This window comes from Ceratotherium simum, chromosome 22 (assembly GCF_057802395.1).
Source record: "Ceratotherium simum simum isolate JZ-2026a chromosome 22, ASM5780239v1, whole genome shotgun sequence".
Taxonomy (NCBI): Eukaryota; Metazoa; Chordata; class Mammalia; order Perissodactyla; family Rhinocerotidae; genus Ceratotherium; species Ceratotherium simum.
In genome coordinates this window covers 5,492,238-5,751,568 of record NC_141921.1, presented here as the reverse complement: position 1 = coordinate 5,751,568, position 259,331 = coordinate 5,492,238, and the positions used below count along the sequence as shown (strand labels likewise).

Genomic DNA, 259,331 nt, shown 5'->3' with positions numbered 1-259,331 from the left:
GTCATCTGAGGCTCGGAGTCCTCTTCCAAGCTCATTCAGTTTGTTGACAAAATTCGGTTCCTTGTGGTTGTAGGACTGAGGTCCCCATCTTCTTGCTGGCTGTTGGTGGGAAGTCACTGTCAGCTGCTAGAGGCCACCCTCTGGTCCTAGCCACGTGGCTTTCTCACAACACGGCAGCAGGAGAATCTCTCTTCAGTCTGCTGTGATGGAGTCTTATCTAACGTAATCATAGGAGTGACAATCCCGTCACGTTTAGACACAGGGGTGGGGATTCTACAGGACATGTACACCAGGGGTGGGACTCTTGGGGTCATTTTAGAATTATGCCTGCACACCTCTTGTCAGACAAGGTCCTAGCAGGAAACAGCCTGCTCAGATTAAGATAATTTAAGGGGGCTCACTAAGGGACTAATGAGAAGATTTGGCAGGGAAGCGGATGCCACAAGGGACAGTGCAGACCCCAGAGATCTCCATTCACATCCCTAGGACTGGAGGGGGGAGGGGACAGAGCAGTAGTGGGACCTGGAAGGAGAGAGTCGTGCAGAGAAGTCTGCTTGAGACGGCAGTGACCTCTCCCAGGGACGTCCTGCAAGAAGGGAGCCAGGAGAATAAATGCTCTGACCCACCCCACCCCCATCTTCCAGTCTCCTGCGGGCTCCTCAATCTGGGCCCAGGCAGGAGCCAGAGGGCAAGAGAGCCCCTTGATACCGTCCGCACAGGTCAGCCTCCTGGGGCTCAGAGCAGGGGAGAAGACAGGGGCAGGGGAGGGGAGGCAACAGGAGAGCATCCAGCTAGCAGCTCAGGTGACAGAGCCCTTCAGTGTCGCGTGGCCATGGGGTCCAGTCTCTCCAGAGCCGGCAGCCAGACTGTGCTGCCTTTCTAATGCTGAAGACCTACCAGGAAAGAGGAGCAAGCCGGGCCCTGAAACCTCCGTGGTCTGCACTATGATTCTGTGGGCCCACCCCACCCCGATCTGCCCCAGACACTCCAAGCCCACTGGATCTGCTGGGCCATAAGGCCCGGGTGGCAGGGCAGCTTGTACCAGAGTCTGGACCAAATGCAGAGCCCTCTCTTACTTTGGGCCCGTCTCAAACTGGCAGGCTTACTGGCTCCCCAGTAAACGAGTCAGAGCTACACCCCAGATGTGGTGTATGCAACCTCCAAAATCCAGAGGCCCCTTCAGCACCATGCCTCTAATTTAGTGGCAGTCAGTACAAGGCGTAGCCACAGAGCTTTCATTTTAGAGGAGATATTCCCAATTCTATCCCCTCCTGCCCTCTGATCTCTCACTGGAAGCCAGATGCAGCTGTCTGGAGGGATCATCCCCTGTGGACACAGAGCAGGGTAGAGAGGGGCTCTGCATGTGTGAGATGCAAAGGGAGGGGAACCAGCCCACATCTCAACCCGGACATGGCAAAACCGAGCTCTCAACTTGATCAACCGCTGCTGCCACCCTGTACCCCCACATTGCCTCCTGCCTGGTGACAGCAGTGGCCTTCTAACGGGACGCCTTGCCTCCTCCCCATTCTCCATAAACAGCTAGAGTGATCCTCATAAAACATGAGTCAAATCAGGTCACTCCCCACCCCCAAACCCTACAGTGGCTCCCGTGGCTCTTCCAGTAAGACCCCCAACCCCTTGGCCTGGTCTCTGAGGTTCTGGATCATATGGCCCCCACCCACGCTGGGACATGAGACAAATTCATCATTGGTCCACGCCTGGCCCACTTTCCTTTGCTTGTTTGCTTGTTTTTAATAGCATGATAAGCACCCATGAATCCATCACTCCAGACAAAAGCCAGGCCCTTGACAGTATCCTGCATCCAGCATCTGGTCCCCAGTCCTGCTCTCAGCTCCGCCACCCACGGTAACCAGCATCCTGAATCCCCGTGCCCCATTCGCTCGCATTCCTTTTTTTATTTCATCACATCCATATGCGTTCCTAAATTTTTTTTTTTTTTTTTTTAGTTATTTTAGGCTGTAGTCTTTGGGGCTAACTCTTCTCACAGAATATTACATCACTTACACTCATCCATGGTGTTGTCGGGTGCTATAGCCCGTGTGTTTTACCGGCTGTGTGATATTCCCACATGGCATCCCAGATTGCTTACACTCTCCCTCTTGCTGGCACTTGGCATGCAGGTTTGGTTGTGGGGAGCAGTGCTGCTGTTGACATCTCTGCTCAGGCCCCTGTTGGCCCACCTTCTACCACTCTTCCCCTCACCCACCACACACCAGCCATGCTGGCCTCTTTGTGCACACGCCGAGCTCATCCTGCCCCAGGGCCTTTGCATCTGCTGCTTCCTCTTTTTGGAATGCTTTTGCAGGTCCAGCTTTTCTTCATCGTTCTGGTTTAGGCACAGTATTGCCTTCTCAGACGCTGCCCCAGCCCACCTGGGTCTGCAGCCCTCCCCTCCCAGAAACTGTCTCCATAAGCCCAAAGTCTTCCTGAGGGGCTCAGGGAAGGGCTGTGGCAGGTGTGGCTGGAGCATGAGGGCACAGGGGTGGGGTGAGAGATGGGCCAGAGAAGCAGTTTGAGAGCAGATGTGGGAAGGCCTTGAGTACTATTCCAGTGAGGCCAAGCACATCCCTATCCTTCAAAGTGTGTTAGGATCAGAGCCCCAAAGAGGCCAAGGGCAGCAGGGTGCCCCTTCAGGCCTCTGAGGAGGGGCAGCTACTGTATATACTCAAATACAAGGCAAGTGGGTTTTCCCCCAGAAAAGAGGAGGTTGCCTCACATCTGAGTCTTTACACAGTTTCACATTTTACGGGGCACTTGTTCAATGACTTTATCTTGGAAAACAAAGTTCTGGTTGGGGAAGCATGTTAGACTGAAACAGCCTTAGCTGTTGTGGACGCTCCCGAGGGGACCAGTAAAATTGGGAGAAAGAGGCAGGGAGCCTTGTCGGTGAGAGATCTGCCATCAGAGGGTGCGACCTGACAATTGTGAGGGCTGCCGGGGGCCGCACAGCCAGGCCTGGGGTTTCCTTGGAAGGTGGGGTGCAGAGCTCAGTGAGCCCTGTGTTCCTCAGAAGGGAAAACCAAGGCCTGGAGGTGGGTGACTTCCCTTGGTGAGGGCCAGGCCCAGGATGCAGCCTCCCTGCTTCCCACACATCGGGCTCTTTCAAGACAGTGTGAATGGAGGAGAGTGTGCCAGGGACAAGGGACACAGACCTTTCTGCTCTCTTGGCCTTGAAGACAGGGATGATGTTGTGGGGGGAGCACCAGCCTTGGAGCCAGGAGACCTGAGTTCTAATTTCCAGCCTCCTCAGTATCCAGCTGTGTGAGCTTGGGCAAGTCAGCTCCCCTCTCTGAGCCTTGGTTTCCTCCTCTGCTGAGTGGACATAATAGTAGTGCCCTGTCCTAGGGTCCTGTGAGGCTCCAGCTTCTCAAGAGTGGGGAGGGGTCATTCCTTGGCGTGTGGGAGCCACGGATGTGAAGGAGATGCTGCGGTGAGGGCATGGGGGGCGGGGGGCTATGGAGAAGAAGCTGCGGCCCCTCTCTGCAGTGGTCCGAGGGGCAGCCGGGGTGTGAGCCTGCTCAAGGGTGCCGCAGAGTGTGGGAGAGCAGGGCGGGGCGGCCCGGCCGGCTGCATTCACAGCCCTCTGCCCAGCGGGTCCCGTGACTCTCGCCACGGGAACATGTGTTTGCCACCACAGCCTCGACTGTCTAGTAAAACTCACAATTTGTTCAAAAGAATAAACAGCATGAAAGGGGATGCGGAGCCTCCATCCAGGGCTGGTGGGGCGGGCGGAGCTGCTCCGAGGCTGGTTTCCATTTAAACCAGATTGGGAGGCGTCGGGCCTCAGCTCCGGGTCTGGGAAGCCCTGCCTGGGGCAGACTGTGTGCTTGCTCTGGCCTTGGAAGAAGGACACAGGGCCTCACCTTCTCCGTCTGTGAAACAGGGGTAACAAAAGGATTATTCTATACACTACAGGATTATCGTATGCCATGGGCTTCGAACAGTGCCCAAGAATGATTCTGAGAGGAAACAGATGTGTATGTGTTCCGTGACACCCAGAGGGATCAGCGCTGTGACAGAGGAACCCTGGGGCCTGGGGGACCCGGGAGCTTGAAGAAGCAGAGAAGGTTTCCTGGAGAAGGGGACACCAGTTTTCAGATGTAAATTGGGGACAGGGTGGACAGATGTGGGTCCTGGTGGAAAAGCAGCACGTGTCAAGGCTCTGAGTTGGGAAAGAGTTTTTCATATTTGAGATGCGAAAAGAAATTCATTCCCTGAGGCTGAGAGGGCCAGGGGCCGGGTCTCATGGATCATGTGCTGCCCTTAGACCATGTCCCAAAGCACCCTGGGGCATCAGAGGACGCTTCCCAAAGGAAGTGACACCCGGGCTTGGTGTTGGAGAATGAGAAGGTATTAGTTTTGTGAGGAAGGGAGGGAAGGGTGTTCCAGGCAGAGGGAACAGCATTTGCAAAGACCTGGAGATCTGAGAGGGCAGGGCATGGTGCAGGGTGGGCATGGGTCAGCCAGTGGAGCTGAATGGGCCGAGAGTGGGACTAAAAAGTATCAACTGGATTTAGGAACAAGAGGGTGTTGGAGTGACTGAGGAGGGAAAGGAGAGACAATGAGTGAGTGTAAACTGGCCTTTAAAAATTGGGCTTTGAAGGGGAGGACGGAAATAGGAAGTCGTTGGTGAGGGTAGGGGGTCTGCGGGCGTGTGTCTTAACATGAGCTGAGAACTTTAAGTGCTGACGAAAACGGGCAGAAGAAGGAAGGACGGAGGCCGCGGAGGATGGGGGTGGTTTGTGAGTTTTGTGGTCAGCTGTCACAGGAGGCCCGTCAGATGGTGGGTCTGGGGGAGGAGCAGGGGAGGCCTGCGGCTGGGGTCTGGGAGATGGGGGAGAAGGGAGAAGGTTTGCTGGGACCTCCAGCAGAGTCTGTCGCCAGCACCTGGCCCGTGGGGGTCCTCAGGGAGTGAGTGTTGACAGGTAGAAGGTGTGGAGCTGGGAGAGGGGCCCCAGGGGACCCCAAGGCTGGGGCAGTGCTGAGGCTGGACGTGAACTCCAACTCGCCCTCGACCTGCCCAGGGCCATCCGGCAGTGTTGGGGGGTCCGGGGCAGAAGGAGCAGCCAGGAGTCAGGCTGTGGGAGGGAGGGCGGTGGAGCCGGTGAGGGGCGAGGGGAGCCGCTGACCCGAGGACCTGGGGGCTGAGCTGAGGGCAGAAGTCAGGTGGGAGTGAGTCGGGGAGAGCAGGCTCCCCCGGCTCTGGAGGCCGCTGTCCAGGACCAGGCAGTGCACGAGGCACCCTCCCCGGGACTCCTGTGTCCATCCCTGCGCATGTATGGCATCTGCCCGGCTTCTCCCAGTCCACCTGGCCTCCCCTGTGTCATGAGTGGGGGGGAGAGTGGTAGTTTCCAAGGTCCCGTCTGCTCTAATCTCCCTGACGAGTCGGTTTGGCTGTGTGCCGGAGCTTGTCCAAGGTTGCACAGTGAATCCCGGGGGCTCCAGGCCTCTGGCCCCTTCCTCCACCCTGGAGAGACCCCTGCAGCCTGTCAGGACCCCTGGGTCTCCTCCCCACAGCGCCTCAAGCAGCCGGCCAGCAAGGAATGGCCACTAGGGGGCGCCAGGACCCAAGCCATCTGGCGGCTCCGAGCAGAGAGCGCTGCAGTCTTATATATTCCGAGGAGCTATTCGCTGCAACGAAAATTGCCCAGTTTGCAGTTTGTCATGGGCAGCGCTTCTCCTGTCCTGGAGAGGAGGCAGGAGGCCTGGCTCAGTTCCCAGCTCTGCCAGAGACTTGGGGCAAGTCCCTGCCAGGCTCTCTGGGCCTATCTCCTGGTCCACGGCGGTGCCCTTCACTTGGGTGGATGTAGGAAGGCGGGGGCCCGGCAGTGCCTGCGCCTCCCCGCCCCCACCCTGCAGCAATCCTGTGCCGGGCCCCACCCGCACCGGTGGAGGCCTCCATTAGTGCCCTCCCGGTCGTGAGGCTGTCTCCTGGGTCTGTAGGCCTTTGGAATTGCTGGGATGTTTCCTCACTGGCTGAACCCTCACAACCCTCTGCTGGTGTGGAAACTGAGGCACAGGGAAGTGAATGCTTTCAAACCCACCTGCCTGAAAATGCCCCCAGCAGGGGAGGCTATGCTCTGGGCCTTGGAGCCAGGGTGGGCTCTTTCTTCCCTACTTGGGTATGTACCCACAAGGCAGAAACCCCTGGGACCAGAGTTAGGGCTGCAAATACATTCCCCAGCCGGGTAGAAGGCTGCCCCGCTGGAGGAAGGGCGTTGAGCCCAGACACAGCCCTGGAGCACAGGCTGCGAACCTTGGAGGGCCTTAGAGGGGCCGGGAATCTGCATTTGTAGTGCTTGCCCTAGGTGGCTCTGAGCCAGGGCCTGCAGACAACTCTATGAGAAATTACTCTGTAGGGGAGGTAGCTCAGCCAGGGGCACCAGGCTGGGCACACCTCCAAGACCAGCAGTCCACGGTCATTCCTTCATTCAACAAGCATTAACCTACTCCCGCTCCAGGCAGCCCTCTGTGCCCAGGGTGCTCAGAGAACAACCACAGCCCGGCCCGCCTCTGAGAGACTCACAGCTTAGAGGGGAGATGCCCACCTACGGTAGGCACTGCAGGGCAACGTAACCAGTGCCATTGTTACCAATTTCGCCTCACTCTGGTAGGACTCCAACCCACACTTGGAGGAGCTCTGAGGAGGGGCTCACGGGTGGGCCTCATACCCACAATCTGTCCCTTCCTTGGAGGGTTCTTTCCTGTTTGGTGTCATGGATTTGAAATGAAACTGAAGCTGAGTGTTCAACAGCACAAGCTTTATTCAATGGCCAAAGAATGAAGAAGTGGGAACTAAGTTCACAAATCAACTTCTCAGCTCCTGGGGTGATTAAGCGGCTATTATAAGGGGTCCAGGTAATGAAGGGGAGGAATATTCACAGTCGTTCAGGAAAATAGGCAGGCTTTTCTGGGGAGCAAGGGTGGCACCTCTTTTCTTTCCTGATTTGGTTATATCCCGCTGGCAGTTGTAGACTGTGGTGGCATTGGTAGATGTGTTCTATAATATGGTAATGTATTACAATGAGCGTATAATGAGTTGTGGGGTCTATGTCAGGTCAAGTCAGACTGCCATGTGGCCTTCAACCGGTTTTGAGCAGGGTTGTGGTTAATGTCTTATGGGGCCAGGGCCAGGGTGACACTGTGACCTGGGAAACTCAAAGGAAGAGTGTTCCAGGCAGAGGGAACAGCATGGACAAAGGCCTGGAAGCAAGAGGCAGAACCAAAAAGAAGAGGGTCCAAGGTTCAGAGAGTGTGATGGGAGGAGGGCCAGGGCTCTGCCATGGAGGAGCCTGAGGCATCACGAAGGCCTTTGAACTTTAAACCGGTGGGAGGGGAGCTTGGACGCCTCTCAGGCGGGTTTGCAATTGTCCTTTTACTTGAAAGTCTCCCACCGGCCTGGGGGTTCCCGTTGCTGATTACCTGCGTGAGCCCGTGAGCCCACCCTTGACAGGGGCCCCGGCACCCACCGCACCGCAAACACACGCACTCTATTGCTGAGCTGCCCCCGGTGGAATGCAGGTTGGGAAGGGGGCAGTGGGGACAGCCGGGAGGGAGCTGAGGCTGCAAAAGCAGGCAGTGGGGGTGCTGGGGGTGGAGCAGCGGATGGTGGGGTGGAGGGGGGGCCGGTGGGGAGGGTAGGCGGGGACCAGCTGATCTGTTTCAGAGCCAGAGGCTCTGGGCTGCTTTCTAAACTGCAGCATCAAAGGCTGCTCAGAAACGTGTACGGAATACGGTGGAACATTATGGAAATCGCCTCCTCTGCTTTGTGGCCTGGGAATTCACGGTCACTGAGAAGAATTTCCCCGGGTCCCATATTTCCCCCTCTTTGAAAGTCAAGCTTTTGGGCCAAATACATACAAATTATGGTCATACGTTCCTTCTGAACTTCACTGGCGTCACCAGCCATAACATAAATGGATTGAACTTTTTTCAAACCGTCCTTCCAGCGTTGGAGGGTCAAGCAGACTCGCCTCTTGAGATTCAGTGTGGTGACGTTCCGGGTTCCGTCTTTCTTGTGACCATCACCTGCAGTCACCAGCATCCGAGAGCCGCCTGCCACTGGGGACCCAGCTCCTGTCCCCACTTGGCCCCTTAGACTTACTGAGCTTCAGTGTCTTCACCCACCAAGAGGGATTCATCATTCCTCCTGCTCATTCATTTTTATTTTTGTCATAGTAATACAAACACATTTTTACAAAAAAATCAATAGTATACTATGAGCTGAGAACAAAAATCAGCAGTCCTCAAATTATCCTGTTCTCAGTCAGCCCGATCTTGGTTCCACTTTGCAGAGGCAGCTACAGGCAATCTTGAAGCTGTTTCTTCTGCTCACTTTCCTGCTTCGGTATAATGCGTTAGCTGCTATTCTCAGCTCCTCATTTTGAGAGAGTTTCAGCTGGCTTCCTGGGGAGGGCAGTGATGCCCTGACTTTCTTCAAGGCTCCCGCCACTTCCCTCTTCCCCAAACTCTCAGCAGTTATAGCACGTAAATGTTCATTAAATAGATATTCTGGATTTATGTTAACGTGACTATGCAAATATTTACTAATTCAAGTGCTGTATTCTGATTAGTTTCTTTTTCTCATACATTTACTGTTTTCTGGAATTAATAATTGCCCCGTTTTCTCGTTTGTCTAGTTTTCTATGTTCGTACTGCTAATTCTTCCCAAACCCTCCTGATAGCCACGTCCACCATCTCTCCATGTCATCGTCCACACTGCTGAGGGCATCCGAGTCCCTGGCTCAGCCTCGGCTCCCTCTCGCCCTGCGGCACAGCCGTCCACTTGGCTTCTCCTTGACCTCTCTGGCACCAGATTCCTTGTTTGCAAGATCTAACATCTTCCTTGTTCTTGCTTTATTCCCTCCGTTTAGTGGAGCTCGTCCTCTGGTAACTTTTTGAAAAGTAGTGCACAGAAAATACTTTTTCCTGTAGTTCTGGAAGTCTGAAAATATCTTTATTCTACACTCACCCTTGATTACTAGTTTAGCTGGGCATAGAATTCTAGTTTGAAAATTGGTTTCACTCAGAATTTTTAAGACTTTTGCCCCACAGTTGTCTATCCTCCAATGTTACCCCAAGAAATTTGACGACATTCTGATCTCCTATCTTTGTAAGGAGCTTTCTATCTCCTCTCCTCCTCCTGCTCTTTTTAGGATCCCTCCTCTGTCCCTGGTCTTCTGAAATTTTCAGATGATGTGCCCCGGCGAGGGGCCTTTTTCCATCCATTCTACTAGGAACTCAGTGGGCCCTTTCAAGCTGGAGGCTCCCATCCTTCCGTTTTGGAAATTTTTCTTATAGTGCTTTTTTGATAACTTAAAGTCATCAAAGTATTAACATCTCCACCTATTATTGTTGAATTGTCTATTTCTCCGTTCAATTCTTCATTTTCTCTTTTCTCTCTTGCTGAAACTTTCATTAGCCATATATTGACTTCCTGGACTGATCCTCAAACCTTCTTGTTTATTTTTCTTATTCTCTATTCTGTGTCTTTTCACCTACTGTCTGAGTGATTTCCTTGATGTCCCCTTTCAAACTTGCTGTCAAAGGTTCATTTCAGTTATCTTGTTTGTTTCAGTTTTGCTCTGCTGCCTGCATTATCTCTGTTTCCTCCACGTCCCGTTCCCCCCCCCTACCCCTGTTTGTTCCTGGTGATCCTTGCAGGCACTAAAAATCTGATGGGAAGCTGTGTACCTACTGGATGGGGGGCGGGGTGGGCTCACCTTGTGACTGTGAGCTTCACTGGGGTGATCTGGTGGAAAGTCAGCTTTTTGGGGAGAGCTCAAAGTGCCCATTTTTAGAGACCAATTCCTCAAGAGAGGACTCTCCATCCTCCTGCCTGTGGGGGGGCCGGGCGTTTCTGGGTCAGGATCCTCTCTGGTTCTGTGTCCTTGGAGAATGAACCATTCCTGGTCTCCTGGGAGTGAGAGGTGAGTGGAGGGGAGGACTAGTCGCCCAACTGCATGGGTTGCGAAAGGTGGTACCAGGGAGTCTGTCAGCTCCCACGCTGACCTTCTGCCGGCCCCCTTCTTTTCAATCCACCTGTCGCTGTCACCGACTAGGATCCTCGAGAAACTCAATGGTGGGTTTGGAAGCAATTAACTATTTTTTCCAAGTTGTTTCTTTTCCTTGTATGTTAAGGAGATATAACCACCAACCATCCTGAAACTGACCATGCCTCACCACAAGAGCTATGCCCGTTACCTTTGCCTTATTTTAGTGCAAAGATCTCTCCAGGAGGAGCTTAGGCCTCATCATGTGGACGCACGTTCTCCAACTGAGCCTGTGGAAGTGAATACCCACCTCCCCCTTTTGAATATTCATTCCCCAACAGAAATAAAAGTTCCTGCTTCCCTTTGTTTGGGGACGCCATGACTTTGGAAATGATTCCTCATGGCCTCCTATTTGCTGCAAATACACTCTACTTCGTGAGACAACTTCCACTGGTGTAGAGTCTTATTTAAGTCACCAGGAAGTGAGCCCACTTGGTTTGGTAACATCGCCTCCACCTTCTTAAATATCTGGTTCCTCTGAGTCCTGAGTGTTTCTGGAGCTCCGAGGGAGACCCTGCTCACATCTAGCAGACACTGAGCTGCTCTACCCCGCTAGTTCAGGCTCCCCTCTTTCAGCAGCCCCGTCTTCCATTGGCTCCTCTCCTGTTCTCACGGCCCTGTTAGTTCCGTACCTTAATGGAGTTGTAGAAGGAGACGAGATCAATGCTTATGTACAGTCTCTCTCCACTATTTCATTGACACTTGCTGTGTCAGGCAATCTGGGGAAGCCAAGGAGACATCATGGTCATTATAACACTAACATTTATCCAGAGCTTGCTCCATTCCAAGAGCCCCGTTTAGCGCGTTACAATGTTTTATCTCGTGGGAGCTTCTTTGGAGCAAGTTTGAGTCAGATCTTTTGCCCATTTTTTAGTTGGGTTATTTGTCTTTTTATTATTGAGTTGCAAACGTTCTTTATATGTTCTGGATACAAGTCCCTTACCAGATATGTGATTTGCAAACATTTTCTCCCATTCTGTGGATTGTCTTTTCACTTTCTTAATGGCATCCTTTGAAGCATAAAGATTCTTAATTTTAGCAGAGTTCCATTTATCTTTGTTGTTGTTGCTGCTTCTGCTTTTAGTGTCATATTTAAGAAAATATTGCCTAATCCAAGGTCTTGAAGATTTACTCCTATATTTTTTTCTCAGAATTTTGTAGTTTTAACTCCTTCATTTAGGTCTTTGGTTCATTTGAAGTTAATTTTTGTATATTGTGAGACAGGGCTCCAACTTCATTCTTTTGTATGTGGATACCCAGTTGTCCCAGCACCATTTGTTGAAAAGACTGTTCTTTCCACATTTAATTGTCTTGGCATCCTTGTCAAAAATCAATGGACCATAAATGTGAAGGTCTGTTTCTGAACTCTCAATTCTATTCCATTGATCTACATGTCTATCATTATGCCAATACCACACTGTCTCAGTTACTATAGCTTTGCGGTGAATTTTGAAATCTGGAAGTGTGAGTCCTCCAACTTTTTTCTTCTTTTTCATAATTGTTTTGACTGTTCTGGGTTCCTTGAATTTCCATATGAGTGTTATGATCAGATTGGCAATTTCTACAAAGAATCCAAGTAGGATTTTTTTAAATAGGGCCTTTTTTCCCCCCCAAAGCCCTAGTGCATAGTTGTGTATCATAGTTGTAGGTCTTTCTAGCTCTTCTATGTGGGATGCTGCCTCAGCATGGCTTGATGAGCGGTGAGTAGGTCCGCGCCCAGGATCCGAACCGGCGAACCCTGGGCTGTCAAAGCAGAGTGCGTGAACTTAACCGCTACACCACCGGGCCCATCCCCCATGTAGGATTTTGATAGGGATTATGTTGAATCTGCAGATCAATTTAGGGAGTATTGCTGTCTTAACAATATTAAGTCTTCTGATCAGTGAACATGGGAAGTTGATCCATTTATTTAGGTCTTCTTTAATTTCTTTCTACAACATTTTGTGGTTTTCAGAGTGTAAATTTTGTACTTTTGTTTAATTTGTTACTCAGTATTTTATTCTTTTTAATGCTATTTTAAATGGAATTTTTTTCTTAATTTCATTTTTTAATTGTTTATTGCAAGTGCATAGAAATTCAATTAATTTTTGTCTTTTGACCTTGTATCCTGCAACCTTACTGTTGGACTCATTTATTAGCTCTAATAATTTTATTGTAGATTCCTTAGGGTGTTCTATATACAAGACCATGTCGTCTGCAAATAGAGATAGTTTTACTTCTTCTCTTCCAAACTGGGTGCCTTTGATTTAATTTCTTCGTCTAATTGCCTGGTAAAACTTCCAGTGTTCTACACATTCAGTTAGGTCTAGGGGTTTATAGTGTCGCTCAGCTCTTCTATTTCCTTGTTGATCTTCTGCTGGTTCCAGGGGAGGAGACAGGAGCCATGTCTCAGGCTTTGTCAGCTGGTCACTCTCCTGTCTTCCTTCTCCCCCGAGCAATAGCTCTAAGCCTCGGTTTCCCTAACTGTAAAATGGGAGGATTGGGATTTATAGTTGCTAAGATTTTCTTGAGCCCTTGTTGGGTTCTAGCATTCTGTAACTACTATTAATAATAAGCACCACTTGTTGACGTGTTAACTGCTCACTGTATATCCAGCACCTTCATCTGTCTCGTCCTGTTCATATAACTACCAGGAAGGGGGAGATTTTTGTCCCTATTTCACAGATTAGGAAACGAAGGCTGAAAAAGACTGGAGAAAATTTAGAAATTAGGAAGAAGCGTGAAGAAGCAATAAATATCACCATCAACCCCATCTTCCAAAGATGAACCACTCTTAACGTTTGCAGGTACAACCTTCTAGACTTTCTTCTAGACATGAATATATTTTTAGAAAATTATTTTCACACCACCTCTGCTGCCTTATTTCACTACATAATATATCCAGAAGATTGAGGGGAGGATTTTCTCATAGTCAGAGCTGGACAAAGATGAAAGAGTCTGCCTCAGTGGTAGTGAGCGCCTCGTCAGTGGGAGTGTGTGAGCACAGCACTTTGTTCACAAAACGTGACAAGGGCTCTGATGGGGACTGTTGATGAGCCTGTCTTCCCCCCTGGACTGCGAGGCCATCCAGGGCTGGGATGAGGCTGAGTAATCTCATTTCCCTGTGCCCAGCTCAGAGAAGACTTGGAGACAGTTTGATGAATTGATCGGCGTGAGCCAAGGGACTCAGGAGGGAAATGAGAAACAGCTGAGTCTAAAGTCTGTTTGGGCTGGATCTCTTCAGGAAAAGGAATTGTGACAGAAGTGTCCTGGCCTGGGTTCTACACTTAGTGGCAAGTCCCTGCCCTTCCCTATCTGTAAAATAGGGATTGAACCGATTTCCCTTCAAGCCCTTCCAAGAGGGCCTGGGTGAAATTCTGGGCCTTGTTGACAAAAAGACCTTGAGGCCTTGGGATTCAGGAGTTGGGCCGTCTCCCGGGGGGGCCCAACAGCCACGTGGGGGTCACCAGCCAACCTGCCGGCATCCATGCTGTGTGACATACTGAGAGCTCCGTCGTGTGGAAGGAAGACTGGGATGACCTGGACTTGAGGAACTCCCTGCCACTGGGAGATGAGACACCCCGAGAAAAGGGTGGTGGAAAGATTGACCAGCTTGGAGGGGCCTTGGCTGGGGGTCTGGAGACCTGAGTCCAGCCTCTGCCACTCTCCCACTCGCTGAGCGACCTGGGCAGGCCCACTCCTCTCTGCCTCTCCTGGCTCTGAGCCAGCGACCCCGTGAGCTCATCCACAGCCCTTGCACACCATCAACGTGGCCTCCTGAGCATTCACGGTGCTTGGGTGCTGGTAGCTGCAGAACTGAACAAAACAATGAAGGCCAACTTGGAGGAAGAAGAGCAGCCTTACGGTCCAGCAGACCTGGTTGGGCACTCTGAGCCTGGATTTCTCCTCTCTTTCTCTCTCAGTTGTTTGAAGAGTGAAGGAGTTAACATATGTCAAGTGGTTGGCACACAGAGGGGCTCAAACAGCTCCTATTGTCATGAGCAAGTCCTGGAAGTTGGGGAGACTGAGGCAGGCTCTTTCTTGGTCAATGGGAAGGAGCAGGTGGCATGGATTGTAGAAAATGTCTTGACTTTGGAGTGATGGCCTTGCCTTCGGGCAGCCTGGGCCCATAGCTGGCAGGGTCACATTCGATCCCTGTGTCTGGCAGCGGTAGGATTTTCCCTCCCTAAATATCAACCTACTCAGGGAGACGCTAAAAGCAGTGCCCATTCCTGGGCACATGTCCAGTGGCTGTCAAGAGGGCTCCATGGAGGAAAGTCTATTTCAAGAGCACATTAAATGCATAGAGAGAAACTGAGAAGACAGATTTCCAAGCTATGGGAAGGGAGGTCATGCTGGGAGCTGGGCCCTGAAACACGTTTACAGAAGCCTACCTTGTTGGACAGGTATAAGAATACTAGGAGCAGCTTCAGGCTCTTTAGAACAAACTAGGGTATAATGAATTACTCAGTTGCTGAACCGACAGCTGGAGGCTGCCTCCCCTCTCCCACCTCTGTGGCTCCTCACCGTCACCAAGTGCTGCCGCAGCTGGTGTCTGATGTCTTCCTCAGCACAACCTTATGTGTAATCATGGTTTTCCATTTTTCGGTTGACACTGAGGCCCAGAGAGAGAGTGTGACTTGTCTAAGGCTGCACGGCCAGAATTTGGATGGAAGTCTCAGGCCCCGGGTAGACAGGCTGGGGTGTTCTGACCAGTGAGGCCTCTGCCCAAGACAGCTTGAGATGATGAGAGCACTGCCCTGGGAGTCCTGAGACCAGATCCACCACCAAATTGCCATGTGTCCTCAGCCAACTCAGACCAATTCCCTAGGCCTCAGTTTCCCCACTTGTATCATCATGCGTAGTTTAGAGTTATGGGGAGAATGCTTGGGGCATTTGTCTCAATGGGCAGTCCTCAAATGGAAATAATAATAGTTACATTTCTTGAGTACCTACTATGTGACAGTATTGCCTCATTTAATCTGCCCACTGAGGGAGGGAGGGCCATCGTCCCATCTTACAGAGAAGAGCCTCAGACTCGGTGAGGTGACCTGCCCATGGGCCCAGTCTGAGCAGATCTGAGGACACTGGAATCCCTGCCGTCAACATTCCAGGCCTCATCGTCGTTGAAGAGCCACAAGCTTCCTGAGCCTCAGTTTCTCCATCAGTAAAAACATAGCAGTGTGTGCCTGTCGCATTCTGGGCCTCTCTGGGGCACAGAACCACCTTGTCAGACCAGGATCCATGGAGATGGCTGCACTACACACAGCCCTTGCTCGGGAGGGACTGTGTCCAGGCCCTGGGAGCCTGCACTCCTGGCAGTCCACCCTCCACCTCCCCGCTTTGCTTTCTAGCAGGAGACCCCCACCACTTCTCCTGGGGGGCTCAGGCCCCACCCTTCCCCTGGCCCCGCCTCAGGTTGCTTAGGTGGTGGAGGTGTGACTGACGCGGAGGGAGCCTCAGGTGAGCGTAAAGTGCCAGACTTCTGTGAAAATACCAGCTCATCTGGGCACGGCCCTCAGAGCCCTGGTCTGCAAAGCAGACCTCCTGTTCCATTAGTGCTCTTTATTCTGCAGGAGCCAGGAGGGCTGGGGTGTGTTTCCCGGTCTACAGATGAGAAAACTGAGGCCCTGGGTGAGAAACAACGTTCCACAAGGCAGTGGAGAGGCAGCTTGTAAACTGGGGTCGATGCCAACCCTGGGATCTCATCTCAGCTTGGCATGTGCCCCTCAGCTCAGGAGTTTGGGGACAGCAAAGTACGGGGCTTGGAGGTTGGCCAAGGGTGAGGGCTTTGCAGTCAGGAGGCTGTGTGTGATCCTGGGCATTTACCTCAGCTCTCTGGCCTTCGGTTTCCTCATCCGTAAAATGGGGATGATGACAGGGCCTTCCCTGCAGGGCTGTGTGAAGAATAAACAGGTAACACCTGTGACACACTCACAGGCCTGGCCACTAGTGTAGCCTCTGGGCCGGTGTCTCCAGCCCTCCCTGGGCACCGGAGCCTCCGGGGGAGCTTTTCACATGCAGAGGCCGGGCTGCCTTCAGAGAGCTGATTCCATTGCTCAGCGGTGGGATCTGTGTGCGAAGCTGTGGAAACTCGCAGAAGATTCTAATGTGTAGTCAACGGAGGAGGTGACCCTACTTCCAGCAGCTCATCGTGCAGCTGGGTAACTGGGTCTCTGAGTGACAGAGTGACCCATCGGTCCTCTGGGCTCCCGTTCCTGCTGCTCCAAGACTCGGCTGCCCCCCATGGCTTGTTCCTGAGGGGGCCACGAGGTAAGCAGGTGGGGTGGGAGTCTGGCCTCACTGCCGGGGACTTGCTGTGCCATTTTGGGCACAGCTTCTTCTTCTCTGGGACTTCATTTCTCCTCTTGTAAATAATAACTCTCTCTCACCTCCCACCTCAGGGAGTAGAGATCGTGGCCCTGTCGGGGCCAGTCTGACCTCTTGGAGCCTCAGTTTCCCCATCTGTGAAGTGAGGGCATTGGAGAGATGCTGCCCCCCCCCGTGGCCGGGCCGCCTCTGAGGCTCCAAAGGCTGACAGAGGCTCGTGTGCTCCAGGCCGCAGCCCCAGGTCAGCACTGCCCTTCCCTGCGGCCTCCAGACCAGCTACAGTTTCCCCCACGGGCTCCTCGCGGGGGAACATGAGGCGGCGGAGAGCAGAGGCCCCGTCCTGGCCCCCTGTCCTGCTGTCCTGGGCAGCCTGGGCATGAGGGCTGCCAGCCCAGAACCTCTGAGAAAATATTTAGGCAGTAACCCAAGCCTTGGCCACCTGCTTCCCCTACAAATGTGCAATTCGTCGCCTGGATGTGCTCTGCCATATGTCCAGCCTCAGGAAGGATGATGCTGGGGTGGCTGGGCCCGCTGCTGCCCCTGTGGGTGTGGGACAGCTGCTGTCACAGTCCCGGTTGTGCCTGAGAGGCCTTTGGACGTTGTGCCGTCCAGCCCTTGACCCAGTGACAGGACTGCGTCATAGCTTCCTGCTCACTCTTGCATGCACACTCCAAGAGGTGGGGAGCTCACTTCATCCCAAAGTAGTCCATTCTGCTTTAGAGGGCCTTGCCTTCTAGAAATCTGAGATTTGCCCCCAGGTCCACCCCCTGGGGTCCCAGTCTGCTTGGAGCTCTCCCAGCACAGTCAGCTTCCTCTCTCCAGGGCACCCTGCAGAGCTTTGGGACTGGGGCCAAGGGCCCCCGAGTCTTCTATGTTCCCAGGCCCACCCATAGCCACCCTCGTGTGTGAGGCGAATGGAACTCTCCCTGTCCTGGTCCTTGTTCTGCACACACTTATTTGTCACTGGCAAATTAACCCAAACAAAGGAGCATTTATTAACCCCCAACTGTGTGCCAGGCCCTGTGCTGGGCACTGGAGACACAGGGCCACCAACACGGTCCCTGCTGTGACAACACAGACAGACAGTGAAGGTGAACTCGGGCCCCAGACCTTCCCCAGCAAGGCCCCAGCCTGAGTTTGCCTCCTGCGCCCACCAAGGCTGGCAGGCAGGCCAGGAAGTCCCAGCCTGGCCACACCGGGACGAGGCCAGTTCTTTTCTGGAAAATTTCAAACATACACAAAAGTACAGAGACTAATATAAGGAACCCCAGAGAATATTAGAATGGGCCCATCCTCCAGCTTCAGCATTTTCAACTTGAGGCGAAGCCTGTTTCCATCCTCTCTGCACTCCCACCCCCTCCAAATTATGTTGAAGCCTGGCTGCTCTAGTCCTTTGCTCTGCCCTAAAAATCACCCAGCAGACCCAAGTCCAACCCCAGGCCCGCAGTCCCTGGCGCTGTGGGAGCTCAGGCAGCCCCCACCCTCCTGCACAGACAGGTCGCATTGCCTTTGGGCAAAGCCCGGCACGGCGCTGCCTCCCCACGGCACTTCTGGCCCTTCTGCGGTGTCTTATTGCACCGCAGGCCCAGGACCCTGGGAATACGCTGAAGAGCGCTGGCCCCGCAGGGCTGACGGGGGCTGGCAGTTCCCGGCTCATGTTCCCTTTGCATTTCCCCCCAGAGACACGATCACTTAGAAACCTATAAATCCCTGGCAGTGCTGAGGGCCCAGGCGAGTATATAAATCAGGACTCGTAAAAGCGTAACGGTCCCCTCCGGACAGCAGAGAGGTGTGCGCCAGACCCCTCAAGCCGCCCCCAGGACCCGAGGCTGGGCCGTGTCACACAGGTCAGCGAGGTGGCACGGATGCCGCAGACCCGCGCTGGATTCCAGCTCCGCCCTGACTCCTGGTGGCCTCTGCGGCCGTCACCTCTCTCACTTCTCGGGGCGTCAGCCCTTCCCGCGGCGAGGCGGGGAATCGCGCTGACCTCGCCCAGGGCGGTGACGCCGTCGCGAGAGTTCTGTAGGGGCCGTGAAGCACGGGATGCAGTAGTTTTCTTGGTGGACTGATGGGACGTGGGGGACTGCGCGCAGGCTGGCCCAGGAGGCCTGGCTCTCCGCGGCCTGTCACTGACCTGCTCGGTAACTTTGGACGGTCACATCCCCCTCTGGGGACGGGCAGCCAAACTGACACATCTTGCTGTGGCCCGACTATGTGTGCGGTTCTGTGCAGACAGCTCCTTGTTTCCTTGTTCCCGTCTCTCCTGCCCCATTGGGGTATCTAACAAGCAAGTATTGAGCGCCTGCTGTGTGCCGGGTGCTGTCCCAGGAGCTGGGCCATCCGCAGTGAGGAGGACGGATCGGGACCTGCCTCATGGGGCGAACACTGTAGCGGGAGCGTCCCCAATCCGTCCCTCCACAGCAGCGGGTGGGAGGGGGCTCCTGAGGCAGAAATCTGGAGTATCCCTCCCCATCACCCCCTTCCTCAGCGCCCCCTCCCCCACACCCCTATTAGGCTGGAGTGGGAGTGTGGGTGAGGCTGGAAGGGGTCGCAGAAATGGAGTCTCTCTGGACCTGGGGCTCCTGTCTGTGAAGTGAGAGGGAGTGAGCTGGTGGCCTCGGTGGGCCCCCTCAGACCTGACGGTATGGGTCTGGGGGACCGCAAGGGCCAGCAGGAACAGAGAATTGGGAGGCAGGGGGAGTCCCTGGAGGGCAGATGTGGGTATCTGCCCAGCATCCAGGGGACCCTGGGCCTGGTCATGAAGGGCAGAAGGGGAGGTTACAATACCCATTCACCCGAGAGACCCCTGGCAGGTGGAGTTCAGGTTGAGGAGGGGTCAATGTCATGGGCTCCGGTCCTGGTGGCAGAAATAGGGCAGCTGCAGTGGCGGCTCAGAGCCAGGGACCTGCCAACAGCCAGAGAGACCACCGAAGGACACGGGGCCAGGCCACTGTCGCCTCCACTCCCTCCCACCCGCCGAGTCCAGCACCCCGGCCTTCCTCTCGCCCTGCTGCCTCAGACTCAGCAAAATGAACCGAGAGGCTTTGGCTGTGTCACGGCTCAGGGCCTCCCTGCCAGCTGCACCAGGATGGACGGACCCAGGAGCTGGCACAGGCCTGAATGGGGTGTGGGGAGTCGCAGGCAGAGGAATCCAGAAGCTTTGCTGTCACAGAAGAGGAGGCCTCCCCATCACTTCCATCGCGGGGCGTCTGCGTGGACATCGTGGCCAGAGACGCCACGTGAGAGACGTTTGAAGTAACAGTTGGCTGGGGGCTGGTTTTTACCTCAGAGGAAAACAAATCTTGAAGCAAGGGGCTGGAAGATTCAACTTCTGACAGAAGGGTGATCTGACCCCAGACCCCTCCACTAGCCCCACTCCAAACATATATAAGTGTGGGTAAAATATTACTGGGGAAAAACACAAAGAGCCCCTGCCCCAAAGGCGCCCCCCAGCAGCACTCTTCTGGGACCCCCGTTCCAGCACGGCCCCCCCGCCCCCGCCCCTCCAAGCAGTGCCTGCTGCCCTGGGCAAGGCACTCGCTGCCCCGGCCGGCCACGGCCACGGAGGCTGAGGCGGGAGGGAGCAGGGAGGGAGCAGGGGGACCTGGCGTGTAAAGAGGGCAAGGGAAAGAGAATGGAGGAAAAAGAGACAAAAGGAATGCGGGGGGCGGGAACTGGGAGGGGAGAGGGAGACAAAAGGGCATCCTCAGAGAAAGGTGAGACAGAGAGAGGGAAACGGAGGGTGAAGAGCCAGAGAGAAGTGCGGGGGCACCGAGGGGGAGAAAGAGAGAGAGATGGAGGAGAGAGGGACAGGGAGAGATGGAGAAGAGGGGACAGGGAGACGGAAGGCAGACAGAAACAGAGTGGCAGGGCGATCTGCGCCCATCTCAGTCAGCCTGGACAGACAAAGGCTAGGGCTGCGGGGCGGTCTGGAGTGGCTAGGCTGGAAGGGCAGCCCGGTCACCTGGCAGGCCTGGGCACTGTCTTTGCGCCCTGGGTCCCCCTTGGGGGCCCCTGGACAGACTCAGTTCCACTGCCCTATGGACCCCACAGGGCTCAGCCTGGGCCCATCCCCCAAGCGCTCTCAGGTGAGAAATACCAACCCCCCCCCCCACAGCCCTCCTTGTGTGAGGGTGGGCAGTAATCACCATGCACCCCAAGATGGCATGGACTCCTGCTCAGGAGGGTCTGCGGTTCTCTAACTAAGGGGGGAAGAAAGCACTGGCTGGGAAGGGAGCTCGGGTCCAGTCTCTCAGCAGGTCCTACCCCAGGGGCCCTGCCCTCCTCTGTCCTCACCTTAGACTAGGAAGGAGACCCTGCTGGCGTCAGGGCATCAGAGAGGGAGGGTCCCCTGAGGGTGCCAAGAGGAGAAGCAGAGACTCAGAGAGGACCCCAGCAGGGCAGGACTGGTAAAGCTGTGACTTACTGAGCCCCGCCTTCGTCCCCAGCTCACTGGTCTGTCTTTTCTCCCTCTCTGTCTCTTTGTTTCTCTTTGCCTGTCTCCTTTTCTCCCTCTCTCGGTCCCTCTGAAACTAAATGGGATCCAACTGCTAGCGCCCTGTGTGTTCTCCCGCTCAGGGCTCAGCCATCTCCATTATTAATAGAAATACGTCCGCATTGTACAGCTTAATGCTGCTTCTCTGGAGTGGATTAAGTGCTCACAATGACACGCAGGATTGATGCCTGAGCATTCCTGTGACAGGAATTTCACCACGGCCGTTTAATTAGTTCCATAAAACCCGTGGGCGATGGGACTGGGGGGCGCGGGAAGCTGGGTGGGCATCAGGAGCCCTGGGTCCTCATCCCAGGCGCCGATGTGCTGAGTGACAGCAGCCCCTCCTGCTGGGGTCTTGGACTGGCCTGCCCTGGGAGGCCGGGGCTGGGGGAGGAGGGGAGCAGGTCACCCTGAGTCTTCCGTGATGGGGGTGCAGTGAGTGGGAGCACGTGCTCTACCACCAGCCGGCTGGGCCCCGTGGACATCTTGACGTCCCTCAGTCTCTGCATCTGTAACCTGGGGGACTGTCAGCGAGCTCTGGCAGGACACAGGTGGTCTTCTCCCGTGGGGGGAGGTGAGGAGGGTTTGGTGAAGGGACACGGGGGAGGGCAGAGTGTCAGGTAAACAAGGGACAGTGAGGCGCCCGGCCCTTCCTGAGAGTGGGGGCCACTCCGGCCCCCAGCCTGAAGGGGGAGGACAGGAGGCCGCTGCCACCACCTGGAGGGCGGGCCATGTGACCTTCAGTGGAGGCCACACTGCCCCGGGACCCTCCCTCTCCTCCTCTCTCCCATGCTGGTGTCCTTGTTGGCTGAGCCAGCGGGAAGGGAGCCCAGATACAGTCCCCACAGGTGGGCCCTGGACCTGGGCGCAGGGCAGGTGGAGCGCGCACCTAGGGCGAACAGGAGTAGTGGAGAGCTGAGTCGCGTGAAGGCCCCGCATGCCCAGTTCAGAGCAGCCCTCCCCAGGCAGCGTGGTCAAAGCCTCCCCAGGGTACGTGGAGGGACCAGGCACACAGCGCGGGTGCCAGTCCTGGTTCTCTCTCTACTTGGCCGGGTGGCCTCTCTGAGCATCAGTTTCCCTCTCTATAGAGAAGGGGGTTGACTAGGTCTTTCCACCTTGCTTTGCCTACCGAACCCAGCCATGCGGTGCAAAGAGGCGTCCCTCAGACCTGGATTTGACTCCTGGCTGCTCCTCCTCACCCCAAGGGGGATAGAAAGACCCTCCACAGGGCTGTTTCAGGAGTATGGGGAGGGCCCAGCACACAGTAGGTGCACAGTAAACGCGGCCTCACTTCTTCATTTCACTTCAGCAGCGACGAGGCAGGAATTTTCCTTGAGGGTTTTTTTTACCAGGTGACCTTCAGGGTGACATGGTGAGGCACAGGACACTGTCCAGGGCACCTGCACAGGCCTGGATGGTGGGCTGTTGCAGGTGCTGGATGCTGGGGAGACAGATGGGCAGGGGAGGCTGGCAGCCCCACGGGAGCTTTGGTGCCCTCGGCACTGGCCTCTCCCTCCTGGGCCACTCGGGGTGCGGTGGGACTCTGTACAAAGGATGCTTTCTGCTCCCCGCCTGCCTGAGGGCCTTGCCTCTGCCCCTCGCCTCCTAGAGGCTCTGTCCCTGGAGGCCTGCCCTGCTCCCCCAGAGCCAGCACAGAAGGGAAGCGGCTCCTCCACTGGCTGAGGAGTCAGAGCAGAGACCACAGGTCCGGGTCACACGGATCTGGGTTCTGGTCCCAGTCCCAGCCCCGGTCTGCCCGCCTGCCCCGTGGTGCGGTCCTGGGACCAGGGCTGGGGTCTGTCGGGCCCACAGCGCGTAGTGGGGGCCACGTGACACGCCCGCACCCCTGCTGGGGGAAGCCAGGGCCCCAGCTGAGCCTGGCCCCGGATCTTGGCTCTCTGTCGCACACGTCTCCACCTTCTCCCGGTCTCGGCCTCCAGGCTGAATCACAAAGCAGAAGCAGGCCCCCAAGTCTCATTTCCAGTTTTTAATGTTTTTCTTGTAAAACCAAAAATATAAAACTGGCAGGGGAATGGAAAACAAGTTCTGTACATTTTATATACACGAGGTCTGTGATTTCAAAACCATTGGGGAGAGAAAAGGAAGACAGTCAAGGGAAGGTCACAGGTCACGGATCCTGACGGGCACCTCTGAGCCCCGGCTCGGGCTCGGATGAGGGCTCCTGGCCAGTGTGGGGCGGCCGCCGCAGGCCCGGCACCCTGGGCTGGGGAGGACTGCGGCCCGGCTGCTCGGGGTGGGTGCGTGGAGGGTGGGAACAGACGGCGCGTGGGCGAGGTGGCGTCTGCGTGGACGGTGGGCAGGTGCAGGAAGGGCCTTCCTTCAGGTGTCCGTGTAGATGGAGGGGATGTGGCTCAGGCAGTGGTCAAAGGCCCCGTTGGGGAAGAAGCCACAGTCCTCAGGACCACTGGGCACCACGTCTTCAGATGGCTGTGGTGGCAGCGGCGTGGGGCACGGGGCCTCGGCCAGGGCCTCGTAGCCTGTGGCTGTGGGGGACAGGGTCCTGGTTGGAGGACTTGGGGGCTATACCTCGTCATTTTTTCCCAGCTCCCAGGCCCCCCTCCTGCCCAGGGTCCCTCCTCACAGCGTCCCCCCAGCAGGGCCTGCTCTGAGCCCTCTGCTCTCCCAGATGGAGAGCTGGTGGGGGAGGCGTTTGGGAGGAGGTGCCCCAGGCCTCGCACTTCCAAGGGGCCAGGGCGGCTGGGGAGACAGGCATGGGCTGGCTTGGGGTGGCCCGTCACCCAGTGCTGGATGGTGGGGCAGAATGTGGGGAGGGCAAGGAGGGTGGGGGGGTATCACAGCTCTTGCCCTTGGGGGGTGGTCCCCTCCTGGCAGAAGGAGCCTAGCCCACCCCCACCCCCACCCTTTCAGGTTCCTGGCCCCACCAGACACACAAGCCCAAGGAAGGGGACCAGCACTCACCAGGCTTGTTTAAATCTTATCTCACTTGTGTTCACAACCAGCCCGTGAGGTGGGACTCACTGTCCCATTTTACAGCTGAGAAGATGGGCTCAGACAGGGCAAGACAGCTGCCCAGGTCATACAGCTAGTAAGTGGGGGAGCTGGGACTTGAACCCCGGTCCATCTGGCTCTTCCACTGGACATGCTGTCTCCAGCGTGGGGACACAGCTCAGAGGCCCTCAAATGGGAGGGGCCTGGAGAGGTCATCCTATCCAGTCCCTGCCCTGGGCTGCTGTCATGAATTTGTGTGGCCTCAGTCTTCCCATCCGTGCAGTGGGATCAGGCTGAACTCTTCCTGAGGCCCCACAGCCCCACCGGAGGCTGGGCTGCCACCCACATAGAGGGGAGAAAGGAGACCAAAAGAACCCCCATCCCCATGTGGGGACATGGAAGCTGCCCCCTCAGAGTTATTTATTTCAGGTCTTGTTGCTAAACCAAGAAATCCCTCCTTGGGCTGGACCGGGGCCGGAGGATGACGGGGTGGGGGAGCCAGCGGTGCTGAGGACAGCGGTGGGTGCCTAACCACACACCAATCCATGTGTGTGCAAACACAGAACACACCCACCCGTCCCTGCACGCCCTGTGATTGGGTACACCTGCCTCTGGTGCATGTATGTGAAGTGTCCACCCACAGATGTACTTACACTGTGCTTGAACACACGGGCACACATGCACACTCATCTAAAACAGCCCAAAGGTGCTAATGCACATCCAGGCACACACGTGTGTGTGCACAAGGACAGGGGTCATAGGGTGGTAACGTAACGTGTGCACAGACGGGGTATGAACATCAGCACAAGCACGATGCAAGCACACGTGCGCGGACACGAGCGCATGCCCCGTGAGCTCCTTACACACTCACAGGGGCTCACACTGCTTGGAGCCCACCCACGCCGGCCCTACATGCACATACACACAGACGTGCCCCACCAACACGTGAGGAAAGAAGACATACGCAGAAACGGGAGCACGTATGTGAACACGTGGACCCACGGCTCTGCGTGTGCTCGTCTGTGGCCTCGTGCTTGTCCATATGTCCTTATCCCTCCACCCCCAGCTGCACACACCCAGAGCTGCCCAAGGGGCCTCTGGGACGGGGTCTCAGGCTCCCCTCTGTCTGGGGCCCAGCCTGCCCAGGCCTGGTAGCTTCCAGCTGGACCTGGGCCTGAGGCTGGCCTGGGGTGCGGCTTGCCTTGGGGAACCCAGGAGGGTCCAGCCCCACCCATCTGATGCTCTGCTCCCACCAGGACTGGCCCTGCTGGTCTGAGCCTGACTCTGCCGTGGGCTGTGCCCAGCCCACCCACCCCCCGGGCTTCTCCACCCCAGCCAGGGGCACTACTCGGGGAAAGGTCCAGGGCCCTGTGGGGACACAGATGCAGCGTGAGGAAAAAGCACAGCCTCCAGACTCTGTCCCTTCCTAGGAGTGTGGCCCCTCTGGGCCTCAGTCTCCTCATCTGTTCAATGGAGATCAGTGTTTGTCTCTTCCCCGCTGCATCCCCAGGTCTACAACTGCGCCCGGTACACAGTAGGCGCTCAGCAAATATTTAAAGGGAAACATCAGCCGGACTGCGAGCTCCCGGTCTCATCTCCTCTGTGTCTTCAGAAACCTGCCAGCATCTAGACACGTATACGCCGTGGAGGGAACACTGACTTCGGTGTCAGGCGTGTGCAGATCCCAGTTCTTTGGGGTCGTGAGACATCTCAGAGCCCTTATTTCCCCCTCTGTAAAGTGGGGATGACCCTCCCTCTGTCCCACGGCTGCGGGAAAAGGTGTGGAGAGCACGCGGCACAGGGCTGGGCTCTGGTGGGCACTCGGGGAAGGGAGGCATGCAGGGGGGGCTCACCTGTGGCAGGTAAAGGTGCACTGAGGCTGTGGTAGCCATTGGGCCGCAGGGGGTTGAAACCGTGGGCCTCCCCAGCCAGTCCGTCCCCACCCGCTGTTGGCTCGGCCGTCCGGTAGCAGTCGCCATAGGGGAAGCAATTCTGGATGGAGTGGAAACTGCCCTGGTACCCTGCAGAGGCGGGCAGCAGGGGCCACATTAACAAAGGAACAATGCCCAGAGCTGGGAGGTGATCTCCCTGCTGTGCTGCTCAGTGCCCCACACTGTCCTGTGCAGATGTGGTGGGTGTGAATGAGAGGAGAGAGCCACAGGGCAGAGCAGGTACCAGGGGTCTGGGCCCCTTCCCAGCTGCACGGGAGGGGGTTGGGCGATGTGGCCCCACATGGCTGCGCCGACTCGAGTCATCGTGGCTGATGAGACTGCGCCGAGGGAAGGGACTGTTGGCCCTCTACCCCCTCCCCTCTGAGATACCCAACCACTCACAGCTCCTCCAAGCAGGAGACCATTCCCACCGGGCCACTGCCAATGCTGTTCCCATGATGTTCCTGCTGCTGGGAGAGCCCTTCGACACCTTGTCACCTTGGTGAGGGAACAAACTTTTCCTCACCCCTCAGAACGAATTTCCTCCAGGAAGCGCCCCTGACTAGGCGGTGGGTGGGAGGCATGTGGGGTCACCCGACTCCCAGCTTCTCCCAGTGTGGCCCTCAGCGGCTGCCTCCCCCAGGTCACGTCTCGCTCCTCTCGGCACCCCGAGGGGAATCTGGGTGTGGAGGAGAGGCCCCCGCCAGAGCTCACCTTGCGGGCTGGGCAGAGGTGGGGGTGGAGGGCTCTGGAAGGGCGGGTAGGGCGGCTTGCTGGGGAGCGTGGGGAAGGGCTGGCCCCCTGGAGAATGGCTCTGAGAGGACGGCGGCAGCAGTGGTGGCCCGAGCCCCTTCGGGGGGCTGACCACGGGCGAGAGGAGGCTGCGTCCCAACCTGGAGAGAAGGGAGACGGCCATCAGCAGGACGGGCTCTGTGGCTCGTGGGGGCCAGAGGCCTGGCTCGCTGCTTGCTCCCCTCTAGCAACGGGGAGCTCACTAGCTGACCTGCTCTAACTTACGACAGTCAAGTTAGAAGAGGATGCTTTTATTTCTGATTATGTTCAAACTGGAATTAAATTATAAAATCCTCTAAGCTTTGGAGTCCAAAGGAATTAGTAAAGAGAAACGTCTATCTGGTATTTAGGACTGATGGACAGCAGGAACACTGGTTACAAGTACGACCTTTGGAGCGGATGGAACTGTGTTTCAAACCCCATCTGCTCTCACTGGCCATGTGGCTGTGAGCAAGTCGCTTCGTGTCTCTGAGCCTCGGTTTCCTCGCAGGGTTGCTGTGTTCTCCACCTGGCAACCAGGGCTAACTACCAGCTGCCCCGCTGGACCCTGATGCTCCAACTCTGTGCCCGCCACTCTGGCCACCTGCAGGACGAGCCCAGGAGCAGCCCACACTGAAAGCCTTGGCAGAGCCTTAGCAAGAGGATACCCCGCGGCACTACCAGTCACCGTTCACCGAGCCTCTGCCTCGCCCCAGGCCTGTGAGAGATGTTCTTGTGTGCTTTTTGCAGATCGAAAAACCAAGGTTCAGAGAGGTTGTCCAAGTTACTCCTGGCCACACAGCACTGACCTCATGGGTTATAGTGAGGGTAAAACTAGATAAAGCGATGCAGACAAAGCACCGAGGATGGTGTCAGATACACTCTTAGGCACTCTGTGAATCATCATTATTATCAAGACGGAGGGAAGGAAAATCAGCAAGTAGGTCTGATGTCCACATCGGCCCTTATTCCCCTGCAGGGGTACTTGTAGGGACCTTCCACCTCCATTCCTAGCCATTTCTCCTCCACTTCATACCTCCTCGATGGAGGACTCACCCGCTCCCTTCATACAGAGACTGAGGGGATGAGGCCTAGCCTGTGCGCTCTGGAAGCTCGTGTTCTGAAACAAGACTGCAGCCGCTGAGAGCCGTGTGGTCACCCCTAACCCGGCTGAGCCCCATGGGCCACCTGACTGGACCGCACATCACTCTAGACCCGGCTCCCTCCTCACGCTGCCTTCCGAAGCCCTGGGGTCTGCTCACAGGAATCAAAATGGCGCTGGGTCAGCTGGGCGTGGGGCCTTGGGACCCGCTGAAGGCTCTCGGCCTACAGGGCACGTGTGTGCACTGCAGGAAGAGGGAGAGTGAGAGGCAGAGTCTCCGTTTTCTCTGCATTTGCAGATTTGTGGGACCATCAACATTAAAATATACTGCAGGTGTAACGTCACAGCTCCAGGTGACCCCCTCGGGCTAGGCATGCCACCCTGGCCCACCCCCTGAGACACGAGGTGTTAACAGGACAGATCCCCATCTCTCTCTGAGGGCAGCGGGACTATCCTAAAACACGAAAAGGACACTTGCGGAGACTGTAGCTCTGCCGAGTCCCCTCTGCTGTCACCACCCCTCTACTGTGCTGTCATCATTCACATGTCTGGGACCCCCCCACACACACTGTTCCATGCTGAAGGCAGCAGAAGGGGTGCCTCTGCGCCGGGCCCCCAGCCTCTAGCCCAGCAACTAACATGCTGTAGGTACACATGTCCCCCGCTTTAACTTAACAAACTGAGCCCTCGTCGAGGCTCCATGAATTAATGATCATTATCATCATCACTAATATTTGTAGGCCTGTTTTGCAGGGCCGTCAAGTGGGACAGGGCCTACCACTGTGCTCTATAAACTGTGGAGGGCTGTGCACAAGCTGTGTCCTCATAACCAGTTCTCCTGGCTGAGGCTGGGCCGAGGCGTGGCCAGGACGGTGGATCCTCCTCCCTCGGGCCCAGGGCATGGTGCCCGTCTGCCTCATGCCCAACCTGCCCTGGCCGCCCCCCCCCCAGCCCTTCTCCGATTTCCTGTCAGCCCCTCGGGGGAGCTCCTGCGGGAGGGCCGGGTCTCGGCCCTGTCCATCATGCGCTCAGCCCTGGGCCTGGCACACAGCGAACAGCTGATAAGTGCTAACAAGTGGGTTTCTGAATGGCTCAGCTACAAACCCAGAGATTAACAGCGCTGCAGAATTAAGGAGAACCAGATCTGAAGAGGAAAAAACACGCGTTTTCAAAGTTTGTTTTTCCTGTCTCAAACCTGCCATAAATTCACATTTGCCACCTTCACAGCCAGTGAAATTAAACAGAACACGCGTCTCGGCAACAGACGCGCAGGCGGAGTCAGGCTGCTCTACCTGAACTCTTTAAAAGGAGAAGGGATCATCTGCAGCTCCTCTTCCGAGTCATGCAAACGAGTCCTAACTCAAATATTTTTGCTTCAATTGGAACCTATAAAAATTAATATAAAACCTCACTGGCCTGGCAGACTGCGGGCTTCATAACTTGCACGGGGCTGGGGGAAAACAACCACCCTATTCGGCGTCTTCTCTGAGCCAGGGTAAATACATTTGGTCATGAAGTCAGGCCCTCTTGGCATATTTTTGAGTGAATCAGATAATTCTGTCAAGCTATTTAAACGTCCTAGCAAACCCCCGAGGAGCCAGAGTGGCCTTCCCTGTTGACTTTGGCAGGAAGAGGAGGCTGAAGGCCTTCTTCCTTCTTCTGAGGGGCTGAAAAAAGAACCCCATTCACGCTGGGCCTGGGCCTGGGCCCGGGCCTGGGCCTAGTGTCAGGCGTGAGGCCCTTCTCTCCCATGGCCCGGAGCAGCCTGGGCGCCTCGGCAGTTGGGACGGCTCGAGCCAGGCTCCCGCAGGCGCGGGTGGGCTGGGGGTCCCGTCTCGGTCTTGTCATCACTCTGCCGCTCGCTGCAGGAATTCTCGACGGGCACTTAGGCAGGCGGCAGGCAGGTGATGAATGAGGCGGAGCAGAGTGCACAGGCCCGAGCAGGGAAAGGCCTCTGTGGTTTATTTTTCTTTGGTTGGAGATGTTTTTGGGCTGGCTGGTGGATGAGCAGGTGGCCTGAGCGGGGGGTGGGTGAGGGGCAGGGGGCTGGTGACCCCAGGACCTGTACCTGGTGACGTGTGCAATGTCAGCTAATCCTCACCACCTTCCTAGAGGAGGGTGTTTTAATGCCCATTTTACAGAGGGAGAAACTGAGGCTTGAGAAGGGCTCAGTTTTCTGGGTCCCCCTCTGTACCCCATGAGGCTGCCTCTTTGTGGCTCTCCACCCACTCACCCCCACAGCCGTCCCCTGCTCCGTGAACGGCACTTTTGCCCACCTGGCAGCTCCTCCCTGACGCCCCCCTCCCTGACCCAGCCAGAGTTCCCCGAGTCCTGCCATCTGACGTCACTAATGCCTTCTGGGTGTTCCTCACCCCACCCTCCGGCCCTGGCGCCGGCTGCCATCCTGCACCCACATTCGATGCTGCCCCTGGCAATCCAGCTCCACGCTGCAAGCTGGGCACATTCTCTTCCCCAAACTGGACCACATCACTGCTCAACACCCTTTGGATAGAGTCCTGTCACAGGCCTCGTGACCTGGCCCCGGCGACCTCTCTTCTGAGCTTGTCACCTCACAAGATGGTTCACATCTCCCAGAACACGCCAAGCTCTCACCACACCTACCTTCACTCCTGCTGCTCCTTCCTCCCAACCTCTCCACTCAGCCAACTCCTACTCAACCTTGGAGGCCCAGCTTAGCATCACCTCCTCCAGGAAGGCTTCCCTGACATCCTCCTCCACCACACTGGGTTCTTTAGGCTTCCACAGCTCCTTCTGCTTCCTTCTGTCAGAGCACTTGCCTGGTGCGGTCTATCCCTGCAGGTCTGTCTGTCCCCACCTCCTCACGGTGAGCTTCTCCAGGGCTGGGGTCATCAGTGGCCCTGGCAGTGTGCCCAGGGCCTGCCCACACCCGGGGCTCCATAACCGGACATTGAATGAATGAATGAGTGACTGGGAGGAGGCGCCTAGTTAGGAGCCTGGACAACAAATTTGGTGATGAAGCCAGGCTGGCCCCAGGTGCAGGCTGGCGCAGGCCAAGGTTGCAGCCTCGGGGAGGAAGGGCAGGGGAGGAGGAAGGCACTGGGGCCAGGCCTTGGGGGACAAGTGTGATGAAGTCGCTGCTGGCGATAAGCAGAAGTGGCAGGGAAGGCAGGCGGTGGGGCTGTGAGGCCGCCCTCTGCTCACTTGCAAGGAGAACAGATTTCAGCAGCATTAGGGGCCAGCACTTAGCACACTGACTGTCCAGCCAGCCAATGAAGTGGTCACGATGAGAACCACACCGAATGCAGGAAGAGGCCGCCCTCCCTGCCGTGACCCTGGAGGCAGGGCTCCTGGACAGCCCTGGCTCCAGGCGAGGGCCACAGCTGCGGTGGCCAGAAATGGAGGCGAGGCCCAGGCCAGCATCTCTGGAGTGGGCAGAGGGCGTTCTGCTCACCAGACACACGTGCGAGCCAAGGAGAAGCCAGAGGGAGGCTCCCGAAGGGGCCTGGGTGTGGCAGCCCAGAATGCAGGGGTCAGGTGGGGGCACCGCATCTCCCGCGGCCGCCCCCCAGGGAGGAGAGGGTGCACGAAGTGGGCGTCAAGAAACCTGGGTGCCAACACATCTACTTGGTAGGGTTACTCTGAGCCACCAACAAAATCGTCACAGAGAGTATTTAGTGCAGGGTGCAGTACACAGTAAGTGCTGCATAAGTGTTGACTATTTTCATTATCGGTAACAACTGTTTAGTGTGCGGGACGCCTGCCCTCACCTGTCTCCCATGCGGGTGCCCACGTGCCGCCCCCGGAGGAGGACCGCTGCTGTACGTACCGATCCCTGGTGTTCTCGGCCGTGGGCAGAGGGGACAGGTGGTGGTGGGAACTGGTGGTGGCGTCCAGTGGGTGGTGCCTGGAAGGAACATCATGCGTCGGGGGCAGGAGGCCTGATGCAAGCCCATTATGGGAGGTGACGGAGCCAGGATACATGCCTACAGGGAAGCAAACAAACACACTGGGCTTCGGCCACTCACTAGGGATGGCTGTGGGCAGCCCAGGGGCTGTGAGCCTGCTCATGGAGAGACAGAGACAACAAGCTCGTATTAATAGAAGGTTAGGGGCCCCAACAAGGGAGATGTTGGCCCCACTCTGTCTGGCCATGGCCTGCCCTGACTGTCAGAGGCATGGGGTGGTCGGTCGGGCTGTGTGTGTGTGTGTGTGTGTGTGTGTGCGTGTGCGTGCGTGCGTGTGTGTGTGTGTGTGTGTGTGTGTGACAGAGAGAGAGAGAGAGAGAGGGAGAGGGAGGGAGAGAGAGGGAGAGAGGGAGAGAGAGAGGGAGAGAGAGCAGAGCCTTGAGGTCCACTGTGAGGCGTTCCGAAGAGAGGATGACTGCACTAGCTGGATGGTAGGCTGGCCTGGGAGACCACTGAGAACAGATGCCACAGATGGTCGTACAGGCTGTACACTGCACAAGGCTCCCCACTGAGGAGAGGAGTCAACCATGCTCTAGTCTCGGATTCTAAATCTCTAGAAGACACTTGCAGGGTGATACCACCTTTTATAATCTTTTACTCTCAAGGGTCTTACGCTTGTTAAGAGGACAGGTGGGGTAACGAATCAAATGGGGGACACTACGTCAGAGTCAGATGTTGCCCCAGGGGCCCAATGAGGGTCTGAGAGCAGTTACTGAGGCCAGTGCTTCCCAAATGCCTTCACCAAGGAACCCCAATTAGAGGAGAGAATGAACCCCTACACTGGGACTGGAGCCTGAAAGGGACACAGCAAGGGTGGCAAGTTTTTGACATTCCCTATTCTACCTGAAAAAACAGGGCCAATTTTGTACCCCTCTTTAATCCGGCCATGTTTATGTGAATTTTAATAGAAATTGACATCATTTTCCCAGAAATCAGTTCATCAAGTTGATGCCGTGGGAGGACTCTGGCCCTGGGGGCCATGCCCAGAGCTGCACTGCTGCAGTGTCCACTCTGATTGGTCAGAGCTCACCCTGGGCCAGCTGTTACATTAGGAAAATCACTCTGGTCATCATGGATCCAGACCCAGTGCTGTGTATCACCTCATGAGAACCATCTGAGAACACAACATGCTCTTTTCAAGGATGGGATAAAGGAGGAACTTCTACTTTCTCAGGTAGTTGGGGTTCCAAGGCTAGCCTATCCCAGGCTGGCCCCTCTGGCCCAGGCCTGCACTTCAGGGAGCTATGATAAGGAACTGAGCAGGGCTGTGGCAGGGATAGCAAGCTCAATGACTTAGGTGGCACAGCAGGGAGCAAAATAAGTGAAACCACAGGGGTTAACAACAGGGAGCAGTGGGGACTGTGGCAAAGCGGAGAGAATGTGCCCCTTAAAGGCCTTACATTGAAACTCTTAAAAAACAGAAAAAACAAAATACTGTTCCTATGAGACCAAACAGTTTGCAACCCCTGGTCTGGAGTTAGAGCAGCAGACATCCTATGGATGGGTTACATTAAGTGAAATTCTACTCTTACAATAAATGCATATCATTAACAACAGTCACTGTTAATTAAGAATGTACTTGTGTCAAGCTCTTTCTCTACACTATCTAGTTAACTGTCTCAACAACTGTCAATAAGGGAGATAATACGATCCGATCCTATTTTAAGATAAAGAAACTAAGTCTTAAGAACTTCAATGATTCGTCAAAAGTCACGAAGTGGGCAGCTAATCAGGTCTTTCTCTGGAGTGATACCAAGAGGAAGTCCACTTAAAGCCAGGCCCAGGAAAGAGCCTGGGGCTGCAGCTCAGGCTGTGGCCTGGAGGACCGGCTAGGGGCCTCTGGGGGGGGCTTCCCTGTGGGTGGCTGTGAGACCCCAGTCCTCACCCCTCCCTGTCTCGGAGACCTCTGCTCCCAGGGCAGCCCCGCCTGTCCACCCGTCCACAGTCTCCCTTAGCCACACATCCCTCCCCGCCGGGTCAGGAAGGCACCTGGAGGGGTTCTGTGGATGGAGCCCGGCTCGGAGCTGCTCACGCCTGCTCCACTCACCACTCTCCCTAGCACCTCCCCACCTGCCATCTTGAACCACTTTGGGGGCCTGACAGCTAGGAAGGCCTAGAATCCTGATAAATCCTGCCCCCTCTTGCTCAGCCATGCTGACCTCATGCTTCTCCCGTCCTCACTGCCCGCCACGTTACCCTGGCTTGGCTACAGGGGCCGGCCTGTCAGATCAGCTCCCAAGGGCCTCCTATGACGAGAGACGAGCTCTTGGGAACTTCCTACAGTCAGACGATGAAAATTCAGCGTGATCCTCACCAGCTCCTCCCTCGCACCCACCCTCTCTTCTGGACTGTTCTATCCTGGCACTCCTTGAATCTCTCCCCTTTACCCTGCCTTCGCCCTGCCCTGGTCCAGGTCCCTTCCTGTAGAGCCCCCGAGGATGAATACACGGTGGGCGACGGGGGGCATGAACTAGGCATGTTGAACGTGTGAGCAGACACCGGATGGGATGAGGGAACGCCCGGACCGTGAGGGGCAGCGGGAGTGGGGACGCCGCGGGGCCTGCTGGCCTGTCCCCTGACGCACCGCTTCAGGCTGTAAATCAGCGTCATCAATCAGCCGTGAGCACTTACCCTCCGGCCCCAACATCTGTTCCACCTGCCGTGTGCCCCGCAGAAGAACCCGGGGGACCCAGGACCCCTGGATTTGCGTGGCGGGCCCTTCCCTCCCCGCTGTGCTGGGAGCAGCCAGAGGACAGGAGCCAGCACAGGCCCGGCACACAGTAGGTGCTCAGTATGGCGCAGGCGTCATGAGCAGCAGGGAGGTGGCTATTTGGTTAAGGGCATGGCCTGCAGCCAGGTGGCCTGGGTCGGATCCAGCCTCTGCCGTTTACTGGCTGTGAGACGTCGGATCCAGCCTCTGCCGTTTACTGGCTGTGAGACCTCGGGGAAATTTACTGCAGCTCTCCAGGCCTCAGTCTCCTCGCCTGGAAAGGAGGAGCTTAGCAGCTGGTACTTGATTTGGCTGTTGTGAGGGTTACGTCGCTAACGCAGCTACCTACAGTCCCTGGAGAGGCTCCCGGCACCTACTCAACACGTGCTGGCTGCTGCACCATCATGAGATGGGGGAGGAAACGCTCTTCTCACTCGCCATGAACGGCAATAACAACGATTAGATAAAATCATCGGTCACGCAGGGTTTATGTCAGCGATCACGTCCACCACCGCCCTGGTTCTCACAGCAGGAAGATACCGCTCACTCACGGTCACGGAGCAGGCCTGGCGGGCGTGGTATTCGTGCCCCGATCCGTGCTGCTGCCTCAGTGACGGGGTTTCTCGTCTGGAGCATGGGCTCAACAGCCCCGCCATGGGGTGGCTGAGGACCGAGTGAGATGATGTTTCTGAAGCGATCAGTCCAAGCAGGTGCTCCACAGGTGGTGCTGCCGCCCCGGACCCTCTCCCGGGGTAAGCCCTGGGCCGGGATCTGGGAGAACAGGCTTCCAACCGGGGTCCGCAGCTGACTTCTCTGGATGATCTGGGGTAAGTCCTTCTCCCGCCCAGGCCTGAGTCCTCCCAGGATAAAAACGACGGGGCTGCAGGACCTCTGCCCCAGGCGGCCATCGCTAATCAGCCACAGCCCCCTTTCCTGCTGCGTCAGGGAGCCTCAGAAGCCTTCTCAACACAGAGCTCCAAGGGGTCATTACCAGCCATGGGAGCCGGCACTTGAGATGCAAATCTTCACCGCTCTACTGGGTCATCCCTATGGTCTCTTCTCCCCCTGCTGTTTTAGCAATGCTGACCCTGTGAGAAGCAGCCCATGGCAGGGGCCCCCTGGCTGGAGGAGAAGGGTGTGGTCCCCCCTCCACGGCCCCTTCTTCCTGGGGGTCCTCACAGACTCCTGTGGAGGGGGACCCACGGGAAAGGGTGAAAACCTTCTCTTCCCCAGGCTGTTTGGTAAAGGCTTTGACAGAGTTTTAAATCTGCTGCTACTTCAAAGCTGAGGGGAAAGAATAAAAATTTAGAAAATAAAAAATGTAAAAAACGGTTGGAGTAATTTAAGAAATCCCAGAGGGTGGGAAGAGCTTTCGGCTCTGACACCGTGGCTTCTTCAGGGGAAGAGAGAGAGCACGAGCACCGTCCACTGGAGTCCACAGGTCACGCCGCCTTCTCCGGGCAGCCAGGAACGTCTGCCAGGCCGAGACCTGCCCAGTGGCCTGCAGCTGCGTGAGGGACAGACAGTCTGCCTTGGCTGGACCAGGGGCTCTGAGTGTCCAGCTGGATGGGCCGCAGGGTCCCAGGGGGTTGAGGGGACCCCTCTGTGGGTCCCACAGTTTAGTGATGAGCTGGAAGCGATTATGGCCAAGCTGCCCACCCCCTCAGAGCCTCAGCTTGCTCTTCTGAAGCAGGAGTCCTGGTGGGGCATCCTGGTGGCGAGTCCACGGGACTTCAAGTCGAGGCCCAGGCCTGAACCCTGAGGCGGGTCCCGGCGGAAGTGCAGGCGCTGCCTTGGTGAAGGCAAGCGGAGAGGAGGCCGGCAGGGAGGGACAGCGGCTCAGAAGCAAGACGGAGCAGAGGCTGTTCCGGGCACTGCCTCATTACCAAGCCCGGGGCAGGAGGCCACCAGGAGGGCCCAGGTCCTGCTGAGAGCAGCCTGGGCTTCATCCCACGGGCGATGGCGACCCACAAGAGAGTGAAGGGACATCTGCCTAGTTACATAAGCTGCAGAGGCGATGGAGCCCAGGGGAGCGGGTGCCCCCCTGCAAGTCGTGCCCACGTGGCCCTGGCGGCCCACATGCATCGCTGTCTTCCTGTAGGGCTGTGCGCCTGGCCCTGCCTCCCCGCGTGCATACCTGGGAGCAGCTCCTGGCCCAGGGCGTGGCCAGCCTTCCCGTCACTGGCAGCCAGCTGTGTGGACGCATGGAGCTGCTGCAGGGCCAGACACTCCGTCAGGACATCGGCCTCAGTATCAGGGACCGTGTGCAGCTGGGAAGCAAGCAGAGGGAGAGAGGGTGTTAGTGACAGACCATGTGCCCACTGGCAACCCTCCCTTTAGGAGACAGCACAGGAAGGACAGTGCCCCAGGGCAAGACCCTTCACCTCACTGCGCCTCAGTTTCCTCATCTGTAAAATGGGGCTAATTATGTACATTGTGAAGATTGTGTTAGTTCAGGTCTGAGCAAGAAGATGCTAAGAGGAGACTGAACCTGCACGGATCTTAATAGGGGCAGTGCCTGTGTGGGAGAAATTAGGGAAGGAGCCGTCAGACCGAGTTCAAAGTCTGATTCTGAGGGAAGGAGGGAGCGGGGAGGCTGGTGGAAGCTTCCTAGACTGGGAGTCCAGGGAGGCTGGGAGTCTTCAGGGAGCCAGAGTCTGCTGGATGTCAGTGGGGTCCTACGTCTCCTCGGAAGGGGTCTGCCTCAGTGTCCTCGTGGGGCCTCCTGTGCTCAGTCACTGGCTGGGTGCAGCCTGTGGGAGGCATGGCCTCAGCACAGAGGTTGAGATGGTGGTCAGAGGGCAGCAGCTGTGGCCTCCCGTGGGGCTGGAGGTGTGTGAGGCACATCCTCGTGGATGCCACAGAGAGGAACTGAGGCGCTGGGAGTAAGCGTCTTTCCCTTCTCCCCCCACCTCCCCATCTCTCTTCCTTCCCGGCACAAGGTGCAGTGGAGACAGGCCAGGCCTAAGAAGGAAGACTTGGGTTCAAATGTCACTCCACCTCTTCTTACTCCCTCTGTGTGTGACGACGTGTGACACTCAACAACTCACTCACCTCTCTGGCCTCCCCTCCCCCGCCTCACCCCAGGCTGCTGTGAGGAGTAGCGACGTGAGGGGTATGAACACGCTCGCGTGGTGTGACGTGTGGTACGAGGGGCTGTGGCTCCACAGGGGCACGCCTCAGTGGGCCCGCTGGATGGAGGGGCCTGAAGTCGTTGGCTGAGAGCAAGCCCGGGCTGGATAAGCACAGCCACTCAACATAGCTTTGGCCAGCAACCCTCGGCTGTCCCCAAGACAGACTTGAGCTCGACGCCTCAGAAGGCCTTCCCCTCTGCAGATGGGGCTAGGGAGGGGCTGGTTGGGGCCTTGGGGCGTCAGGCCGTGAGGGGGGATGCACCTGGCTGGGAAGAGCCCCTTCTCTTGGGGAAATCCCAAAGCTTGACTACCGAGCCCTGAAGGTTGACTTGTTCAAACCCTCATTTTAACTGGACCAAACAGACCCAGAGAAGGCAAGATACCTGTCCCATGTCACATAACAGCTGAGAGTCAGCCCCGAGGGTCTTTCCATACTGCCAGGCCAGAAGGGCCAGCACCCAGGCTCGGGGAAGGCATGCCCAGCCTCCCGATGGGCTCTCGGTTCCCTGACCCAGCAGCTGTTTTCCATGTAAATTAAGCTTCTGGCAAAAGAGGACCAGGGCATGTCCTTGCAGACCGCAATGTCGATCGGATTAGGAGCAGCAGGAGAGGAGAATTAGGGAAGAAAAGCATTTCTAATTCGCTCTGAAACGCAGCAGTGCTGCCAAGGAGCTGTCATAATACAAGGGTCGCTTTACCCAGAAAGATACATCATCCCCAATGGCTCTTAGTGGATGCTTATTGTTGGGAAGTTTGCGGATCTGAGGCCCTGGGTCCCTGGGGCTCAGCGCGAGCCAAGCACAGGGCCTGGGAAAACCAGGGCAGGATTCTGGTCCGTGGGCACCAGTCCGCTCGGGACAGAAGCCTCCCTGGCGTGCAGCCTGGGCCATTCCCTGCCTCTGCTCAGGCCCCTCAACCTGAGAGCAGTGGAGAGAGCTCAGGCCCTGGAGACAGACAGGTCTGTGACGGGACCTTGGCTCTGTCCCTCCTCCGCTGCACAAATCTGGGCAGATCTGCTAATGCTCTGAGTCTCAGTTTCCACATCTCTAAAATGGGAAAAAACAGTGCCGGTTTCCTATGGTGACAGGGAGACTAAATGAGATCCAGTCTGTGCAGCACCAGCTCAGCCTGGGTGAAGGCTCGCCTCTCCCCTCTCAGGGGCAACATGGTGGGGAGGGGTGCTTTCACCAGGAGCTCTTGAGCATGCTGTGACCATGTCCCTTCTCTGTCCTCCTGCTGCCTGCAGGGTGCAGACTCAAGTCTGAGCCTGACTGTCCCCTCCCCATTGTCCTTCCCCCTGAGGCCTGCTTGCTTCCAGCACCTTATCTCTGTGTACCCGCATCCCAGGGACTAAAGCATCTGATTGCTCTAGCCGCTAGGCCTTTCTCTGCTTTATGCACGGCTGTATCCACAGTTCTTAGAACAGTACTTGGAAAACAGTAGGTGCTCCCTAATCCTGCTGAAAAATTAATGGGGTCTTCTTCATCTGTCCTCCTCTGTCATGCTGATGTCCCCAGATTGGCCCCTGGTGTTTCTCTTCACTCCCACACCCTCCCTGGCACTAAAGTGCCCCCAGTGGTCCTCTGGAGACGTGGGTTAAACCCAACTGGGTGGGCTCTGCCCCAAGTCGCAGCCCCGTCCCTCCTGCTGCGCTGGGTCCCTCGTGGCTCACACACTCCTTGTCCAAAACAGAACTCACTGCTTTCTTCTGCAAATCTGTTTCTTTCTTAGATTCTCTGTTCGGGTGAAAGGGACCACCATCAATCCTGCCCCCAAAGTCTGACCCTGATGCTCCTTCCGGCCAAGGCCACAGGACTAGCAGCGGCGATGCTGGCAGGCCGGCTCCAGAGCACACACCACTGCGCCTACTGCCCCCAGCGTCATTTCTTCCATGGACCCTCCTGTTCCCACCCTGACAGACTAAGGCCCCTTCTCTGTGCCCCTGACTATTCTTTACATACCTCTATTGCAGTCTTTACTATATTATAACAAATTATCTCTTTATGTCTGTCTTACACTTGCCAGGTCCCCACTGAAGGCGGACCATGGTTTTCGTTTTTTGCCTCCTCGGTGCCTACAGAGAGCCTGACATCAGATGTTTACTAAATGAGCTGTGGCAAGAGGGCAGATGGATAAGAGAGGAGCTGGTGGACAGTGTGTGGGTGGATAAATGTCCGACTGGCTGGGGGCAGACGGTGGATGATGGACAGCGGCATCCTCGGGTATGTGGGGACCTGGCTTGAAGCCGGACGAGTGGTGGGAGGCCCGAAGGGCGTCTGCAGAAGTGCGCCTGGAACGGAGGCCAACTTACCTTCTTACGCACCTGCTGCTCTTTGGCTGAATGGGCCTTCACGTGCTTGCGGAGGGAGCTGGGGTCCGTGTAGCGCTTGGAGCAGCCAGGGATCTGACAGGCATACGGCTTCTGTAACATCAGGGGGCAGAGGTGGGGTGAGCGAGGGGCCACCTGCCAGGCCCAAGGTCCCACTGCGTGACCCACAGTGGGGAGGACTGGATGAGGGGCAGGCTGCCTCTCTGTCCCTGTCCCTCCGTGTCCCCCCAAGCCGGGAGGGGTCTGACTCAGCCAGCTCTGCCCGCCAGTGTGGGGAAGGTGCCTGGCCCGGTAGTGAAGGAGGGGTTGTGTCTCTATTCTACCCTCATGCTGGGACCTCAGGCAAGTCTCCCCTCTCTGGATCTCACTTTTCTCCTCTGCAAAATGGAGCCAACTGAGCTCCAAGGATTCTTCCAGCTCTGACACTAGCTCAGAGGAAAGCGCACCCCTTGTAGCCCGCAGCTGCAGAGAAGCAGCGAGTTGACAAGGAGGAAAGTGAGGTGGCTGCCTTGGAAAAGAGGAGGTGGAGGAAAGGGGAAGAGAGGGCGACAGCATGAGGTGGGGCCACAAATGTGGGGCCAAGCTGGCGTACAGCAGGGCCCCAGGCTGTGAGCGACTGACCACACCTTGCACTGGGTCCCAAGTCCCCAGACTGCTCTCTGGGTCACGAGAAACCCAGGTGCTCATCCCGACAATCGCAGGAGACCAGAAGGGAACTGGATCTCAGACACAGGCCTGGGGAGGCTAGGGGTCTGTACCCTTTGTGTCCCTTCCCCTTGGGGCTCTGATTGCCAATCTAGAACAAATCCAGGCCCACTGCCTCCCCTGGTTCCTGCCCGGGCCCCACCCTGCTCTCTGCGCTCCTATCTCCCCTCACACTCACAGCCAGAGGGCTTTCTCACAGATCTGGCCATGCTCTCACCTTCTAAAACCCCTCCATGTCTCCCTGGTACCCTCAGACACAGCCCATCTCCTGGCACTGAAGGCCCTTTGTGACTTGGGCCCTGCTTAAGTTCTCCCCCTCCTCCTGCCCCAGCCCCTGCATACCCACCTGCCTCTCCACGCGCTGCTAGAATCTTCTTCCCACCTCCACCCCCTGAGCTTCCCACTGGCAGCAATGTCTACCCTGCACGGCTGAGTTTGCTCAGTGTCCTCCACCAGGTGGTGAGTTTTCCGCAGGGGAAGGTCCCTTCTGATTTATCTCGGGTCCCAGGGACTGACCCAGGGCAGAGGACCCAGGGCTCTAGCTGAACTCTGAGCCCTCGGATAGGGGCTTCCACAAGACCCTGCTTGGGGCCTCAGGCTGCTGCCGGGCTTGAAACCCCTAAGGCTTCCCCCTCACAACACATTTTGGGTTCCAATTTCTCAGGGCCATCTAGCTTCCAGTGACTGCAGGGGACAGACAGGAGGACGTCTGGAAGAGGTGACGCCTCTCAGGTTAAGCACCAGGGACTGCTATGCCCCCGTCAGACAAGCCCACGTGGAACTGCCCCCCACCCCCCGCCTTGACCTCAAGGCTGCTCTGCCCCTGCGGGACCAAGGCCGGTGGACCGCAGACCCAGGGACCTTGTGGGGTGGGTGAAGCAGAAAGAGATGACCGTACCTTGGTGCTGCCGCAGAGTTGCCAGGTTAAAGAAACGGAGGAGAGCAAAAAGAGAGACAGCGGTGAGAGGCTTGCCCCGCTGAAAGGAAGGTAGGGGGTGGGAGGGTGGAAGGCACACCTCAGCCCTGCCCCCACCCAACCACACAGAGACACACAGAGACACACAGACACAGAGACACACAGACACATACAAAGAGACACGCACACAGACACCCATACACACAGAAACACAGACACAGCCCTGCTCTCATGGGCCTGACCCCTACCCCAACACATGGACAGACACAGACATACATGCATGCATGCACGCACACATGCACACACAACCCCTCATGGGCCTCACCCTAACCCCAACACACGCACGCCCACGGGCGCGCGCGCGCGCACACATGCACACACACACTCTTTCTCTCTCTCGTGGGCCCTGCCCTGCCCCAGGCCCTGTCCCTCAGGGATGCTGATACAAATCCACACGCTTTTGTCAAAAAGCAAACAAACAGAGCTCCGTGTGTGCAAGCGCACTCGCCTGGAAAGAGGGCACAAGGCCCATCTCCGTGTTTGTTTTTCCAGGGCCTGACGTGTGTAGAACATTCCTCCGGCCCAGCTCCCTCGTGAGCCCTCAGGAAACCGTGTGGCTGTCCCAAGCAGCAGCCCCGCCCCAGGCCTGGAGTCACCGCACAGGATCCGAAGCCTTGTTACTAACAAACAAGGACACTCCTGGCTGTGCTGGGAGGACAGAGACTGCTGCTCAGGAAGCCTCCAGATCCGTGCTCATGATCAGCTGCTCATCTCCTGAGCGCTCCCTCCATGCAGGCACTAAGCACTCGCCACCCAGCATCTCCTTCAGTCTCGGCCACCCCGAGAAGCATCCCTACTTTGCAGATGAGGAAGATCTCACAGCGAGTGAGAGTGTGCCCATGACACTCTGCTAGTCCTCTCGTCCGCAACCTTAATGGTCCAGTGAAGGGGCCAAGAGAGATTATCACCCTTCATCTTGCCAATGGGGAAACTGAGGCCAGAGCAGGACAGTGGCTTATTCGGGGAGTCGGTGGCAGTCAGGACTCCAACCCCACACTGGGTGCCTGGGACATGGCAGGACTTGGTCAGCATTCAGCCAGCAGTCATAGGAGGGGGAAAGGAGGGACTCATAACTGCTGTGCAGACCGCGTGTCAGGTCTATACATCCGTCACCTCAGTTGATCCCCCATCTCTCTCTCCTGAGGTAGGTGTTTGAGGAAACTGAGGCCCAGAGAGGCTCTGTGGTGTTCCTCGGACCACTGGGACCAGGTGGAGGGCCAGGGTTAGAGCTCAGGCTAGTTCTCTCCAGTCTGTTCTGCCACTTTCCCGCCCATGGAGAGAATCCCAGGTTCTCTGGTGCCAGAGGGGAGCTGGGGACAGGACTGGGTCCCCTCTGGAAAACAGGGCCCCAGCCTGCATGGGGCTGACCCGCGGGGCCTCCGAGCTGCGGATGCTGGGAAAGCACCCAGGCCACGTGGAGCCACCTGCGGTGTTTACGTGGGGCGGGCGCGAGTGGGGGCTGGGCGTCACGAGGACCTTCTGGGGAGATGACAGCCTGAGATAACCCTGGGGGCTCATTCTGGGCCTGAACTGACCTGCCCTGGAGCTCTGTTCACACACCAAGTGGGGGCCAGAGGCCTGTTGCTTTGGGGCTGGATCCAGGAAATGCAGTGAGGAGGGCGGGAGGAAGGGCTAAGTCAGGGTAGGTGACCCCAAGAGGCCTGGAGGGACGCTGCCAGGGCCTGGGGGGAGGGGTGCAGAGAGGCCTGGTGCCATTGGCGCAGCCGGGACATAACTGGGGTACTGGTGCACAGATGGCGCCTCTCGGGGCCTGGGCGGGTGCCAAGGGCTCCAAGGGCTGGCGTGTGGGGAGGTAATGGAGGAGGGGGCTTGTTAGCATGCCTCCTCCCTTCATGTCCCCAGTGCAGCCTGTGACAGTGAGGCCTGGGAGGGGAGGGTGGGGACAGCGGTCGGGGTCAGGTTGGGGACAGGGCTCTTCTTTCTTACCTCCTTCCTCCCTGTTCCCTCTGCTCAGATCCACCTCTTCAGGGTGGCTGACACACCTGCTTTTCCAGCAATGAGCACTGGACTTGGAGTCAGACAGACCCGGGTTTGCATCCCAGCTCTGCCACTAAGCAGCTGTGTGACAGCCGATGACTTAATCTCTCTGAGCCTCAGCTTCCTTGTTTCCAGGATGACACTGGGGGAGGGTGTGTGGTACTGGGGGTGGGGGGAAGACGTGTAGAACATTCTGCCTGGACCCAACACATGATCTCCCTGCTATTTTCTGCCACCTGCCCCCCATCTTTTTTGGGTCTTGGTTTTCCCAGCTATAAAATAAAGGGTTTCGGGGGCCGGCCTGGTGGCACAAGCGGCTAAGTGCACGCGCTCCGCTGCGGCGGCCCGGGGTTCGCCAGTTCGGATCCCGGGCGTGCACCGACACACCACTTGTCAAGCCATGCTGTGGCGGCGTCCCATATAAAGTAGAGGAAGATGGCCACGGATGTTAGCTCAGGGCCAATCTTCCTCAAGAAAAAAGGGGAGGACTGGCATCAGATGTTAGCTCAGGGCTAGTCCTCCTCACAAAAAATAAATAAATAAATGAAGGGTTTGGACCAGAGAGCCTCCAGCTCTGACCTCTGTTGTTTCGTGGCCTCTAACCTACCCTGGAGGGGTCAGTTGCCCTCTTAGGCCTCTGCTCCCTCACCTGTCTATCTGTGTAGACAGGCTAGGCTTGATGGCCACCCAGGTCTCCTCGTCAGCAGAGTTCCCTAAACATTTGCACGAAGAGCAAAGACACAGGCTGTGGGCCCAGAGGTGGACTCTGGCTGCAGACCCGTCAGCTCTGCAGACCCGCCAGCTCTGCACACAGGGGCTGGGGTCCTCCCAGGCCACATGCACACCCTCACACAGGCCCCGTGAGACTGGTGTGAGGCCCAGCTCTGAGTCGGCTCTGCCACCTTCCAGCTGGGCAGGCTCTGAACCTCCCGGAGCCCCGCATCCCTCATCTCTCAGATGGGTAAGTGAGCCCCTCACTGGCAGGGCCAGCATGAGATGGTGGGAGACGATGTTTTAGGAAGTGCTGGGTTACCCGCTGAGGTCTGTGTGCACGAGAGAGGATGCTTGGAGCGACACTGTGATAAGGCTGTCGTTATCACGCGGGCACAAGCAAGGGAAGGGAGGTGGACATGCAGGCATCAGGGCCCCAGGCACTATTCCAGGGGCCTGGGGTCTTAGGTCCTGCCCACAACAACTCCTCGCCCACTGTGCCCAGGGGACAAAGAACGGCCCTGGAGAGCCTCTGGCCTGTCTCCCTGGAGAAGGTGAGGTGGGAAGAGCAGGGGGCCCTGCTCTGGGGGTGGCTGACAGGCCTGGGGAGAGGACAGGGGATGGGAAGCCCATTCGTTCCATGGGGGCTATGCAAGGACACCCTGGGCCGGTACCTATGGGCTAAAACAGTGGTTCTCAGTTGGGGGAGAGTTTACTACCCCCTCCCCAGGACATCTGGCAATGCTGAGAGACACTTTTGGTTGTTACAACTGGGAGAAGAGAAATTGCTCCTATCTGTCTAGTGGAGAGAGGCCAGGGATACCTCTAAACATCCTATAATGACAGGATTCCCCCTTTCCCCAACAGTCTTCCTGCTGCAAATGTGAACAGGGCTCAAGACAAAGGCAGGGTTTTGGCGTGGATGCTGGCCCCCACCTGCATCAAACAAGTGGGGCAGTGTGTGCGTCCTCCACCCTGTCCCCTCTCGGCCTCCGCTGTGGGCCTACCGTGTCGAGGTGGGTGCGCTGGTGTTTGGCGCGGTCGCTGGAATTGCTGAAGGCCTTCTGACAGCCGGGGTGCTGGCACAGGTACGGCTTCTCGCCCGTGTGGCTCCGCAGGTGGATCTTGAGGTTCTCCAGCCGCGAGAAGGCCTTGCTGCAGCCTTCAAACTGTGGGAGACGCGGGTGAGGGGCGCTCGGCAGTCCCGGGAGGGCCCACCACTCAGCCTGGAAACGGCCCCCAGCATCCTCTGCCCCCCGGGCCTGCCCGAGGCCTCCAGGCGCCCTGGTTCAGCTCCCCATGAAGTGCCCAGGACCCAGACTCTAATCAGGGAAGCCCTGGGGGTCCAGAAAAAATACACCCCTGACTTAGAAATGGCCACCAGGGCTGGAGAAGAAAATGGTCTTTCCATTCCTGGGTCTGGAAGGATCCCCCAGCCCCCAAATGGCATCTGGAAACGACGTAGCCCTGGATGGACAGGATGGCAGCGCCCTTCACCTCCCTGTGCCTTATTCCCTTGCCTACAAGCTTGAGACTCTGAGGCCACCACTCAGGGCTGATACCAGGGCCCCAAGGGGTAGGACACTGACTGTCAAGGGGCTTTGTCCATCTGGAGCGCAGCATGAGTGCCGGTTGCTGTCAGAATAACAACCACATTTGTAAACCCTGTGTCTTTGATTTATCATTTGGCTGTTTGGCTGTCCAATGCCCAATGTCCTGCCCACATACCAGGCCCTGTGCTGGGCAGTGGGCATGCCGTGGGTGCAGCACAGACAGGTGATGCCCTGGTCAGGGGCGGGACTGGACAGAGAGCAACACACGCAGTGCCCTCCTCCTGCGGCGCCCGGCTGCCCCATCTCGGCAGCCTCGGCCCAGCTCCCCTCTTTCGCGGAATCCCCTCCCTCCTCCCTCTCTCCTCTCCTCACAGCGACCCTATGGGACCCTGCTGCTGTCTGCCTAAAGCCCCGCAAGCCTGGCATTCAAGCCCCTGTGCCCTCCACACCTTCCCGCCGGCCCCCTGACTCCCACCCCACGGTCGCAGCAGCAGGGGTCCACCAGGCAATTTCAAGCCTTTGCTCACACAAGTTGCTCAGCAAGGAATGTCCTCTCTCCTAACCATCCAATCCCCCCTCAGCCTTCAAAGCCCAGCTCGAATATGCCTGCCCTGGTCCCCTAGTGTGACTGGATGCTCCCTCCTGCTTCTCCCACTGTCTGCCCGTCCAGCCAGGCCGGCGTTCCTGCAGTGCACACCATGGGTGGGAAGAGGAACCAGCACAGACCGCACCTGTGCCGTCTGTCTGTCCAGGCACAGTGCTGGGTGTTTAACCAAACAACCCGCGAAGGGTGTGGCCTCAACGTCCCCACCTCAGAGACAGAGGCTTCGTGTGGTGATCACAGGACTGTGACACGGCAACGACAGGACACAGGCCACGTCTGCGCCAAAGCCCAGGTGGCTCTCTGTGCCTGCTGTCTTCCTGGGGCAGGTGGACAGGGGAAGGTGACCTTGGAGGAGGAAGAGACCAGAGGAGGCCAGCTCCCTCTCCCGAGCCATTGGTTTCATGCCCAGGCCAGGACAGATGTGAGGACAAGGATCCAGAGACAGCCACTAGTCTGGGGTGAGCTCCCTCCCCGCCTCCCATCGAAGGCCTGGCCACAACTGCGGGCCACGCACCGCTAGGGCTGGTCCAAGGTGAGCCACCCACAACTGGGTTTCAGAGGCTGTTCCGCTTCCTACTTCCAGATGTTGTGCCTTTTCCGTGCATCAAAACCAGGGGGAATCCTATTTGGGGAATAAATAGGCCACAAGCCACCCCCTTGCTCTCCTGCAATGGCCTTGTGCCAGGTTCACCCCGAAGTGAGCGGAGGAGCCGCGGCTGGAGAGCGGGCTGCCTCTAGCACCGGCTGGTCCCTTTGTTCCACTGGGAGGGAGGCCTCTGAGGCGGAGCGGCAGTAACTCCTCACATGCTGCGTGATTTTCCTGACGTTGGGAGAGTCCACGGACTCTGGAGGCCGGTATATCATCTCTCCCACAGGGTCTGCCTGGCCAGCCCTCCGTCTCTGCACAGTTGCCCCCACCCCTGTCTTTGTTCAGGCTGTGCTCCTCCTGGGACACCCTCCCTTCCAGCTTGCTGACAATTTAACTCATATATTTTTCAAAAGTCCAGGATCTGCAGCTTGGTGTTCACGGTCTCCTGAGGCAGCCCCTGCGCCTCTCCGTCTGCAGACCCCCAAAGTCACGCAGAGTAGCCCACGGGAGGGATTGGCTCTGAATGTGTCAGGAACTTGCATGCCCCCAGGCCTCTGCTTGAGCTGTTCCCTTTGCCTGGAATGCCTTTCCCTCCTTCGCTCATGTAGCGACATCTACTCACGGTGCTCAAGCACTGCCTCCTCTGAGAGGCCTTCCCCAGCCTCCCGGCCCTCCCTGGCTCACCCTGAGCTGTGGGTTAGGAGGTTTTCCTGCACACCCGCTGCCTTCTCTTCATGCCTCCAGGCTGAGGGTCTGGGACTTCCCTGAGGCAGGGCTGGTGCAAAGGGTGGGTTAGAAACCGTGATCCAATGGGGGTAAGAACAGGCGTTCCCCGGCCGGGGAGCGCATGCACCCCTGTGAGTGCATCCCCTCCCCTCCAGAGTCCATCAAGGCACCCCAATACCTGTGCGTGTGCCCTATGCCCATGCCACGCCCATGTCCAACGGCCCAGCCTTGTCCTGTCTCCGCCCCTCGGAACTTCCCAGAGCCGAGTCACAGGCTGGGGTACAACGAACGAGCAGCTGGTCAGGGCGCCCTGATGGAGGGGTCGACCCTCTAGTGGAACCAGAGGTAGCAGCAGGTGCAGAAGCGGTGCTGCCCCCCAGGACTGGTCTGCGATGAGGATGCTGCAGCTACCCCTGGCAGAGCAACGCCCCCATCAGGGCCACATGCCAGAAATGCTGGGCCTAGAGGTGCGTGGGCCCTGCTTGCAGCTGCCTGCCAAGGTCCCCGCGGGCCCCTATTCTGCAACCGCGCAGGTGGGCTAACAGAGGCAGAGAGAGGAGGACGGGAACGCTTGTGGGTTCAGCACCCATGTGCGTGCGCTCTGCTGGGCCTGCTGCTGTCACTAGTGTGATTGATGTGTCCCCTCCACAGCCCTTGGGGCCAATACTCCTCTCCCACGGCCAGGAGCCGAGGCTTAGGGGAACCAGCCTAGTGGTTACGACACAGACTCCGGTGTGGACAACCAGCCTTGCGTCTCGGCCACTCCACATACTGAGTGATCCAAGGTGAGTCCTTTCCCCTCTTTGAGCCTCAGTTTCCTCATCTGTAAAATGGGGTGAGTTCTACCAACCATGGAGGGTGGTTGTAGGGAGGATTAAATGAAATACTGCACAGTAAGCGCTTATCTTGGTACCACGCGCCCAGTATCATCACTGTAGCTGTCATTTAAGGTCACACAGTAGGTAAGTAGCGGAGTGGCCTTGCACCTAGGTGGCAACTCCCAGGCCTGCTGCCCCTCTGCAGAGTCGGAAGGGGGCATGTGTGTGTGTGTGAGTCTGTGATGTCCCGCTGGGCATGGTGGGCTCCCACGTCCCCCCATGTCCTGTTTCCACTTCTCACTCCTCAACCCCTTACCTCACTCCCCATCCTCCTCCTCCAGCCTGGTATCTGGACTGACCTTCTCATCACACCCTGGCTCTCAAGCCTTGGCTCAGATGTCAGCCTGGGCATGGGGCCTGGAGCAGGATGGGGACTGGGGAACACGCTGGAGGGGCAGGGGCTCCAGTGCCTCCTGCGATGCGGAGTTAGCCCAGGGCTGTCCCGGCTCCACCTCTAACGAGCAGGCACCCTGGGGACCTGGCAGGGCTCACATGGTGGCGGAAAGGCCTGGTCTGGGATCCTAAATCTGGGCATGCACATCTGAGTTTCCCACGAGCCCCCGTTACCTTACAGCTGGCAGCTTCACCAGACAGCCCCCAAGGCCCCTCCAGCTTTAAAGCTTTATGAGTCTAGTTCTAAACTGTGAATCTAACCAAGTCACCCTTGCTCAGGACCCTCCAGGGCTCAGCGTGCCTGCTGATGTCTGGTCAGGCCCCTTAGCCCGGCATTCGAGGGCCTCCACGGTCTGGTGTGTCAGTCTGGGGCAAGGGTCCAGACCTGGAAAGCAGACAGCCCTGTGATCTTGGCGAGTCAGAACGCTCTCTGTGCCTCAGTTTCTTTCTCTGTAAATGACGACGAGAGTAAGCAGCTCACAGGCTTGTTGTGAGGGTGGGGCAGTGTGCACATCTGTACGGTGCACAGGACGCACTCTGTAAATGTGACCACTCTTCTGGGGGCTGTTCCTGCCTTGCCCTCAGAGAGGACCCCAGTGGGGTCAGGCTTCACTGGTCCCAGAAGCAAAGAACAGGACACCCTCGTTGACAGTCTTGGCCACTGGTCTGGCCCAAACTCCTTTCCACGCCAAGCTGTGGGGCACCCTTTGGGTACTAGGAGCAGCCTCCAACGAGAGTGAGGCAGGCTTTTGGGGTGGGACTGGCCGTGTGGGGGTTGGGGGGCAGCAGGGAGAGGTGCCCCACCACTGTTGTGTTGTGGGGGTACAGATGCTGCCAGAATGGAAACATGGGTCTTGTTGGAGCAGAAATGGAGCTGATAGCACATCCCTGGTTTTGGGCCTCGGTTTCCCTAAGGGAGGAGGAGGATGGGCCCTAAGGCAATGCCACTGTGACCCAAGGGTGTAATGATGCTTTCCTGGGGTCTGCACCCAGGGGGTACACACTGGGGTGGGGCCTTCCTGACATTCCTCCCCCAACACCCCAGTCCCCTGAGGTTCTAGGCTAAATTTTGCCCTGGACAGGCCCTTTCCTCCCAGCTGTCATGTCCAGGTGTATAACCCTGAGGAGCAGACCTCCTGGGACACCCCACTGCCCCCATTGCAAGGGGGCAAGGAGGGGGAATTGCCCCTACTATGCCAGAGGGCACTGAGCCTGGGCTAAGTCAGTCAGAACTGCTGTCTCTTCTAGAAAGAAGTGACCCATCAATCTTCAACACAAGGCAGCAATGTCAGACAAACCCCACAGCTCTGAGAGTCAATCGTGCACCCTGATCCATCCACCCCAATCTTGTTACACACCCCCGTCACTGCTCACTCATCCCCATCACTCTTCAGGCATCCGCCCATCCTTCTAGCCACTCACTTCCTGGATTCGCTCGTGCACTCTCTTGTCTCTTGCACATTGATTCATGTCTTCTTGCCTTGCTCAGCTGCCCCGTGTGCCTGGCAGCGTGCTGCGAGCTAGGATTTTAGGGCAACAAAGACCACAAAAGACTCATAACACCAAACAAAAGAGAAGGTAGTCAGCTCTAAGAAGGGGCTGGTCTCACGGGCTTCCAGCGGGGGAGGCCAGGGGGTTGCTAGAGCCTTCTGGGGGGAGCTGGGCCTTGATGCCTAGGCAGGGTTTGGACAGACAGGGTGGAGGGCACAGAGAGACTGGGAGGGGTGGTGCATATTCTGGAGACAGCGAGGGACCTGCTGAGTCAGAATGAAGGGGAGCAGGGGAAGGAAATGTGGCAGTAGAAATGGGAGTTTTGGGGGCTCCTTCAATCAAACTCATGGGGTGGTGATTCATTCTAGAGCAGACGAGTTTGGGGATTTTTTTTGATCCCAAAAGACTCCGCAGAAACCACCCAGTGCAATCACTGATGTGGTCCAGCAAATGGGGTGCACGAGGCTCTTCACTTGGGGACTCTGGTGCCACTCCTGCTGGCTGGACTCTTCAGCCTCTGACCTCCTACCTTCTACTTGGATGCTTGAGCCAGGAACCTGTTCCCTCTCCCTGGCCCCTGCATCCAACCGGCCACCAAGCCAGGGAAATGCCACCTCTTAAACATTACATCTTCTCTTTTTTACTGCTCCACTGCCCTGGTCCACACCCCCAGCATTGCTCACCCAGGTGACTGCGCCTGCCGCCGTCAGGCCTCCCGCCCCTCCCATCCCAACTCATTCCCACACGATATCCAGTATCTAGAAGGAAAACTTCAGCTACAGGTCTGTCCGAGGCCCTCCCTGCTTAACCCCTGCATGGCTCCCCAGTGCTTCGGCAAGTCCAAATCCTCGCCAGGCATTCTGGCAGAGGTGACCTGGCCCCTGGTGATGGCTTGGTGGTGTCTGCCCCTCCCCTCCCACCCCCACACCATTGTGTTTCAGCATCAGAGCAGCCTGGGTGTGAATCCACACTTCCTGATGGATGACCTTGGGCAAGTTCATTTCACTTGTCGGAGCCCAGAGTCCTCATCTGTAAACGGGGCATCACTCTGGCACACCTGGGCACACAGTCAGGGGTGCACCTGTGAACCACAGGGTGCATGCAGCATCCTGGGGCCCAGGGCCCTGATGCCAACTGTGTCCACCCAGAGAATTACACAGGCACCTCTTGTTCAGGTAAATTTGAAACACACCAGCTCAAATAACCAAACACAACAGATTTATCTGGCCAGAAACAAAGGCTCACATGCCATGGGCAACAGAGAGGGTGGCTACCGTGGGTAGAGGGTACGCAAGAGGGGAGAAGGAACAGAAGGGACATCAAACAGTCTAGAAAAATGGAAAAATGGGTGTTAGCTTTTTCTTATTTACCTTAAAGTGCATAAACATTAAAATATGCCTTAAGACAGAACTAGGGTGAATTCAGAATGATGTAAGTGACAAGGTGACACCCTCTCAGACGCCTACCATGGGCTGGGTGCTGTGTGTGCTTCACGTGGTGTTTCATTTAATCATGACAACGTGCCCTGTTGGTGAGGCTCCTTCCTAGCCCCACTCTGCAGATGGGGAAACTGAGGCTCAGAAAGGTGACATCACTGGCTCCAGGTCACACAGCCAGTAAGTGGCAGAGCTGGGATATGATCTCAAGTCTGGCTGATGTGCAAGTCTGTCTATAGGGGCCCTAGCCCCTCTGCCACTGCCTTAGGGATCCCTACATAAAGCACCAAAAATGGGCTGGCACTCAGCAGCTATTACAGGGATTTCCCACTGGGCCCACATCCTGGGTTCCATGCCCAGGCAAAGGCCGGGCCCAGCCCTGGATGCAGAGCCGGTGCCGGGAAAGGACGCCCTTCTTCCTGGCCCCTCCGAGAGGGGAGATGCCACCACACAAAAAGGAAATCCGAGGCGGCACAGCAGAGAAGGGCGAGCCCCGGCTGATGCACAGAGCGCGGAGTCTTGAAAGGCCCCGTTCCCACATGTGGGGCGTGTTACAAAAGAAGATTAAAATAACGGGGGAAAATACCCCGGGAACCGTGAAGCCCTAGACCATCTGGAGTTTTATAGTAACAGGCCGGGGAAAATCAGCATCTAATTGAAAAAAGTCCACTGCAATCCCTTACCGCTGCATGCAGCTCAGAGGACCAGGGGCAGGAGATGAAAGACAGAGGGAGCCATCCTGGGAGCTGGGGAGGGGACACCTTCTGCCCCTCTGGGCCAAAACCCGGGAACCTGCAAGCTCTGGTGGGGGGAGGGGAGGGCACTGGGCAGACGTCAGAATCTGCAGGGCTGGGCTCACCCTACTCAGCAAGTTGCCCTCTCTGAGCCTCTCCCTCATCTGTAGAAGGGCTAAGTGAGATCATTCACGGAAGCCCCAGCATGGTGCCAGTTGGTGTGACCGTGACCGTGCTCTCCTTCTGGCCCCTGGGGAAGGGTCGAGGGTCCTGTGGACACTGTGCCACAAGCCAAAGGCCACGAAGTCACGCAGACAGAGGTTTATGCCAGGGCTCCATCAGTGACAGCCACAAACCCAGGCAAGTCGCATCCCATCTCTGTTCTCATTTTTCTTCTCTCTAAAATGGGGCCACCACAAGAGGCTGTCAGAAGTAAACAAAAGGACATGCCCAGCATAGGAACTGGGCACAGAGTGGGTGCCTAATGAACGTTAAGTTTCCTCCCTGCAGCTGACACGGCCCGCAGAGGAGGGGAGGCTGGTTCTCAGGCTCTGCCTAAGGATCTGGACACAATGGGTAGGGAGGGGGTTGGGGGAGCAGGGCACAGGCGGGGCCGGGGGAGGAAATGCCTCCAGTTTTGGCATCTGCCAGTGACTTGCTTCTAAACAAACACATTTCTTGTTTAAGGGTAAAATATATTGGGTTACAACAGTCTGGCAGGCCATTCGGGGATCAACTTCTCATTTTTGTACAAACTTTTAACTGACTTTACAACAATGATCTGGATGGGAGAACTGCACGGTGCCAGATCCTTCTCTAAGACGTCAAATAATTCTGTGTTTGGCCAGCTTGAAAGGCCAGCCAGGAGCCGAGGTCCACGGCTCACCCCGCACCCTGGGAGGGGGACTCTGGCCCTAAGGTGACTGTCCTATGAGCTCCCATGGAGTTTTCACGAGGTGCTTCGCCGCTCCTTGGAGGGAGGTTGAGGCAAGACGGGGAGGGACAGATGTGGAGAGAGTCCTGGGAGGTGAGGCCAGAGGGCGCTGGCCTAGACTCTGCTCTGTGAGGCCCGTGAGGGTCTGGCCTGGCTTTGGGCATGCAGTGCCGTCTGAGGAAATGAATGAACGGGCAGATGTATGACCGTGACAGCAGCGATCCCATTTACCACGTACCTGGGACTCAGCCGACCTCTCCCTAACACCATCTCCTTAGCCCCGTTAGGCTGGTACTGCGACCTCAGTTGTTACAGAGGCAGAAACTGAGGCCCAGGGAGTTTATGTGTCAGTGTTCCAGAGCTCGAGGGATGGAGCCTGGGTTGGCCCCAGCACCCCTCTGTGCCTGGGCGATGCTCCTGTCCTAGGCAGCTGTGACTGATGGGTGCCATGAGATCCGAGGCCAGCGTGGGGATCACTTCGCGTCTGCTCAGCTCTCCAGGCCGTCATAACCATCTAGAGAGGCTGGCAGGCCCAGGGAGGGGTGGGGCACATAAAGGACAAAGGGAGACTGGGCCAGGGGTCAGGTTGTGCCTGCCCTTGGGAGGAGGTTTCCAAGGCTGGTGATGTGGGGGCTGCAGACCCCTCGTCCCCTCCTCACCAGGACTGCACTGAAGGCTCTGGACTGGGCCCTTCTCCAGCAGCAAGTCCCTGTCTGGGCAAGAAATGGGTTCCTGTTCCCAGGCAGCGAGGGCCAAGAGGCCAGGCCACCCTACCAGAGGTGTGTAGAGGTCCCCAAAGTGGGAGGTGCAGGAGGTGCTGAGTCTGCTCACCAAGTAGACAGGTGGGACTCAGGGGAGCCCCTGTGCTGAGCTGTGGCCGGACGTCGTCCGAGGTGTGGAGAGAGGCTCGGCTAGTGGCCAAGGCCCAGCAGACTGCACAGAATGGTGACACATACACACACACCCAGCCACCAGCCACAGACCTGGAAAAGCAGACACACGCACACTCTGACACCTTCCCTCCCCACCAGCCAGTCAAAGACACAGAGCCCCAGGATACCAACACACAGCACTGATTCACACACACACACACACACACACACACACACACACGGCTCATGTCACAGACACACAGGCCAGCACACACACGCTCACACGTAGACCCCAGGACACCACAGGCACAAACATACAAATTCCTGGACCCCAGACACACTGACACACAGCCCACGCACAGCACAGCCCACGCAGAAACTGGCCCACAACTCAGCATAGGATGGCCTCACGGTGGTTTGTGTGCTCAGGGAGAAGACACTCACCCAGAGACAACATCCAGAAAAGGCTTCCAGAAGGTCAGCGGGTAAGACATGCCCTCACACCAACACCTTGACACCAAACACAGCTGGACCCGTGGACATTCAGGCTCCCACGTGCCCCTCTCCGTGCTCCAGGCTATTCCCGGGAGATGGCATCGAGGCTGCAGGGCCCCCTGTACCTCCCGACTTTGCCATGGCAGCTGGACTGGCGTGGCTTTGAGGAGGGCACTCATGGCCCGAGAGAACCCCGAGACTAGGCCAAGAACACCCTGTGGCCCCCTGACCTCTAGCCCAATGCCCACACCCCCCCATGCTCCAGCCACAGGCCGTACCTTCCTGCCTTTGCCCACGTTGTGTCCTCTGCTCACAAGGCCCCTCTATTTGCCTGTCGAGTCCTCCCTGTGCTTCCGGACTTGGCTCAAGCCTCAGGATCCCCCCACCCCACGCCTTCCCTAATCCTCCCCGTTCCTGCCGTTTTCTGAGCTCCGGGGACCTTGTTCTGCCTGGCCGCCACCCTGGTGCCGAGGCCAGGACTGCCCATCTCTCACTGCTCACCCTCCGTGCAGACACCACACAGTCCCTGGGGCCTTGTCTGGTGCCCGGCCAGGCCTCTTGCCCCCGGGAGGGGAGGCAGGCACAGGCGGAGGAGGCAGGCACAGGCGGAAGAACCACACGGCAGCCCACCCATCCCCACAGCCAACCTCGAAGCAGAGGCACCTGGTCCCATTTGCTGAGGAGACACCTTTCTAGACAGGGACACCGTCCGACCACAGAGCCGGGGTGAGGTGGGGAGCACTCCTTCAGGAGGAGGAGAGAGAGGGGTCATGACAAACAAAAGGGTCCTCTCCAGCCTCCAACATCAACCCTCCCCCAGACAAGCCCACCCCCTGGTCTCTCTCCCCGCCACCAGCACAGCCCTGGGCTCAGGGCCCATTCCTCTTTTTCCTGGCCCCTGTGAGCCTCAGTGTTCTCACCACAAAATGGGGTGACATTCCTGGCCTCCAACGCCTATTATGGACATCAGAGTGTGGCCTTGGTACTGGGCACAGGACAGGTGCTCAGTAAATGTGAGTCCTCTTTTTGGCTCCTCTCCTGAATTCCAAGAAGAAACGGCAGGGGATGGGTACACGATGTGAAACATCAGGGTCTGAAGACCTGATTCCAGCCCTGGCTCTGTCACAGGTTGCCGCGTGACCTTAAACCAGTCACCTGCCTTCCCTAGTTTAATTACCCCAGGGCCGCCTGCCCAGGATGGGTGGGGCATGGAGTGCACGTGCACCAGGGGGGCACAGGTGGCAGCTGCATTAATCCCCAGCCCTGCACGACCCACAGCATCCTGGGGAGGAAAGAGATCCGACATTCCACCCACCACCTGAAAGAAAACCTCACGTCGGGGCCCAGGAATCAATACAAATGTAATAAACACAAAGTTCCCATTGGAGGTCGTGGGTGGGTGGGAGCAACCCGCCCAGTGTGCTCCTGGGGCTCAGATGCCACCAGGATGTCCCGGGAGGCTCTGTCCCCCACCTCAGACCTGGGCCTGTGGTGGGCAGGGTGGGGTGGGGCCAGACCAACAGGATGTGCAGCTCCGGGGGCAGCAGGAACCCACGGAGGTCATGGTGGGGGGGGGGGTCACCGAGGGCTGTGCCCATTGTGGGGAGGAGCCCTCTGGGGAGGAGGTGAGCGACCCGCCCAGGTGCTCAGGAACAGAGCCGGGACGGCCAGTTCATCAGGACTGCTTGGAGAGTGCAAGCTGGTTCCTAAGCTACCTTCTGGGACATCCAACAGGCCCACACTGGGGGCCAGTAGATAAGCAGGCCAGGTGACCTGCCTCAGCACCTCACCACTCTCCCACCCAGCCACCTGCCATAGGTGGACAGAGGGGCCCAAGGTGGGCTGGCCCTGAGCTGGCAACTTAGGGCCACACCCTAAATGTCGCACCTCCTACCACTGACCCAACCCAGAGCCTGGACTCATGGTGCTGCTGAGTAATGGTGGACGGAAGGCATGGGACAGCCCAGCCCTCACACTCGAGCTAGTGGAGGAAGGTCACCTGCAATTAGGAACGAGTTACACAAATGAAAAACTGAATGAAATCCAACCCATGGGGGCATGAGAAGCCGGGAGGAGACAGGGGCAAAACTTTCTGGTGGCCAAGGGCCTCAGTCTGCAGAACATCGCTCTTCCCCGGTCCCATGAGCATCACAGCAACCCCTCGAGAGGCAGGACTGGGGCTCAGGGGCTCACGCTGGGGCTTCTCAGCAGTTGGGAGCTGCTGCCAACGCCCTCCCTGTCCCCAAGTGCCCCACTGAGCAAGTAACATCCGGCTATAAACCAGACACCTGGCTGGTTCAGCCACAGAGGAGCCCCCTGGGCCAGGTGTCCCAGGAAAGCCCCTTTCCCTACTGGGCCTCAGCTTCATCCGTCAAATGGGTATATGTAGAGCAGCACGGAGCCTCTACCCCAGTGCCCCAGGGAGATAACTCAGCGGAAAGCAGAGCAGACAGCAGTGAGCTCCTGGCTTGTGGGTTTCAAAATCCCAGGCCTCGGGGCTGAATGGAAAGAACTCTGGAGACAGATGAGTCACGCACAGTTACTACCGCAAACGATTTTTCTGCCACAAACCCATCTGAGAGCACACAACACAGGGCCTGGCACCGAGTGGGCTTTCGTGAATAACTGTTAAGGAACGAAAGAACCAAGCAGCAAACATAAAAGCCTTGAGGGACGTGTGGGGCAGGGCGGGGAGCTCCCAAATTAGTAAAGGCCAGGAGATGCCTTGTGGGGAGGAAGAGCAAAGCCTCTCGTGCTCCCGCCCCTGGAGCCGTGCTCCAGCTGGGACACGGACACTGGAGGGGGAGAAGGGCACGTGTGGATGGCAGGGTACCTAAAAGTGGGGAGGCTCTGAGCTCTGCCCTTTCATGCCTGGGGCCAAGCCCTGAGTGTGTGACAGCATACCCAGCATGGCTTGCGGACCTGAAGCAGGGCTTCCCATGGGCAGGGCCCAAGCCCCTATGGGCAGGGCTCCGGGGGTCTCAGGAGGCCCCGCCCCCAGCACAATGCAGGAGACGTTGAGTCTGAGCTGGCCTGGAGGTAGCCTTTCAGACGGACAGGAGATAGTTGGTCTCTGGCCAAAGAAGGGGCGGGATGCTGGACGGCTCAGCAGATGCCAGCAGGAGAAACAACTCTGAGGACCCCTTGGCTCAGGGTAAGCCCCCCACACCCCAGAACTTAGATGCAACCGAGAGACAAGACGGGCAGTGGTCTGGGACCTGCCTGCGGTCTGCTGCCCAGCACACGGGCACTCGGAACAGGCAGGGAATTCAAGGAAAATGTTAAAGCCACATTTGTTTCTCTCACTCAAGGCTGTGGACTTCAGGCTCAGACCTGCCATAAATAAAATAGAGACCGCTGTCTGTCTCCTCATGGGGACGTGGAAAGGGGAGAAGGGAGGGGAACCACCACTGACGGGCGCCCCCGTCTGTGCACTGCCTGGGGTAACCTTCGGGGCTCCCTGCACGGAAGGGGCCGGACTGTCCTCTTTCACAGACGAGGAACAGAGGCTCCCAGGGAGCCTGGGCTCAGGGCGCCAGAGGAGAAGCGCAGCATCAGGACCGAACCCTGTCCTTAACGTCACCTTCGGCAAAAGGCAGAGTGGGCTACAGATTGAGGGAACACGAGGCCACGGGAAAGAAATGACTCAAAACAAACAATTAAATGTTTCACGTCACCAGAAAACAACAATGCTAGCAAGAATAGCCACCACACTGTTTTTCAGATTCCCTGAGAGCATTTATCTCCCTTAAAATCCAAATTCTCCAGCTGTTCGGCCCAACACAAGTTGGAAAATTCTGGAAGAGTCGGAGGCAGGCGTCCCACCCCTCACCTGGGATACCCCAGGGGTCTGAGAGGGAAGCGTGCCTTCTGCTGGGCCAGGCAGGTGGTCAGGCTCTCACGGGAACCTTCCGTCCCTTGGGCAAGGGAGAAACACCCTGTGGTCACCACACGAAAGGAGCACCAAGTAAACCGAAAAAGACTGTAAACACACGATCCAGCGGGAAGGCGTCCTTAAGGAGAAACACACGGAGAGGCACTTTGCTGGGAACCAGGGGGCGGCAGGAGGGGCGTTCTGGGGAGCAGGGCCCTGCCCAGATGCTGGCCCCGCAGAGCTGCGCCGTGACTACAGGGCACCTGGAACTCGTTAGCATTATGTCAGGAATAATGTAAAATTAAAACATGTAGCTTTGGCTTCTAAAATTCAGGAGGACAAAAAGAGAAGGATGCCATTGTGCGGAACCGCTCAGCTATGACTTGGGCACCAGTAATTTACAGAAAATAAATTGCAGCCTTGCACTTGGGCCCGGCCAGGCCCTTGGGCTGCCAGTGGGGGCTGAGGCCTGAGAGATGAGTCCACGCTCCATCCTGGGGGAAGCAAGTTAGGAGCCCGGGTGGGACCTTCTGACTGCTCCCTCCCCAGGGCAGTGCCAGTTACATGCCCATCCTGCCACTCTCCTTTCTGGCCTCCCTGTCTCCACCCTCGCCACAGCCCTAAAATCTACCATCTACCTTGCAGCCAGAGAGATTTCTAAATTACAAGCCCACCCTCACCATTAGTAAAACTCATCGATGGTTCCCTACTGCCTTCAAGATTCACCCAAGGCCCTCAGCCTGGCGTTCCCAGCCTCCCACCATCTGAATCAGTGGGCCTTCCAGCTGTGGCTGGTTCCCCAATCTCTCTTCTCCCTCTCTAGTCTCTGGTACACTGACTACTTGGGCTCTCAGAACTTCATACCTCTGTGCTTTCGCATATGCTGTTCCCTCAGCCTGAAATTCCCTCAGGCACTGGGCTCAGCTCCCATGGTGGCTTCTCTGCAGAGGCTCTGGGCTCTGGGGCAGGTCCTCGGCCAGACTCCTCTCCGGGTCCCCCCCGGCCCAGGAGTATAAGCAGGGTGGCTGGGCCGGATTGCGTGGGGACCCGAGACTCACACAGTGTCAGCATGGGCCAGCCCTCGGAGACCCTCATGTTACAGGTGGGGACATCGCAGCAGCCTAAAGAGGGCTGGCTTCCCTGCCCCCCCTGGATTCACAGGAGGCTCTTCCTGCTCCCACATGCTCGTTCTGGGGTATAGAATGCTCTGGAGTCATCCAGCCCGAGTTCAAATCTGGACTCCCCTCCAACCCCGTGACTGGCGCAGACCACCTAACCTCTCGGGTTAGGCACCTTTGTTGGCATTACAAGGCTGGTAACGACAGCAGAGCGTTACCCTCCCTGGGCTACGGAGAGTCAGCATCAGACACTGCTCTAACAGCCCCCATTGCCACCCGCGAGCCCTGTGCAGATGGAGAAACCAAGGTCTGAGGCTACAGAGGACGGGGAGGCAGTGACAGGACAGAGACAAAGGCTCTCTGCTCCAGGAGGCAGTTCGGGCAGAGCTCAGACAGCCTGAGAGCTCACTCAGTCATTCACTACCATTCATCCACTTCCTCACGCATCACTCCCTCAGCTGAGTGCGCACAGCTAGATGTCCAGAACACTGTAGCGAAGAAAGCAAGTCATCAAACAGTGAATTAGTATGCAAATTAGCATGATTCCATGCTAGTCAAGAGTATAATTATAATATACGCAGAGAAAAGTCTGGAAAAACACTCTCAAATGCTAAACAGTGGTTACTGCTGAGTGCTGTAGTTAGGGGTTACTTTTCCTTTCTTTATACTTCACCCTCTACTTTCTACTTCTTGGCACATTATACCTTTTGCTTTCTCTCTTATACCTCTCTGTTCTGTCGAGGTTTAGGAAAGAGCACAGTGGGCAGTGCAGACTTCACAGACGAGGGAGGCTGCAGAACTGGACTTCCTTCTCAGTTCTGCATGTGGCTTTGGGGGCGTTGTCCCATGTAACAGACCTGGTGATGCTCCCACCCTCCATGTGGAGCCAGAAAGACCTGAGTCAGGTGTGGACCTGACACCTGTTCCCGTCCTATGTGACGTGGGCAAAGGACTTCCCTCGGAACTGTTTCCACATAAATATATGGGGACAACACGATGAGCTCCAGAGGTGATCTGAGGATCAAGGAAGACATGGATGGTGCCCAACCTTCAGAACTGCTGGGGATGAAGCCCCCGATGGTGACAGCTGTGTGCCTGCGCCAGGGAACCCAAGGCCCACCCCCTCGGATGCACCGAGGGATACGGATGCCTCCTCACAGGGGGATGTCACCGAGCCATTTCACACGCGGTGGCCAGCGATGACCCAGGAGTCTCAGGAGACAGAGTGGCCAGTTTAATTCAACAGTGGTGACTGACGGGCTCACTCTGAGGGCAGAGGACGCAGGCGAGTCTGAGCCACAAGCCTGGACAGGGGTGGGCGAGGCTGCGTTTCATTCCCCAGCAGCAGCCGTGAGCGCAGGGCTGTCCTTCAACACCCATCTCTACAGCCTCAGCCGAATGTTTGGAGACACGTCTCTGAGCCAGCTGGACAGCGTGTGGGCTTTGGATTACGCAGGCCTGGGGTGAAGTGCCAGCTCTGGGGCTTACTGGCTTGTGTCCTCAGGCATGTTACTTAGCCTCTCTGGTCCAGACTTGTCTTCTGGAAAACAGAGTCAACACTCCTTCCTGTAGGTTTATTGTAAGGGCCAAATGAGATAAGAGATAAGGCCCACCACCTCTGAGGTTGAGACAGGGCTCCACCCAGCAATAACACGCCAGTGACGGGTGTCCAGTCCACAAGGCCTACACCGGTGTGCCTCTGCTCCCGCCACTTTCTACCTGGAGTGCCCTTCTCCTGCCACTTCACCTGGCGAAATCCTGCTCATCCTCCAAGCTTCAGCTCATACGCCACCTCTTGCAGGGAGCCTTCCTTGATTCCCCTACTATCGGGGCTGGGTTCCTCTGGGGTCCCACGGCCCTGTCCTTCCCTCATCACAGCTCCTAGGACTCAGGATTGTAACTGTCGGCCTCTGTGTCTCTCTCTCCCGCCAGCTGGGGGTGTGAGTCAGACATGGGACGGTGCTGGTCTTCCACCTGGCCTCTCACTCCAGGGCCCAGCAATGGATTGGACACACCGTTGGGGCTCAGGGCACGTTTGCTGACTGGAACAATCTACTCAGCCAGAGTTGGCCACCCGTGTTCCATCCAACCCTAGGGTAAGGAGAAAGGCTCTTTTCTTCTAAAATCACAGAAGGTCTGAGTCGGAAGGGCGGTTAAAGGAAGTCTGCCCATTTTACAGATGGGGACACTGAGGCTGGGGACGAAGACAGCAGGGATGCCAAGACAGGGAGTCAGGTCTCCAGACTCCCAGCCCAGTGCCCCCTGACCTTTGGCCTCGGGGGCATTCTCCTCCTCACACCTAGAGAAGGGGCAGCAGGGCCATCTCCTCCCGCCTCCTCACAGGACTAGCTCTTGACTCCTGGGTCCTGAGCTCTACTCCGTTTTCACCACCTGTTCCTGCCTCTAATGGATGGAAATACACCTTATCTCTGTAAGGTGCATTTCTCAGATGCTGACTCCAGCAAAATCCACCCCCGAGAACTTCACCAACAGCCAGAGCTCTCCGGCGGGTCCTTCAGGCCCACTCAAGCCTGGAACCACAGGGCCCCGCTTTAAAACGCGTTTGCTAACTGCACACACCACAGTGGGTTTTCATCATCTTTGGAACAACTGCACGTTCTAGAATACAAACTTGGTGAACTGGGCTCAGACCGGCTCTGACAAATTCTATTTCTCTGCCTCTCCCGTCGTGCCAAGCCACGCTCAGGCTGCAGGGGTTACCAGGCAGAATGATGGTAATTTCTCACCAGAAATATGGTCCACAAAGTTCATTCCTGTCTTACTCAAGGAGCCAGGAGCCGCCCAGAGAGGTCCAACGTGAGGCTCTCTTTGGGAGGGGGCAGCAGAGAAGACTTTTGTTTTCTTATAAATCTATGCTTATTGTGCTTTCCATGTTTTCTGCAATAAGCATATCAAACTTTTACAAATATTTATTTTTAAAAACTCAAGGACAGAATCCTCCTGCTTCTCTAACTCCTCCCTGCTGGCCGGCCTCTCCTATCAGTTCTTTGCATGGGCACAGTTTCTGCTGAACGCGGGCTGAATCTCTCCCTTCCAGCTGCAAAGCTCTCACTGGGCCCTGGGTCTGATTGCTCTACCTTCTCAACAACTCCACATTTTAAAGATGACTCTTGCTCAAGGCCACCCCAGAAGTCCTGGCTGACTGGGACCTGAATGCAAGCCTGTCTGACTCCAATGTACTTCTTCTTTTCCACTATACCACCTCACCTCTCTGGGCCTCAGTTTCCCCATCTGTAAAATACAGAAGAGAAGCCTGAAGATGATCCTACAGGTCCCTTCTGGCTCTGGCATGCTGCACCTGGCGTGACTGGCTTCTTTCACTTAGCACAATGATTTCAAGGGTCGTCCCTGCTGTAGCATGTGTCATTACCTCATTCTTTTTTATGGTTAAATAATATTCCACTGTATCGATGTAAACATTTTATTTATCCATTCATCAGTTGATGGGCATCTGGATTGTTTCCACTTTTTCTCTATTATGGATAATGCTGCTATGAGCATTTGTGTACAAGATTTTGTACGGACATATGGTTTCACTTGTTTTGGGTATATACCTGGGAGCGGAACTGCTAGATCATATGGTAGTTCTATATTTGTTTGTGGAACTGCCAAACTATTTTCCAAAGCAGGGGCACCATTCTACATTTCCATTATCGTGTATGAGCGTTACAATTTTTCCACGTCCTCCCCAACACTTGTTATTATCCATTTTTTAATTCAAACCATCCTAGCGGGTATGAAGTGGTATCTCCTTATGGTTCTGATTTGCATTTCCCTGATGGCTAATGATGCTGAATATCTTCTCATATGCTTTGGCCATGTGTATATCTTCTTTGCAGAAACGTCTATTCAAGTCCCTTGCCCATTTTTAAATTGGGTTATTTATCTTTTTTATTATTGAATTGTAAGAGTTCTTAATATATTCAGGGTACAAGTCCCTTATCAGAAATGTGATTGCAAAAGTAAAGGCATTTTTGAGCTAAAACAACACCAGCTAGCATTTATTGAGAGTTGACTATGTGCTGGGCCCTGTTTCAAGTGCTTTACATGTAATCAGCATTTTAATCCCCATAACAAACTCCACAAGGTAGGTATTATTATTGTTGTTGTTATTACCATCCCCATATTACAGATGAGTAAACAGAGTCAGAGAGCAATACCCTGCTCAGGTCACCCATCTGGGAAGTGGCCGAGTGGGAGCTCTGGGGCATTAAGGGATGGTCACGGAGGCTCCTAGGGCTGATATGGGGCAGACTGGCCAGAGACCCCTCAAAGTGGACACAACACTTCTGACCGGAGCCGGGGCCACGAGGTTGAGCCCACCTCACGAGATTTTCTGTCTCCTTTGCCAGCCTCAGGGGATCTGGGTTTGATTTCATTCAGGAAGGTTTCAGATTCCTCACAGCCATGCATGCTCCAGTTGTGTGGAAAAGGACTTTTCTCCCTGAAGATTCCAGACTTTGGCTCAGGAACCCACCCACTGCAAATCACGGACGATGATGTTTTCAGCCATCGGCACCAGAGGGAACCGAGCCCATTAACACATTAGCAAGTGAGCATCCCTGGCCCTTCTCTGCAGTAGGCCCGGGAAGGAAGGAGGCAGGAGGCAGTGCTGGGGGAACAGCGGGCCCAGAGGAGAATGTCTTGCCCCCAGGGTTTGGAGGGTCAGATGTGACCATGAGTAGAATGAACTCGGACTCACACGGAGCCAGGTTCCAAGTGCCCTTTGACCTCTCGGTTCAGGGCACCCACCCAGGTTGGAGATCAGACAAGATTTTTGCAAGAAGATAGTTAATGAATATTCTTGCTATGAAACAGGAATATAGTGGAAGATCAGGAACAATCTAGATATCCAACCGTGCAAGCAAAGCTGAGTAAACTGCACCACGAGCCACGTGATGGACTATTATCCTGCCCTGAAAAACGATGGCTATGATGTGCCATGGAATCACGGGAGATTTCTCAGCCATAATGCTAAATTTATCAGTGCTAATTATTGTTAATAATCCTCTCCACAACCCCACTGGGAACGGGAGGCACAGAGAGGTGAACAGCTCACCCGAGATGAGGGCTGGCCTGGGACTGGGACCCCTCTCTCCACAACCGTGAACTTGAAGTCACCCTTGTGGAGCACTTACTGTGTGCCCGACACTGTGCTAGCACCACGTCACACCTGACGGGAAGAAGGAGACATTCCGCGGGGTGGTTTGGAGCTGTCGCTCTCTCTTTTTGGTTTTGCAAAATTTCTAGCATATGATTACGTCACGTTCATACAAAGAAATTCAAAACACCCGCCTCTCTCAGGGTTGCAGTGAAGCCTGGGGACGGGACGAGGCCGCGCTCCGGGAACTGCGGTACCTGCACTCAGCACCCGGGCCCGCACGGAGGCCTCTCACGGACGGCGGGAGACGCCAGGTCCAGGAGGGGACCCTCAGCCTCCAGCGAGGCCCAAGCCTCAGGCCGCTCCTCCCTCCCGTCCCAGGTTCTCATCTGTCAAATGGGGAAACACCCTCTACCTTACGGCTTCCCCGGCTGCTGGGTCCAACGGTCACTCTACCGCAGGCAGCTCAGAGCCCTGGGGGACCAACGCGAAGCCTCATGAAGGGGCTGCCTTTCTCGGGGACCCTATGAGTACTTAGAGAGCACTGTTGGTAATACTGCCCCTCCTAGGGCCACCTGTGAGCTCTGCAGTCTAGCCTCTTCCATCTCCGCCTCCCACCGCCCGCAGAATGAGGTCTCTGCTCCTTGGCCTGACATTCTGAGTCCCCATGTCATGGCCCAGGCCCCCTTCCTTCTGCCCTCCCTCACCTACGCTCCACTCCACGCCCACTGCCTTCCCTGGACGCACTGGGCCATCCCCTGCCTCCTGGTCCCTCTACCTGGAATGTCCTTCGACTCCAGTGCTCTCTTCACCACTCCAAGCCCTGCTCAACCTCATTCCCTCCAAGAAATTTTCCCAGATGCCCCCTCCAACACCTCACACGGTCCTCAACTTGAGGAGGAAGGAATTGGGGCTATAGGCTCCTGGGTTCAAATCACAGCCTGGGTGAGGCCAGAAGACTCATCTCTCCCAGCCAGGGTGAGCTCTACTCCAACACCCTACACCCAACACACACGCACACCTACATACACACACACAGATCCAACGCCAACATACATTCCCACACCCAATACACATGTACATACAGAAAACAGATTCTCCAACACACTCCTCCAAACACATGCATGCCTTGATCACACACACCCCAACATACAATCAACACCCAATGCAACACACACACATGGCATGAACAACAAACACTCAACCACACTCTCAAACCACTCTCCCCCAATACAAGCGCATGCCATGACCATACGACACTCCCCAAACTCAAACACAAACTCATACTCCAACATATACACACACACACACACTCACTCAACCCAACCACATGCACATATATGCAGATCTGTTGGAGATGTGTGTTTGAGAGTGTGCTATGGGAGTATGTGCTGAGCGTTGGACGTGTGTCTCGGTGAGGTATTGGGGGTGTCTGGGTATGCTCTGGGTGTTGATGTGTAGGGGAACAGGGGGTGTGCAATGGGTATACGTCTGTTTCCACCATACACTCCCCAACCACATCCTCAAAATATATGTACTTAACTGCATAGACACCCTCACCCCACACCAAACCCCACACACACCCCAGTCACAATCCCAAACATTTACTCTGCAGTCATACATGTTCCAGTTATGCTACAAACAACTCCCACATACCTACACAGATCTAATCACACAAATATACACAGTCATTCTCTCCTAATCCCAACGCTTAACACACACCCAGGTATAGTGAACCACACACGTACACACTCTCTCAGACTCCTGCCCACGCCCAAAGATGGAACCCCCCCAGACTCTTCCCCTACGGCCCCCCAGGCCTCACCACACACCCCAAGCTTCAACTTCTATGAGTGGAGATTGCACCCCATGGGAGTGGGACCAGGCAGGTCCCTGGGAGCCCACGTGCAGGCACCGTGCACGGGCTGGCTCTGCACAGCGGGGCCCAGGTGGCAGGCGGACGGCAGCCTCCACGGAGCCTTCCTTCTCAGGTCCCCTGGCCACATTCCCGCCTGCTCCGGGGGGTTATTCTTCCCTTGTTCATTGATGATTAAAATACTTTTAAGCCAACCACAAAGATTGTTGTCTTTGTCTTTCTTTTTTTATAAAAACCAACAGATGCGTTTGGGGACCCTCTGATTTTCCTCCAGGGTGATTTACATGACCACAACCAGTTCTTGGAGAAGAAAAGCAAACATTCCCGTGGCCTAATAGAAACATTCCCCCTCTGCCTCCATTCTCTCAGCCAGCTCGGCTCATTCCCAGGGATGGCTCCCCAGGCCCCCTCCATCCCGCTCGGAAGCCAAAGGCTGGAGGAGGTTCTGGCTGGACCACGGACCACAGCCTCGCGTGAGACCATTTCTATGAGACTTTCTACTTTTATTTTATCATCAACCCTGGAGGAGGGCCTTGGGCAGGCAGAGATGGACTACCTTGGTACAGAAAAGAAAGACTCCCATTTATTTAATCAGCCCTTTTAAACATTTAACAACCCTGGGGGTAGGTACTAGTGTTATCCCCTTTTTACACACACAGAGACTGAGCTTAGAAGTAATAAGTAACTTGTCCAAGCCCTCAACTAGAGGCAGGACCAAACCAAGTCAACACAGAGCTGGTATTAGAGCTGAGTCCACAGCCCGAGCAGGGGTACCACCAAGCTTCTCTGCCTTTCTTAAGACACCTCGCCCCACCCCACTGGCCCACACAGGCTGGTCTGGCCACCGCAGCTGACTCCGCCCCTGGAAGCCTTGGTGAACACAGGCTGTGCTTCTGATCTAGGGTCACCAGGAAAGCGCAGCCAGGGCTGGAGGGACTCGTGGGGTTACCTCATCCAACCCTCTCCCAGGATAGGAAGCCACTCCATGGCCCCCCTGCCAGGGACCACTCCCTTTGGCTTACACACCTGCTGAGATGGTGTCCCGCCCCTCCTGACATGAGGCAGCCTTTTCCTGTCCATCCACCACCTCTCCATCCAACTGTGATCCACCCATCCACACACTCACCCATCCATCACCCATCCAATGTTAACTGCCTACAAGATGTGGGGCCCCATGCCAGCTGCTGGTGACACCATGGTGACACATATGTCCTCTGCCCTTGTGCATCTCGTGCAAGTGGGGTGGCACAGATACCAAAGAAGTAAGCTAAGATAACATCAGACCATGGGAGTGCTATGGGAGAAAGCACGTGGTCCTGTGATGTGAGGGAGCAGTGCGGTGGTGAAGGGGTGGCCAGGGAAAGGCTCTCTCAAGAGGGGGCATTTGAGCTGAGACCTCAAGGATGAGAAGGAGCCAGGCACACTAAGCTCTGGGGACAGAGAATCCCAAGTAGGGGGAACAGCCAGTGCAAAGGCCCTGAGGCAGGAAAAGAGGTAGAGCAAGGAGGCCAGCGTGGCTGGAGCAGGGTGGATGAGGGGGAGGATGGCCAGAGAGACCCCCTGCAAGGGCCGCCTCTCAGTGCAGAGAATGCCATCCTGCACCCACGAGGCCGTAAGACTCCACCTTCCGTTCCTGCACACACATCTCATCTGATCGCAGCCCCTTCCATTACCTCCCCTTGCTTCACATTTGCAATCCCATCTGAGCATCTCCAAAACAAGGAAGGGAGGGTAGTCATGACAACTTTCTTTTGACACGAGGAAACTGAGGCACAAAGAGCCGGAACAATCATCTGAGGTCACACGGTGAGTGGGACTTGAACCCTAGCCCTTTCTTTGGGGTGTCCAGAGGAACCCCCAACCCCCCACAGCCCTGGGGGGGTAACACTTAGATAACTGAGGTAGTGGCAGGGAGTAGGGGCCAGGCTATTTACATATGTTTCTTGTAAAGGCAGAGAACCAAAGCTCAGAGAGCGGAAGTGACTGCCCAAGGGCACACAGCAAATCCGAGGAGGAGCCAGGACTTGACTCAAGTCTGGCACCACAGGACTAATCAAGCAGCTCATTAGTCCGGGCAAGTTGCCTCTTCTGATGCCAATTTGGACTCAGGTTTGAGCTTGTGGGCAACAGGGACACTGGGCAAATCGTGTGAGTAGAAATGGGTCACATCAGGGAGGCAGCGACATAGACCCCCCCAATTCTGACCTGTCATCAGGCCCCCCGGCCAGCTCTGAAAAGCTGAGGGACACTTTTCTGAGAGCCACTGCCTCAGAGGGCTCAGGAGGGCTCCCCACCCCTGACATCGCCTCTGACCCTGAAGCTGCCATGAAGGACTCTGTCACCCTCCCAGGCTCCATTAGGGCCAGTGAGGCTTCAAGGAGGCATTCTCTGGGGTGCAGAATGGAAAAGGCCTCACAAGAAGGGCAGGGGACCTGGATCTGAGAGGGACTGGCAGCTCCCAGGCCCCCGAAGCTGTCTCTCTGGACAGACTTGAGTGCTGCCCATGAGGTGGCTGCTCCAGGCTCAGCGACCCACAGGGCTGGCATGTTCCAGAAAGTTCCACAGGGGCTCTCAGATCCAAAGACTGGCCTCCCCTCCTCCCTCCTCAGATGACTAGATCACTCCCTTCCCTACGAAGCAGCAGGTTGGGATGAGACGGTCTACTGGGCCACTCTGACTCTGTAAATCCTCTACCTCAGACCTTGTTTGTGGCTCCGAAGGCTCCTGAAAGAGACGGGGCACCGCCAGCCCAGCCCTTCAGAGCACAGACTGAGGGGGACCAGGAGAGAGCGGCCGGCGAGCGGGTGTGTGTGTGCGTGTGGGATGTGGGGCTGGGGCTACGCTGTCGGGCTTCAGGAGAGGCCTGAGAAACCAGAGCCCGCAGCTCAGAGACCAGGCAGCGGGGGAAGCAGCACTCAGTCACAACGAGGAGAACGTACCTCCTGGCGCGGGAGCAGAGGGTAACTGCAGACCACGTTCATCCACCACGCACACCAGGTGACCACCCTGGAGACGGCAGCCTGGGGCTCAGCTCCGTGTGTGCCCAGACCCACAGACCCGCCCACCTCCCTAAACCCCAGGGTGAGCCCCCGGGCCAGGGCTGGGACCAGACACAATGTGTATCCGTTCGGCCACACTCGTGCCTTATCTGCTGGATACCCTGGACACTCTGCACATGACGTCATCAAGTCCCCAGAACAGCTCTGGTGGTGGGTGTTATCCTCATGAGCCCACTTTACAGATGAAGACACTGAAGCACAGAGCACACACTACTAACTTGCCCGTGTTCACTCAGACAGAAAGTTGTAGCAACTGGGGTTTGACTCAAGCAGTCTGGCTCCAGAGAGAGGTTTAGGAGGCTGGGTCACCAGGACTTGGTGACCGACGAGATGTAAGGAAGCCAGGAAGAGTCCGCAAAGTCTCTTGAGGTCCTGGAGGAAAGGGGTCGGGGCGGCAGCAGGTACCCAGACACAGAGCAACCCCATCCTGTGGCTGAGGCTGCCTGGGGATGATCCCGCCCTCTGACCCCTCAGGTGTGCCTTGAAATAGATACAGAGCAGATCACACGGGCGTGCAGTAACTCGAGCAGCTACCATGAAGTATCTTGTCATTCAAACTACATTTCAGAATACTTCTCCTAACTCACTCCCTGTAAAATCAGACGGACTAGGTAAATATATATCTTTTTTAAATGAAGCACGTTATAGTACCTAAATGGTTTTTATCAAGCTCTTTCCAGTCTCTCGCAAATTTCTGATTTCTAAATAATCCCTTATCTGTTCCATATGCCCCTCTGAAGTCACTGTTAACAGAACAGCAGAGAACACATAAATAATCTGCCCTTTTGCGTGAGCTTACGGCGGACTCCAATTACTGCCAATCAAACGTCCTTAGGAGAGCCCCAAATCAAAGCCGGCCACAGCTCTGGTGATGAGGGATAGGCCCTGCAGCGGGCATTGCTCGTCAGGCTGGAAGGGCATACGAGGTGTAGTCAATGTGACGGGAGCCTGCGCTCTGGAAGTGCGACAGCACACGGGTGGGGTGGAGAGGCAGAGGCACACATCTAAGGGTCCAAGGTAGGAAAGGTAACTTAATAACCCCTCAAGGCAGGCCCAGGGTCACGCTGAGTGCCATCCCCTGGGGTTCAGCCCGGCTCTGTCACTTACTATCAAAGTGATCTTTTGAAAGCAGCCACCGACGATAGCACCCCGCCGTGGATCTCCAAGATCATGTCCCGGTTCCTCTGCACGCATTCAAGGCTCTGCATGACGTAGCCCCAGCCGACCTTTCTAGTCTCCTAGCCGCTGCTCTCTGCCCGGGCCCTATACTCTGGCCCCAGCTGACTCCCAGTCACTCCCAGAACACAACACTCCCTCACTCACTCTGTTCTCACCTCTTCCTAACAAACTCCCACCCCTTGGGCCAACCCACATGTCCATTCCCCTCGCTCCCGTGCCCAGCCTCCCCACCAGACCCGGGGCCAGGTCGGGAAGGGTGTCTCATTGTGTTGTGGTGCCCAGCACCCACCCAGGGGATCCCTCAGTAAGGGCCGAGCGAGAGGGAACACACGCCCGCCTGCCCCCTGGGCGCACCATGTGCCTTGCTCAGTCCAGGACCTGCGTGTGCAGGACGTCCTAGTGTGGATGTCCTTTCTCTTCTGTCCTGGGCCCCCTAGAACCTGTCACTGCACCCCATGGCCTGAAGGTAGACAGAGAGCAGTCCTGGACTCGTCTGCCGTCCCAGAAACCGCACAGCAGGAGAGACGTGAAGCCCAGAGTGATGAGGGTTTCCATGGCAGAGAGAGGCAGACCCAGCACTGGAAGGGCCCGAAACACTTTCTAGGCCCTAGAACGCTGGGGCTTCCTAGATCAGTCACTCAGAACGCCTGGGCTATGCTGGCTGCTGCCATTTTGTATAAAACTCGTCTTTTCAGACTCTGGCTTCTCTGAGGGCAGGGACTGAGGCTTTCTTGGCTGTGCCCGCCCCCGTCAGAGCCCACTCCTGCACTGGGGGACAGTTCTGACCAGGAGAAGCCTGTCCGCACACTGATCTGATGTCAGATTCCCTCCAGCGCCGCCCGCCAGCGCCTCCCTCCTGCCCGTGAGGGCAGAGGCTGCAGTGAGGTGGGCGTGGGCATGGGGAGGACTGGAGATGGGGTCTGGGCACACAAGCGTCACGGGCCTTACCACGCCTTCAACGAACACTTCAGGGCCTGCTGCGATCCAGCACTGTGCCAGGCACCAGGGCAGTCCTGTACACTGTAGGCGCTTCGAGAAGGCCTTGACCACAGCCTGCTCAGTAGACAGCTCAGAAGTAGCCCGTGACAGTGGTGCTGAGTCTTCGGGCCCACTCCAGGGTGGAGCCCCCACCCAGCCCTCAGGGTTTCGGGCCCTGCTGCCTCACCACCCTCTGCTGCCCGCCCCGCCCCCGCCAGGCAGCCAGGCAGAGCGCCAGAGAAGACGCCAGGCCTCTCCTGGATTTTTGTTCCCTTCAGGAACTCTAACGTACACGCCACTACTGAGCACCTACTGCACGCCGGGCACTGTGCTGGCTTCTCTACAGCTGCTACCTGGTTTGTTTGAGTCCCACAAAGCAGACTGTCTACTACTCTTCCCAAGTTCCATGCTGCCACACTATTAAGCTATAGATGAAGAAATGTCGGCTCAGAGAGGCTAAACCACTTGCCCAAGGTCACACAGCAAGTAGTAGAGAGCCAGGATCGACACCAGGTCCCTCTTTCCAATAATCTCCGCGGGCCACTTTAACGAGTAGCTAGGCCGGGGGCCCAGGCCTTGCAGGTTAGCTGAGCAGCAGGGCAGTTAAGACTATACTGCGTTGATAAACGGTGCACAGCTTTACAAGCCTCCAGCTACAATGTCATCATAGCCCAGGCCCTGGAAAGTCTGCATAATCCTGGAAGGCCCTGGGTCTCCGCTTAAAGACGGCTGTGACTGCTAATTGGAGCCTCGGCCTACGCTGTAAATCAGACCGAAGTGTGGGCACCTAAATGCAACCTTTTTTCAACCAGGCCTGTGTGTCTTTACATTATTGTTGGCCAACCAGGGCCTTAAATAGTTTCTGTGTGACTGAGTTCATAAATCTGCCCTCGCCCCGCGGCTGGCAAACGCTGCCGGAGAGGAGACCATGCTCCCAAGGTAAACAGTGGGCTGGCAGCTGCCTCCCGGTCAGCCAAGAACCAGACCAGCGGGCCTGGGGGCCGGCCTGCACTCAGGAAGCCTCAGAACACGCTGGGCTTGGCACAGGCCCAAGGGGGCCGGTGGGCCCAGCAGTCCATGGAGCTGTCATCCTGAGGGGCGGAGCCAAGGGACCCAGGCCCGTGGGAGCCAGAGTGCTCTGGTCGGGTGGGACATGCCTGCAGACAGAGTGGGTCGAGAGGCCGGCCAGGGAAACTGGACCAACTCCCCCTCACCACGCACCGACAGCATGCAGATCCCTCTACTCCCAGAGGCTGGCTGCACTATCCCCATTTCAAAGGAAGGGAGACTGAGGCTCACAGAGGTTGTCTCATTTGTCCACAGAGCCAGCAAGTAGAGATGCCACAGTCTGGATCCAGGGCTGCCTGGTTCCGAAGCCTTTCTCCATGTCACACGTGAAGAGAGGACAGGGGGCAGACAGGTTACAGAGATCAGATTTGGCAAACCAAAAGTCTGTCCACCAAGAACGACAAGTACGAGTGTGGTTACGAGGGCAACACGACAGAGCGTGTGAATGTGGGACGATGGCAGAACAGCACAGCGGGGAAGGCGGGAGCTTCCAGAGACGAACGCACAGGGGCTCACAAAGATGCCGCCGGTGGGGCTGCTGCACGTTGCGGTAGAGACCATCCATTGCTTGTCCCTGTAATCATCATCTGCTCACACCTGCGGTGTGCCAGGCCCTTGCCAAGTGACAAAGGGCCGAGAAGAATCGGGGCCTGCTTCCAGGAGCACTGCCACTCCAGGAGCTAAGTGGCGAACAGAACACAGGGCACCAAGAATTCCACTGCACCAGAGACGAGACACAGCAGGGACCCGGGGACACCAGAGAAGTGGAACCCTACCAGAGGAACGGTGGGGCCGCACCTCCGAGGTGACTCGCAATGTACGGGAACACACTCCTGCACCCACAGCCCACCCCTCTGCTCCGAAGATGAGCAGGCGGGATTCCTGCAGCCGCCACCCCACACACGAGCTGAGCTGGCTCCAGATCACCAGCAAGAACCCGTCGGAGCCACAAGCCTGCCCTTTCTGCTGAGTCCCAGGCCAGCACTCCCCATTGCACCACACTGCCCCTCAACCAACAGGCAGGGACCTGCCCACTCCCTTGGACCCGGCAGACCCACTGGTGTCCTCATTTCCTTCTCCAACAACAACATAACAACAACGATAACAATAACATGATGCAGATGAAGCTTAACCACCTGAAACCTCAATTTCCTCACCAAACGGAGGTGATGACAGAACCAGATCTATCGGAGGAGCAGATGAAATAATGCATGTGAAGCACTCAGCACCGTAAAAGATCAACAACATATGGTAGTTATGCCTCAAATAACACATTTATGGTGCTTTGCCATATATGATTTCCTATGAGTCTTACAATAACCTGTAGGGTAGTTATTATTATTGTTATCATTGTTACTGGTGACCATTTAACACATGAGGAAACTGAGGTTTTGCTTCTGGGCCCTTCTGCTGCAAAATAACCAGATTATGCATAAAACAGAGTTTTTGTCGGGTTGCTGTATCCCAGAAGGTAAGGAAAATCTCAGAGGTAGGGGAAAAACAAGGATGGAGGCCACGAGCTGAAACCAGATAGGTGAGGGTGGGATGATCTGAAGCGAGTGTTGACATCACGGCTGCAGCAAGGCGCAGGGCTGGACCTTCCCCTCCTACACTGAGCTGGGGGACCTGGCCGGATTTGGGGTGACCTGGTTCGAGTGCTCCCTGACTTCCGGCAAAAGCAAACACTAATGCTCTAGGGAGGAGAGTGTGTTCCTCAGGCCTCCAGCGCCCAGAGACAAGGATGGACCGCACCGTCTCACAGGCAGGCACAGTCACCCGGCACACAGGAGAAAGCAGGGGGAGACCCTGAGGAAAAAAGGACCACTAAATCAGGCTTCCCTCCAAGGATTTCAAACTTTAAAACTAACCAACTTAGAACATAAACTAATATGGGTGAAACGTCTAAAGAAATAAAGGATGGAATCACAAAATATGACCATATAATGAGAGACTGTCAAATACAATCAATGAGATTTGAAAAGGATCAAATAGAATTTCTAGAACTTAAAAATATAATTGTTGAAATAAATTTTTAAAAACTAGGGAAGCTTGCACGCTCCGCTTCGGCAGCCCAGGGTTCGCAGGTTTGGATCCCGGGCGCAGACCTACGTACCCCTCATCAACCCACACTGTGGCAGGCGTCCCACATACAAAATAGAGGAAGATGGGCACAGATGTTAGCTCAGGGCCAATCTTCCTCAGCAAAAAGAGGAGGATTGACAACAGATGTTGGCTCAGGGCCAATCTTCCTCACTACCCCCCCCCCAAAAAAACACTGAAATGGGTGAAATAGCAGATTAGACCCAGCTGAGTGGCAAGAGCTGAGGAAATATCACAGAATTCAGATCAGAGAGCAAGCAGCTGGAAAATAAGAGATACAGAGGCCAGAACAAGAGGGCATAATATACCTTTAATCAAAGCCTCAACAGCAAAAAAGACAGAATGGAAGACAAGCAATATTTGAAGAGATAATAGCTGAGAATTTTCCAGAGCTGCAAGGAGGAAAAAAAATAAGAAATCCACACCTACTCCAGAGTAGTGAAAATTCAGAACACCAAAGTAGAAGATCTCAAAATCAACAGAGAAAAAACACAGATAACCAACAAAAGAACGGCAATTATATCAACAGCCTTCTGTACGACAAAATGGAAGCCAGAGGCAATGGGATAATATTTTCAAAGGGCTGACAGAAAATAACTGTCAACCTGAACTGAGTACTCCAAACCTATCTTTCAAAATGAGACCGAGAGAAAAGATATTCCAGATAAACAAACAGAGAGAGAGAGACTTACTCAAGGAACTTCTAAAGGATGAACTTCAGGAAGGAAAACGATCCCAGAAGGAAGGTCTAAAATGTACAAGAGTTAATGATGGGCAAATAAATTTGTAAATATGTAAATATGTAGGTAGAGCTAAACAAACGTGGTTTTATAAAATAACAGTGCTCTCTAATTTGTGGAGTTGGAACAAGGACAGAACTAGAAGGCTGTACAACAGGAAGATACAAGTTCGGGTAGAGCAATTAGAGACAGTGTCCTAAGGTTCTGTGTTGCTGGGGAAGGGGTTAAGGTATTAACTTTAGGCTTCTTTAGGATAAGAATGCATGATGAAAATTTAAAGGTAATCGCTAAAAGAAAAGAATTACAGTTAGAGAGCATAACTTTCAAACCAGCAGAGGGGGGAAAAGTAATAAGGAGAAAAAAAAAGTCTCTTAATGGATCCAAAAAACAAAATAAAACAAAACAAACAACAACAAAACTAAGCCAAAACAAACAAAAAAGAAATACAGAAAAAGTAGAAGTAGAAAGCAAAATGTAAGATATCAGAAACATGTCCAAATATGTTAGTAATCACAATAACTGAAAATGCACTAAACTCTAATTAAAAGACAGCACATTAGAATGAACTAAAGAAACAAAACAACCATACGTCTCACTATTTGCTAATTACAATAAACACACCTAAAGCATAAGGACATGGAAAAGTTGAACGTTAAAGGATAGAAAAAGATATACCATGCAAATGCTATCCAAACAAGGTTGGTATAGCCATATTAATATTAGATGAAACAGAATTTAAACCAAAAAAATTTATTAGGGATAGAGTTATCTAATGATAAAAGTTTTAAACTTCTAGGAACCTAACGATATTGCAAATATTGATAGAAATGCAAAGCCTACCATCTTGGTGGAAGATCTCAATACCTTTTTCTCAATTATTAATAGGTCAAACAAAAAAATTAGTAAAGTTACAGAAATTTTGAGTAATACAAGGCCTTTAATCTATTGACAAAAATAGAGTGCACACATTCTTCTTAAGCCCATATGGAACATTTATAAAAAACTGCCTAATACAGTCATAATGGCTGATGTCATATAAATAAATGTTCTCCAACTAAAGTGAAATTAAATTAGAAGTCAATGACAAACGGGGAAAAACATTTCCCTATGTTTGGAAAATTAAAGACTCATTGGGTCAATCAAAGCATCATAATGGATATTTAAAATACTTAGAACTGAACAATAATGCCAACGCTACATATAAAAAATTCAGTAAAAGTAGTATTAAAAAAGAAATTTATTTTGCAAATGATTATACTAGAAAAGACAAAGTCTGAAAACTAATGTGCTAGGTGACCCATTTCAGAAATCAGAAAAGGGACAGCAAAAGAAACTAAAAAATATAAAAGGAAGAAGATAATATACATAAAAGCAAACATTAATGAAGCAGAAAACAAAAGATACAATAGAGAGAACCAACAAAGCCAGGAGTTAGTTCTTGGAATGACTAGTAACAGACACAAACTTCTGGTGAAATGAAGTAAGAAAAAAGGAGAGAAGGCACAAAAAAAGAGTAATATTAGGAATAAAAAGGGAGACATAACTAAAGATCCAGCAAAGATTTAAAAAATAAGAGAGAACACTACGTTCAATTTTATGCCAATAAATTTGAAAACATACACAAAACAGACAAATTCCTGGCAGGGAGCAGAGAACTGACTTCAGAAGAAATAGAAAGCCTTAACAGCCCTACATCAATTAAGGCAATTGGAACAGGAGTTTAAAATCTTCCCACAAAGATTGACACCAGACTCAGACAGTTTTATAGACAAGTTTTACCAAATATTCAAAGAACACATCATTCCAATCTTTTTTTTTTTTTTTTTTTTTTGAGGAGATCAGCCCTGTGCTAACATCTGCCAATCCTCCTCTTTTTTTTTTGCTGAGGAAGACTGGCCCTGGGCTAACATCCATGCCCATTTTCCTCCACTTTATATGGGATGCTGCCACAGCATGGCTTGACAAGCAGTGTGTTGGTGCGCGCCCGGGATCCAGACCGGGGAACCCCGGGCCGCCGCAGCGGAGCACGCGCACTTAACCACTTGTGCCACCCGGCCGGCCCCACATCATTCCAACCTTATACAAACTCTTCAAGGAATAGAAAAAAGAGGAATACTCCCCAATTCATTCTATGAGGTCAACAAAACCTTGATGCCAAAATCAAATGAGAAAAGAATATGAAAGGAGAACTACGGGCAAATATTGCTCATGAATAAAGATATACAAATCCTGAATTTAGTGATATGAAGAGATAATGCACCATAACCCAGTTGGGTGGATCCTAAGAATGTAAGAATGATTTAACATCAGAAAAATCTATCAATTTAACTCACCATATTTACAAATTGAAGTAAATTACATATATATGATAACCTCAATAGATTCAGAAAGACCATTTGATAAAATTCAATGCTCATATATTCTAAACTTCTTAGCAAATTAGGAATAAAAAAAAATGCCTGAACAAGACAAGGTGTAACCAGGGACTTAGGCCACAGAAGGGTTACTCAGGATTTGGTTAACAACTAACAAAATGAGTTAAAATGGGGTAAGCACCTTAGGATGTCCCCTTTCACCACTCCTCCTCAATATCACACTGGAAGTCCTAGCCAAAGCAGTCAGAGAAGAAGAGGAAATAAAAGGAACACAGATTAGGCAGGAAGAAGTAAAACTGTCTTTTTTCACCAGTGACATGATTGTCCATATAAAAAATCTAAAAATATTGACGAAAAAACTGCTGGAACTGCTAAGTGATTACAACAAGGTTGCAGGATACAAGGTTAGCACGCAAAAGTCACTTTTCTATACACCAGCAATCAACAAATGAAATTGAAATTAAAAACACAATACCATTTACATGAGCATCCCCCCAAAATGAAATACTTAGGTATAAATCCAACAAAATGTGTACAAGATTTATATGAGCAAAACTACAAACCTGCGATGAAAGAATCAAAGAAGAACTAAATAAATGGAGATATTCCATGTTCATGAGCAGGAAGACTCAATATTGTCAAGAAGCCAGTTCTTCCAACTTAAATCTATAGATTCAATGCAATCCCAATCCAAATCCCAGCACGTTATATTGTGGATATCGACAAAGTGATTCCAAAGTATACGGAGAGGCAAAAGACCCAGAATCACCAACACAGAATTGAAGGACAAGAACAAAGCTGGAGGGCTGGCGCTACCTGACTTCAAGACTTTCTAAAAAGCTACAGTAATCAGGTCGGTGTGGTATGGTGGAAGAACAGACAAATAGATCAATGCAACAGAATAGAAAGCCCAAAAATAGACCCTCATAAATATAATCAACTGATCTTTGACAAAGAAGAAAAGGTAATACAACGGCAAAAAGATAGTTTCAAAAGTGGTGCCGGAACAACTAGGCATCCACATGCAGGAAAAAAAAAAATCTAGACACAGACCTTACACTCTTCAAAAAACTAACTCTAAATGGATCATAGACCTAAATATAAAATGCAAAACTAGAGAACTCCTAGAATATAACATAGGAGAAAATCTTGGTGACCTTGGTTTTGGCAATGATTTTTTTAGATTCAACACCAAAGTCATGATCCATAAAAGAAATAATTGATAAACTGGACTTCCTTAAAATTAAAAACTTCTGCTCTGCAAAAGATATTGTCAAGAGAATGTGAAGACAAGCCACAGACTGGGAGAAAATATTTGCAAAAGACATTATCTGATAAAGCACTATTTTCCAAAGTATACAAAGAACTTTTAAAACTCAACAATAAGAAAATGATCAAGTTGATTAAAAAATGGGCAAAAGATCTTAACAGACATTCACCAAAGAAAATATAGAGATGGCAAATAAGCATATGAAAAGATGCTCTGCATCATATGTCATTAGGGAACTGCAAATTAAAACAATAATGATATACCACTACATATGTATTACAATGGCTAAAACCCAAAACGCTGACACCACCAAATGCTGGAGAGGATGCGGAGCAACAGGAACTCTCATTTGTTGCTGATGAGAATGCAAAACGGTACAGCCACTTTGGAAGACCATTGGACAGTTTCCTGTAAAACTAAACATACTCTTACCATATGATCCAGAAACCACGCTCCTTGGTACTTACCCAAATGAGTTGAAAACTTATTTCCACACAAAAACCTGCACATGGATGTTTATAGAAACTTTATTCATAATTGCCAAAACTTGGAAACAACCAAGATGTACTTCAGTAGATGAATGGATAAATAAACTGTGGTACATCCAGGCAATGGAGTATTATTCAGTTCTAAAAAGAAATGAGCTATCAAGCCCTGAAAAGACACGGAGGGACCTTAAATGCATATTACTAAGTGAAAGAAGCCAATCTGAAAAGACTACATATTGTATGATTCCAACTAAATGAAATTCTGAATAAAGGAAAAATTACGGAGGTCAGTAGTTGCCTGCAGTTAGGGGGGAGGGAGGAATGAATAGGCAGAGCACAGAGAATTTTTAGGGCAGTGAAACTACTCTGTATGATACTATAATGTTGGATACATGTCATTATACATTTGTCAAACTCACAGATGCACAACACCAAGAGTGAATCCTAATGTAAACTACGGACTTTGAGTGATAATGATGTGTCAGTGTAGGTTAACAAATGTACCACTCTAGTCCAGGACGTTGATAGCGGAGAAGGCTGTGGGGGTGGGGGGAGATGTGTGCAGGGGGGAGATGTGTGCAGAGGATATATGGGAACTCTCTGTGCTTTCCACTCAATTTTTCTGTGAACCTAAAACTGCTCTAAAAAATAAAATCTATTTTTAAAAAAAGAAATGCCTTTCATCTGATAGCAGGTATCTACAGAAATCCTACAGGAAGCATTATACTTAATGGTAAAATGTTAGAAGCATTTAAAATCAGCAGCAAGACAAGGATGTCCACTATCATTATTTCTTTTCAAAGAGACAAAAGAAAAAGTATAAAGATTGAAAAGGAAAAAATAAAATTGTCATTACTCACATATATGAGAGTCTGTATAGAAATCCCCAAAAAATCTACATAAAAATTAATAGAAATAATAAGAGAATTTGTCAAGATGGCTGGGTATAAGATAAATACACATAAAGCAATTGAGGAACAAACAAAAAAGGTAATTTAAAAAGAGATATAATTCACATTGATAACAAAAACCAAAAGAAACCTATGAATAAATATTTTAAAAGAAATATATGCAATACATGTATGGAGAAGCAAATCATTAATGAAGACCATGTTTATAGACAGAATTAATATCATAAAGAGGTCCATTTCCCCAAATTGATCTATAGAGTGATAGGAATTTCAATCAAAATCTTGAGGAATTTTTAAATCCTTGGAAAAAGGATTTAATGAAAATGATTTTGATTTTAAATCAAAATCTCACGGAATTTTAAAGTTCATTCCAAAATATATATGGAAGAGTAAAGTCCCAAGAATAGCCAAGGAACATCTAACGAAGACTGGAGTGGGAGTAGAGGGATGGACTTTCCTATTAGATATTAGCAAAGACTTCTAACAAAACTATGGTAATTAAGATAGTGTGATACTGGTACAGGGATAGAAAAATGGACTAATGGAACAGAAGCACCTAGAAGCAGACTCATAAATATATAGAAACTGATATATGACAGAGTGGCATTGCAGACCACTGGAGAAAGGACAGGCAATTTGATGAATGGTTATTTAGATGGAAAAAAAATTAAATTGAGTCCCTATCTCACACCATACACTCAAACTAATTCCAATGGATTAAAACCTTAAATGAGAGTAAAACTTTAAAAACTCTAAAACAAATCCTCCCATTATGATACAAGAGGATTTATTGGTGACATCAAAGTAGAGAAGTATTTCTCATAATAGACACAAAAGATCTAAGCAATTAAAGGAAAGATTGATAAATTCAACTGATTAAAATTAAGACTTTCTATTCAAGAAAAACACCATGAAGAAAGAGAAAACAGGCGGGGCTGGCCCTGTGGCCTAGTGGTTAAGTGCGGTGCGCTCCATTTCAGCAGCCTGGGTTCAGTTCCTGGGCGTGGACCTATACCACTCGTTGGCGACCATGCTGTGGTGGCGACCCACATACAAAATAGAGGAAGACTGGCACAGATGTTAGCTCAGGGTGAATCTTTCTCAAACAAAAAAAGAAAAAGAAAATATAAGTCAAATACTGGCAGAAAATATCAACAACTCCTAAAAATCAATAAGAAAAAGAAAATCAATAGAAAAATGAGCACAAGACATTAAAGGCATTTCACAGAAGAGAAAACATGAATGACCTACCAACTATGAAAAGGCACTGAGCCTCATTAGTAATCAGCTAAATGGAAATGAAGACCACCACCAGATACCATTTCATGCCCATCAGACTGACAAAGCTAAGCAACGTTTGTGAGGCTGTGGAACAACAGAACTTCTACACACCGTAGGTGGGAGTGTGAACTGGTGCAAGCACTTTTGAAAGCAATCTGGCACTATCTTACATTCCCTGACCCAGCGATTCCACTTCTAGGCATACATTCCGATGAAATTCTTCCACTGGTCCAAAAGACAGATGAGGAATGTTCACAGCAACATTGTGAACTAGAATAAAACTGAACCCAAAAGTCCATCAGCAAGAGAATGATTCAAGTTTGGATTATTCACACAATGTGATGTTACACAGTAGTGAAAATGAATGAATCATGGCTACACACAATAACACAACAATATGGATAAAATCTTAAAAACATAATACTAGGTGAAAAAACTGCACAGCCCACATACAGTATGACACTATTTTTATAAAATTTTAAACCAAGCAAAACTAAACAATACATTGTTTATGGATATGTATGTGTGATGAAACCATGTTCAGAAAAGCAGAGAATGCTAAACAGAAAATGAACAGTGGTTCCAGAAATTCATGGATGTTCATTTTGCTACGCTTCATTATTTACACATATTTGCATGTATTCTTCTGAATGTATCAAATATGATATGAATTTTTTAAATGTAAACATGAATAAGGGCTCTGGGCTAAACAGTGCTAGTTCAAATCCTGGTGTCTCTGCTTCCTAGTATGTGATCTGGGCAAGTCTCTTCCCTTGCCTAAGACTCCGCTTCTTCCCCTGTAGTGACACCTCCCTCCTGGAGTGTTGGGAGCCCGTCCTAACTTAGCATAGCATCTGGCATGTATTAAGCACTAAATGTTTTCTATTTTTATTATTACTATTAATAATCATAAACATAGTCAATGGGCAGGGCAGGGACCCAGGCAACCCCGACCTCCCAACCCAGCGCTCCTTCTATGCTGCCCTTTTCGCCTGGTGTCCCCAGGCCCGTGGGCTGCAGCAGGGTGATTCTTTCTGGCCTTGTCAGAGGAGCAGCAGGCAGCACCACGGCCAACAGCCCCCTGCAGTCAGGGGACGTTTACATTCCTGGTGGATTAGAATTCTCGGCCGGCACTGTGACGGCCTCCGGGCCTTGGTGATTAATAACCTGGCGGAGTGCTAAGAGCTCTCAGAGGATGGCTGGCAGGGAACAGGCGGGATGGCACGGGCACCTCTTGGACGCACATGAGCTCTGGGGACAGAAAGGAGGCTCTTCCAGGCCCTGGCTGGCACCAACGCCTGGAGCTGGGGCAAGGGGGGGCTGGCAGCTCAAGTCTTCCCAACTCCAGGATGCGGGTTCCACTCCCCGCTGTGCCTCTGCTTGCGGCAGACACCCCAGGCAAGCCGCTTCATCACTCGGGCTTCAGGCTCTCCTCTGTAAAACAGCACCTGGCTCAAACACATTAGCGAGCTTACAACGCTGCCTCGTGCGGTAAGGGCTCCATCACTTGTAGCTATTGTTATTCTTTTGGGGACCCAGTCTCAAGGGCTATCATCATTCGTTTATGGGTCCTGAAACTCAACCTGAATGAAATCTGTGTCCCAGGGCCCAAAGCAAGGCCTGGGACAGAATAAGAAGCCTCAGGGAACATTTGCTGAATGAGATGGTCAAGTGGCAGGCCAGTCTCCGCTCCCACAGGACGAGAACCTCCACTGGGGAAGGCCCTGCCTGTTAGAAAGTCCCTCCTGGTACCCAGCTGAGCCGGCTTCCTGACAGCTTCCCCCCTCGGAGTTCTGAGAAGCGGGCAAGGACTGTGGGGAGCAGCCCCCAGCCCTCATTTGTGCTGACCCTCCAGGGCCCGAATCCAGCTTGCCCTTCTCCGTGGTGCTTCCACTGGCCCCCCTGGCCAGAAGGAATGATGCCCTCCCCAGGCTCGTAGCACCCACATTCACAGACACGTGCTGTATGGACACACACAGAGATGTGCAGACATACACCCCAGATACACACAGTCACACTGTCAAAAACCAACACACTCACAGGAACATACAACACCTTGGCCCCTGGAGACACATTCAACCCTACAAATGTGCCACAGATACTAACACACATGCCCCTCAAGCACATAGAGTTAGAGACACGGTGATCAGCACCCAGAGACAGGCAAACACACACAAACACAGGCCCTCAGAGGCACCTGGGAACTCCAGAAGCCACGGAATCAGGGTCAGAGCCCCTTAGGGGCCCTGCTTTCCTAGAAACAGACTTGATTTACCCTGCACACGCCCCTTGGGGGCAGCTCAGGCTAATGCCAGACCCCACCGGCCTCCCCATGGTCGCTCAGCAGGCCTGCTATCCGAGAGGCTTTTTTAGAAACAGCACAGACAGACATTCAGGGCATCATCTCTGCTCCATTCCCTGCCATGCCATACAAATTGTTGCACAAATTGCAACACCATGACAATTAGAGCAGCAATCACTGTAGGCCAGTTAGCTTGTGCAAACAGGGACCACACCACCCCCGCAGCCTGTCCCAGGCGCTCCAGACAGCAGGACGGCAGCAGCGGGGAAAGGCCTCACCCACCCAGAGACCATGGGCACTGCCAACCTCCTCTTCTGCGGCCCTGGCTCCGAGTGCCTCCAAGGTCACTCTCCGTGAGGCCCTGGTCGGGCACAGCTGAGCCTCAGCTCCCCCAGATGTCACTGCGCGTTTCGTCACCTTCCCCTGCGACTTCCCCCCTCGGCCTGCTTTTCTTCCAGATCCCATTCACCTCTCGGTCCCCAGCACTTCACACACTGCTGGGCATATTCCAAGGACTCAATAAATGACAGCTGAATGAATGAATGATCCCCCTCTGCAGCCTGGAAGACAGGTATCATTACTGCCACTTGTGGCAGACCCTCCTTCCCGGGCTCACCTGGGAGACTACTTGTACACAAATCCCCCCTCAGGGTCTGCTTCTGGGACACCCACCTGAACACCATTTTACAGATGAGCAAATGGAAGCTTCAGAAAGGTAAAGTAACTTTCTCAAGGTCACAAAGCACAGCCTGCCCTTGGGGGTTAGTTCTGGGGAGGCAGCTCCATGACCCCTCATCTGACGGGGAGGGCTGATGAGGTCCTGGTGTCCGCTGGTCCCTAACACGGGGAAGGGAAGCAGCCCCACTTTGCCCTCAGTCCCACCACACTCGTGGTTCCAGCTGCACCATTAACGAGGGGCACGGTGATCCTCGCCTAGCCGTGGGGTCTCGATGTGGATATGTTAAGAGCAAGAGGCCTGAGTTCAGCCAGGGTTTGACCACAGGCCCGCTGGAGCCCAAAGTGTGGGCTCCTTCAGAGGGACCCTCTCAGCACACGGTGCTGTCACTCCGGGGCAGAGCGCGGCCCCGCCTGGACCTGACATCTTGTCAGGGGCCCTCACCGGACACCCTGGCCCGGCACAGGGGATTCCTGGGCCAAGTTGGAAAATGGCTTGCAAGCGCAGTGTTCTCCAGCAGCCTATATAAATCTGGAGAAGAGGGGTTATTAAACCCTGGGAAACTACAACCAAGGACACTAACCACATCTTGGAAACGCCTTGAGAATCAAGTCATTACCTGTTAGTTCACAAGAGTGGGGCAGAGATCTCAGTCAATGTCCCCGCGTGACCGTGTGCATGTCGGCCCTCGGGAGGCACGGGAAGCACACACACCTGTGTTCACATGCACCTCACGCCCTCCTGCTTCCACCCTCCCTGGGGTCTCCGCAGCCCTGCAGACACAGCCCCAGCTCCTCGTCTGACACACGAGGTCCTCCATCACCAGCCCTGCTCGCCATTCTAGCACCCTCTCCAGCACTCCATGTTCTGAGCCCCTCGCAGCTCTCGCCTCCAGGTCTCTTCTTATGCTGTTCCCACTCCTTGGGACACCCTTCCCATCCTTTTGCACACGGATAACTCTGACCTACCTTCCCTCTGGGAGCCTCTGCACCCTGAATTAAATCCTCTCCTCTGGGTTCCCATTTATTTTCCTCCAGGGGATGCATCATGGGACTTTGTCACTCAGGTCCCGAGTCTGGCCCTCGTCTAGACCGTGAGCATCTCCAGGGCAGGACTCCTGGCAGTGGGCCAGCACAAGGCAGGCACAGAGCAGACGTAAGGCGGTGAGTGAATGAACACACGCGAACACAGCTGCACGCGCAGAGGCTGCTCTGGGCCAGCCCTTGCACCAGTACGCGAGGACATCGTAAGGGCCCTCCGCTATCCCAGCAGAACAAGGAGGCACCCAGCCCGCCGGCCTGCACCTCTTCTTGGAGACACCAAGTGCGGTCAGTAGGACGTGGCTGAGAGTCCGAGAGGGCCCAGCGGGGGTGAACAACCCGAGCCACCCTCTACTCTGCGATCCAGTGGGTCCACCGGGAAAGGACCATCAGAACCATCACCCCACACTGCACTCGCCTACCCCACCACTCCACCAAGTGCTTTTAGTGGAGAGCCCAGTTTCTTCTGCCTCTTCGCCTCAGATGTCCACTGTTCCTTTCCCACTCTGTGGAAGCCCACCCCCGTTCCTCACCAGCTCCTGGAGAAGTGTCCCCTGTGCACCTCACGCTCCATACCCAGCAAAGGCCCTGTTCCCCTGTCGGGTTCCCTCCCCAGCCCGGGGCCAGCCTCATCCTGGTGACTTCTTGCACCAGGCCTCCTGCCCCCAAACCCCTCTCCTCCACTCACCTCAACCACCGCCTCCCATTCTTTGGGTTCTGGCTACAAATTCGCACATCCGATTGGGAAGTCAGACTGCAGGCACAAGTCTTAGCTCCAGCACTAGCTGTATGACCATAGATAAGTTACCTAACCTCTCTGTGCCTCAGTTTCCTCATCCACAAAAGAGAGAGAATAATACCTGTCTCCCAGTTGGAGATGACTCCTGTAAAATGCTCAAGAACTTTGACCACAGCCCCTCTCCTTCCAGCCAGTGCACCCCCTGACCTCCTCTTCTGCCCTGGCTCCCCATCCACTGGGCACTCTCTGGCCTTCCCCCGGCTCCCTGCCCAGCTCATGCCTCTCACTGTCTTCCCAAGCTTCTCAGCTACTTGCCCAGCACAACCCCACTCTCTGGGCAAATCCACAGATCAGTGTCACCTGCGTGGATTCCAGCTGCTGAGAGAGCCAGTGACCACCACACACACATGCACGTGCACACACTCACGTTCACACAGTTGGGGCCAGCTCAAGTTCCGCCCTGCACCCCCCTCCTCCACCCAAGCCACCTGCCCACTGTGCAGGCAGTTTTTCCCCCCACTGTCTCTCGGCCTCTTCAAAACTTCCCTGCTCCCCTCCAGCCCTTCTCCCTTCTCACCCAAATTCCAACAAGTCCAGGGCTCTCGCTGTTAAAACCAACCCTCCCTGACCCCAAATGCTCCTCCCCATCACTAGACTCTTCAACTTACTCCACCCAGCCCACCACACTGCTCTGCTCGGCCCCCAACCTCCTTACTCACGCCCCCCACCCTTCTTTGCCTCCTCCTCCACCCCATCAAGTCTGGTGGGCTCTCTCCAGTCCCCCCATCTCACTGACCAGATCCCCCAGCCCCTTCTGCTCTCAGGTCCACCTCGAGGCTGAGGACAGCCCATGTCCTGTCTCATGAGCCCCAGACTTGCACATCCCGACCCCAGGGGCCCGGTGGCTGGCACCTCCCTACTCAGCATGCCCCAGACCAACTCACCCAGGCCAGAGACTGGAGCACCAACCTGGATGCCTCCTCTACCCCTCATTTAACAGGTTCCCCATCCCTTTCTGTTCACTGCCCTCCTGAATAGCTCTCAGGTCCGATCATTTCTGCAGCTGACAGATGTGCTGGTTTTATTGGCTGCCCAGTTTTCCCCATATTCAGGAATCCTTCGGTGTGGGAAGTGAAGGTGTGAATAGGGGGGACTTTTATGCCTCCCACAAAGGAGGGGGCAACCCCCCATCAGCCTGGGGGTGCCCTGAGACAGGCCTGGCCAGTGGGATGCCCTGCTACAGCTCAGGCCCTGGAGCAAGGGCAGAGAGGCCAAGGATCCCACTGTGGTGTCCCTTCAGTCTGTTGTCCCTGGAGAGGCAGGTGCAGGCTCCCTGCTTTCAGACCCCTGGGAGACCTGAGGTCCTGCCTGTCCTCAAAGTCTGCTCCTCTTTCCTTAGACAGATGGTCCATGGTCACAAGGGCCTGCCACTAATTCTAGGGGGTGGGGAGGAAGGGGGTGCAGGGCTCCTCATGGCCAGAGCTACTGCCTGTAAACAAGAACCCTGGCAGGCAGCTGCTCCTCTCCTCTCTGCCACCGCCCCAATCCAGGCTTCACTGTCTCACCTCCTGGCCCCAGCTAGTGCCTCCTCCTGGGGTGCCCTCTCTCTCTCTTCCAGGATGCTATTCTGACCCCCTGTCTAGGCCCAGGCTGGTAGGCCCCATCACCCACTGGGTACCCCTCAAAGCATGGATCACACAGTGTTGCCCTCTTCTTTCTAAGATCCGTAGAGTCCACTAGGAAGCTCCCCAAGGAAGGGACTGAATCTGCCCCAAGTAATAGACTGAACCGTGAAGTCTGCAGGGAGAGGCCACATGCCAGAGAAGTCAGGTCCCACTGGGTGACTGGAGTCAAGCTACCTAACTTCTCTGAGCATCAGTTTCCTCATCTGTAAAATGGGGATAATGATGGCTACCTCAGAGGGCTGCCGTAGGGACAGACTAAGAGGACGGCACATACTATAGGACACAGGTAAGGTACCATCACTGCCAATATTCACTCACCCCTGGCTTTTCTCAAAGAACATTAGCAAAACCTATTTGTGAAAACAAGGTCTATTGTTCTGTTCAATGACTCTACTATCATCAGTCATTTGTACAGCCTTCCTCCAGGCACCAGCTCATGTGATTCTCACTGTGGCCTCGTAAGAATTCGACATCCAGACAAAACTGGCCCCGACACACAAGCTGGCTGGTCGGCTCCCTTTCCCAGACGATAAGAATTCTGCAACTCAACAAGTTGCCATCTTTGCCTTGGCTTCCAGGAAGCTCCAGGAAAGTGCAGAGTTCAATCACAATAACAAAATGAGCCTAGGTTTTTCACGTATCTCTGTCCTTTTCTCTAATCTCTGTTAGTTTAACTACACATAGATCTTTTATTGTAAATATCCATGGATTCTTTTTTTTTTTTTTAAGATTTTATTTATTTATTTTTTCCCCCCAAAGCCCCAGTAGATAGTTGTGTGTCATAGCTGCACATCCTTCTAGTTGCTGTATGTGGGACGCGGCCTCAGCATGGCCGGAGAAGCAGCACGTCGGTGCGAGCCCGGGATCCGAACCCGGGTCGCCAGCAGTGGAGCGCGCTCACTTAACCACCAAGCCACGGGGCCAGCCCCTCCATGGATTCTTAATGGAAGACTAGAACTCAATGATAAGGAATAAAATGGACTAGAACAGAAGGGAATGACTAAAACATCACAGCAGGATTTTCTGGTGTTTCCTCCACCCATCCCTCATGAAGCCCAGAGAAGGGAAGGAGTGACTTATCCACTAAGCACAGCACCTAGAATCCACAATACTTTTACAGACCCATGAAAATGTTTTAATTTAATTTAAAAGCAGAAGAAAAAAAAGAAACTTTTAGGTCAAAGAAAATGTTTTACTACACAATATTAATATGTCGTCTTTATACCAATGCTGTCATAGCACAGAATCTTTAATATTTCTTATGGGGGAAGGGGCTGGAGCCAATGGTGCTAGGGTCGGCGAACGTCATGACAGGTCCCTGCTGGCTTGACCCACCTCACCATAAGTACGAGAAGCCCCTGCTTCCCTGCTGCCTGGCTTCCCGGGGCCCAGGCCCACCCCATGCTTCCGTCTCTGACAGGACCCAAAGGGAGCGTTCTCACGAACATTCCAGGAGAAGTGGGGCCTTGCCAGGTGAATCTAATTTATACCCTGCAGTAACCACCTCAGAGAACTCTTGAAAGGCTGACACCACTACCCTGCTGTGCGAGGGGATCCCCGGGCTGATTGCACCAACCAGTTGTCAGGACCCACCTTCCTGGGTTCACAATGTGGAGACAATTAAAGGGCTGGCGCTTTGAGGGCACGAGCCACGAGCTTCCTGACAGAGGTGTTGACTGCGGGCGGGCGGCAGAGCCTCTGTTCCTCAGCCTCAGGACCACACCTGGCCTCCCCAGCGCGGACTGGGCTCGCCGCGGGGGCAGCAGCGGGAGCTGGCCCGACACACACCACCACACCCGGGGCCGAGCGGCAACGCAGCCCCGAGGAGACGTGGACCAGCCTGCCCTGGGCACGGCCGCTGACCGGCCGTGGGACCCTCTGCCGGTCACCCTGCCTCTCCAGGCCCCGGGGTCCTCACTGGGAAGACAGGGCAACGGTCTCAAAGACACGAGGTTGTCATGAGGATGACAAGGGGAGAAGGGTGGTAAACAGCCTGTTTCCTTGAACAGACACAGAAACAGACCAAACAAGGAAATAGCTGTCTAGCCAAGGTCGTGGTGAATAAGGGATCAGGACACAGAACCTGGATTCCAGAAGCCTCGAAGGCAGGGTGCAGATCTTCTTGAGGATTGGTTATGCCTTCAGGCTGATCTGAATTCAAGTGCTGACTCCAACTCTTACTGTGGCATCTCCCCACATTCTCTCTCCTGCCACTTGTGTGCAGTCCTGAGCCACAGAGGCCCTCCACCTTTTTTTTTTTCTTTTTTTTTTGTGACTAAGATCAGCCCTGAGCTAACATTCGATGCCAATCCTCCTTTTTTTTTGCTGAGGAAGCAAAAAAAGCCCAGATCAGCCCTGGGCTAACATCCATGCCCACCTTCCTCCACTTTATATGGGACGCCGCCACACCGTGGCCTGACAAGCGGTGAGTTGGTAAGCGCCCGGGATCCAAACCCGCAAACCCCGGGCCGCCAGCAGCTGAGGGCGCACACTTAACCGCTTGCCCCACCAGGCCCGCCCCCAGACGGCCTCCATCTTGACTTGGTACCCTCACCCTTTCTCAGGGCGGGAGCCCCAGGCAGCTGCCCCCAAACCCCTCCCTTCCTCTGAGCCCCACATGCCTCCCCTAGCCTATGAGGCGGGCGGTCTTCCTGCTCACAGAAGCCAGGGAACGAGGACGCCTTGGGCTCAGGCTGTTGTATTCTTGATACGCAAAACCTCCCCAGTGCAGGTGACGTGGAGGGATCGGCTCCCAATCCATGAAAAGCCCAAGTTACATGTGATTGCTCTTGAGGAGTCGCAGTCGCTAATTAAGATGTCTCGTCAGGGGTCCTCTGGAGTGAGCTCCACAAAAACGGGAGTAACCAGCTCGTGCTTGATTACAGAAAATCACGCCCACACGGAGGGTCTCCTGGGACAGTGGGAGGCCAGGGGCTGGAATCCCAGCTCTTAACTCCTTTGCACCTCAGTCTCCTCATCCATAAAGTGGGATAGTAACGCCAACATCTAAGACTCGCTGAGAAAACGTGGACCGAGGGCTGAGCCTGGGCTCTGGAGGAGAGCATGTTCCTAACGGACGCCACTGTCCTTCCTTCCTCACGCTTTGAAGGAGCTGCTTTTGGGTCGTTTAATCATTTCCCCTGCTGCATTCTTGGCTGCACTGTGCCATCAATTAATGCAAGACTGTACTCTCGCTCTATCTCTGGGCCCACGGTCGTAAAAACGGGGTCTGTGGAGACTGAATTAATGATAAACAGCTGCAGCAGCAGCAGCCCCTAATTACTGAGCATCTACTGTGTTGGGAACCGGGTTGTAAATTTCTCTCCAAGCCCCAGAAACTACGTGGGAACCTGGACAGGAACTCCCCCTCTCTGGGCCTCAGTTTCCAAATTCATAAACGGGATTGAGCCGGATGGCTTCTAAGCTCTGGGTCTGACACTGCATGAGCTGGTGGAGTTGGGGCGCAGCCTCTCTCTCACCCTGATGACGCAGATTAAGGAGGGAGGGAAATCAGGGGGATGGATGGGGTGGGAGGAGGGAACTAACATGTACCAAGCACCCACCCCGCACCAGGCGCCATGCTGGGCTTGCTGGAGCGCTCTCCATCCTGCCCAACCAGAAACGCCTCTCCCACGAAACCCGTGCAGTCCTCACCACAACCCCGTGAGCTGGTTGCAAAAGCCCTCATTTTACAGGACAGCACTCCTGACTCAGCCTGGGCCCGTCCCAGCACACTCCATCACCTCTGCCCCACTGAGCCAGACTCCCCCCTTTTTCATTCAATCACATTCACTTAGCAAATAGTCGCTGATCACATACTGTGCACAAGGAACTGCTCCAGGCACTGGAGATGCAACAGGAAAAGAAACATAAGATGTGGACTTCATGGAGCCCACGTTTGAGTGGAGGGAACACGTCGCAGACAAACACATACCAATGTCAGGTAGCGTGAGGGGCAGAGAGTGGGTGAAAGGGCTACTTCAGACAGGTGGTCAGGGAAGGCCTCCTGGAGGAGGTGGCATGGAAGCAGAGGCCTGAGTGAACAGAGGTGGGGCTGGAGCCAGGGCCTTCTGGGCAGAGGGAACAGCCATGCAAAGAGCCTGAGGTGGGAAAAAACTCAGCAGATTTGAGAAACAGCCAGGAGCCAGTTGGCTGGAGCAGAGCGAGAGGAGTGCGGAAGGAGCTGAGGTCAGAGGGCTCAGCAGGGGCCCCACACCTGCCCCATCCTGTCCTCCATCTCCTTCCTCCCCCTGGGCCCTGCCAGGAATGTGGAAAGATAACTATGGACGTCTGAATGTCCGAGTTCAAAGGATCTTAGGACCCAGAGCCCAAGCCTTCCATGTTCTAGATGAGAAAACCGAGGCCCCAAAGGGGTCTGGTGACTTTCCCAGAGCCACAGGCAGCTGGGGTACAGAGCTGGGGAGGGAGCTGGGCCCTGAACCCCCGGCCCTCCCTGTCTCTGTCTAGACTGAATCAGGGTCCCGAGACCCAAGGGCTTGAACTAATCCAAGTCCTCATTGCACATGAAGAAACTGAGGCCCCGGGGCCAGGCGGCTGTGTGTGCATGAAGACGGTAAGGGCGGGGGCAGGCAGGGGCCGCAAAGAGCTCCCGTGCACGCCTGCATGGGCCTTTGCGCAAGCTGGGCTTCCTCCAGTCCTCACACCCACAGCAATCCATCACAGTCCTTTCTAACGCACGTGACGAGGTGTGCTGTTTGAAACCCGCCGCTGGTTAGTCTCCCTAGAGCCCGCCAGGCAGCGCTCTGTGACCCAGACCCTGCAGGGAAGGAAGGTGATTCTGACAACGTGTGGACTGCACAAGCCGTCAACCGTCTCCGGCGGGCCATCTCCCGACCCGGGCCCTGGGTCCCCATCTGTGGAAGGGTGCTGCAGGGGCTAGGAGTAGCATCAGATGAGATTCTCTGGGAGATTCTTCCCCAGCGCAAACACAACACAAGGCAGCGTCCTTCAGAATCTGGCAGGCAGTGAGGGTCCAGGCAGAGGCAACACACGCGAGCCCTCAACACGCGCGAGGCCCAGCACACAGCAGACACTCACAGACGGTGGCTCTGCAGAGGGGGAAGGCATGGGGCTGGGAGGCAAGGGAGCTGCGCTTTAGTTCTTTTGCTCTGTGATCTTCAAAGAGACAAACCCTCTCTATGGACCTCAGTTTCCACATCGGCAAACGGCAAAAATGCAAACGTAGGCATTTGGACTTGTGGCCTCGATGGCCACCTTCTCTTGTCCCGGACACCTAGGGAGGAGGATGGGAGCAGGCAGTGGGGGGCGGAAGGGGAGGGGGATCTTGAGGGAGTATTTGAAGCACAGCAGACTCATTTCTTTTCCTGGGGCCAAACTCTCTTGACTTCCAATCACTATCATGTTCACTGGCAACTAAACCTGGTCAGAATGACCCCATGGGCCAAACTGACTCCAAAAACTTGGGGTTCAGCAGATTCTGGGAAGCATAGACTCTTGGTTAAGTGGGGGGTACAGAAGGCAACGGTGGGCAGTGGGAAGATCATGGAACAGAGAGCCAGGGACAGGAGGTGGCGTCCCAGATGCCACACCTGGCCAGGTAGCTTCCACTCTGTGGATTTCAGTGACTGCAGCGTGAAACAGGGATCCTGCCACTGCCCGGTCCCTTCCCTGAAGGCGCTGTGCATCCCAGGGCCTGCCCAGGGCCTGGCCACGCCCTGTGAAGGTGCAAAGGTTACTTTCAGCTCAAAAATCCTATGCTTTTTGGCCCTGATAAAGCAAAGGGCTTGGTAGATGGTTCAGCTGAACAGACACTCACTGGGCACTCGCCTTGCTCAGCAGAGACCTCTTGGTCTTGCCCCTAGAAATGCACAGCCCTGCAGAGACCTCCAGTCCCATCGTCCCATCTGCGAGAAATGCACAGCCCAGGAAGACTGTGTCCGTGTACCTGTGAGGCTTGTGCCCCCGACACGGCAGACTTATCAAGGGAGGCTGGGGGCGCATGGAGGGGGCAAGAGCAAGCTGCCCTCCTTCAGGCGGCCACCTCCCACCTGTTTGGAAATCGCCACTTGCGAGGCCACAGAGTCTCACGCTGGACGCTCATGGTATCATTGCCCCCGTCAGAAGAACTCGGCGCCGTAATCACTTGCAGACCGTGGTGGCCCCTCCTGGCAGCGGAGGAAGATTTATTGTGGGGATGCACAGAAAACAAAGAACAGTTGTGCAAACTTTACGGAGCCACATTATGGGAAATGCCTCTCCCGCTTCCCACTGGTAAATGTGCTGGACACCGTTTCCAAAGGATGGAGCTCTGTTCCCCAACCATGCAGACACCGCGCCCCACATGGCTTGCGGGGCCCAGTTGACCCGGCCAGCGAAGCCCAGGCCTGGCTGACAGCCCAACCCTGCTGTCCGGGGGCACAGCCCACCCGGGCTGCTCCGGTGGACCTGGGATAGAAGGCTCCTTCCTGGGCCTCCGTGTCCTCATCTGCCTACTGTCGCAGCCCCTCCGATGCCCCTGCCACGTGACCCACATTCTAAATGTTAACCTCTGACCACGTCACTCTCCTGCTGGGAACCCTTCCACCACTCTCTCCACTGCCCCCAGGGTACAGTCCAAGTCCTCATACTGGACTCTGAGGCCCTCTAATTCCAACTGCCATTTCTGCTCCCAGCCCCCTGCACATAACACACAACAAGCTCAAGAGGACACCTATGCTCCCCCAAGGCTCAAGACCGTCACATCTCCAAACTTGTGCATGTGCTGTTTCCTCTCCCTGAAATGCCTTTCCTCGTGGGCTGCACCTGGAAAGCTCCTACCCATCCCTCAAAGCCCAGCTCTCATGACATCCCGGGGGCAGCCTTCTCCCCCCTCTGTGCCCATTCCCTCACCACAAGACCGGGCCTCGTTTGACACTGCACCCCCTGCTTCTAGCAGCGAACCTGGCACAGAGTGGGTGTCAATAAAGCTATGTTGAAAAGTTGGCGGGGGGGGTGGCGGTGACACAGACAAGCCCAAGGCTCTCCTGAGGGATGGGCACCGGTGAGGACTCCTGAGCGTCCTGGGTCTTGGAGTGTCCCAGGTGACGGAGGCCATAGGGGTCATGTGACCCATCACCCACCCACAGATGAAGACAGGATGCTGAGGTCTGTCACTCAGCAGCCCAAGTGAGGCACCTAAAGTCAGGCCCACTAACCCATCTGCTGTGCAGCGAGGACAGAGCCTATTCACGCTCACCCATGACGGCCACCATGTCCAGGACGTCCCTCTCGGAGAGCACGCTCTGGACACTTTCTCAGAGTCACTGTTGATTTGATCTGACTTTCTCATTCCAAGAAGAGAATCATTTCAATTCCATTTACATTAAGTTCAAAAGCTTTTTTTTATTATTATTTTAAATTCAATTCAGAGGGCTGTGTTTCTCGATCCTCAATTTTTTTCATATTCCATAAAGCAGTGCTGAGTTCACAGAACTTGGCCAGCGTTCCCGGACCCTCAAGTTCAGTGCTCCCGGGAATTCTCATCTCTGCGAGGGCTCGGGCTTGATGACTCAGGAAAAAAAGGACAGAACAAGGGCTCCTGTTTTCAAGCACCAGGTATCTACCAGGCATGAGGTAAGTGCCCCGTGTACATGATCTCATTTAATTCTCATGACACCTTCCCCTTTATACAGACAGGAAACTGAGGCTCAGAGAGGCCACGTGACTTGCCTGGGGTCTCACAGCTGGTTAAGGGTCCACCCTGGCTCACCAACTCCTGATGACGAATTGAAATAAGATGGAAGGGTGGGGATGGGGAAGTGAGTGGGCTGAGGTGGGTTGCAGTGGAGATGGAAGGGAGGGTTGGGAACGGGGTGCAGGGAGAGCTGCAGGCAGAGGCCTTTAGGGATTTGGAAAGCACGGGGAGCATTTGGGGAGCACGGGGCTGACAAGTGCCACACCTGACGGGAAACCTACCAGAAGGAACACGCCTGTGGGGGCGACTGTGGACTCTGAGGCCAGCCACAGGCAGGAGCACTGGACGGGGAGTCAGGACCTCAATCTGATCCCTCTGCAGAGCACTCTGCAGTTTGCAGAGCACGGCCCCTCCACCCCTCACAGAGACGCTTCTGGGGCGAGCATCACAACCCCCTCTGCTGGTGAGCAGCAGAGCGGAGAGGAGTCTCCAACTCCGCTAGTCTCCAGTTCCCTGCCCTTCCCGAGGCAAGTCATTTCCATCTGGGGCCTCAGCTTCCCCCTCTGTACAGTCACGAGAGGGGGCCCTCAGGGCTCTGACCTGACTGCAAGGCTGGAGCTTTCAGGAAGCCTTGCCTCATGAAGCCCTCTGAGTTTGATTTTTTTAGAAACTAGGGGAGAGAGGAAGGCATTCCAGTTTAAGCCAAGATCTGAGAAGCCGGAACCTCGGGTCTAAGGGGTGGAAAGGGCATTAGCATCTGTGGGGCCCCCACTGAACACAGACTGCTGGACGTTATCCCATTTCACAGTTCATGAAACTGAGGCTCAGCACAGCCAAGGGACCCACCCAGGGTCACAAAGCCCGTCCATGGCAGAGCTAGGACCATTCCTGGGATGTTGGTGACTACATGGCCCTGTCCACTTTCAACTCTCCCTTCTCTCCTTTCCTAATGCAAACTGCCTGGAGCAGTCAGAACCATTCGTTGTGCACTGACTGAGTGCCAGGACCACGTAAGCACCTCACATACAGGACCTCATCAAAGCTTCACATGGTCCCATCCCCTCCATCTCACAGGCAAGAAAACAGAGGCTTACAGAAGTCAAACTTCACACAATACCAGGCGGACAGGTGGCAAGGCCAGGTTTCAAGTTAAGGCTTTCCTGCAGAAAAACTTCAAGCACCAGATTAGGGGGAGGACATGACCATCTTTAAGGTCCCTCCAGTCTTGTGACTTCACAGGAAACTGCTCTGGAGGACAGTGTCCAGGCAACCTCACACAGCCTTGGAGCAGAGAGGTGGGATGGCCACCAGGGCAGAGTCCCTGTACTGGGGAGCCAGCTCAGTTCCTCTGCTACCAAGGCCAGGACAGGTGTCAAAGGACATATTGTCCCAAAGACTCTCGGCCACACCAGGAAACACCGTTATATATGGCGCAACACGTGCTGGGAGAGCAGGCAGCCTGGAAAAGGAGGGAACTGAGGAGGGAACACTGGACTAGGTTGTGAAGGATGGGTAGGAGTTTGCTGGGCTGGGAAAGGCATTCCAGACAGAGGGACCAGCAAATGCCAAGACCCAGAGGAGTGAAAGAAGCTGGCGTGTGCAAAGACTCTCTAGGAATTGGGGAGGGGAGGAAGCCTCAGGGCAGGGCTACTGTTAACTCACTGGGTGACCCTGGGCGACTGATGCCCCTCTCTCGGCTTTGGCTTCCCATCTAAGATTGAGCAGACGGGAGGACTGACGTGATCCCAGGAGAGACTCCAGTAAGGATGGTTAACAAGAGCACAGCTGGAAGAAGCCAACGTGAAGGCTGCTTCTGCCCAGTAGGCTTCCCTCACCCTGGAACAAGGCGAGGTGAGGCTCAGGCCCCAGTTTCCAGAGCGGGTGGACTCAGCAACCTCAGCTGTCTGGCCCAGCCTGGCCTCTCCCAGCTCATTTACAGTGGGATTCTCCAGGGCAGGGGTTTTAAACCATGTTCCATTTTGCAGCTTCTTAATCTCACCAGAAACCCCAGCATCCAGAAAGGCCATTTGTCTTCAGGTGACATTAATTTAAAGACGCACTGTCTTACTCCTCATCCCATGAGGTGCCCTCTCCTCCAACACAGAACAAGACCCAGCACGTCAGCAGGCAGGGGACCGGCAACTGCTCTCAAGGTGAGGGGTGCTGGCTTGGGGAAACTGAATGCCAATGCCCATCAGTTTCCCTGCTCCGCCAGGGCTCCTTGCGGCCAGGCTGGCTTTGATTCCCTCTGTGACCCCACGGGGGCCTGGCACACAGGAGGTGCTCGGGGACAGGTAGCTGAATGGATAGTCTCACGATATTTGTGAGCGGACTGATGATTCTCTGCCGGGGAGGTGGCTGGGGGTCAGGCTAGCACACCGTCTCCAGAGTCAGGCTGAGACCCGGGTTCAATTCTGACCTCATGATGCACTTGGGGCCTGAGCTTTGGCATGAATCGGACTGCGCTTTCTCCATCTATAGAATGGGGATAATAATTCCAGTCTCCAGGAATGTTCTGAGGGCTGAGATCATGCATGTGGGGAAGCCCTATATAAACTGAAAAACATCCAACAAGAGTTTCAATAATGTTCCCGTCCCCCTTGACCGACTTGGACAAGGTTATGCAGCCAGGCTTCAACTCCTCAGCTCCTGGCTCCCCTCCCTCCCTCCATTGTCCAGCAATAAAATTGCAAGATTCAAGGGTAGCGTCCTTCCCACGGTGCCAGAAGTCTCGCATCATGTCATCTCTGGACCCCCGGCTCCCAGCACGAGGCCTGGCACAGGGGACCTTGGGTGGAGCCAGCGTTTCAGGGGAAGATGGTTCCCTCTTCTGAGAGCCACCTTCCACGGTCTAACCTTCCCCAACTTTTGGTCACCAGCCCCTTCAGGAAACTCCCTGCCCACTGAAGCTGCCCCATTTGCTGTGCAACCCGGGCCTCTCCTCCCCTCAGGGTCTGTCTTCCACATTTCCTCCCCATACATGGTGAGGATGGACTAGAAGACCTGCCTGCTCAGACATTTCAGGCTCCTGGGTAATTCCCTGAGATGTTGAGATGAGCCAGGGGTGTCTGCTGGCCTAGAAAGGTGCCCAACCCAGGGGGCCGGTCTCAGGACATGGGGACAGGGGAGGAGCAGATGCCTGGGGACTCCACCCACTGTGATTTGAGAAGCACAGAGGACTCTGCCCTGCAGAAGGAAGAGGTGGGCCAAGGCGGGTGGGTCGAAGGCAGCGTGGCCTGTGGAATGGTCCAGGCAGCTGAGCCGGGTGACACAAAGCAGGCCATTTTGTCTGTGAATGTCAGTTTCTTCCTCTCTAAGATGGGCATGGTACATCATGGCCAGGCATAGCTTGTCTCAGAATATATTAGCTCTCTTCCCCCTCAGGACTTCCCAAGAGATATGATCCCAGACCCCCAGGGAAGCCTCTCTCTGATGATCTTCCCTGGTCCCAGGTCCAGTGGCACCCAGGACAGACTGGAGGGGCGTAAATGATGTGGACCAGTGGCCAGCATGAGAGGAACCCGGCCAGGATGGAAGTCCAGCCTCGAGGCCCCAGCTGCGCCTCAGGACTGGGAGGGCACAGAGCAGAGCCTCCTCTCTGCGCTCTGCCCCAGCCCCTCCAGCTCCAGCTCCCTGAACAGACACTGTCTGCCACAGAGCAGGCCCTCTGCGGTGCTGGCAGACACCTGACAACAAGGCCACCGGCAGTGTGACAGCCCTGCCCACCTCACCAACAGCGGAGGCTGCTGATTCAGCTGACCTCAAGTCCAGGCTCCCCTACCAACCGGCTCTTTCGACCCTCGGTTTCCTCATTTGTCAAACAGCCATAAATGATCCTATCCTAACTCCTCGGGCTACCGTATGAATCTCCTGAGATGATCAGTGTGAAAGACTGTGATGGGGGAGGAAGAGAATTAACTAAGCACTTCCCTAGGTCATCTCTTTCAACCCTAATAACAACAATCCTCAAAGTCAGGCACTATTCTCACCCCATTTATAATCGAGTATGCTATGGGTCAGAAAGGCTAAGCCATCTGCCTGAGGTCACACAGCGGGTAAGTGGCAGGGCCAGGCAGGGTCCCAGGTCTGTGTGCCTCCGGACGGGCTTTTCACCTGTCTACACACACCTTCCCTGCTGCACTCACAGCTCTGGCAAAGCTCTTCATGAAAGTCAGGGGTGGTGTCATTCACATGGTTATTTTACAAAACCCAAGGTTCAGAGAGGCTTTCCTTTTTCACTCTGCCTGTCCTTCTCTTGCTGTGGAGAAAAAGCAAGCTCTCAGTCTGCTAATTTCTGCCGTCTCAGACAATCAGAATTCCAGCCGTCTGGGAGAGCCAACCTAAGAAAGCAAGAAATTAATCTTTTCAAAGTTAACGTCTTCAAGGCGTCGCGTCGGTATTTGGGTTGGACATAACCCTGCTATCGCAACGCAGACAAAACCCCAAATGTAATAAGGCTAAGACAACTCGGACAACGTCGGAAACATAACAGGATATTGCAAAGAGATTAGGGTGCTTCCTCTGGACGGCGCGGATGGGCCACAGAGAGGGCAGGCTGGGGGACGGACGGTGCGGTCCAGCCCGGGGCCAGCGGGGCGCGTCCGCGGTCCTGGCCTGGCCCAGGACTGAGAGGCCTGGGCAGAGGGAGCCAGGCTCCTCGGGGCTCCTGGCCGCCGGGTCCCGGAGCAGAGGCTCCGCGGGCTAAATGCAAACCAGCTGCAAGGCCGGGTGTTACAGTTGGGGGGGCGGGAGGGCTTACCTCATGAAAGAACTGTGGAAACGCTGCTGGAAAGATAATAAAAGGATTAACTGCTATTTTAGTGGGCCATTTACTCTTCAATCAAAGTGTCTCATCTATTTCCTGTTCTCCAGAGGCTCGGGGTCCAAAATTCCTTTGTCTATTACAGCACATGGTAGCAGAGGCCTGTCATGAGAAATTAATAATTTTACAGGGAAGGGAGATTTTATTTATCTGGGTGCGGGCGGGGCCCGGCCTTCCTCTGGGAGACCTACTGCGCCGGCGTCACGGGAAGGGGGAGCACTCCCACGGCGGCAGGGAGGAGCTCAGGGAAGATCTCCACCACCACCTCCAGATGACAGCACCCGGCAGGGCTGCCCCAGGGATAATCGGTTCAACAGGAGGCGATCTTCACAAACAGGAGCGCCACAGTTCAGAAAGATGCGGGTTCCACCGGCACTCCAACGTTACCAGCTGTGCACCTCGGGCAAGTTATTGTCATGGTTGTTACTATTATTACTATTGTGATTATTAGCCTTGATTATTACTGCTGTTGTTATTGTTTGTCTCTAACCAGCTGTGTGAACTGGGGCAAATTGTGTAATCTCTCTGAGGCTCAGTTTCCTCATCTGTAAAATGGGGATTAATAGTATCCACCCCATAGGTTGCTGTGAGGATCATGGAGTTATCACCTAGAATAGCCCCTGCACACAGTCAGCACGCAGAAGCTGCTTGCTGGTATTATTACCATAATCCAGACCCCCAAAGAGGAAGATGAAGTGTTCTCATAACAGCAGGTGGAAGGCCAGTTGGACCCCATTGAATCTTTGTTTCTCCATCTATAAAAACCCTTGGTCTTACAGGACACAACAAAGATTAAACGCAACCGCAAATGAGTACAGACACTTGAACATCACCTCCTCCATGAAGCCCTTCAGGGTCTCCCCTCCCTGGGCCAATGCAAACTCCATACCAAAACCTGTCCCTGATCTCCAGGCCCATCTCCCACCCATCCCTGACCAGGGGTGCCCCCAGGCAAAGACCTTGGCAGGTCCATATCTGGTCCCCGAAGCCAGGCGTGAGCCAGGTGTAAGCCAGTGTTCTGTGGAGTCTGCTGAATCAAATGAGATCCTGGCAGGCTGGCCCAAGAGAAAAAGCCCTACAGAGATCCTGAGACTGCACTGAGTAATCTGAGTCTCTCTGACCCACTCACTGGGCCTCCATTTCCCAAACTGGAAAATGGGTGGGGAAGGCCTAGATCATCTCCAAGGTCCCTAATGTCCAACACCAATACTCCTGGATGCTGTGATTCCACATGGGAGGCCCTAGAGAGAGAAGGCCACCGACCATGCCACACCAGGGTTCAGGCCGTGTGTAGACTCTGTGTAGGGCCCCAGACACCAGTGGGATAATCCACAGGAGAGAAGACAAGATGTAAAGGAGAACCATAGCTCAGCAGCTGTCAACTCTAGGGTCTCAGAGAGACGGGCCCCTCTGTCTGCCGGTAGCCCCGGCCTGTGATGTCTGTTGCATCTCCTTCCAGGCGGGGCACACCTTTCAGCAAGTCATGTGTCACAGCACCCCAAATGAACCGGGGCACCCCCAGGGACTGACGGGCCCCCAGCTCTCCCTCCAGCACACTCTCAGCCCAAAGGCACACAACAAAGTCAAAATCTGAGCCTGCTCACTCCCCTCTCCCCACGCCAACCACAGGTTCCCTACTCCTTTCATTCTTTCGCAGAGGCTGTTCACTGCCCCTCAGTTATCTATAAAGCGAACTCTTCATCCTCAAGACCCAGCCTCCTTGCTGAATAAGCTGGTCCAGTAGATGCCCAGCTCACAGCTCCATAAGCAGATGGGGTCCCAAGGGCGAACACCTGGTCCGAGGAGGATGGAGTTTATGCTGTTGGTTGCCGATGCTCCCTGCCTCGGCCCCAACAAATGCTGCCCTGGGCTTTGAGCAGGGACAGAGGTGTACCCCACCCCATGCACCCTTTCCCAGAGTGAGTGCTCCAGGAGGCAGGACCCAGTGACAGCGACAGCACACAAGTCTGGAAGAACTCAACCGTGGCTATGACGCTGGCTCTGCAGACCAGACACACTGCTTCCTTCCTCCACCTTACCAATGCCCCCATGGCTGGAAGACTGAGCTAGGTCCTGGTGGCTCTACCAGCTCTTCCATTCCCAGGCAGGAGTCGCTCCCCGTGGGCTGACGGGCCTTGGGGGTAGGCACAGTGCCTTGGTGAGGCTATCAGGGACTAAGACTATGTTCCCAGCCTCTGATCCGGATTTCCACCACAGTGAGAACAGAACACAGAAATGACCAGTCAGAAAGGTCGGAGGCCTGGGTGCCTACAGTTAATGGGTGTGCGTGTGTGTGTGTGCATGTGTGTGTACATACATACCCCTGGAAACCTTAGTCTCAACCCCAGCCAGAACACTGCAAGTGCTATCCAGGGCCTTCTCTGCTAACCCTTGGCCTGACCCCAAAGCCTGCTCTGGGGAACCAAAGCTCTCACATTGCATGCCTGTGAGGACCCAGTGCTCCCGGGAGGAAGCCAAGCCTGCTCCAGGATCCTCCCTGGGAAGGACACTGGGTGAAGGCTGACACTGGAGGAGAGCACATGCCCCACAACTCACTTGGCCATTGGTAGGTGGAACACTGGGCATCTGCACATAAGAGAGAAGGCTGGCCGCGCCTGCTGTGACCTCAGAGTACATGTCACCACCTGAATGAGCGTGTGCAACTCGAGGACATGTAGGTGGGGGATGGGGCACCTAGCGAGTATGAGGGGCCCTCTGCCAAGGTTCCCAGTGACAGGGGCACTGACCGCCTTGACCAGTGGCCACCTCCATGGCATTGGTCCTTCCCTCTTCAACCACAGGGGATCTCCGCCAGCCCCTTGGTAAGGAGTCCCGGGCAGACCTCTCCCGGGGTAGTGAGGCGGCCAGCGGCTGGGGACTCACCATGCACTTGTTGGGCTTCTCACCCGAGTGCACCCTCATGTGGATGAGCAGCTTGTAGCGGGCGTTGAAGGGCTTGTAGCGGCGCACGCAGCCTGCCCAGAAGCAGGTGAAGTCCTCGCCCTTGCGCTGGTCGATGTGGCTCTTCTCGATGTGCCGCACCAGCTCCTCCTGCTGCTCGTAGGCTGCACAGCAGTCCACCCAGCGGCACGCCTGCCGCCCGGCCACCACCCTGCCCGCCAGGCCCAGCCCCAAGCCTGCAAGGCCCGGGCCCGGCGGCACCTGGGACAGCGGGTAGGGGGGCGGCAGGCCCTGCTGGCGAGGCCCGAAGAGCTCTGAGAACTCGTCCGAAGGCTCCTGCTTCAGGAAACCCACCTTCCGGCAGGCTTCAAGCTGCAAACTGCCCTCGTGGCTCTCACTGGGCGCAGGGCCGGGCCGGGCCCGCTTGGGAGGGCCCCCCAGGTCTCCCGGCAGAGGGGGGCTCCGGAGTCCATTTACGCAGGTGACCAGAGCCGTCTGGGAGGAGCGGATGATGGAGGTGATGTCGGAGGAGGCGCAGGGTGAGGAGGGGGCCGAGGAGGTTGGGGGCAGGCCCAAGAGGCAGCAGCGCTTCAGGCCACCCTCAGGGAGGTGGGCCTCAGGCGGGGGGCCCAGGCCGGAGCTGGGTTCGCTGCCCAGAAGGTAGCAGGAAGGTGCGGGGTTGGCGAGGCCTCGGCCGGCCAGGTCCAGGTCTGGGTGCGGGCCGGCGGCGGGCGGCGCCCTGCAGTGGGCAGACAGGTGTGCGCGAGCTTCCGTCATGGCCCGGTAGTCGGGCAGGGACTCCTGTTTGATGTGCTGTGTGGCCGGGAGGCTGCCATTCACATACGTGGCCTGGGGTCTGGGCGACCTGGAAGACAATGACCAGAGTGGTCATGAGAGGGTGGCATTGCACAGAGGGGAGGCCCAGCCGGGGGCTGGCGGGGAACCTGAGGACCGAGGGATGGAGAAGCCCAGAGCAGGAGAGGGAGGTTGAGCACTGGGAGCAGAGAGAGAGAGAAACCAAGACTGGCTATCTGGTCAGGAGGGAAGAGTGTAGAGGATAAAGGGGAGACAGAGGAAGAGGAGGGGGACTGGGGAGAGGTTCAAGAGAGGCAGGGGATCTGAAGAGAAGAATGCCAGGAAGGAGCACTGTCTCATGGCCGGGGAGGGACCCCACCCTCTCCAGCCCTGGAGGCCATCCTGTCCTCCTTCTGAGGCATGTGAAGCTTAAAACAAAAGCATAGCTGCAATTCTGGGCCCGGCAGAAGATTGTCCCCAAGCTAACATCTCTGCCCATCTTCCTCCACTTTGTATGTGGGACGCCACCACAGCATGACTTGATGAGCGGTGCGTAGGTCCACGCCCAGGATCGGAACCCCTGAACCCCAGGTTGCCGAAGCAGAGCATGCAAACTTAACCACTATGCCACCGGGCCGGCCCCTGGAGCAATCCCTTTAAAAACAGCACCAGGTTAAAGCGACCGACATCAAGACAGAGAACAGCATAGTGCTCTGGGACTGAGTAACCCAAATAACTGACAGCAAAACCTCGAATGACATCCGGTGGGGACGGGGCAGCTCAGGCCCTAGTGTCTCCTGCCTCCAAATGCCAGCTGAGGCAGCCACTGCTCACCCTCGCTGTCCCTGTGAGGCCTGGCCCTGCCGCTGAGCCCTGTGCACCCCAGGCAACTCCTCTCACATCTCTAGAAACCGTGAGCATCTGTCTCCAGACAGAGCCAACACCGGCTGAGCAGCCCCAGGTGCCAGGCACTCTCCTGAGGGCCGTCGCCTGCAATCTTAACACAGTAGAATGACGCATGTATCTGCTGAATGCATGACCAAGTTCTTCAAGGGAGAGACCACCATCTGTTTCACACTCATGAAAACTGAAGGAACTCACCCACGTCCACAGAGGCAGCCAGCGACAGAGCAGGAATCTGAACCCGGACCCGTTTGAATCAGAAGCCGGGACTCCCCACAGCTCTCCACTGCCAGAGGCCCCAGCTTCCTCATCTGTAAAATGACCTAATTTGAGGACCATTTCATGTCCTCTCAATGTTTTAAGTATCAAGGACTCAAATGTTCTTCTGTCTGTCTGTCCTCCTGGACCCTGGAAGGGAGCTGCTGAAATGGGGAAAATCAACATTTTTTCAGCAGGGACGCGAGGGGAGAGGAGAGTTGATCTCAGAGCTCAAGAGGTCCATGCCCCCGCTGGGGGGTCAGGGCTGCAGCCTGGCTGAGGGTCAGCGAGTTCACTCCACAGGCTTTTCCGGCTGTGCTGGGTGATGCTGGGGACACGAGACAGTTCGCAGACCAGGCCGTTGTGGGCTGACCGAGCTAATACACACCAAGAGCTTGGCCCGTGTGGGGCACACAAAAAGCACTCCAGGACTGTCACCAATTAGCAGTAGGATGGGGGCCTCCTGGGACTGGGAGGACGCAATGGGAGAATGTCACAGGCAGCAGTGGCTGAGAGAGTGGAGCTGTTTTTATTAGTACTAGAAAACGGGGCTGGGGGCAGGGAGGCTGGTTGGCTCTGCTGTCACGGGAACCCAGGTGGTAGATCAAGGGGCCTGAGATTGGGGGGCAGCAAGAAGGGCGAGGAGAGGCCCCCAAACAAGGCAGTGCAGCAGGAGGGAGAGGGCACAGGATCCGGCTGCGTGTGGGACAGGGGCTGGGCCTCTATTTCTTTAGGAAAATGAATGAGTCTAAAAGTGCCAGATGAAATCCAACCGCTTCAAGCGCAGGGTGGGGGCAGCTGCTGAGATGGATGCCAGTGTGGGGCTCTGGGTATGGGCTTTCCTGTTGTCAAAATGACATTGAAAATGACAAATATTTCTGATTGTCTCTATAAAAAAAAAAATCCCCTTGCAGGTTAGCCTAGCTTTTGTCCTGAGATGGAAAGAATTTCACTGGAGACACTGGATGCTGCGGGGTGAGAGCCCCAGTGAATAATCAAGCAGATAAATGCGCTTGACTGTCACCAAACAAGGCACAGCTCCAAGTCTGAAAGATGCTGGCTCCTTGTCACGGACTGAATTGTGACCCCTAAAATTCATCTGTTGAAGCCCTAACCCCCAGTGTGACTGCATTTGGAGAAAGGGCCTTTACGGAGGGAATTAAGGTTAAATGAGGCCATAAGGGTGGGACCCTAATCCAATAAGACTGGTGCCCTTGTAAGAAGAGGAAGAGACACCAGGGACACACACAGAGGAAAGGCCATGTGAGGATACAGTGAGAAGGTAGCCACCTGCGAGCCACGAAGAGAGGGCTCAGGAGAAACCAACCCTGCCGACACCTTGATCTCCGATTTCCAGCCTCCAGATCTGTGAGAAATAAATTTCTGCAGTTTAAGGCACCCGGTCTGTGGTACTTGTTATGGCAGCCTGAGCAGATCAGACCAATACAATCCTATAAATCAGAAGTTTCACTAATATCAAAGATGGCCACAGGGAATCTATATTCTCAAAGAAAAATGGTTCCACGTGGGAAGAACCAACAATCTTCTGTTCAGTAATTAATATCTCCCACTGTGGAGCTCCCACTGGAAAGGGAGCTTCACCGTGGAGATCTCTGCTTTCTTCGCCAAGGCACCCCCAGCACCGACCACGTGCCCTAGCACACATTAGGCGCCTGATAAATGCCTGGTGAAGGAGTGAATTTTGAATGGGCAACTGGGCCAGTTTTTAGAATCTCTGATAGGTGAACAGGCCTTAGGCCAGCAGGTGGGCACAGAGGCCTGTCCGCAGTTGGCCTCTGCCTGTCAGCAAACCAGAGGGCACAGAGGCACAGTGGGAACCCTGGGAGAAGCCATAGGAGGCAGATTTCAGCCCAGTGTGCAATCTGATGGAACATCTGTCCAGGGTGGATGTCACTGGAAATGCACAAGCATTGAACAATGGTTACCAGGCAGGGTTCTGTGGGGCCATGGCTTCCTGGGGCAGGAGATGGCTCCAGGTGGAAGAATCCCTTTCTGCTCCATGAGCAGTCCAGAGTTTGACACAGTGTGAACCCTGAGCTACGTTTTCTTTCCCCATCCCACCCCTGACTCTTCCTCTTCTGAAATTGCTGATTCTCTGTGAAAAGCCACCTCCGGCCCTGCATTGAGGAAATGCACCTCAATAAAACCATCTCTGGGGGGCCGGCCCGGTGGTGTAGCGGTTAAGTGCACACGCTCCACTTCGGTGGCCCGTGGTTCACAGGTTCGGATCCCGGGCGCAGACTGCCGCACCACTTGTCAGGCCATGCTGTGGCGGCGTCCCATATAAAGTGGAGGAAGATGGGCACAGAGGTTAGCCCAGGGCCAGTCTTCCTCAGCAAAACAGAGGAGGATTGGCATCGGATGTGAACTCAGGGCTAATCTTCCTCACAAAATAAATAAATAAATAAATAAATAAATAAATAAATAAATAAATAAATAAAAAATAAATAAAACCATCTCTGTCTCTCATGAGGCCCGGCACTGCAGGAGGTTCGGGGCCTGGACCAGGCAGCCATCACTGTGCTACTGGGCTCTGGCTGGTCCCTGGCCCTCCTGTCCTCAGTTTCCCTATGTGTCCCACAAGCCAGACAGACCAGGTGAGATACGGAGACCCTTGGTCCCTGGCCTCCAGGGAGTGTCCACAGAAGGCAGCTGACGGGAGGAGACAGAGCACATACCTGCTGGGGTGGGGGAAATGCAGCAGCCTCTCACAGGGTGGGGGATGGCCCCGGGGTGGTGGGGTTCCTGCAGGGAGAAACAGGCCCTGGTGGCAGGTGGGGCTGGGGCCCTCAGCAAGGTCCAGGTCCAGCAGGCTCTTCTCCGAGCCCGGGGTGCAGTGGCCGTAGCTCCCATTCACTAGGCAGAGAAAGACAGGGAGAGGAGACACAGTGAGTGGGGATGGCCTGCAGAGGGGTGCAGGGAGAGGGCAGTCATTGGGGTCCAGCATGGAACAGAGCATACTTAAGCCAACACTAACTAAAACCCTGCTGCGTTTGAGGCACTAGGATACTTCATTTCATTCCCATAATCACCAGCGGGATCAGTAATAAAATCCCCACTTCTCAGATGCAGACGCTGAGTTCCCGGGGTTAAGTGACTATCACACCGACAGCAAGCACTTATAATGTACCAGACACTCTTCTAGATTTGGGAAACACTGGTGAACCAGACACACAGCTCCTGTCTCCTGGAGCTCACAATCTATGATCCCCACATTGATCACGGCGCTCATTTGACAAGGTGCATGGCCACCAGTGGGGCCGGAGGTCTAGAGCTGTGCTGCCTTGCAGGCCGGGTGGGCGACCCTTGTATGTCAAGGAGCAGGTGCTCACTGAACAGCATCTGCTCTTGTTATCACCCAAAGCTCAATCTAGGTTGTTTTCCAAATTGCATTACACCATAGAAATCAAGTACACAGTTACTCCCCGCTCTGTGTCCTCCACGGTTCTTAGACACCCTGTCACATGCCCCGCCTTGCTCAGCTCCTGGGTTTCTCTGAAGGTTAAGTGAGGCAGTAGATGTGAAAGCCCTCGAAAAACTACATGAAGTGTAACAGAAGTGTCAGGCATGGTTGTTGTAAGCTCCTTCCCCTCTCTGGGCGTCAGTCTTCTCATCTAGAGCGTGAGGAGGGTTAATCTGGAAACTATCTTCTTAGGCTTCCTGCCCCGTCCCCTGGCAGGGTCATGCTAAGGAGGAAAGGACGTGGGCTTTGGGGTCTGATGGACCTCTGTGTGAGCCCCTACTGCCCCCAACCAAGTCTGTGACTCGGACAAGTCCCTCCCTGAGGCCAACCCTTCCCAGGGCCGACCCTCCCCCCGTGGTGGTCTCCAGGGATGCTGCGAGGTTTTGGGAGCTGAGGTGCAGAGCCGCTCGCGATGCTGGCCCCTAGTAGGTGCACCAGGAACGGAAACTGTTCTTATTGTCAGATAGCACTTTGAAAAGCAAAAAGTGCCCTAGAGAGGTAATAGAACATTACTGACAGGCCCAAGTATTGTCCAGGTACTGTCAACGCTGAGCAAGAGAAACCAATAAGACGAGAAAAGAGCTAGCACCAGAACACTGTCACCCCTAAGCGTCAGGGCATGAGCAGGAGGACCCCGTGTGCCCGGGTCAGGCTGGCGTTCACACCACCGTCTCTCTGGAGCCTCCCCACTCCCTCTGGTGGATGCAGGAGTGTTATTATCCCCATCGCACAGAGGAGGAAACAGAGGCTCAGGGAGGTTAGATTACTTGTCCAAGATCACAGAGCTAGTAGTCTGGGCTGGATCTCCGGCCTGGGTCTGTCAGATCCGAACCCCATCTTAACCGCTACATAATAAATAAAGTGGTCTCGTGGAAGCCAAAAATCTAACCCCACCCTCAAGCACCCACCTCCTCCAACCCTCGTTCTAGCCTGTCCCCAAGGCGGCCCCTTCAGCACGATTACCCCTGTGCCGAGGCCGGATACTCAGCGCTACCTCGCCACCTGCCCACGGCTCTAGACAGGCACCAGGCGTTCACCTGCCTAGCATTTTACAGTCTGCAGATAAGAATGCAACACTCTCAAGGCCCCAGGGCAGGTGAGGGGCTCAGATGAGCCTGCACTTTCCCAGGCGCGGGCGAGCCTGCCCCAGAGGGCTGGGAGGAGGATGCGCTCAGCGGTGCCCGCGTCCTCTTCCCAAGGCCGTCTGGGCTGGCGTCCTGCTCTAAGAACACTGGCTCCCACTGCCCTTGGCTGCCGCTCGGCCAGCCCCTCACAAGCTTATTTTTTAATAACTTGGTTGTTTTTTAATTAAAAAGAAATCCCTGGTAACAAATGTGAGTGGCCTGAGTTAATGAGAGCAGGCTGCTGCTCATTTGACTCCGACTCTGCTTGGCGGCTTTGCCTTTTCCAAATCGTTCCTGCGTGCGATTTTATCGTCCCATTGAGGCAAACCCTGGGACTGGGCCTCAGAAAACTGTGGATAATTTTATGACCATTAATAGCATTTGGAGCAGAGAGAGCTTAATCATCACACGGGGCTGTTCTGCCAGGGTCCTTCTCCCAGAGTCTCTGGGTTGGGGAGGCCGTTCTGAGCTTCCTTCCAGGACCCTGTCGGGGGCCTCTGGTCACTTACCCCTCGCTCACTTAGGAGGACATGTGGAGTGACAAAGGTGGGCAGCTGGAAGCCCGCATTTATCGAGGCCTCGTTCATCAGCCCTGCCTGGGTGCCAGGCACACACGACCCTTTTAAGTGTCCATCCGCATGAGGCGGGCTCCTGACAGCCACTCTCCAGATGAGAAGAGTTGAGGTTTGGAGAGATTCGGTGCCTGTGACCAGGCTCAGGGGTCTCTGAGAGGTGGGGCCACAGCTCATACCAGATCTCTCAGACTTCAAAGCCCACGTTCTGTCCTGCTGCGTCTCAGCCAGCAGAGGAACAACTGGGCACCCCAAACAAGCAGCCCACCTTTGACTCCACGAAGATCACGTGGGGAGCCTTTGGGGACGTCAAGGCACAACCGTTACAATGACTCCTACACTTCAGTCTTGGTGACAGCCCTGCCCTCTATCTACAGACGAGCACACGAAGGCTCAGAGAAGTTCAGTGGTTTACCCAAGGTCACACAGGGAGTAAGGGGCTGAGCTGAGATGCAAAGCCAGCCCCTCTGTGGGAAGAAACAGTCATTACTCCACAAACAATTGGGGCCTGTTGGCTTCTTCTCCACTAGATACAGTAAGAGGTTTTCCCACAGTAAATAAACAAGCTGGCTCTGGGAGGGAGGGAGGAAAGAAGGGGCCCCTCAGGTCACCGTTTGGCACTGCTCGGGGCTCCAAGCCCATTCAAGCCCCTGTCTTGTGTGACCCTCACAGCACCCTGGGTGAAAGCATCGGCCTCCCCACCTCGCAGCAGGACACGGGCACTAGAGCTGGCAAGTGGCCGCCCAAGGTCACACGGCAATTGCTGGCACAGTCAGGGCCTGAACCCAGACCTTACAAAGTCCAGGCCAGACCCTGCCCTGGGCCACCTGCTTTCTCAAAGGCCGGAAATTAAACCAAAAGCTGTAACGTGTGTCCCAGAGATGCTGCCACCACTGGAAAGATGTCGGTACTGCTGCCCGCCACAGGCCCAAGTCACCCAGGAGACCTCCCACTGCCCCTGTCTGCTGGCATCCTGCCTCTCTGTCCCCAAGGCCATCAGAGGACCCACTCCTGCTCACTCTCCATCTCTGGGAGCAAGGATGGAGTCTTCTCTGGGGAGGCAGGGGAATGAGAGGGGTACGTTGACCCCATGGCCCTGAGGCAGACTGGGGGTGTCCTGGGCTGCACCCAGCAGCCATGTCTCCCTCAGTGCCACAGGGGGCCAAGAGCAGACCCGGGACCTGGCTCTCCCCACGTAAATGAAGCTTCTTTGGGAGCCTGGAATGTGAAGGGGTCTTGTGTTCATTTTTACAAGTTGGTGAGAAATCCTAGAATGTCAGGGCTGGGACTGACCAATTATGGATTTCATTAATGGCTTAAGAAACAGGCTCAGAGAGGGAAAGAACCTGCCTTGGTCACACAGCACATCCATAGCAGGGCCTGGCTGGCACCCCCAGGGCTGGGTAAGAATTTGGTTACTTTCCTCTTCAAGTCTCAGTTTCTCATCTGTACAATGGTGCTAACAACTACCTCTCAAGTTTGTGGTCACAATTAAGTGAGATTATAAACACAATGCATTTGGCATGGTGCCTAGCTCACAGTAAGTACTCGAAAAGTAATGATGATGATGACAATTATTTCTTCCATTTATCCTCGAGCTTGGGACAGGGCAGGGAGGGAGGGCCCTGTATGAGAAACATTCTATCCCCGGGGAATGTCAGGTCTGGATGACCCTGAGGCCAGACTCAGAAGGACAAGCCCCCAAGACTCCAGGGTCAGCAAATCCAGGACCTGAATGAGGTCACAGCCGGCAAATCTGAAGCAACTGGCCCCGGTTACACACCAGAGAGCTTTGCAAATTACCGTGATGATTTGGCTATAAAGCAGTACCACATATAAGGTGACTCCCCACAAGAATTTTAATTTACGCTGAAACCTGCCAAGTCTGCATGAGAGGGACAATGATGCATTCAGCATCTCGGGCCCAGATGCCGCCTCCTTGCAGTCCCAGGAGCAGCCAGTGGCCGGGTCTAGGAAGGCTTACACAATGATTGCTCCTCATTCGCCAACAAGTAGACTTGTCGTGCCCACCAGGTGCCAAGCTGGTGACAGGGCACCACACTTTACATCTACAAAACATTTCACAGACATCACTTACGAGCTTCACTATAACCCTCAGGAGTTGGCTGGGCAGGCTCAGAGGGGGCAAGCAATTTGCCCAACCTCACACAGCAAGTGTAGGATTCAACTTACACTGGATCTCCTGACTCAGCCATCTTGCCAACAAAATTTTTCCGTAAAGAGCAAGAGAGTACATATTTTAGGCTTTGCGGGCCATACAGTCTCTGCCACAACTACTCAACTTGTACTATAAAGAGCACCCATACACAATATGTAAACAAATGAGTGGGCCTGTGTCCCAATAAAACTGTCAGCCTCCCTGGGCTGATCTGTCTTCAGGAATGGAGGCCTGCTTTCCCAGGCAAGGAGCACCTGCGAGCAGCCACAGAGGGCAGCCTCCAGCTAACGAGTGTGAGCCGGCTCTGTAGGCTGGTCAGTGCAGAGAGGGCCAGGGCCCTCTCCGAGCCTCAGTTCTCCCCTCTGAGCAATGGGAGTACCAGGCCCGGGCGGGAGAAGCTAGGGACCCCAGAGAGAGCGAGACATGGGGCTCCACTTCTCTGGCCCAGGGAGGGTGAGCGGCTCTCTAAGGACACACAGCAGAGGCAGAACCCGCGCTGCATCCACACTCCAGGGCTCCTCGCCGTGCCAGGTCATCCCCTCTTCCCTCCTCACCAAACCCACAGGCCTGGCGAACAGCAGGACGTGGGGGCTTCTGAAAGAGGAGAAGCAGCAGACAGACAGCTGGGCTTCTCCAGTCTCCACACACTGGGCGGGATGGGCTAGCTGAGGCCCACTCGCTCGTCCTGGAGCCAGCTCGGGGCGGTCACGGCCATCAGGGGGCCTGTAACCGTGGTAGGGCCTCCGGAGCTACAGAGCCTGACACTCGAGGCCTCACGTCGGGCTTATAGCTGCCCATCATCTCTTATCCCAGATCACAGAAGCGCCATAAATTCCCCTTTAAAGCTAAGCTAGATTGACAGGGATCCGAGGAAGACTGGCACAGATGTTAGCTCAGGGCAAGTCTTCCTTACCAAAAAAAAAAAATCTGTTAATCTAACAGCAGGGTCATTTATAATAGAAAAGAATAGGAGATAGCCTGTATATCCAATAATATAAAAATGATTAGGTAAACTATAGTAAAGTTACTCAGCAGAAATCTCACGTAGCCATTAAACATAACACCGTAAAATCCCACCATAATATAATGTGTGGTTCAAAAACTTCAATTACTTAAAAATGCAGAGTTATGTTATCATACAGTTAAGTTAACAATGATATTTTTGGTGGTTTTTCCAGTTAACACGTGAGAAAAAAGTTTTCGTTTATTAGATATGTCAGAAACAGCCCACTTATCACAAAGTACACACCACACAAGGAACTAAGGAACTCTCAAACGGTTGTGGGGCAGTCACCTCCTAAACCGACCATTCCGCCAGAGAAAAGAAGAACCCCCGCTGCCCCACCTGTGAACAGGCCAGACAGAGTACAGGAGCACCCACCAACGGCCAACCACGTTTCATATGAAGTTGCCTCATCACAAGGCACCCTATCATGGGCTTGACTGGATCTACTAAAGGTTTTAATTACAAGGGTAAATATTTATAAGAATTATATTAAATGACTAGAGCAGGATTCAAAATTCCACACACATGAAAACAACTTGAATAGGAAAATCAATGGAAAATCAATACATCAAATGTTCATCACGCATTCATTCATTTAACACGTGTATATTGAAGGCCTACTATGTGCCAGGACCAGACACCAGGTACCAGGAATGCAGTGTTCTAGGTCCTAGGCACCAGGGGCCAGCCTGGTGGCACAGCAGTTAAGTGTGCACACGCTGCTGTGGCAGCCCTGGATTCGCAGGTTTGGATCCTGGGTGCACACCGACGCACCGCTTATCAAGCCATGCTGTGGAGGCGTCCCATATAAAGTGGAGGAAGATGGCCACAGATGTTAGCCCAGGGCCAATCTTCCTCAGCAAAAAGAGGAGGATTGGCATCGGATGTTAGCTCAGGGCTTATCTTCCTCAACAACAAAAAAGTAGGTCCCAGGCACCAAAAACGTACAGACGAAGGACAAAGGAAAATCTCTATTCTCATGCTGTATTCTGATCAGAGAGAAGACAACTTCAAAAGTAAACACATCAATATATACTATAATATCAGGTAGGGATAAATGTTGTGAATTAAAGGTAAGAAGCTAGAAAGTGCAGACGGGACAGTCAGGGCAGTCTCTCTGAGGAGCTAACATCTGCAAAGAGGCCTGAGTGAAGGGAAGGAGGGAGCCGTGTAGACACCTGGAGGAAGAGCATTTACATAGGGAGCAGCAAGTACAAAGGCCCTGTGGTAGGAGTGTTCTCCAGGGTAGGAACACAAGAAGGGCAGGTATGGCCAGAGCCTAGTGAGCAAGGGTGGGAGAGGCGGGTGGTGAGGAAGCTGGGCCTGACCTGCAGGGTCTGTGGGTCCTGGTGAGGAGCTGGATTTTATACGGATGTAGCAGGAACCATCAGAGGGGGAGAGCAGGAGCGACCAGACCTGACTCACGGTGTGGAATGACGTCTGAGTCTTGTGGGGAAAAAAGACTTGAGAAGGAAAAGAGCAGATGCAGGGAGAGCGCTGGCTTTACTCTAGGTGTGTTTTCTAGGATCTCCACTCTCCTTTGCGGTGAGGGAACTGCCCGATTCCTGACTGAAATGGCCTTCACGTTCCTGACGTGAGGACTCTGCGCTTATCAAAACTCACAGACCTATTCACACGCACACACACACACAACATGAATTTTACTGTACATAAATTTTAAAGTAATTAAAAAAAAATCTCTGCATTACATATTTCAAAATATTTCATATTGTTTTAATAATAAAAAACCTGCAAAAGCCATCCTTGACATTAGACCAAAGATGGAGGTGGGCTGATGTGCGACCCCTAACCTGACATGGACCATCCTCCAGCATACGTGCTGGTCTGGGAACGCCCGTCCCTCCCAGCGGCCGCCAGCAACTCCAGGCCAGGGGAGAGTGGGTACTCCTGGATGGGACCCCTGGGGACCGCTCCCCTTAATGGCTTACAGAAGAGGACAGCCCTAAAGGTGACAGGCAGTCCACATAAGATCAGGAGGCTGACAAGGAATGCGCTGCCCAGCGTGTCCTCAGGGGCCAGGGCCTCCTCTCCTCAGGGTAGGTCTGTGGGAGCCTCTGCTCTCTCCCCCTCCTGTTGCCGTCTCCCAGCCTCCACAGCCTCTCCTCCTCCCCGTCCCAGCTCCTTCCCTGAGACAGGCTGCACCCACACCAGGCGCCAATGACTGCTAGTGCCCCTGGGGGAGGCCGGGACAGACACACAGAGATGCCAGGTTGAGCAGGGAGGGGCAGTGCAGAGCAGGGCCCGAGGGCTGGCAGATGAAAGCCCTGCGTGCATTTGGCGTATTTAGTGTATTTAAGTATCTCCCGTGGCGGGGCAGGGGTGTCTAGTAAGTAAACTTCACATCCCTTAAAATTCTCAGACTCTACGTTTCATCATACTGAGCTGTCAGGATTCCCAAAATTAAGATTAGAAATTTCCATGCATCTGGGATTCTAAGATTCCATGATTCTCTCACTCTGAGGTGATGCAATTTTATAAAGCTAATACGCATTTCAATGACTACGGTTTTAAGATTCTATGATGTCATGCGTCAGACCTGAGGAGATGCTCTGATTCCGAGGTTGTAAAATCCCACACTTTTCTGACCAGAAGGCCTGCCACTTCCCTGGTGCCCTGCGCCCCACATGAGCCCCTGCCTGGCCCAGGTCATCAGGGAGCAATAGTGATGGTCACCAAAAGCCCTCTGTTTTTATCCAAGCCCAAAACAGCCAGGAGAGTAATGGAATGACAAGAAATCCAGAGGAAATGGCTGTTGAAATCTATAAAAACTTGTCGAAGACAAACATATTCCATCTGTGTTTTTTCAGTAAATACGGGACCATAAATGTTTATGTCAGCTATATATTTATTATTCCACGTTCGGCCTTTTTTTTTTAACTCCCTCCCCTTAAATCAAGCTAATTAGTTAACTCCTATGCTCACGTTGGTTTTTCTCCCCCTAACTGATGAAACGTTCCCCAAACTGCTCAAAAATACAAAAAGAAGGAAGACATAACAGCAGTGGGGGGAATGCCCAGCTCCAGCAGCTGCGGGGGGGTGGGGCACGCGTGAGGCCAACACCTTAAAACCCCCTCCCTCCATCTCAGGTCTCCCCAGGGAGGATCGGTAGTTCCGACTGAGAAAACACCACCGCCCTGCGGGAAGACACCTCGACCTCCAGGAAAGGGTGCATCTGGAGACGCAGCACAGAATGGACAGTGGGAACGGTGCCTCGTCTCTCAGAGAGGCCCAGAGTTTTCAGACTCTGTGAAAAAGATTTGTTCCACAGTGTGGCCAGAAAGCCTGGCAACGTCTACTGGACAAGTCATAGAAGTTGCTTTGGCTTCTGAAAAATCCCCCTCCCCCAGGCCTCAGATCTGAAACCACTCAGCTCCCAGGGCCCCTCCTCCAGGAAGCCCTCCCTGACCAGCCCTGTCCCACAGGACTCTTCACTTTCCTCCTCTGTCCTCCCCAAGGACCTAAAGCCAGTGCTCCTGTCCGCACCCTGAGACACCACGGCAGCAGGGGTTCTCGGGGTGGGGGCTCCACCCCAGGCGGCACACTGAAAACCACTGGGGGTATTTCTTTTTTTTTTTTTTTTTTTTTTTTTTTTTTTTTTTAAAGATTTTATTTATTTATTTTTCCCCCAAAGCCCCAGTACATAGCTGCCTGTCATAGCTGCACATCCTTCTGGTTGCTGCATGTGGGATGTGGCCTCAGCATGGCCGGAGGAGTGGTGCCTCGGTGCGCACCCGGGATCTGAACCCGGGCCGCCGGCAGCGAAGCGCACGCACCCAACCACTAAGCCACGGGGCCGGCCCACTGGGGGTATTTCTGGTGGTCACAATGACGGGAGCCACTGTCATTTAGTGGGGAGAAGCCAGGGATGGCCGGCTCGCTCCCAAGGGTGGGTCAGCCTGACACTAACTTTTGAATGTCTTGCCAGATATTCAAAACATCTCTAAACAAGCAACCTGGTCATCCAAGCCTAGAACACAGGCCCATTTTACACACAAACACAAAGTACTTTTTTCACGGTTTTAACACACACTGGATTTTCCAGGAATGGAACTACCATGTAAATTGAGGAAAGACTGTACTGTGTTTTGTTTGGAACTTGGCCAGGAGTTGTTCACCATTTCAGAAAGCCACGTCACCCTCGGTCACTCTGCTTGTGGCGTTTGTGTGTCTGTGGCCGCAGGTCCGGGGAGGCTGCACCCGGGTGCAAGCAACCGGCGACTTCACGCCGTCTTCTGGCCCAGCGGGCGGGGGCGCTTACACGGGGAAATACACGTTACTTCCCTTTCATCCTTCTTTATAATACAATTGAAACACCACACGGGAGTTTTGGGAATTATGTACAAGTGGTACAAGGTACTTATCTATGGATGTCATTTCAGGAGAGTAAAGGAGACGGGACAAAAGGGCCCTGTGAGAAAAAGGAGGCGCTGCTGAGCCCCACTGACCCAGGCCCTCCTGATTTCCAGGTGGGGAAGGCGAGGTCTCCTCCAGGGCACACAGCGCTGTGAGCGTCTGACCCTACAGCGCCGAGACACGGCGAGGGCAGGCCCGTGTCTTGATGGCTTTGAATCCCAGGGCCTGTTTCTGGATTCGTGACACGTAGAGAGCCCTGAGCCTAGAAAGACTCACGAGAAGGCAGGAACCCAGTTCCCACGAGGGCTCCCGAGGGAAGGAGAGTCGGCACCAGGCCCCGTGCTGGGGGCACGAGGTGGGGGTGTGCCAGGCTGACTCTGGAAAGCCCTGGGTGGGCAGGCCCGAGAGGGGGCCTTGAGCAGGTACAGGCTCCCGGAGGCTGGGGATTTGAGGCCTTGAGACCGAGCTCACCTCCCCACTCCCTTCCTGACCTACCCCAAACTTTCCCCTTCTTCTGTCATGTTCCCTGACTCAGCTCCCTCTTCCCCCTCAGCCCTCCTCCTCCACACTTAACATCCCTCCTCCCCATCCTCACCCGCTTTGCCTCAGTCCAAACCCCCACCGTCTTCTACCTGGATGTGACCAATCTACTCCACCACAGCCAGAGCGATCTTTCCATCTCCTCTGCTCCTAACCTTCCGTGGCTCCCACTGCCCCCGAATGTCTACACCAGGCAGACAAGTCCCACCATCCAGCCCTCTCCTGCCGGTTCCCAACACAGGCCCCGGCCTGCAGCTGCGCCCAGCTGCCCATAGCTCCCCAGACCTGTCTTGTTCTCCCCCCAGCCCTTGTTGTCCCCCACCAGGCATACCCTCAGTATGCCTCTGCGCTACCCAGCCCTGCGTCCCCATCAGAGCCCCCCCGGCACGTGTGTGTGTGTAAGCGCATCAGAGGCCAGTTTGAAGAACAAATGCAGAAAAGAATACACCACGTTAGAGCTGAGCGAGGTCTTGAATGACACCTGAACCTCTGCTGCCGGGAAAGATGGACCTAGAAAGACAAGAGAGACAAGAAGCCTTTTCGCTATGACGCAGGCCTCGGGGTGGGCCGGCCAGGCACAGACCCCACTTCAGCCAGTACAGCTTTACTGGCTGAAACACACTGACTTCCCTGAGAGACGGAGGATGAAAACATAACGGACGTTTCTGCACATGTGTCTGAGGGACGTGAAGCAGCACCCAGCAGTGACCCCATCCCCAACAGGAGCAGGGCCAGGAGGCTGCGGCTCAGCCACCCCAGCCCGGGCTCTGCTCTGGCTGCACCGGCCCTGCCTGCTGAGGCTGCAAGGGAGGGTTTCCAGGAAAATACAGCCAATGGGGGCAGTCCGTTCAGGGACACGGTGGCTGCCTTGCCACAGAGCAGAGCCTGCCCCAGGTCACATTTCACCTCCATGGTGGGGGGAGCTGGGTTCTCATTCAAAATAAACAGACCAAGGCTGTGCGTTTTGGTCCAGTAGCCCCGCATTCAGTCCGACCCACCTTCTCACACTTCAGGCCCGGAGTCCAAGGAAGGCCTCTGGGCAGGCAAGCAGGGCCCAGCGTCCTGGGCTTTCCTGAAGACTCTCTACTTGTCTTGGGCAGCCCCCAGCCCCTGGGCCTCAGTTTCCTTTGCTATAAAGCAACGGAAGTGGACTGGAGGGGCCGCTAAATGTCCGTGTTCTCTTCTAGCCCCAGAGAACCATCGTGAATCCCGTCAAAAGGCCTCATGATGCAGAGGAGGGGCTGGTCTTAGACGAGACCTGGACTTCTCCCTCCCCCAGGCCCCAGTACTTGGGACTCCTTCCTATCTGGCAGGCCTGCCTGGTCTAGCCTGGTGGCCACTTGCCACAAGAAGGAGGCTTTCTCTGGAATGGGCCAAATCCACCTATCCACCCATCCCCCTAGCTCCTAGTGTGTGCCAGGCCTGGGCACTGGGACACAGAGACAAGCCAGATGCTGGTGCTTCCCTCGGAAGCCCACAGTCTGGTGAGCGACACAGACCCTTAAACAAAAAAGGACTCTGAATGGATCAGTGTCAGGACACAAATCCCCCTTCCCCCCACACAAGGTCTGCCTTCCCTTATCCTTCCTCCAGCGTGGTCACTGCCTCCATGAAGCCTTCCCTGACCTGCCACCCTCTCCCCACGTGGTTGGCTGCTCCCATGCATGCTGGGCATCCCTCCCCTGCAACCCTTCCCATGTGAGGTAAGTGTGTCCACACCTCGGGGGGCAAAGCGCTGTGCTACTGTTTCAACTAACCTCTCAACAGACTTGCTAGATAGATCAATTAGCTCCTTTTACAGATGAGGAAACCGAGGCCCAGAAGGTGAAATGACTTCTGAGTAACACGCCTAGAGAGAAGGAGACCTGGGATTCCAGACTACAGTCCTCGGCCGGGATACAGTGATCCCCCCACACGCTCCCCCACCAGGCCGCCCACAGGCCCAGGGAGCCATTGCCAGGGGCACCACACACACCGAGGAGCACCCCTCAGCCATTCTACTGTGAGATGTCCGGGCTAAAGCAGCCCTGAAAGACCACCTCATCTCAGCCCCCCGTTTACAGAAAAGGCAGACTGGGGCCCACGGAGAGCAAGCGCTTGTCCAAGGCCACACGGCCAGCGGCCCAGTCAGGCCCAGACCCAGCCCTCTGGAGTGCCCGTCAGGCGTTCCCTCCACGGTGCCTCGCTGCTTCTCTTGAAGGCAGCCGGGGCAGGGCACGCTCTCCTCGGCATCCTGGGAGAGACGGGACGTGTGTAAGGACAACCTGGTTTTTGTGTATCGCAAAGGTCTCCCATCAGCTCTGCGAGGCGGGGGTCATCGTTAACCCCGGGGGGGAGTGAGGAAACTGAGTCTGCGAGGTGATGGGGGCCCGGCCAGGATCCAAGCCAGGTCTGTGTGGCGAAAAGCGCGGCGAGGACGCCGGGCTGCCGGCCTCCACGACGTGGCACTCCACGTGTACAGAGGTGATCTCATCGGGCCTCACCGAGGCGTGCGGCTGGTGACACGTGACCTGCGCTTCCGATGCCCGTCAGCGCCGCAGCGTCTTTGCTTCAGACGGATGCTGGCGTCTCAGCGTGCCATCCTAACGGATGCTTCTGGTTAGAGAACACGGTGAACAGGGCCGGAGGGCCGCCTGGGCTCAGGGCGTGACTTCCCGAAGTCCGCCTGCTTTCTCCTCACCCTTCCCGCTGCCAGGTTTTGCCGGCTGAGCTGGGGCAGCTCACCGCCAAGCACGGGGACCCCGTCAGCGGGCCGGCCATGAATGAGTGCAGTGTTTGGGACCAGTCAACAAGATGGATGTTGTTTCGTTTCGGCTCCACGCACCGTAAACATTCTGGGGCAGACGCAGCTCCAGGTGGCTTGCTGGCCTGCACTCGGCAGCTGGGCCAGGCTGCAAAGGCCCATTAACGTGGACATAAACAAGGAGGGCTGGGGGTGGAAGGCGGGGAGGCCGCTGGGGTCTGTCCCACTTTCAGAGACAAGAACACAAAGGAAGAAATCCGGGAGCCAGGCTGGAGGTGGAGGCAGCCCAGCAGCAGGAACGAGGCCCCGCCTGGTTCCAATCCTAGCTCTGATGCTGATCCACCCCGTGGCCTTCGACAAATCTCACACCTTGCCCAGCCTCAGTTTCCTCATCTGGGAAAACAGGAAAAGGCTTGACAGTCAGGCTGCAGTGAGCCCTCAGAAATTCTTTACGAATGAGCTGACTGCACAGCCGCTGCTTCAGGACAAGGACACATCCAGTCCATTCCGGCCCAGCGGTGAATAGCACGGGCTTTAGAGACAACCTCCCTGGTCTGGAATCTGAACTTTACCATTCACCTGGCACGGTCTTGGCCAGGTAACCTAACCTCCTGGAGCCTCCATTCCCTATCTGTAAAATGCAGACGATCATACTCGTGAGGGTCAAATGAGATAAAGCCCATAGGCGCTGGGCTCACGGCCCGGCACAGTCAATAAAAGGTCACTCTCATTCTGTTATTATTTGTATCCAAGTCTCACACAGCCTCGCCCGGAGTGGGCTCTGAGGATGAAGCGATGGCCAAGGCTGGGGGATGGCCAGGTCTTCTGGGATTCTCCTCTCCTGGTCTAAGATGATCTTTGGATCCCGGAGCAAGCACTCAGCCTGCCAGGCGCCATGTGGGCCTCACAGCCTGGCCCCAGACATCATGCCCCAGGCCCGTGGGGGAGGCAGTCCAACTTGACGAACATCAATTCTCCAAGAGCCAGCTGGCCAAAAATCAATGTGTCAAATGACCAATTCATCAAAAGCCAATTAGTCACAAATTACTTCGCCAGATGGCAACGTTCCCAAATTACCCAAACAGTTACCCAAAACTTGTTTACTTTAACCATTTACAAAGATGACAAAAATTTGTGTTGAAGGAGATGGTTTTACTTTTAGTTAATAAGTTTTCATTTTGTGTTCAGAGCAGCATTTTAAAAAATATTAAACTGGTCAAAATCAAGGATCATGGGTTGGTTTAGTCATCTTATTTAGTATTTACCATTCAGTTTATTTCATTATCAGTAATCAGATGTCAGTGTTTCATACAGGAAATCTTGAAGTAACACCGTGCAGTAGGTTAAACAGTGGCCCCTGAAAAGATACGTCCACGTCAAATCTCTGGAACCTGAGAATGGGATCTTATACAATAGGGTCTTTGCAGATGTAATGAAGTGAAGGATCTTGAAATGAGGAGATTTTCCCCAGATAATCCCAGTGGGCTCTAAATCCAATGAGAAGTGTTCTTACGACAGGCACACAGAGGAGACACACACAGACAGAGAGGAGGAGACAACGTGGCCACAGAGGCGGAGCCTGGAGTGATGCGGCCACCAGCCACGGAACACCAACAGCCACCAGACGCTGGAACAGGTGAAGGCGGGTTCTCCCCTGGAGCCGCCACAGCGAGTACCTGCTTCCACAACTCGAGAGAAGAAACGTCCGTTGTTTTTAAGCCACCAAATTTGTGGTAATTTGTTACGGCAGCCTCAGGAAACTAATACACATTTTTTTAATCATTATTTTATGCATTTTCTGTTTTACCCATTGTTACCTTTTTTCCCTTAGGATTCTTTTGATAATTTCTCAAGAAACTTAGTAACTTTTGTTTGTTTATTTCTAGCAATTGACCCACAAGGTGTTACAGGCTGCTGATGCTACACTTCTTAGTTTATTTATTACTTTACCTATCTTTTAGGACTTTTTATGGTTTACAACCAAGGTTTTTTACTCTTTATTTATAATTTCATATTTACAGTTAACGTTTATCAAATTTGATATCTACTCTCTAAACAAAATTAATGAATCAAATCCAGCAATATAGAAAAAGGATAATTGATCTCGACCCCAAAGAACAAAGGAGAAGAGCTGTATGATCAGGTCAACAGATGCGGAAAAAGCAATTCCTATTCATGATAAAAACTCTCCGCAAACTAGGAATAGAAAAGAACTTCCTCAATATAATAAAGCACATCAATGATACACGATAGCTAACATCAAGCTTAGCGGTGAAAAACCGAATGCTTTCCCCTAAGATTGGTAACAAAGCAAGGATGTCCATACTCACCACTTCTAGTCAACATTTTATTAGAGGTCCTAGTTAGTGCGATTAGGCAAGGAAAGAAAACAGCATGAAAATAGGAAAAGAAGAAGCATAACTCTTTATTCTCAGATGACGTGATTGTTTACGCAGACAACCCTAAGGAAGCTCCAAAAACAAAAACATAGACTAAATTAATTTAGCAACACGGTAGGATACAAGGTCAACATATAAAAATCAACTGGAATTCTGTATACTAGAGGAAATAATGGGAAAATGGAATTTAAAGAGCAATATCACATACAATAACAACAAAAACATAAAATGCTTAGAAACAAAGTTAACAAAAGTTATGTAAGACCTTTACAATCAACACTACTAAACACTGCTGAGAAAAAGCAAAGAAGACCTAAATAAATGGGGAGAGATACTGTGTTCATGGATGAAAGATTCAATGTTGTTAAGATGTCAATTCTATTCAAATTGATCTATAAATGTAATGCCATCCCAATCAAAGTTCCAGCAGGCTTTTTAGAAAAACTTGACAAGTTGATTCTAAAATATATATGAAAACATTAAGGACCTAGAACAGCCAAAACAATACTGAAAATGAAGAACAAGATTGGAGGACTCACACTATCTGATTTCAAGACTTTCTATAAGCTACAGTAATTAAGACAGTGTGGTGTTACAGAAGGAAAGTACTTCAACATAATAAAGGCCATATATGACAAACCCACAGCTGACATCATACTCAACAGTGAAAAACTGAAAGCTTCTCCTCTAAGATCAGGAAGAAGACAAGGATGCCCACTCTCACCTCTCTTATCCAGCATAGTACTGGAAGTCCTAGCCAGAACAATTAGACAAGAAAAATAAACAAATAAAAGGCATCCAAATTGGAAAGGAAGAAGTAAAGCTGTCACTATTTGGGGACAACATGATTTTATATATAGAAAACCCTAAAGATTCCACCATAAAACTATTAGAAATGATAAACAAATACCGTAAAGTTGCAGGGTACAAAATCAATATACAAAAATCTGTTGTGTTTCTATACACTAACAACAAACTAGCAGAAAGAGAAATAAAGAATACAATCCCATTTACATTCAAAACAAAAAGAATAAAATACCTAGGAATAAATTTAACCAAGGAGATGAAAGACTTGTACACTGAAAACTATAAGACGTTTTTGAAAGAAACTGAAAGACATTCCATGCCTGTGGATGGGAAAAATTAACATTGTTAAAATGTCCATATTACCTAAAGCAATCTACAGATTCAATGCAATCCAAATCAAAATCCCAAGGGCATTTTTCACAGAAATAGAACAAAAAATCCTAAAATTTGTATGGAACCAAATAGCCAAAGCAATCCTAAGAAAAAAGAACAAAGACAGAGGTATCACGCTCCCTGATTTCAAACTATGCTACAAAGCTACAGTAACCAAAACAGCATGATACTGGCAGAAAAACAGACACACAGATCAATGGAACAGAACTGAGGGCCCAGAAATAAACCCACACACATATGGACGACTAATTTACGACAAAGGAGCCAAGAACATATAACAGAGAAAGGAAAGTCTCTTCAATAAATGGTTTGGGGAAAACAGGACAGCCACACACAAAAGAATGAAAGTAGACCACTATCTTACACCATACCCAAAAATCAACTCAAACTGGATTAAAGACTTGAATGTACGACTTGAAACCATAAAACTCCTAGAATAAAACATAGGCAGTATGCTCTTTGACATTGGTCTGAGCAATATCTTCTTGGATATGTCTCCTCAGGCAAGGGAAACAAAAGCAAAAATAAACAAATGGGACTACATCAAAATAAAAAGCTTCTGTATGGCAAAGAAAACCATCAACAAAACAAAAAGACAACCTACTAAATGGGAGAAGATATTTGTAAATCATATATCTAATATGCTTTAATATCCAAAATATATAAAGAACTCATACAACTCAACAACAAAAAAGGAACTCATACAACTCAACAACAAAAAAACAAACAATCCAATTAAAAAATGGGCAGAGGATCTGAACAGACATTTTTCCAAAGAAGACATATAGGTGGCCAACAGGCACATGAAAAGATGTTCAACATCAGTAATTATTAAGGAAATGCAAACCAAAACCACAATGAGCTACTGTCTCACACCCATTAGAATGGCTATTATCAAAAAGACAAGAAATAACAAGTGTTGGAGAGGATGTGGAGAAGAGGGAACCCTCATACACTGCTGGTAGTAATGTAAACTGGTACAGCCACTATGGAAAACAGTATGGAGATTCCTCAAAAAATTAAGAATAGAACTACCATATAATCCAGTGATTCCACTTCTGGGTATTTATCCAAAGAACACGAAAACACTAATTTGAAAACATGCATCCCCATGTTCATTGCAGCATTCTTTACAATAGCCAAGAAAGAGAAACAACCTAAGTCTCCAGTGACGGATGAATGGATAAAGAAGATATGGCTGTGTGTGTGTGTATATATATATACACACACACACACACAGTGGAATACTACTCAGCCATAAAAAAGATGAAACCTTGCCATTTGTGACAACATAGATGGACCTTGAGGGTATTATGTTAAGCAAAATAAGACAGACAGACAAAGACAATTACTGTATGATTTCACTAATGTGGAATCTAAAAAACAAAACGAACAAACAAAACAAAACAAACTCATAGAAGCAGACAACAGACTGCTGGTTACCAGAGGGGAAGGGAGGTTGGGGGAGGGCAAAATGGGTAAAGGGGGGCAATTATATGGTGACAGATGGAAACTACACTTTTGGTAGTGACATGCTGTAGTATATACAGATGTCGAATTATAATGTCGTATGCCTGAAACCTACATGTTATAAACCAAAGTTACCTCAACAAAAAAAAAAAGACAGCGTGGCATTGGCCTAAGAATAGACATATAAATCAATGGAACAAATAGAAAGTCTACATATAAACTCACACTAATATGGTCAATTGATTTTTCACAAAGGTGCCAAGACAAACCAGGGAAAGAAGGAAAGAAGTCTTTTCAACAACGTTGCTAAAACAACTGGACAACTCACAGGAAAAGATGAACCTTGACCCTCATCTCATACCATTCACAAAAACTAATTCACAACGCATCATCAACCTATACTTAAAGCTAAAACGATAAAACTTCTGGGAGAGAGCACACCTCGGCACAGGCAAAGGTTTCTTAGAATACAAAAAGCAGGAAACATAAAAGAGAAAGTTGATAAGTTGGACTGATTCAAAATTAAAAATCTGTTCTTTGAAAAACACCATTTAGAAAATGAAAAGGCAAGGCAGAGACCGAGAGAAAATCTTCCCCACACATATATCTATCAAGCCTTGTATACCGAATATATAAAGAATTCTTACAACTCAATAATAAAAGGATAAACAACCCAACTGAAAAATGGACAAAGGACTTGAATAGACACTTTTGGAAGGAAGAGACGCACACGCCAACGTGCACATGATAAGATGCAAAGATGTTCTACATGTTTAGCCATCAGAGAAATTAAAATAAAACCAGGAGTCCATAGCCACACCGCTTGTTGGAATGTTGGTAACTGGACGCCCACTGCAGGGCTGATGACTGCTGCTGTGACGAAGTGCTTGCTTCTTGCTGGCCAGTTCTGGAGAGAAAACAAAATCCAAGTCCAGTGGCAGCTCCGGGTCTGGATGACACACCTGGCTTCACGGTAGCGACCTCCTTTTCTTGCTTATGAGTAGGAAGGAGTCAGAAAAACCTAGAGGAGATGACTCTTGAGCTAAATCCTGGAAGATTATTTGCCAGGAAGATAGGGCAACAAAGGGCATCAAAACTGCAAAGACCAGTATCCAGCCAGTCACGCGACAGCTGGAGGGAGCTGGGAGCTTTGAGTATCTCAGAGCTGGGACCAGGAAGCCCAGGAAGTAAGATGAGCAAGGGCTGGGGCAGGTGGGGCCTGGTGGACCACGTCAGTAATCTTGGACCTTGTCCTCTACCCATGATGGAGTCATAGATTCTATCACTCAGCCCAGGTCTGGACCAAATCCCAATATGCAAACCATGTTCATTCATTCATTCTTCATTTACTCAAGTATTCATTCAACAAACATTTACTGTACACCTATTGTCAACATGCTTGTCTCTCAAGCCTAGAGGGCATCCCCATTCCCAGCCCCGGCTCTTTCTCCGGGATATGCAGCCACCATAGAGTGAGTACCTGTTGTGTGCCAGGAGCTGGGTCTGATGCTATATAAGCAAAATCTTATTTAATCCTCACGTCTTCTCCATTTTGCAGATGAAGAAATAAGAGGCTCAAAGAAGAAACTGATTCAAACCCAGGCTTATCTGACTCCCATCTGTCTGTGCAGAAACAGTGGCCCGGCACAGGCTGCAAGTCAGGTCCTGTGACCAGCGCAGGGGGAGAGGTGGCCACAGTTCCATCCTTGAGGAACTCACAGCCGCCTGCCCGTCACTGCCTTTCCCATCAGAGGTGGAGCCACCTTCCATCATAGAGGTCCAGGCAGGCCCCTAGATGCCCAGGCTGAGTGACCTTGGACTTGGTCTCACTGGCTCCCCTCTCCAGCTGCTCACGACAACAGATGCTCTGTCCCTTTTCCTCCTAGAGGAACCACCAGGCCTGGAGTGGGGGCTGCCCTCGGAAATGACAAAGGGGGCAGGGCATAGTGCTAAGGTCCAGCCTCCTCCACTGCAAGCCCACACCTCTCTTCGGCGTGATCAGACCCTGGGCAAATACTGAAATTCCAGTTAGAGGCAAGTCCAATAAACAAATAGCAAATGCAACCCCTAACGTCTCCAGGAGGCAGCCTCCCCAGCCCCTCTCTGGAGCTCCTGCCAAGTCTGTCCTCAATAGCCCAGCAACCACGGGCTCTGCACAGTGCCACCTCACCCCAGGAACCCCTACTTGTGCTCTAAACGCTCTTCAGTGGCCCCTGTTCCCTAGGCCTGATGGTCCCCCACCTGCGTCCAGGGGATCCCTGAGCTGGCCGGGCTAAGTTCTCTGCCTCCTTATAGCCCCTCATTGCTCTGCTCCTGCCACACCCACTGTTATAGACTGAATGTTTGTGTCCCCCCAAAATTCATATGTTGAAACACTACTCCCACTGCAACGGTAGAAGGTGGGGTCTATGGGAGGTATTTAGGATTAGACGAGGTCCCGAGGGTGGAGCCCTCACGAATGGGATTAGTGCCCTTAAGGGGTCATGAGAGAGCTTGCTTCTCTCTGCTCTCCCCCCTGTGAGGACACAGGGAGAAGATGGCCATCTATGAACAGGAAGCAGGTCCTCGCCAGACACTGAGTCTGCCGGTGCCTTGATCTTGAACTTCACAGCCTCCGGAACTGTGAGAAATAAATGCTTATTATGTTTTTGTAATAGCAGCTGAATAGACTAAGAATCCGGCTTGTCCTCAAGCATGCCTTGGGAGCTTCGCTTCTTCTAGTTTCCGGTCGCTCTTCCCCAGGTCTGCGCAGCTCCTGGTCACCAGTCAAGTCCCGGCAGGAACGCCACTTCACCGGCGAGGCTGTCCCTGCCGCTCTGGGAGGCTCACCAGCACACGTCCTGTTTGACCATCGACATAGCACTCAGCGTCAATTAAAAGCATCTCCTTTCTTTGTTCCCATCTTTACTTTCGGCCCTCTGAAGGCAGGGACTCGGTCTGTTTTGATCACCACCCAGATCCGAGACCACTCCCTGGCTCGTAATGGGAATTCAACAAATATCTGTCCCGGGCACAAATCCTGCAGGGCCCAGCTTAAACAACACGTCCTTGGCGAGACCTTCCCGGACACCCTTGCTCACATCCCTCAGAGGTGCAGACCTCACCAACCCCTCCCTCATCCCCCTCTCCCCTTAGTGCCGGAAGGCAAGGCCGTGGCCAATCCATCTCCACGTCCAGCCCCTAACATGGGGACTGACCCGCCACAGGGGCTGAACATATTTTCACTGAATAAATAAATGAACGCAATTCAGCTTCCCCACCTGTGATAAATGTAGAAGGGCTTTGTAAACTGTAGAGAGCGGTGCACACTCACACACACACATTCTCCAGGGCCTGCCAGTCACCGGGCCTTACCACACATCTGCTGAACCAAATTCTGGGTAGTTCCTGCCTGCGCCCTGATTCCAGGTCCCACAACCACGGCCACGCGTGAGTCTTGAACAACTCATTACCTGAGCAGCCCGGGAGGCAGAGGTTAAGAAAACCACAGAGCTGAGCGCTCCACTGTCCCGGGAGGGGGAGGAGGGAGAGCCATCGGCACATGTGAGCAGCAGATGGTCAGCCCGGCCGATCAGGAGGGCTCTATTTCAGTGACAATTCATTTTCAGTAATTATCCTTCTCTCCTTTAAAGTCACCTAAGGCAGCCCTTGTGGGCACAGCGGACCTCTTCCCTGGGCGAACTTTCAAGTTATTTGCACTTTTGGAGATGCGTAGAATTAAAAGCAGATGTGCCAAATTGAGCCTCCCGCTTGCCCCTCCATCTCTGATTTTTTCCCTGCCGGCCCACTGTAAATGTTTTTAAAATGGGACCCCGGTACTCGACATGTCAAACAGCCGAATTCAAGGTAGAGGAGGCTGCCAGCACGGAAGACGGATGAAATTTAAAATCCCTTTCGACAGATTAACTAGAGACACTTTGAAGCCATAAATCATGCAGACAGTCTAGAAGAAGCTAATAATGGATTTTGGGTTTGTTCATATTTATTATCTCAAAGAGATAGCAGAATGCAGGGCCAATGCGCCTGGCTGGGAAATCCACTGGGGAATTCCTAAGGCTGATTATCAACCAGACAAGAGGTGGGACGGGAAGGGAGGAGGGACATAAGAACCAGCATCAATGATGGACCTGCGTGTGCCAGGCACTGGGCTTGGCATAACTTGTTTTGTTTAAGCCACAATGCCAACCATATGAAGAAGACAATACTGTCCCCAAGTTATGGATGAGGACTCCAAGATGCTCCAAGATAACTTGTTCCAGGCCATAGAGCCCGGCCTTTCTGACTCTGAAGCTCTGCTCTTCCTACCCGACAGAATATAGGAAAAGAGACGGCCTAATGCGAGAGTACAGAGGACCTGAGAGAGAGACAGACAGCAGACAGACAGACAGACAGACAGCAGGGGCATGATCTCCCGCATCTGGGGGGCCAGTCCCCCATGTGACCTGTGCCCTTTTCCACTGCTGGTCCTTTAGACTTGCTGTGGCCCCCACTCGGGGGGCCTTCAGAGGTCATTTCCTGAACTCATGCTCATGTCAGGACTTGCCCTGGGTCTGTGACCTCAAGAACATGCCCTGAATTACAGCATTCTTGTGTTTGTCTTATTTGTCCCCAGAGGGCTTGCCTCAAGTAAATAGGACCTTATCCATCCCTATGTCCTCCCATGCCACACAGGAGATGCTCAACACTGTTTCAGCCAAATTCCCCGATGCCTCAGCACCCTGAGCACCAGCATCACATCTCCCAGGGCAGGGGGAGGGATGGCCAGGAGAGGAAGCTAATATTTATGGAGCACCTCACTGAGTCATTCGACACACATGCTCTGAGTGCCCTCTCTATACCAGCACCAGGGACAGAACCAGGAACCAGACACAGTGCCAACAAGGAGCTTGCACCTGAGGACCTGGCATTGTATACATTAACTTAACCCTACCAACCTGGGGGAGGGGTAATTACCCCCACCTACCAGACAAGGAACCTGAGGATCAGAAGGTGCAGCCACAATCTCGTGGGACGCGCACCCAGGTCCCCACCGCCCCGCTGCTCCTCCGCACAGGCCCTCCCTGCACCATCCAAGCCTATCCCACTCGCCAACTTAGCAGGTCCAAACACAGTCTACTGTGTGCTCAGCACCAGGCAGCCAGGGCTACAAAATGCAGGGTGGGGACAAGATGGATTTAATGACCAAAGGCTCAAATACATGGGCAGGACACAACACTCTGAGAGGTCAGAAGCAGCGGCCGTGGGGGAAGGCTCCCAGGGCAGAGGACAGAGTCCCGGCTCTCCTGTTTACAATTCTCAACGACTCCCTGTCCACAGCAGTGGGCCCTGGCACATCAGAACCACCTGGAGGACTTTTGAAAAATATATCTGGGCCCTGGCCTAGATATATCAAGTCAGAACCTCAGGGGATACGGGCAGGGAAGCTGGACTTTCATGAGATCCATCTGCTCCAGCGGGTCCTGCTGCAGCCAGCCTGGTGCCAGCCCGGCCTCAAGTCTGCACCACCAAACTGCAAGAGAAAGTCACACCTCTTTGGCCTGACACATTCAAGGCCCTTCACAGCCTGGTTCCAAACCACCTATCCGGTCTGATCTGCCAGGACGGCACACATGTACACACACACACACACACACACACACACACACACATGCACGCACCAGTCACATAGTCCAGGCCTAAGGGCTATTTAACATTCCCCTCATATGCCCTGAATGCATATCTCTACCCTCACCCCATGCTTTACGCTGACCCCTCTCCTGAAATGCCTGTCTACCCACTTCAACCTGGTGAACTCATTCCGACTTATCCTTCAAGGCCCAGCTCAAACGTCTCCTCCCTGAAGCCCTCCCGGATCTCCTCTGCACTTCACAGCCTCATGAATAAGCCTCCACAGGACCCCAGCTGTCCCCATCACTGGAAGGTTGGCTCCTCAGGACCTCCCTCTGGTTCTCCCTCTAGCCTGACTTCCTGGCCCAGTGCCTGGCTCAGACGCTGCCCTGGAGACGAATGAGGCAAAGAGAGGAAGGGGAGGCATCACTGGGCTCCTTGCTCCGCTTTCCCTGCCACGATGCGGCCACACTGGCCTCATCCCACACCGGGAGCTCGGTCCTCCTTCCGGGCCTTTGCACCAGCTGTTCCCTCTGCCTGACGTGCTCTGCCCCGGATGCTCATGGATGGCGGCTTCCCACCACTCAGATCTCACCTCCTGCGAGAGGCCTTCCCAACCTTCCCCAGACCCCATCACTCGCTCTTCCCTCATTGGCTTCCTTTCTCTCCTCAGCACACACTGTTACCTCCACAACACTCTATTTGCTCACTGTCTGTCTGCCCCACTTGCACACAGGCCCCATGAGGGCAGAGACTCTCTCTGGACTCAGTAAACATTTGCTAAATCAAATGGGCTCTGGAAAGCCTGGAGAGCCTTCTCGATCATTCCTGCACACACACAGGCTTTCAGAAAGCCTCCGAGACCAGTCAATATGGGAGCCTCGGGTTTTCCTTTCCAAGATACACATATATACAGCCGACTGTACATGTTCATTTGTGATGAATTTTGGGGGAAAAATCTTCGAAAATTAAAAAAATTCCATAATCCCATCTCTCAGACTGCTAAGAATTTTTTCCTTTTTTTTCTATTGTGTTAAAATACACACAACATAAAATTTACCATCATAACCATTTTTAAGGGTACACTTCAGTGGTATTAAATACATTCACATTGTTGTTCAGTCATCATCACCATCCATCTGCAGAACTCTTTCCATCTTGTAAAACTGAAACTCTGTCCCCATTAAACAATTCTCCATTCCCCTCTCCCCTCAGCCTCTGGCAACCACTGTTCTACTTTCTGTCTCTACGATTTTGACTACTCTAAGTACCTCATATAAGTGGAATCATACAGTATTTGTCTTTTTGTGACTGGCTTGTTTCACTTAGCATAATGTCCTCAAGGTTCATCCATGTTGTAGCATATTGCAGAATTTCCTTCCTTTTGAAGGGTGAATAAGATTCCATTGTTATGTATATACCACATTTTGGTAATTCATTCATTGCTCGATAGACACTTGGGTTGATCCCTCAGACTGTTTAGATTTGAATATTGTGGGAGTTAATAAAAAACCTTAACTAAATTGGAGTCAGGAAGGGGGAGCTCTGGTGCCCTATCACACATCATCAGCTACTCCAAACGGGAAGAGAGGTTGGTTTACCTCTCCAAGTGGAAGTACAACTACTCTACTACTGAAGGAAGATGTCTCTCCCCACCCGGCAACAGCCCAGCCAATGAGAAGTGCTGCAGCTCAGTCAACGAGAAGCTGTTGCCCCCCTGAACTGTTACTTCCCCCAGTGAGCTTTCCTTTAGAACAGCCCCTCCCTACTCTCCCTTTTTCTCTATAAAGGCAGCCCCCCGTCCTTGTTTGTTGGATTTGCCTATAGCCTGCCATAGCATGCACACCCCGAATTGCAATTCTTTTGGCTATTCATGAATAAACTCATTTTGAGGTTTTTCAAATCAACAATATGTTCATTTTTTTCACTACACCTATGTGTGTGATTGTGTCTGTGTATACATACACACAGACATCATATACAAATATTTAACATCTCACTACCGATTGACATTTGTTAGTATCTGTTACACTAAATATCAAATGCATTTTTCCCTTGTCACTAAGAATTCTTCAAAAGCTCCCCTTTTGAATGGCTGCATAGTATTCTCTCACGGGATTGCACCATAATTTACTTAGCAATTCTCTGTTGTTAGACATTTAGCTTGTTTCCAATTTTTTGCTATTATAAATAATGCTGTGATAAGCACCCTTGAACATAAATCACTGTCTGCATCTCCGAATGCTTCCTCAGGATAATTTCCAAGAAGAGGAATTCCTGGGTCAAAGAGACTGAATATTTTCCAGGCTCATGGAACTCACTGTCCGACTGCCCTCCAGAAAGACAGTCCTAATTTACACTCCCACCAGTGACTGGTGAGAGAGCCAACCTCAGTGCACAGCGCAACAAAGAACAATGGGATTTCCTTTATCTTTGCTAATTTGTGAGACTGAAATGATGCTTCATTTTTATTTGGATTTTATTACTAGCGGGGGCAAATATTTGAAAATACTTTTTGGCTATCTGTATTTCTGCTTCTGTCAACTGCCAGTTCTTGTCCTTTCTCCATTTTTCTTAACATTTTGGGGTGGCTTTTTTTATGTATTAAGGATATCAGGCTTGCTCCTTGTAGCAAATACTTTTCTCAATTTGTTTATTGCCTTTTATTGTGGTTTATAAATTTTTACATGTACAAATGTCCTAAATTTTCATGTAGTTGTACCTAACGGTCTTTAGTTGAGATCATTTCCATGGGCTTTATGTAAAGCTAGTCCCTTTCCAACCAGACATAAGATAAATATTTCCCCATAATACCTTCTAATTTTTTCTGTGGCTTCATTTTTCACACTTAACTCCTTAATCCATCTGGAATGTATTTTGCAGGATAATGTAGGTGAGGATTTAACTTTATTTTTTTCCCCAAATAGTTAACCAATTGTCCCCATCTGTGTTATTTTTTTCAAGACCCGTATGGCAGGGTTTCTACCATCTCCCTAAGTAGCACCATAGCATAATAAGAATCACAAATATCACATGTGTACTTACACTTTACAAAACATTATTCATTCATCATTCATTCATCACGTTTTTGGTGAGCGCCTGCTATGCACTAGGGACTATTCTAAGTGCTAGGAATTTATACAGCAGTGAACAAAACAGAGAATAATCTCCACTCTCGTGGAGCACACCTTCTAACGGGGGATGTAAAATAAACAAAATAAATAAGTAAATTATACAGAATGTTAGTGGTAAGGGGAAAATAAAACAGGAAGAGGGACAGAAAGTGTCTGAGGGGAGGATGCACTTCTACACAGGATGTCCAGGGAAGGCCTCCCTGAGAAGTCTCACTGGATCAGGACCTGCCGCAGGTGAGGGGTTGAGCCATGTGCCTGTCTGGGCTTGGGGGGAGGACGTTCCAGGCAGAGGAAACAGCTAGTGCCAAGGCCCTGAGGCAGCAGGAGACCTGACATGTCCCAGGATCAGCAAGAAGCCAGTGTGGCTGGAGTGGAGTAAGCCTGAGGGAACGAAGGAGGAGCTGAGACGAGAGGATGAGGGAGGGGTGTGTTGTGTGTATCACGTAGGGCCTCACTGGCCTTTGGACAGATCTTGCTTTACCTCCACATCTGGATAAGATAAGGAGTTTGGGTGAGTTTTAAGCAGAAGAGCAACATTACTAGCGTTTTTGCAAACGGTTTGTCAACGCCAGCACTACTGACAGTTGGGGCTGGGTATTTCTTGCTCTGCGGGCTGTCTTATGTATTGCAGGATGCTGAGCGGCACCCCCAGTAGCTCGTGTGTGTGCACACCCACACACGCAACTGTGACAATCCTTAGAATGTCTCCAGACAGTGCCAAATGTTCCCTGGGGGGCAAAACAGCCGCCAGGTGAGAACTACTGCTTTAACAGGATCACTCCGGCTGCTGTGCTGATGCAGCAAAGGCAGAGACAGAGAAACCAGCCAAGAGGCTCCTGCAGTCGGTCACTGAGAGACAACGGTGGCTTCAGCCAGGGAGGTGAGAAGTCATGGACTGTGGATGTACTGTGGGTGTAGAGGCATCGGGACTTACTGACAGATCAGCTGTAGGGAACGAGAGAAAGAAAACATCGAGATGACACCAAGGAAGATCTATAAGGATGGAGCTGCCATCCACTGAGATGGGGAACAAAGGAGAAGGACCAGAGTCTCAAGAGCTCAGCTCTGGTCGTGTAAGTTTGAGACACTTTTTAGACGTGCAAATGGAGATGGTGAAGAGCAACCAGATTTACAGGTCTGGAGTTTAGGGGCTGGATCAGGGACCGGGACATAACTTTGGATCAACAGCAAATCAGTGGTGTCTGAAATGCAGTGGTACAGGGTGAGACCACCCAGGGAGTGAGTGTAAACAGAAGAGAAAGTGGTCCAGGGACTAGGCGCTGGGTGCACCAATGTTCAGAGGTCAGGGAGCCAAGGACGAGTGGCCAGAGGAGGAGGAGGAAGTGTTCCAACGCTGCAAGAAGGCAGTGTTTCAAGGAGGAGAGAGCAATCAACTGCGTCCAGGGCTGCTGACAAGACAACTAAAATGAGGACTGAGAGTCGTCCACTGGACCTGGCCACGTGGAAGTCACTAGAAACCTTGACAAGAGCCGTCAAGGTTGCGTCGCAACCTTACACACCCAACCCTAAAGGGGGAGGGGGTGATGCTTCTGGAGCACCCTTGACCAGGGGGTATGGGCGCCGGAGAAGAAATGCTTCCCCTGTGACAGCGCCCTGGGAGGCACTGTAAAGCCCCTCAGAAGGGGCAGCAGCTCAGTAACGCAGCCTTGCGCTGGCTCTCCCCGGGCCCTGTTTCCTGCCCCCATCCCTCATCTTTTCCTGGGATCACTTCCCAAGGAAACGACCCGCGCCAGAGCATGACAGGCTCTGCCTTCAGGGGAAGCCGGGCTAAGACGAAGGGGAAGGAGAGAAAGGAGAAGGAGGCTGGAGTGGATATGGAGTCAAGAGAGGGCTTTGGTGTGGGTTTTTTTAAGCTGTTAAAAATAATAGCAGGCTTGTAAGCTGATGGGAATGATCCAGGAGGGAGGCAAAAATTGATGCAAGAGGAGAGGAGAGAATTGCTGGAGAAGGGGTAAGCAAGAGGAGGGTCCACAGTCATATGTACACAACTGATCATGTACTGGGCCACAAAGCAAGTCGCACTAAATTTCAAAGGACTGAAATGAACAGAACATGTTCTCTGACCACAATATAAAAGATAGTTAGAAATTTCATAGTTTGGAAATTAAGAAATATATGCCCCATAAGCATGGGTCAAAAATATAATGGAAATTAGAAAATATTTTGAACTGATTCATAATGACAACTCTACATATAAAAACTTGTGGGATGCTACTGAAGCAGTACTTAAGAAAAATTTATGGTTTGTAATGTTTTAAACGCATTTGTTAGAAAAGAAGTGTTGAGATTTAATGAGCTAAATATCCATTTCAAGATGTTAAAAAAAAAAGAGCAAAATAAAGCAGAAAGAGAAATTATAAAGATACAGGCAGAAATGAATAATATAGAAAATATACACACACATGCATACACACAAGAGGGGGGATCAATAAATTAGTCCAAAGTTCATTCTTTGAAACGATGACTAAGATTGACAAACAACCGACAGATCACAATAAAGAATGAGGAGGAACAAATAACTAATATCAGGAATGAAAAATGAGACAACCCTTGATGCTACAGGCAATATAAAGATGTTTAGAGAATATTACAAATATCTTTATGCCAATAATATTGAAACGTAGTCAAAATGGACAAATTCCTAGGTAAATATAAATTTTGGTAAATATAATTTACCAAAACTGATTAAAGAAGAAATAGAAAACCTGAATAGTCCTATAGGCCTTCAAGTAATTGAATAAATGGTCTAAAACCTTCCTACAAAGAAAACTCTAGGTCCAGATGGCTTTTCCAGTGATTTCTTCCCAACACTCAAAGAAGAAATAATTCTAATCTTACACTTACTCTTACAGAAACTAGAAGAAGAGGGACTACTCCACAATCCACCGTATAAGGCTAGGAAAACTCGGACACTAAGCCTGAAAACAGACAGCATGTGGAAGCAACGTCACAAGTTAATTTCATTCATGAACAGAGATGGGAAAATTCTAAATAAAATATTAACAAATTGAATCCAGCAGTACGTAAATGGAGAAAATACATGATGGCCAGGTGGGGTATATCCAAGGAATTCAAAGTTGGTTTAACATTAGAAAATCATTTAATGTGATTCACCACATTATTAAAAATAAAATGAGCATCTCAAACAATTGCAGAAAAAGCATTTGATAAAATTCAATACCCACTCATGATTTAAAAAGAAAACTGTTAGCCAATCTGGAAAAGAAAAGAACTTCCTTAATATGATGAAGAGTATTTACCAACAGTCAACGGTAAAGCTCACAGTTAGTGGTGAAATGCTGAAAGCTTTCCCTTTGATACTGGAAGCAGACAAGGATGCCCCCCAGCCTTGTTTTCCATCCTCCATCCTGCACTCCTACTACATTATATACGATAGTCTATGTAATAATTTTATATATTACATTCTGGAGGTTCCAGCCAAAACGGAAAGGCAAGAACAAAGAAATAAAAAGATTTTGGATGTAGGAATACAGCTGACAACCACACCCAGGTTCCTCTGATTCTAGCCCTCACAGAGTGCTCCCGCCTCTGATTCCAACCTGAGCTTTACCTGTCTCCAATCCTCCCCCTACTGCCTCTCTCCAACACTCAGCAAATGCTGGGCCTTCTGTGAACCCCTCATCACCTGACATTTCTGCCTCACGCTGCCCTGCACCTGTGCGTGTTTCTGACTCTCCTTCCCCACAGGTTGCATTCTGGAGGCAGGGACCATTCTCGCACGGCTCTGCGAGCTGCATGTCCCGACCTCAGCTCCAGGCCCTGGCGGACAGGACCAGGTCTGCCTCACGTGTACCCCTAGCCCCTCACATGCAGCAGGTCCCAGCCGGTGCTTGCCAAACAGTGAGTGAGTGAAGGGAATGTGACAGCAGCAGCAGGATTCTTTCTCCCAGGCAGGGCCTTCCTACTGCACAGACACATATCAGCTTCTTCCTTTCCTCCTTAAGAGGCCATTCCCATGGTTCTGCACTGAACAGCTACTCTGTACTGGCCCCATGCTGGGTGGGCCCTAGGGACCAAAGGGGCACACTGAGACCCAGACCCTCCCTAGTGGGCTGACAACGGCTACACGGGGTGATGGGAGCAAGAAGCTGCCTGACCCAGCCTGTAAGGTCAGGGAGGCTTCCTGGAGGAGGGGGCTTTTTCATTTTTAAAACTGTGCTAGAGACAATGAGTGGGTGTTAGTGTCTAACGGGGGGGGGGACGTTTGGGGCTGGGGGGTAGAGACTGTGAGAGTCAGCAGGGAGCAATAAGACCAGAGACATCGCTCCTATAGTGTGTGCAACTGTGCACCGTCCCCCCAGAAACGTGCACAAACACATTCACAGTTTGTGCACGCACCTTGAAGCCCACCCTGGGATGGCAAAATCAAACTGTTCCAGACTCAGGGGAAGAAGGCACAACCGAGTTTCATTCACTGTCCACTTTCACCCATGACCTTGGCCAGAATCCAAAATAATCACCCCAGGGCCAAAGCTGACCTCCCAGCTGGAACAGACACTCTACTGTCAATGTGTGAGGGTCCCGCCAAAGCCGTGGCCTTGCAGTGACTCCATCCCTCCGTGAGCAGCACCACAGCTCCCAGAATTGCTGAGCACCTACCAAGTGTCAGGCAGTGATGAGCAGACATGTGCCAAACAGGCCAGGGAGAGAAGAATGTTCCTGCAACAGGACACATGTGAGCAGAGGACACGGGCATGAGAGAACTTGGCATTCCAGGGGGCCTGGCTGGAGGATCCAATGCCAGGACACCGACTGGACATGCTCCGGAGAAGCTGGCCCCTGTGGGCCAGACCCCTGAGCCTGGATGCTATCCTGAGGGTGGAAGCAAGCCAGGATCAATTTGGGTTTAGAGCCATCACTCTGGTTGGGTGTGAAGAAGGATCCATAACCATGGTGGTACCCACGATGCTGTGCTCAAGACAGGCCTGACCCGGGAGAGGCAGTGTGTATGGGAGGGGGACCAAGAAAGGCATCTCTGGGGAAAGGGGGGGTCTCTTTGTTTCTTTTCATTTTAACAGATAATAACTACAGGCCTGCTTGGTGCTGGACACCAAAACTCCAAAGGCAAGAGGGCCCGCCGGCTCGTTAGCGTCACTGCCACTACAACGGGTGTCAGCTGCAGGAAGGAAAGACTGAGAAAACAGACATGAATCTAAAAGGACAGGCCTCCTCCAGGTCAGCTCAGGCCCAGCTGGTCAGGAGCGCAGGGTCCCACCTCAGCTGACAGACGAGGCCAAGACGCGCACGGGGGACCAGGGGCCGCTGCAGAGTCAGTCTGGAAGGTGCCACGCCAGTCCCGAGCCTGGTGTGTCCTCCCTCTTCCCCCAGCCCAGCTGCCGCCCAACCCCCAGGCCACTGAGGCCGCAATGGCAAGGACCCGGGAGTCCTGTATCCGTGTCCCAACGGCAGACCACTGCGTGGCCTTGGCCAGACAGCTGTCAATAAGCCCCTTTCCAACCCTAAAATTTCACACACCCAGAGGCCCAAGGGCGGATGGACAGAGGGAACCAATGGACATAAAACCTGGAGTGACCCCGGAGGGCAATGGTCAGGGAAGCCACTGGAAGAGGCAGGGCCTGACCAGGCGGCTAGAAAACTGAGGCAGCAAGACCAATAGGAAGGGGGGCTGCTGGGGTCCCCTCTGCTTCCACTCACCAGAAGACCCTGGGCAAGTCACGACCCCCTTGGTGCCCGGCCTTCCTCATCCACACACTGGGACAGGAGGTGGAGGGCAGAGGGAGCAAGTTGGACCAGATGCTTCCAAGGTCTTTTAGCCTCGCACTGAGGGCACAAACCCCAACATCGAAGGACTGAAACCAGGATCCACCACTGGGAACTGAGTGACTTTGAGCAAGTCCTGATTCTCTTTGAGCCCCAGTTTCCTCATCTGTAAAATGGGGATAATAAGACCACCCCCACAGGGCTGTTCTAGAGATTGAACTACACCAGGTTACACAGAGGAGCCGCCCGACGATGACCACACTCTCCAGCACCGCAAGGAGGGAGCCCCAGGAAGGCTGGGGCGGGTGTGGCCAGACGGCTCTCCCAGGCCTGGCTGCCTCTCCCAGCATCCCAGCAACACCAAGTCTGCTGCCCCTGCTCCAGGCTGCTGGGGAAACCTCGGGCCCACAGCCGGGCTTCCCCGCCTCACTCGGAGGCATCTTCCTGGCCCCCAAGGGCTGCTCTCCTTCCCCTCTCCCCTTGGCCCGCAGGGTGGCAACTCTGAGCAGGCCTGTCCATCTCCTCAGGGCTGGCAGGAGGGGCCCATAAATCAGTCAATAAATTCCAAGCAGATGCGCGCACGCTGTTTGGGCTGGAGCCCGGGCCCTTCCCTGCGGTTGCCGTGAAACCAGACTCTCTCAGGTGATTCACGATTTGCCGGCCGGCTGGGCCCGCATCCACCAGAGGGTGACGATAATGTTTTCTTTCCTGTCTTACCTCGGAGACAGGGTGAGGTTTTTCCAGCCCTCCATCCTGGGCCGACAGCAAACCCGGGTGTACTCAGTGCATATTTATAACCCCCGGCTTGGGGAAGCCGGTAACGGGCGCAGCGCTGCTGAGGGCCTTCCCGGCGCGAGCGCCCTCTCCCCCAGGGCTGCACCGTCCTCGCGGCCACCCACCCCAGGCTCTGCCTGAGGAAACCGGGCCAGTGGGGGGGTTAGAAGCTGTGGCTTTGCTGCTGACGGTCCAGGGTTCAAACCCCAGGTCTGACACTTCATTGAGCCTCAGGCGACACTTGTCTTGTAAACAGGGATAACACACCTCACAGGTCATAATGAGGTGAGATTTAAGTTAAAATAATGTACATGAGTAGCTCACGCAGGGCCCAGCACATCGTAGATATTCGGTAAATCGTCACTATTAGTATTACCAACATTCTGAGCGCTCAGAGAAGGGCCACGGCTCGCCCTACGACGAGGCCACAGTGCAGTGAGAGGGGCTCGGCCGGCCAGCTGGCACCCGCGCTGCGCTCCGCTTCCTCTGCAGCCTCCGCACTCTGACTAGCCCTCCCCCAGCACAGGCCGCCGAGAAGGAAAGGAGAGGACACTCCAGTGAGTGTGCGGTGTGCCAGGCCCTGCCCCACGAAGCAGGGGTGTGACACCAGGAAGTCGGAGGCGAGGTGCCCGTGACCAGAGCCACTCAGCTGGTCCCCCGCAGCCAGGCTCCAGGCAGGGCAAACACCAGTGCCCCCTTCCGAGGTCCCACAAGCCCCCTTTATGACGAAGACCCAGAAAGAAGGAAACATACACATCTGGGCCGGTTAATGAGTCAACTACCTTTTGTTGTAACCAGACAGGAGGAAGACACAGAGGCCATGGGTCCGGTTAAAAACAGGCCAGTTCCTCCACACCCTTTCTGGCTACGATGCTGCCCTGGCCCTCCCCGGGTCTCAGCTGTTATTCCCACGGCAGGATTTCTGAGGTCCCCAGTGCTCTGCCCTTCTGCGGGGCCTGGATCTGAACCTGCTGGATGGGTATGTGGACCGTAACAACCGCAGCCGGCACCGAGCACTTACTAAGCGCAGGCGCCATGCTGAGCACTCACCCGGACTCTCGCTCCTCCTCACCAGAGCCCCGCGGGGCAGGGAGCACCCGGCGCCCGCCACACAGGGAGGAACGTTATCACACGGGAAAGTTAAGGAACCAGCCCAAGGTCATCAAAGAGGTCAGGGCAGGACCGAAACCCAGGCAGTATGGCCACTCTGCTGCCCCACTCCTACCCTGTTCCCCTGCACACACGCACACACAGATACATACACACACACACACACACACACAGAGAGATACACGCACACACAGATACATACACACACACACACACACACACACACATGCCTATGCTGAGGCAGCTCCCAGGATCTGAGCTCAGCTGAGATTCATAGCAGGACTGTGACCTTGTTATTTTTGAGCCTCAGTTTCTTCATCTGTAAAATGGGGACAATAACACCTACATCCCAGAGTTGTCCTAGAGATGAAACCACATCAGATGACACCCAGTTTCCAAGGTGAACAGACACAGCCTCGCTGCCCTGAGGGGTTAGTGGCACAGCCAAGCACGGAGAACTACAATGAGATGCAGACAGCACAGGTCTTGGCCTGGCCCCCAAGGCCCTCCACAGCCTGGCCTCGGCCTACCTCTCACCTTGACCTGCTCTCAGGTATAGCCACACCCAACTCCCTACAGAGCAGTCTGGCTCTTTGCTGCCTCTGGGCCTCTGCTCTCTGAACCCCTCTGCCCGGAATGTCCTTCCTCACCCCTTTCCTTGGCAAACTTCCACTCACCCTTCAGGACTCAGTTCAGCAGCCACCTCCTCCAGGAAGCCTTTTCTGACTACTACAGGCTAGGTTGGTGCCTCTTCTGGCTCTGGCCACTCTTGGCTTCTCTCTATGCCAGCCCTGCTCACTCTGGGTTGACGTGACTGTTACACTTTCTCCTCTACTAGACTCTGGGCTCTTCCAGGGCTTTGTTCACTTGAAGTCCCCAGCACAGGGCCTGGCCCAGACCAGCTGTGCGGTGGACATCCGTGGCATGAATGAGTCCATAACTCAAGAGAAGGATGAGGCAGGCATGGGTGGCCGGAACAGCACCCTGAAGACCCGGCTCCACGCCTTCCCCGCTGTGCAGTCCTCTCTGCGCCCCCACAGCGTTCTGCCCATCCTCCTCCTCACAATCCTCCTTTAGGGCGCCCATACTGACACCTTCTCTGGGCTGGGCCCAGGGAACACAGAGACGAACCAGAGGGGCTCAGGAGGGACTGTAAATCACAGGTCAAAGTGTCCCACTGGGTTCCCTGACCAGCCACCCACGCTGGAAGAGTGAGGCCTGTGACATCCCTATGGTCACCTGTTCAGCCACCACGGTGTGGCCAGGCCAGGCAGGCTGGGCTGCCAGAGCAGACGCTGCAAAGAGATAAAAGCCCGGGAAAGAAGGGCACACAAGGGAGGGAAGGGAAAAGGGGAGAAGGGAAAAAATAATAAAAAAGGGTTCTCTTGGTGTTTGTTTTCAAAGCCACTGACGAAAACCAGATTTGAAGTTTGGGAGACAAAAGGGATTTGGGTCTTTCAAATTCCACTCGCCGCTAATTGACTGCAGTTTCCTTTGAAGGAGCCCCCAGCTCTTCTGAACAATCAGGGCCCAGCGGGGACCCCACAGCCAGCAGCATCCAGGCCTCCTGGCTCCAGAGGGTCACCCTGGACGGAGAGACAGACAGACGGACACTGGGGTACTAGGACCCTCAAAATGAACAGCTGGAGCCAGACCCTGTGGGAAGTGCTTTCCGTGGAAAGAGGCCACACTGGGCCTGTCTGACCCAGTGCCTGTCATTTTGTCATTTTGCCTCTGAAGGTGCTTGTGGCTTACCCGAGGCAGTAGGGAGCCACTGCAGGTTCAAGCACAAAACTCTTGGATGGTAGGTTTTCTGAGAGGAGAAGCAAACTGCCTGATCCAATATCCTCGGGGCTTTGAGAATGAAAATCCTTATGGGGTTAGATGACCACTCCATCACACATACCCCCGGGCTCCCTCCCTGCTCAGCCAGGGAAACTGCTCATATTCCCTGTTCTTCTTCTCCCGACAAAGTCAAAATGCCTCCCAGCTCAAGCCCTGTTAATCCTCCGCCTCTTCCCTCACCTGGCCTCTCTGCGGCAACTCAGAAACAAATATCCCTGCTCCCACTTCACACTCGGAGAGACCTAAACCCAAAGGCCCGAGGATCCCAGCAACCAGCCCTGCGGAAGTCCAGGGGCCTCCCCTGATGGCAGCTCAGACCCTTAGCCCCTCCCGTACGAGCTCTCCACCTCATATCTCACAGAGGTCCAGAGGGGCAGCGGGACCTGCCCAAAGACACGCAGGCGGTCCTGGAGTTAGTGGGGTCTGAACCCCACCCGACCGCGAACCGGCCCCCTTTTCCCTGGACCAGCCCATCCTTCTGGGCAAAGAGCTTCCTGAGCCGTTAGCCGAAAGGGGTGTGCGAGCAGCAGAACCAGACTGTCCTGGAAATGCGCGTTGTCCTCCACGAATGAAGAGGGCCGCCCTCCATCAGCAAAAGCTGGCCTCCCGGCTTCTGCACAGGCTGGCCCCTCTGTCTGGAAAGCCCTTCCCGGAGAACTCAGACTCTCCCCAGGAGGTTTGCTCCAGTGTTCACTTCCTCCAGGACGCGCCCTGACCCCTTCGGTGCCCCCGTGCTATCCTCTCTCACACCCTGCTTGGCACAGCGTGGAACAACTCTGCCCATCTCCCATGGACGAGCTCCTCCGGGGTGCACTGGCTTTCCTATCACAACCTCCCCCCCAGCCAAGACTCTGCGAAGGGCCCTCAGGGTGAGTCCTGACTCCATCCCTTGCCAACTGTGTGACTTCTCTCCCCCACTTCTCTCTGGGCCTTGGGCTCCTCCCCTGAAAAATACGGGTGACAAACTCTGCCCTGTGGGGTTGTCACACAGATCAGAGATCGAAGGTGTGGAGGCACTTTGTGAATTACGGAGCTTTAAACAGATAAGGACGACAGGGGGCGGGGGCAGTGACGATGATGGGAGACGGGGACGGGCAACCTCGCTGGTGGAGTGAGAGTGCTATTCTTTTTTTGTGTGTGAGGAAGATCAGCCCTGAGCTAACATCCGATGCCAATCCTCCTCTTTTTGCTGAGGAAGACTGGCCCTGGCCTAACATCCATGCCCATCTTCCTCCACTTTATATGGGACCACCACAGCATGGCTTGACTAGCGGTGCGCCCAGGATCCGAACCTGCAAACCCTGGGCCGCCGAAGTGGAGCACGTGCACTTAACCACTAGGCCACTGGGCTGGCCCCAAGGGTGCTATTCTTAACACGTCTTCCTGACACATGTCCACCTCTCCTCGAGCTTCTCGAGAAGGAACAGTGAGTCTGCCCATCTCTGCTAGAAAAAGGAGGGGAATTAATGAGCACTTGTTCTGGCTGAGAATGGCCGCGGCTAGCGCCCCAGTCAATGTCCCAGCCCCAAGGAGGGGTGGGTGTGAATTACCTCCCTTTCACAAGGGAATCACTGACGCCAGGGGGTGAGGTGCTCGGCCCCGTCTCATGCTCAGGGCAGGCCCACCTAGAGCACATGCTTTCGATGTCTCCCACCCTAGGCTGAGCCCAAAGCTCTCCTCGAAAGCTTCTACCCCGCCCCGGCACTGCCACGCATGGGGCCTCACAGGGCTCCTGGGCCCAGCTGGCCAGCACCAGGACACCTCAGCGGCCCAGCAGGCCCAGAGCCCCTCAGGCCAGGCCCCACCCACACTGAGGAATCCCTAGGCAGACGCTGCCCTGCTTCTGTTCCCCATTATGAGTGAGGACCAGTGCCCGTCAAATAAATCAGGCTTGTGAAGTCTGATGAACAAAGATTCTGATGGTGGGATGCTGTAATTATAAACATCAGCAGCTCAGTAATCTGGGATCACGGGAGTTGCCTCGCTTTGATGGCGGGCGAGCAGCAGAGCGGCTCGATTTAGATTGTTCTGGACATCGGAGTCGGGGAGTCAGGGTCCTCTGCACCGACTTCCCGGAACACTGCTAGGGAGTTTCAAGTTGCTGCATGGCACACGAGGCCTTCTGCCACGGGACCCCACCAACCTCTCCAGCCCCCACCTCTGTAATACCCTGCTGGAACTGTTCATCGCTATCCACACTCGCCATGCCATTTCACATTTCCAGGCCTTTGCAAAGGTGTTCTGTGTGCTGATGAAGTCGTATCCATCCGGTAACCCCAGCTCAAATGCCACCTCCTCCAGGAAGCCTTCTGAGCATTCCACCCAGTAAAGCACTCCCTCCTCCTGCTATGAGCTCCAGCTTCACGTGAGCTAAGCTCCATCTTTTCTCATGTCTTTGCATATGCCATTCCCTCTGCCTTCCCCCTGCAGCTGTAACTCCAATTCACCTTTCTTGTCTGAGATTAGACATCATCTCCTCCAGGAAGCCCTCCCTGATTGGTCACCAGGCTGCCTTGGTTGCTGCCTGGGCTCCCCAGCTCCCTGCACTTGCCCCTGTACTGTAAATGTCAGTTTGCACATCTGTGTCCTGTCCTAACCTAGAAGCTCTCTCCCCAGTGCCCAGCACAAGTCTGGCACCCATTAGGTACTTAGAGAACATGTGCTGAAGAAATGTGTCCAATCACTATCACTAGCTAAGGAGCAGGACAATCCATGGCCCACAGACCGTGGTCCAAGTCCTCTCAGACTGACAAGAAGACACGGCTCCTAGTCACTGAACAAATGAACCAGCACGGGCTGCCACGACCCAGACGCAGAGGCTTCATATGGAAGGAATCACGAGGACCGAAGATAAAGCATCAGTTGGAAGAGACACTTTATTATCCAGGCCATAAACCTGATTTACACTCAGGTTTCTTCTTTCCAGAAGTTCTGTAAAGTTTTACCTTTGCCCCAGCAAGCCTTGGGAACAAACTTTCAGAGCACAGGAAATCACCCATGTGACTGGGGAGGAGAAGGGATGGACGATCCCAGAAGCTCTGCCCTCCGGGTAACCCTGCAGGTTGAGTCACCTGAACGAGGTGCAACGGATGGGCCTGGGGAGGCCACAGGCACGGGGCCTGGAGACCTGGTTCTAGTGCAGACTGCTATGCACATGGGTGTGGCTCTACAAGCTACTGCCCCACCTGGGCCTCAGTCTCCCCATCTGTACAGTGCCATGGGGACGGAGGAGGTTGGGCATGACCCAGCACTGAGGTTCAAAGATGCAGCATAACACAGCAGCAGTGGGCTCTGGTCCTCCTAGCTCCGCAGCCTGGGCAGGTTACTGGAGCGCCCTCTGCCTCACTGCAGCTCTCTAAACGGGGGACCTGTGTCCGACGGCACCGACCTCCGAGGCTACCACGAGCACTAGGGGTTAACGCTGGAGAAGGGTGTCGACCAGCGCCTGGCCCACAGTGAGCCCCCTCCGGTCGGCTCCTGTGGGTCCTCCCACCACCCTCGGCCGTCAGATGCTGACAAGTGGAAACAGCGCCCTTCTAAATCCACTGTCCAAACTCATCCCTCAGACCGGCTAGGGGCACCTGATGTTATCCCCATGTTAGAGACGTGGAGAGGGGCCTTCACCTGCCTGTAATTCAGTGAGCTGGGAGCCTGGCCCTGGACTCCCAATGCCAGCCCAGTGTTCCTTCCCTGATAGAGAATGTTCCAGGCCAACTTGTTTTGAAAAGAAGGGGCAAAGTGGAGGAGAGGGCAAGGATCCATCTTGTCTAAAGGCATCCATGTGTCTAGAAGGCACCCTTTAGGGTCAGCTGACTTGCCTGCTGCTCTCTGTCCCACCCCACCCCCAATCACCAGCTCCCACTGCGATCAGGCTACCTGGACACCTGTCTCCACAGAGCGCTGGGTCCCCTCCCTCACTCCACCCAGGCCTCTGCTCAGACGCCAGCACCCCAGACAGTGGCCCCTGCCCAGCCAAAACAACACCCAGACCGTCAGTCTCCAGCCTCTCACCCTGCTTTTAAAAAATCACCACGTATCTTACCATCAGACATAATATCAAATTTTTCCTTCAGTAAACAAATATTTATTGAGCACCACCTCTTTCATACCAGAAGCTGTTGCAGATGTTTGGGAAACGACAGTAAACAAAACAGACAAAAACCTCCACCCTCCTGGAGCATATATACCAGAAGGAGAGACAAATCATAAATAGCAAGCATGATAAATATGTAAAATACATAGTATGTTAGAATGTGAAGAGTTCTTTGAAAAAAAATTGAGCAGGCGAATGGGTCGGGGTGTGCCAGGGTGGGGCAGGGGGTGGTACTTTTAAATAGGGTATTGAGGGGGGCACCATAGAGAAGGGAAGGAGTTGGTCCAGCAGCTATCTGGGGGAAGGGCATTCCAGGCAGAGGGAACAGACAGCGCAAGGGCTCAGAGAAGCTTAGTAACTTTCCCAAGATCACAGAATTTAGGAGGCGGCAGAGCTGGGATTTGAACTCGAATTTATCAGACTCCTTCCAGTTCTTATTCAATTCAAGATTTATTGATGCTTCCAGGCCATGCCTGACCCTGCACCGGGTCCTGAGGAATGTAGCAGCGAACAAGGGGGCCGGGGGCCGAGGCGGAGGGAATTTTCACGGAGGGAACAGCACGCGCAAAGGCCTGGAGGTGAGTGTTTCGGCTGGATAGAGACCTGTAAGAGGCTGAAACAGCAGGTCAGATCATGTAAGGCCCTCCTCGTGAGACGTGTTAGGAAGCTGGGACCACAGGGAAATGCAAGTCAAGACCACAGTGAGACGCGATTTTATACCCATTTAGTGATCAGTGAGTCTGATAGCAGCAGGCATAGGCGAGACTAAGCGCAGGAGAACCTTTTATGCGCTGCTTGTGGGGTGCACACTGGTCCGCCACTCTGGAAACCAGCTGGGCATTCTCTTGTAAAGGTGAATTCACATGCCCTTCAGCCCAGGGGTTCCACACCTCAGTGATACTTAAAAACAGTGGTTACCAAAGTGGGGTCTGCAGTGGGGTCTGTAGTGTTTGCAAATCAGCAAACACTACAATCAGGGCTTTCTTTTTCCCCAGAGAGCCAGTTGTTAAACATTCACTAGCACACTACTGGACATGACCCACATGAGGAAAAGGTCTATCGGGAATCCTCAGTAATTTTTAACAGTGTTAAGGTGTCCTCAGGCCAAAAAGTTTGAGAACCGCCACCTGGAGAAACCCTTGTGTACATGCACCAGGAAATGTGTACGAGAGTCTGCACAGCAGCACTATTTATACCAGCAAAAAGAAAAAAAAAAGGAAACAACCCAAATACCCCCCCACCTTGAGTGGGTCACAGTAACTGTGGTTTATTCATATAATGGAACGTCACACGGCAGTGACATGAACAGACTGAGCCACCTGCAAGGACCAGTAACACAACGGTGAACTGAAAAAGTGAGTCCCAGCATATAAAGTTTGAAATCAACTAAAACTAAGCAATATATTGCTTAGGTACACATATATATGTGATAAAAACTTTTTTGACAAAAACCATTTTAAAGAAATAGAATGACAAACATAAAATTATTTCTAGTGGGTAGGCAGGAATGAAAGAAATAGAAGAGATAAGAATTGAAAAGAAAGAAAGAAAATTGTTTGTATTATTCATACATGACGATCAGAAATCAAAAGGAATCTACAAACAATGATCACCATTAGTATGTGAATTTGACAAGGTCAGGATACATAGGGTGAATACTCAAAAATCAACTGCATGTCTATCTGCAATAAACAGAAAAGGAAATATTTTAGATATTTATAACATCGAAAAACATCAAATACCTCGGGATAAATCTAACATAAGATGTGTGAGACCTCCATGGAGAAAATTACAAAACATGACTGAGAGACATTCAAGAAGCCCTAAGTGAACTGAGGGATACACATATTCATGGGTCAAAGATTCCAAATGTGATTTCAGAAATTCCAAATTTATCTTCCCAAATTCATCTAGAGATTCAACGCAATCCCAATGAAAATCCCAGCAGGTTCTTTTCATGAGTGGAAATTACCAAGCTAATTCTAAAATTTATATTAAAATTCAAACAGCTAAGATCAGCCAGGGTAATCCTGAAGAAGAATGACGGAGGAACTTGCACTCTAGGTGTCAAGACTTATTGTAAAACTGCAGTAATTAAGACTATGAAATTGGCACAAAATAAACAAATAGACCAATGGAACAGAACAGAGAATTCAGAAACAGACCCACTTGCTTAACCGATTTATGGCAAGAGAGAGCAAAGAAAGGACAGCGTGTCAATAAAAACCACTGCCTCAATCGGATATCTAGATAGAAAAAGAAACTTGACCCCTACCACACACTGTACACAAAAACCAAACCCCGATGGATTACAGATCTAAATGTGAAGTGTAAAACACCAAGAACAAAATACAGGAGGCTATTCTCACAATTGAGCTAGGCAAAGATTTCTTAAATAGGATACAAGAAGTACTAACCATAAAAAAAATTAATAAAGTAGACTACTTTAAAATGAAGAACTTCTACTCATCAAAAGGCACCATGAAGAGAGGAAAAGGACGAGCCCGAGTGGGAAAGGTATTTGTAGCCCACCTAACCAACAGAGGGCTCAGATCTAGAATACAGATCTTCTATACATAAAAAGGCCAATACAGATCTTCCTCGACTTTCGATGGGGTTATGTCTCAATAAACCCATCATAAGGTGAAAATATCCTAAGTCGAAAATGCTTGTAATACACCTAACTTACCCAACATCCTAGCCTAGCCTACCTTAAATGTGCTCAGAACACTTACATTAGCCCACAGTTCGGCAAAATCATCTAACGCAAAGCCTATTTCATAAAAAAGTGTTGAAGAGCTCATGTAATTGATTGAATACTGTACTGAAAGGGAAAAACAGAATGACTGTCTGGGTACAGAATGGTTGGAAGTGTATCAGTTGTCCATCCTCGGGATCCCAGGGCTGACCGGGAGCTGTGGCCACTGCTGCCCAGCATCACAGAGAGGATAGGACCGAATATCGCTAAGCCCAGGGAAACGTCAAAACTCAAAATTCCAAGTACAGTTTCTACCAAATGCATATGGCTTTCACACCACCGTAAAGTTGAAAAATCGTAACTCAAACCGTTGTAAGTGGGGGACCTATCTGTCGTCCAAAAAAAAGTTTTTTTAAAGAACTTGAATAGGCACTTCACAAAAGAAAATATTCAATGGTCAAAAAACATATGAAATGTTGCTCAATATAACTGATCATCAGAAAAGTGCAAATCAAAACCACAGTAAGACACCACCACACACCCACCAGAATAGCTAAAACCTAAAGATAAGCAACACTGAGCGTTAGCAGGAACGATGAGTGATGGGAACTCTGGGGCTCTGTTGCTGGGAGGGTTGACACGGTGCGGTCACCTTGGAAAACTGTATGGCATTACACCCTAAAAATGAACATACCCATACCCTATAGCCCAGCAACTCCATTCCCACATACACACCCAAAAGAAGTGCATGTACAGATATATTCATAGTAATGTTACTCATAATGGTCAAAACTGGAAAATGCCCACCAGCAGTGAAAAGATAAACCATAATACTAAACATCAACAAAAACAAATAAACCAGAGCTACACAACAACATGAACAGATTTCAGAAACATGATGTTGGTTGAAAGAAGCCAGACACAAGATTGTATGGATGGTGTGATTCTAGCTATAGAATCTGCAAAAACAGTCTGCGGTGCTGGAAGGCAGGCCCATGGCTACCGTGGGGAGGGAGGCAGGGAGTAGAGCTTGGGAGGAGGTGCGAGCGGGGTTTCCTGGGGTGATGGTAATATTCTATTTCCTGTCCTAAGTATTGGCTTCACAGTTATGTTCACATTGTGATAGTTGTCGAACTGTACACTTAGGATTTATGCACTTTTCTACATATATATGATTTACTTTAATAAAAAGTACAATTAAAGTAGAATGATAGGAACACAACTGAGTGACTACCTCCCGCCTGGAGGCAGGGAGATCAGGTCAGGGAGAGCACATAGGAAAATGCATTCTCTTGTTAGGGTTCAAATGAGGGGGGAGGGGGCAAGGTGGGCACAGTAATGGACCAAAGAAGACAGTGACACACACTAATAAATGTGCATAATCCAATTCTATGCATTTAAGATTAAAAATTTAAATACATCACAAGGACTACACTCCAGGAAGAAATCACTGGAATCAGAATACCACCACCCATCTCATGAGAGAGGTAAGTGGTGTAGTGCTCTGTCAAAGCCAGAATAAAACAAATGTTATTTTCTTGATTTGTATTCAGCATCTAGAACAAGGCAGATCTCCAATAAATAATCGCTAAAGGAAGAGATGGATGTTCCAGTTATAAATAAGTTCTGGGGATATAATACAGCATGGTAACTATAGTTAACAATACCGTATTGTATATTTGCAAGCTGCTAAGAGAGTAAATCTTAAAAGTCATCATCACAAGAAAAAAAAATTGTAACTGTGAGGTGACAGATGTTAACTAAACTGACTGTGGTGATCATTTCACAACATACACATGTATCAAATCATTATGTTGTGCCCCTTAAACTAATACAATGATGTATGTCAATTACATCTCAGTAAAACTGGGGAGAAAACAAGAGACGGACGAACGAGGACGAACAAACGAACAGCTCACGTGAAGCAGGACACGCCCCTCCCTCAACACCCTCTCACCCCGTCCCTCCAACAGCACCCTCCCCCGGTCTATGTTCCTCTTGGGCTGGCACTGGCCTCATCAGCACAGCCTCTGCTATCACCGCCCCCACCCTCTCTCGGGCATCGCACGCCAGCCCAGGGGGCTCTGGACGTTGGGCCAAATGAGTTAACAATTTCCTTTCAGCCCTATGGCGTTTCGCAAATGTTAGCGCATTTTTTCACAGCCTGAAAGAGCCAGAGTCTTTTTTAACAGTCCAGTTCTGGGCTGGATCTGTCACCACGACAGTAACAAATTAAAATTAAAAAAAAAGTCTAAGTGCACAGTGTGCTTATAATAAATGGTTTGCACAAAATTCTTCATTCCACATATGGGCAGAGCGATGCCTTTACTGTGCACACTGTTTGTGGAGAGCCCGTAACCAAGGCTGTGACTGGGCAGAATGTGGAAGTCGTTTTCTACTATTAAATAAGGAAAACAAGGTTCTCATTTGAAAATTAATTCAATGAAAACTATTAAGCAGTTGGCCGTGAATGCCTCGGTATTTTTTCCAAACTGATACTAATAAGGGCTCCACTCCCAGCCCTGCCTAAACAAAAACACAAAATTAACCACATAATTTCCAAGAACGTTTTCCCAATGGTGGTGTTGTTTTGAAACACGTAACCAGGAGGAGCGTGCAGATCTATCAAAACCGAGACCCAGGTTCCTGTGACACTGCCTTCTGGTGGGTCTGGGGGAGGGTGGCTGCCTCTTGGGTGCCATGGGGCTGGTGAATGGAGCGCTCCCTTTGTTCAACGATCACTTGACGTGTGGAGCGCACCAGGGCCTGGGAGGGTTGGGAGGGACTCGGGGTGAAGGAGACAGATGCAGGTCCCCAAGGCCTCTCCAGAGACACGCGGTCAGCAAGTGCGGACGGTGCACCACTGTGGGGCGGCTGGTGAAGGGGAGACGCTGCAGGACTGGAAGTCAGGCAGATCTGGATTTAAAGCCCAGATACACCATTTCCTAGCAGGACAGTCTCAGTGTCTTCATCTGTAAAATGGGGCTGTTCTATGAATTCACTGTGTCCCGGTACGTAAAGAATCCAGCACATGCTTGGCACACAGCAGGTGGTCATCTGATGTTCCCTTCTGTGCCAGATCTGTGCTGAGGATGCAGAGACGAGAGTCAGCCACTGCTGCCTGCAGAAAACCAGCTAATTAGAGCAGGAGGCACAGCGTGCTGTGGGAGCTCAGGGGCAGAGGAGGCTGGGATCTAAGGCCCAGGGGTGAGTCCCACATGTGCCGTTCCTAACGGGGTGTCCTTAGCTTGCAGGCCACTCAGACCAGTGCTGACCAGGAAAGCGGGTGGCAGGGACAGCTGGGGAGATCAGGCCAGGATAACACGGCCAAGGACTCTCTGGGAGCCCCAGACCATCCTAGGACGGATGGTTTATATGCCCATGTCCCCCAGGTCCTGTAACTGTCAGTCCCCTGAGGGCAGGGATAGTGTGTGACTCATTTCTGAGTCCTCAGTGTGCAGCCAGGCTGGGAACAGACCATAACTCAGGGAAGGTTATCATAAACAAATGAGTCCTCGAGGACACCTTCCATGTGTTTCCTGTGGTTCAGGAGGGAGGTCGTCCTAGGTAGAAGCCTTGACCTCCGTGTAACACAAGCCTCCCAGGTCACCACTCTTAAAACTGAGGTCCGCGGTGTCACAGAGGGGCCTGGGCTCTAGGGCCAGTCCTAGGATGACACAACGACAGACTAAGGCCACCAAAAAGGAGAAGGGGCGTCACTGTGCTTCCGCTGCCTCATCTGTAAGTGGGATGATGAAGCAGCAATCCTGCCTCCCAGGGCTGCGGAGAGGATCAAACGACGTAACAGCAGGGAGAGAGAGGCACTGGACACGCGTGAGGCCTCCACTTCTCGCTCTCCACCGTCTCTGTCTCTATCTCTCAACAGATTCTGACCGCACGCCTACTGTGCGCAAGGCTCTGGGGCCCGCAGGGATGAGCCCCAGCTAGAGGTGGCACTGGAGGTGAGTGGGGGGTCCTGAGCATCACCAGCTGGAACAGGCGGAGGGGAAAGAAAAGGCAGCTGTGGACACAGTGCCTGCCTCAACTGAGAGCTTGTAAATGTTGGATTGATAGACAGACGGATGGATGGACATACGGATGGAGACAAAGGAATGAATGAAGGAGTGGGCAAGACTTAACCCTAGTTTTTGGTCCCTCCTTCTCCCATGGAGGCGGTTTGCTGTGCCCTGTCCCCAGAACACCCACACGCAGACCCACACTCCTCCCGTGACCCCCATGGAAATGCCTGTAAACAGCACAACAGCCCGAAGGCCCCGCCCACGTCTCCATCCTCCCATTCTGTCTCTGTGTCTCTGCCTGGACTGCTCTCTGTTCTGTTGGTCTCCTTCCCTGGGTCTCTGACTTGCTCTGTCTCGTTCTCTTTTTCCCAGTAGGACGGTATCTTTCTCCACCTCTTGGTGTCTCTGCCTCTCTTTTTGGCTTCTCTCTTCTCCTTTCTTTTCTTCCCTCCGTCCCCTGGTCCCACTGCCCGTCCATCTTCCCAATGCCCCTGTGAAAGCCTCCCCTCCTGCCTGCAGGTGTTTGATGCGGGGAGACCCCGCTGTGAGCATTCAGAGAACCCAGGAGACAGACATCCCTGCTGAAAGTGGCCATGACCCAGGTCACAGGCAGGGGGACACCAATGTCCCCACCATACCCCACCTACCACCCCTCCTCCCACCTCTGGCTCCCCTGTGACCCAGTCCTCCTAGCTGCCAGCTCCTCCTGGGTGAGGAGGAAGGAGAGCACCCAGGGAGAGGTCTCTACCTGGACCAGACCCCAATGGACAGCTGCCAGGGGACCACTGGGTTTAGTTTTCTCTAAGGGGCTCGCAGCCAAAGTACTGCCACCCCCACCAGAGGACAGAAGCAGGTGGATCTTTCTGTGAGGGACAGCACCCAATTCCGCCTGGCTTGGGGCTGGGACCAAGACATGCAAGACACTGCAGCACAACAGCAGTGCTAGTCACCTGCACACATGGGCCCGGCACATCACCATTTCCAAGGTCCTGACACACATCCATCCACTCAATGGAAACTTCCTGAGCACTCCTCTGTGCCAGGCAGAGTTCTAGGTCCTAAGCCTAGACAGAGCAGGAATGAGACGGGCAAAAGCCCGTGCCCACGTGGACCTGACACTCGAGCGGAGGAGACGGACATAATCAGAACGTGGAGGACGGTGAGGATGAGCTGCCATCATCGAGAGAGCAGCGGGTCTGGGCACCAGAGTCTCCCCAGCTTGGTTTTGACCACATTAAATCTGGGGCGCCCCCTGGACATCCACGTGGAGACGCAGAAAGGCAGCTAGCTATACAAGCCTGAGCTCCAGGGGAAGGTCTGGGCTGGGCATATACATTTGGGAGTCACCAACAAATGGATGCTCTTCAAAGCCACAACCTGGATGAGATCAGAGACAGTGAGAGAGGCCAGTGAGGTGAGGCGGACAGGGAAGAGGGCCGGAAGAAGTAGAGAGGTGGGGAGACCAGGAGAGTGTGCGGTCGGTGAGGAGGGGAGCGCTCATGAGCAAAGGCTGCTAATGGGCAGAGGGACTGAGAGATGACGGTGGCCTGGGCGATGCGGAGGCCACTGCGACCTCTACAGGGGCAGCATCAGTGCAGCTGTGGACGTGAGAGCCTAGTGTGGGCTCAGCAGAGAAACAGGACAAAAGCACAGCCGACTCCTCCAAGGGGCTTTGCTCTAAAGGAAAGGAAAGGAGGGAGGCGGCATCCGAGGAGGGACGCGGCATCTGAGGAGGGACGTGGGTCAAGAGGTGTGTTGGGTTGCGTAATATGGCTGAAATAGCAGCTTGCTTACGCGGGGAAGGGAATGACTCAGCAGAAAGGAGGAGCTGACGCTGCAGGAGCGGGGGCGGTGGGGCGTCTAGTGCACCGTGCCTTTGACGCCCACACACCCCAGAGCCTGGGGGCAGGGGGGACCGTCCTCATTCTTCAGATGAGGACACTGAGGCTGAGAACAGCTCCCCTGCTCCTTCAGAACAGTCACCCCCGGGGGGTTTCCTTCCTCACCTGCCCCGGCTTAAAAACCTCCTCCCCCCAGGCAGGGCAGGAGTCTGCACGTCAGCCTGTTCCTTAGATGCTTCTCCGGCATCACCGACAACCACTGCTCCAGACCAGGAGTCTCCAAACCTTTTTGATCTCACATCCCTATCAGGAGAAAATGTATTCATTCATAAATCATAGACATAAACTGCTATTCTTATATATATTATCAAAAACACTGTACCACATCCTAGGTATGCGGCCTCGGGTCAGACGCCCAAGTAACCTCTCTGTGCCTCAGTTTCCCCATCCATAAAATGGGAAGTAATAAGAGCACCCGTCTCATATGGTCGTGGTGAAGACTTCACGAGTTAAAAACACAGGCAGTGCCCAGAACAGTGCCTGCCACACAGGATCATCATCATCATCATCATCATCATCACCACACCAAAAATGAGATATGTCACACATACAAACCCTGCTCTAACATTTCTCCCCCACCCCACAGAGAGTCTTGGTGCCCCACCTTAGTGACCGCTGGTCCACATGGTGAGGTCCTCAGGGACCAGGACCATGCATGTCTTATTCATCCTTTTATGTCCAATGCCTAGCCGAGGGCCTGGCACACCGCGAGTGGGCAATACACTGCTGCTGGCATAAAGAACCGCCATTTGCTGAGGCCCAACCGCGAACCGCACATCACTTGATCCTTGCGACAACCACTGAGGGGCGATCAACATTCCATCTTACAATGGGAGAAACCGAGGCTCTGAGGGGTAAAGTGATTTGTCTGAGGCCATAGAACAAGTCACGGTAGAGCTGGGGCCCACACGGTGGTGGTGACAGCTGGATGCCGAGTCCCATGGCTAGTGTCCTCCCCATCACCAGGGGTACAGCCAGAATATACTGCTGGGATCTGGCTGCCTGGAGGATGGGGGCTGGCTCTCAGCCTGGCTGTCCCCCTCCCCGAGCAGAAGAGGAAGGATTAGCTGGGCAAATGCACACACCTCATAATTAGCAGACGCACAGAGGAAAACAGAGCCGGTGCAAGCAGGAAGGGCAGAAGGGGCAGAGACCCTAACCTGGCACCCCGCCCTGCCCCGCCCCATCACCCTGGAGCTGAGCCCAGCCTCAGCTGAAGCAGCATCGCTGCTGTTTGGGAATCTGCACCTTCCCTTCACCTCACACTCCCTCCCTGCAAGGCTGCAGATCAGCTCTCGAGGCTGCATTACGGGATTTCTGAAATGTCACCAAGAACAAAGCTCCCCTTTCTGCCAGCCTCTAATATTTACAAGCAAGCACAAATCTGTGAGAAAATTCAATTGAACGCAGATGGCAGGAAATTCCTCCAAAATGACAGTGGCCAAATTCAAACCACAAGACATGAAAATAACCCAACATACTAGACATGAAGAACATATCTTATAGACTTCTCCTCGTGCGATTTGCAATCTGTGATTGATTACCAGGAAGACAGACTGCAGATTTATTGGACTTCTGTAGAACACGGATTCCATTTGCAACAATTAAACCTTCCATGGTTGAGAAAGGGGTCGGAGGGGGCTAGAGGGAGATGGTGAAGTTAAGGAATGTGGTGTGAGGCTGATAAAGGCTGGTGTTAGCCCCCGTAGAGCTGGCGTCTGCCCGGCTCAGGTACCAGCCAGCAGGGAGGGCGCGCGTGTGCCACTGGGTTGGAGGTCCGGCTTGTGGCAGTGGGCTGGGGGCAGAGGCACGCTGACAGGCTTCTGAAGGGACAGGTATATGCGAATCTGCTGACCCTCTGGGCATACATGGCTAGACTAGAGCTGTGGAGGGATCCTCATGATGGCAGTGGTCCTGGAGGGGCTGAGAAGAGGATGACAGAACCACTGAGCCAAGGGACACTGACAATGCCTCACCCCATGCCTTGGACAAAGCAGACATCACTAATAGATCACACCATCTCTTTCCTGCTAAGCTCAGAATCCTTCTCAACACAGTTCTCCAGGCAGCACTAGCAAGCAGCCAAAGCTGGGCTAAGAGCGGAAACCTGTTTGCCAGCCCTGCGCTCATGCACTGGGGGCCTTGTGGTGTGTGCTGGGGGCTGGAGCACCAGTGGTGTGCTCCGGCACTGAAGGAAACAGGTATGTGTTAAACTCTTAATGATCTCGATGTATGCTAATAAGCTGGAGGCTCGGGTGTGTTTAACGGCTCAGTAGCTGAGGTGTGTGCCAAGAGGTCAGAGATTCAAATCTGTGCCACAAGCCAAGTTTCTTGACCAGGTGGCGGATACTCAGCATCTGTAGGATTCCACCTCCCAGTCCTCAGAGCGGCTCAGATCTCTCCAAGGGCTGGGGAGGGGACGTTTGCATGTGGATTAAGGATGGCTGCAAATTCTTTGACAGTCCTCTCATTAAGAGGTGGGTCTGTGTCCCCTCTCTGAATCTGGGCTGGCCTGTGACGGGCTTGACAAACGGAGCACGGTGGAAGTGATGCTGTGCCTGTGATGAGCCTGCCCTTCTAAGGACTGGCAGTTTCCCTCTGGGTCCCCTGGAGCCCCGAGCCGCCCCATAAGAAGTCTGACTATCCTGCTGGAGACACGCCATGGAGACTACCTGGAGAGGGAGAAGGGCCCAGCTGAGCCCCGCCTTCCAGCCACCCTCACCTGTGTGCCAGCAGATGATCAATCTGTCCTGGACTCTCCAACCAGACCAGCTGCCAACTGAATACCACCAAAGTGACCCCGTCGATGTCACGCAGAGCAGAAGGAGCACCCAGAACAGCCTTGCCCCAGATTCCCATACAATTGTGAGACATAGTGAAATGTCTGGTGATTTCAGCCACTAAATTTTGGGGTAGTGGTGATGGAGGTCACCCACCCTTGCCCCCTTTATCCCCATCCTCACTGTTCCCTCCCTTTCAGCCTCATCACCTCAGCCTGGAGGACCACCATGGCCTGGGTTCCCAGCCTCCTGTCTGGTCCCCCACTAGCCACACTTTCCCTGGCCTCCAGTGACCTTGCTAAGCTGAGGCTCTGATCACGCCCAGCCTCAAAGCCCTGTGGGGTCATGACCACCTCTCCAGCCACCTTGCCCACCACTCCCCTCCCCAGCCCTGTGCTCACCATTCCCCAGATGGAGCACACTCTTGAAAGGCCCCCACGCTGTTGTACATGCTCTTCCCTCTGCCCAATGCCCTGCGTCCTGTCGTCTGCTTGGCAAACTCCTATTCATCCTTCAGTGCCTAGCTCAAATCCAGAGCATCTGTTGACTCCTCCCTCTGGACTTTTTTAGCCTTCACCACCCTGTATTATCATTATACACGAGGCTGGGAAGCAACTTGAGCAGAGGACAGAAGCTCTTGGTTTTTTGCCCAGTGCTAACATGGTACCTGGCATAGAATCCAGCAGAGTTTTACTGAATAAGCTAATAAAATAACAAATGCATGATGCAGGAAGTTCAGTGCAGGTCCTGGCCCCAAGCTGTCTATAGGAAAGAAAAAGCTGAATTCCAACAAAGAATTCCGAAAAGCAGCACAGCAGTGATTATGGGCTCAAGGTCAGAGAAGAGAGAAGCCACTGGGGCCTGGGTAGTCAGGGAGGACTTCCTGGAGGAGGAGGACCATGCTGGTATCAGTCTCCTCCTCCAGGAGCTCTCCCAGAGAGTCCTCTGGGCCAAGGCTGCCCCTTGCACTCCCACTGGTGGCACTCGCCTGACTGCCTCACAGGTGCTGCTCACGTGTCCCACTCCCCACTCCCTGCTGCATCCACAGTGCCCAGCCAGGGAGGGTCAGAGACAAGCTGACCTGTACTCTGGCACCAGAACTGGGTTCTGTCTCTCCTCCCTCAGAGAGCCAGGGACCAGCACAGGACCCACCCAGAGCAGGCACAAAGAGGCCATGGTTTGTCATGGTTGTCGCCATGAATGAGGGGGAGGTCAGAGAGGCCCCGTGGGCAGGAGGAAGCTCAGGGAGGCCCAAAACACGCACCATGGAGCCGTGGGGCACTGACTGCACTGCTGTCCTGGCTGCGCGCCCCCAAAGCTTCCCCTGTGTGGACGGGGGTGGTGGCAAGGCGAGTGCATGGGTGCCCGGCACACAGCAGTGTGTGCTGATGCCCAGGAAACAGGACCCTGGGCACCAGGGCATCGCTGGGGGATGACCCCGGGCCCTGAAGGCCTCTTGGTGCTCTGACTCTGGAGAAGGCCTCTGGAAGGGCCCAGGAAAGGGAAGGGAACGTTTCCTAAGCAGCAGCCAAGGGCCAGGCCCTGGACTTGGCTGCCACACTCAGGAAGGAGCACTGGAGGAGGGGATCCACGAGAATGGGGTCAGGGGGACGGGAGTGGCAGCAGAGGAAATCCTGGAGCACTCAGAGAGTTGGCTCCTGTGGAGGAGAGCTGGGCAGAACCGGGATGGGCTGACCAGACAGGTAGTGAGCTGCCCATCACAAGGCGTTTAGCGACTGGATACCTCTCAGAATAGAGAATGTCAGGGCTGGAGGGTCTTTCAACTTCCCTCATTGTACACATGGGGAAACTGAGGCCCCGAGAAGCAAAAGGACTTGCTCAAGGTGAATGATGACACAGCAAGACTCGCACCCTGGTCTCCCTATTCCCGGTCAAGACACCACTCCACACAGGCCCTCCTCAGCCGACCCTGAGCCAGCTGTGTTTATAAGGGGGCCCCAGCGCTCCACCCCAGACACCCCCAGGCCTCCCCACTGACGCAGAATCCTAACCCCAAGGCTCTGCAGCAGCGAGAAGGCTGTGCCACCCTGGGAACATCCTTCAGCTACTTGAGCCTCAGTGTGCTCATCTGTAAAATGGAAATAATAATAGGTCCCACCTCAAGGGTTTACGTGAGGAATAACAAGATAAGAGATGAAAGTCACTCAGAACAGGCCCAGTACTATGTCCCAAGGGCTCAATATATGTCAGTGGCTGACTTTTTTTTAACCATTTGAGGCACTGAAACAGAAAGGACCCAACTCTGCTCCCTTGGGTCCGGGTGGCCCCAGAAAGGCCTCTTTCACTCTTTGAGTCCCTTTGCTTCGTCCAAAGTGAGAAATTTGGCTAAGTGATCGCTACAGTGCTGGCCAGCTCAAAAGGCCTTCACATCCATGGCAGGTTGTCCCAGACACTCTCCGAGCTGGGGAGCTATGTCATCAGCATCTGAGAAGCCTCGCCCCTTATCCAGACCCCTCAGTGGGGGAACAGCCGAACGGCATTCGGGCCTGCCTCAGGAGGCCAGGGGTCCGCTGCCTCGTTTCCATCTTCCAGACCTCTGGCAAGGTCGTTCTGGGCTCACTTCACCCGCCCCTACATGCCTCTCTCACCCCCGGGCATTCTCCCTTATCAGCCAGGAAGGGGCCGGGTTCTCAGGAGTGCAGTCAGAGAGCTAACATTTTATTCAGCACTGACTATGCGCCAGGTAGGGTACCAGGCCCTTCACCTACGTAATTTCACCCAATTGTCACAGCAACTCAGAGGTGGGGACAACATACCCCATTTGTGCCCGAGGAAGCCTGCTCAGAGGGGATGAGCCTAGCCCCTGGTCACACTGGTATGTGGCAGAAAAGGGACTGGAGGTCAAGCACATACTCCCCTCAGGGCCCCTAGGCTGAGTCAGGGTGGAGGGGGAGAGCTTGGACCACAGTCTCCTTGAGCCCAACCGCTGGCCTGGGGTGGGGAAAACAGGAGAGCTGGGCTGGCCCAGAGCGGGGCAGGGAGACGGGCCGAGCACAGCCCCAGGGGCTGCCTGCAGATGCAGGCCCAGCCTAGACGTTCCTCCCTCTCGTCTTCTCATCTGCTGGACGGGGTGGCAGGGCTCTCTGCAATGCTCAGGTTTACAGGAACGTGTACCCCCAGGGCTCCATGGGGAGGAGTGACTACAAAGAGAGCAGTGGGTCACTGCAAATCAAAGCCCAGTCCACCAGCAAGCGCGCTGTCCCAGCTGGGCAGGCTGGACCACAGCCAGCGGCAGCCACAGCGAGATTCACTGGGGAGGGGGCCGGGCGGGGTGGAATGCGCGCTGGCAGACCCATGTTTGAATTGTGGCTCTATGACCTGGCCACTGAGTGGCCTTGGGCCATGCCCACCCCGGGGTTGTATGATTGAGCAAGGAGATACATATGTGTGTACATACATGGACGTATATTCCAGCGCTGCCCAGCTCATAGGACACCATCGGGAGAGGTGCAAAGTGAGAAATGCTAACACTTCTTGGGAATCAGGGACAAGGCTGGGGTCCCTGCCTGGTGGGGAGACAGGAAAGCAAATGGCTGGTGACAGAGAGATGCCTGACGACTGCAGGAGCCCAGAAAAGGCCCCTCACCCAGTCAAGAAAGTCAGAGCAGGCTTCCTGGAGGAGACAGTATTTCAGTTGGGCAGGATGATGGCGGGTGGAGAGACTGCGGGCAGTGAATTCGGGGAAGATGAACAGAAGAAGGGTTGAAGAGGCAGGGCAAGCCCACCTTAGATGGCCTGTTTGCTGGGCTATGCATTTGGGCTTTGTCCCGGAACAAAATTCCCCAAACTGAACACCCCCAGCTGCCTGGTCTTCTAAGCTCCTCTAGACCACTCCACACAGGCACACACGGTTGGAAGGACCTCAAAGGGGAGGGGCTGGCGAGAACACCACTCCGGTTTCCCGGCTACTGAGGGAGCTTAAGGACCCTCTGATTCAAGGAGACCTAGGAAAGTGCTGATGTGTTAGGGCCAAGCAGAGCGCAGACCCCCAGACGCCCAGCCCCAGGCTCTGTCTCGCCATCGCTCCCCACATGCTCGCCATTCTGGCCCCTCTCTGGGGCGGCCCCAGGATGTGCCCTAATGAGGGGCAAGGCAGCAGGGACAGGAGGACAGACACCACACAAAGATCAGGACTAAGCTGGGGGGTGGGGGGCTGCCTGGATACCACCTGGTTATTTGAAAGGTCATTCACCCCAGGGCTGCACATAAGGGGAGACAAACCTCCTGTCCCGGTGTCTCAGCCAGGCCGTGCATCGCCAGACCACACAGCTAGGACAGTGGGAGGGATGGAGAGCCATGGACTGGGGGACAGTCCTCCATTCAACTCAGGTAGTGAGCTTTCTGTCCCTGGAGGTATGTAATCAAGTGGCTGGGCTGCTGCTACAGAAAGGAGGCCTGCCCTGTATGGAAGGCTAAACCGAAAATGAAGACCCCGTAAGTCCCCCATTCTACCCCTTAGGTCCCAGCCTCACAAGCTGGGACATCTCAAGCAAGTCAGTGGCATTCTCAGGGCCTCATATTTTCTTGTCAAATGGGACATTCATTCCTGGTTGGTGTGCCTTGTGAGGAGCCACAGCAAGGGCCAATGTGAGCGTGGACGTGAGGGCACAGTGCAGAGTACAAAGCACTATAAACATGCGCGGCGTTATTATCATTTGAAACAGACTTTCGGAGGAGTGGGCCCCATGGGACCCAAGAGAAATGCATCCTTGGCCGTCTATTGGAACCATGTGTTGCCAGTGAGGTAATGGACGGGAAAGTGTATGTAAAGTGTAAATCCCCTCACAAATGGTAGTTGTTATCATTGCCATTATCCTGATGGTGATGGTGCCGATGACTGCTGTTCTCCCGTCTCCTGCCGCGGGGACCCCAAGCGGCCCAAAATAATCAACCGTAGATCCTGAAGGCAGACCTGTCACCTGTGGGGCCATCAGCCTCCTGGTTTGTCGGCGGCTGGGAAGCAGTTTCTGACAGGCCTGGCCAACCCCAGAAGGGGCTGCCCCACAACTCTGCAGGACGCCTCACGAGTACCCAGGATTCAGCCAAGCTCCCTCCCACCTCGCCCCCCACATCTGCTCCTCCTTTCCCACCTCTGGATAACCAGGGCAGCATCCTAGATGCCTCCCTCTGCACAGTCCCCCATCGCATCTGTCACCAATAATGATGACGACAGCTAATATTTACTGAGCACTGTGTACATGCTGAGACTGTTCCGGGCCCTTGTCAAGGCTATCTGCCTTAGCCCATAAGAAAACACTGTTAACACCCCAGTGTTATAGATGTATATATATAGATAGATAGATAGATATAGATATATATAGAGATATATATAACACCCATTTTATAGATGAGGAAACTGAGGCACAGAAAGGTTAAATAACCTGCCCAAGGTCACACAGCTGGTAAATACAGGAGCCAGGGTTTGAACTCAGGCAATCTACAGCCAACAAACTGCCTCTCCCATCTCCCAAGTGTCTCTCACATCTCTCCACTCTGCTCCGTGACCATGGCCACCACCCTGATCCAGGCCAACAGCACCTTTCATCTCAGCCTGTGTGACCACCTGCCTGCCACATGGACCTCTCCAGTTCTTTTCTAGGCTTCTGAATTATGGCACAAGCCAGGCCCAGAGCAGGCAGAAACCAGTGGGCGCTGAAGACACTGAACCAAACCCACCCAGGAGGCAGGGGGCTGCTGAGGCTGATGAGGGGGCTGCATGCCGCACACGGACGGCTCCGGGTGCCAGGCTCGGGCTGAGTACTTTCCCTGCATTATCCCATTTCATCCATACAGGGACCCCTCCAGGTACAACTGTGCCAGTCGACAGATCAAGGCTCCTTCCACTCCACCAGCAGAGGATTTCTCCTCTAGATTGCAGAGTGAACCACGGGCATGACTTAAGACGGGAGATGAGGCTGACCTCTGTGCCCCTCCTCACTGCCCTTCATCGCTCTGTGCCTCAGTTTCCTGGGCCGCAAGCCATCCCTTCCTGGCAGGGTGGTTGAGGCAGCTGGAGGAGCGAACCCCAGTGAATCGCTGGCCCCCCTCGAGCTGGGGCTCGAGAAATGCTGGCTGCCCATGCTCCAGGGAGGTCTCCCTCAGGGGGAGGGTGCCAGAGCCAGGGGTCAGGAGGACAAAACACCCAGGCTGAGCTGTGGCTCCCTCTGGGCCAGCGGATGGGCGGCCCCAGGCACTGGCCTTTACAAGGAGCCATGATTTATGGGCTCACATTGTCTTTGGAAAAGCCTCCTCTGATGTGGCTCCAGACACCTCTTAAAGGAGCCGAGAGCGCAGCACAAGAGTAGCCCAGGTGGTCCCATCCCAGGCTAGCCCTCCCTTCTCACTCACTTCCCTTTTGCCTTCTCCTGTCCAGTTGATTAGGAAGATGGCAGGGAACATAGCTCAGAAAAAGAAGGGCAACCCAGAACACACTCTTCACTGAGTCAAGGCCCTGCCAGCCAGAGTCTGAAATCACCCTGACAGGGTCTGCACAGTATCCATTCCAGGAGAGAGCCCAGCTCCACCAGATTCTGGTGTGCAGCCACTGGAAGGTTCTGAGCAGAGAAGTGACGTCATTGGGCTTACGTGAGAACAGGAGGCTGGCTGCAGGGAGGCCAGGGCAGAAGGAAGCAGGGAGCCAGACAGGAGGCAACAACGCTAATCCAAGTGAGAGTGATGTGGTGTGGGCCAGGATGACAGCAGGAAAGGATGAGCGGGTCAGATTCTGCCGATGTGGTGAAGGCAGAACCAACAAGGTCGGGGCTGGAGTCCACACGGGATGCGGGAGAGAGAAGAGAGAAGAGGACTAGAAGGCCCCGGGCCTGAGCAACTAGCAGGAAAATGGGGGAGGCGGGGGGCATGTGGTGGGGTGTTAAGTCCAGCTCTGGATGTGCCAAGCCAGACATCTGGTTGAAAACTGGGGCAGTCTGGATTCAGAGGCAAGGTCCAAGCTGGAAGTATAAATTTGGGATTCACCAGATGATATTTAAAACCTTGAGCATGGAGGAGATCACCAGGAGATTGAATATAGACGGAGACGAGAAGCCTTACTCACAGGGACATTCAGACGTCAGGAGGAGGCGGAGGAACCAGGAACAGCGAGGGAGGAGGAGCTGCCAGGCAGGGAGGAGGAGAACCAAGAGGTGTCCTCCAGCAAATGAAGAAAGGATGTGGAGAAAAGGGAACCCTCACACACTGCTGGTGGGAATGCAAACTGGTGCAGCCACTATGGAAAGCAGTATGCAGATTTCTCAAAAAATTAAAAATAGAAATACCGTATGACCCAGCTATCCCACTACTGGATATTTATCCAAAGAACACGAAATCAACAATTCAAAGAGATTCATGCACCCCTACGTTCATTGCAGCATTATTCACAATAGCCAAGACATGGAAGCAACGCAAGTGCCCATCAACAGATCAATGGATAAAGATGTGGTATATATATACAGTGGAATACTACTCAGACATAAAAAAAGACAAAATTGTCCCATTTGCAACAACATGGATGGACCTGGAGGGTATTAATGATAAGCGAAATAAGCCAGACAGAGAAAGACAAACACTGTATGACTTCACTCATATGTGGAAGATAAACACACACAGGGATAAAGCGAACAGATTAGTGGTTACCAGAGGGGAAGAGGGTTGGCGGGTGGGTGAAAAGGGTAAAGGGGTACATATGTGTGGTGATGGATAAAAACTAGACTATTGATGGTGAGCACGAAGCAGTCTATACAGAAACTGATATATAATAATGTACACCTGAAATTACAAAATGTTATAAACCAATATGACCTCAATAAAATAATTAAAAAAAAAAAACTAAACTCACAGATACAAAGAACAGACTGGTGGTTGTCAGAGGTAGGAATGGTGGGGGTGGTGAAATGGGTGAAGGAGGTCAAAACATACAAACTTCCAGCTACAAGATGAATAAGTACTGAGGATGTAATGTACAGCAAGGTGACTATAGTTAACAATACTGTATTAAAAAAATAAAATAAAAGGTAGAATGATCTGACAAAAGAAAAAAAAGAGTGTTCTAAGGAGGCGAGAGTGAGCAGCTATGTTGGATCTGCTGACAGGTCAAATACATGAGGCCTAAGAAGCGACCCCCAGATCCGGCAAAGCGGAGGGCACTGGGGACTGATCTGAGTGACCCCATGATGGGGGTAAGAGTCTGAGTGGAGTAGATCCAAGAGAGAAAGTGGGTATTAACTCATTTAATACTCACAACAGTCCTATGAGGTCAGGCTGACTTTTCTCATAGTTACAAATTTAAAATAACAAAGCAAAAGAGACACGGAGAGGGCTAACCAGAGTGCCCAAGGTCGCACAGCCAGCAAGTGGTGAACCAGGCTTTGAACCTGGGCAGGCTAGCTCTAGGGCCTCGGTGTAAACCACTTGGCCCTGCTGTCCCTTACTCTGATGTACATACAGCCACCTGCTCATTGGGTACCTGCCACGTGCCAGGGCTAGCTCTTCACGAACAACTCCGGACAGCACTGCCTCTCCCCTCCACCAGCCGCAGGTGGGTTGTTACTTCCCTACCTTGCAAAAGAGGAAAGCTGGACCTGGAGTTAGCAAGAGGTGAGACCAGCCTTTGAACCCAGGTCAGGGAGACTCCGATGCCTGTGCCCTTAATTGCTAGATTCCACGATGGCATCTCAGGTCCCATGGATCAGACACTCTGCTCAGGCAGGGACCAGGCCAACCGCCCTGACTTAGGGCCCCCAAGCCCACTGGTTCACAAAGAGCCCAAGCACCATGGGCAGCTCTTGGGTCCTTGCAGGGTCTGGCCTGCCCCACCTCCTACCCCACTGCAGTCATTCCCGGGTATCCAAACCCCCGTGCGGCAGACTTAAAGCCCAGCACGGACAGGCACGGAGGCCAGGCACGCCACGGGGGGTAGAAATAATCATGTACACCCCCCATGCCCTCTACAGCACTTTACCAAACCCCTTCCCCTCTGGTCCCAGGCCAGGCTGGGGAGCCACAGGGCAGGCGTGATGATGAAGTCAGACTCTGCCTCACTCCCCACGCCTCCATCCTAGGGACCCTGCCTCTCCCCACAGGCTCCGCCCAGCCCAGAGCCAGGGACCAACCTCTCCCAAGATGTGGCTCGGTTTTGCCTTCGTCCTCAGAGCATACAGCTCCCTTCATGCACCTGGTGAACAGTTCCTGTGCCGCTCATGCCTATACGACTGCATCCATTCATTCTCTGCGGGAACCTCCTGCCCTGGTGTCTGAGCCTGAGGTTTGGTTTCTCGCTGGGAGAATGTGGATAATGGTAATGCACACTTCTTAGTGCTATAATGAGGATAAAAGAGATTAAGGAAGCTAGCAGCACTTTGGGAACCGCAAAGCACAGCGCACGTGTGTGTGCCACCTCGAGCCTCCCCTGGGAGCCCAGCGGCATCTGCCCACCACCACGATGCTCGGTCCCCTCCGTGTACGCCACTTATCAACCCACAACCTTCCCTAAACACGAGCTCCCCGGTGGCCAGGAGCCCATCCAGACCTCTCTGTCCCTCGCCTTCACGGCCACCACGGTGTACACCCTGCGTCCACAGCTCCTGAGGTAGGCCTCGGTACTCCCATGCCGCCCATCAAGACACGGAGGCCCAGAGCAGCGCAGTGCATCCCAGGCTCACCCAGCCGGTCGGGACGGAGCTCTGCTGTGGTTCAGGCCCCATCGTCTCTGGTCTGGCCCCTGGTCCTGCTGGTCTGGCCCTGTCATCCGTTCTCAACCCTGATATCCTAACAAGGCTTCAAAACACCCTCTCGCCTGTCTTTTCCAGACTCACGCACCTTCAGAGGTTCTCCACTGTCCTCAGGTAAAACTCCAACTCACCACCTGGCCTTTGTGACCCCACCAGGCTCTGCAGCCTCATCTTCCACTCCCACCTCTTCCCTCCCATAGCTGCCCCTCACGGCAGCGTCCTCCCCACGGTGCTGCACAGAGAAGCAGTAACCCATCCCAGCAATTAAACTCTTCAGTTACAGCCGGGTTTCTCAACCTCAGAACTACTGATACACTGGGCCAGAGAATTCCTGGTTGTGGGGTTTGTACTGTGCACTGGAGGACGTCAGCAGCACCAAGGCTCACCAGGTATATATACAGGATGAAAGGCGGGAGTGGGTCTGGGTCCCCTCTGTACCTCTCATTTATTTATTTATTTTTTTGTGTGAGGAAGATCAGCCCTGTGCCAACATCTGTCAATCCTCCTCTTTTTTGCTGAAGAAGACTGGCCCTGGGCTAACAGCCGTGCCCATCTTCCTCCACTTTATATGGGACGCCGCCACAGCATGGCCTGACAAGCAGTGCGTAGGTGCGTGGCCGGGATCTGAACCGGCGAACCCCAGGCCACCGCAGCGGGGCGCACACACTTAACCGCTTGTGCCACCGGGCCGGTCCCTCCGTACGTCTCATTTTTGAAAGGCACGCTGCATTTTACAAGGTGCTTCCGCACCGATTGTCTCCTTTGACCCTCCTCACACCCCCTTGAGACACCCCACATTGTAGATGAGGAAACTGAGGCACAGACCAGGAAAGTGAACCATCAAGGTCACGCAGCTGGTCAGGGGATGAACAAGGACCCGGCTGGATATTCTCCCCGAGTCTTCAGCTAAAACCAGCCCCTCCCTGCTCAGAGCCTTGGCAGCCACTCACCTGGGCCTCCTCTCCTGTGTTCACAACCGCCCTTGCACACGTCCTCTGTGCCTGGCCCCGTGCTCGGGTCCTTCCCTGCCCTGGAGGAGCTCTGGGCGAGAGGCACGGACACAGAGATGTGCACGCAAGTGTCATGGGGGCTCTGATGGAGGACCCACAGGAACGGGGTTGGGTGTGGACAGAGCTCCATGTTCTCCTCCCCGGGGGCCCGTGAGCCCCTCTCTGTATCCCAGTAACCAGCACAGGGGCTGGATCCCAGCAGGCGCTCAGTGAGGGATACATGGGAGCAAGGAAAGATGGAGGGAAAATATTTTTTTTATTGAGGTCATAATAGTTTATAACATTGTGAAACTTCAGTTGTACATTATTATTTGTCAGTCACCATATATATGTGCCCCTTCACCCCTTGTGCCCACCCCCAACCCCTTTCCCCTCTGGTAACCACTAATCTGTTCTCTTTGTCCACGTATTTGTTTATCGGGAAGATTTTTTTCTACCAGCCGAGACCGGGTGATGACTGATTCCCTTCCTCCCCGCACACTCAGGCCAGGTTAGGCACTCCCTAGCCATTCCTCTCACAGATATTCACCGCACATCTGCTCTGTGCCAGGCAGCGTGCTAGGTGCTGGAGGGACCACGGAGAACAAGGCAGACACGACCCAGGCCCCGTGGACCCTACGGGCTGGCAGGCTGTCCCGGCTCCACAGCCCCATGCTTCCCTCCATCCCAGCCCCTCCCACCACGTGGTCACTGCCTGGTGTGTATCCGTCCCACATGGCAGGGCCCCAAAAGCAGAGGCTGGGTCTAACTCATCCCTGTGTCCCCACAACCAGCACCCAGCACAAGCTTGGCCCTGAGTGGACCGTTTGCTGGTTGGACTGAACAAATGGTGCGTCCAAGGACTGGGGTGAAGGGTGCTCTGTGTACGTTAGAGAGGACTTCTGGCCCAGGGCAGCTCACAGCCCGGCGTTGTTTTGTCAGAGTAGCAGCAGACACTTGAAGTTGCACAGCCTCTGTGAAACACGTGGAGATGACTGGTCTGGCTTTTTATCTGCTTTCGTCTAAGTGACCCAGAGCACAAAACAACAGTGGCTCAGCAGCCACAGCCCAGGCAGGAGTCCTACTCCTGGACTGGATCTCTCTCTGGATTCAGCATTCAACCAGCTCTGGCCAACCGTGGCTCAGCTGACAGGAACCGAGTGCTCTCCCAGCTCCCACGTCTCCAGCAAGGGAAGACGGCTTCCCGAGTCACACAGTGCCCAGCCAAGCAGAGACAGAGTCACTCGGGTGGCGTGAGGTTTTTCAAATGAGGCAACAACCATTTAGACTATAAATCCCCCAAAAGTGAGACTCCTCCCCCCAAACCCAATCCAATCCTCCCTTTTCTAAGCCCCCTAACATCTTAATGTGTCATCTTAGATGCCAACGTTGTCTTACCAATAAGATTGTTAGAGATTCAAAGACACGGATGAGTCTCACTCATTTCTTCTCTGCTCCAGATCCTAGCACACAGAAGTGCCTAACAAAAATTTATGGTTTCCACCACGAACAAAACAAAAAGACAACCCACCAGCTAGGAGAAAATATTGGCAAATCATATATCTGACGAGGGGTTAACTTCCAAAATACATAAAGAAATCATACAACTCAACAACAAAAAAACAAACAACTCAATCAAAAAATGGGCAGAGGATATGAACAGACATTTATTCAAAGAATATATAGAGACAGCCAACCGGCACATGAAATGATGTTCAACATCACTAATTATTAGGGAAATGCAAATCAAAACTACAATGAGATATCACCTCACACCCGTGAGAATGGCTATAATGACCAAGACAAAAAACAATAAGTGTTGGAGAGGATGTGGAGAAAGGCGAACCCTCATAAACTGCTGGTGGGAATACAAACTGGTATAGCCACTATGGAAAACAGTAGGCAGATTTCTCAAAAAATTAAAAATAGAAATACCGTATGACCCAGCTATCCCACTATTGGGTATTTATCCAAAGAACTTGAAATCAACAATTCAAAGAGACTTATGCACCCCTATGTTCATTGCAGCATTATTCACTATAGCCAAGATGTGGAAGCAACCCAAGTGCTCATCAACTGATGAATGGATAAAGAAGATGTGGTGTATCTCTACAATGGAATACTACTCAGCCATAAAAAAAGACAAAATCATCTCATTTGCAACAACATGGATGGACCTTGAGGATATGATGTTAAGCGAAATAAGCCAGACAGAGCAAGACAAACACTGTATGATTTCACTCATATGTGGAAGATAAACGCACACACGGATACAGACAACAGATCCGTGGTTACCAGAGGGGAGGGGGCTGGGGGAGGGCGAAAGGGGTAAAAGGGGCACATATGTATGGTAATGGATAAAAACTAGACTATTGGTGGTGAGCACGATGCAGTCTATACAAAAACTGACATACAATAATGTACACCTGAAATTACACTGTTATAAACCAATATGACCTCAATAAAGTAATTAAATTAAAAAAAACTTATGGTTTCCACATCTTAACAATTCTCTAAAAGGAGGACACCTTCCATCTAACCCCTCTGGCACCAGCCAGATGAAATCCCAAAGGGATAAAGATCAAATCCATGATGAGGTTCAAATTACACGCTGGGCCTCTGAGTCCTCCAAGCAGAGCTCCAGCCTCTGTGTAAACCCCCAGCAGAGAACTAAGCAGACTCTGGTCTGATCATCTGTTCACTCGTCCAGCTCCTGACGGTGCTCCTCCAAGTGCCTGCTCACCTTTGCTCCCCAGCACCCAGCACACCTGACCTGGCCCATGGGAGGAGCTTACAGTTTCTTTGTTAAATGAAGATGTTCATCACGTTATTATTTACAACAGTGAGTGAAAAGCAGGAAACAACCTAAATGTCCAGCAATAGAGGAAACATTCCATGAATCAGGGTGTGTCCAGGTAACGAAACACCATGTGGCCATAACTTTGAGAGGATGTAGCTCATGAAGAAAAATAAGATACCACTTACATGTGGAATCTAAAAAGGTTAAACCTGGAAAAAACAGAGAGTAAAATGGTGGTTACCAGGGGATAGGACAGATGTTGTTTAAGGCTACAAACGTGTAACAAATAGTAAATAAGCCCTAGAGATCTGAAGCACAGTATAGTGAACACAGACAACAATATTGTGCTATAATTATGGAATGTGATAAATATCACTAAGAATCACATCACAATCTATAAATGTATTAAAGTAACAAGCTGTACACCTTAAACTTAGTTACACATCACATTTATTCAATGAAAAATAAAGTAACAGCAAAAAAAAGGTAGAATATAAAAGATCATCTATGCCATGATTCAAACTACTTTAAAACCACGCCTGTGGACAGAGGTCAGAAAGATCAGGGAGCAGAGGAAACTGGAGATTTTTTGCAAGGGTGGATTTATGAAAGAACACATCTCATTTTGAATTAGTTATTACTACAGTGTTATCAGTGAAGAATTTTTTTAAAATAATTTACAGAAGAACAGGAAGATGGAAACCCGTCTTCATAGCAGAGGATATTTGTAAAGGATAGAGGGTTCTAAAGGATGGAGATGTTTGTAATATTGAGTCAACAAGTTGATGAGGCCTCAGGCTGCGTCTGCTAGAAACGTTCAGGTGTAAAAACTTTCCTCCCAGGCCCAGCCAGGTCAGCTGGGGCACCAGGCTCAGCTCCTGGCACCAAATTCTACAAGGAGCTTGGCTACGCTACTGTCTGAGAAGGATGCCCATGGCTGACGGCCTGGGGATGTGGCTCCTGGATGAGAGAAGGCCCACTGGCCTCCAGGGCCTGCATCCTCAAAGAGTAGAACCAGGATCAACGGGGAAGCTACAAGGGGCCAGATTTTGCTCAGTAAAAGAACTGTCTTGAAGGTGGAGAGCTCCTTGTCACTAGGAGCATTTGGGGACAGCTGGAGACCTTGCATCGGGAATATTTTAGGGAGAGAGGAGATGAATTTCATGTATGCTGTGGGAAATGGAACTTATCTTTATTGAGCACCTATATAAACTGGAATGCACTTTAAATGTGTATTATTTTCTTGACTCTTCATAGATTTTTACAGATGAGGAAACTGAGGCTTAGGAAAGTGAAATGGCTTGCTCAAGTTTTCAAGGCCAGCTGGGGCAGAGCCAGAATTCAGCCCGAGATCTGCCCAACTCCCAGTCTCCTTCCCCTCACCCCCAATTTGTAACTTTTTAAGTATTTCATTCATTTAGCAAGAAGGGACTCTGAATCCTCAGGCAGACTTCCTCCTACCATAGGATGAGGAAACTCTCAACTTTTCCGCCTGTGAGCTGTGGCCCGGGGAACACAGCGGGCCCTGGCCAAGCTGGCAGTGGCCCTGCCGACCTGCAGGGTGGGAGGGCCAAGGCCCAGGAGTCCAGCCTGCCTGCAGGCAGCCCCGAAGCCACCCGCCCAGCCATTCCCACCAGTCCAGGTGCTAAAATGGAACATAAGCCAAGGCACATCCTAAGCCCCCAGAGGCCTCTTGCTGGTGCCTGAGAGGAGACTTAGGACGCAGTGTGCGGCAATGGGCAAAACAGCAGATGAGGAATCAGGAGGAGGTCTGGCCTCCATTACCTTGGGCAAGCCACTCCACCTTCCTGAGCCCTGCTTTCCTTCGTGCAAAATAGAACCATTCCACCCACCTGGCCTAACCCAGAGCTGCGTGGGGTTCTGCCTGCAATACCCTCTCACCATCCTGTCTATGAACTCCTACACATCCTTCGAGGCCCAGTCCCTGTGTCAGCCACTCTGTGAAGCCTTCCCTGATCACCTCCTATCTCTGGACCCAGAGTGGGTTACTCCGTGCTTCTCTAGCACTTAGAACATCCTCTATCCTTGGACTGTGTATTTGACTGTAAGCCTTGGAGCAGGTGTCATGTGTCTCCAGCTGCACAGACTGATAAGCTGGATTGACAACAAAGCCTCTCTGCCAACCCACAACCAACTCAGCCTTTAAGGTCTTGTATTTGCACATCTCTGTGAAGCCTCCCTGCAGCCTCTGAGAGCAGGTTTTCCACCTGCTGTCCTCCCCACACCTCCCCCACACAAGCCCGTTTTCTCTCTCCTTCCTATGCCACGCAGTGCCTCGCTCAGGGCCAGGCACATAATAGGACCACACCTCCCCAAATCTGGCTGTCCGGGCAGTGACAGCGCCCTGGAGCTCCTGCAGCCCCACCCGGCTCTCTGCTGGGACAGGCCGCCTGGCCCTGGGCCATTCCTTACCCCTCCCGCCAGGCTGAGGCAGCGCAGGGCCCTCCCCGAGCCCCAGCCTGGCCAGACTGCCCCCCCGGTCTCCACCCAGCCAGGTCACTCCAGTGCTGGGTGCATTATCCCCTGCGCTGGCAAGCACGCCACGTTCCCCACAATCTCGTGTCTATAAAGGCCAGAGTGGCGCCAGTGGTCATGGGAGCCTCGCTCCAGTCTGCGTCCCCACGAGGCCCCCCCATCTCCCCGAGCCCACACTCAGTTTGGGACCATAAGTGTTATGTCATTAACCTCCTGTCCACACTGTCCCCACAGGGTTTTTTTATTAGTGGAACATTGAGTGGTTTAGAGAGATAGTGGTGATAAAATGACTCTGAAAGTGCCTGGATTAACATTGGGGCCACTTGCCCAGGGAAAACCCAACCCCAGATACAGAGGAAAAAACAAAAATAAATCCATCCCTCCAGTTAGACGGTGTTGAGAAAATGAGCCAAAAGGGTTTTATAGATGGGCAGCACAGTGCGCGGGAGACCTGGCTTTAAGCCCTGACTCTATGCTTATCGGCCATGTGCTCTTGGGCAAGTCACCTCCTCCAGGGAGCCTTCCCTGACCCCCTCCATTGGCCCCTATCCATGGGCACCCACTACTCCTTGCTCTTCCCATGCATCTCCTACTACAGTGGGATTTCCTCCCAGTTAGGGACCCCTCGCTCAGGGCCTGGGACAAAGGAGCACCAGTGGGTATTTGTTGGATGGACTGATAGACAGATGGACAGAAAAACAAAAGAACAAAGTTCAACTCTCTGGGCTATTTTTTGTCTTTAGAACAAAAATTAAGCCTCCCTCCATTACACCCCTGGTGCCAAGCACAGTGCCTGGCGGTGGCAGATGCGAACGGCTGACCCAAGGCAGGAATGGACAGAAGCGCATGTGGCCTGGCCCCTCTGGGCTGTGGCGAGGATCAGCTGAGACGGGAGTGAAAACACTGCAAAGGCCTGTGTGAGGGTGATTTGGATCGGGGCTGCCCAAAGTGTGGGCCACAGTCCAGCACCATCAGCACCACCTGGGAACTTGCTAGAAACACAGATTCCCAGGCCCCACCCCAGACCTCTTGAAACAGATTCTCCGGGCCTGGGTCCCAGGAATCTGGATTTTAATGAGCCTGTCAGGGGATTTTTCTGCACAAGAAAGTTTCAGAAGCGCTGATTTCGATCATGGATCTAAGTTACTTAAGTTCTCTGTGCCCTGTTTCCACCTCTGCAAAATGGGGACAATACACGTAAATGTGCCCAGGAAAGTAACAGGCCTGCCGTCGTTACTACATGCCGACAATAGGAGCCTAGCCCACGTGAGGCACTGGGAGAGACTCAGACGCAGCAGACAGCCATGCTACTCCCAGAGTCCTGCTCTCAGAGCTTAGGCTGCAGACAGAGGCACGTTCCACCGAGGGGGTGCAACAGTGTAGATGGGTCATGTGAGTGAAACCCCATGGCTGACGCAGAGGCCCTTGGGGTGCAGCTGAAGCTGGCCTCGTAAGGGATGCTAGGAACCTGCAGGAACCTGCAAGTTCCATTTTACAGACGAGGAAACTGAGGCCAGAGAGGGGCAAGACTGGCTGGAGGTCACCCAGCCAGGGTGGGTAAGCCGAGCCTAAGATGCACGCTTCTGGGGAGATTTCGAGCAGATTTCAACCAGCAGTGCCCACTGCAGGGGCCTCACTCACCTCGGCCCAAGAGCAGTGGGCACAGGCTACCTGCACACAGTAGGGCCAACTCAGTCCTCCCAATTCACTCCTGTCCGGGAGCCTCACACAGCCGAAGTTCCAGGTGAGGAGCCACAGCGTCTCACCTGAAGACGGCTGGTTCTCTCAGGCCCCTTCAGCAACCTGGGGTTCCTCAAAACAGCCTCTTTCCCTAACGCTGACTCTCAAACTCACATTCATTTATTCATTCGACATTCACTCTCTGAGTACCTCCTGATGTGCCAGGCTCCAGGGGGTGGCTTTAATCCCAGTGAGGACAGGAAAATCGTTCATGTGGGATTATTAGTCCACTTTTAGAGATGAGGCTCAGAGAGGTTATGTGACCTGCCTGTGGTCACATAGCTCGAGAGAGGAAGAGTAGGGTGGTCTGACAGCGAGGCCTGTACTCTGCACTTGCTGCCTCCCTGAATTAGAAGCTTGGGTTTCTGCCTAGCTGAGCCCCAAATGAGGCACCAGATTAGGCAAGTCACAGCCCCACTCTGAGCGAGCCCAAACCCAGCAGGGGAAATACCATCTACCTCTCAGGTCTGTCTGGAGACATCTAACGAGAAGATGGAAACAAGGAGATGTGCAAACACGTAGTGTCACTGTCTGGTCACCTCTCACGGCTGGCCTCAAGGCACAGACACTTGCACGGGACATCTCCTTACGATCCTGCAGGCAAGGGACTGTTTTCCTCGTCCTAACAGGGGTTTAGAGACGTATAGTTCCCACACAGGGGCACACAGCAGCGAAGCCTGGACTCAAACCCTGTCTTCCAGCTCCTGGGCCAGGGCCCCAGCCATTGGGGCTCTCTCCCATCCTGCCACCTCTCACCAAACCTCCCACAACCACTCCCAAACAGCGGCCCTCCTCTTCCCACCCCACCCCACCCACCTCCTCTCTACCTGGCCCAGAGGTCCCAGCCTGGAGCCAGCAGCCACCAGGACCCCATCCAAGAATCCCCAGGCAAAAGCAGAAGGGGAAAAAGAGGCACAGTCAAGACTTAAAACTTCTTGAACAGAACCTTCTTTTATTTTGAGGAAGAAATCGTAGACTTGGAGAACAGTTTAGGAAAAAAAAATTAATCCTTGGGTTCGGTTTGGGATTCAGCAAATTAGCACCGTTTGCTCTGGTTTGGGGTTTGAGGTTTTGATCAAGTCTGTGGGAAGCAGCAGTTGGGGACACTTCATTCCACAGGTCCCAAAGGCATCGGCCTCAGTGGCTCCATTCGAGGGACAGGGAGTAAGGAAAGACGGTCAGACAGGAGTCCCAGTTCTCCTTACAGCTCTGCGAGCAGTGGCAGGCCTGGACTGAGAGGCATTCCCTCCTCATCCAGCTCCACCTCCTCCCCAAGCCTGGCTGCACCCTGGCCCAGCCCCCTGACTGTGGGGGGGACGGCCCAGCTTCGCCCCACCCCTCCTACCCACCTACCCCCCCACCCCCCACCACGGGCACAGACACCCGGTTTGGGACCTCCAAGCCTAGGAGTTCCAACCATGTCCCCCTCGGCCCACCCTGGTCTCCCTGATGATCCTTCCACCTCCCCCCTGCACTGGGGACCCCTGCAGGCAGGTCCCCATGCCCAGCACAGGCCTGGCCACAGCGGGTCCTCAGTCAGAAATCACCCACCCACCGTCACAGACACATTCCTCAAGGAAAATCAGGCTCAAACAAGCGAGGCGTTCATCCTTCTCCAGCCCTCGGGCTGAGCCTTCCAGTTTCCGATGTTTGTGTCCTGGGGCCAGAGTGCCATCCCTCCCAACCTCCCGCTGAGTGCCCTGCAGGACCCTCTCGGACGAGCCCTGGCTGTAGCCCCCTCCTCGGCCTCATTTAGGAGCAGGGAGCTATAATAACCGCTTGAAGGTATTAAAATTTCTCTCTGGCTCTTACCTCTGACCAGAAGGAACACCAGCTTTGGACAAACATGACTTTAAATCCCACTTAGCAGCCATGCAGCCTTCAGCAGGCCCGCTGGCCTCTCTGAGCCTCATCTGCAAAATGGGAACATCAGTAACACCTGTTCTGCAGGGTCTCGAGGACTAAGTGATGTGACAGCACTCATGATTGCACCTGGCAGAGCAGCTGGCACACAGGTAGGTACCCAAGAAACCCAAGTTCTCCTCCCTCCCCCGCCACTCCTAGGGTGCAGTCCCTTGTTCCTCCCCCGTGAGGACGGGAGCACGGTCATCCACAGCTCGTAGTCACAAATGCACTTTAGGGTAACGAGCATCACGCTGGGGCTGACAGCTCCATCAACAAGGCACGGTTTGTAGATGAGTTATAGTTGGAGTCAATGATGGCTGCAACGGCTTTTCACCAACGAACAAGCCTGGCGGCACCCAAGTCTCCTTCCGAGCAGGACATGTGGTCATCCCCAACTTCCAGGGGAGAAAATGGAGGCACAAAGCAACTGAGCAAGTTCCCAAAGTCGCACAGCCAGCAGTGACAGGGCTGGGGCTGGAACTCGGGCCCGCTGGCCACGGGGCCCGCCGTGGAGAAGCACCCGGCACATGACAGCCTTCCCCACCAACACCTCCGTCTGTGCCGGAGCTCTGCTCCCCGGCCTGGCCGTCGGCGCACCGGCCGGCCAGCTAGGGTAAAACAGCTCAGTGGGGAAGGCAATAAAAATGTTTTTTCTTGCTAAACAAATTAGTTTACATCTGGTGATGTACAAATAAATAGAGGGGCCTCGGCCAGGCCCAGACCAGACGTCTCCCAGGGCTGGGCCCGCGCGGACTGGATCCAGCCGTGGGTGCCCTGGGAAGCACCCTCACTTCTCACTTGCTCTCACACATCTCGCATCTCAGGATCTGCCGCCTGCTTGCCTCCTGCCCCTTCTCTACCTCAGGAACTGCCCATCTGTGGGGGTTCCTCTGGTCCCTCTCCCCCGCCCCAGGGGAGGGGCAAGGTCTCCCTAGTTGCCTCCCACTTCCCTGCTGTGAGGCCTCAGGGTGTTACCTGCCCCCTCTGAGCCTCAGTCGGGTCATGTGCAAAATGGGGATAATGATGTTTTGCTGCCAGGGCTGTTGTGAAAATAACGATACCTAAGTCCCTACCAGAGTGCCTGGCACTTAAGAAACAGCCCCCAAACGTGGGATTCCTCCACTGTTCCCCTGCATGTCAGGCTGCCTGGGAAACAGATCAGCATGGATGGCCCAATGCTCAGCTGAGGCTGGTCCTCCCACACTCCTGAGGCAGTGAGGCCCCCATCATTCTTGACTGTGCTCCCCACTAGACCGGTCCCCGGAGAGGGTCTGCCACCCACTCCTGGGCTCCACACATGTACCAGCACATCACACCCGCTGAGGGAGCCTGTCATCCAGAACCCTGCTGTGGAGGTGTCTTCACAACACAAAGACCCCCAATCAGCTCTCTGATAGCCTGGGAGGCGCTGTCTTGAGGTGGGCCAAGGCTGTTCACGCAGCACACGGATGAAGAAACTGAGGCCCAGAGCGGTTAGAGCACCTGCCTGGCATCACACAGCAAGTCAGGTCTCCAGACTCTCAGCCCCAATATTTTCTAGTTCACACCAGTGAAAAAGAGCTGGTACCTGTCACCCAAGCCATGATTTTTCCGGGAGGCCACCGCAAGGCTGCACTAAAGCACAGACACATCAGGCCACAGCCTGTCTGAGGACTAACGTCCACCATGAGTGCCCAATTCCCTTGGGACTTAAAGGCTTCTGACTTCTAGAGCCACTAATTTAAATGGACCATCACTAAGGGTGTGCATGGGGCGGTCACACCAGGACACAGACAGGGTTAGCCGGGAAAGAGTGAAGCCTTTGGGTCTGGGGAAGCGAGAAGGGGAAGAAGCCCCCTCTCTGGACCTCAGTCTCCTTAACTATAAAAGGAGAGCATCGGGCAAGATGACCCCCAGGGTCCCATCCTAGCCAGAAAATCTGACTTATTGGGACCCAACTTTCTGGCCCATTTCTGCTATAAAGCGGGGTGTGCCTGTGGTCTTGGTAACTGGAGTGTGAGCCTACGACTGGGCCCCAGCTGCTCCTTCCCTAGTGACCCCTCTTCTGCCTGGGAGGTCACCCCCCTCCTGTGTCTTCCTCCCACCAGGCCCAGATCTGAAGCCAGCCTCTTGGCCACTGCAGCCCTCGAGTTCTCAGACGCAGCGGGCGACACGGGAGAGCGCAGCCTCACACCTCACTTGCTCTCCCTCCACCACCTCCGGGCCACCCTGGGCCTCTGGTGGGAAGGGGACAGGGTCCACAAGGAGCAGGAGGGAGGCGGCAGCTGCCAGTGCCCCCAGCAGCAGCTGGATGACTGTGGGAGCTGGGCCCGCAATTAAAATAAACCCCCAAACAGCCTTAAAATAACTACAAGGCATTTCCAGAAGATTGTATTGTTGAATTTACTGTTTGTTTACCGAGACGATCCGAGCTGGGTTTCAGATGAAAGTAGGAGGGAGACCAGATGTGAGGCTGAACGTCTGACCTGCCGCATCTGCTGCTCCGGCAGGAGCCCCGGCGTGCTCGGGGAGACAGGGCCGCCCAGAGCGAAGCGACGAAGACCCAGAGACCCAGACCCCAGCCCCAAACACGGGCTGTCCGTTCTCTCTTGCCCAGGACCCAGAAAGCCAGCACTCTCCCTCCATTTGTCAACTGCCCCCATGGACGCAGAGGGCACTCAGAGGCCAGGCGTCCCAGAAAGAAGGCTGGGCTCAGGTCACAGAGACGAAAGGTCAAATGCCAGCTGTGCAACCCTGGACAAGTCACTGTGCTGCTCTGAGCCTATTTCCTCAGCTGCGGAGCCAGGACAGCACACGCCCACCTCCCACCCGCCTGTGAGGAGGGAGCTGGGGGAGGCAGGGAAAGCCCCCAACACAGTGCTGGCCGCAGGGGGCTCCTGACAGCGATGCCAGCCCCCTTCTCTACTTCTCCCTCCAGCTCCTCGGTCTTTCTCACAGATAGTGACACCTGGGCTACCCGCCTGGGGACGGCCACAGCCCCGTTCTGTGAACTCCTCACGGTCAGGCACCAGGTCGGGCTCGCTGGTCCCCAGTGCCCAGCCCAGAGCTGGACACAGAGCAGTGGTTCCCAGACACCTGTTGAAGGAAGGAAGGCGACGGCAGGCAGGGAGGGAGCCTCCACTCGCTCCAGGAAGGGTCCGACGGGCACAGAGCACATCAAGCCTCAGCTGGTAAGAGCTCTAAAACCTTTTCATATCAAATACAGCATGTGTCCTTCAGTCCTCCTAAGGAAAGGCAAGGAGAGAGATTCTCATCACGTCGACACATCGACGGGAACACCGAGCCCCAAAGAGATTAAGAAAACGTACTGCCCTGTCCACAAATCCCTGTTCCTTGGCAGGAAGTGGATGCTATCCCTGTCATGAGCATGGGGCCTGCCACCCACTGGCACCAGTACCAGACTGGGACCCTGAGGGGAGAGCGGATGACACAGACCTCTGCTACTGACAGAGCTGTGTCACCCTAGGTCAGATACTTAACCTCTCTGAGCCTCAGTTTCCTTCTCTTACAAAATAGAGCTAATAAAACCCCCTCCCCTCATGAACATTAAATGAAACAATGGAAGGGAAGGTGTTCTGGGAACTGCAAACCACATGGGAATGTGAGGCATTGTCACCCTGTTATGATCAGAGAATGTTTTAAAACTCACATGGTCAGAAAACAAATCAATCCTATCAGGGAGGGGTCAGATATAGGAGGCGTGTGGGTGATGCTCCTGATACTTACACGCTGAACGAATGAGTGAATGAACGAATGAACAACATTCCAAAAACAGAGCCGGTCAGGCCACTTCAAGGTAGGCTAAGACTAATTCACCCTAGTAACTAAGCAGTAAGAATAAAATATCAGATCCACTTCCACTGCCGTCTAGAGGGGCAAGGAGGAGACTTGGAATTGACTGTGGGAGGAGCTTCACCCCTTACCAACCCAAGGTGAACTTCTCCAAAAGACGGCACGCACATCCGCCACCATCTGACCCTTCCACCCCGCAGCAGCACTGGCCAGATCATGCCGACCCTGGACACAGCTGGGTAAACGCTTCCTGGGCCCTGGGCCCGACTACGCTGATACCATCTGCCGGAGTCCGAGGGAGGCGTGCAGGCCCCTCTCTCCCAGCTGGGTCCACACAGCCTCCACGTCTCCTAAATTAAGTCAGAGGGGAAAACGAAAGCACTCTTCCGGCTGCTCTGGGATCTGCACTTGCACAGCAAGAGCAGGGCTGCACGACGCTGTGTGCCGAGCTGGGAGGAACTGACCGAGTGAGGGCACATGGCACGTCTTCACCAGAACCAGGAACGCAGCCCGCGGTGGGCAAAGACCATCAGGGCAGAGCTTCAGGGCCTCACTGCCTCCCGTCTGGGCGGCGGCAACAGCCCCTCGCTGGCCTTGCTGCTCCAGAGACGATGCCAAGCGGGTTGGAACGTGCCGGTCAGAGCCAGGAAAGGGGCCTGGACCCGAAAAGAGACTTGGGAGAATTTATGTAAAACTGTGAGCAAAATGAGAGAAGTGGATGCTGCCCGACTGGGCCAACGGCTCCAGCCAAAGGCGGCCAAGGAGAACATCCACATTCTCTCTGCTGACAAAGCGAGGGACTGGACTTCCTGAAACCTCCCCAGCTCTGTTGAAGGACCACCAGGGAGGGGGACTGAAAGGGCCTGGGCCCACCAGTGACCACCCGTCCCACAAACACAGGTGGGTGCCTGGGACACAGAGAGGACCCAGACAGGGACCGTGCCCTCAGGGGGCTTACGATGGACCTCTCATCTTCTCCCACACAGCTCAGAGGCTGCGGGATGTGCTCCAGGTCACACGGCTGGGAGGTGGTGAGGCTGGGGCTCAACCCCCGTTTCCTGTTCTCCCATCATCTCCTTCTGTAGAGCCACAAACAGTCAGCTGTCTGTTCCTTCTGTCGGGGACCTTCCCTGACCATCGTCCCCTCATCCCCCACACACACACACTCCTGTGCTGAGTTTATACTACACTAACTTAAACCACTTTGTCGGCTACTTTGCAAGTGTTCTTAATCTTTCAACTAATTCATCAGCTCTTGGAGAATAAAGGAAATTTGAAATTGCTGTGCTGCATGCAATAAACTCTTGGCATCTGGCCGGCCGGGACCATTCCAGGCAAATTCGGCACCAACCCTGCACAGATGCTTCCTGTTGTAAAGGTGAGGAGCCACTCTCCTCCGCAGCCCCTTCAACACCACCCACCGGGACCCATGTCTGCACCCGTGCATTCTCTCCTGCAGCCATTCAGCAAACGGTCACCAACGGAGCTGATGCCTGGCGGCATGAGAGGCGCATCAGGCACAGGCCCTGAGTCCCCGGGCAAGGAGCCTAGAGTCTGGAGGGGGAATGGCCAAGGGCTAATCACCTCTCCCCCTATAGATGTGACTGAAAGAAACTGAATGTAATCAGAGCAGGGCCTTCCTCTGTGGGTTACCCTTTCAACACATGTCCCCATAAGGAACGCTAGGGACAAGCAGATGCCAAGGGCCCTGGCATGACCCTGAGTGCCGGTGCTGCAGGTAGGCAACTTCCCACCGGGTGCATTTGGCATCAGTCACTAGAATACATCCACACTCCCGTCTGACCCGACTCCTCAGGAGCAGAGCCAGGGAGGGCAGGCGGGAGGAAAAGGATCAGGAGAGGCCCTTTCACCATCGGCTACTCCATGAGGGTCTGTCCTATACAAGAAGAAGCTTAATGAGTAAGCATTAAATCACAAGACCAGAGAGTAGAAAGGGACGAAAAAGGTCATCTGAGACAACCCCGCCATTTTACAAATGGAGAAACTGAGGCCCAGAGAAGAGAACAGCTACCCGAGGCCTCCCAGAGAGGCAGGGACAGGCCCTGCACAGGAAGGCAGGTGTGGTGTCCCGCAGAAAGGCCTGTGCTGGCTTCATTAGTCCAGACCGCCCCTGCCTCCCCGAGAGAGGGCCTGGTGGCTGCAGGAGGATGCTAGCCAACCCAGGCAACTCCATCACGGGGAGCTTCCCAGCAGAGGTCATGACGAGTGGAGCTGTTGCAGGGAGGGTGCCTGGGAGTGCTGACCATTGGGAGCCCCGGGCCAGCTCCACCAGAGTCCTTTCCTCTCCTCCCAAAGACTTGGCCTTTCTTTCCTTTGAACTTATATTCCACAAGTATTTATTGTGGGCCTACTATGTGCTGTGGACATGATGATGAGCTCAACACCTGTCCCTCCCTTGAGCTTAGCACCTAGTGAGGATGCTAAAGTAACCAAAGAATCAGGTAAATAAACACATCACAAACTCTGCTGGTGGCATGAAGGCTGTGGACAGGGAGCCATGAGAACACAGGAGAGAAGTCCAGGAAGGCTTCTCTGAACAAGTGGCATTTGAACTGAGACACAAGTTATGAGTAAATATTAAGTGAGCAAAGGCTGCAGCAGAGGAAAGAAGAGCATTCCAGGTTAAAGGAAAAGCCTGTGCAAAGGCCCTGAGGCAGAGGGAACAGTGGTTGGGAAGGGAAGGAAAGAAGACTAGTGTGGCTAGAGTGCAGAGAATTAGGGGACAGTGATGGAGGAATGAAGCCACAAGGGCAGTCGGGGGGTCAGATCACACAGGACCCCGTGGCCCAAGGTGCAAAATGTGAGTGCTCTTCTGAAAATAGCAGTGAACTAGTCAAATCTTAGGCAGGGTGAGGGTATGTGACAGGATCAGATCTGTGTTATAAAAGGTCACCCTAATGACGGCGGGAAGCGGCCTAGAGGGGAAACATGGAGACCCGCTAAGAGGTCACTGTAGTTGGCCAGGCTTGGACTGGGGTGGTGACAGGGGAGACGGGGAAGTGGACACACAAGAGAGATGCAGGAGGTTACAGTGACAGGGCTTGCAGAGGGACTGGAGGGAGGGAGTCAGAGAGCTGAGTCAAGAACAATTCCAGGGTTTTGGTGGTGACACCCTTCACTGAGCCGGGGACACGGGCGAGGGTCAGACGAGCTGTCCTGGCCTGTGGAGTCTCGGGTCCCACTCCCTGCTCCCCACCTGCACTGCAGGTGTGCACCACCGCCCCTCCTGAGCCTTTACCAGTGCTCCTCCAAGCACCCACACCCGTTAACTCCCTTAGGACAGTGCTCATGCCCGGTGGATGCGACTGTCACCCAGGCAGGCTGGCTCCAGAGCCTGAGTGCTGCACCAAAGCCCCACCCAACGCGCCGTGAGCAGTGACGGAGAGCAGAGCCCACGGGTCAGAGTCCTGGGCTTACGCCCCAGCCCTGCTTCTCATTTCCTGCGTGACCCTGGGTGAGGGCCGCATCTGTGAAACAGGGATGTGATGGTGCCACTGACCGCGGAGAGGCCCCTAGTGGATCAACGAGAGCGTCGTACAAATCAGGCAGCACCGGGTCTGCACGCAGTGAGCACGCAGGATGGAAGCCAGCACCAGCTTTAGCAAATCTGTGTTTCTGGCACCGGTAGAAGGCCTGGCACAGGGCAGGTGTGTGGAACGACAGCACGACCCCGATGCCCAGTCAATGCTCATCCGGGAATGAGTGTCACAGCCCCACGGTGGGTACACGGTGGGGGCGGGAGGCAGCAGAGACACTCAAGCACAGACGGGTGGTCACTTGCTGGGGTTGCTGCAGAAGGGATTTGGGCACTGGGAGGGCCTGGATTAGAAGGACAAGGGCTTTGTACAGTCCTTTCCAGGCCTGAGATTCGGTGACTCTCCCAACCCACCAGCCTGCCAGAGCATGGACAATTTTATGGAGCTCAGTTTCTTAATCAGCCTTATTCTGCCAGGGCTTAGAACTGAATCCTTTCCCCAAATTGGACATTTATGGGGCTGGAGGAGGGACAGAAAAGCAGGACGGATGAAGTGTCCACATTCCAGCTGGGAGGTTAAGGGCTTTTGTGTTCCTTCCTTCTAAACCCCAAACGTTTCCAGCCAGGCCTGGGGGTGTCCATGTCTCCCTCAGATGGATGCCCCCTTCCCAGACCTCTGTAACCCAGCTCCTCCTACTGTCTCCAGAGTGATCCAGGCTGCCAGAACCTCAGAGCATCTCCTGGGCTCACAGAGTAGGCGGCACTCAGTAGGTGTATGTTTTTGGAGTGCATAAACCAAGGTCAGCTTGATTTCAGGCTAGCCCAAACCTGCTCCCTCTCACTCCTGGGCTGATGTGGCCTCTCTGTGGTCAGGACCAGCCCAGGGCCCAGTGCTGGTGCTTTATACTGCAAGGTGAAGCAGCCAGTGGAGCGCAGATCCTCCAGGGTGGCTAGGTGTTCAGAGGGATCCCATTCTCACAGAGGAAGCACAGCTCAGTTTCCATCACTGCCCCAAATCAAGAACTTTCAGTGGCCCCCCAGTGCCCAGAGGGTCAAGTCCACCCTATCCAGCACCTCTCCGCAGAAGGCCCGGGGCTCCTCCCAGGGGGCAAGCAGAGCCTGGCCCTGCTTCACTTTTCCCCAGCCGTGTGGTTTCAGGGGCTTGGCTCTGCCCAGGTCAGTGAACACAGCCTGACACCCACTCTGTGCCAGCCCCGAGCTGGACACACAGGACATGGAGAGGCGTGCTGCCACCGAGGGACTCACAGTCTGGAGGGGGGACACACATGGAAACAGATGATGACAACCCAGAGTGACAGGGACTGTGGGCACCCAGAGGAGACACCTGAGCTGGGCTGGGGGTCAGGGAAGGCTTCCAGGAGGAAGTGCAAGCAAGCCGCATCTTGGAAGGAAAAGAAGATAGAAGAGGGCGAGGGAGGCCTTCAGCACAGCAGCAAGGGCACGAGCAAGCCCTCAAAGGTGGCAAACAGCAAGGTGCACGCTCCGGCCGACCTCCGCCAACGGCCAGCGCATGGGAGCAGTCCCCATCCACTGAGGCTGCAGAAGAAGGAAACAGGCCACAAAGAAGGGGACCAGACTTCCACACGCGCCCCCTGCCACCTTCATTCCCGTTGGAGCTGCGGACATACCATTCCTTGTGGCTGCCCCGCCGCGGAGCACCGCGTCCCCAGAGCGCCGTGGTGTCTGCGCGGCCGGGCGCGATCTGTTATTATCCCCCGTCAGCGCTGCCGGCCTGTGTACATTCCTCGGTAATGAGTCTGACCCTCCTCGGCAATGTTTAATCAGAGCCTAATCGACCCTGGCTTTGATCTGCTTCATTTTCTGCAAAAAGCCCGGTACCTGATTTTTACAATCTGATTAGCAGGACTGGCTCTCCGAAGCCAAAATTACCCCGAGCTGCAGAGATCCTGCTGAGTTCTGTGTGTTGTTCTCCTCCCTTCCAACGAGTTACTTCCTGAGACGACTGTCACTTCCCCACTTGCCCGGGACTGTCTCCCTCACCCTCATCCTTCACATCCAGGCAGCCGCCAAGTCTCAAAGAGTGGTCCCTGATCCGTCCCCTCCTCTCCAGCCTGCCCACCCATTATCCAGGTCTGAACCTCCTGCCCGTCCAGTCCACACCACAGCCAGATCTGATCAGAGCCACCGCTGTCCCCAGCCATCTCTGCTGACCCCTCCAGCTTGACCCCCGGCCCCATCGTGGACAAGCCAACTCTCATCCACAGGCTCTGTCAGAACCATGCTCTCCCCTCCCTGGACCCTTCTAGTTCACATGTCTCCATAGTTCACACGAGGCTCAGGCTCACTCGCACACCGGGCTGCTAGGCTGGCTCCTCGCAGCTCCCACGGTCCTGGGGGCTTCCCTCCATCGTCCCCATCACCCCACCCGTGGTCACTGTTTCCTCCATCTCTCCCACAGACCGTGAGCCCCTTCAGGCAGGGTCTCTTATTCTCCACTGTTTCCCTGGGGACTAGAGCAATGCTTGATGTGAAGCTGGGTACTCACTGGATGCTCACTGAACGAATGAATGAATGAATGAATGAATAGAGTCCCCTGTAGCACATCATGGAGGCAGCACACTGGCGGGTCAACTCATGGCCCCTTCTCACCATTCAGTTCCATAAAGCACAGTGCTCCCCTCCCGGGCTCAGCCACATGCCACCATCCCCCAGCTCCTGGGCCTCTCCGGCAGAGGACACGGCTTCATTCTCACCCACAGTACGGTCTCCTCCCTCCAAAGGGGAAAAGAAGAGCAGGTGGGGAATGGAGCAAAACTCAGGAGCACAGGAAATGGTCCTGCTTGGTCTGGGCAAGACCCTGAGCTGGGTGTGAAGGCCCAGATGAATCTGGCCTTCCTCTCCCTGGGAAGCACAAGACCTGCAGGGGAACCACAGAGGGGAGCAGAAAAACTAGAACACAGGGCAAACAGTGCTTGTACCTCATCAGGGTAACTGACTCTACCTGAAAGAGATGGGAAGGATTCAAAGAGAGAACACCTGAGCTGAGTTTTGAGCAATAAATGGGAGTTCTTCAGCCAAGGAAAGGCACAGAAGCGTGAGAGCACACAGTGTATTCAGAGGCCGGAAGAAGTCCAGGGTGGCCTGAATGGAGCAGGGGTGGAGTGCTAAGTTTACTGGGGCCAGATCACGAAGGGCCTGTCCACTATGCTAGGGAGGTCAGACCATGTCCTGCAGGAGCACTGTGTCTGTCACTGAACCAAACTTCCCGACTGTGTTGAGCCCTTCCCTTGCGTTGTTGATATGCAAAAGATCCCAGAGCTGTGTGTAGGAGGCTCCTGAGAGCTATTCCAATGCCAGGATTTTTCCTATGAGGACACAGGCTCAGAGAGGCCAAGTGACTTAACCCAGGTCACAGCCTGACGGGCAGAGCCTGGGCTGGAACTCGGCATTTCCGGAGTTAAGGGAAGATTTTCACAGGACAGAGGCAGACAAGCAAGGGGAGGTGGGAGCCGGAACCAGAGCCAGGCAGGAGAGCTAGACCTAGGAGGGGGCCACTCGCCTCCTCTGCAGGCGTGGGAGGGAAGTGGGCCCAGCTCACACCTTTCACACCCTTCAAGGCGCTGCCCACCCGGGGCTCTCAGATACTCTCCTGGGCGAAAGGTAACAGGCAGGAGGAAAGGAAGTGAGGGTCTTCTGAGGGCCTCCCACGGGGTTCTTAACTATTTACTCCCGTCCATTCCAAGGAGACCTTGAGGCAACACCTACCACCTGGTCCAACCATCCAACCCTCCTTCACCACAGTTCGAAGCACAAGCCCGTGTCAGGCCTGGTAGGGTTTAATCCCCACAGTAAGGCCTTGTGGGGGACACAATCACGTCCCTGTTACCCTTACCCAATGACAGGCCAAGGAACTTCCCAGAGGGCACCCGGCTGGAGAGTGTTCATTCTCTCCCTGGGTCCACGAGATTCACTCAACAAATGATGGGTCCACCAGCTAAGAAGTCACGGCACTGGACTGAAGTCCCCACCCCTGCCACCAGCCCAGGGGTCTTTCCTACACCACCGGGCCACCTCCCTCCGCGGTGAGGATGGCAAGGCAGGAATTCTGGGAAATGGCAGTTCCAGTTACCTGGGGTGGCAGCCCCACGTCCCAGGTGGCAGCGATAACTGCCCCCTTTGCGGAGGCTCCAGGGGCCGGCTCTGGGCAGCAGCCCACCTCCCTGCATCTAACACTCACCCTGACCTGGGGAGGCCAGCGGTCTCCATCACGTCACAGGAGGAAAGTCAGAGAGGTAACCGGACGGCCCGCGGGACCCCGCCTCTCCACCCTCCCTCACGCTGTCAGGACCACTGCGGAGGCCGAGGAACTGCAGGCTACCCCGCTGGAGGCCAGACTGGCCCCGCTGCCAGATAAGCCGTGTTTCCTGCCCGGCCAGCAGCTCGGCCCCGTGTGTGGCAGGGGACGCCTGCTCCCCCCGGTTCCCGAGAGCACCCCGTCAGACCCTCATTAGGCTCTGTTTTCTCTGCAAACATCTCCACGGGCCCGCCGCCCCCCTCCTGTGCCCAGGAATGCGGCCACCAGCTCACGGGGGATAAACCGTCTGCGTCTCTATTTTGACTAGTCCCTACAACATGTGCTCTGAGCACTTAGCGAGGGAGAGGTGGGGAAGAGGGAAGAGGTGGGAGGGGAGAAGGATCTTCTTCCTTCCTGTGCAGACAGGCAAGCTCCTGCTGAAGCCAGGAGCTGGGCAGCAGGGACTGCTGTGCTGTCCCTAGTCCTCCCCACACCTTGTGCCTGCCTTTCCCACCACCCTCTCTGCTCTCCCTCCTAGCTCGACCGCTAAAACCCTTCCCCTTCTTTAAGGACCAGGGTAAATGCCCCTCCGCCAGGAAGTCTTCCCTGGTTTGCGTCCACAGGGGACAAAGCCTGCCTTCCCTGAGTCCCCACAGCGTGCGCTTCCTCCCTGGTCCAACACGTGTTTTCCCCTCTAGACCATAAGCTCAAGGGCAGGCCCAGAGCACCTGTAAAGTGTCATGAACCACAGTAGGTGATAAAGAAAAACTCCTACATGAGTAAGTCAACTAAATGTTCTCACTTTGATGATTTTCAAGTTTTTACCAAATGGAGAGCACCCTGAGAACTCCTGAGGGGCACCTGCTGGCAGAGTCTTCAAAGGCCCAGGATGGGTGGCCCCAGCCACATGGCCCCTACTCCCGGTCAGAGGCCGAGCCTATGCCAGCCAGATGGGGATGCAGGCCAGATGGGGATGCAGGCAGTCATGGTGATTGTAGAAACGGTGGCCCCGCCTTTGCTGTTAACAGCCCGGTGTGGATCAGTGAGCACGTCCTCAGGTCATTTGCTTGTCTCTGCAGACACCACCCTTGTGAGATGCGGGAGGGAAGGCGAAGAGACCAGCCCAAAGGTCATCCATGCGTTTCATCGCACACGCGACAGAGTGAGTTAGAAAGACGGACACAGAGACGAGGAGGGGGGTGGGAGCCCAGAGGGGCCACAGGCCAGTCAGAGGGAAGGCCTCCCAGAGGTGATGTCTGAGCTGAATTTTGAAACATACGTAGGAAGTAGGCAAAAACATAAAGAAGGGCAGCCCAGGCAGAGGAAGAGCAAAGGCAAAGGCACAGTGATGTGAGGAAAGCACACAGCTCCGTGGGACTGGAGTAAAGGCAGCAAGACACACGTGGCAGAGTGTGGCGGTGCCTCAGGCCAGGCAGGTCCTCGCCCAAGGGGAGGGGCAGAAGCACCTGCAGAGGAGGCCAGGCCAGGAGGGGCAGACATGGGTGGGTGGGTGGGTGGGGCTCTCCAGGCAGCCCGTCTCTGGGGGAATGAAGCTTCCTCGAGCCCTGCGTGGTGCTCAGGGCTCCCTCTGGGCTCCCCGACCCTGAGTCACTCTGTGTGGCCATTATCTCACACCCAGCTGCCTGACCCCTCTGCTGTGAGCTTCCGGAGACAGGCCTGGATCTGATTTATCTCTGGCTCCCCAGCATCCAGCGCTGGCCAGAAAGAGCAGTGAACAGGAATCAGACAGTGGCAGGTCCAGCGGAGGCCGGAACCCTGCGCTGTAACGACGGCATCAGGCAGGTGAGCCTCACCCGGCTCACTACCACGGGGGAGCATCTTCAGGACCACGGGCTCGGATGGGCGGTGTCTCTCATCTCACCACCCCAGGCTCCAGCTCCCCCATCAACACCATGACAGGGAAGAGGTGATCTCCAAGGCCCTCTGACAGTCTGTGACACAGGACATGGCCAATCTCATATGGGACACAGCAGGGTCTCCTCCCAGAACCAAACATAAGTGCCCTCTACCTGCAGTGACCTGCCAACCCCGGGACGGAGGAAGCACTCTGTCACAGTAGGCACCTCTCAGCCTCAACTTCTACATCGTGAAATGGACCTGCACAAACAAGTAAGAGACTGCAGACAGCTCACCGCACAGCGCGGTTCAGTGTGCCAAGGCCGTCTCTTCTCCCTTTGTCCCCCAGTGAGGCGGCAGGGCCGGGACGATTAACCCCTGTTTACAGCAAAGAAAATGAGAGGCAGAAGGCGGCACGCTGGGCCTGGGCCTTAACAGGCAGACGTGGGAGGGAAGGGCACATCGGCAGAGGGACCGGCGTCAGCAGGAACAGATGCTGGTGACAGTGCACGGACTGTGCAGGGGTGTGGCTGGAGCGAGAATAATAAAATCCAGGTGCACTCTGGCCACCCCGCACGTATTTAGACATTTAATCCTCATGACAACCCGTTGAGCTGGATACACTTATTTCTCCCTTTTTACAAATGAAACACAAAGATTAAGCACCCTTCCCAGGGTCGCCCAGCTAGCAGGGGAAGGAGCAGGAATGGCGCAAACCCAGGCTCCAGGTACCACTCAAAAAGGAAGGAAGCAGGTAACAGCACTCTATTCAGCGTCTGGCCCTTAATTAATATTTGATGAGCGAACAAGTGGCGGAATGAATGGAGAGTTGGCATCTCTCCCCCCTGTAATATTAGCTCCCTGGTCTGCAGCCCTCACCACTGGCTGGGACCACTCACCCCCACAGCACAGTGCACTCATCTCTGCCCTGGCTCTGGGACCCAGCCAGTGGCCAGCTGGAAGATCCGCGAGGGTTTTTTTTTTTTTTTTTTTTTTTTTTTAATTTTATTTATTTATTTTTTCCCCCAAAGCCCCAGTGGATAGTTGTATGTCATAGCTGCACATCCTTCTAGTTGCTGTATGTGGGACGCGGCCTCAGCATGGCCAGAGAAGCGGTACGTCAGTGCGCGCCCGGGATCCGAACCCGGGCCGCCAGCAGCGGAGCGCGCGCACCCAACCGCTAAGCCACGGGGCCGGCCCTCCGCGAGGGTTTTAAGAAACCAGAGTGAGACGCTCAGGGTGGCTACTGGTCTTGCTCTGACCTCGGTCTCATCTCTCTGGGCACACCATCGTGAGGCTGCTCTGGCCCCGCCTTTGTCTCCCCAGCTGTGGACCCCAACTTCTGACCCCTCAGTCTGACTCCCTGGCCTGACCCCCTCCCCAGGCCCCACCAGCTCCTGGTTCCCCACACACTCTCAATTTCACCATCTCTCACGACTGGTTTCTAACCAAAGCCCTCTGAAAACTCACTCCCACCCCCTAGGCCAGGGTCCTTCCACCTCTGCCCAGGCCAGGCCCACCCCTCCCACTTGCTCCACTGGGAGACCCTCGTGCCCTCTCACCCCTGCTGCCTGTTGCATCATCCCCTCTACCCACCGTGGGAGGGGAGGTGGACCTAAATCAGTGTTGCGCAGTCTGGTCTTCGCTTCTGTCCAGAGAATCTTGCTTAAAATGCAGATTTCTGCATCCACCCTGGACTTCTTGAGTCAGAGTCACTGGGGATGAAGCCTGGGAAGACCTGGGCCCAGGGTCCCACACGCACACACACTCGGAGGAGCTGAGCGCCCTGCTCGCCCACGCTCTCATCTCCTGCGCTTCCCTCCTTCCCCAGCTCCTTCTCGCCCCACCTCTCCCCCTCCCCACACCTCCCTGCCTCACCTCCCCCCATCCCCCACTGCCCCCCCTCACCTCCCGGCCTCCCCTCCAGCTTTTCCACTGGTCACTCCCTGCAGCCCCTCAGCCAGTATCAAACCACACACTGGCCAAGCTCCGGATTTGCTAAAACAGGGTCCTTCACTTCTGCATAGCTCTACCTTGTTGAACTTCCAGCTTCTCTAAATGGCCTCTACGCTCCTTTCGTGGTCAGTCCCAACCTCCCTCTCCCCTACTCCAACCCAGAGTCCCATCCACCAGGTTCTGCCTTCACACCAGCCCCACCCGGAGGTCTGCATCCCTGAAGGCAAAGAGGCGATTTACATGATGATTACCCTGAAGTCCCACGTGTACGGGGTGATGGGGGGGGGATTTCCACACCCACAGCCTGACCCGGGGACAGTCTGCAGCCCACCCTACAGCTCTTCCTACCTCTGTTACATACCTCACCCCCTCCAACTGCCTCCATTTTTCTTAACACAAGTTTTCTTTTCCTTCTCATTCAACCTCTCTTTTCCACCCAATGAAAGAGGAAAAGACTTGAAAAGTCATTTAAAAAAAAAAACCTAACAATAAATCCCTTTTTGAGCTAACCACACCTCATAATGAGGCTTAAACCCACTGCCAGATTAAGCCTCCTGGAGTCCAGCTCTATGTCAGACCCTTGCTCAAAAGCCCTCCATGGCTCCCCATGGTCTGAAGGATAAAAGTACTCAGCACAACCATAGAACAGCGAGTGGTATGCAATGTACTCGGGATGGGTGAGAGAAAAATGTAGTAATAACGCAAAGAATGAGACAATAACAATAAAAATATCATCGAGCAATTATTATATAATATCATTGAGCACTTCCTATGTGCTGTACACACACACCCCGAACGTGACTTACATCACCTCCCGGGGTTGTGTTAACCATCACCTCCCGGGGTTGTGTTAACCCACACAACAACCCTGCTGGGTGGGTGCCATTTCTGTCCTTGCTTTAGAGTCAGGGGCTGTGGTGAGGAATAGGGCCAAGAGGGGAAGTTAGAGAAATCCAGGCCACCCCAGTTTCGGCCTTCTTCCTCCCCTCTGGGCAGGAACCGCACACTGGCTCGGGGCCCCCGGCAGGCCTGGTTCTCTGGACGGGCACTGACACCCCGAGAAGACCTCGCAGCTCTTCCTGGACCTGCCGGCTGCTCGCCTGCTCCGTAGCTGGAGATGGCCAGTCTTTGCTGGCTGGACTGGCCTATCCTCCCCCAAAAACAGCTCGAGAGCCAGGCTCTGTCTTCCGCATCCACCGCCCCTCTTTCTGAGAGAAGACGGGTGCACAGCACATTACAGTGTGCAGAAGGCTTCACGTGGACCTCACATCAACCCGGGGAGAGAAGCAGGGCAGGGTACAACTCCATTTCACGGAGAAGGAAGTGACTGTGGTACTCCTATGCTCCAGGCACTGTTCACTATTTAATCCTCTCCACAACCCCCTCTGGGACCACTCTTATCCCCCTTCACAGATGAGGAAACTGAGGCACAGGGAAGGGAAGTGACTTCCATGGCCCCACGTCTAGTCAGTGGCTTACTGACCAGGCAGGACTTGAACCAGGTCTCCCGGGGGCGGTCAGTCCCTGGAGGCTACCACCATGGCCAACTTCACCTCAAAGGCCAGAGTAGTCTGACCCATCTCCCTGCGGCTGTTGACCATTCAGACCTTCTAGACACCCAGGCGCACGCGGCAGGCGCCTGGCCAACTGCTTAGGTTGGTTTTCAGCAGCCCCCAGGGCCAGAGGCCAGAACCACCCCCACCCCATCTGGGTCCCACAGCACCTCAGCCAGAGCCGCCCCCCTAACCCAGCCTCTCACCCTCGCCCACTGATCCAAATTTCCATTCCCTCAGCAGCATGAGCTCAGTGGGGAGGAAGGCAGTCTGATTACAAGCAGTCTTGGCCTCGGGGTCGCCAAGGGCGTGGGCGCCATAAGCAGGCGCCATCCTCGCATCGCACAGGCTGTGGGGGGACAGCACAGTGAGGCTTGGACCTGAGGCCAGGCTCTGCCACCATCACGGCGGGTGGCTTCCTGAGCCTCGGTTCCCAAACCTTATCACCGTGGCCTTACCTGACTCTCCAACGGTCGTGCAGCTCGAAGTGACAACGGATGTGAACATGCTCTGGAAAGTAGACAATACGGTCCAAACAGGAGGGGGTGATCATTACTAATCAAACTGGACGAGCTTTCCCTGAGCACGCCAGGCCTGATGGGGGCACGGGGCACAGAGAGAGGAGTAAACACAGTCCCGGCGCCCACGATCTACTGCCTGGTGGGGAGACGGACAGTGAACAGGCGGTCACCATGCAGGTGGTCAATGCCGTGCAGAAGGATGCTCTGGGGACTGTGGGGGCCCCAAGAAGGGGCTCTAACCCAGCTCGGGAGTCAGGGCAGGTCTCCTAGGGTGGCCTTGAAATGAGTCTTAAAAGGCCAGCGGGAGTTAGCCAAACAAAGAAGGGCGAGAGGGCACCCTAGGCAGAGAAAAGAGGGTGGGGAGAAGCACGGAGACCGAGGGGGTGTGGTGCTCTCAGGGTAAGTGGAGTTGGGGCGCTGGGGGGGGGTGAGGAGGAGAGACGACAGAGCAAAGCACCGGGCACACAGTAGGTATGCAGACACCTGTCCCCACACACCCCCATGGACTCAGGTCCAAGCTTAGGACTCCACACCCTTTCTGCAAGCCCGCTGACCCTGGCCTGGACCCGTCCTGCCTTCTCTTCTTGGTGGGCTGGGACCCCGTGTTCCAGGGGAGCCCCGCTGACCTGATCTTCTGGGCTCCAAACTGGGATCAGCCACTAACTAGGATCACGCTGAGGGGAGAATGGTGAGGCAGGAGTGCCACCCAGGGAGAAAGCCCAGGCTGGACAGACACTTCGGGGCCCCGGCTCTGTCTCTTCCCGGCTGTGTGACCTTGGGCAAGTCGCTCCAGGGCTCAGAGCCTGGACTTGCGGTAAAAGGAGACACTGTAGTCTCCAAGTTCGCACAAGGCTCCCACAGAGTCCTGCACATACTACTAAGCGTTCAACAGTTGGGGCTAAGTTCTCATCATCAGAGTAAACTGAGGCGGTCTTGAGAAACCCAGGCCATAGGGTCGGTCACTCGATAAGCGTGAAACGCTGTGCAGGCAACAGCTCCCATGCAGAGGGCAGCCACTCACGGGGCAGGGAGGGGGAGAGGGCCGCCTCCGGCAAGGCATTCTGAAAACAATGCCGGCTCACTCCCTCCCCTGACACAGGGCCCAGGGCCAGGCGGCAAGTGGTCCCTAATACCTAATACGTCGGGGAAGGTAAGTCAATGAAAACGTGACAATCCACCGGAGGCCCACATCTGATTAAAAAGCCTCTGTGCCGTCTGCAGCGGCAGGGTCTGCTGCTCTCAGTGGAACACAGCCGGATCCCCAGTTAGGTGACCTCCCACCTGTAAAATGGAGTGATAAGCCTCCAAGGTCGCAGTGCAAGCGCACTGAGAAGATGTGTGGGAAACACGAGCTGTGGCTGAAGAGTGAGGGAGTGGGTGAGGGAGGCAGCAGAGGTCAAGGAGGGCCACTGTAGGGCTGGGTGAGCTGAGACCTTCCAGCCAGGAGAAGGTGGCTGACAGGGCGCTGTGACAGCGAACGAAGGAGGCTTCCCCCAGCGAGCTCCTTCCTCTTGGTCCCAGAGAGCTCCCCCAGCACCCTGCACAGGGGCCTTCCGCAGTCCCCCAGGCAGGACGAGGTCATGCCCTGGCAGCTCCACACCCTCGTGGTCCACTTGTCTGTCTTCATCCATCCAGTGGGGAGCTCCCCGACGGCAGGGGCCCATCTGAGACACAGCTCTCTCCGGTGCCAACATGTGGCAGGCACGGAGCCGGCATCAAGGAGTGAACTGCCCAGCACAGTGTGAGGGTCAGGCTGAGCTGGGGCCTGTCCCCTCTGCCCAGTGCACAGGGAGTGGGGTGGGGCTGGCCCTCTGAGCAGGGCTCCAGGAGACAAGAGCTTAGAGCCCAGAGCCAGAAAAAAGGAGGGCAAACGGCCTGGAGAAGTGTATGGTACTGGGACCCATTAACAGGCATTTATCGAGCACCTTCTGAATACCAGGGTATTCAGTTTATATACAGTGTCTCATTTAGCCCTAGAAATGAAAACTCCCCATCTGTAAGACAGGAGATTACGCAGTGCAGCCAAGTTCACCTATCGTAGAAGAGACTCAGGCCTGACCCAGACACTGGGGTCCTTTGCTGGGCCCTCCATGGCCTCTGTCCCTGATCCCAGGGGACAGAATGGGGGCTGAGAGCGCCATCAGTAGGCTGCACTCCAACCACAGAGATGCCGGAAATGCCAGGCTCCCCAGGGCCGCCCAGATGCCAGCAGTGACCCCGCTTTACAAGGTGGGCCCATTCCCGAGCTGGGGGGCTCCAAGGGGCTAACACTGTGCTCTGCAGAGGGTTGAGTTTAATAAAACCAGAAGCAGCTAATGGCTAACAATAAAAAATAATATTTTTCCTTCGAGCAATTAAATTGTAATATAGAGCTCACTAATTCCTTCCTGTTCTCTCCCGTGGGATCTCACATCAAGCACAAGGAGAAATAAATTACGTGTCACTATTCCCCACTTGAAACCCAAGTTTTAAAGAATCTATGGGAGAAAAAAAATGCCTCTTTCATTAAGGCAGAAATCTGAGGATTTTTATAATGGTTTCCTAAGTTACCTTGCTGCAAACGCAGGATCCTCTACATAAATCCGCTTCTTGCCCCTCCTCCAAAGAACCACAGGGTGTAAAAATCAAGGGCACCAAAACACAGCTGAAGGCTCTCCAGGGCTCCCTGTGTCTGCAGGAAACAAGTAAACCCCCTCCTCCCTCTGTCCACCCCTGGCCTGGCACTCAGGCCCTCCCACCTGGATTCTCTCTGCTCCCTGCACACACCCTTCCCTCTCACCCTCCCGCCCAGAGCAGAACTCACTGCTGCTCCTCGCACTCGCCCTCTGCTCTCCCACCTCTGTGCCTGGCCCACGCTGACGGCGCTGCCTGGAATTCCCGTCCCACCAGTGCCCCAGGCCCCCCTCCTCCTCCAGCCCTGCCCGACTACCCCCGCTGGGCCAGGTCATCCACTCGTCGAACTCCCACAGCACTGCCTGTCTCCGGATGACCTTCCCCTTTCCAGCCGGGGAGAGCCACCCTAGAGGAGGACAAAACACCTTCGGCAGGGTATCACCACGGGACTCTTCTTCATCCACCCCTCCACTGTGCCCAGGATGGTCCCCAGATTTGACAGGAGGTGTATCCAGATTTGCTGGGAAAACTAATAAATGAAGTCAATAACTACAGAGGCCAACCTGCCTCAAGACCAGGGAAGGGAGCTGGGAGGAGGCAGGACAAGGACCCTCTGGAAACTAACCAGGTAGTGGGGAGGACAGTACACAGGGGCATACAACCCCGAGAATGATGCTCTGACAGGATCTCTACGGAAAGTGGGGGGAGAGACAACGCCTGAAATCCTTCAATGGATCCCCTGCCTACTGGGCAGAGTTTGGACTTCCTTAGCTTGGCGTTCAAGGCCCTTTGTGAGCAGGTTACCAGCCTCATCAACCCAGTCTCCACTTTCACCTCCTACTCTAGTCACCTTACACGTGCAATTGCTCCCCACTACTCTGCCTAAGGAACTCCTATTCATCCTTCAAAACACAGTCCAGGGTTGCCTCCCTGATCCCTCCCTCCTCTGGGGGCCCCTGTCTGTTCTTGAGCCTCCCCTTGCCCAGGCTATGAGCATTCCTGGGATAGGCTGAGAGGATTGGATCCACTCCCCACAGAGGGCTTGGCCCCGCTGGGGGCTCAGTGAGCGTCAGTGGAGCTGAACGGAACAGGAACTCGCGGGAGGAAGGGGAAACAGCTCTGCTGGAAGGACCTGCCCACCCACCATGCCTCTTGCACAGTCCAGCTAAGGTTCATTTAGCACTCACTCCACGCCAGACACTGTTCTAAATGCTTTTGCATGTATCACCTCATTTCGTCCTAACAACAACCTGAGGAGGGACTACTATTATTATTTTGCAGATGAGGGAATGGAGGCACAGAGAGGTTAAGAAACTTGCTGAGGTCACAGAGCCCGTCTGAGGTGGAACCCGGCTCAAAGCCGGCAGTTCTAACCACTACAGCCAACGCCTTCCCGAAACACAAGGACCGATGGGGTAGGGCCAGACTAGAGTTATTCTAGCAACCAAACCCCTTACCCTTTACGTTTGAAAACGCCCCATCTCCACATCCGTTTTCTGACGTCTGCCCTCCTCTGCCCCAGAGAGGCCTTCTGTGCTGCCCGGGCTGACATTCCGAGGACTCGCCACCCCACCCACCCCACTGCCCCAGACCAGACAGCAAACAAACAGGACGCGATTAAAGAACCAACCAGAAAATCCCATAAACTCTCCCGGGAACATGCCCCTCCCTCTGCTCCGGTAAGGGATGTCTGGGCTGGGGGACGACCTCAGCCCGCAGCTCTGAAGACAAATGCAGTGGGCCACGGCCCCGTGACATGCTCCAGAGGATGACGCGGAAGGAGTTCCAGACGGTGATTTTCCATCGGAAGACCTCCGAGTCCCTGATGTCACGGAGCGGGAACAGGAGCCAACTCGGCTCGTGCTCCAAGGTCTCCTCATCTCCCCAGAGGCAGCCTCTGGCCGCAGCCTGTGAGGTTTCTCCGCAACCCAAGCTTCTCCCTCACTTAGGGTGTGACAACGCAAAAGGCAAGCCAGAACCCTCAGCAGCAGGTCATGAGTGTCTGCGGGTCGCCCCCTGCTCCCGCGTCCCCGTACAGCTGCCTGCGGGCACACCCTGCTTGCCCTCCGCCAGGCTCCCCACTCAGGAGTGAGACACTTGTGAGCCCAGAACCCCAGCCCAGGGGGTCAAGCCTGGGCCCTCTGTCCAGCCGCTGTGCAGGTAGACAGAAGGCTGCTGCCCGAAGCGGAGGACTTCCTGAGAGGACCACATGGAGAGCTTCCAGCAGGACCGCGCTCTAGATCTGCCGTCACCACCGCCCTGCTCGCGCTCATCCACGTTTCTCTGAGGAGCTCTCCATCACTTCCATCCCATAAACACCCAGCCCTTCCACAGCACGCCGTTTCCCAGTTTACGAGCCCCTCAACCTAGATGATCTCATCTGACCCTGGCCGCAGCCCTGCGTGGGCAGCATCGTGACCTCATTCTACAGAGGAGGAAACGGCTCAGGGAGCGGAGTGACTCGCCCAAGGTCCCACAACTACTCACGACCATCACAGTCACAGACGGAGCCTCCGAACAGTCACAGCAGGTGTGCACTGCGCTCCGTGCTCTACATCCATCACTGGTTTCACCACCTGGTCTGCCCAGGCTGCCAGAACAGAACACCACAGACTGCGGGGCTTAAACAACAGACACTTATTTCTCACAGTTCTGGAGGCTGGAAGTCCGAGATCAGGGTGACGCCTGGTCGGCTTCTGGTGAGAGCTCTCTTCCTGGCTTGTCCTCACATGGCAGAGAAGGAGAGAAAGAGAGCAAGAGAGAGCAACGTGTGTCTCTTCTTATACGGGCACTAATCCCACTGAGAGGGCACCATCCTCATGACCTCATCTAAACCTAATTTAGATGAGGCCCATCTCCAAAACCATGACATAGGGGTTCGGGCTTCAACATATGAATTGCAGGGAGACACAATTCAGTCCACAGCACGCCTACCACAAGCATGTCTACTAAAGAAGACATGGCAGCACAGAGAGGTTGAGTGATCTGCAAAAGGTCATTCAGCTAAGAGAAGACCTGGGATTCAAATCCAGGCCTCCCTGACCACAGCCAGGACTCTGACTGGGCTGCCCCTATCAGGTGACGGCAGAGCCCAGCTCACACTCAGCCAGGGCCTCGGCCCCACCACTGTCCTACACCACCACAAACATTCTGGAACACCTACTGCACTCAGACTGGAGGAACTAATGCACGATGGAGTACTCAGATGCTCCTGCTCTGGATACCCACCCTGGGCCGCTGCCTGCCCTCTTTTCCCCTCACAACAGTCCTTCGCCACATTTTCAGGTAAGGAAACTGAGACCCAGAGGCAGGGGCAGGAATGGGAGAACGCAAGCCTCAGTGGCTCCAAAGCCCCGGGTTCCTTCCCGAGATAATCATCCACAAAGTGTTGACTTCTTGGCCTCAAAGGCTGCTGAGGAGGAAGGGGATGGAGAACCACAAGAGCGAAGGCTTGGCCACACCAGGTGTGGCCGCACCAGCTGTTACTGCCTGGAGCACAGCGTGAGAGGCACGTCCCCAGCGGAGGTGGACCAGTCAGATCGGGCAGGGCTTTTGTTTTTCTTATTTGTTTTTTTAAAACTGAGGTATAATTCACATACCATAAGACTCACTCCTTTAAAGTGGACTATTGAGTGTTTTTTAGTATATTCACAGAGTTGTACACCCATCATCACTACCTAATTCCAGACAGACATTTTCATCAGCCCAAAAAGAAACCCCGCACCTATAAGCAGTCACTCCCACCTCCCCCTCCCCCAGCCCCCAGCAGCCACTGATCTGCTTTCTGTCTCGATAGATGTGCCTATTGTGGGCATTTCATGCAAACGGAATCATGTCATATGTAGCCCATTGTGTCTGGCCTCTTTCACTTAGCATAACATTTTCAAGGTTCATCCATGTTGTAGCATGAATCAGTATTTCATTCCTTGTTACGGCTGAATAATATTCCACTGTATGGATAGACTATATTTTGTTCATCAGTTCATCAGTTGATGGACATTTGGGTTGTTTCCACTTTTTGGCTATGATGAATAATACTGCTATTAACGTGTGTGTACAAGTTTCGTGTAGACGTATGTTTTCAATTCTCTTGGCTATAAACCTAGGAGTGGATTTGCTGGGTCATATGGTAAGTCTATGTTTAGCCTTTTGAGGAACTGCCAGCCTGTTTTTCACAGCAGCTGCACCATTTCACATTCTCACCAAAAGCATATGAGGGTTCCAGCTTCTCCACATCCTCGCCGAGACTTGTTATTGTCTATCTTTTTTATTACAGCCATCCGAGCAGGTGTGCCGTGGCCTCTCATTGTGGTTTAGGTAGGGTTTGACTCCCAACTCAGGGACAGTCATCTTCTCCCTTAAAGAAGAACTCGAGAGTCAGAGCCTGCTCCTCATCTCCCTCCTCCCACACCCTCCTCTCCTGTCCAAACGAACACTTACTGAGAGCTCTCAGGATGCGCCAGGTACTGTTCTAAGCCCTATTATTATCCCATTTTATGGACACAGAAAGAAGTGATTGCCCAGCTGGTGAGTGGTGGAATCGCAGTTCAAACCCAGGAGTCCGGCTCCAGAGCCGCGGCTCTGAACCACCAGGATCTTCCGCCTCCTGAGCCAAAAATGAGAATGCTGGGCACACACTTTGTTTGAAACTAAAGGACTGCCCCCCGCTCATTATGACTGCCACCAGAAAGCCCAGGTCCCCCACAGTCCTCCCCGGGCCCCAGCCCCTGGCACAATGCCTGGCAAACTGTAGGCATTTAATAAATGTTTATAGGAGGCAGGCTTCACGTATTTCTCCCTCCCTGCATTTATTCACGTAGGTGACTTCTACCTCAAATCCCTTTCTACTCCCGTCCATCAAGGGCAGCAGGGCGTCACAGGGTCAAGACGGGGTTGGGGCTGGGACTCAGGCCCTGGCTCCAAGGTCAGTGCCACTCCCCCTTGCCAGGAGGATGCCAAGGCTCCTTCCTTATCTGTAGAATGGGGATAATAACAGTACCTACATCGTAGGGTTATGGGGAAGATGAAGCGAGTTAATGCAAAGAAAGAGCTTAGACCAGTGCCAAGCGCAGGATAACGTAGAGTAATCGTCCGCTCCCACGAGGGAGCCTGCCCTTGTACCTGGCCCCCGCCACAGTGTGGGGAGCCCAGATCTGTGGCCTGTGGGGTGGGGAGGGGTGGCAGGGCTGCTGGCTGGGGTAGGAACAGTGGAGAGACACTCACTGTGGGCCAGAGCCTTCCTCTCCCCGCCCTGAGTCACACTCACAGCCCAGGCCAGGGCACCGCTGCTGGCAACCTCAGGTAGCTGGGGTCAAGGGCGGGGCTTCTCTCTAAAGCAGGGGTCACTGCCACTTGGCAGTCTGCCCCGAAACTTGACGCAGCCCAATTAATGAGGAACAATTGTGTCAGCAAGGGACCATGTGCCTTGGGACTTCAGCCACAGAAGACTCTAGCCATGTTCTCCGCATGGCCATAAAACTCTGAGCTAAGAGCCAGCCCTGACCAGTCTGCTAAAACTCTCCCACAGGCCCCGGGGTCCTGTCCTCAGAAGCCCGGCCTGCCCATGGGCTTACGGGTAAAGAAACACTGGAGACCACGACAGCTTGTCCTCTCGTGGGGTGCCCCTGCTGCCTGGAGGGCACCTCAGCTGAGCGTCGTGGCATCAAGGCTCCCGTCTGTTCACCATACCTTCTCTGGCTTCAAAGTCGGCTGGACCCAGACTTGAACCCCTGCTCTGCTGCTCACCAGCCCGGACAAGTGTCTTCACCTCTCTGCGCCTCAGCCACATTCACTGTAGAAAGTCATTCCACCCCTCCCTCATGGGAGCTGCCGTTACTGTGCATTTACCCTGCGCCTGGCACGTTCTGGGCACTTTCTCTGCATTAACTCTCTACCTTCACCACCACCCTATGAAGTAGACAGTGTTTCTGGCCCCACTCTACAGATGAGGAAACAAGACAGACAGGTGTCCAGGAGACACACACACAGGGTGCCTGGTACAGGCCCTGGCATCCAGAGCTGCTCAAAAGCATGAGTGCTCCATGCCCTGAGTAGATGGGGGTAGGGCTTGGGGACCCTGAGATAATAGGACAGCCTTGTCCCAGAGTCCACGGAGCGAACTGGTCCCCACACAGCCCTCCACACAACCTCCCAACCTGAGGCTGTCAGAGCCGGGAGGTGCTCGGGGTTCTGCCTGCCCAGGGCGGGAAGGCCTCCCAGCTCCCTAGGGGTAAAATAGGGTGCTGGACCGGTGACGACAGACCCTCTGTGGCCTTACAATGCTCTAACAGCGGCCAGGAGATGCAGGGCAGGGCAGGGCAGAGCGCTCCGGATCCCTCCACAACCCAAACCGCATGCATGTAAGCCTCTTAGATTTTCCGATTTCAATCAAGCCCAGCCCCGGGCAACATTCTTCAGTGAGGGGGGATTTGTTTAGCTGGTTCTGAGAATCAGTGTTACCTACTAAAGAAACAAAACCTTCCCCTCAGTCCCACTTTTGCATCTAAGACTGTACGTGACCTTTAAAAACCCTGCTCTCCCCACTTGGAAGAAACATTTGCTCACAGCCCAGGCTGCAGAACACGCCAGGACCACCATGCCCATGACAGCACCTTGCCAGAGAGCACTTTTAAGTGGCTCCCACTTGCCTACTGTCAGCACTACCGTAAGCCCTTGTAACAAGCATGTGGCAAGAGTAAAGCAGGTATTGTCAATACCGTCTTATTGATGGAGAAATCGAGGCACAGAGAGGGAAAGCAACTTGCCCAAGGACACACAGAGTTAGTGGCAGGGTCATTCACTTGTTCATTCACAGAGCTTTTAATTCAGTGAACGCCCCTGTCTTGCACCACTCAGCCACACCATCCTAAGCCTGGGTGAGTATATGAACCTGGTGAAGAAGGGGGAGTGGAAGGAGGGGAGAAGGTCAGGGGGATGGGGAGGTCATTTAGGACAGAGGGAGCGAGAGGAGCCTCCTGCTTACTGAGCCATTCCGACTCCAGGAGTCCAGGGTCTCTGAGGGTGGGGCATCAGGCAAGGACGGAGCTGGCATGATGCAGCAGGACAGACCTCAGCTCAGCTCCTGGCTCTGTGGGACCTAGTAGCCCCCAAATCTTGAGTCAGTTGCCTCCCTTCCCAGCACTGCCTGACAGTGAGAAAGACGACAGCCCCCCAGGGGAGTGCTGGGAGGTGACAGGAGGCGATGGTCTCCATAAACCTCCACAGGACGCATGGTCACTGGTATCATCACTGCCACTTGTATGGTCTGCAGTTTTCCATGTGCCTTCACATGCCCTCCCTCAGGGGAGGCAGAAAAGGGATTCTCTTCCCCATTTTGCAGATGAGTAAAGGCAGGCCAGGGGAGGGCAGTGAGCAGGAGAGCTAGAACTCATGCCGCTCCCAGCAGTTGCCTCACGGATGCTGGGCAATGAGTGAAGGAGGCCTTCTGCTTCCTAGGGCCCTTCCTCGGCCCCTGCTGCCTCCTGGGGAGACCTGGCAGTTGCTAACTTGGTGTCAGCCCCAGCCCAGAACCTTCCCATCTACGACAGCATCTGACTCCCACAGCAGCTATTTCTCATACTAGGACACCGAGGCCCAGAGCAAGAAAGCCACCTGTCCGAGGTGCCCAGCTGGCGAGTGGCAACGCCAGAAGGTGAATCAAGCTGGCCGATTCCAAAGCCAGCCTCCCCACAGCCCACAGTTCCTCCCTCACCCTGCAGGCTGATGAAAATCAGATGTCCGGGCTCCAGGGCCATGGCAGACTACGGTCAATACAGGCTCTTATACAGAGAGGAAGTCAGCATTGCCAAAAGCAAGCTTTTCCACTACGGGAGGTGGACGGGGCATCTTTCCTCCTCTCTCTGTCTCTGCCCCTATAAAGCAGCTAAGCTAGTCAGAGGTCCTAAAGAGAAATTTTAACATGAAAAAAATCCAATCTTGTTCTCATTAGTTCTGGACGCCTGCCGCCAGGTGTCCAGAAAAGGAAAAAAAGGTGTCTTCTGGCTGTGCTCAGTCCCATGGGTCAGCAACACCCCCAGACCCCTTCTGAGACAACAGGGGGCAGAAGGAGGGAGAGAGGGAGAGAGAAGGAGTGGGGGTGGGGGAAGCCTTCCGTCCCAAGCTGTTTCCACTTTTTATATTTACCCAAATCCTTTAATTGATCTCCATGGACAGACTCCCGATTAGGCTAATCCTGCCTACCGAGCTTTCCCGTTAATACTCCCGGGAAGTCTGAGGAAGGCCGAGGGATACCCCACGTCCTGGTGCAGGAGTGAGCAGGCCGCCCGGCTGGCCATCAGCTGCCCGGCACAGCCCCACCGGGGCAGCCTGAGCAGCACCAGGAAAGGCTTTAGAACCTGAAGGCCCGGGTTCCAGCTGCAACCCCTCCTGGCAGTGACCTTGGCAAGTTACTCAGCCTCTGTGTGCCTCCACTTGATCATGATAATAACAACAGCTAATAGATATTACTGTCCCCGTTTTACAGGTGGAGGAACCAAGGCTTAGCAAAATCAACTTGCCCAGAGTCACAGACAGTGAAGGCCATGGGGCCTGAGAGCCATCCTGTGGACTGAGCCCACATGCTTAACCCCACGCCATTCTACTCCCCTTCAAGATGGTAACACCTCAGAGCTGCTGCAAGGCTCAGCTAGACTCTGCAGGAAAGCACTTACGCGACAGAGCCTAGCACACAGTAGGCGCTCTAAGAAGAAGCGTTCCTTTCCTTCCCTCTGCCCCAGGGGGTTCTGAGTCAGAGTGGCTCCCGGTGTCCATTTTTTCAGGCCTCTATGCAGCCTAGGTCCCTAGCGGGCAAGTGGTGACAAGGGGTCCCACCCAAGCAAAGGGACAGCCTGCCACCTTCCGCAGGGCCTGCAGCCAGCTGCGGGGCGACTCCGCAGGGCCCCAGCAGGGCCTGCCTCCTCCTCTCTGAACCTGGCCTTTCAAAGGGGCTTTCATTTATCGAGCTTTAATGTCTCACATGATTTAATCGGAAACACGTGCCTTGTAAATATCGTCTGTCATGTTCCATTAGGTTCACAGGGAAAAGTACAAGTCAATAAACAAAGGTTGTAGCATAAATCTACCTTGAACACATAATACCTCAAATAAGAAAATCAAAACACGTGTGGCCTCTGACCTGCGGAGTTTCACGAGCAGGAACGCTGGGTATAGTCAGGAATATTTCTAAATGTTCATAATTAATAGGGAGGCTGCAGCGGGTCCCCTCTGCCTCATGCAAGTGCCTGCAGAGCCCTTCAACAAAAGAATCCACCCCTGCAGCACCTGTTAGATCACAAGGCTTTCCTAGCTGGACCAGAAACAGGCTCTCTCCACTGCCGAAAGACTCCGAGAGCCCAAGAAGCTTCTTTTTTAAGGAGGGAGCATTTCCCCCATTTTCTTCCTACGGAGGAAACAGGAGACGATGGCAGGATAAAAGCTTCCCTCTTCTCTTTCCGTCCCCGTCTTCCCCAGCACCCTCCCAGGCTGTTTAGAGAGCCCTGAAACGGAGACGGGAAAGAGGGTGAGGGTGAGGTCTGGGGAGTCCCACTGCCTCGGGTTCGAGTCTCAGCTCTGCCATTTAGGACCAAGTGGCTGCTGCCAGCATCTTGCCTGACCCTCACCTAATGGGAAAGCAGTTCATTACAATATGTTCTGTTCCAGTGTTCCTGCTGTTAAAGACATCCAAACCATTTATTGATTTTTTTTCCCTCAAAAAGAAACGAAAATGAGCATCTGCCTCTTAGATGAGGTATGGGACAAAGATGGGGCTCATGTACCCCTAGTATGTACCTGCTCAAGGCTGGTGCTTTCGGCCACACACGTCCATCCGCCCCCAGAGAAGCTTTCCCCAGAGCTCTGACAGGAAAGCCAAGGCTGAAGGCACCCTTATAGAGTAGGGAGACTCAGTGTTCTCATCTGCAAAATGGGGGCAGCACCTTCTCCCTCACAAGATTGCTACAGGGTTATCACTCAAAATGGTATATTTAAGAAGGCACCATAAAACAGGATATAAATATGTCACCCTTTTAATTCACTTCATAGGTCTCAGAGTCATCGTCCAGGAGACTTACAGCTCATCTAACCCAACCCCTTCATTTTGTGGTCCTGGGACAGGGGCTCAGAGTGCACAAGGGTCTGGCTTCATCCAGCAAGTTGGTCGCAAGGCCAGCCCCGGATCTGGGCACTGGGATGGCACTCAGGGTCAGATGGCACTCTGCATCTTTCAGCAGGTTCCCCAGTACCGTGACCTCCTAGGCTGAATTGGCTTCCCTTCCCCGAGAAGTCCTCCTTGGCTACCCTCTGACCACCTGCAGCCCTTGCTGGTTAGGTGCACTCCAGTTTGAAGCACAGCACACACACGCCGAGCCTGGGAGGGTTATCCCTCCCAGACCTGCCCCACCTCTAGCGTGATTAGAAGCTCCTGAGGGAGCCTCACCCACACCTGGCACACACAGGCACATACACAACCTTTCTTTGTTTACTTGTTTACCCTTTGTCTCCCCCATTAGAATGTAAATTCCATGAGGTCAAGGATTGTCTGTCTTGTTCACCACAGCACCCCAAGTGTCTAGAAAAGTGTCAGGTACACAGCAGGCACTCAATAATGGTTGAGGATGTGGATTTGTTGAATAATGAGAGTAGGATCCCTGTCTTATGCTTCTGTGTGTTACAGAATGTCAGAGCTTTAAAATTCAGTCCCAGTAACTCAACTGACCCAGGCCATCTATCAGGCTGGTTTTCCAGAATCTAATACAGGGCCTCATACACATGGGATCTTAAAAATGTATTTGTGTGGTGTGAAGGTAAATGAACTGGCAGGTAGTTGGGTGGTTCCTGGCAGTCAGAGGGCTTCATGGTTGGTTATATAGATGGGTGGGTGGGTAGGTGGGTAGGTAGGTGAGTGGATAGACGCTTAGATGGGTGGACATATGAATGGATAAATGGGTGAATGGGTTTCAGATTTACTCTCTAATCTGATTCATCTTTAAAGGAGAGTCAAGGAGTTTACTGCCCTCCTTGATGTCAAAGAAAGCAAGCCACACCCACCTCCAATGAACCCTCACACAGAGGCAGTTTCGATTCACCTCAGTGTCATCTGGTTCAGAGCAAGAGCAGGGGACAGGATGGGGCATGGTGAATGTTGGCTGATGGGTGACTGGACGAGAAGACCAACGGGCGTTCATACAAAGGGCGTGAAGATGGATGTGGACTAGACAGTAAAAGAACAGTGGGTGTCTGGATGGTGAGAGCCTTACTGTCGGGGGTGGGGGTGTGGACAGATATGGAGACACGTGGAGCACCCAGAGATGTACAGAAGGATGGGGGGGGTACCTGGACAGAAGAACAGGGTGGTAGGTGGGGAAGTACAAGGCACAGAGACCTTTATCTACGTCATTACTTTCCTGAGCGTGGCACGCTGCCCACACCCCTTCATCTGAGTCTAGAGGAGGGGCTCCCTCTTCCTGAAGCTCCGAGAGTCCTGGGTGCTGCCCGATGCTCAGCCAGGCCCCCCAAATGCCATCCCTCTCCATCTCCGGGGGGCACTCCAAATCATACTCAGCCGGAAGCCGTCTCCCTCGCTAGACTGTCAATGAAGTAAACAGCCCAGGGCCTTTTACACTTCACTGGTAGGAGTTGCCTGCGGCCGCAGAAGCTGAGCATCTCACTGCAAGGGGAGCTGTGCAATACGGCGGCTCTGGTCACACGACGTTTCAAGTCCTCTCGAACGATGCTTGATTTCATTTTATCTTCACAGCGAGCCTGCAAGACAGGCGGTCTTAGATGAAGAAACCGAGGCTCAGAGAGGTGAAGGGACTTGCCCAAGGTCAGACAGCGAGAGGACCGGTCTGGCTGATTCTGTTGCTGCTACATTCTCTCGAGACCCTGTATCCTTCCTTGTGGGGACACCACCTGCTTCACAGGGAGGGTGAGAGACTCTAACCAGCCCTCCTCTACAAGCAAGTGCCTAGAACAGTCGTCCGCCTGCCCGGCCCCTGGGAAGAACTCCCAGAGCTTGTCCTGCAGGATGCCCCGTCTGTTCGTCCCCAGGCGGCTGCGAAGGCCCGACACGGAGCTTTTCACGCTCGTGCAAACGTGGTGCCTCCCGCAGACCCCCAGCACATGTGGGAGCCAGTGCCAGGCCCCCTCCCACGCATGCGAATGTTCCTAAACAGAATAATTAGAGTGGTGTTTAGGTAACTTTTACACAGGCCCCCTAATCAGAATCACATGTGGGACGGAGTCAGCGATGGTGGCCGAGCTGGAGGGGGCTGGTCAGTCTCCTCCCCCGACACAACTGCCACCCCTTCTGCCGCCCCTAAGCCATGTTTCTCTGACTACACACAGCCCCTACGTCCCACCCCCGGACTGAAACTACCTGCACCCTACTACAGGGCAACAGGAAAACACTGCAGGACCAGGGCCAAGCCACTCACCAGCAGCTCTGCAATCACAGCACAACACACACAAAGCCAGACTCAGGACGGACCTTCGAGACCCTCTACTAGAACTGCCGTGTAAACCCAACAGGTGAGGAAACTAAGAGGAAGGACCGCGCTCACCCAAGGCCACCCAAAGACTTAGCAATCGCCCCGCTACTGGGACCTTCCCAACAACCCGGTCTGAGCAGGTCTTACGCCCGCTCCAAGGCCTCCGCGGCTTCCCCTCGCCTCTAGGATAAAGCTCGCATTCCTCGTCTATCCCCCAGGTGGGGAGAGCACGACGGCCCGGAGCTCAGGCCCCGGAGTCAGCCAAATACGAGTTCAGAGCCCAGCTCTGCTCTTCCGTCACTTGTCCTTAGGCAAGTGGCTACCTCTCAAAGCCCTCGCTTCCTGTGTGTTAAATGCAGATCACAACAGGGAAATGACCTATTTCATTAGCCCAATGGGAAACACTTGGTTCCATGCCGGGCCTGTAGTGTGACCTTAATAAGTAGCAGTCATTCTAATCACGAACAAACACATTCCCAGAAGAACACCAGCTGTGAAGTCAGAGAGCCAGGTTTTTCAGTCTCATCCCTCCTCCTATTCGCTGTGTGACCTTAAGCAAGTCACTTGGGGTCTCTGGGCTTCAGTTTCCCCATTCATTTCATGGAAGACAGGAGGTGATGATCCAGAAAGGTCTTTGCTGTCACGGCAGCCTATGGGTCTGTGGGTCCAGCTGGTTCGGAGAAGCAGCAGGCACAGCCCCAGCTCCCTTCTCATTCTTAGTGGGTCATTCAAGGCCCAGCACAATTTGAGTCCAATCTTCCCTTGTTGCCTCATTCCGGCCACTTTCAGCCACATCTCTGCTCCTGCAACACCAAATTCCTCCCCACTGCCCAACACACCAGCTCTCTCCCCCACCGGGCCTCTGCACAGACAGTCTCTGCCTAGAGCAATGCTTCTCCAGCTCTGGTGGGCACATGAATCACCTGGGAATCTCGTTAAAAGCAGATTCCGAGGGGCCAGCCCCATGGCATAATGGTTAAGTTCGGCACGCTCTGCTTCGGCAGCCCAGGTTCATGGGTTGGGATCCTGGGTGCGGACGGACACCACTCGTCAGCCACGTTGGGGCAGCAACCCACATACAAAGTGGAGGAAGACTGGCACAGATGTTAGCTCAGGGCTAATCTTCCTCAGCAAAAAAAAAAAAGGCAGATTCCAACACAGTAGTTTCGGGGTGGGGCTAAGGTTCTGCATTTCTAAGAAGCTCCCAGGTGATGCCCGTGCTGCTGGTTTATAAACCACACTCTGAAGAGCGAGAGCCTGGAGTGCCCTCTCCCTGTCCACCACCTAGTAAGGGCCTCCTCACCCTTCAAAGCCGGGCTCAAGCAAGCCCTCCGCGGAGAAGCCTGCACCCACAGTAGATACACAAGGCCCCGCAGGTCTCCTGTGTGCAGAACGGAGAACCACCCGCCCAGCGCCACTCACGACATGCAGCGTCCGAGTCCATGTCCCCACCAAGAGCCCCGTGAGGGTGGGCAGTGTCTCGGTGCTCAGCGCAGGACCTGCACAGACCAATGGTCGATGAGCGTCCCCTAAATGAATAAGGCCACAGGCGGTGGGGTCCTTCTCAGACCTGCCCCCAGGGGCAGGCAGCCAGAGTGGCCCAGGGCAGCCTGCCGTCCTCCCACCTTGCCCCCAGGACGGGCCCCGCAAGGCTTCGTCCAGTTCCACCCGGGCTCTGATTCCAGGCAGTTCAGGCGCAGGGAAGAGCCGCCACGCTATCACACAGACGCTTCTTTAACACCCGCCAAAGTGGCTCTGCCAGAAATCAGAGCTGGCAGGAGCCCAAATGTGAATATGGACCCAGAAAGGCAGAAACAGAAGGAAGGAAAGAACACAGGGAGACAGAGAGGCAGAGAGAAGCCTAGATAGAAAGGCATGGAAAGCTCCAGAGGGAAAAAAAGAGAAAGTCAGAAACAGAGACCACACAAAGAGAGACACCAAAAAGGAGGGACAGAGATGGCAGCAGAAAGAAGTGGTGACCAAATATAAGAGGTGACAGACAGAGCACCTGCTGAGAGCGAGACAGGAGGAAAGACGAGAAAGGAAGAGGAGGAAGAAGATGAGACAAGAGATTTTTTTAGAAGGGGGAGGGGAGAGCCCCTACGATTGTAGATAACTCATCCTGAAGGGCAGCAGTCCACAGCGCCGACGACAGCCTCCCACAAAAGGACACCCTGGTCCCCTGAGGGCCCTGGCCTCTTCATGCCATGCCTGCCACCTGCACCCCGGCTCTGGGGTGCGTGGCCAGACAGAAGACAGAGCAAGTCCTAAGACCTTTTCCCCACTTCCCCCACCCCGATAAAGTTACTAAATAAATAAAGATAAGAGAGAAACTGAAAACGGCAATTTGAACTTTTGGGGGGTCTAAAGACAAACAAAGTCCAGAACGAGCAAGAGACTGAGCTGAGCCTAAGAAAGCAGAGGCACCACAGGAATCACCAGGAAGCTACTCACCTTCTCAAGTCCCAATCTCCTCAGGTGCAAAATCACCGGGAGCCTCACCAGAGTGATAAAAAGATGACATGAGTTCTGTCAACATGGGACAGCACCTTATTCTAACACACAGTAGGTGCTTCATAAACAGTCACTGCACTTGAACTGCAGAGTGGGTTACACAGATACCCTCTTTTTTTTTTAAGGCCTTTCCTACCCTGTTTCTCTCCTGAGCCTCACGGGAGCCCGGGCATGGATTATCACCCCATTTCACAGAAGAGAAAACTGAGAGACTTCATGTGGCAGCCCCGGCACTCGAGACAGTGTGGGAATTCAGGTCCCCCCGGCCCTCGCCTTTTCCACTGCACCAGCTGCAGGCAGCATTGAAACGAAGGCCCACACGAGAATAACAAGAAACGCATGTTCTTCCTACAAAAAAGGACCAAGCCTCTACTGACACGTGCCAGGCCCCGTGCAGAGATGGGCACAGAGACGCAAGAAGCATGGCCCTGCCTCCCTGGGGACACGGACGATGCAGTGTGACCGCTGCTGAGACAGACAGGAGCAGTGGGAGGGCGCTCCGCCCAGCTGAGGTCAGGAGCCTCTCTCAGCCAGCAGTGTTCTAGGCCCCGGGAGGTCCCTGCTTCTCACGGAGTCTTCCCTCTTGAGAGCGAAGGGTGACCATGAACAAGAAAACACCTAGTAATGACAACTGCTCAGATGAAAATGCAACAGAGTAACACAAGGAACTGGTGGTCAGGGAAGGCCTCTGGGAGGTGACGCTCAGGCAGACGCCTGGGTCCACCACGTGAAGGTCAGCTGGAAAAGCATACCAGGCAGAGGGAAGAGGCCGTGCAAAGGCCCTAAGGAGAGGACAAGCTCACGGTGCTCCCGGGACAGAAAGGCCAGCGCGGCCCTAGTGCCGTGCGGGAGATGGAGAGCGATGTCGCAGATGAGGATGGACATCAGCCTCGTGGGCCAGGGCAGGAGAACAGAAACCGATGGAGGGCTTTAACAGAGAAGGTCGCGGTATGACTTACATTTTAAATCATATGCCAGCTGCTGGGGACAGAAAGGACTACAGGAGGCAAGGACGGCAGCAGGGAGACCAACAAGGCGACTCCGGCAACTACCAGGAGAGGTGCCAGGCGTGGCACGGACCAGGCAGTCAGAGGAGACGTAGGACTGAGCCCCAAGGCCAGCAGGCTAGAACTTGGGCCCAGCAGGTGAACAAACCGGCCAAGGGCAGCGAGAAGGGGTAGCCAGCACAGGGAGGCAGCCAGGGAGAAGCAGGATGGTCACTGGGCCAAATGCTGCTCCAGGACACCTAGAGAGAGACGGACGTGATGGCTGGATCTGGCCACGTGGGGGCCACGGGGGAACTTGACAAGAGCTGGCTGCGCGCAGGGCCGGACAGAGACTGGGAAGTGAGGGCAGAAAGACTGCACACTGAGGCAACTCCTTGAGGAAGTTTCCCGCTCAGCAGAAGCAGAGAGATGGGGCAGGAGCAGGAGGGAGTGTGAACTCAAGGAAGGAATGTGGCTGCGGGTTCTGGAGCAGGTCTGGATGCCGATGGGAAGGACCCGCAGAGAGGATGAAATTCACACTGCAGGAGAGGAACTGCAGAAGCGAAGTCGGAGGAAACGAGAGAGGACGGGATGAGAACACATAGGGATGGTGGCCTCTGATAAAAGTGGGGCGCGGAGAGCACACAGCGAGGAAAGGTGGGAGGTCGGCCTTGCAGAGGCCCGAGCAAGTTCAGAGCTCACGACTGCAGACCAGCCCTGTTTCCTCCAGCACCCTTCATGGCAGGCACAGGCGGTTCGGGCTTAACCAGGGTGGGGGCCCAGCAGTGAGAAGAGCAGCTGTCTGGAGACAGTGATTATAATGGACTCTACGCTCGGTGAGGAGGGCAGTGAGGACGTGAGGGGCAATGGGCAGCGACAGGGACAGGGTCACTAGATGTGACGTCTTCCAACGGTCGGATCCTTGTCACAGCAGGTGAGGAAAGCCCTCAGCCTGAAGGAATGAGACCACACAATCAACAAACGGAAAACAGGAGCCCAGGGAATAAGGGAAAAGATGGTTTAAAATCCTAAAATCTCCTTAGAGAGCTATGATAAGATTTTGCATCCATAAAGAGATAGAATGCGTGAAAAGGAACCATGAGAGACCAAGGACGTGTTTTTGCAAACTAAAAATAGCTAAAATAACAAATAAAATGGTATGTAAAGTCAAGGAAATGCTCAGAAAACAGATCAGAAAAAGACAATAAGAAAATCAAAGGATCAATACAGAAAGCAAATCATGCAACTAGTGGGATTTCCAGAAAAAGACAACAGAGAAATGGTATGGAAAACATTTCCAAGAACTAATACACAAAAACGTTTAGAACCAAAGGTCATGAATCTCCAGAAACAAAGGGCCACCAAGCAGCCAGTCCAATTAATGGAAAAAATCCACATCAAGGCACAATGCTGGGAATTTTCAGAACACCAGGAATGGACAGAATATCCAAAAAGCTTCCAGAAAATAGAGGGGGTAGGGTGGGGAAGGGAGGGGGGCAGAGCTAGGGGAAGTATCAGGAGTCAGCATGGCACTGGACTTCTCAACAGCAGTGAGGGACTGGAGGACAACAAGACACGATGGCCAAGATTCTCAACAGGATCAGCTCTGAAGCCAGACAGCCTGAGTTCAAGTCCTGGCCCTGGCCCCTACCCACTGTGTGACAACGGCCAACTTCCTAAATCTCACTGGACCTCAGTTTCCTCGCCTGTGAAATGCGCAAAATAACAGTCTCTACCACCTACATCAATGGATTGTTGTTAGGATGAATGAATCCACGCAAAGCACTTAGAACTGTGCCTGGCACACAGTCATAAACACTTAAAGGTTAGTTCTTCTTATGAAAATTCCCCAAGCAAACGCTTAATCAGGGATGAGACACTTTCAGACAAACATCCTTACTTTTCTTACAAAATCACTGGAGGAAGTTCTGCAAATTATAGGGTTAAGCCAACGAAAGAGAAAATGCAATGCACAGGATATTTGCCTTTCTTTTTGGAAACCCAGCCTTTGAACACCTTTCTTCCCCTGGGAAAAGTACTCACCTGATAAGGCAACTCCCTGCCCCCTCCCCAACACATACACACACACACACACAATGACAATGCAAACAGAAGCTGCAAATGCCAGGTCCCTACCGTCCTTCGCTCAATGTCACCTCTCACTAGCGAATGGTAAAACAGCAGACCTCAACCCCTTCCCTGACTTTCCTCTGTACTGTGGACCACCATTTGGTAACTTTATATTTAACTTGTTTATGTGATCATTGTCTTCCCCCTCTAGACTGTAAGCTTCCTGAGTGCAGAAGTTGTTGCCTGTTTGCTTGTCTTCCCAGCATTTGGAAGACCATCTAGAGCTCACAGCAGGTGCTCAATAAAAATGTGTTGTTGGGGCCGGCCCTGAGGCATAGTGGTTAAGTTCGGTGTGCTCTGCCTCACAGGCCCAGGTTGGCGGAACCTTGGGCATGGAACCACACCAGTCGTCAGCCATGCTGTGGTGGTGACCCACATAAAAAATAGAGGAAGATGGGAAACAGATGTTAGCTCAGGGCAAATATTCCTCAGAAAAAAAAAAAAAATGTGTTGCATGAAGAAAATATGTGCTTTTCCAGCCTCCTCTATAGCCCAGGCATGGGCACACGGCCTGGGCTCTGCCAGTTAGAAGCATCTACATAAGGGATGGCTCAAATCTACCTGCACAGGTAAAAACAGCCAGCGGCCAGGGACGGTGGCTCTGCTGCCCACGTCTGGAACCCACTGTTCTCACTGCACAGCCCTCTGGTGGGATTTGGCATAAGGTTCTTGGCTACATAGCTTCCAAGTCTGGTTCTCTAGCCTCAGTAGGAAATTCTGAGAGCCACCCAGCATCCTTTTAATAAAATCTCTTTTCTGCTTAAATCAGCCGGAATACGTGATACAGATGTGAGCCAGGAAACAGGGAATCCTACACAGGAGAGCCTCAAAGAGAAGTCCCAGGAGGTCAGCTGTGCAGGAGAAGCACCTCCTACTTCTTTGGGGCGCAGGAGACGTGAAACTAAGATAACCTGATGCATTTGAGCACTGAGGAAAGTATGATTGACAGGTGTTTGACAAAACTGATGGAATATTTAGGGAAAAATGGTAATAGATACATACATATGAAACTAAGCAAATGAAAAAAGAGGTCATAGTTAACCCCAGGAAAACAAACTGTTGTACCCCAAAGTACAGTGATTCAACAATCCTGTTGATTCAACATCCTATTGCGAATGTAACCACTATGCTGAAAAAGTGGACACCAGAGGAGATATAGAAACAATTTATCATTACTCTCCCCACCCCCATCCCCACCCCCACTCTCCCTTTTAAAACCCAATCTGCAGACTTGTTCCCCTTCCCCAACCCCCACCTCCCACCCCTGTGAGGTCTCTGGAAGCTCCCTTAACTCCTTGGATCATTCTTAGATCATAAAACATCTTCCAGACACTTTTAGTCTCAGGAACAGTCTCAGTTTAGTAATTAAGATGTCCCATCCAGATTAATAATCTCAACTCTGAGCTTCCTTTACAGTCAAGCTCCTCCCCTCCCCCAGCTCAAGCCTGCGTCAGGCTGGGGACCCTGGGCAGCGTCGGGGGGCAGTGTCTCTAGTCCCCTGACGCTGTCAACTGGAGCGGCAGGAAGGTACCGTGGGAGCTCTCTGGACTCAGATGTTCAGTGCCCACTTCGGTGGGTTCCCGGGAAAGCCCTGCTGGTTGGCAGACACCCCCCATCCCACGGCATCCCATGGGACTCCTCCAGTCTCTCGCCTCTGCCTGGCAAGAAGCCCTGGGGGGCAGGATGGGTCGGTCTGAAAAGACCTCCAGGCAGATCCCTTGGAACGCAACCCTCTGCCCGGTCACAGTGCAACAGGGCAGCTGCCTCTCTTCACTCTGCCACAGCCTGTTATCTTCAATACCTTCAGGCGGATACACAGACTTTCCTGCAGCCTCAGGGGCTGTGCCCAGCTCTGAGTGGGCCTCGTGGAGCCCCTCACTTCAGCTGGCACGGGGAAAGAAAACATCACAGCTTTCTCAACACTCTCCAAAGAAATCCTCTCTTTGGCCTCTTCCACATCAACCCTTTTACACCCTCCAGGTGTATATGCTGGGTAAGGATCTCAAAGCTAGAGTTTAGTTGAGGCACCAGAGGCTTGCTTTAGAATGTGGTCAAGTCCCTCTTTAGAAGGAAGCTGCCAGTGCCGACTGTCAATACCTGTTGTCCTGGGCTGGCCCGTGGCTTAGCGGTTAAGTGCGCGCGCTCCGCTACTGGCAGCCCGGGTTCGGATCCCGGGCGCGCACCGACGCACAGCTTCTCCAGCCATGCTGAGACCGCGTCCCACATGCAGCAACTAGAAGGATGTGCAGCTATGACGTACAACTATCCACTGGGGCTTTGGGGGAAAAAAGGAGGAGGATTGGCAATAGATGTTAGCTCAGAGCCGGTCTTCCTCAGCAAAAAGAGGAGGATTAGCACGGATGTTAGCTCAGGGCTGATCTTCCTCACAAATAAATAAATAAATAAATAAATAAATAAATAAATAAAATACCTGTTGTCCTGGGGCTCCACCAGAACCAAGAAAGCAAAATGCCCGCGGTGGCATCCTGTTACACACGGCCCACCTGTGTGCTGGCTCAACCAAAGAATTGTGTTGCAACCAGAGCAGGAAGGGGGAGGGGAGGGCAGGGCACCACGGGTGAGAGCCAGGGTGGAGGTGGGGTTTAAGAGAACTGAATCCTTATCTACCACAAGAAGTCAGTAGACACTGAGTTCAGCTGATCCACAAAGAGCAGCATGAATCACACACAGAGGCCACACAGCACGGCAGCGAGGGCTTCACCACTCACTAGCTGTGTAACCTTGGACAAGTCACCTTCCTCCTCGGGGTCTGTTTCTTCATCTGCAAATCGGGGATAATAACAGCACCTCCTTCAAAGGGTTGTTGGGAGAATCACATGAATTATGTTTGCAATTCGTGTAGAGCATGACCGAACCATGGTAATAAGCACCATATTTAGCTATTATCGCTTTTATTGTTGTAACTGAGACCCAGGGAAGAAAATACGAGACAAAGACAACTGAATGAGTTGAAGGCAGGGCCAGCGTGTTGCCCAAGTCCAGGGGGCACCATCCACATAGATGGGGGTACATGGTGCCCCCTGGAGGTGGCATCCCAGCTGCCCTGGCTGAAGGCAGCCACCTCCCAGGAGTGTGACAGTGACGGAAAGGGGACTGACTCTCTTTAAAGTCTCACAGTATTTGGTGATTTAAAAAGCGAGGTTTAGCATTATTTTGCTAAAAATAAAAATTTGTACAATGTTAATAAAACAAGCTCCCCAAAACAGTAGTAATAGTGAACAACAGGACCTGGTGGATGACAAAAAGAAAAGCAACAAAGGAAATGACAAAGAAAAATCTTGGAAATATAAAAATTTTTTAATTTTTGTTTCAAACTCATCATAAAAAACTCGTTTAAATAGAAGACTCATAAAAATATTAGCAACAAATATCACAAACAAAGCATTAACATTCTTAACTGAGCACTTTAGAATATGTAAAATTTTAAATTTTATACGGAAAATATTCAGACCCCAATATAAACATCAACTTGCAAAAGAGGAGCTATGAACTGTGCATCAACACACAATACACGTTCAACTATACTCGCAATCAAATAAATGTAAAATGAAATGATAACCAGACATCATTTCCACCTTAGGAATTATTTCCTGTCATTTCCACAATTAGGAAATTATTTTGGAAACCCTGGTGAAGATGCAGGGAAGGAAGTTCTCTAAGACACTGCCTGCAGTTGTAAAAATTAGTGCCACCTTGTAACGCGCTATTTGGTGATGTGTGTCAAATGTTACTACCCTTTAGCCCAGTAATTTCCATTTCTGGGAAATCCTAAGAAAATCCTAAGAAAATAATCACAATTGCAAATAAAAATTACTGCATAAATCCCTATCAAAGTTCCAACAACATTTTTCACAGAAATAGAACAAAGAATCCTAAAATTCATATGGAACAACAAAAGACCCCGAATAGCTAAAGCAATCCTGAGAAAAAAGAACAAAGCTGGAGGTATCACACTCCCTGATTTCCAAATATACTACAAAGCTGTAGTAACCAAAACAGCATGGCACTGGCACAAAAACAGACACACAGATCAATGGAATAGAATCAAAAGCCCAGAAATAAACCCACACATCTATGGACAGCTAATCTTTGACAAAGGAGTCAAGAACATACAATGGAGAAAAGAAAGTCTCTTCAACAAATGGTGTCGGGAAAACTGGACAGCCACATGCAAAAAAATGAAAGTAGACCCTTACCTTACACCATACACAAAAATTAACTCCAAATGGATTAAAGACTTGAATGTAAGACCTGAAACTATGAAACTTCTAGAAGAAAACATAGGCAGCACGCTCTTCGACATCGCTCTTAGCAACATATTTTCAAGTACCATGTCTGACTGGGCAAGAGAAACAATAGAAAAAATAAACAATGGGACTACATCAAACTAAAAAGCTTCTGCACAGCAAAGGAAACCATCAACAAAACGAAAAGACAACCTAACAATTGGGAGAAGATATTTGCAAACCATACATCTGATAAGGGCTTATCTCCGAAATATATAAAGAACTCATGCATCTCAACAACAAAAACACTCCCAACCCAATTAAAAAATGGGCAAAAGACCTGAACAGACATTTCTCCAAAGAAGATATACAGATGGCCAACAGACACAAGAAAAGATGTTCAAAATCATTAACTATCAGGGAAATGCAAATCAAAACTACAATAAGATATCACCTCACGTCCGTCAGAATGGCTATAATTAACAAGACAGGAAACAACATGTGTTGGAGAGGATGTGGAGAGAAGGGAACTCTCATACACTGCTGGTGGGAGTGCAAACTCGTGCAGCCACTATGGAAAACAGTATGGAGATTCCTCAAAAAATCAAGGATAGAACTACCATATGATCCAGCTATTCCACTGCTGGGTATTTATCCAAAGAAATTGAAAACACCAATGCGTAAAGATACGTGCACCCCTGTGTTCATTGCAGCGTTATTCACAATAGCCAAGACTTGGAAGCAACCTAAGTGCCCATCAAGGGACGAATGGATTAAGAAGATGTGGTATATATACACAACGGAATACTACTCAGCCGTAAGAAACGATGAAATCCAGCCATTTGTGACAACATGGATGGACATTGAGGGTATTATGCAAAGTGAAATAAGTCAGAGGGAGAAGGTCAAATACCGTATGATTTCCTTCATTAAGTAGTAGATAATAACAACAATAAACAAACACATAGAGACAGAGATTGGATTGGTGATTACCAGAGGGGAAGCAGGGAGGGAGGAGGGCAAAAGGGATAATTTGGCACATGTGTGTGGTGATGGGTTGTAATTAGTATTTGGGTGGTAAACATGATGTAATCTATGCAGAAATAGAAGTATAATGATGTACACCTGAAATTATACAATGTTATAAACCAATGTTACTGCAATAAACAAAAAATTAAAAAAATATAAAAATAAAAAAATAAAAAATTACTGCATAAAGAAAGCCACTGCAGCATTATCTATACTAGGGGAAAAGGTGAAAAATTCTGAGCATTGTCCACAAATAAGTAATACGTACACATATTTGTTTGTGTGGGCATAACCTATTTCCGAGAGGCCAGACAGAAACACAGGCATTCCTAGTTGCCTCCAGCAATGGGACCTGGGGCCGGGGGGAAAAGAGAAGAGGAAGGCTTTTCCTAAGAACCCTTTTGGGTCTTCTGAATTTTGAACCATTTTAATGTACTGCCTATTCAAAATAATTTAACAAATTTAATAAAATGCAATATATTTTTGAATGTTTCCAAAGAATTTTAATATCATGGAAAAGGTTTATATTAGAATGTTAAGTTTAAAAATAAGTACACAAGACTTTACATTCAGAATGATCTCAATGATATAAAAAAATATTAATATACAGATAACCACAGAAAAAAGACTGAAATGAAATATACCAAATGTAAGTGGTGGTCATTGCTGGCGGTGAGATTATAAGCAAATGTGATTTCAATCTTTATATGTTTCTATAGTTTCCAAATTTTCTGCAATAAATATGTACTATTAAGTGGGAAAAATAAAGATTATTAAATTAAATTATCTTTAAAGGGTGAACCACCTCCCAAAGAAGGATTAGGAGTAATTCTTTGGAAGTAATTAGCTGGCAGTTAGGAATCTATCCCTGTCTAAGCTACTGTGCAAGGCGCGTCGTGAAGCTGGAGCGTGATTCCAGTGCAGAGAGTCCACTTGCATGAACCATCTGCCCTTTCTGGGCTGCTTCCCTGGGGAACCAGCAGAACCCACCCGCCAGGGCCCAGCCACTTAAACACCACCTCTCCCAGAACCCTGCTGTGATCCCTCTCTTGTCCGTGCTGGCCTGGGGAGCTCTCGGAGAGCAGGACAGACCCCAGGAATCAAGTCTGTGTCCCCAACAGGAGCTGGGCCTCATAACCAGCATGCTGGCCCCACGTCCAAGCTGGTATGTCCATCTGCCTGCCCCTTCAATTGGATGCTCCAAGGCAGAGGCCAAGCCTGGGTTACTTACTTCTCCAGGGCCGGACATAGAGCCTGGCATATGACAGGGTTCCAGGAAACGTTTGCTGAAAAAAATGAATACATTAAAGAATGATATTCTAAGGCCAACCCGGCGGCATAGTGGTTAAGTTCGGCATGCTGCATTTCGGCAGCCCAGGGTTCACGGGTGTGGATCCCGAGCACGGACCTATACCACTCGTCAAGCCACGCTGTGGCAGTGAACCACATACACAATAGAGGAAGACTGGCACAGATGTTAGCTCAGGGCCAATCTTCCCCACCAAAAAAATAATAATAATAAAGAATTATATTCTAGACCAGCGGTCTCCAACTGAACCTTCTGTGGTGATGGCAATGTCCTATTTTCTCTGTCCAATACAGTAGCCACTAGCCACATGTGTCTACTGAGCACTTGAAATGTGGCCACTATGACTGAGACTGAATTTTTTATTTTATTTTATTGTAATTAATTTAAATTTCAAGAGCCATAAGTTCTTCCACAAGAATACTTACATAACAGGGTAAAGTTACAAGATTACACAAGATGATCCATAAAAAAAAAACATGAGCCAGCGTCATGCAGTACTCACTGTCATGCAGTACTCACTGACGATCACTGCAGGGTACTGAAAATGGGGGGAGGGGCCTAACAGCCCCAGAGTCCCCCTCCTTGGCCAATATCACACAGCGGGAATTGACTTGTCTCTGTGCCTCCCTAGCAAACAGCTCTGCTGCATTCCGAGTGCATGAGCAGCCAGAGCCACTGTGAGAATGAAAAACTGGGAGACGGAGAAAGGAAGGGTATGAGGCTGGGATGGGAGCAACTCCGAAGATTTTGCAAAAGGAAAGCTCTGGCCTATATCTCCAGAGACAAGGGAGAGGGTATTCCCTCCAAGGGGAAAGCTTCAGCAAGCAGCAACTGGCAACCAGGGCAAGGAAAGGGCTGGCAAGGGCAGTGCCGTCCCCAGGACTGAAGAACCTGTGCGGCTCCACCAGAGTCCTGCAGAGGGCTGCTCGACACAGCCGAGTTCCCGCCCGCCCTGAGAGGTCAGCAGTCAGCCTTTCCCACCGATTCTCACACGAGCCGTGCAAGTGGAGCTAGCCAATATTCCCATTTTATAGGCCGGCAAACCAAGGCAAGTGAGATGGTCCCAGGCCACGAGGCTTAGGCTGCCTGGAGCCCAGGAGTCTGCTCAGGACAGTGAGCCAGGCGATAAGATGGTAAAGATGCACAGAGGAGGACCGGGGACCCGGCCAGGCCGGGAGGGAACCTGCAAACCTTCACCCACTGTCCACCTGCCCTCCCGACTGCGAGCTCTGTGCAGGGGAGGGCTCTTTCCGTCTGCCCACCATGGCGTCCCAGGGCCCAACCCAGTACCTGGGCCACAGCAGCAGTTCAATACATATTGATGAGCAACCCAAGCAACAAGCACCCCCAGGTGCAGCCCTTCCTGTTTCCAGGATACTTTCCCACACTTCCCCCAACATGCTCCTGACAATTGGCTGGGCAGGGATCACTCTCCCCATTTTACAAATGGGAAACTGAGGCTCAGAAACAGAGAGCCACTCTGGGTTACTGTCCTGAAAATCTCCTTGGGGAAGTCCCCAGGAAGCCGCACCTTGACTGGAGAGGGACAGATTAATTCTGCTGGGGTGCTGCGTTCATTCTCCTCTCTGGCCCACACTCCCTCTGCAGGTCAGAGATGTGCTTGTTACAGACATGCCCCAAGGAGCCCACATCCCGTCAGGGAGGAAAACGCGGAGCCAGGTGTCTGTAATACATGACGGTTCAGTGAGAGAAAAGTGACAGAGGGCAGTCAGAAGATGAAGAAGGGAAATGTAACTCTGGCTGGAGGTGGCAATCTCTCGGCAGTGATGAATGGGTAAGATTGGACCCAAAGCAGCGGAGGTCCAGAGGACCTGAGGGAAGGCCCAGAGAGGTGGCAAGGGGTGAGAGAGGGCAGGGACCTGGAGTCAGGCAGGCCTGCGGCTACCACCTACCAGTCTGGACTTCGGGCAGGTCACTTAGCCTCGCCGGGCCTCAGTTTTTCTCATCTGTCAAATGAGGGTGACGATACCTCACAAGGAGTAAAGGTAAGAAGAATTAAGTGGCTTCAAGGGATAACCACTCCCAGCCGGGCTCAACAAATGGAAGCCACTACAGTACTGCAGAGTCCCACAAGCCCAGGGAGTGGGGAGCAGAACAGTAACAGCATCACAAGTGTGGGAGGCAGAATCAAGGTAAGTCAGCTGGATATTAAGAGTCGGAAGGCAACTCCAACCCAGTAAACCAGGGAGTGGAGAGGTCTGCGGCTCCTGGCCGGTGCCACAAACAGTGCCCCCTCCTGCTGGACACCAGAGCCACCACAGGCTCTGTCTTGAACTGACCCCAGGGCCAGGACCTGGCAGAGTTGTGCGGAGGCAGCCCACACCCACCTCAGCCAGGGATGACAGCTCCTAACCTTCCCCTAGGCCTGAGTGAAGCCAAGATGCCAGCCACCCAGATCTGTGACCTCCAGCGCTGGGACCAGAACCTTAGTCTCTCTGACTCCAAAGTCCTTATACTTTTAATTTCACCAAAAAAGAAAAAAACCCAGAGTCAGAGGCTAGGGTACAGAGGTGTAGAGCAGCAACAACATCAGACGAAGTCAGGCCTAGACACCTAATCCCAGCTCTGGCACTCAGTAGGGCCAATAACAGCAGCTCCCCTTTGTTACATACCTACTGTGTGCTAGCCCCTGAGCTAGGCACTCTACAGACGTCTCATCTTAATCTCCACATCAGCCCTGTGAGATAGGAATGAGCTCCACTTTACAGATGAGGAAGACTGGGGCTCAGAGTCCAATGACTCTCCCCAAGGTCCAGCAAGTGGGGTAGTCGAGATCTGAACCCAGGTGTGACTCCAAAAGCCATACGGCCACCTTTGCACAAGTAACATGGCCTCTCTGATCCTTAGTCTTCCCATGTGTTCAAAGAGGGACTGAATGAACAGTAATGATTTGGGCAGAGCTTTACCCTTCACAAAGCTCTAACCACAGTGGTGCCCAGAGTAGGGCCAGGAGGCCAAAAGAAGCCCCCTGGGCTCTGTCTACGCCTGTCCTGGAGTGGGGATCCAGGGTGTGTACCTCAATCTCCACCCAGCAGGGCTGCCAAGAGCTGCCATCGTCTGGCTCCTGGCTCTCAGTTCCAACACTCGGTCTCCAAGGTTCTCCTTCATCTTAGAGAAATCTGGGTCAGATGTGGTCAATATCTGCTCTTTAAACCACAAGACGAGATGCGTTTTACAGCACCTGGGACTCTGCCTAGAAGGGAGGGCAGGTGTGTGGCAGAGTGCCTAGGATCCTGGGTCACTCACTTGGGGACAGCCCTCGGGCCCCTTGCTCCTCCATCCGGCCCATGGCCTGGCAGCTCCAAAGGCTTGCAACCAAGAAGGGTCTGTGATCGCTGAAGCCAACTCCTCCCAGAGAGGAGAGGAAAGGGAGGCCCAGAGAGGTGAGCAGACTCGCCCAACGTCACCTAGCAAGAGAGGGGCAGACATGGTGATGAAGAGCCCCAGGATGGTGTGGGGAAGAGAACAGGCCCACGTCTACACGTGAGAACTCACTGCTCACTGACTGGAGTCTTGCCAGTGCCGAGAGCCTACCGTGTGTTCAACCTTGTAGGAAAAACAAGAACATAAAACTTGGCTCCTCCTTTAAAGAGACAAGCTCCTTGAGGGCAGAGACTGGGTTGGACTTCATTCTCAACCTTCCTGGACACCCCTCTGAGCCAGGCCCTGTGCTGGGCACAGACGGTGCAGGGATAATGAGACTCTGCCCCTGTCCTCAAAGACACACAAGTAAGTGGAAAATCACCAGAGTGTGACCAGTGCTACAGCAGAAGGAAGGGTCAGGGCTGTGGGTGCCAGAGCTCTAGCACAACCTGGCCCAGGAGAAACGGAAGGCTTCTGGGAGGAGGTGGCAAGTGAGCTGGGTCTTAAAGGGTAAGTAGGAGTCAGTCTGGTGGAAAGGAAGGGAAGGAAGGCTCTTCCAAGAGGTTCTGTTTACCAAACATTTACGTGGCAGCAAAAATAATAATAATTCCAACATTGAGCATTTTACCATGTGCCAACCTCTGAACTTAAGCACTTACACACGTATTAACTCACTTCATCCTCATAACAGTCTTTTGAGATCATTACTATTATTATCCCCACTTTACAGATAAAGATATTGAGGCCCAGAGAGCTTAACACCTTGCCCAAGATCCCCAAGTTAGTCCCCAGAGCCAGAACTGGAACCTAGTGGCCTGGTTCCACGCCCACAGACTCAATCGGCACCCCATATGCTTCTCAGACACGTACTTTGTGCCAGTCCTGGTCCTGGACGCCAGGGTACAAAGATGAATATTAACTATTATTTTCCAACTTGTTCTAAAAAATAATTTAAGGAGGCACAAAGATGAAGAAAAAGAAGCTCACAGCGTATAAGGACAGAAGGACAAGTAAACAGAAAATTCCAGGTCTGAAGCCACATAAGGAGAAGTCTGATGCTGCTAGAGAACAAGGAGAGCAGGCACTAGCAAGAGACCGAGTAGGGGCAGGCCCTGAACGCCAGATCACGGGGCTCAGATTTCTCCCAGTGGCCAAGTGGTCCAATCTACAAGCCAAGTTGTGATTTCAGGGGAGAGCTTTAGAGCACGTACCAAAGACAAATGGATGTCTCCACAGATGTGTGAGCGACTGATAAAACACAAATCTATTTCAAAGAGCTCTTAAAACTAGTAACCTCACTATCACTAGGGATCTTCTCCATCAACAGATCCTAAAACTAAAACTGCTATCATGTAGACAGGGGAAAGATTTTTGTACTTGTATTTAAAAAACTTGGATACCCCTGCTGTTCAGGGATGGGAAGTAACAAAAAAGTTTTAAGCAAGGCGTTCTTAGGATTCAAGGTCCGGGATTTTTGCTCCCCACTGACCCCTCCACCCCCACCTCTCCAAGCCCCTCAATCTGCTAGAAATCAACCATCTAAAGGCCCGAAGACGAGCCTACCCCGGTGAGAAGCCCCAATGCAGAGAGATTCTCACAAAGAGCGCTACGTAAGTACAAATGACTGTTTGATCAATCATTTGGCCTCCGCGTGGGATTTGGTTAGAATTAAAGCCATCTGGCTGGGGGGGGAGGGCGAGGGTGATGGGGGAGGAGACAGGCAGGCGGGAAAATGACCCACCCCCTCCCCCAAAAAGCATTGTTAAAATATAATGGGGAAAAACAGTACAGTCTCTGCTGTGATTTCAGCCTAAGCCACTTAATCCTTCAGCACATAAAGCAACTTATTTTATGACCTTTTCCCTTTAAAAAGTAAATCAGAAGACGCTGCCTTGAATTCAGATATCTCTGAAACACACTACTCATCCCTCCCAGTGAAATATCCTGTTTCATAAACCTTCTTCGAGACACTTGAAACTGCAGATCACTAAATGCCTAGCTTTAGGCATCTGACATTCCAGAGAATTAATATTTAAACTTATTATACGAAAAAAGAATTGAGTTTGGTTGAAGCATGAAATATTTAATAGCGTCTCCAAATTAGAAACCCTATTCTGTTTCGCGCTGGAAATGCCAACGTTATTACCTGGGCTTTGCACTCAAATGAGATAAAATGCACAGGCGGTCTTGAGATTAAACACACAATTACGGCCGTTTTCTCCAGAGAGCAGGGGAGGGAGACAGGTTTGGGGAGTGGAAACGATTGAGTTTCATTTTTACGATACACTTAAAATTATATTATCATTCTCTGCCTCAAGGCTTGGACTTAGAGCGCTGAAGCTACTTAACCGCAGAAAACTGTCAAGAGTGGTGAATCCACGGAGGCTTGTTCACCAGCTCGCAAAGCCGGCTGCCTCTTGGAATGGGCCCGCTGCTGGGCAAAACCCTGTAACTCTCTCTGCTCGCTAGCACAAAAGTATTAAGTGGTTTGGGATAAAAATTAAGCTTCAATTGACACAGCGGATCCTGGCAGCCTCTGCCGGCACGTGTAATTTATTTACAAGGTTGGAAAGTTGGCAAAATACATCATCAACTCTTATACAAACTTCTACTAGGTATTAAATACCCAAGCCTCAGAGAAGTAATTCATATAGTCCAGCAACGTTCCAAAACAAACCCAATCTCCAGCCCTCCGGAGAGCTTAAAACAGCAAATGGGATCTGTATTTTTCAAGTCGGGTTTATAAGACTCCCTGGTTTCTTGCCTTATTTTTCCATCAAACCTGTTATTTAAAAACAAAAGCAATAACATCTAAAAGAGTAATCTGGTTGCTAAAAAGACACAAAGAGGAAGAGGTCCAGGGCCATCCCATACCTGGTCCTCCTCTCCCTTTCAGACCCAGAGTCAGCATCCAAAGGCAGGGGTCTGGGGCACTAAAGACCCCCGCCATTTCAGCTTCAGAAGAAGTACGATGCCTTGAGAACGTCCACACTCAACGTACGTTCCCGTGAACACACACACACCCTCGTGCAAGGCCACAGACACAACCCAGCAGCCGGACCTTGCCCTTCCACAGCGGTCATTTGGGTCCATCATCATTTGACACGAAAGACCCATTTCCCACACACAAACCTCAAGTTTCCTCTGATCCCTGGCCTGATGTCCCTCCCAAGCCCTTCTTCATCCCACCAAGCATTTACTAAGAAATAATTATTTAATAGATCTCGAGCCACGGTGCCCAGTGAAGCATGCATTCTACACACCAGGCTGGTGGGAATCATGAGGAATTCTCTTCAGACAGGTGTCTTCAGAACAGTGGAAGGGAGACCGCCCCCAGGGCCTGGGCCAAGAATCTCCCCAAAGTGCGTGCTAGGCTCAGACAGGCACTAGAACCTGCAGTAACTGGTGGGGGGTGTGTGTGTGCCTCTGAGAAGGGGTCGCTTCTAGGGGGTCCCCTCCATAGCCTCAGAGAGTCCCTGTCTGGGGACACCACATCACAACTGGGAACCACTGTCCTTCCCCCGTTTCTGCAGCAGGGTGGTGGGCAGAATCTCCCCCCTTAAAGTCACAGCTCGGCCAGTTAGCTGAGACTCAGGAACGGGTGCTCCGGGAGGGGCTGTCTAGACCAGCCTGTGGCCTTCTGCCTTCCCCCCGGCTGGGGGCACACTCTACAGCCACAGCGACTCTTTGCTGCTGCTTGGATTTTAAAGGCTATCCTTGAGAGCACTGTGCGTTGGAGGGAAAGTACCGGCTTTGCTGTCAGAGAGCTGGGTCCAGTCCCAGGCTCTCCTACTTCCTACCTGCACGACCTTGGACAAATCACTTAACCTCTCCACTTCCATCACTCACAGGTGGATGGCATTATCAAATGCAGACATAGCTACAAAGCGCCTAGCTGGGCAGAGAGTAGGTGCTCAGTAAAGGTTAGCTGACCTCCCTCTTCCAGTTCCTTCTTTGCTCAGCTTCAGGAGTCAAGAGTTCCAAGGGGAGGTCAAGTCTATAACCTGGCCTGAGAAAAATGTAGCCTCTTTCCACACCGTAGATCCTTCCCAACCTTCCCAGCCCAGCTCATGTGGAATCCTGGAGCATCAGAGTAGGAAGGGACTATGCATCATCCATCGAACTGCTTCCCATTTTACAGACGGGGAAACTGAGACTCAGAGCCAAGGGTATGGCCCACATGCACTGAGGCTGTACAACAGCACATGTGTTTGCTCCAGACAGGCCCAACTATAACCACCAAATAAATTCAGGCCATACAGGAAATGCATTATTCAGTTCGAGGACTGAAGGTCTCCTCTCAGTGCATCTGACTCAAACGCTGACTTTAAAAACACAGCTCGTAATGCTAACACAATCCTCCACGATCCCCCGGAAACCTTCTGAAGGAATAACCCTTTGGAGTTTAGGAGAGGACAGGGCAAGAGAAGAAAACAGATGCTTTAAGTGACTTTAAACTCTGAGACCACTGGGTTAGGACTGTATTCTCTCCACCCCCGCCCCTCCCAGGCCTCTGTCGTCTTTCAGTTTCTTATAAATAAGGCCTGGGGAGACCAAAGCAGCCACAAAACTCTCCCCCTCTTTTTTTTTTTTTTTGCTTTTCTTACTCAGTAACTCAGCAATCAGCACCGGACTTTGCTTCTAATGCTGAAAGCATTTTTTTTCATTGTAAACTATTAATTTAGGCAGTGACTGTTGATAAACAAGAAGTCCGTTTTTAAACTGCTAGAATCATTAGGACAGTGAAGGCGAGCAGCACAAATATTTCAGGAGTTTGCTCTTTCTTCCTGGCCCTGGTATTACAGCTGCCCTTTTTGCATAATGCAGTTGAACTTTTCAAAGCCCATTGCAGAGTTTGTTTCATTTCTTCTCCCCCTCGAACTGAATGTCTTTGTTTCTTTAAACATAAAAATAAACTACCCTCTACCAAAAGAAACAATACAACTCTCTAGGTCCAAACTGATTATAACTCAAATCTGCATTACGAAAAAAAATTAGCAAGCCACGCATTATAATTTAACTTTGAATATAATCATATATATAAGGTAAGGTTGTTGAAATACCACCATATCGGATTCAAAACAGGGAATTCTTTTCCAAGAAAATCGAGAGAAGGAAGGGAAATTATCCTCTCTCTGCAAACGCCACAGTTATTGAGAGTCGCTGGTCAACTTACAAATAAAGTTGGTATTTATTTGTTTGTTGTTTTTTTTTCCTAATCCTACCCAAAAAAGGCTTGAAAACTCTATTCCAAACTTGAGTTTCTCTCCTTTTCCAGGATGCTGGCCAAACTCCACAAAATAAAACCGAAGAAAATGACGATAATTATGCAACATTCAGAACAAAGAACATAAGAATATATTTTTTTAAATGATTCATTGTGCACTTATGCCTGTAATGGGATTTTAACGCACTGTAAAAATAAGTGTGCTGGCTCACTTAGCTTCTCACGCAAATGTAACGCAGGGAGATGAATAACTCAAAGATGGGGTGGGTTTTGGCTTTTTCAGAAGGAGCAGAAGGGTGAAGGAAAACCACGGCATATAAAGAAACATGTTTTTTAATCACAGACAGAGCAACACAGTCAACCAATATGATTCCACAGCTCAGAGGCTGCTGAGACCTCAGCCCAGCTAAGCCCGCTGCAGGTAAACTACTCAGAAACAAGGCCCAAATTAAGTTATGATCTCATGTGACAGTCACCTTTTGCACGCCAAGTCTTAGCAGCTTCTAGAGAATTTGGGAGGCAGGAAGGGAAGAGAAATTCTAGCCGCCCAAGATTCTTAGGGAATCTTCAGGAATTATATTTCCGCTACATGTCTATAAAAGATTTGTTGGATACGTAACTCTTATGACTGTAGACGCAACATGCTCCCATCTTATCTGTACACACACATACGTGTTTCTCTTTGTCTCACTGAGCCTGACATTTGGCCAGCAGGTTTTTCTCCCCCTTATTTGAAACCTCAAGCACTGAAAAAATTTGGATCTGATTATTTCCGGATCACAGGACCAGCACTTTAAAACGGATGAAATGCAAGCAAATTGCCCACCAGAGCCGGAGGGGGTAAATGCTTTCAAAATAACTCATACCTTTCTATTAGGGCTGCACCAGCCCCTCCAAGGCCTCCCCCTAACATCACGGTGGCTTCTGATTCAGACAAGAAACTCTACCAGGTAACGTCACCAAAACCATCACATGTGCTCTCTGCCACCACCAGCCCCTGATGCCCACACACATAATCTACAATCACTTTCCTTTTTTGTTTTCACTTTTAAAGAAAAATATATATCTACTAGCTATTTATTTTTAAGTTACAAGATTGACTACTTTTTGGCATTTACAGCCATGTTATGACGGTCATTTACTGATGGCCGGGTCCACACTTGTCATGATCATCTGCCTCCTTTTTATTGCTAGGTCATGTCCAGTCTCGGCGCATGGAGAAAAGGGCCCAGTGAGTCGCTGTGAATTATCTGGTTTGATCTGGGAAGAGCAACTCTGGACAAATGAAATCATCTGGTAAACTAAGAAGTTTCCTAACCATGGCATGGATACTAGTCACCAATTTCCAAAGACTCGAGACAGAAGAAATACCAAAAGCAAAAATACTTGAAACTCTCTGGGAACGTTCGGGAGGCCGCCGTGAACGCCAGCTCTCAGCTGCCAACGCAACACTGTAGAAGGTACAAACTGTGGAGCCAGAATCAAGTATTTGGAACAGGAAGCCTCGCAAACTGCCACTTACTGTGTGTAGCTTTGAGCACACCCTTAACCCTAATGTCTTCATCAATGAAATGGGAGTCAGAAGAGCCAGTATCTGCCCAGCACCTCACAGACTGCAAAGCTATACATCTGCTCCCTCAGAACAACCCCCAACGTAGGCAGAGCTTAGCTGGCGTGAGGGCAGATGAGAGGATGTGTGGGAACACACCCTGACAACTGGGAAGTGCTGTGCACGGGCAACGCGCGTCACCGGGCCATCGTCACAAAGCTGACCGCCTCCATAAAGCCCAGATGTTTACCTTCTTTCCTTGTCAGGACTTCCAAAAGCAGAGTGTCGGGTGTTTAACAATAAGAAAGAAAAACGCAGCATCTGGTAATTTGGCCTTTCCAGCTGTTTGGACTCTGGATAAACGGGACTCTGCCGTAAACAGATCGTGACTCTTATTGTAAATGATGACAGGGTTAGTCCATGACGTCGCACTGTGCCCAGGACCTCCTGACTGCAGATCTGGAAACACAGAGGACCCCCACGTTTACGGACAAGCTGCTGAACTCAAGAGCTCGCTCCCTTCCTCAGCTTAGGGTCTGTCCGAGGCAGAAGGCAGATCAGCTGAAACCTGACGCCAGCCCAAGCAACACTGTCTTCTCTCCGATCACCGTCACCGGGCAGCAGTGGCCAAAAAAGACCTGGAGCGTGGCTCCTCTCAGCTTCCCCTGCTAGTGCACCAGAGTTAGCGCTCTTCACAGACATTTTAAAAACCCAACCTTTCTCCCTCCTCGCCCTACCGACTTTATCTCAAGCATCACAGACCCTAGCATGGTGCCCTGCATGAATTAACAAAAGTGACCCCTTCCGCCTTTTTAGTTTATTAAGAATTTTTACAACCATTGTTTCATTTACCCTGGGAAGTAGGCATTATTACCTCTTGTGCAAATGAAAAACTAGAAGTTGAGAACATTAAACACATTACAATAGTAACCCCCAACATAACCGGGCACTGAGGCGGCCCTTTCACATCCCATCACCAACGTTCTCCTCAGTCTTGCAAAGTAAGTCTCACGGCACATTTACAAATGAGGAAACCGAGGCTCAGAGTGAAATAACTTCCCCCAATGGCCCACGGATCAGAGATGGCAGGGTCTTACAATTTCCAGCAGAGTCAGTAAATATTTCTCAGTTGGTATTTCTATCTGTTTCTAATAAGCCTGAGACTTGGAGCAGGACACCAGACATAAAAGGGTTACGCGGTCTGGGGAATATTCCAGTGGGAGTAGGGGCAGTAAGAAGGTGCTGTTTCCTTACGGTATTTTTAAGAGGGCTGCCGGAGCTCTTTTTGGGAAGCTGGTTTTGTCTCAGGCCACTGGGTAGCTTGACAATGAGGAAGAATCTGCCTAGCAAGACAGAGGCCAGCTCTGAAACCTCTCCATGCCCAGGTCCGTGAGCCATGGGCTGGTCAGAGACCCCCACCCAGACCTGCTGGGTGGTCTTTTACACAGAAGACACTTCCTCCACCTTCAGGCCTCAGTTTCCTCATCTTTCAAATGGGTCTGGTAAATCCTACCCCACCAGCCTCGCCCAGAGGCTGTGAAGAAAGGTTTAGAAGCCCCTTACAAAAAGCTAAACCAGGATGACCATCTTAGAATACAAAGAAAGAGGTTCGTCCTCCTGTCCCTTTATCCTCCTCCTCTCCCTCTTCCAAATACAATCCCAACTTAAAGATCTCATATTTTAGACATGCGGGGATGGGTAAAAATAATTGGGGTTTAGGCGAATGGAAGTAGGAAGATCATACACCAAGCAGCCAGATGAAAGGTCTCTAGCCATGGCTTGCAGCAAAGGCTATGTTTGGGAGAGCCATTCACTAGGTCTGCAGAGAACTCCATCTTCATACGACAGCCACAATTTTTTAAATGCAAAATGTCGCAGGAAGGTATCTGTTTAAGGGAGGACTGTGTACGAGCGGGGCAAGCCAAGGAGCTCAGGGCAGCAAATATTACTCATGTCCTGTTGTGCAGCACTCCTCTCTCCCTAGTAGAGGAGAACCTCATATGTGCATTCCAGCAATAATGCTCTAAAGGTGGTTTTTTTCCTATATATATATCCTTTAAAAAAATGATCGCTATCTCTTGGAAAAGAGACTGACATTTAAAACAACCAGACAAGAAATAGCTCTCTCCTACAAAGTCAGGGGTTTTCATTAAAAAAACTATTTATGTTTATTTCATTTTAGCAGCCCCTGAGTTGGAAAGTTGGGTATTTTTTATCCAGAAGGAGCTCTCATCTCTAAAAGCAGCTACCTTTTCTAAGTTGCTGGGGCTCATGCCTATAGAGCCATAAAACACAAACTGTTCTGTCTTCCTTGAGAATCCCCTGGAAATAGAGCCAAGAAGTCCCAAACCCTGATATAATCAAACCCCAAAGCCTTGGTTTCTCCCAGGAAAAAAAAGGGGAGGGGATAGCAACTTAACAATTTCCCCAATTTCTGGTTAATTATCTGTCAGCATGAAACTTATAAATAATGGCTCAATAATAATTAACTGTGACGACAAGAACATGTTCATGAGAATGCAGGCACCATCCCTGACTTTGACCCATTAACCATACTGGGGCCTGCACCTTATCCCCACCAGCCTCCCCTAGAGAAGGGGATTGCAAAGTTAACTTTTGCTCAAAGATTATGCTTCTGAAGCATCAAGTACAAAAAAAGCCATTTTTTAAGTCAGGACTTGACTCAAGCTAGATTACAGATTCATAAAATTTTCCACCAGGAACCCAAAAATCATCTGATATAATTAATTCCTTACTTGACAGATGGGGAAACTGAGGTTCCAAGAGGGGAGGGGTCTTGCTGAAGGCCTCTGGTTTTCGTTATTTAGGGACATTGGAATCTTCCAAAATAGTAAGCCTTTAGCCAGCTCAAAGATAGTGATACTTAAGTGCGCTCATCCTAATTTATAAGAAGATTTTGACAAGTTTCACACAACTTGCATCAGAAATACAGAAGCAAAATTATGCAATCTGAGCTTTCTATACGCACATTTCCCCAAAAGAGGCTTACTTAGTTTAAAATACATGCTTCCTAAACAGGCATCATTTCAGAATGTCAAGCGAGTCCCAAACAACTAGAGAGAAACTGATGAACTCCGGAAAAAGTTCCACCAAGTTCTCCGCAGGACTCCCACAAAAGGCGTGCAGGGACGACGCCAGGGAGCCCGAATCTCTCCGCACTCGCGCCCAGGCACGCTGGCGGGGCCCGACTTACCCTTCCCGGCGGCGGCGGCCTTGGACGGACCGTAGTCTCGCGGGCTCCGGGGCCGGAGAAGGTCGTGCGCGCGCGGCGGCGGCGCGGGCGGCCGGGGCAGCAGGTCACGCGGGCCCCCGTCCCCGCAGCCGCCGCCGCTCACGGTGACCCTGAAGGCCATGTGCGTGCCGAGGCCCGCGGGCCCGCGGCCGGGACCCGGAGCGCCGGGGGCCTCCTTCGGCCTCTTGTCTGTGTGCGCCTCGGCCACCTCGCAGTGCATGGCGCCGGGCGGGGCGCACTGCTGGGGGTCGCGCCGGGCTCCTGGGGAGGGGAGACAGCACAGGCGAGTTAGAATGAGGGGAGCGGCCCCCTTCTTGTCCAAGAGCCGAGGTTTGGGCAGGTCACCACCCCTCGGTTTATTTCTCCTCTGTAAAATGGGTTAGCACCACCACACTTACCCTAACCCTACAAACCCACCCGATCACGCGTAAACGCCCCTTCCTGGGCGCACGAGAGGCTCGTACTTCCTTCCCCGGCGTGTCGAGGGCCCTGGCCACCCCCCGCCACAGCGCATTCCGCGAAGCCCCTGCGCCCTCCCGCCCAAATCTGCCTCCACCGAGACCAGCCCTCTTTGGACGAAAGGGGAAACTGAGGCCCGGAGAGGGGAAAGCGCGTGTGGGGCGTCATCCAGTGAGACGGGGAGCGGGTGGCAACTAGGATTCCCAAGGCACGGCTCTGGCAGAGCCGGGAAGACTGTTCCGGGTGGGTCAGGGGCTGCACGCAGGGACCGCGGACGGCGCATCCACGAGTCCTGGGCGCAGACCCTCCGAGATTCACCCATGACCACCCAAACCGCAAAAATGGGAGTCCAAGGATGGGCGCTCACTCCCGCGATGCGAACCCATCACACGCACACGGAGACACGCACTCTCTCCCGCGCAGCAAATGAACCCATCGCGCGCGCAAACACGCACAAAGTCAGTAACGCCCATGCACGCCCGCTCTCACGCACACTATACACCCCGCAAATGCACACTCGGGGACACGACGTCCACACATACTACACTCTCATTCACCCGCTGAGACACTCGGCAACACCAGCAACCGCACTGTCTCACACTCCGCACACACGGGCGCCAGGTTCCCATCGCCAGAGCCTCGGCCCTTCCATCATCCCTCCTGGAACCAGGGCCCGAGGCCCCCAAACTCTCCTTTCCCCTTGGCGCTCCGCGCGCCGTCCCAAAGCTCCCCGGATTCGAGCGCCGCTGGGACGCCAGTCTCTGATCTCGGCCCCGGCGCCCGGGCGGGCCGCGCCCCCCTCACCTCGCCGCGGCCGCCGCAGCTCCCGGGGCGCACGGCTCGGCGCGCCTCCACTGGCGCCGCAGCCCCCGCAGCCGCCGCGTCCTGCGGGGCGGCACCCCGAGGGGCGGGGGCGGGGCCGCGGCCTGCCCGACAGCCGCCCGGACCACTGGCTGGCGGCGGGCGCCCGCCGAGGCCAATTGCGGCGCGAGGGCGGGGCCTCCTCGCCTGGGGGCCTGGGCGGGGCCGGCGCGGGGCTGGGCGGAGGGTTTGACAGGCGGCGGCCGCCAGAGCCATGCGCGCGCTGCCCGCCGCCCTCCGGCCGCTGAGCCGGGCCGGGCGGCGTCGTGGGCGGGAGCGGCGGGGCACAGTCGTCGGGGCCGGCCGGCCGGCCGGGGCGGCGGAGCGCGCTGACCGTCGGGACAGCCGGGCTCAACCCCGCTCTGTCCCCGCCTCTCCCAGTGGCTGGGGCAGGACCCTGCCCCTGTCCTGGTCAGTGTTCTCGTCGAAGGGGAACGGGAAACCTGCTAACGCGGAGGGAACGGATGTGAAAGCGCTTTCAGAGTTTTCTTGCAGGATCCCACCCGCTCACTCAAGAGCTCGCACAGATTTCACGGAGAGAAAGCGGCAAAGTTGGGACCCGAACCCGTGCTCTCAGACCACTTCTACGTCTTTGGTTTTGTGGTGTTTTTCATCGGAAAGAGTCCGGGCTACAGGGTCTCAAACTCCGAAGTTAAAAGACAAACAAACAAAAACAGATGCCTGGATCCCAACTAGAGAATATTGCAGTTGAATCTGTGAATCTGTCCGGGTGTAGGGCCCCGGAACTTAGATTTCAGTGAGCTCCCGGGAGATCCTTACAGCCCTGGGGGCTGAGACCCACTCGTCTAACCCGGTTCCCCTGCGTTCTGGGGTCCCCTCACAGACCAGTGTCTCGGGGAGCCCTGCCCAAGGGGTGGAAAGAACCCTGGACAAAGAACAAGACTTCACAGCGACTGGAAGCCACGGCTCAGTTCCCTTCTCTGAGCCTCAGTTTCCTCCTGTGTGAAACCAAGTTGTTCACCCGGCCCAGCCCATCTGCAGGGCTACTGTAGGGGACAGCGAGGCCCTGAGACAGTCTCTGCATGTCATCCCAGCCTGCCCCTCGGCACTGTCTGCTGGTGGCCTGGGTGGCTCCAAGGGTCCTGCCTAGCTTCACACTCTTTGAAGGGAGGTTCTGGTCTCTTTGGCCTTGGCCTCAAATTGAAAAATGTGTATGGAGCCCCTCCAGACTACACAACAGGGCAGGTCTCCCGAAATAGGAGTCTGCACAGAGTAAGAGACCTCCAGCAGCATCCCCAGAATCTCGGAAAACCAGGACTTTAGAATCACAGAATCCTGAAATTTGATTTCCTATAATTGATTACACATAGCATCTTACACTTAGAGAGCAATAATGGTAAGAAGGCCCTTGGAGATTTAGTTACACCACCCCACATTCAGAGGAGTGAGGATGTGACCTGCCTACGGCAATACGGTGGACGTGGCAGAGCCAGCCCTGGAATCCAGGCTTCCTGACTCCCAGTCCAGTGCTCTTCCTCCTATACCAGCCATGCTGCCTCCAATAGGAACAGGATGTCCGCCAACCCCGCCCGTTACACAAGGGCCAAGGGCTGCATAGGGCATCTCCAAGGTCTTGCCTCTGTCTGGGGATTCAGAGTTGGGGACTGTTGCTACTTTTATGGCAGGAGGAGAGGGGTAGAAAAGAGCAAAAGTAGCTCACCAACCCTCCAGAATGCCACCAGGTGCTCCTACCCACCCACCCACCCCCAACCTTCTGAAGTTCCAGGGCAGGCTCTGGCACCAACAGGCCATGTGGCTTTAGGCAAATCAAAACCTCACTCTGGACCTCAGTTTCCTCCTCAAAAAGGGAGAAGGCTGGACAAAGATCGCTGGCCTTTCCAGTTCTGCCCTTTGATAAGGCCAGGAGCTGAGACCCCTGCCTTCCTCCCCCACCACCCACACATACACACAGCACTGCACGCTTAGTCAGAACTCGGGGAACATCGCTGAAGAAGTCACTTAACCCACTGGAGCTGCAGGCAAAGGCCCTCCGCATTTCCAAGATGCAGCAACAGCTCTTTCCTTTATCCTTTCCTGAGCACCTACCCTGACCCAGCTCCCACGTGGAGATCTGCCTTTCCCCTGGTGGGCTCACAGCTCACCCCACCAGGACAGATGGGTTTGCGAAGCCTAGCAAAGCAATGAGAAGGTTAATCTGCTCAATAAAACACGGTATATGGCAGGACCCCTTTGGGGATATACAGAATCCAGTGGCTATATGCATTTTTTTTTCCTAGAAGGAAATACAAGAAAGTGTTAACAGTGGTGGACTGGGGGAGGCCTGAACTTTTCATTTTATGCTTCTCTGACCTGCTTGTATTTTCAAACAACATATATTCTCCTCTCTCCCTTTCAACATGGATGATTTGAGCAGTGGGATTACGCGCTGTATTTTTTTCTCTATGCTTTTGGTATTAAAATAAAATGTACTAATATTTTAATTGTCAAGAACAAAACAAAGCAAAACAAATAAAGCCCACTTCCCCCTTTAGCAAGTTAGACAATCGTGTGTCTAACTTTTACACTAACCCATGTTCCCTCCATTTGGATCCATTTGCAAAAACAAACATCAATTTTTCTTCTCCGACTTTGTTCCTCACTCCTATGTCCCTACCTGGGTGAATGGCCACATGGCCAAATCCCCAAGTCAGAAATCTGAGGGTCATCCTAAGCCCTCCTCTCCTACACTCCCATATCTGATTTGCCATGAATCCACCTAACAATCCCCCTCCTCTCCATCCTCACTGCTACATTTCTTTCCTACTCTTCTTCCTGCTGCCAGCCTCGTCCTCTTCCCAGTCATCCATTTTCCATACTGGTCTCCCTGTCGATCTCTAAAATGCAGATCTGGCCATGTCACTTCCCTGTTTAAACCTCACTAACAGCTCCCAATGACCATCTAAATAAAGTCAAACCATTTTCTCACCCCACTCCTTAACTCTATCCTATGTTCCAAGCACCCTAGAATATTTTTCATCTCCTAGAACCCAGAACACATACTCATGCCTTCATAGCTTTATATATGATGTTTCCTATGCTAACACTTTTCCCTCCAGTCCACCTTCATACTCCCTCCTACGAAGTGTTTATACCCAGCTCAAGCGTCACTATTTCCCGGAAGCCTTCCCTGAATCCTCTAGTTAGAATTATTCACTCTCACAGCAGTATCTGCTTCATTCTATCTCAGAACTTATTGCCCTGTTTTATAACTACCTACTTGACAGTCTTTCTCTCCCTCTAGACTGAGAGCTCTCTGAGAGCAGGGGCAGACTTTGCCTTTGTAACTCCAGAACCTAGACCAGATTCTGGCACAAAGCCAGCACTAGGTAAATGTTGATTGAATGCTGACTGAATTATTAAAGACTGACCACTATTTCATTTGCTTGCCTGCATTCCTAGCTAAGCACTTCTTTCCCCTATTGTGACGTTCCTCCTCACCATCTCTGTCCAGGGGTGTAAGTGTATACTCAGCAAACAGCTGAGGCAAAAATAGACATTTCTATGTCTAGGGTCTCCTGTGTCCTGGAGACATGAGGAAGGAGAAGGAATAGAGGGGAGGGCTGTTACACTGCTTACCCTGCCTCTATTTCTTGCAGTGAGGGAAGAATTGACATTCATTGGGGAACTTACTTTGTGCCAGATACTATGACTGACACTCTCCATATGTGATCTCATTTAATCCTGACAACTCTGAGAGAAAGAGGTTATCCTCCCCATTGTATAGGTGAGAAAATAAAAGTTCAAAATTAAGTGATTTGCCAAAGTTCTCACAGTCAAGAGTGTCTGCCTCCCACACATCCATGGCCAACTAATTTTTGGTAAGAGTGCCAAGACCACTCATTGAGGAAAGAACAGTCTCTTCAACAAATGGTGCTAGGACAACTGGATATCCACACGCAAAAGAATGAAGCAGGATCCCTATCTCATACCAAGTGCAAAAAGTAACTCAAAGTGAATCAAATTCCTAAATATAAGAGCTAATACCATAAAACACTGAGAAGAAAACACAGGGGTAATCTTTGTGACCTTGGATTTGGCAATGGATTCTTAGATATGACACCAAAAAACAAGCAACAAAAGAAAAAATAGGTAATTTGGACTTCATCAAAATTAAAAACTTTTGTGCATCAAAGGATATTATGAAGACAGTGAAAAGACAACCTAAAGAATGGGAGAAAATAGGGCCGGCCCCATGGCTTAGCGGTTAAGTGCGCGCGCTCTGCTACTGGAGGCCTGGGTTCAGATCCCGGGCGCGCACCAACGCACCGCTTCTCCGGCCATGCTGAGGCCGCGTCCCACATACAGCAACTAGAAGGATGTGTAGCTATGACATACAGCTATCTACTGGGGCTTTGGGGGAAAAATAAATAAATAAAATTATTAAAAAAAAAAAGAATGGGAGAAAATATTTGCAAATCATATACCTGATAAGAGTCTAGTACCCAGAATATATAAAGAACTCCTACAACTTGACAACAAAAACAACTCAATCAAAAAATGGGCAAAAGACTTGAATAGAATTTCTCCAAAGAAGATATACAAATGGCCAACAAGTACATGAAAAGATGCTCAACATTATAGTCATTAGGGAAATGCAAATCAAAACCACAATGAGGTATCACTTCACACCCATTAAGATGGCTATAAGTTAAAAAAAAAAAAAAACGAAAATAACAAGTGTTGGCAAGGATGTGGAGAAATTGGAACCCTCAAACAGTGCTGGTAGGAATGTAAAATGGTTCAGCCTTCGTGGAAAACAGTTTGACAGTTCCTCAAACAGTTAAACACAGAATTACCATATGATGCAGCAATTCCACTCCTAGGTATATACCCAAAAGAACATTGCTGTGGAAACAATCCCAGTGTTCATCAATGGATGAATGGATAAACAAATTGTGGTGTATATCTATATATATATACCACACACACACATACATATATATATACATGTATATATGTACGTATATATACAATGCAATATTATTCAGCCATAAAAAGGGAGGAAGTACTGATACATGCTACAACATAGATGAACCTCAAAAATATTATGCTAAGCAAAAGAAGCTAGACACTATGGTCACATATCGTATGATTCCACTTACATGAAATATCCAGAACAGGTAAATCTATAGAGACAGAAAGCACATTGGTGGTTGACAGAGACAGGGAGAAGGACCAATGGGGAGTATCTGCTTAATGGTTAGTTTCCTTTTGAGGTAATGAAAATTTTTTGGAACTAGATAGAGGTGGTAGTTGCATAACATTGTAAATGTACTAAATGCCACTGAATTGTTCACTTTTAAATGGTTAATTTTATGCTATGTGAATTTCACTGCAATAAAATTTTTTAAATTTAGTTAAAATTAAAAGGATTGTCTGCCTAAGTCCAAAGCCTGGGCTTTCTTCACTGCATTTCAGGGCTCTCTTTGGGTCCATAGAGTGGCTTCCATAACGGTTGCGGCTCTGGTGCTATCAGGCTGAGGGACACAAGCAAGTCACCATCCCTGGTTCCTCGATCCTGCACCTGCCACACAAAGATGATAGTACCTGACCCTCCAGGGCTTCCGTGGAGACTCAGTGAGAAGGTAGAAAAATATCAGATCAACCGGAAAATGAGAGGTGGTGATGATGATTAATGAAATACCCGACTTACTTCTCCTGCCATTTCTAGAGTTCATCTTATAACTTGAAGATGTTCTTTTAAAAACAAAACAAAACAAACCTGAAGAATCCAAGTATGAAACACAGTCACAACGGGCCGAAGAGGATGTTTTAGATAAAAACTCACATATAACTAGAGAATAAGAACCAACTTAAACTAGGAATAGAAAGAAACTTTCCTAACTACATAAGGGCATCTACAAAAACAAAAACAAAACAAAACCTACAGCTAACATCACACATTGACACCGCACTTAGCGGTAGAGACTGAATGCTTTCCTCCTAAGATCGAGAACAAGGTAAGGATGTCTGCTTTCACTATTCATATTCAACGTCACACTGGAAGTCCTAGCAAGTGCAGTAGGAAAAAAAAGGCATACAGATTGGAAAGAAAGAAATAAAACTCTCTATTGGCAGGCAACATGATCATCTATGTAGAAAATCCCATGGAATCTTCCAAAAAGTAAAAAAAGCTCCTAGAACTAAGAAATGAGTTTATCTAGGTTGCAGGATATAAGGTTAATATACAAAAATCCATTGTATTTATATACACTAGCAGTAAACAATTAGAAATAAAATTTTTAAAATATCATTTATAATAGCACTGAAAAATGATTACTTAGATATTAACCTAACGAAATATGTGCAGAATCTGTATACTGAAAACCACAAAACTCTGATGAAAGAAAGCAAAGAAGATGTAACTAAATGAAGAGGTATATTGTGTTCATGGCTTGGAAGACTGAATATTTTTAAGACGTCAATTCTCCCCAGATTAATCTAAAGGTAGATTCAGCATAACTTCAATCAAAATCCTAGCAAGATTTTTTCTAGAAATCAACAAGCTGATTCTAAAATTTATTTGGAAAGGCAAGGAACTAGAATAGCCAAAATAATTTTGAAAAAGAAGAACAAAGTTGGAGGACTCACCACTTGATTCTAAAACCCACTGTAAGACTACAGTAATCAAGACAGTGTAGTATTGACAAAGGATATACACACAACACAGATCAATGGAACAGAATATTCTGTATTCTAGGTGACCCACATATGGCCATATGCTTTTGTCAAAGGTGCAAAAGCAATTCGGTGGAGAAAGGACAGTCTTTTAACAAACAGTCCTGGAACAGATGCACACATGTATGCAAAAGAATGAACCTTGACCTATACTTCACACTCTATGCAAAAATTAACTCAAAATGGATCAAAATGCAAAGCTACAATTTCTAGAAGAAAATATAGAAAAAAATCTTTGTGATCTTGGGTTAGGTAAAAAGTAAAGAGATATGATGCCAAAAGCACAATCCATAAAACAAAAAAATATTAAATAAGACTTCAACAAAAATTAAAACTTTTTGCTCTGCAAAAGATACTAACTGTTAAGAGAATGAAAATACAAGCCACAGATTGGGAGAATAAATATTTGCAAATCATATATCCAACAATATATTTATATCCTATAAAGATTATAATGTATATATAATATAGGATATATATGAATATATGCATATGATATATATCATAATATATATGATATAATATCATATATCCAACAACATAATATCCAAAATAAAATATTTGCAAATCATATCTCCAACAAATGACTTGTATTCAGGATATATAAAGAGCTCTTACAACTTAATAAAAAGAAAACAACCAAATTTTTAAATGGGCAAAAGATTTGAACAGATACTTCACCAAAGAAAATATGCAGATGGGGAATAAGCACATGAAACAATGCTCAGCATCAGAGAATACAAATTATAAGCATAATGAGATACCACTACACACCTGGTTAAAATTAAAATTAATGGTTAAAATTAAAAATAAAATAAAAAATTAACAATACCAAATACTGACAACGATGTGGAGCAACCGGAACTCACAGACATTATGGTGGAAATGCAAAAAGGCACAACCACTTTGGAAAATGGTTTGATATTTTCTTAGCAAGTTAAACGTAATACTTACCATACAACCCATATGAGCCAGCAACCCCACTCCCAGTATTTACCTAAGGGAAATGAAAACCTACATTTACACAAAAGCATGTACATGAAGATTTTTAGCAGCTTCATTTGTAATCCTCAAAAATGGGAAACCAATGTCCCTCCACTGCAGAAAGGATAAACTGGTAAATCCACAGAATGGAATATTACTCAGTAATAACATGGAATAAACTACTGATATACATAACAACATGGATGAATCTCAAATGCATTATGCTAAGTAAGAGAAGCCAGTCTCAAAAGTCTACGTACTGCATGATTCCATTATGTGACGTTCTGGAAAAGGCGAAACTGTAAAGATCAGTGGTTGCCAGGAGTTAAGGATTGGGAAAGATCTGGCTAAGGAGGAAGGAGGGAATCTGGGGGAGGAAGGGGCAGTGGTGGAACTGTTCTGTCTTGACTGTGGTCGTGTTTACGTGACTGTGCATTTGTCAAAACTTATAGATCTGTACACTGTGAATTTTACTGTACGTAAATTTAAAACCAACAGAAGGGCCGGCCCCGTGGCTTAGCGGTTAAGTGCGCACGCTCTGCTACTGGCAGCCCGGGTTCGGATCCCGGGCGCGCACGGACGCACCGCTTCTCCGGCCATGCTGAGGCCGCGTCCCACATACAGCAACTAGAAGGATGTGCAGGTATGACAGACAACTATCTACTGGGGCTTTGGGGAGAAAAAATAAATAAAATCTTAAAAAAATAAATAAATAAAACCAACAGAAGAGTCAATTTGATTATTCCTAAAATTCGAGTCTCTTCTGATTGAAGCTCCAGGTTAATCAGACTCTCTCTAGAAATACAAACTGTTAAATGGCTTGGGAAGCCAAATTCTACTAAACTCATTTCCTCCCCCTCTCCTCCTCTCTCCCCTCATCCTGTGTTTTCTCTTACATGAATGATGACACCACCAAGCTGGGATCCTGGGAGTTATCCTAGGCTCCTTTCTCTCCCTCCACCCATATTCAGAAACCAAGGGCTGTGATTCCTGCCTGCTAAGTACCTTCTGTAACTGCTCCTTCTCTCCATCTCCACAGCTGCGGCCCTGGTCAGGCCTCATCAGCTCCAGCATGCATCACTGAACCAGCTTCCTGTGTGGGTCTCCCTGCCTCCAGTCTGGGCCCTCCTATCCATCCTCCTCCCTGCATCCAGAATGGTCTTCCTAAATCACTGACCCAACCATGTTGCTCTCCTGGCTTAAAGCCTTCTCAGTGCCCCTGGCTCTTTGGGGGCAGGAATTGTTTTATTTGCCACTGTAGCCCTAGCACCGAGCACAGTGCCTGGTGCCTATTCACACTCAGTGAATGATGGTGGAATAAATGCATAAGTTGATAAACTAGATGAAGGAGCTACAGAAGGATGTGCGAGCCCTCCGGAAACTCATTCAGAGAGGTCAGAAGACAATGGCTAAGAGTGCAAGGAGGAAGCACCAAGATTTGTATCCCAGAGCACTCTCCATCCTCGTCCAACAATATCAGTTGAGCACCTACTGTGCCCCAGGCGCTGTCCTAGGTGCCAGAGACTCATGGAGCTTCCCACCGATGGCAAACATAGGGTATTCAGCTAACCACAAATGCGTGCATACTCACCAACAGTAACAGGGCTCTGAAGGAGAAACGCTCCATGCTATGAGAAGACACGGAGTGGGGAGGGTGGTTGGAGGCTTAAGGGAGTCTAAAGGGCCAAGGAAGTCTTCCCCAAGGAGGTGATGATTAAACCAGAATCGAAGAAAATAAGAAGTTACTGATTGTAGAGCTGAGAAAGAGCTTTCCACGCCAGACGGAGGAGTACATGCAAAAGTCCTGAGACTGGAGGAACTAAGATCCCTTCCCCAGGTGGCAAAAGAAGAGCACGTGTCTGGAGCTACTGAGGAAGGGGGGGCAGGCACCAGATGAGACTGGGCAAGGGCAAGGGCTGGGTCCACAGTCAATGAAGGATCTCAGGCTGGAGACTGACACGATCAGATCTGTTCTGAAAATATCAGTCTAGCTGTTGTGAGGAAAATGGACTGAGAAAAGGGCAAGAGTGGATGCTAGAAGAATAGTCAGAAGTCCTGAAGAGAGATGCCGAGGAGTCAGGGGTTGGTGGAGATGGGGAGAAGCGCTGGGATGCAGCTTTATTTAGGAAGCAAACTTGACAAGCCTGGGGGACGGAGAGGCCAGATGATTGGAAGAACAGCCGTTTTAGAGCTTGGAACTTCCCTGGGTGGCCCAAGGCATTCTTCCTCCTTAATGGTGGTTTCTGGAAGCAAAGATGCCACAATTACCAGGCCACTAAGTTATACCCTTTCCTCACTCTCATTACTATGCAACTGCTTTTCCGTAGAAACTTTAGTTGGTTTTCAGCATGTCTCTGTATTTGTAGGGAAACAGAATCATACTTAATATGCTGATTAATCAGGACAATAAGACTTGACAGCTTGAAAAGTTAAGGAGGGACAATATCGGTTATCCATATAGGACAAGGGGCTGTTATTTATGGCAGCACAGAGCACCACGCCCTGTGGAAGGTTCTTTTACATAAACTACTGCAGGTGACACTACACATATACATTCAGTACAGACAACAACCCTATGAAGAAGGCAGTACTGTCTCCTATTACAGATAAGGCAAATGAGACCCAAATGGATTAAGCGACTTGCCCCAGGTCTCAGCTAGCAAGGGGCAGATTCAGTGTTCAGCCCTAGGTCTGTTTGACCTTAAGAATCTTGATCTTCCATTGTGCCACCATACCTCATCTCCAACTAGACTGGAACATTTTGTTGCCTGACCTTTCCTTTCCTTTCATCCAGAATGCCTTCGTGGCTGACCACACCCCCCTGGACCTATCCAGATCTCCAAAGCTCATCGCAAATGGCCACTTCTCCACAGAGCCTGCCTCCCCTCCCAGCCAAATACCACACACACAGCCCCTCTCAGAGCACTGCCTTTCTGCCTTACTATGTACCATCTGTGTACATACTGGATTCCCATTAATAAACTGCAGGCCCTTTGAAGGCACAGACTGTGTGTGGGAGAGATAATCAGTAGCGTGTGGATTTGAACACACGTACTAAACTGATTGAACAGGTCAAAAAGTTGGTAAATGAGGCTACAACAAGTGTTATACATGGAGTAAGAAACCAGATAGTTGATTATTCACATTTTTATCAAAAATTTTTCTTACTATAAAATAAATAACAAGTTCATCCAGTACACACTAGTATTACATAATTCATACGCTTTTTTTTCAAGCATATATTAAATCATTTATACCTCTAGGCAGAAAGCATTCCAAAAAACAGAAGAATGGAAGTGTATTTATGAATAAGTTTGAAATGAATCTTTCAATTTCAAAAATCAATTTTAAGGGCCGGCCCCGTGGCTTAGCGGTTAAGTGCTCGCTCTCTGCTGCTGGCAGCCCGGGTTCGGATCCCGGACGGGCACCAACGCACCGCTTCTCCAGCCACGATGAGGCCGTGTCCCACATACAGCAACTAGAAGGATGTGCAACTATGACATACAACTATCTACTGGGGCTTTGGGGGAAAAAAAATAAAATAAATAAAAATTAAAAAAAAAATCAATTTTAAGACATTTGATAGACATCTTCTTGTATAACTTTTTCTTCAAACACTTTTTATCTCTTTTGTGAACATTATACTTACCTTACCATATGACAAACTCAAAGATTCATGCAATGTTACAGTTAGGAGCAAACTTAAAAATCATTCAGTCCAATTGTTTTATTTTGCAGCTGAAATAGAAGTTCAGTCATGGAATCTTAGCTCAAAGCCACACAGGTAGAGATAAGACTGGAACTCATTTCTTCCAAAATCAAACTCCGACCTCTGCAGACGAGACTGCTGGCAACCTACCTTAAAATATTCATTCAGAGCCCCAGTAACAAAACCTCAATTTTATTTAGGGGTTAAGCATAACCTCTAAAAGACATTTCCCAGACTTCCTTGCAGCCAGATGTGGCAATGTGACTGTGCTTCAGCCAATGAGGTGCAAAGGTAAGTGTGTGGACTTTTAGGAAGTCTCCCTAAAAGAGAAGGGGTACACCCTTCTCCTTCCTCTTCTTCCTTCTTGTTGCCTGGAATGCAGACATGATGGCTGTAGTTCTAGCAGCCATGTGGGACCATGAGGATGAGGCCCACACCTTGGGGCTAGCTAAACAGAAAGCTAGAATGAGCCTGACTCCCGGATAACCTCAGGAAGTCACCCTGAGACAGACTATTTCCAGATCTTCTTTTATGTGAAAAAAATAAATAAATTTCTATGTTACTTAAGCCACCATTGAGTTTTTCAGTTATATGCAGCCAAACTTAACTCCCCCATCTCACACGCCCACTGTGAACCCCTTCCTCTTCCAGCTCAGTAAAGGGCATTTTCATTCTACCAAGTCTCAGGCCAAAAACCCTGCAGTCAATGCTAATGACTTGTTTTCTTTCACACCCCACAACCATTCCACCAGCACGTCTCATCAACTGCATCTTCAGAACAGACGCACCCTGCCTGCTTCTCATCACCTCCCCTGGCCTCTCTCTGGTCCCGGTCCCTCTCCTCTTTCACCTCTTATAGCAGCAGCCTAACTACTTTCTCTGCGTTCATTCCTATCTGCCACGCACTCTCCGCAGTCTATTTTCCACAGAACAGCCAGATTTAATTTTTTAAAACATAAGTAGGCCCATGTGACTCCTTTGCTCAGAACTTTCCAGTGGCTGCCCTGACTCAGAGTAAGAGCAAAGTCCTTTCCGTCGCCTACCAGATCTGGTCCCCCTACGTCTGTGCCCTCACCCGCCACTCTCCTCTCCCGCCGTGCCCAGCCCCCAGCCTCTTTGCTACCCTTGAACTTATCAGGCATACTCCAGTCTTGGGGTCCTCCTGCTTTCTGGAACTCTTCCCCCAGGTATCCACATATTCTCCCTCTTACCTCATTCAGGCCTCTGGCCAAACATCACTGCATCAGGAAGGCCTGACCACCCTACCTAAAGCAGAATCCCGCCCCACTATCTTCTTTCCGCTTGTTCTTCAGAATACTCACCACACCACCACGTGACATTTGCCTCCATTCGTTGTCAGTCTCCCCCGGCCCAGAGCCGTAGTTTTGCCACCCTGAGCTACTTGCCACCCCTAGGAAAACTTGTTAAATATTTGCTGACAACAAAAATAAGCCAGCTCCATCTTCTTAGTTAATTAAGAAGATCTAAAATAATCTCAAGTAATATCGTTTTCTGTTGTAATAATTATTATTATAGTTAATAGAAACCACAAAACATTTCAAAATTGGAAAGAATGACGGACAGCAGCACACCAGGCCAATTTGTAAGACTGACTCCAGAACCAAGTGTCCTTTTACAGCAGCCCGAAAGACACAAAGCCTTCTCTTACTGTTCTCACATGACCTCTTCAGTGAGAACAGGGGGGTCAAACTGACCACTCATTATCTGGTGATGAACACAGCTGTCCTCTCGTAACTCTCCAGCTTTATGGAAAATCCTGGTGATTTATTCATGTTTTAAAACACGAATAAATAAAAATCCACTGAAACAGATTTATCTTTTCATTCACAAACAGTCTATTTCTTGTCAAAGTTAGGAAGTTTTCCATTGGACTTGTAAATTGAAATAAGAAATCTTCTTAGTAAACTTTCCTCACTAATTAGGTCTTAAGCTTGAGAGATTTTTGGAAATAATGTATTACTAATATTTGTTTTCACGTGGAGAAGGAGCAAAGCCTGACAGAACATTACAGTTCCCATTTTCAAAGAAGACCAAGAAGTAAAGTCTAGCTTCTTTGAGAAAATAACAGGCTAAAATTTGCAAAGAAAAAAAAGCAAGGTTTTGCTTAAAAAATACATACTCCTGGGCCAGCCCCAGGGCGTAGTGGTTAAGTTCCGCACACTCTGTTTCGGAGGTTCACGGGTTCAGATCCTGGGCGCCGACCACACCATGCTGTGGCAGCGACCCACATACAAAATAGAGGAAGACTGGCACAGATGTTAGCTCAGGCCAATCTTCCTCAAGCAAAAAAAAGAGGAAGACTGGCAACAGATGTTAGCTTAGGGCAAATCTTCCTCAGCAAAAAAAAAAAAAAAAAAAAAAAAGATACTCCTCTCATATATCCTTGGTGATTATTGCTTCAAGTTGCTAAAATATTCCTTCTTTGGGAAAAAAGTACAGCTCCCAAGAAAAGTAGGAGTCCGGCTTTGAAGACAGAGCTCCCTGCACCTAAATCCATCTCAACTAGCTGTGTGTCTTTAGGCAAATCATCTCTCTTCCCCTCGCCTCAGGCTCCTCATCCAGAAAACTAAGGTAAACTTCACAACAGCCTGGAAGATGGGCGGCCATTAAGGATGATGCACCTAGGGATGGAGCACAGGGCCCAGCCCCTAGGAGGTGCTCAACAAACGGTAGCTGTTACCCCGCCACAGGCAACTAGCAACAGGAGCCCACTCCAGCCATCAGCACTGTTACACGTAATATATAAAAACAACTGATTTTTTAAAGAACATTTGGAAAATACAGAACAGTGTGAATAAAAAGTCTCCTACCAGTACTACAAATATATGAACCAGTACTATGAAAACCTCCCCCAACAAAAGAGAGGCAGTGTGAACTGTAGACAATTTTTCCTCTAACAAACTTTGAAATAGTGACCTCTGCTGGCCAGTGGAACACATGAGCTTTCCAACCAACTCGCATGCTTGAGCAAGGGCTGAATCAGCCAGGCTTGGTCCCTGTCGCTGGAACAAAAACCAGGTGTTGCGTTACAAGAGACAGAAAATCGTCACAAGGGTTACCACGATGTAATTGGGATGTTAACAAAATTAAAGGCTGGCCTTTCCATTTGCTCATCCGCCCAGAAGATTCTTTTTTTCAAACCCCGTGGCCTCCTATTTTTAAAATGTCATAATTGCATGCAAATGTTACAGCTGAAAAACAACGCAAGGGGCATTAAAAATCAATCTTCCATGTAAGCCTCAGATTTTCCAGCATGAAGATCCAAAAGCAGAAGTGGTGACAAATGTGTGGAAAACAGAGTGAAAAAGTCAGAATGCATCATTAAGAATATTACAACAAAAGGAGGAAAAAAATCTTTCGGAACACATGTCTGATTCAGCTGGGGTAAACAGCCAGCTACAAAGAAGGCTTTACAAAACCCTGCAACCCTCTTACAGATATGACCCAGAAATCCCGTTAGGAAGCAGTCACAACCCTTTTCTTGAGACAGAAATACGCTTGATGGAAGAGGCTCCTCAAGAATCTACTGGCTGGGATATTTAGACATGAAACACATTCCCACCTCTTAAGGTGTGAAATAAAACAGAGGTTGCAAACTAGCAGCCATAGGGCTTTGTAGTTTGGTTTGGCACTCACCGTATTTTTCTTTTAATTAATTAGTTTCCAACACTTTTTTTTTTAATTAATTAATTAATTTATTTTTCCCCCAAAGCCCCAGTAGATAGTTGTATGTCATAGCTGCACATCCTTCTAGTTGCTGTATGTGGGACGCGGCCTCAGCATGGCCGGAGAAGTGGTGCGTCGGTGCACGCCCGGGATCCGAACCCGGGCCACCAGCAGCGGAACGCGCACACTTAACCACTAAGCCACAGGGCGGGCCCAGTTTCCAACCCTTAAAAAATGGAGATTGCACATCAAAATCTGAATTTCTGCCTTCTTATAAACAAATGGGGGAGATCTAGACATACCAGGCAAGCGTTCTCCCATAGCAACATTCAACAAGGGGCCAAGCAGCAGCACAGCTGTCCCTTTAGCTGGGGCACGTGCTCTCCAGTTTGCTGTGTTCCCCATGCTGTCGGCCTCACGCATCACATCACCTGCCTGGCTTTTGTAAACACTTGAAGCTGAGGCCCTGGGTTTCTAACAACCCTAAGGCACTGATGATGAACTGAATTCAGTTCAAATAGGTATCAACCATGTGCAACGTACTACAATAGGCACTGGGGGTGTGAAGAATATGACATGATCATTGACCCCAAGAACTCAGAGATCACTATTTCCATGATAGCAAGTAAACTGGTAATTCATTGCTTGTGCATTGAAAAGGTATAGAAGCGGTAAAGACTAAATTGATTAAATTCACTTTCTAGCTTTTCGAGATGATCCTTAGCTCACTGATGCTCAGCCTATCTTCCTTTCTAACATATGCATTTAAGGGTATAAATTTCCCTCTAGGCATGACATTAGCTATATGACACAAGTTTTGATGTGTATTTTTATTATCACTCCTTTAAAAATATTTTTATAATTCCCACCTATGTGATTTCTTCTTTGACCTGTGGGCAATTTAAAAGTGTATTTCTTAATTTCCAAACATACGAAATGTCTTAATTATCATTTTTAATTGATCTCTACCTGAATTGCTTAACAGTCAAATATATTCTAAATGATTTTAATCCTTTGAAATTTGTTGAGACTTGCTTTATGGACCAACATGTGGCCAGATTTGTGAATGTTCAACGTGAGCTTGAAGAGAATGCACGTTCTTCAGTTGTTAGGTGCGGTGTTCCGCGTGTGCCCATTAGGTCAAGTTTGCTGATGGTGTCATTCAAATTCTACATCCTTACTGACTTCTAAAATCTACTTGTTCTATCAGTTACTGAGAGAGGTGTGTAAAATATCTTGTTATAATTGTGGATTTGTCTCTTTCTCCTTGTAAGTGGTTCTGTCACTTTTTGTTTTATGTATATTTTATTAACGCATAACATAAAGCACATAAATCTTACATATACAATTCAATGAATTTTTATATGTATGCACCCACATAATCCAAATCAAGATACAGAACATTTCTAGCACCTCAGGTGTCCTCATGCCCTTCCAAGTCAATATGCTGCCCCTCTTTCCACCACCACTATTCCGACGGTGGTGACATTAAGTGTTACCTGTTCTTGAAATGCGTGTAACGCAATCATACAGTATATATCCCTTTGTCTAGCTTCCTCTGCTTAATATTATGTGTATAGCTTCATTCATGTTGTTACACCTAGCAGGAGTTCCTTCTTTTGACTGCTACGCAGAATTGCACTGTAAAAGTAGAGCACAATTTATTTACGCATTCTACTCGGACGGACATCTGCACTGTCTCCCATCTGGGGCCATTGTGACAAGTCCTGCTATAAGCCTCCTGCAAACATGACTTCTGGTGGGCACGTGCACTCACTGCCCTGGGCATATACAATTAGCGTAATTGATAGGTTCTAGGGTAGGCATGATTAGCTTTAGTAGATATTGTCCATTTGTTCACTCCTTCCAGCAATTATGAGTTTTAGTTGCTCCACATCATCCACACCTGTCATTGTCGGTCTTTTTATTTTTAGCCCTTCTGATGGGTGTGTGGTGGTATCTCAGTGTATTTCCCTAATAACTCACGGTGCTGAATACCCACCTTCTCTTATAAGCCATCTGAATACCCTCCTTTTTTGAAGTGCCTGTTCATCTTTTGCCTATATTGTTTTAATGTACTTTGAGGCTATGTTATTAGGTGCATTAGCATTTAGAACTGTATCTTTCTCATGAATCGACTCTTTTGTTCTTTTGAAGCACCCCTCTTTATCTCCAGTAAAGCTTTTTGCCTTAAAGTATATTTCGTCAAAAATTAATACAATGATACCAGCTTTCTTTTAGTGTTTGCACGTTTATCTTTCCTATCCTTTTATTTTCAACATATCTATCCTTACATTTCAGATGTGGCTCTTGTTAACGGCAAAGAGTTGGATTTTGTTTTTTATTTAGTTTGATGATTTTTGCTTTTTGATCAGAACATTTAGTCCATGTACACTTAATGTAATTACTGATATATCTGGGTTTAAATCTATATCTTACTATGTGCATTTTCTTTGTCCTGCCTACTCCAGATTTCTTTTCCCCTCCTACTCTCTTTTAGATTATTTTTTGTTATTCCATTCCTTCCCTGTCTTGGCTTAAAACTTTTACTACACTTTTAGTTGTTATCCTTAAGTTACAATGCACATCTTTAATTTATTAAAGTCTACTGTTGGTACTTTTACTCTTTTCAATGTAAAGACCGTAGGATATTTTAACTGCCAAATACTCTGATTTATATGCCTTTGTGTGTGTCCTTCAATTCTCTAAAACCCCATCAGACATTATTATTAGTTTGTAAGTCAATATTCATATCTACCTTTTTTATTGTTAATGTCTTCCTGCTTCTGACTGTCCTTCCTTCTTCGCCCTGAGAAAACTGCTTTTATAAATTAAGTTCCTTTTAGTGTGATCTGCTGATGAAATCTCTCAGCTTTTGTTTTTCTGAAAATGTTTTTATTTCCCCACCATTTTTGTAGATTAATGCTGGGTATGGAATTCTAGGTTAGTAAACTTCTTTCCGCACTTTAAAATTTCCATTCCATTGTCTTCGATTGTTTTTGTTGAGAAGTTAGCTGTCTAGTTGTTGCTCATTTGAAAGTGGTCTTTTTTCTCCTCTGGCTACTTTTACGACTTTGTCTTTGGTTTATATGATGTACCTCAGTGTACATTCTTTTTTTTTTTTTTTAATTTTATTTATTTATTTCCCCCAAAGCCCCAGTAGACAGTTGTACGTCATAGCTGCACATCCTTCTAGTTGCTGTATGTGGGACGCCGCCTCAGCATGGCTGGAGAAGCGGGCCTTGGTGCGCGCCCGGGACCCGAACCCAAGCCGCCAGCAGCGCAGCGCGCGCACCCAACCGCTAAGCCACGGGGCCGGCCCTCAGTGTACATTCTTTTTATTTATCTGTTTAGGGTTCACAGAGCTTTTTCTATCTGTGGCTTGATGTCTCATCAATTTTAGAAAATTCTTTGCTTTCACATTTTCAAAATTGCTTCAGTCCCATTAGATCTCCATCTCCTTCCAGGATTCCAATTACACTTAGAAACTTTCTCATTATATCATGTGTCTTAACCTGTCTTCTCTATTTCAATATTTTTGACTTTCCATGCTTTATTCTGGATAATTTCTTCTGACCTATTTTCCAAGTCATTTTTTTAGCTATGTTTAATCTGCAGGTAAATCTATCCATTGACTTCTTAATTTTAGTCTATTTTTCTGTCCTAGAATTTCTCTGTGGTTCTTTTTCAAACTATATCTATATAGTTTATATACGTATATGTGTGTAGTTTCTACTACATGTATATGTAATTTCTAGTTCTCCAATGAAGTAGAATTTCATTTTTTAATCTTATTGAACATAGTAATCATAATTATTTTAAAATGTCTAACTCTAATATCTAGAGTCCCTATGAGTCTATTCTATTGTCTGTTGCTTTTGTTGTTCTCATTCATGTTTTGTCTCTTGCTGTGCCTGGTTATTTTTAATTGTGTGTAGACACTGTATTTAAAAACTATTTGTAGAAATAATTGAGGCCCAGGGTGTTGTTTTCCTCCAGAGAGGATTTATGACAGCCTCTCCCAGGACCTAGAAACACTGGCAAACAGAAATTACCGCACTTCAATTTAATGAGGATTTTAACCCAGCTACAGTTCACACAAGCTAATTCCTCTTCACCCTTCCTTCTAGGGTGCAGCCCTTTGGGCTTCCAATCCCAAGCAAAGGGGCTTACAAGCCCTTCTC

The 259,331-nt window shown here is 52.6% G+C and overlaps 1 protein-coding gene across 3 annotated transcripts; it reads right to left on the bottom strand.

Moving 5' to 3' along the window:
- Positions 1-23,198: 23,198 nt before the first annotated feature.
- GLIS1 (GLIS family zinc finger 1) lies at positions 23,199-238,968 on the bottom strand. Of its 3 annotated transcripts, XM_087445779.1 has the most exons (12): positions 238,710-238,968; positions 108,780-108,957; positions 104,107-104,989; position 103,218; positions 101,161-101,183; positions 45,169-45,330; positions 39,754-39,864; positions 36,446-36,578; positions 31,460-31,616; positions 26,493-26,671; positions 25,701-25,868; positions 23,199-23,375 (listed from the first exon to the last, which is right to left on the bottom strand). In XM_087445779.1, the coding sequence occupies exons 1-12, from the start codon at positions 238,966-238,968 to the stop codon at positions 23,218-23,220; spliced, it is 2,412 nt and encodes an 803-aa protein (XP_087301905.1). In that variant the 3' UTR covers positions 23,199-23,217. The 3 variants fall into 3 exon arrangements, with proteins under 3 accessions (XP_087301905.1, XP_014649323.2, XP_087301906.1); XM_014793837.2 differs by lacking the exons at positions 101,161-101,183; position 103,218; XM_087445780.1 differs by lacking the exons at positions 25,701-25,868; positions 101,161-101,183; position 103,218.
- Positions 238,969-259,331: the final 20,363 nt, after the last annotated feature.

Coding starts and splice junctions, on each gene's coding strand:
- GLIS1 (XM_087445779.1), bottom strand. CDS start 238,968: ATGCACTGCGAGGTGGCCGAGGCGCACACAGACAAGAGGCCGAAGGAG. Junction 39,865..45,168: donor AGCGCACCCACCTCGACACG/GTAGGCCCACAG, acceptor CTGATGTTACAG/AAGCCGTATGCCTGTCAGAT. Junction 25,869..26,492: donor ACCTCTGCCCAGCCCGCAAG/GTGAGCTCTGGC, acceptor CCGCCTCTGCAG/GGTACCAGGGCAGTTTCCAC.